This window comes from Anarhichas minor, unplaced genomic scaffold (assembly GCF_050575085.1).
Source record: "Anarhichas minor isolate MPS153535 unplaced genomic scaffold, ASM5057508v1 ptg000011l, whole genome shotgun sequence".
Classification (NCBI taxonomy): domain Eukaryota; kingdom Metazoa; phylum Chordata; class Actinopteri; order Perciformes; family Anarhichadidae; genus Anarhichas; species Anarhichas minor.
The window spans coordinates 9398484-9644014 of record NW_027466457.1 but is presented as its reverse complement, the minus strand read 5'-3'; the positions used below and the strand labels follow the sequence as shown (position 1 = coordinate 9644014).

The following is a 245531-nucleotide window of genomic DNA, read 5'->3' as shown; positions in this document are numbered from 1 at the left end:
TGCAGCACAGTGACAGGTATGATACTACCAAAGACACAACGATAATGATCACAGACTAACTGCGTCTTATCGGTATTTAAAAGAAAAGTTAGATGCTTTGTTTGTTTCCGCGGTGAGGCTGCAAGAAGCACCGATCTAAGCATTATGTACACGAGAATTTCAGACACAAGAAAACCATTCTTATTGTTATAGTTGTTAGCTGTTACCAAAGCTACCAAATACATAAGGGGGTTCTGTATGGAGGGGACTCATCAAGTAAGTCATTGGCTGGACAAGTGGGTGACTAAAGCGCTCTCGAGCTGAAGTGGATACAATTTTCAACTCGCTGCTCTGAAATAGCTGCCGAGATTCGCCGTCTTCTCCCTCTAACGACCTCGCTCAAGAAAATGAGCTCGGAGGATTTGCAGCACTTCCAGTGAAGTCCCGAGTGAACTATAATCAATGGCGTGTCGACCAGCCATCAAAAACACGTCGGTTGGGAGGGGCGGAGAAAACGGCCCGTCTCTTTGAGCTGCAGTGAGTGTGTGTGTGTGTGTGTGTGTGTGTTGGGGTTTTGTTGATAAGTAGTTTGGGCCCGATAATCAATCTGTATGCAGCCAAATTGAAAAGTAGTGTGTGTGTGTGTATCAATGCTTTAGTGTAAGATCTGGCCTGAGATGGAGAACGTTAGAATAAACGGTCCTCATGCACGGTGTGAAAACATCTTACGGCACTACGGTACATATTGTATTTGGGTATTCAAAAGTAAGCGGAAAAAAGGTTCCTCAATAATGTGTTTTACTGTGAACACAATAAGTGTTAAGACGAAAAGCAACAATCACAAAAAAGGTTCTAGGATTAAATACAAAATCATAATATTAGAGAAAAACTTGAAAGTTGTTTGATCAAAACCCAAATGTGTTCAGTTTACTACGACACACAACAACTAAAAGAAGCAAATCCTAAGAACTGAGCAGCAGCAGCAGCAGCGAGGTCATTTCTGGTGTTTGAGCATGAAAAACTTGAATGACTTAAAGTTAACACATTATCTAAATAGTTGCTGGTTAATTGATCAATCGACTAATCGCTTCAGCACTAGTTTACCTTTGTACAGTGTAGGCTTCTTCAATCCCAAAACTAACACAACATAGTTGAAACTACTATGAATAAAGCCGAGATGGTGCGTGTTCAGAGGAAAACTCTTCAGCTCGTTTAACTCTTTGAGGTATTCCCCGTCTGGGCCTCTCCAGCATTCACTTCTCAACCACTTGCAGGGAAAACAAAGCACACCCGCAAACGGAGACCACCAAATACTTCACATCTATATTTTCAACTATAAAATGTTATCATGAACCTCCACAACATTCCACAGCTTTGAGTGTCTGTCTGGCTTAAAATGACTACTTTCCTGTTTAGCTTGGTGCTCGTCTCCAGACACACAGGAACAGCTGTAGCGAAACGACTTTGTGTTTACCACAGCAAAGTCAACAACATCTCATATTGAAGCCTGAAAATCATTACTATGTCTACCTCCAAAGGGTGTTTACTTTGGTAAAATGTTGGCTTGGTTTATGTGCAGATACAGCGTAGGTTAACCGAAACACTACGGAGGGGCTGCGTGTCCATCAGAGGGCCAACACACAACCCCGCACATTAAGAGTAACCCTCCACGCATCAGTGTGTCACACCACTGCTGGGTCCGCCATGGATTTAGTGTGCCCGTGTGTGCAAAAAGAGTGAGGAGGGATTACACTGCCACTGAAGCTTGGCGCTCTAAGTACACTGGGGGGGGGGGGGGCTGTGAACTGAGCGGCTGAGGGTGCATTTTAAAATGACCACACAGCATTTCTAAAGAAATAAGGGCGCTTTCAAACACTTTTGTTTGGCGGTGAACCTGACCTCTATCTTTTCCAGCAAACAAAAGAGTAGGAGACAAGGCAGGCGTACGCAGATCAAGCCATCAGTGTACGTCTGTCACAGGTTCAGAGAGGCAGCGTAGCGCAGAGATGGGCGCTAAACCAAAAATGTACCGATACAAACATCATTTAACCACCCGATGGGACTCATCCGCTATGGTTTTTTAGTTGCTAATTAAGGTTAAGATGAACACAACGAATGGTTCGGACAGTTAAGTTAAGTGCACCTCACAGGACTTTAGAATGCAAATGCATAACAGGTAATCAGGCAAAACACCATCAAAACACCCACAGTCTGTTAGTGGACAACAACAAGGGTCAGAAACAGAAAAATATATGTGGAGAACACACAGCGTCCATTTGTACCCAAGGGTGTATTACCTGCTAAACGCTGGGTGACACAATTTTCCACAATTCACACTACAAAACAGAGGAAAGACATGATGAGAAAGAGAGTAGTCATGTTTTGACCAATGAGGGGGGTTTGAAGATCTACTGGATCTATAAATGTGACCATATCCAAGACGAGAGTGATTAGCTGATGTCTTCTCTGCTCAACAAATCTGTTATCATAGTATATATATATAGTGTTGTATTGCATTATATATATATATCCTAATAATGGTACATTTTTGCGGGTATTAATAATGAATTACTTGTAAATAAAACACGATATAGTGCTAGATTCTTCACATTAATTCAAAAAATCAAACATTGCCATAATGCAGTCTTGCTCACTGATTTTCCACATCTGCTCTGATGGTCTAATTATACATGCAGAGATATTAAGAGAAAGCCTCCACAGTAATATCTGCACGGCTGAACCTTTGACACATTTTACAGCATTTCATATTGTCGTACGGTCCAACCTTAATTGATATGAACACAGCGCGCTAGAAATAAGTTGATTACTGCAGACGTGGTCAGATCATGTTTTGTAAACCCGTGTTACATGCGAGTTATACAAATGTCTCCTGTCAGCCTGCACATGGACATGTGGACCACTAAGAATAGACACACGCATGTACAGCAATGACAGCAGAATGCTGAGGCATCCACTGAGGTGGGAGGAGCCACTTCTCAAAGACAGACCATGACTTGAGCAGTAAGTCACACATACCTGAGAGCGTCAGTATGAGTGACAGATGTATATAGTAGAGCTTTTTTATAACCCATAAGCAAAGTTAAAGCAGGTTATGAGAGGCTAATGGGCGGGTAATAGCTGTAATTGGTCCCTCAATAACACAGCGGTGTGTTCTGTGCCATCCATGTATCTGTGGGTTGGGTACAAACTCACAGGCGGAACCTTAAAAGTCTAAAATAATCTTGACAAGGGCAACAACAAAGATCTGGTTGCATTCAGGGACAACGGGAGTTTTGATTATCTGCACCAAAACATTTTAAGTTTCTACTGAGCAGACGATTGGGCGTGATCGGCTGTAACTATCCTGAACCCCGTATGGTTCAGATAATCTCTTTTAGATCGTACGTTGCCTCTTTACTGGAGGCTGCCCCACAATTACAATTCATCATGGATGCACAGATTCACACACAGTGGCAGACCTTCTTCTGGGTAGACTTGAGTTTCTGTTCCTTAAATGTTATACTTATACATTTAAACCAAATTTGGTGTTTTGGATTTACTTGAAGCCGATTAGACAGTGATTTGCAGCCTGGCCTCTTTATCCCTGTGGCAGCTTAAATCCGTCTTTGCCTTTTATTACTTGTCCGGGGTGAAGATTTCCCCCTTAAAGCACAGCCAACTGTTGGCTGAAATGCACCGTAATAAACATAAAAACAACAATGAGTAGTAGTAGTATTGGGTCTTCCCAAAGTTGACCTCTAGAACGTCCGATATTCATTTTGCAGATTATTAACGACAAAACACTAATTGCTGAATCAGATATCATCTCGCATCGGCGTGAAAAGCAGCAGAGATGTGAGAGTAACACAGTGAGGGGAGGAATGTGTCAAGACAGTTCTGGTCTTCAGAACCATTTTCCATTTACTCCATCCTCACTCATAAGAATTTGGTGAGACGAGAAAACTCAATAAATCATAAACTGGTGTCCTTAATGGGACTTCAGGGAATTCTGACTCCACTCGTTATTGGACTTTGGCCATTATTTCACACGTGGGAGTGACATTTCATGTCTTGAAGCAGAAAATATTTCAATCAGCGTTCATTGCTCAACAGAATAAGTGACACCAGTTGGGACGACATCACTTCTGCGCAATCAATATCACATTGTGGAGGATCTGCTGTGACGGGGGGGGGGGGGGGGGGGGGTTTATGGGGGAAATGAGAAGCTGAGTGGAGCTGATTCATGTCGTGCAATATTACGCTAAGATGACTTGGGTGAGAGATCAAAGTTGAGGCTACTGTCATGGTGGGGGCTGCGATGCAAACAGTCCAGAACATTTATATTCTGAACAGGGACACGGATGTACATTTGAGTGATTCTGCAAAGGAGGCCGAAGTTATGGATCGCCATCTGGACATCCTGCAAACACCTCACTATAAGTCACCCACGGGTGGAGTTAAAGGTGGATGAAACTGGAAATGGGAGTACTGACAATCCCTGAGATGGAAAGAAATTGACTAAGTGTTGTCTGACATATTCAGAGAGTAATTCTCCTGGAAGTGAAAGTCAGAGATGACTGGCTTCTGATCCACTCATGAGGGCAGACATGTGATTGTTGTTGTGCTGAACGCAGATGATCACATGGACGTAACGTTGTATATTTTTTACTTATGACAACTGAAAGGGCCATGAACGAGGGACCAACCGTGACTCATCTCATTGCTACTAGCTGACGGATCCGCGGTACAAAGGCTTTGTTATCGTCGGCCCTTAGCATCAATGGCGCTTGCAGAAAACAGCAGCTCAACTGTGCAATAAATACAACTTATTCAACAGGACATGCATAAGAAGTCTTTCAATTGGCATTTACATTCCGACGGTTAGTTCTTATTTCTAAGGAATTCTTTTCATGAACATGAATAAGTGAAGAAGCACTGAATAGAAGAGGGTTGCACAACACAGGCTTGGGCAATGTTGCCTACACATTCGGTGTTGCAACAGCACACTGTAGTGCTCAGACATGCTAAGTGGCATTCTTACAGCAAAAAACAAGAGACTTACTGTTCGTTGACGACAAAGATGCAATTGTCTTGTGAGGGTAAGCTTGAGACAGGATGCTTGCAAGTCACCTTCCGCTCATTGTGACTATTGACAGTAGGGAGGGAGAAAAGAGAAGAAAAGAAACAGTCATCAATATTAGAAAACACTACATAAACAATGGTAAAAATAAGCCCATAAATCAGACTTGATCCATCTTTGAAAATGGTAAATTAATATGCTGCTAACTGCCCTGATAACCCAAACATGTCACAGAACTCCAGCTGTAAAGGCTTGAGAGAACTCTTCACCTCCAAAACATGAGTTTGTATTGGCAGGAATGCTTTGTGGGGACGGAACAGATACACAATATGAAATAAATTAGCATGCTGTGCCAAGAACTGGTCCAATCTGCAAAACTAGTCCAACCAGACATATATTGGGTCACTGTGAAAATAGGACAAGCACTCAAGGCAGAGCAAACAACAGCTTAAGTGCCCCCATGACAAGACAAAGCATGAGAGCACAAACAAAAGCAGAACGATGTTACATCAGGTCCACAGTGGACCAAGAAGAGAAAAGAGCCATTTGGACGTAGAGCAGTGTGCACCGAACATCAAAATCATTAAAAACATAAAAATCCACAGGCTCCAGCAGGCTGTTGTGCCATCCTAGATGCTACCCACCCATCCTGTAGGCCAATTACAGCGGCCCACAGTCACTTCCACCCCGACATGAGTAGAGCACCAGCACACGGACCACACAGTCTTTTGGAGAAGAGCAATACAAGCACAGGGGCCTTCACAACAACAGCAGAGCCCGGTAAGTGTTGTGTGTGTGTGTGATCTGGATGGTCCTGGGCCGAACACCGTCATTGGAAGAGCACTGATAAATGGATTCAAGATCCAGATCCAGTTAATCAGCTTCCTATCAAAAAATCAATGGTTATTTGATTATACTGTCAGTGAGTTACAGCGACGGGAGGTTTACTAGCAGTAGAGAGTATCAACATATCAGTCGGATACATCGACAGCAGTCATTATTAAACAAGACATCAGAGAATATGAGCTGCGGTGTCAACAAGTCTTTGAAGCTGCTACTGCCTCGACTGGACAGTAAGCTGTAAAATTAAACTCCGGCAGGCTGAACTCTACACAGAGGAGAGTCCAGTTTCAGCCCAAAAATAACAGTTTTTAAACACGGGGTACTCATGTCCTGAAAAGAGCAAATACCAAGCATGAAATAGGGGGTTTAGTTTCAGTTGAGCCTGGAGAGCTCTGGTCTATAATTACTGGAGGCGCTGTTGGCAGCAGAGCCCTCAGTGCGGTCTTGGGGCAGACCAGTGGCACCATTTTTCTTTGGTTTCCCTTCACGCATGTCTATACTGTTCTGCACATAGGTCGGCTACAGATTTAAAAAAGAAAGAAAAGACTGGATTGGTATTTCTGTAGTGGGATAGGATTGATTTTTTGTTTTATTTTGGATATATAATAATCAATCAACCATCGAACGCTTGAGTATATCTGAGCTTTGATACTCTGAATGCATGCACCGCCAGTTTGCTTTCATGTGGTGCATTATTCGTGGCTAAAAGGAAAGGAGGTTTAAATATAAGGGTGCGTTTTGCCAACCTATCAATTGACAATGCACGATGTTTTATTACAGGAGAGCAAAGTGTTTAATACCTCCTAGGATATATAAAAAAATAATAATTAATCACAGGAAACCGCTCCTCTGTGTGTCGTCTCTTATCGAGTGACTGCAAAGTGTCAAGTAACCCGATTGGCTTACACTGGCTTCACTGCAGTAACGTGATGCATTACCATGTTCCCTGACGTGGAATGGCATGTAACCCAATAACTAAGCAACATTATGCATACTTTTAATGTTGCTAAAACACAGTTACATTCTTAAATAAGCTCTATGGCCCAATGGCTACGAACGACGATACAGGAAGTACCTGCTCTCAGCATACGACACGAGATCGGACAAGAAAATTGTAGCCTACTTGCATGGAAAATAAAAAACAAGTCAAACATCTACTGTAGCCAAAAGAGACCCGAGACAGTTCCTCAGAAGTAGTGCAGACCAAACAACGGCTACCGTACAAGGCGACTAAACACCGACCCCATAGCCATAGGCTGTACTTAAAGAGGGCTCCAATATGATGTCCATGTTTCTCTGCGTTTGCTCAAATATTAGCCATATAGGAACTTGATACTGGAACACGGCATTGGCCCAAAAACAGCCCGATTAAAAGAACAACCCCCATTAACAACACCTGTTCAACAAAACTTTTAAACAGGACGGAGTCAAAGAAGATAAAATGTCACATCCTTAAGGGGATGAACCTGAAATGAAAAGGATGTAAATCATATTGGCTAAATAAAAGTGTTCAAAGCTACGGCATTAGTTCAAATATCACCTTCAAAATGAAGTTGACCACGGCTCTTTGGGTTACATCTATAAAAATAAAATGGCCCTCCTGCTGCTAAGAACATTTTTGCAGATGTGCAGTGTTTTTAAGAGGGGGGCTGTGTGACATCAAAGAGTCCGTGTACTATACGGACGGAAGCTATTTGAGAAGGTCCTAAACGGTCCCAACATGATCCATGTGGTATGGGAGGACAGTGAATTCTGCAGCCTCAGTGGAAAACATGGCGGCTGTGAAGCAACATGATGGCCGGATGAGTAACAGCAACACACATCTTCCTATTCATCAGAGAAAATGTCCTTTTTTTTGGCCCGTGACAATCAGCGGCTGTCTAGATTTGAACTTGTTTTCCTATTCACATTACTCGGCAGTGACATTTATTTTAGTGCGGTGACGGTGCTGAGATAAAGGATGAAGGCAACACACATTGCAGATACGGATCAGATTTATTGCCGCCACATGGCATCAATATCCGATTGCAAATATGACAGGCTTATGCTGCAAAGCAATTATTGACGGGACATAAGGGCCCTCTGAAAACATCCATGTGAGATCATGTACGTTGATGACGGCAGCCATTGCTGCATTTAAAATCAACAGATGGTGCACAGCTAACAGCTCACAATCTCTTTTTGGAGTAAATGTGTTTTTCAAAAATACCTCTGCCAGCTAATCTTAGCTCACAACACCATCTGCAATGGTCACACATGCTCTGGAGGATGTGGTCTGTGGTCACTATACAGTCGGCATAAAGTCACGGGGCTGCACGGTAAGGGGAGCATGTGGGAACATTTCTGCTTCAATAGCGGGCAAAAACACTGTATTCTCTTCAGATGTCTTGTTTTCCAGAGGGAGATGTTGGTTTCCTGGGTGGATGGGGGTGAAGGGCACAGGGAGGTTCCTTGCCTCTTGACCTCAGATGTGTATAAGTCAGGAACTAGGAGTGGCAGTGAGAAATGACCACCCTGTTGTGAGGAGGGTTGGGCAACTCAGGACTGTCCGTCCACAATAATTAGCCGTGAGCTGCAGTAATGAAGAGCTTAAGGTCTGGGGGTCGACACTCCACGGGCTCAGCTTTTATTGTTGTGGGCGGCTCTTTGATCCGTCACTCCCATTCTACTACAGTTCAACCACAAACAAGCGAGAGGCTCCGGAAGGGATCTTTACGTTGGAGAGAAGGGGAAAAGGCTTCAGGAGTTTTGACAACACATCTTCCGCTTTTAACACCAGTTAAAAGAGTTTGTGGGGCCCCACTGGAAGCTCCCTCATGTCATTATTTTACTTGGAACCCCAAACCAAACCTGGAACCTTTGCTTCTACGTTGCTTCAGAAGTAAGGCGGGGAAAACATTTGGTTTAGCATTCCACCGATTGATGCCATCTGTGAAGCCAAAAACAGCCACGCAATGCTAATTTTGGACCATTTCCACTGAGAAATGATGTCTGGTGTTCAGTCAACGGACTGAAGTTCCTTAAAAAACAAAACAGTTGTTCGTTGAAGTTCTAAAACTCAAAACCATTTTTTCCTTCAACCTCTATTTGTTTGAAAGTGCAATGATGGTAAGAGAAAGGTAGATAAGGAAAAGTATTGTGAAAAGAATTGGAACAAAAGTGTAATTTGTTAAAGAGTAATTATAGTGGTAACTTTTGGTTTTTGTTTGTCTTTTCTCTTTAGTGTGGTGCGACTGGAAAACTGGAGGGGATCCCCTCTTTCTGTGTCGTGTTAAAAACAAAAACGAGAACAAATGTAAAAGTCATAACGAGAATGTTTTTGAAAAAAAGTTTTTAAAAGAAACACTGCTATTCCGGCACTCGGATACTAAACAGGCAAATGAGACACAAAACCACATCCATTCATAACCATTTGACCACGGTGTATATTGTGGATGGTGTGCTCTAAAAGTGGGCCAGAGATCAAGTTCTATCAAAGCTAACAGTGCGCAGCGACAAGGAAGCGGAGTAGTGATCCTCATTTTTTGATTTAAAAAAAAGAAATTGGTACAGTCCTAGAAACGTCAAGCAGTGAAAGCCGTGGCTCTCTGTCCTCACAGCTCTATCACCGTTTAAGATCTCTCACACATTTTTGAGATACTTTTTCAATGCCAGTACATCACAGGGAAAGTCTGCAAGAGGTCCCTGAAACAAATCCAGCAAATCACCAAACACAGCCTTTCAGCCATAATTAATTCTGCTGTTGATGCTCAGAAATGTAATCCTATTACACAGGAAGGAACTCGGACACGTTAGTCAAGGCCAGTGGCTACTGAATAAAGCGTTCACATTAAAAAAAAAAGAGAGTTTGCTGTACTGGAAGTCCTCATTGACTGGAGGTTTGAATAGCATCACAAAAGCGGAGCTAAATAAGCAGAATAGGCAGTCTGTCTGTGAGCGGGCAGCAAGTGAAAAAAGACAAACCGGGGCTTTGCAGACCCCAAGAAGCAACAGGCAATGTGTTCTCACAAAATGGCAATACCTGGACTAATGCTGTGTCCTTAATAATGTGGGTGCGTATCTTCTGGAGGCAATGTTGTCGAGAACACAGCCAGTGGCTTCGGTTGCCTGTTAAGCGTTGACTTTCACCTTAGACCTTTTTAACTTAACCTCAGGAAACAGCTGCTCATTCAGGCTGCAAATCAGATTTTTTTCCTCACGAACAATTCAATTAGCAGCCCCCTCAAAGCAGCTGCGACTGTGTGACGAGGTGACACAGCTGAAACATCAACTTGAGAATGTTTCAGAGCCATGGAAGCAAAGCGGCCTTCTCAAGGAAAAACAAGACACTGATTGGCAGAAGTGACATTTTGTATCTTAAGGAATAATTGAAGACGTTAAACTGCAATGCATTGTGGTCATAAAACCAAGCTTCAGTGTGACCTTCTCACCAGAGGCCAACATGAAACAACTGTTCCTCATTACACATAAAGGATTGGTTCCTCAAAACTATTTATGAGGCAGAAATTCCAAACGTTACATTAATCACGCATCTGAAGTTTCTATTGTCACTTTCAGTGTCTGTCAAACTCACATTGTTAACCATTCCATGTTCAATTTCAGGCTTCATTAAAGACAACAGCAGGCCGGCGTTCATTACGGCTGTCATGGCAGAGAAAGTACACAGAACAAACCCAAAGGCAGTCTGTCCGCACGAGGATGATCTTTGTGTTTTTATGTCCTGAAAGTTTAGACAGACATCACTCATACTGCGATGCTATGTAGGTCCATTAGAGGACAAAGAGCAGAATCACCCAAAATAGTGCTCAGCCTCTTCTTATCAAGGTCATCTCCTTAAAGAAATAGATGATGAACGGATGGGAAGCTGCAGGCTCATGGACGAGGATTCTCTAAAGATGTGTGAAAAGGTTTAAAACTGTACCTTCAGCTTGGTTTCACTGGACTAGTAGAGGGAAGTACGTAACTATTGCTTTCATGGTTTTTATTCCCATCATAACTTCATACTGCAGTAAAGAGACACATTAACTGAGAAGCATTTGAATTCATGCAACAACAAAAAACAAAGAACATGAGCCAGCGTCATCCCACTACTGAAACGTTCCTACAAATTGTATAAACATTGCTGCAGCCATCGAAACTAAACATCTAGCATTCAGCAATAGAGAAACTAAGCACATATCTCAGTAAAAATACAAACATTTTACACAGACGGTCGGTCTGTGTATGACCACCAGTACATTGGCTGAGTGGACATTGGCTGATTTATCTCTCGGGTCTCGAAGCCTGAAATCAAACGTGGCTCCGCCTTCCTCTCCCCTTGATCTCCTCTGTGAGAGCCGGGGCTGGACCTGCAGCCAATAACAAGGCTGCTATCTGCACATCTCCATTACTGCTGACCTGCTCTTTAATATATATATATATATATATATATATATATATATATATATATATATATATATATATATATATATATATATATATATATATATATATATATATATATATATATATATATATATATATATATATATATATATATATATATATATATATATATATATAGATATAGTGTTGGTTGAAGGAGCGTGCGGTCCCCCGGCTGAGCGCCACAAATAATCTCTTTCTGGAGGAAACATTGCTGAATAGTCGACGACTTAATGGAGTATCTACTGCAGGAAACATTGGACAGTGAGGACACTGAATGAGCTCATGAGGAAAGTCTCTCCCTGTGGCTTTGACAAGTGTCATCCCAATCTGTTGGCTGTGTACAGTGACACACTCTAAAGCACACTATACTAAGTGTAAGACGTTTAGTAGATGGGGTTTTGGTTAGACATTACAAACATCCACTTATTGTGGTCATTTAATCAGACTATACAGACAAGGTCTCGATCAAAAGCGGCCGAATTCGTTTGATTTAAACGGTTTTCAGATTTTCCATATTTTCACATGCAGACACAAACTAGTGGCTTGCTTTACACATGTGTGTGCATGGTCTACATCTACACATGAGAGTTCAACAACACATCCTACTGGATCACGAGGAACAGGTTCAACTGCTCACTGTCTCCTGTTTCCAGGAAAAGATTTTAAAAAAACAAATAGGATAAACACATGTTGCTGAGCGGACGGTGTGGATGTGATCTGGTCTACGAGAGTTATTAAAGAGATGACATAGTCGAGGTCACTGCGGGAGAGTCGGAGGGCCACCCTATAATTATGGCTTAACTGACTGTGATTAACAGATCAAAGCTTTTACAGAACACACAGAACCACACATCTGATGCAAAGTAATGGGAAACAAATGGAGATGGAAATAAACAGTCAGGACTGCTTCCAGTAAAGTCATGGGGTTTCCAATAACTGCATACAGTGCATTGAAACTGGCAGCACAGGTTCTCTTTTTATGATTGAGAATGGAATCGCATCAAAAACTAACTTCACTGAAATTCAGGACAAACCCAAACACGAGAGAGACTGAGAATAAAAAGTCAAAGTAGCGGTTTGCTTCCACTGTTGACAGCTGGGGGCTCAGCTTTAACTGACCAGCAGAATGGGAGCTTTTAAAACTATCAAAGATAGAAACGTTTGCAATTTCCTTTTGGCATTGTATGCCTATCAGAGTAGGAAAAAGGTGCCTGTCACACCAAATATGCACAATTTCATTTGGAATAGAAAAGCATAAATATTATTAAAAAATACCTGAAACTAATTAGATTAGATTCACAGAGATAATATAGCATTTATATGCTACTAGGTATTGTGAATGCGCTAACTAGACAACACAGAGGTGATCTGACATGCATCAGTGCATGCTGGTGCTGGTGTTTGCACATGAAACCATGTGAGGAACAAAACGCTGACTGGGAGCCTGGCACGAGCTGGTTAACTGCAGCACAGGAGCTCCATCCATCTGAGCGGCATTCTAACAGCATCAACCAGCACCGTCAGCACACTTTAACACCCCGAACACCTCCATCGTTATCGCGCTAAGTGCAAATCCCGCATGTTAGTGTGATGTATGTCGCACACGTCGACTGCAGGTTTTTTTTTTTACTTACAATGAAAAGCTTCCATAAATGCCGCGGTGAAGTCAAACGTGCAGAGAGGAGAAACATAAAAAGTAATGGTTGTATCCAAATGTGAACGGCAGATGTACCGACGTGAGGAGTTTCTTGTTACTTTGAAGAGAAGCGTGTGTGTGTGTGTGGTGAAGTCCGCTCAGTCCGCTGCTTGCTGCTGCTGTGCTCACAGTGCGGGAGCCCTCGCGCTGACTGCTGCGCCGCGTGCGCCCCTATTAGAGACACAGTGAAACCCGAGAGGCGGTGATGTCACGGTCCGGATGTAAAGACGAGCAAGGTGGCCCCGCGGCGCTGTTATCATTCCCTCCCCGCGCAATCGCAGGCACACGCAAGCGCACAGACCCTGCGCTGATGGTGTCCTGGAGACATGAATAATAATGTAATACCGTAATTTCCTCTACTGTAGCCGCGCAGGATTTTTTTTTCTTCTTTACAGGCAATTTCCAAACTCCACCACACGTGGAAGAGATGCATGGAAAAGTCATCTTTAAAATGGGAAGAACTGAAGTGACACCATATCCCGGATTTAAATGTTGTTCCGTTGTTTATTTGGGACTGTATCCAGGCGGATCAAATAATAAAGCGCATACATGAATTTGAGCTTCATTTCCTCACTTTCCTCGATGTTATTCCTGGCCTCGGGCCTACATGTGAATGTGGGTAGCTGCACCTCCCTCAGCTCATTCTTTGGCAAGTCCTGACAACGGGGCATGTTGCAAAATGAAAAAGCTCACCGTGAAAGTATTTTTTGAATCCTCCTGATAAAAAGTTGTTCAAGGGACTGTAATACTGTAAAACGGCCTGGCTTTCAGTCGTATCCATTCACATACTGGAGGTATGCTATCATGGTTGAAGCTTGTTAGTTTCAACGGGACGAAGTGAGAGAAAAGAACTGAATATCAAGTAGGTTCAGCAGGGAGCCTGCAGCTATTGAAGACATGAAAGGCCGGACAATGACCTCGGCCCCAACCTAGAAGGAAAACAGCTCCTCCGCTCATCAACCTGCTGTGTGGTCAATGGGGCAGGAAGACACCCGGAGACCGTCAATAGGCTGCTTTTCTCTCCATTTTACCTCAGTTCAGTGAGACTTCAATGTCTCTTCAGAGTGCAGCGTAGCTCTCAAGAGGCAAAACTGAACACAAATACTACTTTATATGGGGCGTAAACAGTAAAGAGGCATTACGGATATTAACACCATAAGTAATACGTGATCTACCTTGCCCAGCTCGGCGACATAAATAATTCATTGTGCTTCCATTATAAAGCGGGGGGAAGGAGGGGTGCACTAAAACATTCAGTCCGTCATCTATCCGTGGTCCTCCAGGGAGGGCCTAATGCTGGAGCTTGGAGCCCAGAGATATGGCCACCACCTGGGGCCCAGAATGGACACCATGAGAGAGAGAGAGAGAGAGAGAGAGAGAGAGAGAGAGAGAGAGAGAGAGAGGAATGAGTATCTGGAGGATACGTGAGATGATATTCATTCTGTGGCGAATAAGGAGCTTGTGCTCAAACACCCGCAAATAGGTGTCAGAGGGGAAAGTCAAAGCAAGCTGTTTAGCCATCTGTGTGTGTGCTGTGTCATTCTACCGGAGAGCATGTTTCTTTTCTATTCAAGTCTTACTGATCAATGTCGGCTGTCAACATCAAAATAACAAAAAAACAGTCGTCTGTTGTAAAGAAAATGTGTTCCACTGTCGAGCCCTTCCTATTGTTTGAAAAAACAAGAGTTATGGACTAAAGTGCATCGGGTTTGATCCTCACAACACTGAGTTCTATCAAAGTATTTTGTTCTCACCGCTCACTCATTGTAAGTCAGTCTGAAGGCATTTCCTCGATCATTAAAAAGTAAATGTCACCATCACAGGCACCAAGCCTCCCTGAATTACCCTTTCGGGGTGGGTTGAAAATCACAGACGCTGTCATTTAAATGGCTCACGGTGTTGTACATTTTGGTGCCTCGTGGCTAAAGAGTGTCTTGTGGGGGAGACCCAAAGCATTTGTGAAATCGGTCACCATCGACCCAGCAGATGGGAATTTGCTCCGACTACAAGTGCAGGCTATGTGTTGTCATTTCCTTTTTTTTTTATAAATTAGGTAACGTATCAAGCTCCGGCTTATTAGTGGGGGGAAATAAATAGCCCTTACACCAGCTCATGAGGCATTCAGTGGGAGTGGGAGAGCTGACTACTGTTCCAAGAATCTGTTTAAGGGGGGGGTGTGTATGACCATACCAAGGTCAAACAAACTGCGTCTCAACTTAAAACTCGACTCCACTCCCGTTTGTGGCTACACACCATTAGACTTTATGACGGAGTAAGGATAACACGGTGGGCGGGCTCTGATGTGTGTGATGTTATCACAGCAGAGTGGTTTGGCTCCACCACTCCCGTCTGGCCTTCCTACGGCCTCGTAAAGTAACGATGCACGGCGTGAAGGCGGGTACGGAGGCTACCGACAATAGCAACGCCTGTTCAACATAATGCAATCCGGTACAATAGCCCCGCAAACAGACAGTACTACAGTACTACTTTCAGGCCACAGTTTGTTTTGATTTCAAGTTATTTTGTGTTCCTTCTTGTACATAAAAAAGGTAGAAAATGAACTCCTGCATGATCCCAAATCAAAGTGTGACTAGCTGAGGTACGTACAGCATGCTGTGCTGATTAATGTACTGTTGTTTCTTAAAGCAGTAATACCTTTAATTGCATAATATCTTTGTGTGAACCCATATGATAGATGAAGCTGACAAGTAAAAGTACATTTTAAAAAAACAACCTTCTCCTATACTGTACTTTGTACCAATTATCAATGGGCAACAGAGCGTTTCTCTTCAGCTCCGGTTTGCACTAGAGAGGCTTCATCCAGTTCTCAGCTGACAGATGCCGAGGAGAAGCTTTCAGACTCATTAGCTGCCCACACGGAGTCACAGAGAGATGGGAAGTGTTCGCATGTTCATCCACTCTCCGAGGATCCTCTCCTACCTGCCCACTCGCTCCCGTCTCCGACTCTTCCTGCGTCCGCCTACACTCCCACGCTCTCTCCTTTGTCACCGGGGTTGCAGGTTATTTACCTGCTGGTTTATTATGAACAGCTGCAGAGGTTGATGGCGTAGAAGACGGGGCCCGAAATCAGAGCGTTTCGCCAGGCACACTGCAGAGGCCTCCGATGCAGCTGAGCAATAGCGAGAGAACACTGCAGCCATAAATACTTCCCACACTGGCGCGTCTTCAGGGAGCCAGTGAGAAGAGGGGCTGCAATGGCCACCCTCTTGGTGCATTGGTGTGTGAGTGGAGTGGGGTGGGGGGGTGGGGGGGGTGTCTTCTGCTCCAGTAATTAGCTGTGTGTGTCAAATGGAGCTGTGAAACAACAACAGACTCCTGGGTGCCTGAGCGGTCACAAAAGACCAAGATCTATCCCTCGAGTGACATCAGGGAATTAGAAAAAGACTTTGTACGATGGATATTAGCATCTGCTGATTAAGTCATGGGGACCGCATGCATGCAGATATAACCATTTGATTTGTGAATTGAATTCTGGAAATGAAAACACTGGATAGGTCGAAAAGCATTCAAAGGACTTCTAACTAATTAGTGACAAGGCGATGGCGTTGCTCAAGGGAACACGGCAGCGATGACGGATGCACTCCAACATGGTTTCTGAAGAACAGAGCAGCAGATAGACTCCTCTGGAGGGGTTTCCATCTCTGCGGTGAGACGAGGTTGTTGGGAATTGAGAAACTCTCAGCACAAGACACGGTTTTATCGTCTGCATCGACTGCAGAGACGAAAGCATTTGCATCCGATATCGCACTGAAAGCATTTCTCTCAAAATGACTGCAGCCATTTTGTATCACTGTGTTGAATAAAAAGAAAGGTCCGCCTGGATGACCGCTCTCATTCTTTAAATGTCCTTCACAGTGCAGACAGTTTAAAGATAGTACAGACAGATAAGCAGGTGCTCTTCACACTTGTATCCATGACACTTGGAGGGATATAACGAAAGGAATCGCTGTTTACACGAGCAAACTGAAGAAAAGACTAATTAGGAAAAGATCAGAAGGAATGTGGCGAATTTTGCAGAGGCTAACACAATGGACCAATCAATGAGGAAGTCAAACTCCCCCCCCCCCCCCCCCGGCTGCCAGGAAATTTAGGAGAGCTGAATCCTCTGGTGAATTACAACACCCCACTGACCATAATCGCATGAGCAGGGCCAACAACCCCTCTGTGCTAATGACACATTGAGAATCGATGGGCTGTTTCGAGGATGTGTCTCTAGATATTCTAGTCGGGCCGTCCTGGGGTTACACCGACATGTCGGAGTCACGACAGAAATGTGGGAGGAAAATTAGGCCAGCAAATCGGTGAACCCACAGTGGGTTGTTTTTTTCGAGCACAATGACCCGAGTGGGCCACATCTCAGGGAGGTCGTCAGAGAACAGAGGGGGTCGGAGAGACTCGCTCCACCGCTCGGGCTGCTCTGTCAGCCTCGGCAGCACCGACGGTCACAAATTCCAAAAGTCAAAACACCAATAGCGATGCGCTCTAGCATGAGCCCTCTCGCCCAGCCCCCTTCAACACAACTCAGCCAGCTCATGACTGCTTGCTTGCCGAGAGGCTCGACTTTCTTTTTCCATTAAATTTAGTATCAGCAAAAAAGGCCGCGGAGGCTCCCAACTCCAGTTGTCCGAGAAATATTCATGGTTGCTCTACATCTCGGGACAAAAAAACCGACAGCACCGGCCCGCTGAGGTCATTGTTTTTTGTTATGAATAAGCAAAGCCTATCAATCTGTGGGGTGTTCAGCTTTGCACAATGATGAGCTAAGTAGCCTGTGATGTACTGGGTGCTGGGAAAAAAACTCAGAGAGGTTGTTGGAATCTGATCAAGTCATATAAATAGTGAGCTCTGGTGCTAGCAGAAAGGAAAACGAGCACTGCATATGAATGCAAGAGGTGTTGTTGTTGTTGCATGCATTACATCACTGCAATTAAAGTAGTTCTCTGCTCCCTATTACTGCCTCCAAACCAGCACTAAGATAGTGTCCACAAAATCTCTTCCACACATTGTCCTGCAGATATCATGACCTACGATGTAAATCTGAGTCAGCCATTCATTTGAATGGGTTAATGATGCACCGTGCTACGAGTGACTGAGGGTATTCTTTATCCAGGCGACTGGACGGGTGTTTCAATCAGAGATGGGGATTTGTTTTTGACATTTAAGCGACTAATAACCAGGAGCGAGAGAGAGAGAGAGAGAGAGAGAGAGAGAGAGAGAGAGAGAGAGAGAGAGATAGATAACTGAAACTGAGACGTTGTTTGGTGGTGTACGTGTAACTCTGTGGGTTTGAGTCTATGAGCAGTGATGACAAGGGATTAACCTGTGGAAGCAGGAACTGGGTCAAACGTGTGTTGACATTCCTCAGACCAGCTCCGTAGATATGCATGTCCTTCATATGAAATGGGTGTACGAGAAGACTTTAAGCTGTGAATGTCCTGAGGCAATGTGTGTCTGCACGTAATGACTCCATATCAGATCAGATTTCCATTCATCACAGCCAGGAAGACTATGAGCTGGCTCCAAAGGCCCCTTTTCTCTCACAACGATCTCCTTCATTGCAACAGAATTAAGTGAAAACAGTCTTGTCCCATATTTAAATCAACTGTTCAGGGACAACAAAGCCATCACCCCACTATACAGACCTTTTCACCGCAATTATGTTGCCAACTTCCTGTCAGCTACGACATTAACAAACATTGCAACAGCAAATACAAAAGGGGCCCGTTTAGAATGTTTATGCTCCATACAAAGGTTTATGACACCTACTTATTTGAAGACTAAGCTAATTGCCTGAATGGCAAATGAATGGGAACAAAGAACTGAAATGGAAATGAAAGAATTCCTTTTGAATTAGTTAAGTCACAGCCGCAGAATTGCTTCAACGGGGGCAGCCATGCATGCTGGGATAAGATGAGAGTATTGTTGGTTGTGAGAGTCAGAGATAGTGAAAGGTACTGCAGCAGCCACATGGCCACTGTAGAGGCCTGAGGGAGGGATGCATGCTATATGTATGTGTGTTGTAGCTGTAACTGTTGTTTTAGTACACGTTTATGTCTGCTACAGGCTGGTAAATGACAGTACGTGGGTTGCTTGAATACCAACAGAAAAAAAACAGTATCCTATAAAGATTAGTATAGTACATAATGTATGCGGCTGTGACAGCTCCTCCTCCTGCTGTCTGTGTTTTAGCCACATGTGATGGGATGCTCTCTCACCATCATCACCTCTTTTCATCATCATCTTTAGTTACTGTAGTCACTAAGACAAAGCTTTCCATAGCTTTGTCTTAGTGACTAAAATTATAGCTTAAACCATCTGATAATAAATCTGCTACTATCTAGAAAACCAATTCAATGTTTAAGTACGTCTTCAAACCAAAGCGCCACAGAGTTTATTGTTTTCTGTCCTTTGTGAAATGATGACGGGCCTCTTCTCACAAAATTTATAGACCAAAAGATGAATCTGCAAAATAATCCGCAGAAAACCAATAATGGAAAGAACAATAACTCCCTCTAGATCATTGAGTCTGTGCTGTGACAGAGAAATGTGGTGGTTGGTAGTAGAACACGGTTTTGACCCACTGCGTAGCCTTCAGCAGTGCTGAGCATGCTCAGTAGGCTCCTGCCAGAGGGCCGGGCTCCTGCTTTGTCCTACTTCTGATAAAACCAATAATGTCATGGAAAGTTTCTTTGCAGTGACTGTGTGTGTGTGTGTGTGTGTGTGTGTGTGTGTGTGTGTGTGTCACTCTGACAAAGAGTGTGTGACAGAGAGGAGTGTGTGTGTGTGTGTGTGTGTGTGTGTGTGTGTGTGTGTGTGTGTGTGTGCCCTCAATATAGGAGAGAAAACCAATCCTGTCAACCGCAGCCTCAAACAAATAACACCACCCTTGGTGATGTGTGTTATTGATCCGTCTATCATCCAGAACTTTAACAGGAAAAGATATGGACGCACTGCAGCTGGAGAATAAAAGCCACAACTGCCGCTGAAGGAAAAATAATGTACCTGACATGCATCGACAGAGAGAGCTATAAAGTGACACTGTAATGGAAAGCGATAAAGGATCTGTTGAGCTCCAGTTCCTCTGGTCCCCGGGCAAAGATAGCTGCTAGCGTGAGCACGGCCTCACTCAGACATCGGTCCAACTGATTACAGAGAAAGATGACCAACAGAAGTGGGTCAGCCGCGAGAGTGACAGAACGAGATACTTCAAGAGACAGAGAGAGAAAGAAAGCGAGAGCCACATGAAGTTCATGTAAATGTGAGCGAACCACTTCAGAAAGTTGTCTGAATCTAGAAGGAGGGAGAGTTGTTTGTTTACACTTAAAAGACTGTAATCATGCAGGGTACTATTTACTGGGACATGAGTGCTGCCTTACAATTAAATGTACATTTTGGTGATTACAATCATCATTTTCTCAGGCTTTTTCTTTTTACCAGATGAGCTCATCATGTGCTGTGGGTTGTCAAATATTATCGTCCTCAGACTGCAGGAAAAGCTAACAGCAGATGACTAAACAAATATTCCCGTTCTTGTCTACAGCTTCAGTCGTGCGAAGTAGAAGTGAAACTACATGAAGTGACCTAATCCAGTCTCTACAGGCTACCTTTTGGTTGTTACCTTTGCTGTGTACTTACTCTGTTAGATGCATTATCTGTAAGATGGTGCTGCAAAAGATCAGCGATCGCTAAAACTTTACAAGACAAAAACTTTTGAGCAGACACAACAACAAACACATCACAGCGTCACAGCTTGAAAACTCCACCCGGGCTGCTGTGTCATCAGCGAGGCTAATCCAAGCTAACAGATGTACACAGAGAAGCAGCGGTGGACATGAAAAACACTGACACACGACATGATCGTCACACGCATTTAGTTTCATCATGGCATTTCAGATATTTGACTTTCCATGTATATCAACAGGCTTCTAAATAGTGCAGCAAGAATAGCTGACTCACGACTGTATTTGTAAGCACTTGAGTGGCCACTTTTTTTTAACCTATTGGCTATTTTTAGCGCACGGTGCAGATCAACTTGAGAGTACTGCTAATAAATAAAATAAGAGTACGGGGCCTAAGTGCATCCCAAACTCTGTCCCTCCACTGAGCTTCACCAAATCCTGATTTGACACTCTAATACAACACCCTGTTAACCCACATCTGGAATGGGGGCAATCAATGCCACTCCAGAACCGTGGCTGGGCGTGAGCAGGGGGACAAAGTGAGGACGGCTTTCAGTGCTGGCCAGTCAGTGACTCAATGACGCGTTCATGCATATTTCCTCTTGTCATCTACCCTCATATTCCTCGTTCAGATCAACAACGTCGAATTCCGAGACAGGCTGAGTTGTTACATATTTGCTCTATGAAACAAAATCATCACAGGGAGCGGCCACGTGTGCGTTGCTCTTACAGGGAGTGTCTCCTCTCCAGTCCCTCAAGCTGTGTTTGTAGGTGCAGCTGCATTGCTCAAACCCTCTGAGAAAAAGAACAGCAAGCTACTTCAGTCGGGGTTTGAATGCTGTTACTTTACAGCAGTCAGGGCGAGCTCATTCACGATAACTGTGTCGGGACGATGTTGTTTCATACAAACAAGCTCAGAGAAAATCTGTTGTCAGTTTCTGGGCTGCAGAGCCCTCCTGAGTCCAGCCCTCTGACCAACATGTGTCAGGTGTAGAGTTAAAAAGGGGTCACAAAGCAAGGCATCAACTTCCTGACAAACACATAGATTATAGGAAGGGGGGGGGGGGGGGGGGGGGGGTACTAGGAAAGACTGGAGAGAGTGGATTGGGTGAATGGTTCAACCTAGCTGACTGAACCGCAAAAAAAATAAATAATAGCTCAAAATTGAGTTGAGCAGTATGACAGTAGGGAGAAACGTTTCCTGTCGGAGGCCGCATTCTACTGTAAACACCTCAAGGTGAAAGGCACCCAGTCGTCCTCCTACTCTTGGCAGAGAGCAAGGCTTTTTATTTTCTAAGTGAAACACGCACTTAAAGGCCACTTACCTGGAGGGACGATGCAACGAGCACACAGAGTGGGGGCGAGGAGAACTACGGAAACACAGAATGTGCTCCTAGTAAGAGTGTAACAACCTCTCACATACAAACACATGCATGAATCCGTATAATTACAATAGATGCTCGATGTTGTGGCCGAGATACAACACTGCCCTCCAGAGGCTACAATCATTAGTTACACTAAATATCTACAGGACAGTAGACAATATGACAAACATAACAATACACCCACATGACTCCAGTAAGAATAAGTAACACAACTGCAACAAAAAGACTTCAGTACAACTTTGGGAGGAATGGTTTCAGTTTACTAAAGGTGTGCAAAAATGATATCAAATTCTCTGATATGAAAACACTTAAATAATACTAATGCAATCTGTAATGACACATCACATGTGGAATTAACTCTCCATTGAATCAAAGTAAAAACAATGCAACACCCCCCCCCCCCCCCCCCCTTCCTTCCAGTGTCAGGTAAGAATGTAAAAAGTGGATTTACAACATGGCTATAATGCATTGAGGCCCTCTGCAGGCTAAGACCACTCATTACACTTCAGAATCACTAATGGCACACAGGCTGACATCTGGTCTCACATCTCAATGCTTCCCCTGCAGCTGGAAAAGGACACAAAGAGAAGCTCCTTTCTGGAGACCAGCAAAGGGAACGCATGGAGGCGTACACAATCAACCCCACATAACAGGAGGCCTCGGATGATCTCGGCACATCGATGCATATTCATCAAAGGAATCACAGAGAGATCTGTGAGCACAGCTGCTCGGTGCCAAGACTCGTCTGTGTTCGGGAGAGAAGGCTGACGGATAGACGGACGCAAAGCCAAAGCAGACGAACCTTTCCCGTCACGCGCAAACATCCAATACCAGCGTCTTGTTTACTTTCAGCCCACACTAATCCGGACATTAAGTGAATAAATAAATGTTTCATGGCTTGTTTTTTTTAGCAAATATACAAATTACAGTACAACAGGACATGCCTTGTGCAGATAGCGATCCTTTATGTGTTATGATATTAAATGAGTATGTAAGTAACATACATACACACGGCTGTATCTTGAGATTTGAGGGCAAATGTGAACCGAATAAAAAAAGTCAAACTGGTATTTGGGATGCTATTGTTGCATCAGACAAGAGCACACACTACAGGCAGCACGCAGTACTTTGGGGGGTTCTGGCATGAACCTGAGAAAAAGGTTCATTTTTCATATTTTACACAATCATACGTTCATGCATCTTTTAACTCCCACAGAGACACAGAGAATATTTAGATCTCAAGATAGACAAATGCTTAAAACTCAATCAGACAATGTCAGGAACTAAACCTTGATCACAGAATAGCCTACATTACATTTTGGAGAAAAATATTTCAGATCAAAGTGCCTTTCATCTCCCTGCTGCACGCATAGACGTGCAGCTCGCTCAGCTGACGGCTCCGTGGAGGGAAATAAATCAGCATCAGGGCTCACAACTAACCTTTACAAGTGGTGACCAGGCTGGCAAGCGGACGTCAGCTTTTAGTTGCCGAATGTGAAAATATGGTTGTCATTTGTAGTCACCTTACATTTTGAGTCATTAAGATACGATGCAGTTTATCAGGACCTCCAAATAACATCAATTCCTTATTCGGTTTTCTCTCCACTCCAGGAGCAGGTAGAGTGTCCCTGCTTCATCTTCATCCAGCAGGTTCCTCCAACTGCTTATGAGGGATCCCCAGTATATTCTACCATGTGGCCTCTCCACCTCTGTCTCCTTTCAGTCCTCTGTTCGCTGGTAACCCCCCCCCCCAAAGGAAACGTGCCTGAATCGCCTCAAATAGCTCAATACAGAGAGAATCAGCAGCTCAACATCAATGTACAGCATTGAACTCCTCACCCTGTCACGAAAAGGGACGCGACATTTAAATAAATCAAGATGTCTGAATTGCCACTGTGCTCTCTCTTTCTCTTTACCACACAGCCACGCATAACAAGCACATCACCGCCTCCTCTGAGCAGAACCTGCAGCATACGATGCATCGATTCATGTGAGGAAAAACTCCCCCTTTCTCAGAGCAACAAGTCACGGCCCTTCTTGTTATGGCATGAAGCTCATCAGCAGACGTCTGCTTGCTTTATAAAATAATGGGACACACCACCTTGCACAGAGAGGAGAAGAACGGTCTCGGATTGCAAGGTGTTTGATGTTATTCTAACTGCATCCCACACAGCTGGAAAAGCTCAATACATCAGTGGGAGGCAACAGTCACGTAACAAACTATCTGCAAACAACAGAGAGGGCTCTGAAGCTCTGATGTCGTTCTCCAGGCCTCAGCTGTGCCGTGATGTATTGTACATCGATACCACAAATAAAGAGAGAGGACATGATGCCAAGGTGCCGGTGCGTGAAGACCAAACGGCTCGCAGCCTCCAGGGTTTCCGTGCCAATCTTAAAGGAACAGTGTGCAGCATTTAGGGGGATCTATTGGCAAAGATGGAATATCCTATTAATAAGTTCTTTAGTGTACAATCACCTGAAAACAAGAATCATTGTGTTTGCATTACCTACGTACAGAGCAGGTCCTTTTCACTGAGTCCTCCGTGTTCCACCGCCATGTTTCTACAGTAGCCCAGAACGGACAAAACAAATGTTTGCCATTTGGGTTTTTCACATCGGCCACAGTAGTTCTTCTACACGCTTGGCATTATGGGAGAAGTTTCCATCGGTCGCATTATGTAACCTCACCGCTAGATGCCACCAAATCCTACACACATCCTACACACCGCACCCATAACTTAGCTCTTCTTACAACCATTTTCTTTTCTTTTTTACAAAAAAAAAAAGCACCTCCTGCCACATACACAGACATAGGCTTTTTCCGTACACAAAACACATGTAAACAGGATCAGCAGAGTTCCATGACTCATGGATAATCTGAATCACCTCCTGTGTAGATATGTTTAGGGTAAAGGCGGCATCGGGCCGTCCTGTAAGAGAGTGAGATGCTGCTGACGGAACATAAACCAACACACCCTGATTGATGTACCCGTCTGTATAAACTAGACTGTATTAAAAATGAGCTGGTAATTGAGATCCACTTAAAAGGGGCAGAGAAATTCAGTTGTTTGTAGAACCGCCCTTAGACATAAGACAACTATTTTACAAGCAAGTACCAAACAAAGGCAGCTTGAAACACTTGTGTTCCTAACAAAACAAATCAGACAAAATAAAAACAGCCCTCCTAACTCAGTCACAGTCAGAAGAGATGCCCTACCTTGTTAGGTCACATTTGAAGAAAAGAAGAAAATCTCGAGCGGCAAAGCCTAGGTAACACAAAAGCTTACAAATATCCTTTTAAAACGTCCAGTGTGCTGGTGCAGAACAATAACGAACCGTAATGCACGTAGGTATATCCCCATTAAAATGAACACAGCACTGTGACACTAGCTGCATTACTATGATGTTTGATCACCTTGAGCAATGCTGTATGATTCACCATCTCTGTGTACACGGTACCATTGATATGGGCGGTGGCTGTTAAAGATTACAGGAACACACAGGAAGTAATAGAGGGGTAATAACCAATACTGCTTGTAACATGTCACTGATTTGAAACTGGTCCTTTCCAGAAGAACCCCGCGCAGCATCAACATCGACACTGATTTGTGAGAGGAAGTTCTCTAGTTGATTTATAATAAGGCCTCGTGTCTGTTCCACTGTTGCTCCACATGCTTTTTACAAAGTGTCTGTGTTTATAACGGATCTTATAGCCTGGCTCCAGACGCGGACTCTCTTGTCCACCGTTAAAATCGTGTCGATGGCTCCATGAAAGAAATTGGAAGCATCAGTATCAGTATAGTTGCTGAACTCATCCGATGCCGACCTGTTCTCCATAAGCGAACTTGTTTTAAACCGCTGACAACTGCTAGCGAAAACAAGCAACAGAATGTTCAGCATCTTATCAAAATGTCGCTTTGGAGACACAGTTTACTTCTAGCTTCAGTCTAAGAACCACATTTCTTCTGACAAAGTTGCTCATCTTTATGTACCGTTGATTCAACACGGAGAGTTTCTCGCCCAACCAAGCCTCCGACTGCCGGTCACCTGATAGTGACCGTCTGTGCTCACTTCACAGCTGTATTGCTACAGTAGTGGGACTAACTTGAGTCTTTCCTTATAGCTTCCTCTTATCAAGTTAATTAGCCACATCTATACACCAACATTATATCAAGACTAGAAAACGGAATCCTCTACTATTCAAAGATGTTGCTGGGGACTTAAAGATGTACAACAAGTCCTGGCACTGTGCTTGCTAGGTTTCTAAACAAAATATGAAAAAAAAACATGTTTTTGAGAACACTGCCATTTGGACTGTCGGTAGGGTTAAAGCCAATTTTAAGTTTGGCAGTGAGCCAGCTTCAGCTGTGCTTTGGTTTTTTGGCAAAGAGCAAACTTCCTGTGTACACATTACACTGTCACACTGAATGACTAATGAGCCTCCCTCCTCCATAAATAAACAATGAAAACAAACAGATGTAACAGCTCGCAGAAGATCGCACAGTCTACTTACGGCTCGTTCCAAATCATTACACAGAAACTTCTTATGGATTTGGGGAAGGTTTCCGATTCTTTAAACAAACAGAAGCAATCGTAACAGAAGTCTGTAGCATCAAGGACCAGGGCCGGCATTCATCAAGCAGTTCAAAACGACACATTAAATCATCCACATCAGGTCTGACGCGGACTATGAATACTCAAAAAGACTTGAGAGGTGTGTATGAAGCTTCCTAGAATCTCACGAAAGAGTAGAAGTCTTCTTTGTCCTGTATTTTATTCTGAGCAACTACGCTGCGAATTCAAGACATTCAAAAGATTGGCTGGCTGTTCGATCATTTGCAATGCATCACTTGTGGGCGTACGATGACCTATTAAAGCACAAGCTAAATAACTGATCAAAAGCATCCGACACTAAACATTTCTGAAGGGATCCCAAACTAAATATAATATAGACATCAGTGTTCAAACAGAGACTCAGAGTCTACAAATGTATATCACAATATACTGTATACTGTACACCACAACTAGAGCTGTAACTGACGCTTGTGTTCACAATCAATTCATCTGATTATTAAAGTAAACATTTAGTCTAGGAAACATTAGAAAAGCCCAAGGTGATGTCATATAATGTCTTGTTTTGTCTGTAAAAAGCCTAAATATATTTAGTAAGAGCAAGAGAAGCAGCAAATGATCACATTCAACAACCTGAGACCATCAGAAGTACTAAAACAAGGATTTTTGCATTTCATGTGATGTGACAAAGTGTTTCTGATGTTGGTGCAAACAGTACAGTCAAATCCATCCCATGGCTCATCTCTCTACCACTGTGACATTTACACCCTTCACACCATAACGCCCGCCCACACACTCAATAAGGCCCAAACGTCAGTCCGGTGGGCAGGCAGCAATGAAGCCGTCACACGGCGTGGATGTCTCGAAACGCTCTCTGCTAAATCCTGCCGCCTTAAAGAAGCACAGACGCAGCGATCACAACATCACAGTCAGAGTCGAGGGTGTATTTACCTGAACCACCAGCAGAGGTCTTACAGTGGACAAGCAGTGACCCCCCCCCCCCCCCCACCTCCCTCTCATCCAGAGAGAGGAGGAGGAATGCCGCCACACATTAGTTTGTGAAGAGCAGCACAGAGGTGGGAAGGCTGCATTTGTCCTTGAGCAAGCAGCGCTGGTATTTAAACCCGACTCTGACTTCCAGAGACGTTCTGCTGACAGCTGATTAGACTGATGGATCACGACGCGGTGCAACCATTACTACCGTTATGAAGCCCCATGTCAGCTCACTCCACTCTCTCATACTCTCTCTCACACACACACACACACACCCTCTAACTGAGACTGAAAGCAGGCCGCTGCAGAGCTGATATGCAGTACAAAGAAGGACAGATTGATTTCACCGCACCTACTCTTTAAAGGATTACCTACAGTAAGACTTTTTAACCACCGAGGCAGAGGGATGCTTTGACGAGAAGGTGCCCGTGTCGAGGGGTAAACTGGAACACATGTCTGCAGACTGCAAAGTGCAGTAAGAGGTGGTGGTGGTAAAGGGTTGCAAAAGGTGGAAATGTGTTGTGAAAGAGGAAAGATACAATTCTAGGAATAAAGGTGGGTATGAAATGAATATAAAGAAACATTCTAGTGCTTTATCAAGTGCTTCATCAAATCCACTTCAGCCTAAGAAAATGGATTCTGGCAAGGAGGGGAAGATGGGAAAAGAGATTCCTAAAATGTTGCTTCTGCTATAGAAAAAGAAAGCTACCGAGGATTCAGACGAACATCCGGGGCGAGAGATTTGTGGTAACGTACCCAGCAGTGACGTTCTCTTCAGATATCTGTGAATCACCTGACCTCAAACAGATGGCTAGAACTCCAGGAAGCAGAAAACAGGCACCGTTTTAGATGAAGGGTTGCGCATTTAGCCGTTTGTTTTTTACAGGGTTCTGTGTTTGCTGGACAAACAGCTTGTGTTCATCTGTAACGAGGGACGACTATTTCCGTATGTTTTCCGTGACTCTAAACCACGCCGTGTCACATTCTTCCGATGGTAACTCCAGCGATGCCGTTAGGCTTGTGAGAAACACAAATGTAGGATATTAATCACAGCAGGTATACATCATTCAATGAGACTTGGCATGGAGTTCAAATATTGGTTTCGGCGGGGGACAGAGCATGGGAGAGGACTCACTAGAAGAGTCACTGCCCAACAGTTGAGCAATAAATGCAGTGTGTTATCCAACCACTGCCGCCGTCTATGCATCCCCTCCCTGTCCCCCAGCAAGTAACGCACAATACATGCACCGGCATTGTCAGGATGCATCGCCAAATGACTTTTAAATATCTATAAAACGGTCTGATGGTACTTATGCACCTCAAGAGATCTTGGTGCTATTTATATCTGTCAAGTGCCCTATCGTCGAGCAGCAGAGTTCACCGTGCACTCGAGTCACGACGGGCCTCGCACTAAACCACATTCACACGGACGTACCAGAGGCCCGGCAAGTGGCTGCAAAAAGGCAGTTTTCACTTCGGATCGATGTTTGTCGGACGTCATTCGCACAGTTTTGGGTATTACATAAGGGCTCTTTAGATGAATGGCTCCTGCAAGTGCCAGCACAGGAGATGGACGAGAGAGAGAGAGAAAAAAAGGAGCATAGCAGTGCATCTGATCATTGCTAGGAGTGATTAGAGCATTATAGATAAGGTAAGGGTTATCAAAAGGACATGTGTGGCAGCAATTATGAATTATAAACACTCACTAATATATGGTTCTTGTGGGCAAGACAACAGCAAAGGCTCATCAAAAGCGTTTGTGCTGACGACGAATTGTGAGAGGATTTAAAAACAATGTCCCGCTGATAGCATGCATTGTGTCTCGCCTGACAGACAGGTGCCGAGGAGAGTCTGATGCTGTCGTCGGGAGAGAGGAGGGAGGGAGTAAGCCAAAGCCACAGGACCAGGAGGGTACGATATTAATCCCTCCACCGCTGCTGCTAAATTGAAATCTTGGCTGCAACCAGTACGTCAGTAGAGCACTACACCCTTTATTCAATCTTCTGGAAGATACGCTGCGACATATTAGGAAAGGTTTTTTATGAAGGTGTGATCGCTCGGATTCTCTTACTGCGTAGCAGTTGAAGGGGAGGGGGGGGGGGGGGAGAGTGATGAGCGCCTGTTTGGATGTGGATGAAGACAAATTCAGAGGCAGGACATTTGTAGCAATTTGTTTCAGGAAACGGTACGCTGTACAAAAAGCCCTCTGTGGGCATTTTAACATGATGCTCCTAAAGCTCACAGCTGTGGAACATTTGGGCAGAGTGGCGGCTTCCAAAAAGCTCCCTAATCATCACAGACCATCTGGAAAACAACTGGGCCGTGCGCTGTCCACGAGACAGACAGGAGCACGAAAAAGACAGAGTGAGCACTGAGTAGGTGTATGCTTTGCCGTGGGAGCTGTTCCATTTTAAGAGCTTCAGAGATACCCATCGCCTAGATCACAGAGCACACCGTGCAACCAATAAGTAGAGGAACTCCATTCGCAAATATGAGTCGCTTTCCACCTGCAGCTGCACCGATCAGCCCTTGTTTTGCCTCTGCAGTATCTCGCCACGAGCACTGTAATGGTTGCAAGTTTTAACTTGAAGCAATGTTAAGAGTTCCTCAACCAAACAATCAGGCTGGTATTTATTACATCTAGCATCAGAGGAGAGCAGAGAACAGCCTCCCGGTGGCTTACGATCATATCTGCTGCAAAGAACTTTCTCACTTGTGCCTCTCCAACTTCTTATCCGTCTGTACTTTCCAACTCTATGGATGAAATATAAAAAGGTAAGCGGACTCGATGGAAGAGGATGCAGGACGAGACTTAAGCTAAGCAGCTCCCTAGGACATATTAAATAGTGAGATGTCCATCGCATTCATTCTCACAAAATTGGAACACGGCTGGTACGCCAAGTTCTCAAACGTAGACCTGATGATGTGTGGGAATAACAGCAGACCAGCAGCATGACCCCCCCCCCCCCCCCCCCCCCATGAAGGCAGCGACACATTGGCTCATTGCAGATTACTGCAGGGATTACTCAAATTCAACAGCATTAAATCAAAGACACCGCACGAGTAAGAAGCTTTAGGACCAAAGAATCACAGACGGCTGCATGCTCCCCTACTACACCCAAAAGGTCCAATCAATCTTATATATCGGGGATAACATACAACCACGTGCACCTTTTCTCAAAAGAAATATGACAAAAATAAGACTGGGAGCGCTGCAGACAGAGTCTCTCTGCCTTGCCTTTAGTTTTTCAGAGAATCCTTCCCATAGGATGAAAAAGAGGAACAAGCGAACATTAGCACACACAATTTATAAACAAACACATGCCTCACAAAACCGTCGGGTAGATAACCAAGAGTACGATGAACAACAGCCGGGGATAACTTGGTGTGATGTGCGTCTTCACCGAGTCTTAATCAGCACCCGGGGCAGTCGCTGACATCAGAGGATCCTCTCACACATGTGTTCACACGCACAGCATCCATACATCAAAACACACGACACACACTGTTGCTCCAGTGCTAGCCAGATGGCAAGAGACCCCACAGAGAGTGAGACGCGTGAGAGCTGTCCGTCTCCACCGTCAGCACCCGGGCCTACGACAGTTACGGAGCCGGAGACGGCGATGATGTACAGCAGATCCAGGTCTACTGGTTTCCCTCCTAAATCCCATCCCACACACACACACACACACACACACACACACACATAAGTGAGCTGCATGAGTGCCGAGCACTGACAGAGTTAGTCAGCAGCCACAGCCATCAGAGCCTCCCCCTGCCAAGCGGGTGAGTAAACACTCTCAGAGCTCTGCAGTTTGAATGAAGCACCGTCCCTGGTGTGCCATTTGCTAATGTCCTCCATGTGTATTGGGAACAGACACTTCTTTTCAAACATTCCGTCGCATATGGTCTTCGTGATTATGGCGAGCATCGGGATTATTTTATTGAATATTGAGGACACATTAGTCATCAGACTTCTTACATTAGAGAGTCCATCGCTCTCGATGAGAGAACGCCTCAGAGTGCCATGTTTCCCTTATACTGTGATATTTTCCCTAAAGGTCGCTTTAAAACTGCCGTTCATCTTTTGAAGTTTGTTTGTGGATGTTTGCACGTTGTCTTGTTTGTGTGGATTTTCTATGGGTCGCTCAAATTTCCTCCAACAGGCAACTAATTATTCCCACATAGGCGTGAACGAGGCCGTCTGTCTTTGTGTCGGCAGAGTGGTGAGCAGTCCGGCGCGCCGTAGATCCGGATAAAACAAATGAAATGAACTGGCTCTTCTTGTTGCCTCCATCATAAATCTCTCGAAATACTTCCAAGGTGCTACCAGCCGGGGGGGGGGGGGGGAAGCAGAGCCCGACACATCTATGTGTGGAAGTGGGCTGTTTCGCTGCTGATTAAATTGAAAGCAAATGCAAAAAAAAAAAAAAAAGAACATTTGTGAGTGTTGCCCCAGCAGTCCTGCTCAGGATAAGGTTCATTAGGTTTGAGGTTAGTTTCAGCAGTGGGGAGCCTTTTAAAGTCCGCCATCACTGTGTGTCTGACAGGTATGGAGGGCTATGTGACAGGAATGGACGGACTCCCACTGCGTTTGCCCTGAAAGATCGAGAGCTAAACTGGATGATCGCACTCCAGGTAGAACTAGAGATTAAGAAATAAGAATCGATGGGAGCTCATTCCTCAGATCGTCCCTCAGCGTCGGGGATTTTCACTCACTTTAGCTGATGTCACTCGTGAAAATGAAAACAAATCCCCGATGCTTGAAGTCTAATCCATTCTTCAGATGTCTGATAAGATGCCTCAGTTCACTGACGCCCTGAAGTGTCAGTCTCTGAATTGTCGGGAACTGCAGAGATGAAACTTAGAAAGAGAAGAGGCAAGAACAGAATGCCGGTATGGATGAACGTGGCGGTGTTACGAATCGCTGTTCATCCGTGATCCGGCACACATGTGAACCGCGGATTAATTACACAGTTTAGCTAAACCATCACAGTGTGAAATAAAAGTTTACCGACATCGTTATCCGCCATTGGATGCTAGTAGAAAACTATTCATTTAGTATACTGAAAGTGTGTATTTTGAATGGTAGGGTATTTTGAACTATGCTAGGTGTGGAGGCAGTTTCCGTGTTCAAATTTATAACCAACAAACGTATTCCACAAAATGATTCTTTAAAAGGGACGATGATCAAAATGTGTATGATAACAACGAATCAAATGACAACGTGTGATGTGAGAGGGGTCACTTGTAGTGACCAATCACCAGAGCATCACCCTCTGACTCTGCAGGTCTGAGGGGCGTTTCAGCATCTTTCAATTTCACTGCTCCACTCTCACCGCGTCGTTTCCGGCAGACGCAGCCAGCTGTTTTCATATTTTAAAAAAGTACTCACGGTACGCAACCTGTCCGGCACCAAACAACAGACAAATGTAGCCGATCTCTGGTGAACACAGTGCAGCATTCAGCAGCTAAAGAGTCAGATATTTCCCTCAAGAGTTGGTTGAGAAAGTAAACGGAGCTAAAAGAAAGTGACTATTGGACTTACACAGAAACACATCTTCAAATGAGTGCTAATGTTGCTCAGTAACAAGTTCGCTGATTTTAGAGGAAACTCCTGAAATGTCCTCATCTTTGTCTGGGTTCAAAGGTTTGTGTCTTAAAATAAATATATGTTTGATTGTCTATCTTTGAGTGACAATTACCACAGCTGATTATTTTTTTTAATTGATCCATATGAGAGCAACCCGATACTCCAACTTGTAACTGTGCAGTCAGCCAGCGTGTGGGCCTTCAAAGGACAAAACGAGGCAACAGCAACACGGAGATCCACGAGAGAGATCTTTCTCATAATTTGCTAAATTTCAATTGACATGCTTTCCACTATTCTGAGTGATGAATTATGCAGCTTTGGAAGTGAACAGCCACATGAAAGCGGTGGCTGCGGAGCAGACGAGTACAATATTCATGTTTTAAGTTGCACTTTATACTGATGAGCACTCGGAAGCGGCAAATTGCCCTCAAAGGACGCTGACAAAATGTTGCCAAATGAAACATTAATAACTTTGCACGAATAAAGCAAGACTTTTTGGTCTCCAGCATTGTGAGGGTCAGCCATTTGAGCCTATACTGCTGTAATTATGACTCGCTCATTAGTCCTCAAAACGAGATGTCAGCTGTCTGATTGTGTAACCTACTGTGCTTCACAAGTTCCCCTCCTTCAGACAGAATATCAAACAATGAGAGGGAACTGCCAGGAGATCTGCATCCGTCTCTGCATCAACGTAACTGCTGTAAACACCTCCTGCATCCACGGGCTAACAATTATAATACATGTAGTAATTAGAGCGATCGCTCTCCGACCAAAATATCAAGCCGTCAAACAGATTTCACCCCCTTCAACCCCATTCGCCCTCCTGAAAGGCCGTCGCAGGTCAACAACCCTCATTAGCAGACAGTGACAGACAATGCTGGTTTAATCCCCCCCCCCCCTCCCCTCCCTGTCTTGTTCAAAGTGAAGCTTGACTTCAAATGTGGAATTATGTGCAAGAGGGATAAAAATGGAAAAAAACAAATGTGCCAGATGGCAGTCTCATCAAAAACGCTGTTTACGTCACAAACAAAAACAAACTGAACGCATACTGCACTCTGCGGGGCTGTAAAAAATAATAATACTACAAGACCCAAGAGAGGGTTACAGAGAGAATGTCATGAAAACAACATGTCCAGAGGCTCGACTCTCCATGTAGGACACCGCACAGAGCCGACGCAGAAACAGCATGACAGACCCTCAAGAGGGAAGCCACGACATCTCGATCACCCACTGGTGGCTGGCTGTTAGTTCAGGAAGCTGTTTGACGATCAGCGGAGTCTTCCCTTTTTAACGTCGAGCATGTTCAATTCATCGTGGGAAGACCACATCGTGATTGCACTTTACATTTGATTAATTGTGCAGCCCTAGCTCAGCTGCAGATCTTTGTACTGAAGTGTAGTTCAATAAAAGATACCGTAAGTCTCCGAGCTCCCAGCTCTCGACACGAGGTACAAAGTAACCGGACAGGTTAGTCTGAAGGAGAACGGGAGTGCGGAGTATTGTTTCGGCTCTGGGAGGACCAAAGCAGCACAATGGCTGGATGGAGTTCAGGGTTCTCTGATTTATCACCAAAGAGCAGGGCTGAAAGCCACTGGCTTAAAAAGTTGTATTAGGACTAATGGATGGGTGCTATTGACCCGTTACTCTCTCCTCAATGAGCCACAGCAGATGGGAAGATACAATGATTCTGTGTGTGTGTGTGTGTGTGTGTGTGTGTGTGTGTGTGTGTGTGTGCAGTATGTATGTAATCGATATGTGTGCTCTTCATGCAAAAAACAAACAAGCACATTTGTAAAGAAAAAGAATGTTTGCCTGTGAATGAAATAAGCAGGCTAATAGTTTACACCTCCTCAGTATCTCACTGGCCAGTTGACACGTAGTTCCCCAAACTGAAGAATTCCTGTTGGCATTGGGCCACCGGCAAAACAAGCCAGCAACTCAGCAAGAGGCTGCTCCGTCTGAGGCGAGCAGTGATCCCATTAACATCTGCACTGACCTTCACTCAAAACTCACGGTACCGAGAAATAATCACATCCCGTGATGCGTCCAGTCAACACTATCACACCAACAAACCTGCACCTCCGATCCTCCCTCACACGCCCCGTCTACGTCAGCACAACCTGCTCCTCGATGCTCACACTGCGTAACCCTGACGGTAACGGCCAAGACACGCAACCAGCATGTGAACGGGCGAGATCCTTCCGCTCACAACAGACCCGAGTCACAGGAATGAATCAATGATGCAGTCCGTCTCTCATCAGACTGAAAGACAAACAAACAATGCAACAAGAACAACAACAAAAAACTAAACTTGCAATACTCAACAACACTAAGCTGATGATGAAGTCATATTGATGACTTGCTGTAAAGCATAAGGCTCAGACTTTACCCAGCTGTCATCGGGGCTAATGGCTTTGGAGACTTTTCAGAGGCTTTTTATTGGCCGCCTCACAGAAACACTCAAAATGTCCCGAGTGCTGTCCAAGGCAGTTATCACATAAAACTTGTCAACAAATCTCTAAGTCAAAACAGTGAGTCGCACGTGCTGTGAGCGACGATAGCCGATAAGTCAACAAAGCACAGAGAAGCTCAGATAACGACTCATACAGAGAGGGAGACTTCATTCTCTACTCAGGTACGTTACTCCACTATATTTCTACATGCTCCATTAAGCAACAAAGAAGAAACTCAAGACTGAGGCAGCCTCGGTCACATGTAGTACACAAAACCTGCATCAGATGATATTCTACCCACAGGCAGTAGAGTATGTCGTAGGCCTACGAGTATTTTCAGTGGACCCACCACGAAAGCAGCTACACTAAACAGTTTCTATTCAGGCAATGTGAAATCAATGTACACGTCACAGTTTAGCTAGTTAGCTACTTCTATGCAGTGGTCAAAAGATAAATGACATAGGCACCACTATGAGTGACAGAGGGGGAATGTGGGGTTCACTGCGTTTTCACTATTACTGTTCAAAGAGGGTCGGATTTGGTGTGTTTCCTTGCTCGCTAAACTGCAGCTTAAAACAAGCTCAGTTAAACCAGCTTTTGTTTGCAGCGTGTTTATTGTGACTGCTACTTGTAATCACAGGTGACTAAAAGATTCAAATGGTCCAACTGCGTCTTTGCAGGCACAAATACACACAAATACACACAAATAAAAACCTGTTAACTGAGCAGCGGCGCATCCGCTATTACACGGTCGCTGTGAATGATCCGATTCAGTTCGTGGAATAATCAGTAAGCTTCCTATTGAGATGACTGAGGCAGATTATGAATGTAGTTATCACTAAATATTACATGAGATTAATGAACTGGCGTGAGCTCAGCCAATGATGATCAGAACTGTCCATGTATCCCAGGACTTAAACAAAGCTGCGATTTCATCTGCAGCTATAAGGACACAACTGTTTGATTAAAGTAAAATGTCTAAAATGTAGCTAACGCGTTAAACTAACGGTTCTTCTCTTGCCAGATGCCGTCCGCACGCTTTGCAGGGGACAGCGTGATTAGTCTGTAACGTGTTCTGCAGAGGGCATCCCTGTGCCATTGGACTGAGCCAGAGTCAAAGTGATCAACTAATGAATGTGGTCCGTTCTGCACTGAGAAGCTGTGACAAAATACCAGAATATAAATTGACTGCCTGGCAAACTGGCCGCATGAAGCTCCTCAAACTCAGGAGGAAGTCAAAGATGCTCAGCGAGGACGATGAGGCAGAATAGCCCGTATATTGCAATGCTTCGATCGCGCAGAAACATGTATCTTGAGAGAATAAATTCATCTGCAACATATCTGTAACATTAGGATATATATATATATATATATATATATATATATATATATATATATATATATATATATATATATATATATATAGTAGCAAAATATTTCAAGTCCTACACTTGGATTTAAAACATTCTGAGCACAGATGATGAATCAGTGCTGACTGAATGACAGCGCTTGTGATCTCTTTTGATCAGTCGCATGCAGCAGGCAGCCATGGAGGAGGGAGAGGCAAACATGCGCTGTACTGGGATCAGAGACTTTGTGGCACAGCCAACTAATTCATGTAGAGGGGCAGAAACTGGACAAATCAAAGTGCTTCAGTGGACATAATAATACTCATAATACGAAGTACTTTTCAGGGTAGTTAAAGACACATTCAATAAGTTGAAATAATCATAAACAACAACACACTACAAATACATAACACAACACAACGACATGGAGGATATATCGCATTTCCTCCCGCCCACATAGCACCAACAAACGAGAGTACTGGGGATATAATGTTAAGTCAAAATCAATGGAGGGAGACTTTAAATAAGTCTTTTGAAATTCCTGTAACACTGTACCTCAGAATTTGTTCCCAGCATCTACTTGAAGTGTCATTTTTTTTTAATCGGAACAAAGCATATCAAGAAAAACAACGAGGGCAGCTGCTTTTGACAGATTAATAACTGTCTGAAATAGAGAACACGTTATACTTTGGCTCAACTCTCCGAGTCGGCTCAGCTCTGAGCAGGGTAAGTCTGAATAAATACAAGAGAAGACGGCAGCCACACTTTGCCCGTGTCTGTCTAGTATTTGCACAATGTGCCTGCGTAATCATTAACTTCTGCGGTACAGAAATAGGGAGTACAGGTTCCAAAAGTGCAGCCGTGCAATCTTTACTTCCAACACACAGCGTGGTTTAAGGAGTAGCCCGGCTGTTGGACCAGTGATGAATAAATACATGTTTTTAATTGCCGCTTGCTGCAATCAAACGTTAGCAGGTTCTGGTGTTTGTCTTGTGAGGTTGTCGAACTCACTTGATAAAGCACCGTGCACCCTCGAAAGTGTATCCTTCTTCCCATCCAGTGGGGAGGTCTGTGAAAGACAAGAACACGTGAATACAAACAGATGTTGTGTGTATTAAAGTGACTCCAGCTATGCACTCCCAGCTGCCAATTCACACGCTGATACGCAGCAACTGTGATTGGTTGATTAAACTTGACACCATTTTGAAATCTGATTTATTGTTTATCATTTTTTTCAAGCAAGACTGACAAACATCTGCTGGTTCCAGCTTCTCAAATGGGAGGATTTACTGTTTTTCTTTTATACATTTGTCAATGAAATATCTCCTGGTTTTGGACAAATTAAGGAATTTGTATCCTTCACTTAAGTTTTAAGGCGGCAACTAACTAACTAGCTTTCATAACTCATTCATCTGTGAATTGTTTTCCCGATCAAGCAGTTAATCGTCTTTAAAATAGCAGATAATCACCTTTGCTAAAGCAGTCAAAAATCCAAATATACTCAATTTACCATCCATCACACAAGACAAAGAAAAGCAGAAAATCATCTGAATTGATAAACTGGAACTAAGACGTTGATATTTGAAAAATTACTGAAGCCATTAATCGATTATCAAAATATTTGCAGATTAATTTTCTGGCAATCAACTTAATGGATTAATCCACTAATTGTTTGAGCTCTAACAACTTTGGGCTATGGGGAAGTCAGCTGGGTATTTCTCACTAGTTGTGACACATTTAGCCGATAGACTCAGATGATTAATCGAGGAAACGTTAGTTGCAGCAGCAGCCACTCAATTACATGAGTGGGAAAGCTCTGCAGAGACCTGAGAGGAGGCTGCTACATAACGTCTCCAGTATCATACATTACGAGGAGATAGGGTTTATTATTATTGGTCATGACACGGAGCTTTTTGAAGTGGTGGGGTACATTTAAAGCTAGCATAAACACACACACATTAACACGAGCAGGGCTCACTTTACACGGCACCAGTGCCACAAAAAAAAAAAAAAACACTCGTGCATCTAGAAACACAGCATGATGTCAAGCTCTCTCTCTCTCTCTCTCTCTCTCTCAGTGTGGGAAGTATCGGTTTTGGGGGATTTAGTCAACACATGACGGCGGACACGGGAGACGTGAAACACAACACGTAGAAACTTGATATCCGTTAGCTGACAGCTCACCTGGAGTTTTTCTGTGCCCGGTTATTACCGCCTCGCCACTCACTGGATGCAGCCAGGTTGTACTCTTGGCTTCTTCGCTGTTGAGAGAGAGAGAGGGAGAGAGTGGGAGGAAATGCGTTCGTTATTACACGGAGACTTTGTTTTGAAGCAGGAAAACGGGAAGCTTAGGAATTACTTGACAGTTACTTAATGAAGAAGACGCGTCCATCCCGAGTAACGCCGTAACTCCAGGAAGAAGGGAGACAAGAAATCCACTCGGGTTGTAGATCCGCCGCCATGTCTGGCAATACTGTATGACAAGCGCGCGGCTCCGCTCGCGCAGTTCAGCGCGTACACGGAAACCTTGGCAACGGCGGATCTCTGGGAGGCGGGCAGTAGCGCATGGGTTGGGCAGACAGGTGCGGCCACGTGCGGCCACGTGATTTAAATGACAGACATGTTCAATACGTACATGTGACAGACAGCAAAGTGATTTTTTTTGTGGGATATTGCTACAAGAATTCCATTTAAAATGTGTTTTTCTCTGCTGTTTGAATGTGTTATTGTTGTCTTCTGTGTGGTTGTGGATTTATTCTTCTTTACTAGCTGTGTTAGTGTTACCCTTTGTGTGGTTTGTGGACGCACATTGTTCTTAACAAAGACACCTCTCACCAGTGTGAACAAACATGGGGGGCAGGGCCAGACTAACCTGCCGGGGAGCCCCAGGGCAAAATTGATCTGCTGAGCCCCCGAAAGGCCTTTTTCACAGCAGACAATTTGACTTGCTTCAGAAGGGAAAGCACAGGTGTTACTTATAGCATTAATGATGGTTCCTTCATCCAAGTGACCCAGTACCAGTGTGGCAGTGTTGAAAAGGAAGAAGCCACATGATTCAGCCTTCATTCATTTTGTTATTTACACCTGTGCTTCTCCTGCAGTTACCGCTTATTGTCATAGGTGCTGCCTAACGAATCTTAAAGATTGTAACTTTAAATTTAAAAGATTTTCTTCAAATTATCAAATCAACATTAGCTTATTCATGGAGTTCAATGGGGGCCTACAACATGGGAAGTACTGGTGGCTAGACGCTGACCGTATACAGTAACCTCCCTGATTCATGTCAGGCCGACGACTTATGTTGCGTTTCTTCCCTCATCTCTCTCTCCCCCATTTGCCTCCCTACTGTCTACTGTCAAATTAGAGTTGAATGCCAAGAAAGCAAAAGAAATATGTAGTCACAAAACAGAACTAATGAAGGTCTTAATTTTAGCACTGGGGCCCTCTTAATGATGGTGCCTCAAGGTCAGGAGCCACCTTGAGGCATCTTGTCAGATGGTATTGCTTCAGCGACACACACTCCAAAACAAATCATTAGCTCAAACCAGATGACACACAGTACGCCGGCAGCTTTTGTGGCCCCCGGGCTTCTGGCATCTTGGGGCCGTTTTCCTGCTTTGCCTGGTTGGTAATCCAGCCTTCATGGTGGCACAGACTGGCATGCACTCGAAAACACACACACTTTCAGCCGTACCTTTAGGTCCTCGGTCTCTGCCTTCTGTCATTGTGCTGTGAAACGGCAGCATCAGCCTTTCGCGCCATACAAAGACAAGTCATACAACACCACTGTGCCTGGCCCGTGTGTTGTTTGTTGGGTTGCATTGTGTTCTGGACACACGGTAAGCCACAGCTTCGGAGGCAGTAGGTGGTGATGAAGGGAAGTGAACGCATCCGCCGACTGCCAGGTCATCCACTTTGGGGAATAACTCTGAAGGGAGGGGGCGCAGTTAGTCACTGATGCTGCTCCTAGTCAGGTGTCAACAACACTGAGCCTTTTGTTTCCGACTTACCTGGGGCAGAGCAGCACAGCTTGCAGGTTTAATGGAGTACAAAAGAACTACTTGTTTTTCCCCCAGGTAATATGAAGAAAGGAAAATAACATTCAACGAAGCTGGGCCTCATGGGCTCTTTTGTTTAACCTTGCATCAATGTGAGAAGTGTACGTAAAGGCTTTGTTGCATAATGCACAGCTAGATACAGTCCATAACATTTTAATCAAATCTGGAGATAGATTTTGATCTACAAGTCTGACTTTTTTGAACAGTTAACGTATCTTTTTCAAGGGAATAGACACAATACACTACTTGCCCAAGCCCCAGTTGTTCCATCACTATTTAATTCATTTTAGAATAGCTATGAATATGGTCCATTAGGGTGGAAATGATTGGATTAGAGCCTGATACCTTCCTGTATGCGCTGGTATACCCGTGGGATCTGAAAGCAAGGTAGTGTCTGAAAGCCAGGGTCCGTCCTCCTCAGTTTTCAGACTGGGAACTCAAATCTTCCAGCATATTTCTTGCCATAGCCATCAGGAAAGAAAAGTAGCATGCAAGCACTATTTCCTATTCCTATATATATATATATATATATATATAGGATAATCTGCTATATGGCACATAACAACTTTAGATTAAAAGGCTTAATAGTCAAAGTATTACCATAATAATATTTATAGAGAAAGCCAAGGATCTCAGTTTCCTTTTATTCATTTATTTTTCTCCGCAGGATTCGAGTTACAGGGTTGATTGAGAACTTCACAGCTTCCCTACTCAATATGCAAGTTTACATGGGCTTCTATTTCCAAGGTCTGACAGTATTGACATAACAGAAAGTCCTGCACTGTGGGCCAGGACATGTAATTCTTCTTTTGGCAGGAGCAGGCATTTCTTAACTGCAGCCCACAGTTGCCAGGGTGAATGATGTATGCTTCACTGCACTGTAGCTTATCATCAGCTCTCAAGCAACCCAATACCATTTAGTTAGAGTGGGAACCTAAGTGAGAGTGTGTTTGTCTTTGGGCAAAAGGTAGACCGGACACGCAGGTGGTGCTGTTTCTAAAGATAATATCAGCAGCATCTAGTTGAATATTAAAAAAGGAAATAAATGTAGAACAGGCCAAAGAGAACTCAAGTGCTGGACCCCTGCAGATTTGTTCATTCATTTTGTCTATGGGATCCACAAAAGGTCACACTAACTCTGGTCGTAATGTAATGCAAAAACAAAGGAGAGACAGTTTTTTCCTGACTTTAGAACCCTTGTTTTAAACAGAATTTAAAAAATCAGCAGAATAACACAATACAACCAGCTTCTCAAAGACTCAATTCAACTGACGGAATATGAATTCAAGTCCTGAAGGAGAGCCGGGGTCTGAATATGCAAAATATTCAAGGGAGAATCATTACTTTGTACATACAGTGTTGTGTCTGGTTAACATTGTGCAACGCATTCTTACATAATTGCTGAAGCTCGGCAAAGCGAGGGTTCTCTGCTCAGCGACGTAGGCCAGACTTGAGGCATCAGTATGTAATTAATGGTTGCACATCATCAAGCAGCTGTTGGAGGGCTTTGTTCTGGTGCCAGCCCAGCAGTAGCCCTGTGCCTGTCTGTGCTTGGTAAGAGGGAGGACTCTCCTCTTTAGAGGGGAGCCACTCCGCATCTGTGCAGACCTCTCGTCTGATGGCATCCAAAGCCTGTACGGATAGAGCCATCTTTCAGCCTGAACACAGCCCTTTCAAATCAGTGCATTGTAAATGTGAGAAACTTGATTACATTGCTATGTAACTACTACTGAGGGGACAATTTGTTATTCTTTGATGATGTAAAAATAACCCCAGGAGGTAATATTTAGCCCACAAGTACAAAATGAACGTACATTGGGCACAATAACTTCCTACTGTACTGTTTATCCCATCCCGTTGCTCAATGATGTGAACATGATGTCATCCATGCTTCTCCATTTTCAACACACAGTATCATTTGACTGGCTTGCATAACCCACAGACCAGTACAGCTACTAGGGGCCAGTCAAGTCAGCAGAAGCGGGTAATAGGCAACATTGGAAAAAATGGTATAACACTTAATTCAGCTGTGGATGCGGATATTTGCAGTAGTAGCGGTACGGATGGTGGGAATATGGGTCACTGGGCTTTGAAAGTTTGCGGGAAACAGACCCTGAAAGAAAGTGTAGTTCTCCCAACACACCTCCGAATCATTAAACTCGCCTCTCTGAATCACTGTTAGTCACAGTCTGACTATAACCCATCCCACAAACGGCTCCATGTTCACCACAGCAATGACCTCATTGGATCCATAGCCTTTTTGGGTGCAGTCCAAATGTTTTTCTTTCCAGGTTTTATGAGATTTCCTCGAGTGATATGTGCCATTAAAACTGAACGAGTGGGTACTCTATTTTGTAATTAGAGGATGTTGCAAGTGGCCTGAGTCAGTTTTTAACTGAAGTGATTGTGAGAGGAAATGCTTTGCAGCTCGGCTGTGGCAAGAAAAAATAATTAAATATGCAAAGCTTTTTTCCCAGACCTATTGGGTTTTGTTTTCTTATGTAAAGTAAAAACCTAGTTGGACTTGAGTTTGATGTGATGGTTTATTCATACTAAAGTACTGAAAAGGTTGACTGTGATGCTTTCTGCAGAGCCCCAGACTAAGCTCAACAATAAGACCAGCAGCTGAAGTATCATAAATCTTCTGTATCAAAGTGCCAGAGCTCAACCTTGCTCAATTAATGTGTCTGCTAAATATCTAAACTAACATAATCATCCTAATCTTACCGACATTATGTCATTCTGCATTACTGGTTTAGACAAGAACCTCATGTGTAAACATCATGAAATTGACCTGCTTCTCTCCAGCATCATAAACTGCTTTATTAATAGCTATCTGTACTTCGTAAGCAAAAGGCTATAAATGCACTGGACTTTAAATCACCCACACAAACCGCGAGTGGATTCCCTATTGATTGCAGCAGGAGCCATTACTCAGAAGATCCTACTGTGTCATTTAAGTAATGGAGCATAATATTAATTAAAATGAAGGACCACTTAACATTGATCAGGGTCGTCAGCTCCACTTTTGTATGATGCATAAATAACCTGACATGGGGTGTGCTTCCCTAATATACAGTGCTCATTAAAGCTCATGTCATGTGCTGACACACACCACATCCTGGTTTCAGCTTCACGAGTGCGAGGCTGTGCCTTACACCCTGCAGGGTATTTATGCTTAAGTAGCAGTGATAGATCAGGTCTTAGAGAACGACTTCGGGCCAGTTTTATGTGAAAGAGCTGTTTCAAAGGCATGACTATCTGGTGGGAGTGGACAAGGCCACATTCCACTGTGGACATCCTAAACGTCTGAGGTGATGTACAATGTTCATTAAAGTGTGGATATGAAACCAACCAAGAAAGTTTTTGTTTTTTAAAGAAGTTGATGAAATGTACTGTGTAACAATGCAACCACAACATCTGTTTGGCTTTGCAGTGTTCAGGATGTCTCAGCATGCAGTCCTCCCCTGTTTACACACATATCCTGTGTCTGATGGGAAAGCAGAGCAGTGTGACAAACGGGTCATGAGCATGTTCTCGGGGCAGCGAGGGTCATGTGAGCGATGGTGAGAAAGGCTCCAGTCCAGGAATATTCCTTCAAGGCGGATCTGGCAAGAAATCCTCAAGGACAACACTGGTATTCCCAAATGATCCTGAAGTTTGGCACCATAAACTATCTGATTATCCCTCCCACTCTCTTCAGAAACTACTTTCAAATTCAAAGAGAGCTGTCTAATACATAAATCATTATTCCTAATGAATGAAAGGAAACGATTGCATTTTAATAGGATGCGCAGTGCGCACACTGCGATACAGAGCTCGCCCGGCACAGAACAAAGAAAACTCCTTGTACCCAGAATATTGTGTTCACATGCAGAACAAAAAATGATAAGGAACACAAAGGTTTCATGCTGAAATATCAAAATGAAGAAAAAGATTAATGCTTTACAGAAACCTTACCTCTCTGTCAACTGGTGGCCGTGAGAGAACATCTAAATATGGTAAATGTCCACCAAAGTAATTAATTATGTTTCAAAAAAAGTCTATATTAGATATTCTAGAAGAGGAAGGAAACACATGACCTAGTCTCTGACATCACAGTACGCATATTTATGTATGAACATCTGTTCTGCTTGCGGCTATTTCGGGCCTGGACCTTCTAAAAATCCAAGGTCATGCAAAAAGTGAAATGATCTCTACTCACGATCAAATGATCATTTACTGCTTCAGTTAGGTTGTTATTGTCATGACATGACAAGTTGTTGAGTTGTGACCCTTTGCCTTTCGGGTGAATTTCTTCATTGGCTTCTTTTTTTGCATCATACAACTCAGACACTGGAGAATATTGCGAAATCCTGGATTTCCACACAAAATAAGTCACTCTGTGGGCGTGCACGAATGTTTCTTCTCGCGAATGTGACTGTGTGCTTAATCATACTCCTCAGTGGAGTCAATTCAAAAAGAAAAATGTCACATCTAAAGTAAAAGCTTATCCATCAAAAAAAGTGTTTTTCTTTAATTATTCTCTTGTTCACAACCCGACCCGCCTCCTTGGGCACTGAGTAAATGAGATCTCTATCAAAAAGAGAGAGCCCTGAGTCGTAGATGCTCTGCCTTATTTGTGTGTTTATATAGTCCCTCTGTAGTCACTTCCTGAAACGATGGATTTGCCTATGATTGATGAAGTATGCAGTTACACACGGCTTTATACACACCGTCATGTTACGCTGACACGGTGCACAAGCACTGAATGTTCTACCACAAATGATCTGTCCTTAGAGACTTCAGAAGGCTGGTGGCTTACAGCGTGTTAACAAGACAAGACAAGCAAAGCAGGGACTTTCAGTCATTCTGCATCAGAAGTGAAACTCCCACACAATGTGTTCATTTACTGACATTCCAAAATAAACACAGAAAACAGGTTCAGATGGGAAATCTAAGAATGTGATATATGTGAGGAAATGTAATCCCGCCACCAGTTATACTCGAAGAGTTCCATGTTTGTTATAAATTGTTTTAACGAAACACAAGAAAAAACATTTGGCATAGTATTTCTGCCAGTGTCACTTTAATAATAAACAAATATAAGTTTCCTCTTTCTTGGTCTTAGGTCAATTATAGATTAACGCAACATAAGTGAATTAAATCTCTCTCTTCCTGGTACACAAGATAACTGGTGGTTTATTTATTCTGCTTATGTGGCAGATTGCACATTGTGCTGAGTCAGTGACTCAGCTCTCGGCTTTTACCTCCCACTCCACACCTGTTTAGGTGTAGGGAGTTCGACATTGCTTTTGAAATATTTAATACAGAGCTCCCAACTATACCACAAACTGAAAAAGAAACAAAAATGCATATAGTTGAGCCATTTGGCAAGATGACCAGTGTCAGCAACAGTGAAAGTGCCGGGGCAGTAAATTGACTCTGAATCGACAAGTGGGAGTGATGGGTTTGGGGAAATCTGAGCTCATTTCCTCCTTCGTCAAGGTCCAGTAAGCATAAGGGTAGTGCATCGACATTCAGCAATGTATTGCACATCACACAGAAATGTAAAGAATGGTTGACACACACACACACTCGCTGTAATAACAAATCTTCTCCAAAGAGTGAAGATAGCAAAAATACAAAACAGCATTTTAATAAAACATCCCTTGATTGAATTGCATTGCACAATATTCCTGAAAATCACAGGATTTGTATTCCTTGACACCTCTTTCAGTGAGAGAGTGCCACAGTGTGTGTGACTCTGCATAAGAATCTAAATTTGTCAGTCTGCTGGAGAGGCTATAGGACACAGCTGAGTCCTGCGGTGAGGTTGTGTCTGGGCCACTAAATGCGGTACGCAGGGCCATCTGCTCTCTATACCGGGACGCCGAGGGGAAGAGTTTCTTGTGGCAGCTCCCCTAATCAATAAGTATTGATTCCCCACTTATCTCAAGTACAGCCTGGCTGATTAGATGTCACACATCTGACCTCCTGCAGAGAGGAGGGGAGCGGAGGAGGATTTCCAGCAGGGTTGGCGCCGTGCTGTGTAACAAAGACACAGCATCACATGCGAGTGAAAAGCTTGCATGCCTGTGGTGTGGAGTAAGCAAACACTGAGCACACACTGACTGACAGAATGACAGATGTACAGGTATGCACAGATTTGCATACATACACGAGAAATGTATACACGCAAAATAGGATGCACACAATGATTCAGCCACAGGATTTTCTCCTTTTTCACATCGGACTTATTAAAGCTTGCATGAACAGTTATCCCCCCCCCCCCTCCTGGTATCCTCTTTACCGTCCATCCTCTAAACCTCCTCCGCCTGCTGCTCTCACTCTCCTCTTGTTGCAGGCAGACAAGTAATCAGTGCTTTGTCGGCTGGATGGCTCACATTCAACGCAGTTGCTGGGCTCAGCAGAAAGGTAAAATAAATAAAGAGCAAGCAAACCCTCTAAACTGACGGTCACATGGACGGGCTGATGAAAGGACGGATGGACAGACTGCTGTATGCCAATGGTTGAATATCACACATAGAAGGGGTTAAAGTCACCCAGGTGACCGAATAGCAATAATAATAGAAGCATTATGAAAACATTTGACAATAAAGCAGCAGTACAGAAGGTGCATGAGCAACACAGGTTAACGTGTGCGCTCTATGGCCAACAGATTAAAGAGCTCATGGACAGAAAACTTGTGATGTTTGTGAAGTTGTACCATAGAAAACTTCCTAACTGTGCGTTTGTGATGGGAATATTTAACATTTACCAATATGTCACCTGTTGGTTCTCTTACATCACATTTACATATGCATCAAATCACGATTTCTTGGACTGACATCTTTTGATTCTCTGTCTAATCCTTGTGAGAGTTGGATAATGACTCACTGCATGCTGAGGCATGAAGGTAGATTTCAGATGAAGGCTTGGGCCAGTTACAATGAAGAAATGTGCATTTGATTTAATTTGAGCAGACATGTTTTAGACCATAGTAATTCCTTTTACACCATGTGAAGCTTAAGCGGAAGTTCGGTCAGGAAGACTCATTCCACTCCTTTTCATTCATAATCTCTCAGTCTCTCTCTCCCTGTGATTACTCTATCAGCTGATTGTGGGCGTTCACTTTAAATGAACCAACCAGGTTCTGCACAGACTAACCCCCTTTGGGCGTGACCTTCAGGCTTGTAAGGCTTTACAACTCTACAGACCTTTTATATGTACAAAAATATATGTAACACACTAAAAGAAAGGGAAAAAGAGGAAATGCATTACAGGGGCTCTTTAAGCCAATAACATCGTTGCTGTCAAACTTTAAAAAATGTTCTCCTCTCTGCTGCTGTCAGTTGTCATTTCAGCACAATCGGATGCGACCCCCCTCCACCCCAGTCACCTCCAGTCAGCATCACAGTCATGTTCCTCATTCATTATCGGATTGCAGCAACTCCCTTCATCACCATCACCACCAGTGTCTGGACTCCAGGGGGATTAGGCCTTATCCGACCTCAGCGTCACTACCCCTCTATTATCCTACTTCAGGATGGAGTCCAATCGCCAAAGACTTTGCACTTTTCAATTTGTATGCCTGTGTAATAAAGTCTCTCCTGATTGAAATACCTTACTGTCGAAAAAGAAGAGCTCCTCAAGAAATTTTCTCAAACTAAGAGGAAGATTTTTTTTTGGACCAAACCTTTCACCTGTAAGACAGAGCTAAATATCCACTCAAGATGGTGGTCAGCCTGTATGATCCTGATTGCGAAGCTTAAGCATGACTCAACTGTAATCGTGCTTCATGAGCAATGACAACCATTGCCACTATACTTCTAAGCGTAGAAACTGGTGGATTTCCCAGAAGAGCTCCTTGTTTCCTGGAGAGTGTAGATGCAGAGAAACAACTGTATCTACAGTGGGGGAAATGTACACACGACTTTCCAGTTGTTGACCGACTGGCAAACCCAAACACCCAACGCCTCAGAACACAATGCTTTTTGCTGAGTCGAGCAAGGCGTAGACACAGCGCAGCACGCGGCTCCCTGCACCCAAAGCTCAACCTGGTTGATCAGAAGTGCGGCGCAAACCTCGTCCTGTGTGGAAGGCGCCTTACAAGTTTATCCTGGAGTCACGAGGTGTAATATCTTCTCTAGACAGCCTTTGGTGGTGAGAAAAAATAAAAGCTGAACTCTTTTCAGCAGCTGCTTAATGAGTGCTGCTCCAATAAAATATTCATTCTAAATGACACAATGTTATTATCCACTTTCTCTGGCCTGCTTGTGAACTTGAAACATTGTCAAAATGAATAAAACACCTTCATATATGATGAAACATTGGGAAAATGACAGAAAGAGCAAAAACTGGCAATGAATCAGAGCAGAAAGGTTTGGATTAATTGCATTTGTGACTATCATGCAATTACAGTAGCGTACACAAAACGAGCTCCTTGCTTCCTAATTTGCAGATCATGACTGCTGTGAAATGCAATTAAGGAATTCCTGATTTATTTAGTGAGCTGTGATGAATGAGTTCCTCTGAGCTCAGCGAGACAGACTGTAGCTCACGGCACTCCACCCCGGCGAAGCACAAGGTGCTCTATGAGAAAGTGAAGACATTCTGTCGGCGGGGGCTGTAGCGGCAGACAGAAAAGAAAAGCACATTCAAAGAAATGCAAATGTAGACGTTACTAAAGGAATAAAATTCACTGTTAACACACACCAAGCTTAATATAGAAACAGGAAACAAAGCTGGGGATCACCTGACAGATTCAGCAATGTGTCGCTCTGAGGTCTCTGAGGTGACATGGATGTCAAAACTGCAGGTGAAGAGACTATTGTTTGCAATGAGCTGGGTAAGTGCCATGCAGAGGGCACACACTATCTTTTTTTTTTTTTTTTTACAAAGACAGATGCCAGGGGAACAGTCTGCAAAATGTGAGACAACACGGTTCTGGATGACTGCCATGTCCCTGCAGGTACAAGCAAGCTACTAGAGGATTTTGGGGGGAAACAGGACACCGCTTGACAATAATTGGAGGTACCCTCCAGAAATCTCTGCTTTGTAGTTCAGCTTTGTTTGAATATGATGCGCGGGATTAATGAGGATGTGAGGGAAACATTTATGAAGCTGCAAAGCCTCTGTTTATCTTAGCCGTACCCGCATTAATGTTTTGCACGCTTTTCATTGAACAACAATGGGGTGTGCAGTGTGTGTGTGTGATCTAATGAAGGTGATGCCGGGGAAACAATTTTGGAAATAAGAATAACAATAGAAACCAAATCATCTACTCAATTTTCGGCGCAAAGGAAACCTAAATATGTAAATGTCCCAGTCAAATCTCATTTTGCTGCCAGGTATGTAGACAGTGTGAGAGGGCCTGACGGGCTGCACAATAACTCAATCTCCAACCACTCCTGTCTCAGCATATAACAGGTGTTTAGACTGTTTTCCATAAATCAAGCCCTTGCCAGATGTTGCCAAGCAACGGATTAATTAGTCTCCTGAGTGAGGAACGGTGGAGCCAGAATTGCAGGGCTCATTTCAGTCACAGTGGTCAAAGGAGTCCACCAGCCCACACAGAGTCATTAAGCGTAATGGGAACGTTGAGACAACACAGGGCTTTCACTGCACCTAAGCCACAGGAGACAGTGGGAATGTTTAAATGCACCATGTTAAAAGCAACTGTTTGGGTAAATACTGTAAATCCTGTTAAGATTTCCAGATTTCTTCATTGTTTAGCGGATGTAAACACCTTACTTTTTCTTAGCTGCTATATCTGGGACAGCACAGGTGGTCACAAATATTCTGTTTACTGGTTGATTGATGAATTTATGAAACTCTGATGGGGAGCGGAGGACTGAAGTGTGGTCAGTAGTTTTTAATCATGGATTACAATGAACCCAGAGTGCAGCTCTCCCAAGTATACTTGAGAGGCGACGTCCTCTAATTAGCCCCTTGATGACAGTTGTTCTCATTGTAGCTACATTTCAGATATGAAGCAGACGTCCACCTAACACAGCAGATGCTGATGCACACATTTACCTTGATTGTCCTGTCCCTGGCCTGTGCTGTGTCATACATACAGATGATCTTCCTTTTGTACTGCTGATGCCTCACAATCTCCCACTCCGGCAATGCTCAGGGGTTTTCTAATATGAATACTTCCCATATCAATTTGAATTTTGCCCGACTCATATGTAATAGTTCACCGGCAGAGATGAAAGTCTTGTTTCCTCCTATTGTGGAGATTCTGACAGGCTGTCAGAGAGCATGAATGCAAAGTGTCTGCGTGTCACACCTTTTCACTCTGGTGTCAACACTTTTCTTTCTGAGAATGATGCCGAAGCTTTTAACAAACCTAAGGGCACAGTGATCTGTGAATAGAGATGAGATGTTAACCAATTTAATCCGATATCATGATGAACAATTTGAACGGCTGTGGAATAGCTCCTTTAAGATGAGAGTATTAATGTGAATTTAGTTATTTTAGTTAGTAAAGATGTTAATTGCATCTCAATAACGATTTTAGATAGTATTACTGAGATGATTCCGTCCAAGATATTCACACTATGAATTGTATGTGGGCGTGTGCCTTTGACATGATGCCCTGAATGATTTGCGAGGCCTAGAGCTCGAGAGAGGCTCTTTTAAATATGCTATGAATATTTTCTGTTTCTGGGACTTAAATGAACTCGTTTTAGAGACTTTTTTTAGTAGTGCAAAGAGCTTCAGCCTAGGGTGATGAATATCAGTTGGATCACCCGAGCGAAGCAACCTTTTCACATTGCATTATACTGTATGTGTATGTACTACATGCGCCTCCGCCAACAAAAGTAGCACAAAAACACAAGCAAGCCTTGCACTATGCTGTGTTGACCCGCTCAGAAATGGTGGACTGTGGATGGCTTAAATCCTGTAATGGACAGCAACATTGCAGTGTGCTACTTGACTGCGAGATACAGCTCCTACTGTGCTTCTCTTTTCATTCTGCGTCTTGAATGATAGACATCACTCAATAAACTATTACCACTACCTTGCCTGCCTACATACACCCTCCATTGACGGCTCAAGGGGCTATGCAGAACTTAATACTCATGTCAAAGCTGCATGTTTAGAGCCTCTCACTCTCACTAATGGGGCTTACAAGCTGAATCAGCCTTCCTTTTTTCGTAGCATCAGGGTCCGATAGGTATGTGAGCTTTGGCAGTTTGTTGCTACCGTGAGTGGTTGAGAGAGCGCTCCATCTTTTAATGATATGATGATGGTTGGCTGAGCCATCCTTGCCTGATGAACTGCCTGAGTATCCAGTTCTGTCTTTGCCAGAAATGGCCTGCATCCACGGGGCAGTGGACCACCCACACGCACACACACACGCACACACACACACGCACACGCACACACACACACACACACACACACACACACACATACATAGACAGATTAGACAGATGCTTAATTGACTTACCCCAAACACTATCGGTTATTTCATCCTGTACTGATTCCAAGTTGTCTAGTAGAGGGTGGGAGCCACATTTTGATGCCTGACTCTATTTAGGTTAATTTGGGCGCATAAATTATTTGGGAGGATGGCGAAGCTGTGTGAACCATGATAGAAAGCTAAATGGTCCAATTTTCCCCGTCAGGTGGACGCACTTCCCTCACATCACTCCTGGCAGTCAGCAAGGCTAAGAGACACCAATTAATCTGCCATGGCTATTATATAGAAGATGGATGGGCAAAGCACACTGGGACAGAAAGGGGATATGTAATTTGCTGGGGATCACTGCACATTGGCTGGAACCAGCGATAATTAAAACAGCAGTCAGCAAAAGTTTGACGATTATGCTATAATTTGTAATAGCAGTAATTAAATTAGCACTCTTCATAGTAGTGCTTTCTAATTATAGCTATACTCTGCATAAGCCATACAAAGTGTGGGCCAATGCATTATATTTAGCTCAATTTAAGTGGCTTAATAGTCTTTTGACAAATTGTGAAGTAACGTAATGAGAAAAGATCATGACAGCACATCCGAAAGTTAGCTCTGTCAGTTTTTAAACATTTCTCCATGTCTCCTCCCAAAATATTTTAAAGTGATAGGAACAGACATGAACGAGAGACAGGTAGCATTGTTTGAGATCTGCAGTAATAATGACCTGCAATCTGCCTCCGCTGTATCCACAGAGCTGAGGATTTCTGCTGGTTATGTCAGACTCTGTAAGGGGAACGTGAGCTGGATGTGGAGGACCCGTCACAACCTGTACGCTCTTGAATACAGTGTGCATGCATCATAAATGTAACACACTCCTTAGGATGGACATAGATCTGTATCATTGTCTCCATCCTGAGCTGAATATGAACATCTCTGCCGGCTGCTTTGACTCACTGATGTCCCTTGGTTGGGATCTCTCCTAATAACCAAATGTCTGCCCCTCTCAACACCCCAGCACTGTCAGAGAATGATGACTCCGACGCCTGAACAACATGCATGCTGCTGCATGGTGATTTTCACCAACAGATGGCCATTTGCTCAGGGCTATAGCAATATCTCTGGAATGGAATAGCACGAATACTAAGCAGCCATGAATTTAGATTAATCTTGATTCCACAGCCTTCGAGTTATGTATTATTATTTTACAGTTTTTTTTAGCTGGTTGTGCTTTTAGCAGTTTCTCTAAACTGAAGCGAGCTTTGGATTTCCCGATGACAAAGTTGTGCTAGAACCCCAAGGAAGAGGAAAGCAAAGAGATCGAAATAAAGCAATAGTTCATAATAATGAGCCCATCACTATCATCTTTCCTCACCCAGCTGGCAATTAACTCGGCCAGCATGCAATTGTGTGTGCGTGTTTGGATTGTAACGGAATCCACTTTACAGCTGCTACACTATTTTTATGCTTCAGGTGATGAACAGACCGGTTCAAATGTAACATATTTGCTGAAGCAAATACGCTGCATTTGCAAAATACTGAACACCTCTGCAAAACTGACTTGATGATACACGGTGACAATTTAACCAAAGCTACAGTCTTTCTCTAACCTGAACTAAGTGTTTTAGTCGTTGAAACAACAAATTGGAAACATGATGAAAAATGCTTTATATGCCTAACTATCCACTTCGACCTCCTCCTACTTCTCTGGGGTTGACAAGACTGGGAAAAAATAGAAATGCTAGTAAATTAATATATCTTTAAGGACACAGAGTTGCGAGATGATGAGCTACGAGTCCATTAACCATACATGCGCCTACTGTATGCCAGAGCTCACAGCTCCTCACCTCTCTAGTTATCCCCTGAAATCAAGCATTACCGCTGGCATTCTGCTGTCTGACTCAAAGCTCCAACAGGCCAATGAATACCAAATGAGCCAGAGGAAATCCAGCTGGGAATACACTGTCAAAAGGAAACGTGGTCTGCCCCCCACCTCCTAATTCAAGTACAGAGTCACATGTCAAACCAGCGCACAAGTCTCAGCTCTTCTCATCTTAATCATCTGAGCCGGTGCGGTTTTGACTCTGCCTTGCCACAGCATTAAACGTGATTAAAGACAAAACCGTGATGTCTGAGCATCACAATGTGATACGAAGTGATCTGATTTTCCCACAATGAGCAGCAGTGACGGTGTGCCTGCAGCGTGAGGGTGCATCCGAGCTCCACACGTGTAATGTCCACACACACACACACACACACACACACACACACACACACACGTACGGACTGCTGATCTTTTATTTACCATCGACCCTCCAATATGCACAGATGCACACACTAGCACGGAAGCAAAAACCGACAGCTACATACACAAGCATACTCTGCTTCCAGATGAGTCCAACTAACCGACCGTGGAGAGGGAGGTGCAGTGATGCAGAGACGGGGGCCATATACAGGATTCATGTTCACTGCCTGGGAATTATCACATCAAACTCGTATGCCCAATGGTTCTGACAGGCCCAAGGCCGAGCCATTACAGCCTAGTGCAGACAGGAATGACTCTGCTGGACTACGACTGGGCAATGACTATTGTTGTGCACCAGTGATTCACAACACACCAATAACATTCAGATTTACACAGACAACCAGGGAGGAAGTTCCTGTCAAACTTGCTAAAACAACCAACACAGAATCAGTGGAAATGTTCTCTAAGCGTCACTGACTGTTGCATAGATGAGTTTTCATGATGCGTTCACACTTTCGTCCACTGTGGTTTTGACATTTTTGAGATGGTGGACTTTACTCCATGAAGTTAGTACCATTGAAATCAATCTCTGGTGCTCCGTACAGACATTTATTTGCATGATTTAGTCAGACAGCATCTCAGTGCAGACTTTTGAGATGCTTTACCATGCTGGAAGCATTTGTTACTAAATCACTTGGCAAAATAAAGAGCACTCAAAGAGCTCATACATCCACATAATGATTGTTTTAATATTTAATTAGTTTTAACGTGGATTTTAATTAAAATAGTAATCCTGATTGGCCAATGGTGGCCCAGATTCTTGGAGAATAACTTATTATTAAGTTATTAAGTTATTGTAATTTATGTCAAATAGACCACATCTGACAACAATAATATTATAAATGAATCAGAGAATCAACAAAGATGCTAACAGGTCTACAAGGCTATATGCTGAGGCACATTTGGTGCTTTGTAGCAGCATGCTAACATGCTCACAGTGACAGCGTTAACAAGCTAATCAGGTGTAATGTTTAGCATAGTCACCATCATGATTTAGCATGTTAGCATGCTTACATTTGCTAACCAGCACTAAAATCAAAGTGCAGCTGAGGGTGTTGGAATTGTACCAAGTTTGGTAGGGATGGGATGTTTTTTATAAAACAAAACAAAAACCGCTTGTTCAAAATGGCAGTTTACACTTTGCAGTTGGTGAATTATGAGCCAAAATTTATACAAAATTTGTTTTGAAACGTAAGGCAAACACCGTTTACTTTTAAGTCCCCTTTGAGAACAATCAAACAGGACTAAAAACACAACCTCCACAGTGGTAACAATAATTAAATAATTAGACTTCTGTGCATATTTCAGCACTGTGTTATGCTGTGTGAATGTTTTGTAACTATGGCAACAACTTTGTGTACTTCCCCAGAAACCTGCTGAAAAATCACAGTTTGGATCGATTTTATACCGGATGTCTTGTTCCTAAATATCTATACTACAGGGACCCAGAGACCATCAATATCTGAGGTAGGCTGCTGTTTACACTGTATCTCATTGAGTTTCCAGGAAATACTTGACTCATTCCCACTGGAGTTGCATCTATCTATAGTTATAGTTATCTATCTGTGTAATATGCTAGCTGATTCGCTCCTCATTGACAATGGTTGAATATTGGTATAGTAAATGTGGGATTCAAGTTTATCCATGTCTTTATGTCAGATTTGGTGACTTTTCTTGAGTTAATAGCCAATTATTAGACATAATACAGTGCTTTAAATGGGATCTTCTGGTTTAGAAACAGTTGCTGCAACGGCATAAAATGTTAATGAAAATGATAGCAGAGCTGGTTGCTTTATGCTGCTCACGCTGAGGCGACAGATGCAACGGGGGGCCGGCCCACTGCAGGGTACCCAGTGACAACACTGGCACAGGCATATGTCTGAGAGACGAAAGGTATGGAGGGAGACACACACACACACACACACACACACACACACACACACACAGCTAGGAAAAGTCACAGACACTTTGGTCTCACTGACTGAGAGGAATGACAAGGAGAGGAGAGGGATTAAAATGAGAAAGTCACACAGAGTTCCCTTCGTATTTGATAGATGTAAGATGCACAAAGGAGAGGAGGATGCTGTGTGAGAGGATGGGAGAACTTTGTGCAGAGTGAAAGACCCTGACTTCTCTTTTATTCTCTCTCATGCTGAGTTTGAAAAAGTAGTATTTCAACAGTGAGCTCAGGTAAAAGCGGGGATACATCTCCGAGTTGACATTTTATTCACTCTTTCCTGTATATTTTTAGAGAGCAAGTGATGTGCTGTGTCTTTGAAAGTGTTTGAAATATCTACAAGATGACAACGTAAAGAATAATCTGAAGCACTACGCTTTGAAAGGACCTAAATTCAACGCTTTCTTCCTTCTAACACTATCATGACGGATATTCAGCCTCGCAGACATACACAAGCCTTTGATAAATTATTGGTAGCCACATTCTCTTCCCAGAATTGCATGTTGATTTTATACAAGTTGGAAGTTTCACAGAGAAACTTAAGACTAACTTCCCAGGATTGGCGACAAGGGCTTAAGAGGCTATAATGATTGTGTGCAGGGCAGGATGGAGAAAGGCAAGGCCCCTTGTCCCAGGGAAGCTCAAGTCCAGCGTCTATTCCTGTCCTACGCCTCGGGGCAGACCATTTTGCCTGCCAGCGCCATCGTCAGGTTCCTCAACTTCGAACAGGTGGAGCTCACAGCCAATGAAGAGACGGCAGAGAGATTGATTGCTACGTATGAGATTGAAGAGACAGGTAAGTGAAGAGAGAGCTGTGCACCATGTCAGGCTGCTTGCTGCTCATTACTATGGGTAAAGAAAACCCTCTTACTCTTTAAGGACTAATCACGTAATTATGCTAATTTGGTTAAAACAGAAGTCAAGGCTTTAGCTCCGGTGGTCCCAGGCTGACAAAGTGAGTGCTCTAAGGCAGGGGGGTTGAATTGACAGAAGGAAAATATAAGAGTAAGGCACGTCAGCGGACTAATTGACCAGATGTTGTCTAGGGCTCAGTGTGCAGCCTCACAAACAGCAAAACACAAGACAGGGAAAACACAAGACTGACAACTAGTCCGTCCTCACTTTACTTTCACTTCATGGTATAGTCTTTGAGTAAGCGAGGCTTCTGAAGAGCAGTTTTCAGCTTTTCTAACACCTGTACTGTAGCAGAATTACTCTGCATACTATTTACCTGAGCAACTAAATTACCTGAATAGAGAGGAGGTTGTTTTCTTTTAATAGCAGCATAACTTGCAGAAACAAAACTGCTGAATGTAAAAGCAGCTTCACAAGGTTTAATCTCTAGGTTTAGCACATCTCTAGCAGTGAGGACAAAACACACCTTTTCCACAGCAGACATTTTGACTTGTCGTAGAGGAAACGGCACAGGGGAAAGAAATGTTGTTAACGATGGAGCAGTACCATCAAGTGTCCCAGTTAGCTGTGACAGGGAGCCAACATTAACAAGACCAGGACTCTGGATGTAGCTCACCTAAATGGAATGCAGTTGTTTTTAATGTCATCAATTACACCTGTGCTTTTCCAAACTGTCTGACTTGAAAAATAAGGTCGATTTTAAGATCATTGATTGGATGTTTCTTACAGTAGTGTTCCCTGGGAGTTGAAGTTTACTTCTCTCCTCTGGTTTGTGTGTACGCAGTCTTACACCTTTGACTTTTTAATCAAAGAACTAGTTTCATTTAGGTTGCTCATCTTTGGGACTGATTATTCAGTTGGACTAGTTTTATAACCCCACACTAAGTCTAGCCTACTTATTGTGTTTTTAAATGTCACTTTCATCTTGACTTGATCCTTAATGTAATATTAGTGATGATAGTAACACAGTAGCCTCTACGAAGTAGCTATATTTTGTTGGAGCAAGTTAAAGGTGGTCACTATAATAACATCATAGCTGTTGGATGAATTGCAGTGACATTTTGCCCAAAAGATGAATTCCAATGATTTAGGTAATCCCCTGACTTTTCACCTGGCATCATCAGGTTGGTTAATGACCAAATTAATGCCAGCAAAACTGATGACAATTCAAACACCCTCAGCTGTGATTTGTTTAGTGCTTATTAGCAAATGTTGTCATGCTAACATGCTAAGCTAAAATATCTGCTAAACATAGCATGCTCATTGGTAGGGAACAATAGGATGCAGCCTCACAGAGCCACTAGCATGATTCTGGGCTCTGAGCCTCGATTCACTGGAGTTGTTTTAACTTTTTAACATGAGGAAAAGAGCGTTTGCTTGAGTTGGCTAGTGTAGTCCACTCTTTAAACTTTTTTGTTTTGCACTTGGTAGAATAGCCAATGCTGATTTTGAGTGTCACTGACAGTGTTACTCTGCTCCTTCTTCCTCTTCCAGCCAGAGAAAGTAGGTCCATGACATTTGGGGGTTTCATGAGGTACATGGAGTCCAAACACTGCTGCGCGTTCAACCAGGCCCACACGTCTGTTTACCAAAACATGGACCAGCCTCTCACCAATTACTTCATCTCGTCATCACACAACACCTACCTGACCGGAGATCAGCTAATAGGAAAGAGCCACCTGAATGCCTATATTTGGTAAGTACAGTGAAAACAGTACAGCTTGTGGTCTTCTTCATGATGCAGCGCTTCAGAAAAACACCCCACTTCCAAGGAAACAATTCCCCACATGACTGAATTGCACAGACATAGGTGTAATTACACTTGCAAATTAACCAACATCAACGTATCCGCTGAATCTTTATATCTAATTAATCTGCTATTTAACGTGGGTCAGGAAAACCCAGATAAGGCCAATTTAAACATCATTTAAATTGGTCACCCCTCAATACACTTTGACCTTCTCTCTAAAGTCTCTTCCCCAGACCTATATGTGTGTGTTGTCAGGATTCTCTCATTTCATTGACCCACTCGTGTGCTGAGGCACAGGGAATTTGCTGTGGTCCCTTTATGGGACCATGAAAGTGATTACAAAAGGGGTTGATGGCAGCAGAAGGGATGTATTTATGGTCTCTGTGAATGTGCTGAGAACCCTGGCCGGCTGGTAGAGGGGAATCCTCCAAACCAGCAGCCTGGAAGCTCTGGTTTATGTAGATAATGGATGAATCATATAGAAAGAAGAGCAAAGTGTCAGGAGTAAAAGGTGGGTTTTTAGAAATACTTACATGGGAACTTAGCATCAACGTAACACATTGATAGTGCCCACTTGAAAAAACTGTGTGACATTATTGTCTGCTTGTGTCCTGGTTGCAAAGAGGTGGTAAAGGAAATGTTTGGGAAATACACTTATTTGCTTTCTTTATGAAAGTTGATATGGGAGCTAGAATCTGGCCATTGTTAGCTTAGCTCAGCATTTAAATACTCATGTCTGTGCATGAAAAATGGAGCTAGAGTCAGGTCATTGTTAGCTTAGCTTAGCATAGAAACACTCATGTCTGTGCATGAAGGCCATTGTTAGCTTAGCTTAGCATAGAAACACTCATGTCTGTGCATGAAGGATGGAGCTAGAGTCAGGCCATTGTTAGCTTAGCTTAGCATATAAACACTCATGTCTGTGCATGATGGATGGAGCTAGAATCAGGCTATTGTTAGGTTGCAAGAAAATATATAATTGCCCCACCCCACGTTTTCACAACCAAAACAACAGAATAAAAAAAGCAATATCTTATAACACCAAGACACGTTCTGTACTATATATATCTGACCATATTTGATTTGATAAAGAAAGCACAAGTGGAAATGTAACAGCACCATTTGAGGAGCAGATCAGATTCACTGAGGTAGAAGAAGCATTTGGATTAAATTAGTAGAATGCTATGTTTTCTATAAATCATTCACATGTATTACATACATTAGACTGTATATAATACACAGTAATGTGTCAATTGTATGGGAGTGGTTATGATGGCTTGAACTCAGTTTGTGTGTCAACGCTTCACTTCTAATTTCTCATGCAGCACATTATAAGCGCTTATCGTAGCCCTGCCACAGCTCAGTGTGTGTGCATGTGTCTCTGTCTGCCTGCATGTGGTCATCTGTGTGTCTTTCTGCGGCACAGTGCTCTGAAAGAAGGCTGTCGCTGTATCGAGATTGACTGCTGGGATGGGCCAGATATGGAGCCCATAGTCCACCATGGCTACACCCTAACCACGAAGTTACTATTCAAGGACGTCATCGCCACTGTGGAGCAACATGCCTTCGAGGTAAAAGCTTGTAGTGTGTTACGTGACATATTCTAGAGTAGTGTTCGCTCCTGCCTCCTTAGCCGCCAGGAGTCCCTACTTAGCTGCATTTGCTCTAATTAATAGCATCTCTGATCGTATATGATTTAGGCCATTATCTGTGATGTGCCGAGAGAATTTAGAGCCTGCAGAGAGAGAGAGAGCAGTAGATCCAGGATGATGATAATTGCTGGAAATAGAGTTTAAATCATGATTATTTTTGATGTGATTATTTCTTGACAGGTGTCTGCTTACCCGGTGATCCTGTCAATTGAAAACCATTGCTCCAAGGAGCAACAGGAGGTCATGGCCAAGTGGCTCATCTCGATCCTGGGGGAAAAGCTGCTGAGATCTCCCTTGGATCAGCCAACCACTGGGGACCTCCCTAGCCCAAATGTAAGACTCAGAAAAGAAAGATTTTGACTGTCTGAGTGGTGCATCAGAACCAGGATCTGTGTTTAATGTTAGAGCTGCCGGTGCAGGCAGAGGCACGACAGTGTTTGTATATGTATAAATCCTCATCGGCTGTCATTGCAAAGCAAAACAAGGAGGAAATGAGACCTTTCGGTCGTCACAGAAGGCCTCATTAGTCTCTTTCTGAGGCTTCCTGTGCCTCTCTCCTCCACTGGGACACAGGGGTAACTGGACGCCTGCATTTGCAAGCCTCTTTAATCTCTCAGAGATTCGCAAAATCAAATGTGATGCGGTTGATCCTGAGAAGTGCCCATCCTTTTAAGCATGCTGAGGCACTTGAGCTGATTGTTCGTTTAGATTACCCTGTTTGGGTTCTGATTTCTCCAATGAAAGCGCTGCATAGACCCTCGACTGAGCGACTGGCCTGAGAGACGCTGGCACCGTCTCTACATTCTATTGAAAATGACGAGGAGGATGAAGGCTTTTTCTCTGAGAGTGGATGGATGTGTGCTGTCTCGCTGGAGTTTCTTGCTGCCTCAGACTTCTTACTGCTTTGGAATTTATGGCAAGAAATGAGATATGTTTTATCTTGAGTGTGCATATAAGATTTTCTTCCCCATATCGTTCTTTATCTTTATGACTCAGGAAGCGGGGGCTTAGATAGGAGCCTCAGCACTAATGGTTTCATCTTGACTATTAACCCCCAGCAACTTGAATACTGAATGCGTTCATGTGTCACACCCATGCAGCTTCACACCCAAGTTACCATCCAATTACGAAAGTGTAACCACTATGCAATCTTTAAAAACTGTTCATTACCTTATACTCCACTCTGACCCTTTAGATCAAAGGCTTCGAATCAGTTCTTACTCTTTTTTTACCGTAAACATGGACACATTTTAATCCTAAATTACAGCGAGAGACGCAAAGCGTCTGATCTAGCTCTCCAGACTGTATAGTTTTGTGCAACAGCGAGGAAAAATGAAAGAGTGCTGTGCCAAAGGAAGCCATGAAGCTTATAATTACTGTAGTATTACTTAAATACTACATACGACTCAGAGTTTGCTTGACTGATGCAACTGTGTGATGGTGAATGTAGGTGCCATGATGAAGAAGGTACCTTTGCATTTATTCATGTGTGAATTCATGCATGTTTGTGCATTTGTGGGGATACCAGGACCTGAAGTATAAGATCCTGGTCAAAAATAAAAAACTAAAGGCTGAAGGCGCAGCAGGGACAGAGGCAGAGGAGAACACAGATGAGGGCGAGGATGAGGATGAGGATGATGATGAGGATGAGGAGGAGGAGGAAGAGGATCGTCAAAACAAGGCAAAGTTCTGGTCTCCCAGAAAGGCGAGGTCAAAGAAGAAAGTAAGTCAGTTAGATTTAGGAGCAGATTTCTATACTGTTTGGAGATTCTGTACAGATATAGTTGAATGTACGCTGCAAGATGATGGGACAGGAAGGTGAAGCTTTGCTCTTTGGAATTTCAACAGCATTTGTTGCTATTTGGTGAACACTCTTTTTGGTTTGTCTTTCTCTCCACCCTAAATGTAATAAGCATAGGAAGAAGGTGGCGGTGGCAGAGGCTCTATCTGACCTGGTTGTGTACACAAGGTCTGTGAAGTTCATCAGCTTCAGACATTCAAAGGACAAGCAGGACTTCAAAGAGAACACATCCGTGGCAGAGAAGAAAGCTCGCAAGCTAGCCAAAGCCTCTGGTAAAATGTTATGTATGGATAGTTGAAACTGTGGGAAGAGATTGCAGATGATTGCAGATATCACAAAATCTAATTCTGATGAGCCCAGCAGATTCGCATGATTTATAATCACACTGATCTCAAAGGACAAGTCTCAGTAGGTCCTCGTTGGACGAGAAATGCAATCACATCTTGTGCCATAAACCTCCATAATAGCGAAAGCATATTGAACATGACATATACGACATAGGGGAGTACTTTATAGGGAATAAAGCACAACAGCACAGGTCCAGAAATGTGCCAGAAGTGGAAAGAGCCCACAGAAGTTTAAATCAACTGATAATCAGTTAAACTGTCATCGCGCTTCTGGGCGGCAGTATATTGAAGAAACAGTGATGTAGCGAAATGAAATCGGAGGAGTGACACTTTCCAGACACACAGCTACATTATGAGCTTGTTGCCTCGGCTGTATAGTCTCGACTATACTGTAAAAAGTGTGTCGGCCCTTGTTGTCCTCAGACCCTGCAGGGAAACTACACAGCAATGGCACGAGTCCACACAGACTGAAGCTGTGAGCCTTTTTGTAGTCTATCCAGAATAAAGATAATTATCCAGGCTTCATAAGGTGATCACGACAAACAGTTCACCTTTTCAGGTGTTAGACTAACATACCATAGAAATTGGTGAATCTTCCCTATAGGATCCTATTTTAGGTAATATTTTTGAATAAAAGCAACTCATCAGTAAAAAACATTCGGGAACATTGAAATCTGACACTATTAAAAAGTGACCGCGTCCCTGCAGGTAAACCCAAATATTTTTCTTGATCACTGCATCAAACAGACACTGAGTTAGACTAAAATGTACAGCATCACAACCATGACATCTGTGAAGTTTGAATCAGTGGACTTTCTGATTAATCAGTGTGAGTCAGAGGAGACATGTGACCTGTGAGTGTTGTGCGTCCTCTCACTCAGGGGCAGATTTTGTTCAGCACACGCAGAAGTTCCTCAGCAGGATTTACCCAGCGGGCACGAGGACGACTTCCACCAACTACAACCCTCAGGAGTTTTGGAACGTCGGCTCACAGCTCGGTGAGTCAGAGAGGGCGAGTATACGCCTGTCTGTGCGCTCGCGCGCACACACACACACACACACACACACACACACACACACACACACACACACACACACTTATTTAGGCACAGGAATCTGAAATAATATTTCAATTTTGGTCAAAACACCAATTCAGAAAAAGACATGAAGTCTTCTCTGGTTTTCTTGTGTCAGCAGTTCTCGGCACACACTGAACAACCACCACAATCCATTACAAGCTTTTGAAATGGAGAGAAATGCAATTCGGAAACTGAAATTGTCAAACTTCAGAGGGAACAACCTGGCCAAGTGTCCTGTCGATTAGCAGTGAAAAGAACATTTCATTCCAGTCCACAGCCTGACCACCTCATCGGTGATTTCCCCGGAGCAAGTCCTCTCCTGGTCCTTATCACACATTTTCTAAATCGAGTTGCACCCCCCCCCCCCCCCCCCCAAATGTGTTTTTCTCTCTCTTTTTTAACCACATCCCTGTCTGGGTCAGAGATTATACATTTTTTTCGTTTTCACTTCTTAGTCCAGCATGAGCATTGGGCTTGGCTCCATATCACTATACCGTTGCTCCGGAGAGTAACTATTCTTCAAAAAAAACATTCATAAGCTTTACATCGTCACGCCTCCCGGCAATACGTGAACATAAAGTCACGACCCTGATCTGTCTGGCTCCGTCACTTCGTCTGTCTTTGCACATCCGTCTCCATCGCTCAGTCGGCCAGCCACTGACTCTGACACGAAGCCCTGCCGATGGCTGAGCAGATTGTCTATGTGCTTCGGTGGCAGCTGTGCAGATGGTGAGCGGCACTTTTCACAGTTGCAGGGGACTGCGGTAAAAAAGCAGCAGCCTGGAAGGATCAATTACAGTTAGATGAGCAGAACATGGGACCCTGTGACATACACATATATTAAAAGAAGCAGAAAGATGCATTGCAGTGTGTTGGTTAGGACAAAATGAAAGGTGTTTTGCATTATTGGTCCCCGTTATTGCAGACCCTGACACATCCTTTGTCTGACAATCTATTCATATGTCTGAAATGTAACTGAAAACATGATATATGCAGCACACATGCCAACAAAGAGCTTTGCACTGCAGAAATCCCACTACAGGTGCATTTATTGCACTGTTGAATGTGTCCCTGATGCAATGTACGCAATTGTTGGGAAAAATTCCAAGTCAATATATAATTTAGCTCCCTCCTGCAGAATGAACATGATGCATTAGAACACAGAAGGTATGCAGGAGATCATCTCATGCTGCCCGTTTTATTTGAACAAGCTTTCGGCATTCGCAATTTTGTTCTTGTAAAAAAAAAAAAATGTTGTCACAGCTATAGCTCCTCATTTTCATTGTTCCAAACATTGTCCCGCGGTGTGTTGCAGTGGCTCTCAATTTCCAAACTCGGGACTTGCCTATGGACCTTAATAATGGCCGTTTCCAGGACAACGGGGGCTGTGGATACGTCCTGAAGCCGGCGGTGCTCGTGTCCAGTCAGAGGAGCTTTGATCCCAGCTGCAGCCAGCGCAGCGTCAAACCCACAACCCTGATGCTCAAGGTACAGTTCAGGACCACTGAACGCTGAATAATCCACTCAGGGTGGATTTATGGATTAAGGTGTAATGTTACAGGGCTGTGTGTGTGCTTTATGTGCATGCATGAGTTTGTCTATGCCTCACAATATACAGGTTGTGTAGAAGATCTTACTCTTAGCCTCCAGATACATGCTTTCCTGCCAGATGCTGTGAACCAACAACAACATAAATCTCCCTGAGATAGTCTCCGTTTAATTAGATTACCTCCTTCAGAAAGTAAAGGGAAAGGAGACGGGTGATCCAATGTAATTAGACCCGGATGCGATTAATGAATCCTTTTATTTTCCATTCTTTTGTTAGCGGACACTTGTAATGTACTGCATCCAAGTCACACGGCAAAAGATGAATGAAGCTGTAGAGAACGGTCACATCTTTCCCATCAGGACGACTGTCACACACTCACTCTTCTAAGTCCAATTACAGAGATACAAGAGTTTCCTCTTATGTAGAACATAATGATGGGACTCGAGAGAGATATCGTAGGCTTTGTACTGCAAAGACAATATGTGGAATTGCCTGGGATCACATGGGACTCACTGCAGAGGAGGTAGACGAGGGAACATCTTACTCTCTCATCTTAGTCTTATGAACAGCAATGAATCATTTAAACTGACTGCATATGTGTTTATGTTTTTCAAAAAGACTCAGTCGTGGATTATTTCCTAAATTAAGCTCAGTCAGTATTGCAGCTGTTCTAAATGTCACCTGTTACACCGGCTATATCCTTTGCTTTAAAGCCCTATAATACAGTATTTAATTCTACTATAAGTCTTGTTTTTTGCTGTTGTCTGATGAAGGAAATGAATCTTGATCAGACAATAGTTCATGAGGATGGATGAGCACATCAGACATTGTCTTCTAAAGGAGGATGCACACACACACACACACACAGTACACCATCCGAGCACAGTGCATGAAATATAAATGTGGTGCGCTCCGTTTTTTTGGGTGCCCCGGGAGACACCCTACCTATATTTATTCACATCACCATTCTGTATTATTTGATCACTTCAGGGAAAATCCTGCAATCTTGACTCAGCTCTCAACTCAGCGGAAATAGGAGTCACGAGTAGTGTAACTCAGACAGGGTTGAGTTTTCAATCTTTAAATTATTCATCTGCTCAGAAAAACAATATTTCCCCTTGAGCTCTCATGAGTCTATTTAGCATAAAACTGTCAACTACTAGCAATGGTTTGTTTTTCAATAGAGAATCTTGCAAACTCCAAACTGTTCTATACGTACGGACCATTGTTACAGTGAATGAGCATAATGCAGGGCGTGCAGTAGCATGACTTTATCAAGGAAAGACACTGTAATTTTGGGCCGGACACTGTAAAGCTCCATCAGTGCCAAGCGGTGCATGTCGTGATAAGTACATGCAGGTTTGTCTTTGATCAGAGCTGGGGAAGGGACGGCTCAGTGTGAGAGGAGTGCAGATAAGCCTGCCTCTCTCCAGACTAGTGTAATTACAGCCCTCTCCCCCTCTCTTCTTTTCTCTACTCTTACTGGCTCTCCGGTTTTCTCTTCTCTTTTATATTTCCTGTTATCAATTACGTTCTCATACACTCCCTTTGTGACCATCAGAAATGCATCTCTGTGTGTCTATCTGCAGGTGATTGGTGCATCCAACCTTCCCCTTTCCAGGAGTGGCAAAGCTCTGGACTCCTTTGTCAGAGTGGAGATTCATGGGATTGCATCTGACTCGTGCAGAAATAACACACATATTGTCAAAAACAACTGTAAGTACTACAAGACCAATTGCATGTGGCCTTGTTCTCGAGATAAAGCTTGACTGGCCCACAGCTAACTTTTACTTTAATCATTCCAAGATGTATTTTGTCAGAGTTAACTGAGCAGTTTAACTTTCAATTTTCTAGAAACTAAGAATTACAGAAAACATGAAATTCTGAGATCCTATCCGAAGCTCAAATGAGTTGTGTGGGCATCGTGGGCCAACAGTCCTGGAGGGTACAGAACACTTATGCATAGGCATAAATCATAAAATCATTTCACGCTATGAAACCGATAAGGTCACTGGTGAATACAAAGTAATGTGGACTTAGAAGGAAATTTGGATGCAACAGAGGAACATGAGAAAATTGTTTGGAATCAGAAATGGATTGAAAACTGCAGCAGAGGTGAGTCTTTAGTTATCTACGTGTGCTCTCTTCATTTGTCGCTGTAGAATTGCAAACAAATGGCACTTCATGTCATGCGTCATGTCATCCTGATAGGGATGCTGCTGTGGATCGGATAATCATTTATTTACTCGATCGATGTCAGTTGTCGGTCAGCTCAACACTTTGGTCCAGACTGACTCGGAGACATTCAGTCCCCTCCAGGATGAATTGTAATAACTTTGTAAATTGTCTGACTTTTCCTCTAGTTCTGGTGCCACCACCAGGTCAGATTCTTTGTGTAATAGAAAGAAAGAAACCCTGCAGTATCAGCTTTTCAAAACAAGCTGAACACAACACTGATCATCCTGTAAAGATGACAACACCTTTTGACAAACAGTTGCCTATTAACACATCCACTTAAGACTTAATTAATTAAATCTAATTACCATTACAGCTCTGAGTCCTCACTGGAATACTACCATGAAGTTCAGCATCAGTGTCCCCGAGCTCTGCCTCATCCGCCTCTGTGTCCGTCAGCAGACCGGCTTCTTCAGCAGCGATTTTGTGGGCCAGTACACCCTGCCCTTCACCAGCCTGAAGAAAGGTGAGCCACAGAGGGGGGGGGGGGGGGGGGGGGTTGGGAGTCAGACAAAGAGCTAAATTACATCAGGTGACATTGTGCGACCATCGTTGTATTTCCCTTCATAGACAGTGTCAGCATTACTGAAGGTCGGTCTCTGCTCTGTGCTCGAGTTTCATGGAAATGCTTCTGCGTATCTTGTAATTAGCGGCTATACATACATTTCTTTTCACGCCCCCCTTCCTTTTCCACCTGCAGGCTACCGCTGGGTGCCTCTCCGATTCCGAGACAGATGCAGCCTGGATCCAGCCTCCCTCTTCGTCTTTGTTTGGCATGAATAAAAACAGCTCTCTATATGTCTGAAGGACATAAAAACCTGGATGACCTGCAACTTCCTAATGTTAAACTCAGACAAAACTGAAGTTATTCTACTAGGCCCAGAACACCTCCGAAATCAATTATCTAATGATAAAGTTTCTCTAGATGGCATTGCCCTCACATCCAGCAGCACCGTAAAGAATCTCGGAGTTATCTTTGATCAGGATTTGTCTCTCCCAGATAAAACAAACTTCAAGGACTGCCTTTTTTCATCTACGTAACATTTCAAAAATCAGGCACATCTCGTTTCAAAGTGATGCAGAAAAATAAGTTCATGTGTAGACTAGATTACTGCAATTCCTTATTATCAAGCTGCTCAAATAAGTCTCTTAAATCTCTCCAGTTGATCCAGAATGCTGCAGCCCGTGTACTAACAAAAAAAGAGATCATCTTACTCCTGTATTAGCTTCTCTGCACTGGCTCCCTGTAAAATCTAGAATATAATTTAAAATCCTTCTCCTCACCTACAAAGCTCTAATTGGTCAGGCACCAACATATCTTAAGGAGCTTATAGTGACCATATTATCCTACTAGAGAGCTGCGCTCCTTGAATTCAGGGTTACTTGTGGTTCCTAGAGTCTTCAAAAGTAGGATGGGAGCCAGAGCCTTCAGTTATCAAGCTCCTCTTCTGTGGAACCAGCTTCCAGTTTCAGTCCGGGGGGCAGACACACTCAGCACATTTGAGAGTAGGCTTTATACTTTCCTCTTTGATCGTGCTTAAAGTTAGGGCTGGATCAGGTTTGCCTTAGTCCAGCCCCTAGATATGCTGCTATAGGCCTAGACTGCCAGGGGACTTCCGAGGATACACTGAGCTCCTCTCTCCTCTTCTTCATCTCCTTCTGTATGAATTCATGTGACATTAATGCTCATTACTAACTTTGCTTCTTCCCCGCAGTCTTTGTGCTTTCTCTCCTCACAGGTTCCATGGATCGTGGTTATATCTGGACCCTGGTCCTTCCTCCCGCCATGGTCCTGCTGACACCTTCTGCTGCTATCATTTTTTATTATTAACATTATTAATTATATTACATTAATGCACATTACTGACTTTGCTTCTTCACCGGAGTCTCTGTGCTTTCTCGTCTCGCAGGTTTGGATCCTGGTGATACCTGGACCCTGGTCTTGCCTCCTGCCGTGATTCTGTCAGATGCATTGAATGTGTTGTAACTCTGTTATGTTGTTCATTCTGTACACATGACATCTATTGCACTTCTGTCCATCCTGGGAGAGGGATCCCTCCTCTGTTGCTCTCCCTAAGGTCTCTCCCTCTTTTCTCCCCGTTAAAGGTTTTTTTTTTGGGGGAGTTTTTCCTGTTCCGATGTGAGGGTCCCGGGACGTCGTATGTGTACAGATTGTAAAGCCCTCTGAGGCAAATTTGTGATTTTGGGCTACACAAAAATAAATTGAATTGAATATATCAGACTCTCTCTCTCTCTCTCTCTCACACACGCACGCACATGCACATAGAGAAGCGTGGCTGATGCAGCAACAACATCAACAAAAATATATAAATAAATCAAAAGCACCATTTCCTCAGATATAAATACCAGATTTATTGTCAGAAAATAGACGTGCTTTTTTTCTCCACTGCGGAGGAAAAAGACCAGCAGGAAGAATAACTCTCTGCTGGCATCACTCAAGTAGTGGAGAAATCCCTGGAGTCGGATATTAGATTCTCATCATCAAATGAATAATTGATGCAAGTGCAATTATTGTGGCAGAGTTGATCACACATAAGAGAAACCACGAGACAGTGTTGTTTCTGGATTTATCATCTATTCCAAAACAATAGATGTAATTCTTCTATTAGGTCTGAAACTGATGCCAGGATACATTAATAGTCCATGAGCACTACTATGAAAGAGTAGCAGCCAGCATTTTCTTCCAAGCCTACCTCCTCGTGAGAGACCCAGCAGGGAATAATATAAATAGCATTCACAGAGTATACATTATTGAACCAAATCCAGTGCTGGGAGACTACTTCTATCCTCGTTCATCACTAAATCCTATGAATGAGGCGGAGGAGAGTACGGGTCAGCAGGCCTGTCAGGAGTAAGATGGCGTTAAGATAACACGAAGACCTGCCTTAGCCTAGAAAGTGTGTGTGTATGTTTTTTATACCGGAGTATTTGTGTGGGCATGCGAGTGTCTGCCTTTTCCTGTTTGCACATGCATGTGCATAGCTGTGTGTGAATGCCACTGATGGATAAGACAAAAGGATGGAGTGATGGGGAGAGTGTTACCTCAGCCCCTCAGGCTGGAGAGGCAGAGTTGTCATCCTGCTCACACACTCTCCTCACCCCTCTCCCTCGCTGTCCTGCCTCCCGCCTCCAATTCCACTGGTCAAGGACATCCAGTTGACACAGCCCAAAGGGACGAACACACTCAGTCTGAGCAGGTATCAGACAGGCAGCCCCTAACTGCACTGCATCGCCTCCTCTTTAATCTCTCACATCGACAGTCCCGACCACACACACACTTCCAAGGACTGTTTAGAAGTTCAAACAGGAGTGCAAATACGATAATACGATTTCTTTCCTTCATCTATCACCAAGTTCACATCTAAAAATGGGACTAATTAGCAAAACTCCTTCATTTGATTGACATTTTAAAAATAAACACACATGGTAAATGATGCTTCATACAGTAAACAGTCTACTTCCCTGAGTTTTTTTACTCAGTCTTGTAACGTCATCTAAATACACCATCCAATGCCGGCATATTTAGCTCCGGAGTGAGGTTAAGTTGCGTCTGATGAATAAATATAAATTAGAGTGCACACTTCCTCTGCTCAGGTGAATTTTTCTCAGTCATTGGGAGAGAAATCTTTGGATTGATTGTGTCCCTCGGTGTGGCTGCACCCCCTGCTGGCAGCAGACCTACGGTGCAGCTCTCTGAGGTCAGATTGCACAGTTCCCGAGGAGAAACCACGTCTCCTTGTCAAGCAACACTTCCTCCAGTCTGATGTTGGTTGCAGCCACAAAAGTATTCTTGCTCTTCACTGTCACTTCCAGCACCATCCCATACAGCAGTGGGACGGAATTGTACTCCAACTGTGAATAAGAGGCAGATATTTTAGCTATCAAAACAGCTTAATGTTCAGAATTTTTCTGCTGTGCAGTTTGGCTTTTATCTGAAATTTCTGTCAAATTTTTTTTCCGTTTCCTTCGTTTTGGCTTTGCGAAGGCTTCTCTGTGCAACATTAAACGATTGTTAAGAGGCTGTTAAGTATGCGGGAAGCTTCTGTTCAGAGTCTGCAGGGTTTAACACTCAACGATCAGACTCACAGCGGGGAGCAGCGCCACAGGCAGAGCACACATTAAACATTCACTCCAACTTTGTGTGATTTTCTCTTTTGAAACTTTGACTGACAGCATTTCATCTCAACAAGGACCGGATATACAAAACAAATTTGGGAAAAATACACATTCTCATAATAAAAGAGCATTTAGAAATGTGAATTATGTTTAAATTATGTGAGGCCATTGTGGGAGTCCCTGCTCTGTTGCTCTTCCTGTGGGGAGTTTTTCCTTCTCTGAATCGAGGGTCTGATGGAGGGTTTGCTGTAAATCTCTTTGAGGCAAACTTGTAATTTGGGGCTTTAAAAACACAAATGACTTGACATTGTCAGTATGTACTGTCCTGCATAGAAGCTGAGAAAGTATTTATTCTAAAACAACCTAAATGTTTAATTTTATTACCGCACTATTGTAAATTACTGTGGCTTTTTTTTTTTCCAAAGGAAAGTTAGAAAGAACGTTTTTTTATTCAATTTACTAAATACTTAAGTTTGGAACTTACTGTATGTGCAAACTAATGTGAACGCTACATGGACTGGCCCTTTAACAAAATCCATGAAAGCATTACTTTCACCATTAATCTAATGGGAAACCAAAGGATGCTGTGACTGTGTTAAATCATGAAGAGAGGGTGGGAAGGATGGAAGTTGTACCAGCTCATTGAAGGTGGGGTTGTCATTATTTCGGACCACCTTCGTCTTCTTCTTGGAGAGCTGATGAGGGTCCGGTCTAAGATGCGTGACCACGTAGGCGTCGGGGTTGGCGCCGTTTGCCTGCTTCTGTTTAAAAGAGAAAAAGGGCCAGAAGGGATAGCCTGTACTTAATCACACACTATAACGTATTTATAAGGGAGAACACATTTACTATGTTTGCTTTCCTCTTGTTGAATGCTACAAACAATGCAATGATAAGAGTGAAGGAAACTCACAATGTTCTTTAGGTGTTTTACCAAGACCGAGAGCTTACAGTCAGAGTAAGAAATGTTGAGCTGGATCTGAGGATGGGCTCCTGCAATAGATCACCGCATCAATGTCAGTAAATCCCAGCATAATATATCTTATACTGTACAGTATATCACATTGTACGGTAAATATTGCCTTTAGCATGACGGCCACTGGTTATTTAACTTAAGAGCAAGGTATTACCTGCCACCACACTTTCTGGGACTGTGTTGGGGCCGTCCAGGAACAAGCTGCACACATATTCATTCTGCAAGTGACAGAGCGAGGCAGGTTTGCGGGTTTAGAGGCTAGGCAAACCAAGAGATCACTGAGAGAAATCAACAAGTGACAAGAGGAACTTACTCCCTTGCATGGTCCTTCAAAAAGCTGATTCAGGTATGTGTTTAGCAGAAACATCTTCCTGCCCGGGGTGAATGACATCTTAAACCACCTAGGAAACCTATTTGGAGACGAGCATCAAATTATGTTGTTATTGTGGAAGAACAATAAGCAGCGTTTCTAAATAAAAATAGCCACATGATGTGTGTTGTATGCGTATATTTTGTTTTTTTCCCACTCACTGAGGCAGCTTGGTTTCAATGAAGTGTTTTTGCAGCTGCTTATGGATCAGCTCAAACTGCCCAAATGTCTTCTCCCTGTTCAGAAAACCATCATGAATGGTTACTCTGAGGTCATAGATCTGCAAATCAAACAGAACTAATTAATTAGGTTGTAGGGTGAATATATGAAGAGAGGCTGCTGATAACACAGGATCCACTTTGAAGCTCCCATGCAGGTGGAAGCTGCTTTGGTAACTGGCCCGCACTCTTAAAACCTCTTGCAAGAAGGCAGCTCAAGGGAAAGTTGACCCTCAAGGATCTGTAAAGCATCCCCCCCTATTGAGAGTTTTAGTGGTCCGTCTATCTTGAGTTAAGAACGTCAGATGCACACAAGTTTAAAAATGTGTGTTTGGACTTTTACAGTGCTTTCTATAATAGAAGTCAATCCTAACCAATCACCTTCTTTACCATAGTGTTACTGTTAAATATTTTCTCTGTTTAATGTTTGATTTCTGTAATGCATTAGCTGGAGTCCAAATCAAAAACAATGTGAAATTTGTGGATTTACACTGTGCTAACAAAACAGTGGAAAGTAAGAGCTCCCACGTGCTCATTCTAAACGTTCACTGATCAACTGGGAAACCCTTTATTTACGCTAGCTTTACATAAACACCTGAGTGCATGATACTTGTGAATCTGAGAAACAGGGCAAATGTCTTGTTGACTTAAGGTGCTCCATCCTCAGTCCAGAACGGCTAAATCTGACACCAGAAGACTTCATCTGATCAATGAGCAGTGAAATGCCGACAAACATCAGTAACACTCTTCACTCTCACGCCTCACCACATATTTTCCCCTGCTCGTGTATCCCTGGATGACAGCTTCTTGGATGTTGGTGCTGGGACCGGGGATGCTGACCCGCCTTGGTGGATCTTGTTTCTTCCCTTGAGCCATGCTGTGTGTCAGGAAGTTAAACTTGACTGCCACACAGCCCATGCTCTCCTTGATCTTCCTGCAGCAGGAGGGACACAAACCGTTACTATAAGAATCAGATTAATACAGCGGCAGAAATAAAATAGGGGATATTTTGAAGATTTTGTTTAGTAAGAGAGTGTGTTTGTGTGTGCATTAAATTACTTTGTAAAGTAGGAAGTGGCCTCCAGGTCTGTGTCATGAGGTCTGAGGTTGTTCTGGACATACTGCAGGTCATTAGAGTGCTTCAGTTCTGGCATTCGTGCATGTAGCATCTGGAAACCACGCGAATGAAAGGGTGCTTATGTTATATTATCTATTCTCGGATATAGCTAGGAGGTTATTACCGTGATGATGCTATTCAGTAAAGGCCTTACCAGCTCCAACAAGCTGAGTATCAGTGCAGAGCGCTTCCTGATCATGTTGTAAGCTTCACAGCAGAGCTCCACAAAGCGATGCAAGCGCTGAGGCTTCTGCCCCCCTTCTGTGATGAAGTGCTGCATCTCAGAGGTAAAGATGAATGGTGATCGGTCCCTATCATTGGAGGAACAGAGCAGGGGAAGGTTCTTGACTTTATACTTTTCTGTATCTCCTAAATGCCACTCTTTTCACTTTTTTAAAGTAGCGCTCGACTTTTTATTCACTTGCCTTTTAAAGCTTCCGAACTTCTGTGCGTTGCCCATGATCTTGCCAAAGTCGATATGAAACATGTGTCCACTGTGCTTCAACATGATGTTGTCATTGTGGCGGTCACAGATCCCCAGGATGAAGGTGGCCACACACCACCCTGCACACGAGTGGATGAAGTTCATTACAGCCTGCACATTCACAGTAGGAGAGTGTTACACAATGCAACAGTGAATGTTCAAGTGTACGGTCCAGCATAAAGGGTACGTTTTCAACGATTTTCTAGTGGTCCTAACCTTCTCATAGTCCTCCTTAGTTTTGTTCCACATGTGGAACCATTTCTCCAGTGTGTCTTCTCGAAGGGTGCCACCCAGACCCCACTCCTGCTGAATCTGCCCTAGAGTCACTGCATCTGGAACCACTTCCACCAGGCCTGACAAGCCACACAGAATATATGGGAATAGAATGAATGCACAGCCTCAGAGTTGGCTTGTAAGGCAAGGACATTTTTAATGTACATTAAAAAACACAAACAAGTCCACTGACCCTGAGTTCTGCCCGTAGAAAGACACCTGTAGGTGATCATTTGCAGGTCCAGCCCCTCCTGTAGCCAAACGCCGTTCATCACACCGACTATCTGAAGCATCAACATGTCCTGACGCAGGTCATCTCCTGTCTGAACAACACATTCAACAGAGTAATGTAAAAACAACAAAGTACCCCTTTAATGAGACTGCTGACACTGCTAAATATTTTCCTATGCTGATTTCTGAAAGCAGGATTAGAGTCTCTGCAGGCTGAACATCTTCTCTTTACTCTTTGGAAACATTTTTGTGAATAAAACCTGCACCATAAACACAGCAGAACCGTTACGGCAATTTTAGGGGCATTTATTATGCTGACTTGGAAAACTCGCTGCAGCAAACCTCAAAGACAAAAGTAAGACAAATTTAGAAGAAGAACATTGAAATGTTCTTGCATGAGGCCCAGTGTGGATCAATAAAGCAACATATTATTACCAACCTTGCAGATGACACTGATGTTTTTGGCCAGAGGGTCAGAGCAGATGAATGAGATCCCAAGAGGAGCAGCGTTGGAGTTGTAAAACTTACAGGCCTGCAAGTCACACATCAGAGGAGTAAACGCTCCAAAATCCAAAATCACTGTGTGCATATTAAACTGTATGCTGTACAGATTGTAAAGCCCTCTGAGGCAAATTTGGGATTTTGGGTTATACAAAATAACTTGAATATTAGATGAAGGTAATGAAATGTGTTGGGTAATGTTCTATATATAAAAAAGTTATTATTACATCCAGGTCCAATGCCTTTACACGGAGTGCAGGATCCAGTGGCAGACAACAACTGATCCCATCTCTGAAGAAGTCATCAATCTTTAATTTTTCTTTGTTCAAAACATTCTGCAGAAAAACACATAAAATGAAAGAGCTAAGATGCATAGTTGGTTATAACAATGGAGGATTATGAGTATACATTTGTAGATGAGAGATCTGTTTACAAACCTTACGGTGAGCCTCTTTAGCGGTGTGGACCTTCTCAGCCACCTGTACGAGCACAGACACCAGGCGGGTTTCGTGCTCCAGCTCCTGCCTCAGTGCTCGGCCACAACAGTGCCGCAGGGCAGCCTGGACCTTACTGAACCAACTCTGGTAGTAGTGGTCAGTGTGGGCATCCTCCAGCAGCCTGTCAGCATTTTAAATAAATAATAAATGACATAATTTGACTGTAAACACTGCAGTGAAACACAGAGCATTAACAACACTACATTCCCACAGTTTGATGTCCGACTCTGCTGCTCACCAGTAGAGTTGATGGGCAATCCGTATGTTCTTCAGTGATCTCTCCAACAGCAGCATCACCAGAGGTCCATCCAACTCCCACTCGCTCTTCAGAGCCTGCAGGACAAGATGTCTGATGCAACTACTGTATATTTACACCAATGAGGGATCTACAGAGTGTGCCACCTATCCTCATAGTTAAAATCAGACGGCTTAAACCGATTAAATATCGGTTTGGTCACAGACACAGTAAGGCTGACGAGGAGAAGAATGAGAAGTGTGCAAAGTGTTAATCCCGTTTTGTCACTGGGCGTGTGTAGTAATAGTTAGTGTGCTTACCTGGACCAACTGTGGTAGAAACACCTCTAGCTCTTCATCTGGAATCTGTTCAAAGTAATGAACTGCAGTCCTCCTCACAGTCTGATCATGAAAGCTGTTATAATGAAAACAGATATATTCAGTCGCCAAACAAGCTTGTATCATGGTTGTGATAAAAGATGTAATTTTGGGTTATTTGTCTCCTTGTTTACTGCCCCTACAAAACCACCTTCAAAGAATGAATTACTAAAAGATAACATCAGAGAGAGCATCTTACAGTACATCGTGAGAAATTGTCGTATTGTTGTATGTATTTGTAAAAAAACAAACAAACCAACATGCAGGGCAGAGAGCGCTGTATTAGGCAAGCATTTTTTAATTGTTTGGTTCCACGGCCTGTCAGTGAAGGACAGAAACAGCCAGAGGGAAACTGTTCTTTTGTGGAAATCAATGAGCATATCGATCCTACCTGGTCACATTCTGCTGCCTTCGGGACGTCCTGTATCGACGTGCTACCTGCCTGTAAAACTAATCATCGTTTCTTCTTTCTTCCCGTATTTATTGTGTGTATTTGTGTTTGAATGGGCGGTCGAACTGAACTGACACACTTGTCCTGCTAGAATGGACAAAAGAGACGGCATGATGCGTGGAAAACCGTCAGATCATTTCTTCGCATCACCTCCTTGCAACCAATGGGATGGTTGTAAATGACAACACATTACCAGACACACAACAGCTGCATGTTTTCTCTTGGTCCTTGCAGCTTTGCACACTGACGGTGTCCATGTGTCTGTATGGGAACCAGGAGGAACCTACCTGTGACTGAGCAGGAAGAGGGCCTCCTCAGGTAGATGGATGATCCAGTTCTCCACAACAGTGTAGATTTCTGTCAGGTCTTCAGGACACCACTGGGGGACTCCACCCAGCAGCAAGTGGAGAAAAGTACTTCCTTTGTCACTGCTGTGACGCTTACTCCAGAGGAAAGCCTTCTCATTTTCTGTTAAACTGGGGAAGGAGAGAACATCTCAGGAGTGAGTTAACGGATACAAACAGCGAGAGATGTGTAGTCAGGCATGTATGGTTTTTATCTTTGTGTGTCTTGCTCCATGTTGTTGTTGTTGTTTGTTTTATTATTGCTACTGCAGCAGAACCAATTGCCCCTCGGGGTTAAAAATAGTCTTGAACTTGAGAACAAAGGATTAGAAAATCTCCCTTTCGAAATGAAAAGATGATGTATGTCCAAAAATATTAAACTTTGAACACAGCACATATACATACAGTAGTTCTTAACATGTGTGGCGCTTTCTTCTACTCACAAGCAGAGACAGTGCTTCTTAGAGGCTTCCAACATTTTCCTCTGCAGTTCCTCACAAGGCTCAGTGAATATGACCGAACCGGGGAGGGCGATGGGCCTCTGATACTTCCGCTCGAACTGATCTAGAAACTCCAGCTGGGGAAAGATGAGAGGACGAATGTTTGAGCAGGTAATGGGATGTTGTTTGTCTTTTTGTCAGCAGGCGGCAGAGTTGCCCAGTGTTACTGACCTGCAGAATGACTCCGATGGCTTTCCTGTGGCCGTCGAACAGGGCAGGGGAGGGAGGAACGGGCAGCTCGCTCAGTGTGGACAAACTGAGCAGAACGGTCCCCTTTACCAGAGTCCTAGACACACACACACACACACACACACACTACGTCACTAATTATACCGTACAGAATCTTGACAAGATGGTGTAAACGGTGTGGACAACCTACCTGTCGCTGTAAAGAGGTAGTACAGCCCAGCCTAAAAGCTCGGGACTCTTGCCTCGCTTGGAGGCCTTGAGGCGAAATGTCAGCATGCACTCGTATGGCAGCTTATTAACTAGAACAGGAAACACCATCCTAGAATCATAAAAACAGACATGAACATGTGCCTTTTTTCCTCAGCCATCTATTTATGTTAAATGTTTGTATACACTTTTTTTGTTGACTCTTATCATTTTCTACTATTGCTCACATGTATCAAAAAGAACTGATTATTTCTCATACACACACTTATGATGGCATCAGTACAAAAGAGGACAACAAACTGTCTTAAAGACGCTGAAACTAGCTTCACTTCTTCATCAATGACAGTGCGATTCTTCTGGGAATAGTGAAGAGGAAGTTGAATGTGATATCATTTACAGTTCTCTACAGGATCTTGTCCTTACACACGGTTACACTGGATCTTGTTTCCGGATGACAAGGCGGTGCTGATATTTTCAGAAATGCCTGTTTCACAGAACTTTGTTCCTCCGTACGTCAACTCACAGGAAACAGAGAAGCATTCATAACTAAAAACAAGGGAGTGGAAAAAGAAAGCAATAAAACCTTTTGTCCTTATCAGGGTTCTGGTCAAGATGTGTGTGTGTGCACATATTTGTGTATCATTATGTGTGTGTGTGTGTGTGTGTGTGCGTGTGACTATAAATGCACACATACTTGATCAGCCAGGTGGGTTGCAGTTGGTAGAGTGCAGAAATGTTGAATTGGAGGATTTCAGTGTTGCGCTCAACGTCTAATATTTGCAGGTTGCTGGTTACTTCCTGACCTCTGAAGTCTGACTGGAAGTTGTCAAAAAAGATCTGAAGCACTTTCAGCAGCGCCCTGTGGAGCATGATCATGGCTGGAATATAGAGAATAAACATCTGTTTAGAATGTTAATATACCAAACCAGTAACACTTTACTTTAAGTCCCCCTATTTAGCATTCATAAGCAGGAAAAAAGCATCTAATAAATGGTGTACAACACCCTATAATGTAGTTAAAAGCAGATATATATACATTTTTGTGTATTTTTAAATGTACAGTATTTGTCAAAAACTTCAACTTGTCCTATGAAGACATATTTTATGTTATTATAATTGTGTTGTGCTGTATTGTCCTTCAGAATCTATTTAAACACCAGACTGCTTATAGGTTACCCGGTTGAGTTTTTGAATAAAAAAGAACTATAAATAATCTTAAACACACCCACTGGTATCACAGTTGAGTAACAGCTACTAACCGGTTTCACACTGAGACATCTCATCATGACTCTGTAAAAAAACACGAGGAAGTGTTGCTGTTTGTCTTGTGATAAAAGCAATCTTACAGCAGAATTCAAAAGTGATCACACAAGAAAAAAAAGCAAAGTGTTGCACTGTACGATTATACTGACAGTAGAAAAGTTGAACAATTGTATGTGACATCCTACCAGAGGTATGGGATTGATTCTGTTGAGACTGCCAATAGCGTCCTCCAGCTCCTCACATGAGAGCCCACACAGAAGATTGCTGATGGACCGAACACGGCACACGAGCACATTAACGTTCATCCCAGACTGCAGACACAACGAAATGAAAAAGTCAACTTCAGATACATCACTCCTACTGACACATCTGAATTATCCTGAGGTGGTGAACCCCACAGCACACATAATCAAATACTGTTGCATTTGTGCAATATGTGGGAGACATAAATAATGTTCTACTGGTTATCCTCTCTTTACTGACCTTACTTCTCATCAGCTCTGTCACCTCTCTGTTGTAGCTACTGAGCACACCCTGCAGGCTCAACCTGAGACAGGAGGACACACAGATGTCATGGCGGTAGGGGACCATAAAGCAAAGCTACCTGTCCTTATGTCGTCTACAAACAGACGCTGGTTGACACATGACCCACTGAACAGTTTTTCCATTTCACAAAGCTGATGTGGGAGGCATCTTACTTGCAGGTATTGAAGACACAAACCGGACGCAGGAGCTGGTACAGTTGACACGGTGTTCTGTCGTCCTCCCCCTCAGAGAAAAAACAGATTGAAATTGCTGTGTAGGATTGTGGCAATGTATTGTGTAGTGTTTTTGAAACCTTATAAAGCATGTTGACTCCTTAAATGAACATTTGATTTTATGACTATTAATCTATGGTTACATCACGTTCACCTTTATTCTATTTCATTCTTGCTGCTAAATGCCAGCAGCCATGACGTGATGTGTAAACAGAACAAAGATAAGAACTGAGGGTGGAGGTTTTTACAGCCACAATAGCCCTGACGAGAACTACAAGCTGGCGAGGGGCCAGGCACAGGTTGTTTGTGAGAGCAGCATTTCAAGACTGAAGATCGGCCACCCCTTCTTGGTGAATAATCTACACCGCAGGCTGGAACAGAGAAGGAGTTTGAACTGACTTACATCCCTGCACAGTCGGTGTTTGAGGTCGTTCACGTGGAGCAGTCGGAGGGGGACGACTAGTTTTAACCTGCAGGAGATCTGAATAGTCTCGTGCATGCCCAGCAGTTCTTCACTGAGGAGAGATCATCAAATAAAAGAATGTATGTTATGTATGTGTAAACAGCATGTTTGAACGGAAACAATACTTTCTGGATGAGCGACTTACTTTTGGAGGTACTCATCAGAGTCGCACAGTTTTAAATAATGACGCCCACTCGGGTTGGGAGTGAGGTCGAGCAGCTGGAAGATTTCATCAATCAGACTCGTCACTGTCCTGTTCACTGGATAAAAGATTAGAGTTCAGAGTCCACATGCTTCTGGAGTGAGTGAGGAAGTGCTTACAAGACTGCAGTGGTGCTTTTCTGCTCCTTTGCACTTTTACTTTACTACCGCTGTTTATCTGCAAATTAAAGTTACTTTTATCTTACATTCAAACCTTATGATCAACTTAAAACATATGATGCATTATTGTAGATTAGATCCTCACAGATGCTTTTAGTTTTGTGGCTGATTAGACCTGCTCAGGTCGGATTTGTGCAACGCTCTGATAGGATTTACATTTACTAATAAGAATGCTACAACTGTCAAGTCCAGCAAAACAAAGTTTACAGGGCAGCCCCTGAAGTCCCGAATATTTCCTTAAACTATTATTATTGTTTGTAAAAAAAATACCCGCGGAGCTCTGGAATTTAATGGCCATTTTCCGTAATTGGTAGTTTTACTTTTGACACTTTAAGTACATTTTTCCAGAAAAAATACATGTTTTTACATCGTGGCGTTGATACTTTTACTTAAGGAAAGGATCTGAGTACTTCTTCCACCACTGCAAACATAGATGTAAAAACTAAATTAACAACAGTATTACTACGTTTACTGTACACCTTAGAATTACCCTCCACAACAGTGACGCTGGTATTGTTTTCATCTTGTGAGTCTGTGTGTGTGACTTCATGGCAAAATGGAAAAGGAACGACCACAGAATTGGTTTTTTTGAGTACTTTGCCAGGTTTAAATGTCTGTCTGTGTGCATATTTTGTCTTCGTGATAGTGTCACAACCGTGCAAGATGCAGTCATGAAACTTACAGTTTCAGTGTTTATGATCAAAATGAAGGTTGAAATCTTGGTGTGATCCCATCGCAAGATGGTCTCTAGTTCTGATCATTGTTATTTTTAGGTGTGACATCATCAAATGAAAGACAACCTTCTGAATTTAATTTCTGATGATCAGTATTATAATTGCCTGTGGTACCGTGTTGGTTAACCTTACCTGTGGTGGGGAAGGGGAGCTGGTGATGGCCCCACTCAGTGGCCACACTGACATTCACCTCCACCTGCTGCAGCAGGGCCGGGTGGATTCGTGACAAACGACTCCATACCACACCAGAGTTATGAAGGCTGTCTGCATGCCTGTACCGTGACATCAGCCTGCCAGAAACAGTAAATAGAAGAACAGGTTCCCAGAGTGAAAATGGAAGTATGATGACAGATATGTTCTGTATTTAAACTTCATATGAACATGATCAATTTCAGCTCACCAAAAGGTACACAAATAATAGGAAACATTTTGTAAAACATCCTCATCAGAAGATTACTTTTAAGCAAAATAACATGTGATCCAGCAGTAAAGAGCTACTCAAAGTGATTACTATAGAAACAGCACATACCACATTTAAAGTCGTGTTACTGTTTTGGATTTATACGTCATTTTGAGAGTTACAGTGTCTTAAAGGTGGATATTTTCTCACAGTATCTAATATTTTATATAACTAGAAAAATAACTACTATACATATGTTGGAACGTATTTGCATTCACTCTCTCACTTGGAAGTTGCAGCACAAAAAGACGTCAGCCTCTTGGTGCTGCCTTGTGGCGTGTCTATGAGTGGGATGGTCCATGGGTCCTGAGGTGAAGAAAAAGAAGACAGATTGCACTCTTAGGCCTTTTCTGTTAATTCGGGTCATTTGATTCAATCACAAAGGAGCTTTTTGTCTTCGCTGAGGGAGAAACTACTGGAGATACTCACATGATCGTCTATTTCTGTACGGGAACGATTCAGTTTGTGAAGGGGGTCACTGAGGTCACAGGATATCTGCTTTTTGCAGTTGCCGAGGGATATTTGTGTCCTGGAGGGAACAGGGGGGGGTGCATGGCCTTGTCTACCTGGCAAACACGCACTGGGAAGTCTGGTTCTGAGTATAGGGGCAGGGCGACGGATTAGTGGAGGAGGTCCATTTGAGTTTTGGGGTCCTGTATTCCCCGGACCTCCTCCCCCATGATTCCACAGATGGCCGGGGGGTTTGGTTTGGGATTCAGTTGAGGATATGATCCCAGTCCCGGTCCCATATGAATTGGTTTCATTATCTTCAGGGAAGAGTCCAATGCGCTCGTAAACGTGCATTGGAGGCAGATCGTCAGTAAGACGCACAGGGAGGTCAGTGGCGTTTGCATCCAGTCTCTGAATTGTTCCATTTGGCCTTTGGTTGGGATCCATCACATTTTAGGCAGTCGTTCAAATCCTCCTGTCTGTGTCACACTTCCAGCAAGTCCTCACTTCATAACACAGCAGAATGCAGAACTGTGTGGCATTAAAAACAGAATGAAAACCAGAATTAGGAATTACGGCAGGACAAGTAAGCTGTTTATGTCTGAGTGTAACAGAACCTGCGGGGTTAACGCTGGTCTAATTATTAACAGGCTTTCAAATCTTAACAGGAAATCTATCACTGCGCGCCACTATATATCTATGTGACAGTGAAACATGACAGAAGTTCTCAATAACACCACGATCGATACACGACTTAAATGCTGTTCTGTCAAAACATTATGATTCAATAAGAAAGTACACTTTTCACATTAATAAGGATCTCACATTTACTAAAAGCACATTCACAGTTGACAACTTTAGATAAGCTCCAAATAACAAATGTAGTCTTTTTGAAAAGTATTCTGAGCTTTATTGTTGTTGTTGACAACTTACCACCAGAGTTCTGTTAACCGTGTTCCTGTTGACCCATCTTGTGTTGGTGAATGCCCGACTGGAGCCATGCACAGCTAGTTAGACCTGCTCCAAGACCTGGAAAGCTTCCCATCTGTTTCCTTACTCCTCCCACTGTCCCTCCCTCCCTCCCTCCCCTTCCTCCCTTCCTCCCCCCCTCCCCCCCTCACCCCACACTACACAACCCTCCCCTCTGCTGGAGGAAAGGGAACATTACATTACATGTGTGGATTATTGTAGAGATAAATTAGTTTGTACTTTTGTTAAATTTGCAAAACAATCCAGACACATTTTAAAGTTTAAAAAAAAAATCTCTCATTATATCAATATCAATTATTAAGTAATGAATACATCTCTCCAGTCCAACTAAACCAACAGACTACATCACATCCACTCCTCACTCAGGAATGTCATTGAGCAGGTTGAAGTATGTAACCACCGTGTTTCTCATGTGAAGTTAAAGCAGCAAGAAAGAAATGTGTTTGCGCACTCTACACACGATACATACGGTAAGATAGTTGTTTTTTCTTCCTGAGGAAAGGTTTGGATGCTATAGAAGGCATTATCTGTGCTATCATCAATATCCTAGACAGGTCATTTGAAACACTACGTCCTGCATACTGATTCTTGGATTATAAACCTCTTAGTAAAGTGTGTGCTGTTTGACTCTCTATAGCAATAGTTATTAGTCTTCCTGGGGTTGAGAAAGCCCACCATGGCCTTTCAGTTGGGACCGACAGCGACGACACTCCGCTGAATGTGTCACAAAGGTGTGAGCTGAGGAGCGCGGGGTGTACTGGATGTGGGAGGAGATCAAGCACACAGATATGCATTTCAACCACACAACTCCCCACATTTCACCCCCAAACCCCAAACCTGGATTTCCTGGTTACTATGCAGTCATCATCTTGGTCCTACTCCTACTGATTGGATGTGTAATGGCAATGGTAAGAATAGTTTTGTATATTTAATTTCACATGACTGCTGTATTTATCTTTTAAGTTTGTGTTGTTGTGCTTCTCTTCAGGTTCTTTATATCAGAAGGAGGTCCAGGTAAGTTGTTTTCTGTGGTTTAAGCATCACTTTCAGAACAATTTGGTATCTTTTATGTTCTGTCAACATTTGGTTTCTTTTGTATGCTCCGCTTCAGATTAGATGAGCTGCGGCATAGGCTGATTCCTCTGTACAGCTACGACCCCGCAGAGGAACAAGAAGAGTGGGAGGATGCTGGCAGAGAGGAGGAGGAGGAGGAGCTGGCTGTGAGCAAACCACTAAAACTTTACCAACTGTATACAATATACCTACATCTTCTATCAGATATGGGTCGTCATGATCATTTAAACGAATCCATAATTCGTTTTTTCTTTACAGGAACCTTTGTATAAGGAGGGAAAGCTCTCCTTTTCATCTGGGTCATGAACAGAAAATCAAGAAAGAAAACAGATTAAAGGATTCATATTTTGTAATGCACACACACTTTACAAACAAGAGAGCGGCCGCTTCATCAAGTTTAAAACCAACATCTGGGAGACATTCCACAGCTGCAGCATCACATCAAATAATGTCATTTAAATTTCTTCCCTCATGACTCGTTCTCTGCAGAGCAGCAGGCAGCAGGTGGCGCTGTAATCTGTTCTTTAGCCTCAGTTGAGATTTTCTTTTAAAGACTGTTCAAAGTGTTCTGAAGGATGAATCGTGATGTTACTTTTGAGCAATAAACTGAAGGCAAAAATCCAAACTAAAAGCTTGTTTTTTGTGTGAATTTCTAAAATGATTTATGGATTGTGTTGAAAGAGCTTCAAATACACACACCTGTTTCTGCTCAGTAATCAGAGGGTTTGCTGGTGTTTGGAGGTTCCTCAGGTCGACACATCTTCACCCGTCCAGCGGGTTTTCACATACAAAAAGATGGGATCACAAAGAGAAATCAGGTGAACATTACACCGAAACAAAGTATTGAAACCCACCAAACCTCTGATTGATGAATGTGTCTAATGATATGAATGTTTGCGGTCTGTATCCTCAACTCATTAGTCTGGACGTCCATCTGTTGGGACCACGCAGGCTCCTGACCTCCATCCTGTTTGCCACGGCTCTGGTCCTCCCCGCTCTGAGCCTGGACAGCCTGCTGTGTAACTACTGTCCTCTGCAGCAGAAAGGCCAGTCCTGCCCCATCATCACCAGCCAGTGTCTGCCTGATCAGCGCTGTTCCAGCTCCAGAGGCCACTACGGCTCCCTCCACATTCTGTCTGCTCAGGGCTGCGTGGACACGGAACTCTGTGGCTCCCATGAAATCGCCTCTTATCGGGGGGTCAAGTACAACGTCAGCCACACCTGCTGCTGCAAAGACAAATGTAACGGCCGGCCTAAGTCTCACGCCGACCTGAAGATGCTCATAGGGATGATAGATTATACTAACACCACTAATGTTCTTAGAGAGGAGCTTTGGGATTCATGTGCAAACTACACATCAGGGAGCTCCACATTACCTGCCACTGCATCATAGATGTGCTTGTAGCAGGCTGGGGAGAGGCCTGTTAGCCACAGGCACTAACCTGAGTCTCTGAAAGGTCAGACATTTGGTCAAATGTTTGTGATTCTAAGTATCTTTGCTAAATGAATGTGTAAATGAGTGAAGAACACACCATGGTGCATGTTTTGTTTGATTATAATTTTGCTTCAGAGAGAAAGGTGGACTTGTCAGCCATCCTCCTGATATTATAGAGTGAATAGTCACATTATTCCTGTGGTTACTGACGAATGCTGCAAAAATAAAAGCGCCATGATTAAGCCTCCCACTTGGTGTAGTTCCTTTGTGTTAATTTTACAAGCAGGTGTGCTAGGAGGTGTGGCCTGTGCAGGACGATCTGGAGTCAGTGGTGAGAGCAGAGCTCATCAGGAGAAGCTCTGGAAAGTTTTACCTGTTTACCTGACTGGAATTAAAATCTTTCAAATGGCCAGGTGAGTCTTCATAATACAGCTTTAGTTGCACACTGAAATTGTGTCTGGCATCTCTTTACTGCATTTACTGCCTTGAGCATTTGGAATGGGCCAATCAGTGATGATCACTGACACCTGTGCAGAAGAGATTGAATGATGAGATGTGATAACACTGGTTTTACATGTCAAAGTTGATATATTAGCCACATGCAGTTCCACAGAGCCCATTTGTCAAGTCAAGTGATGTGACTTAATCATGGCTATGAGGCCATACATGTTGAATAGAAAATCTGCAAACTGGGTAAGTGTAATATGATAAATTATTGTCGGCATTTACATGGCAGAACGGGGATTGACGAGTTGCATTAATGGAAGTGCTGGTACTCGGTGTGTGTGTTTTTTTTGTTTTTTTTTAGATCCCTCTCTCCGTGGAAGTGCGTTACTAAACTGCTGTTCTCTTTTTGTGTGAATTTTTATTTATATTTTTTTATTGCCACCATATTGGGTCATTAGATCAGTGAAATACCAAATAAGCACCAGGGTGAGTTATTGGTGAGCAAGTGACTCTGCTTCTGTCTGGAGAGGTCTCAGACGGATAACAAACTACAAGCCTAAACCCCCCCACTCCATGAATGATCTACGCCTGGCAAACGAGCTGAACCCCCTCCCCAGTTACAACTCTCTCCATTCTGGAGAGAGATGTCAACAGGCTTTTTAAAAGTCAGAACCCCCGAAAAGCAGCCGGCCCAGACTCTGTCTCCCCCTCCACCTTGAAGCATTGTGCTGGTCAGCTGTCTCCGGTGTTTACAGACATCTTCAACACCTCCCTGAAGACATGCCACCTACCAGCCTGCTTCAAGGCCTCCACCATCATCCCTTGTTGATGGTGGTGAGAGGGTGATTGGCTGCAAAATGCCGTCCCTCCAAGACTTGTTCGCCTCCAGGACCCTGAAGCGGGCAAGAAAGATTGTAGCCGACCCCTCTCACCCTGGACATAAACTGTTCGAGTCCATTCCCTCAGGCAGGAGGCTGCGGTCCATCAGGACCAAGAACTCGCGCACAAGAACAGTTTCTTTCCTTCGGCAGTTGGGTTCATCAACAAAGCCCGGGACCCCCGCTCACTCTGACTCCTACATCCCCAGGACAATTTCACACACCCTTGCACATCCTTTCTTTCTTTCTATATTTAAATACACTTGCCACTTTTATAATATACTTGTTTTAAAGTACTGAACTGTTTGTTTGTCTACCATATCTTATTGTAAATTTGAATATGCACTGGGTTCATTGTTTATTGTTATGCACCAGTCAAGTTAAATTCCTTGTATGTGTGACGTACTTGGCAAAGGATTGTGATTCTGAAATGCCTCTTCTTCAACTTGCAGACTGAACATGTTGCAGCTCCTGCACTTTGCCGTGTTGTGGTTCTACCTTCTTCTCCCCTCGTTGCTGTGTGACAACCTGTTCTGCTACTACAGCCCTGTCCTGGAGGTGGAGAAGCCATTTGAGCTCATTGTGACAGAGTGCCCTCCCGATAAGCTGTGCTTCAAGGCCGACGGCCGCTACGGCAACCACAGCGCACTGTCGGCCAGGGGCTGCATGGCGAAGAGGGACTGCAGCCAGGTGCACAGCATCGACCTCAAAGGAACCGTCTACACCATGAGCTACAGCTGCTGTGATTCGCCGTACTGTAACTCCTGCCCGGGCGTCGCCGCCAATTCCCTCCACATCACTGTAACACTTATGACTGTAGCTGTGATGACCGGCAGCTGGTGACCAAAGACACCTGATGCGCTATGTTCCTTTGGGGGTTCATGTAGAGGGGGAAGATGTTTGATGTTTGAAGTGAGCATTGGTAAGACGCATCTCTGCAGCCTCTGCAACGAGTAATGCAAAGAGCCTGCAGCGGTGTGTGGTGAATGCCCAGTCTGAAGACACTGAGGTGTGCACCAACCAGAGATTTCAGCATATTCTTTTACATTATCTTAGTGACAAATCTGTTTTTATAATGTTTTAATATCTATAAATAAAAATTTGAATAAGAAACTATATTCTTCGTTTTGTTATTTGATATTTTCAGGGACCTTTCTTTCTCACAACACACACCAGACAGTGCTGGCGATACATTTTTCTTATTATCTCAACAAATGCGTTTCCATATCCTGAAGTTATTCCTCTGTGCTATAGAGCTCCATTGTCTGAAATCTATTCAAAGCACATCAATGAGCGACACTTTTCTGAGGTCCGGAACACCAAATGATGTCTTAACTTGCGCTATGATTCAGTCCCATGTATACTGAAGTAGCCAACAGTTGTATTAACGTCTGTATGTCGTCAACATCCGACTGTCAAATCAAATAAACAATATCTAAACACTTAGTCAGATTTCAAATTTAACTGGATTAATTATAAATAAAATAAAATATATATCAGTAAGCTTTTGAAAAATGTGACTCTTAAAACAAAGTACTTTAGTTTTAGAAAAATGAATTTAACTGAATTGTCTTTGTCCTGCAGCTTTAAATTCAGTTCATATTATTCTCATCTTCTGAAAAGAGAAATGTGTGTGCAGGACTTTATGTGGTTCTTCAAACCACTTGTTTCAGCTCCATTCCTCTCTGTTAACATCGTTGTTGGTTAGTGAATTAATGTGTGCTTTGTGGTGCTTCACATTACGGTCTCTGAACATAGGAGACGTACTGGTTTTAAACTGCCTATAGGAAGAATGAAGATATACAAGTCTGTCCATTCTTGGTTAAAGACTCTGGTCCGCCTATTTGTGACCCCTGCTCCAGAGCACCAAATGTCTGAAAATATTCCCCACGAATGCAGTGAAACTATTTAAATCTTTAGTAGGATCTAATGGTAATGTGCTTGGGGCTGAGTGCCACAGACGGGGAAGGGATGTCGGAAAGTATTGATAGACGGACCGACTCATTGTTATTTGTTAATGAGAAAAGTATAAAGAGATGCCAGGCTTATCTGTTAAGAGTGAAAGAGAGCAGCTCAAACAATGTGTACAGTATGAGGTTTGGACAGTTCTTTATTTCCCTTTTATAAGGCTGCTGGGTCTCCCCATAGTGGATATACATATATATACAGGAGATTGCTATACTGGAGTAACACTGAGGGCAGAGGGTCCATATTACACAGACTTCAAAAAACAACACTAATAGAGCCTCACCTCCAGGTATCAGAAATCAGCAGAGAGAGAGAGGGGGGGGGGGGGGGGACGCGCAACAGCACATGAGAAGAGGGAAGAGAAAGAAGAGGGGCGATGATGCAGTCTGAGAGCCTGACTCGACGGCCTAATAACTTAACACTAGAAAATAACATACAGATTTCACGCACAGTGCATCTTAAATAGGTTACGTGAAGAACCATTTACCATAAATATCTGTATTTTCGGGAACCAACATATATAAAAAAATGTTTAAAAAAACAACAAAAATCAATGTTCAGTCTTTAATTTTTTCTTATTTTCTCCTTTTCCCTGTCGTGCAAATCGTTCCTTTCGTTCCTTCTTCCTGTGGAGGCCGGGCTTTTTTTCCCCCACCCTGCCAACATCCGTTCCAGATAAACGAGGAAAAGGAAATAGAACCCCCCCCCCGCCCCTTAAAAGCATATGAATTAGTAGAAAACGAACGAACGAATGAACAGAACACCACAGTCAACTCATCACAAAAAGAACCCACAGACACACAGAACAGCAAGAACACAGTACTCTTATTTTTTTTTTTTACAACTTTTTTTAGCTTCTTCATCACCGGTTTTCCTCTTAATGGTCGGTATCCTTTACGCCTCTATTGGCGTACTGGTCGGCGGCAGTGGAGTGGTCCTCCTCCCCCCCGACGGCTCAGTGGAACTGGGAGGCAACTCTCCAATCGGCTGGTCAGTTCAGCAGTGATATTTTATCTCAATTTCACAGTGTGGCAGGAAAAGGAGGATGAGGAGAGGGAAGGGGTGTGACGGGGAGGTAAGCCAGAGGGAGGGTTATTGGAGAAATCAGAGGAACCACAGCAACAATTAGAAAACAACTAGAAACCTCCACCGTCCATGAAGAAAAGTAAACAAAATGGCCGCTTCACTCCTTTCTTCTGAGTTTCATTCCCGCAGACCCCTGTGGTTGGTGAAGGCCTTGATTGGCTGGCGTAAGCTGATTGGATGGCCTGTGTTTGTGGCAGAGGGTAGGGAGGGATGGGTGAGGGAAGTCTAAGGCTGACTGGACTCCGCTGGTGGATGGGACTCAACAGGGCGATATGTCGTCAGGAGCAAAAAGGATGGGCATGGCGGATCAATGCATGATTGGCAGGTCAGAGGGCGAATCCCTTCTCGGTGGGTTCAGGCACGCTGTTGCAGTGCCCGCCTCTTGCGGCTGTAATAGTGACGCGTGCCGGTCTGTCTGGCAAAGTTCATCATGTAGTTTTGTTTACGGGTGCTGCGGGGAGACAAACACAGTGAAAGAGGGGGGGGGGGGGGGGGGGGGGGGGGGGGGGGAGGAGAGGAGGAGTGTGAACATTAGTGACCAAGTAAAGGGCACTACAAATCCACGCATCCCCATGCACACGCTCTCGTCCATGCACGCAAACACACAAATGGTTGAATGCAGCTTTCGTACTCACTCGCATCCGTTTTCATGCTGGCTTTTTTTTTTTAAATCGTTTTCAGCCATAACCTCAAACACTCAACACCTGTATGGGTCTCATGGCTCGGAAAATGGGTGCCGCTACTCTACACAACTGGATTTTGTTTACGTTCTGCACAAATGAAATGCAGCTAGATGGCGAACATGGCAGTAGAACTACACGTACCTAAGACCAAATGTCACAGGACAAGACATGGGACACAGAATCTACGAACATACTACCACAGATGCTAGAGGGGGGGGGGGGAGGAGGACTCTGACACTGAGTGTTTGAGGTCAGAGTTAACAGCCGTCACTGGGAGAAAAGAAAAATAAGTAAACCAAGACCATTCAAGTGCAGGGTTGTGAGCAGAGAAGGGGGGGGGGGGGGGGGGGGATTGAAACTAAGAGACACAGAGAAAAGCTGCGGAACATCGCTCTTGCTTAGCCTGTTCATTGCCTCTTCCATCCAGCAGGGCGTTGCCAGTGAGCCAGGAGTGCAGCCAGGGGCCTCTGCGAAGCGGGGGGTGACCAGGAGGTGAGGGGATGGTGTGTGTGTGTGTGTGTCTGTGTGTGGGTGTGTGTGATGGTTGATGCTGTGGAGGTGGAAGTGTGTGTGTGAAGGCAGATGGGAGGGATGGCTGTTAAACTGCATGAGTTTAAGAGTTTGTGTGTTTACACACTTGTTTTTCAGATGTTTGGTCAGAAATCAGAGGGTAGTGAGGAGGGAGCTCCTGGCTCAGTCATGTTGTTGTTGCTGTCCACAGACAGACAGACAGACAGACAGACATGAGTGAAAGAGGGATGGAGAGCTGTGGCAACAGTCGATGCGTAAAGCCGTGCAAGGAGCCGGATGGAGGAGCTAAGTCAGATGAAACTCTCCCGCCAAATGGGCCGACATTTGAAAGCAATGATGTGAGATGGCCTGCATTGCAACTGATGCTGGTAAATAAATGAAAAGACTTTTGGTGCTTGGGCTTTTGTAACTGTGTGTGTAAATTAGCAGCTATAGGTCAAAAACACTCCAACGGTTAACAAACAGATACAGGTATAGTGATGGATTACATCACACATACACACATAAAACACCATACCATTGACATTTGTAGATGTAAATTATTACATTCAAAATGTCTTGAAGATTATGTAAACTGCACATTCAAAATCAACGGCATTCATCAGGAATTTGTTTTCATCTGGTGACATAGTGTTGAACCCTTTTAGAGGATGCAAGGCCATTTCAAAATGCCTCTCTTCATGTGTTTTGGGCCCCTCTTAACACTGGAGTACGGTACTTTTACATAATGATCGTCCGTCATATTCAAGTCCTTGCCTAATGAATGCTTATTAAGCCGGGGAAAGCGCTCTGTATTGCGAAGTAAACTGGAGTTGTGGTGTCTGGCAAATGAGGCGACTTTACCGCGCTGGTGCACTGGCTAAGTGATATTAAGTAAGGGTTGAGAAACTGTCCTCTATATCTGAATGCACAAACAAGCTGTTCAAATGTATAACCAATGTACAAGTACATATATTTATCTTTGTTACAACAACTGTTGTTGTATAATATGGCGGAAAGTCCTTAGAAATGTTTTTTGATAAAAAATAAACTCTGCATTCAGAGGAAGGATTTAAATCAAAAAATGCGATCGACGCAATCGAAGATACAGTAATTGTGTTCTTACTCTCACTGCCAGAAGGGGAAGACAACATGTCCGCGCTCCACCTTTTAGATCTATATGTTGGATATTTTTGTCAGCGAGCCTCCACCTGAAAACTGTGAGCAGCTGGCTTGCTTGTTGACCTGCCTAGGGCTTGAGTTCAGGCGAGGATGACTGTGGTGATGATGAGGAGGACTGGGCGTGTCAGTGAAAGTGAGGGAGGGTGTGCACAGTGTAACAGGGAGAAGAAAGGGGTTGGAAGGAGGGTGAGGGATGGGGCTGCATTCAGGAAGAGGCGGATAACTTACCTCACACTACAGCCATGCCAGAGGGAGCAGAATACAGAAGAGAGCAGAGGTTAGAGCGCGAGAGGGGAGAAGCAGGAGGAGGGGACTGCTGTCGCGCAGAAAGGTCTGGGGGGGTAGGAGCCCCGGCCTGGGGAGGCAGGGGCCCAAAGCGGGGAGAAGGGGAGGAGAGAGAAGAGGCATAAAGATAGTCAGAGGTTCAGGGAAGAAGAAGTGATAGCGGGTGGGAAAGACAGAGAGAATGAGGAAGACAGAAGTTAAAAAGAAGAATGCAGAGCAGAAGAGTAGTTGGTGGGAATTGAGTGAGGAGACCCCAGAGAAATGTAACAAAGATGAAGGGAAAGTGAGAGACAAACACGTAGTAGAAGAGAAGACAGACAGCACGATAAACAGCAGTAATCCATTCGTTGTATGCCAGAACGAGAAGAGGAAAGGAGAAAAAGGGAAACAGCAAGTTTTGAGGAAGGAAAGGAGGAGGAGGAGGAGGAAGTAAGGTGGGATACGATGCAGCACAAGCAGAGGAGTGAGCATGACCACATGATCAAACACGTCGGTGACATTAAGCAGCAGGGAGGAAAGGCGCGTGGAGCAAAAGATAAGATTGAGCAGGAATAGGAGTGAGAGGAAGAATGTGTGAAGGAGTGGAGGTGTGGTGAGCAGAGAGAGATAAACAACAGAGCAAAGTGTGAGGATCACGGTCACTCTTTTCAGCAGACACTGTTGAAAACCGTGCGAGGGAGGGAGTGGGACAGGTCACAACCACGAAGACCAGGGACAGCTCAGGTTAGGCATAAATGTGTGTGTTTGTGTGCAACTTTGTACCAGCTGTGATATATTACGGTACCTGACGTGGTTGTTGTATGCAGCATTTGAAATGCATTGGGTACCCATCTGAACGAACAATCAGCATCCACTTCAGAGGGAACGTTGCTCTGATACCCACAGCAACATGCAGGAAATGCATTGGAAATGCTTTATGATATCATATGTTAAGAATATGCCAGCCGGATAGACCATGTTCATGATATCTTCAGTGCCCTGCAGAATCTCCAGCTTTGCCACTTTGATTTCAAACTGTCATTGTCTTCCACATAGAGATAATGTTTAATGATCCTGGTTTGACTAACATGCTATATTAATGTAAAAAAAGGAAAGGAAGACAATCAGTGAATCAGTGCAGGGTGTTAGAAACCTCCATTGAATTGAAGACGGACATTTTTTATTCCAAGTAGAATGCGGGAGCATTGTTGCACATGAAATTAATGTGAAAATGAAAACAAGACCAGTCAGACTATGGGCCTGTCTGACAACGCTGACTTCACAGTAGAACAAAGACACACTGTCATAGGCGTGAAGCCACCGTCACCGTTTCTGTAATGTATATCGTATGATCTCGGTTCAGCGCTCTAATGTCATGCCTCGCGGTGGTGACTAAGGGGCAGGCGGGCTAACTGTAAATGTTAATGAGTGAATGCTGTAAAATTATGAATGAATATGTGAATGAATGCTTCACATCTAATGAAAAACAAATGGCAACATTTCAAAGAATGTTTTAAAAACTTAAATCGTTTAATTTAACTACGACTAAGACCTTTTAAAGTTTTAAGTATGATATACTTTGGACTTTTCGGAACATTTCCGTGACATAATACATACATTCTTGACAAGTTGTTTGTATGGGAGATGCATGGGTTCTACAAGACACTGAGAATATGATGATCTGACAGAGGGAGTTGATCTGTCGTACACAGAGCAGCCATCCACAAACAGAACTCTTCACAGCAAAGCACATTGCAGTCATTTTCTACTCTGCTTGCCTGACACCAGAGTCGTGATGAGATTTGTTAACTGGTGAGAGGTTGGTTGTAGGTGGTGAGCAGCACCTGTAGGTGTGCTTACACTATATGTATGTGTATGCTGTTTCCCTGTGTTTGTGAGGGGACCGTTTCTACAGGTGAGGCTGAGTCAGCGGTAGAGACGAGGGCAGATCGGGGCTCTTTTGGGGGCCAGTCTGGGGTACCTGGGGCAGGCTGGGAATTGGGTACTCACAGAACTACTTCCACATGGTCCAACGCCCACTGGTCATGTCCTGCACCGTCGTGGCGTGGCTGCCACCATCGCAGCATCACCCCTTTAACTCTCGCCTCTCTGGAGAGATTATGGGAAACATTGTGGAGTCAGTAAGAGTCAACGAGTATGTCAATGACTACAGCCGCTTCAAACCGGCCTAAACTGAGTTTACCACACTGGTTTAAACATTACCAGTCTCTAATAAGACATCCGTTATAAAGCGTTTGAAAGATGTAACTGATGGCTTTATTGAGGATTAGCAAATCATTTTTAAATGCTTTATAGATGCTAAACCATTATGAAGATTATTCCATCAGGAACACTCCGTCAATGGACTTACCTTCGGGAAAACAGCTGTAGAGCATCTGGGCCAAAATCGATTTATTGACAACTTATTAATGTTTACAAATGCAGATTTGATGGAAGGTTGTTAAAAATGTATCAATTACTTATTTACAAGTATAACTGCAGATCACTACGTTATGGTTTATCAACGACATATTAACATTTCTAACATCTATGATGCATTAGTAAAAGATTAACATTAATAAAGCATTAGGTACAACACATGAAACTTTGAAAAAATGGTACATTATTTGAAAACAGTGTCTCTGTCCGTCACTCACAGTGGAATGTTGTAGGAGACTCTCTGGGCCTTTATGAAGTCTTTGGGCTGGTGCTGTGCGATCACGTGCCAGCTGACTCCATTGTTGACGCTGTATTGCAGCAGCACAGCTCGGTCAACTGTGTCGGCCTGATCCAGAGCTATGTTACAGCTGTCTGTCTGTGCGACGCTGCCGATCTGCAGCACAAACATGATCTTACTGTGGGGAGACAGAGAGGGAAGGAAAAAGAGAGAAGGTTGGAGAAAGAAAACAATAAAGGTTGATAATACAGATTCTGATGTGGGGAAACCTAATCTGCGGTAGCTGTGAGGCAGGTAGGTGTACGTTTACATAGTTAGTTTATGTACAGTATACTTTGGTAGTACCTGTACCTGGCTCTAGTGAGGTCCAGCGGTTTGGTAACTGCCTGCCTCATCTTACAGCCATTGAAGTAGAGTGAGTCTCCGTGGGCATGCGGTGAGAGCTGCCCACAACCGCTGCCCACTCCACCACCCTGGACCAACTGCCAGCTCTCCTGAGACATGCTGCCTGACTCAAAGTTGTCCTTGATGGAGCTGGGCAGGTCGCTGCTGGAGAGGGAGCAGTCGTCACCTGTTGAGGTGAGACGAAGCAGAGGGGAGATGATGAAATTGGATGAAATAAAGATGGCAGGCCAGTCGATGGTGTGGTTGAAATTGATGGTAAAATGAAAGCATACAGCAACAGTGCAACTGTGATGGAAAACTGTATTCAAGCTGTTTCTTCAGAAAATGTGTCTCAACATTTTGTTTTTACTTTGTCCACGCGCATCATTGTTCTTCACAAAGAAACTACTTTGCACATTTCCTCTGAATAGTACCAATGAGAAAGAATTGTGTGTGTTCAAATAGAATATGCTGTTTGTTGCCCACCCTGGTGTCCCTCATCACAGATGCAGACCACTCCACTTGTACAGTAGCCGTGGCCGCTGCAGAGCCCTGGGCAGGCTTCACCGATGTAAACATTGTCCACTCCCCAGCTCTGCCGCTCTCCTGTCCCCTCCTTTTGAATCCAGCGGAACTGGGTAGCCCTGGAAATATACAACAAATCACAAATGGATTACGCCGCTTCAACTGGCAAACAGAGAGAGATGTTGCCTGTCATTCTGCTGAAATGTATAAAATATATAATTTAAAAATGCACCAGCATAAAGTCATGATATGTTCCAGTGCTAACCAAGGAAATCGTATATCTGTGTGCTCGTACCCTGAGGAGACGTGGTCTGGCAGCTGCACAGTGACCCTGGTCCACGTTGAGCTGTTGACTGGGCTGTAGATTGTGGACTCGTGGAACTGGAAGGGAGAGCAGCCCACGTTGTTGACTGAGGAGGGGAGGCACTCTGACTGTACCAGCTGCCACGAGTCGGACCTAAAGGGAGAGCATGAGAGTTGAAAACTGTCCATGTAAAAATATATTCTACAAAATAAAAATAACCATAACCAAGGTTAAAATGGTGGGTGTAAAGTCAGGCTGGTGGTATACGCCATTGAGGCTATTGACCTGATATTTAACATTCATGTTTTAGATCATGTCATGGGACCACCTCCCATGTCTGTCAGGTCAGTTTATAAAAAATGTCCACAGTGGCTGAAAATGTTTTCATGCAGTTATTTGTCTACAGTTTGGCTGTTACCAGTTGGAATAGGAACGATACATCATCAAATAAAAAAATGAGCCCTGACGTGCAAGGTAGTGGACATTTCAAACAGTCATTTTATAACTATGTCAAAGTCAAATTCTTTATCAGGCCCCTCCATGTCTTTTTTTACCTTGCATCCTTCCTGTACTGCAGCAGGACAGAATGATGGTCTCCACAGGTGTCTGCCTCACAACCGACAACAATCTGCATCAACAAGACAGATGTACAGTAAAGGAACAAAGCCTCCATGTATACAAGACAACGGACAGGTTTGTGGCTCTGTTGCAGTACTGTACCTTAAACTGTAAAATATATCCCGGCTGCACTATGAGTTCTCGTGTGGCCAGGATGTTGTGTGTCTTGTCTTGGTTTTTATTTGGCCAGTACAAGTGGAAGGAGGGGTTTCCACAGAAGCCAGCAGTGCGCACGGCATTAGGGTAGAAACTCCAGCTCTCCTCGTGCGAAACACCCTCTGGTGAAAGGTAAAGACATGAAAAGAGAAGATCATTCATTCATTTGCAATGACAGGCTCAGAGTACATCAACGCAAACCAACTCACCATCATCAAAAGTGTCAAGCAGAGTGGGTGGGTTGATGTCTGACCCCCCCACCAAGATGTTGTCTATGGCCCACTGGGCTCTCTCCAGACTGGGAGTGGCTAGGCCGGAGGAAATGGTAAATGGTTGCCACCAGCGCAGACGAGTAGCATTGGTCAGTGCTCCTTCTGGGAGGACGATATAATCTCTCCTCACTGACACGTACTTCAGATAGTCCATCTCGTGCAGCAGTGTCCAGGACACGCCTGAGGAACAGATATGGACACAATGAGAACAATTAAAGAAGAGAAGAAATAAACTGATGATGATGATGATAAGAAAGGAAAAGTACACATGTTGTTAGTGCACCTCCATCAGTAGAGTAGTCTAGCAGCACTCCCTCTTTACGACAAGTTGGACGGTGGCACATGGTCATGTTATCTTCACTTCCAATCCTGGCCCAGTACTCCACAAACCTATTCACACAAAACACAGTTCAAAATGCACGTAGAGTCGCACAATAATTAAAGATAAACCGAAAACTTCTTGCTGTGGTTGAAAGAAGTACTAACTTTGCTCCGCGGAGGTCCAGATCTGCAGTGACAGCCTGTCTGGCATCAGCCCCTCCGAAGTACAGAGCTGTCCCCTCAACCAACACACCGCAGTCTGTACAGGGCCTCCCGCCCTCCAGCACCTGCCACTGAGGGCCCGCTGCCCCCTCCCAGTCAAAACGCTCCTTCAGAGATCCCTACAGAAAAAAAGACACACATATCTGAATCACCGACCATCTTGGACAGCTAAATTCTACTTGTCTTTTTCTTTTGGAATCTGAATTTTTTTTAACTGAGTGAGAGCCAGATTCTACCTTCAGAGGAGTGCTGGCATAGCAGTTTGGTCCAGTGAACCCTGGGTCACAGAGACAGCGCTGATCCAGACAATCTCCATGTCCCCCACATTGGCTGTCACACGCTGGCCCGATGTAAAAGTTCTCCACACCCCACTGGATGTCTGAGTGCTGCTGGAAAAACCGGAATCGTACCGCACTGGAAAAAAAAAAGACAGGATAGGTTAGTCAAACAACATGCATAATACTTTCATAATTTATACGACAAAAGTTTTAATAATTTATAAGATGACAATAATTTGATCTCTCAATAATTTAGGTCAAGCGTGCCTTGACGGTACAATTAAATATGAAGCAGTACTGTATGTGAAACGCATGTGAGGGAGGATGACTCACGTGTCAGCCAGGCTGTCAGGCAGGGGATAGACTGCCCTCTTCCAGCCTTCAGCAGGGAAGAAGACTGACGGCTGGGAGACCTGCCCTCCACAGCGGGGGTCAGCAGGCAGACACTGGGGCATCAGGTACTTCCAGGTCACTCCAAAGTCCACTGAATACTGAACGTGGATTTGTCGGTCTGCATGACGCTCTGGCTCACTGCAGCCTACTGCAATCTAAATCAACACGGACAGTCACCATCATAGCAAATCAAGGATCTGAAGGACATCGTGCAACACAATTAAGTTTTTCTTTTTAGGCTCATTAGTTACCTTAAATTGCATGACCCAGCCCTTGTCAGGAATAATATCATGTGTAACAGCATACGCCTCTCTCCCGTCAGCATTGCCACACACCATCACTCCATCAGGGGAGCTGCAGAAACGCTGCACCGAGCAGTCCTCTGAGAACAACCAATGATCGCTCACTGAGAAAACAGAAAGAAGGAAAAGACCAAATGAAATACGAATAAGACCAAGAGGCTCTGTTTAGTGGTAAAAATAATTTGACATTCCTGTACACTGTTTGATTGAGGCATTGATTCAGTTATACCGATAGGTGTTTCCTCCTGCTCGCTCAGCTGCCCTGAGGTCCCATCAGCAGGAGCTCTCTCATGGTTGGGCAATGCCACCCCTCCAAAAGTGTCAGATATCTGCGCCCGTGGGTCCGAGCCTGCGATGAGGACGTTGTCCAGAGCCCAATCACTGTGGTCTGCTCCCTCGTGTTGTGGCTGCCACCAGCGCACACGTACTCCTTCCTGACGGGCAGCAGGGGGCAGCAGCACATTCACAAACCTGAACACAGACAAAAACAAGAAGAAAGTCACAGATACCCCGTACGACGGGTAGTCACGTACACGTGTCGTTGATGATTAAAAAACAACTCACCCAGGCTTGGTGTACAGATCATAGAAGATCTCTGTCAGTAGGTGCCAGTTGATTCCTCCATTCAAACTGTACTCCAGAAGCACTCCCTGGTTACGATTGCTGGGTGGGATCATGCAGCCGTACATGAAGTAGAACTGGATGAACTCAGCGTTGGTCAGGTTCAGGTCCACTGTCACCAGATGACGGCTGCAACTCTGAGCACAGACACATGTAGAAATGCAGCCAGTAGAGTCAGTCAGAGGCTCAGGCAGTATTGATCTGTGATGAATGGATGCCTGTCTTTCTATTTCTCTATTTACAGCATTCTCTATTTAACTATATAATACATCTAAAAACAAACCCAGAAGGCTCATGAGCTGTTATGTTATTTGTATTATATAAAACATTGTTGAACGACGAGGGTATAGATCTATATTTACCCCACTAAAGTGCAGAGCAGCTCCTGAGGCCACGGCTCCACACACAGTGCTGAGTTTGCCGCCGGTGAGTACGTGCCAGTGGCTGAGTGAAGGAGCTCGGCTGAAGCTGTCCTTCAGCTGAGAGGGCAGAGGAACCACAGGCTCATCGCAGTACTCTCCACCCCACTCTGGGTCACATCTGGGGAGGATGGTGGAGTCAGATACTCATAATCAGATACAAAGGCAAACTTGCCATCACGTTATAGTGAGTTAAGCAACACAAACATACTGGATAGAGTAACTTTACGTGATCAAATAAAATGAATAATGAGGGTGACACAGTATTCCTCATGTTAGCACATTAATTAACGTACGAAACAACATGGCCACAAAGCTAAATAAAGCTTAGGAAAATAAAGTATTTAAAATACAAATGAGTATTTTACTTTTACACCTTATTGCTGACAATTCAGACATCAAACACATGCCAGAGGCTGCAATTACTTACACACAGGAGCTTTGTTGGCAGCGTCCGTGTCCAGAGCACATATCTGGGCAGCCATCTCCAATGTAAAGGTTGTCCAGAGCCCAAGTCTGCTGCTTGTCAAAGGGAGCCTGCTGGAACCAGCGGAACCTTGTGGCTGGAGACCTGAAGACATAAATCAAAGTCACGGATGCATCTCACAGGTTATGTTAAAACAAAATATATAGCAAGAAAGTAAATACAATCCTGACATGGCACTATATGCTTATGATATGGGTATACTGCAGAATCAGGATATGATAAAACACAAGTTTGTCCATGTGTGAGTTCAGGGCAGTGCTGACCTGGCATATGATGGGATAGGCAGGGTAATGCGGCCCCACTTATTATAAATGTCAGAGACCAGCAGCCTCTGCAGGGTGTAGGAGGAGCAGTCGGGGCTTGTAGGCAGACAGTCTCTGACCACAGGCTGCCAGGTCAGACCCAGATCCAGAGAATACTCCAACTCTACCGCTGCAGAGAAACAAGAGAAACACAATTGTTGTCAACAAGAAACTGCATAAACAACCTAAAAAATAAACGGCTTTACAGTCTAAAAACATACTAAATATTAGTGCTGGTCAAGTTAACGCGTTATTATCGCGTTAACGCATTCATTAATTAACGCCGACAATTATTTTATCGCGCGTTAACGCAGTTTTTTTTTTTATTATTAAAGTGTTTGCAAACCAAACGTTATTGCACTTTTGTTCATATAGCAGTACTTTTAAAATAAAAGTGAGCAATACACTACTTTTGAATTCACTATTGAATGTTGCGCATAACGATGCGATTAATCACAAAAAAATCGTGCGATTAAAAAATTGTAATCGTTGCCCATCACTACTAAATATAGAATGTAAGGACTTCTTTTTAAATCATGATTTAACTGTTTTCACTAAATACGGCTGTTGTTGATTGATTTATTAGTTGATCTACAAACAAATAATTGGAAACTATTTTGTTAATATAATATCTGAAATTTTATAGACAAAATAATTAATTAAATATTTCAAAAAGATTTGCCAGATTTATCAATGATGAAAATAATTGTCAGTTGCAGCCCTGTTGACTACCAATAACAGCCTTCTCACACTTCTTATTGCTTACAGTAGCAGGAGTTGGTGACAGAGCAGGAAGCAGAAAAGTCAAACTGGATGAAGGCGTCTTGACCCAAACTGATGTCAGTGGTAACAGCATAGCGAGTGTTGGACTTTTCTATGAATGCGAAAGCAGGCCCATCGGAGCCACAGACAGGCATTCGGGTCCCTCCAGGGTGGAGGAGCCATGAGCGTCCGTCGATTGATGAGAAATCATCTTCCAAAGGTCCCCAGCCACTGGCACTGCCACCTACTACCACCTAGGGAATAAAAGAAACATGTTTGCATAGTTAATGTGAAGAAGGCAGAGAAAATGGATTTGTCAGAGATATGACAAATGACAGCTTGGATGGATAACAGCCATGATGTTTCACTGCTTGAATGAAAATGATTAAAAGACTTATTGATGGAGGGATGGTTGAATGGATCCTCACTTAATGTACCTGATCAATGACCCATGGGCTGTAAAAGTGTCCATTCTCAGAGGGCTGCCACCAGCGGAGGCGAGTGGAAGAAGTGCGGGCACGCAGCGGGATCTCCAAAGCCACCAGGCGAGCCTGATTACTGCTGTTACTGAAGAGGAATTCCTGCAAGAGGCCCCAGGAGAGACCTCCATCCACAGAGAACTGCAGCAAAACCGGCTGGGAGCGAGGGTCTGGAGCAGCCTTACCACAACCAAGACGCAGGAAGAACTGAACAAACCTGCAGAGTACAGCCATAAACACATGAGATTATCACTGAAGACTACAACAAAAATGTTGTTGGTGGTGTATTTGTTGGTGGTGTATAAGAGACTTGGCAGGTTTCTTTTCTTTGTTCTTTGTTTGTGTGACTGTAGCTTTACCTGGCATTTGCCAGGTCCATGTCATTGGTGACCAACATGCGAAGGCCATCCTGACTGAAGAACAGGTGGTTTCCACTCGACATGATACCACACTTCCTGGACGGTTTGCCACCGCTCAGTAGTCTGAAACGCTCAGCATCCACAGCTCCACCTACAGACACAAGGATGTTCACAAACGCACATACATAGAAAGCAACAAAACAGTAAACACACAATCATAAATCCATCATAACTGTTCTAAAAAAACTAAAGACCTCTATTTACTGAACACTTCTTGAAATAATGTCATAAAATGCTTTAAAAATACTAATAAAAACAGGAGCATTAATTGAAGATATGTATGTAAAAGTATAAATTAAGGTACACGACTGCAATCATAGAAAAGTCATAAAAAGTCATTGGGTAAATGGGATCCTAGTTGAAACTAAATATCAAAAACCAAATATATTTAAGGGCATAACACATTTAATTTCAGGAAAATACGCCGGCTTCAAGCTATTGTAAACATGCAATGACCACATGATAGCTCTCAGAATCTCAGGGAATTCTGCTAACTCTGACTGAGCAATGAATACTACACAGATTCCGTCACACACATACATTTTCGATAAACTGTTATTCCCTGATGGCTTTTTGTGCCGGTATGTTGGTGTACCTTCAAAGTCCTCCTTGAGGAAATCAGGGTTGGGGGTGTCAGGTACAGAGCAGTCAGATCCAGAGAAGCTGGGGTCACACACACAGTGGCTGCCCCCCACACAAGTCCCGTGGCCGTTACACATGTCCTGACACTGCGGGCCAATATAGATGTTGTCTAATGCCCATGTTGGAGGAGCAGAACCAGTTGAAAAGAAACCTTGATACCATCGGAACCTCACTGACCTGTATGGAGGTCAAAGTGCAAGGCTTAGAGAGGCAGACAGATACTATCAACATATTATCTTGCATATAGAAATAATTTGAAAAACGTTTCCCCTTGTTTTCATTTATGCATCTGCTGTTCAGGATGTATCTGGTCCTTACCCACAGAGGCGAAGCTTGCCAAAGTGAATGACCTCCCTCCTCCAGCCCTGAGTTGTACCAGGGAAATAGATGCTGGCAGGATGGAGCTCCGTGGAGCACAGTGAGGAGGGGTGGGGCCCACCGGCACACAGGGGCACCAAAAGGTGCCATGTGGCACCAAAGTCCCGTGAGAACTCAAGACGCACTGGGTGGGAGGAACTGCTTTCAGCTGTGCAGCCAACATTAATCTGGAGAAACATCAATATACACATGACGAGCCATGATTTATGTTTTGATTGAGTGTGAGTTATTGTTGCTTTGGAAAAGGAGTCATCAAGGCTGTGTTTGTGTACCTCAAACTGGATGATAGTGTTCTCATTTACGTCAATGTCCCTGGTGGTAATGGAGTGCTCGCCAAGCTCGCTGGAGACAAACACCATGGCTGACTCATCCTCCTCCCTGAAACATTCACACACACACACACACACACACACACACGCACACAAACACAGAGATTAGTCAAGGGTAAAAGCATCTTTTTGCAAGTTTTATCATTATTTGGTTCACAGATTAAATCAGAAACACTGTCAAGCCATTGTCAACATTAAAAACTGTTTTTCTTACAGTCCAGTCTTCTGGTAGGGACAGTAGAGGCCCGTGTTTCCCCCGGGGAAGAACAACCAGTTGGACTCATTGGGGCCTTCCTCAAAGCTGTCTATCACCATCGGTGGGTTGTGTAGGGAGCTGCCATCAATGATGAGATCATCTATGACCCACACCTCCTCTTTCTTACCTGAAGGATAACATATTTCGGAGATTGTTACACACTGATTCTACTGGTTCAGGCCGCACGAAGTGAGTGCATGTGTTGAAGAAACGGACAAGGTACGCAAGAGCACAGATTGTGTGAATTCTAGTGTGCAACCACACAATGTGTCCACTCACCGCTGTTGTAGGGCTGCCAGAGTCTGAAGCGGGTGGCGTTGGTCTGAGCGCTGGCTGGCAGCGGCAGGTGGAGGAACAGAGTGTCAGTGGAAGCTGGGAAATAAAACTCATCCAACATCAGCCAGCTGATTCCTCCGTTCACAGAGTACTGCAGCAGCACTGAATGGGAGCGCTCTGGGACACCTAGAAAAGCCCAGAAGAAAAACTATTATGACAACATCCTATTATGATCGAAAGTGCAGCTATACCAAGAAATAAAGAAGTTATATCTTACTTTTAGTGATGAATTTGAAGGAGAACTGGATGTAGAGAGTGTTGGTGCAGTCCAGATCCTGCGACACTATCATTCGCAGACCATCCTGCAAACAAACAGACGAGGATTACATTCTTTGTCAGCTAAGAGGAGTCAGTGATCTAAAGATATCAAGCTGTGTCTGTGTGATTTAACTGTATTGTTATTGCTTTGGATGTTTTCTGCATGGTGTTAAGGACCCATACCCCTTTGAAGATAAGGGCAGTGCCAGATTTAAGAGGCTCTCCGCTCAGAGTTCCCCTCTCTGCTCCGTACACCTCAGGCCACGTCTCCTGTTGCAGGTTCTCATTAAAGTCCTCTCTCAGCACAGATGGCAGGTGGGTCAAAGGCACACAGTGGGCCCCTCCATAACCCTTGTCACACCTGTGTGAAAGTAACGGTAACGTTTACATGAAGTCAGAAAATAAGTGTAAAAATGACGAAACGTTAGAATTCATCAGCTGAGCAGAGAAGTCTGTTTAACTTACAAACAGCGTCCATTGTCACACAGACCGTGTCCAGAGCACATCCAGGGGCAGCCAGGGGCAAGTAACACGTTATCTAGAGCCCATCCTTCTGCCCCTGGGGTGAAGTGGGTTTGGATCCAACGGAACCGAGTTCTGGGGGAGCTAAGGGATGCATAAGAACGTTACTTAGCTTCGGGAGTTCATGCACTTCCAGAAAATATACCAATACTATCTACTAATATTGGGTATAAAACACACGTACTTAGCAGCACTGGGAAGGTAGACGGTGATCCTCCTCCAGTGTTTGTACTGGGTCGAGGTATAGATGGAACTCTGAGTATAACCAGCGCAGCCAATGGCTGGGGGCACACACTCTGGGGTGATGAGAGACCAGTGATGACCGCAGTCTGTGGAGTACTCCAGTCGCACGCCATGGGAGAAAGAGGTGGACTTACTGCAGCCCATACTCAACTCAAATTGCAGGAATGACGAGCCTGACACCTCAAAGTCCCAGCTCTCTGCATATCTTGGCTTCTCTGCAGACAGAGAGAAAAACAAAGCGTCACACTTACAGGTATTTACTATAATCTGATTGTAGTTTACACACTAGGTTACCATGAAACAATATTAACTTGTATGTGCCTGGTTCGATTTTAAACTTTGATTCCGCCAAATTCTGTGGCCCCGCCGTTACCGTGATGAAATAGGCTCTGGGGTGAATTATGTATTTTGACCCTAAACAGAAAACAACAAAAAAAACGATTTTTCTAATTTCCACATCAATGCCACATGAAGTGAAAAGTGTACACCCAAAACACAAAGTCTAAATGCAAGTATAGCTTTGAAAATAGTAGGTATAGGAGTTCATTGTAAACAGGTACAATGAACTGTACAGGTTGCAGCGCATACGTGAACAGCCATAGAGTCTGACAATCAGTGCTTCCTGTTTTCACACAGGGACATGGGAGCTTTATATTCATAGATTTGTTGCCAAATGGATCCGGCTTTGAACGCTTGATGAATGGGCCCTGTTGTAATGTAATATTTGTCCAAAGTAAATCCGTTCACAGCTTGGTGCAAGCATAAATAACAAGCAGGATGTTCATTCAGGTTTGCTCTCATTAATAATGCAGGACTCACAGCGCCACAGCAAATTGGTGATTCAATTTCAGCCCTTTGTGTGGGTAACACTATGATTTCACCGTGCAGCCATCTATGTGCACACTTTTGCCGAGTATGTGAACATACAGTGTGTGGTGGTTTACTAGATGTGCATATGCATGGCTGTGTATATGCTTCTGCCACATCCTGCTGCACATTCACTTCAACACATTCACACTGGGCTGCTCACTGTGAACACTGCAGATTCGCTGGAGCAGTTGGGTGTGAAGTGTCTTAGTCAGGGGCCACTTGACAGTGAGTGTCGAGGGAGTTACTCCTTCACTGTCCATGCACACAGCTTTCTGAGCCAGTCGAGGAATTACAACACCCAACCCTGCGGTCACAAACCCTCTTCACTAAATGTATGTACTTATGAGCGGTAATGTTTTCGAGTAACTCACTATCAATGGCCTCGGAGTTGAAGGTAAGTGCTGTGTCCAGAGATAAACAGTCCACAGTCACTTCCCCACCCTGAATGCGGTACCAGTTGTGCCTCAGAGGCGTCATGCCGTCGAACTTGTCATGGAAACCTGTTCTGGAGCTGTCGTTCATACCAATCAAGACATCATCCAAAGCCCACTGGGCAGAGTGTTTCCCTGCAAGGATGGAGAGAGAGACAAATAAACATGTAAACAATGCTAAAGCTGTGATTTTAAAAATAATATTGTAATTTTCGGTGCTTTTCTGTAGTATTGTGCACCCTGATTATGCACTTACCCTGCTGTGGCTGCCACCACCGAAATACTGTGTAAGGGGTTTTGGCAGCAGGTGGCAGCTCGATGGTCACCACTTGGGGCTCTAGGAAGGAACTAAAGTCCAGCTCCCTGATGAACTGCCACTGGATACCATTGTTGGTAGAGAACTGGATAATGACGCCTATAATCACAGAACAAAAAGCAGAGTGGAGAGAACTTTTAGATGGGAAATCATTTTGCATAGATATGGATACAGCATTAAGTAAAGTTAACCGCACGTAAAATTAAAAATATAATTTTTTTTGAGATAAGCTGTTTAGGAGGCCGGCAGTGTTTTATTTGACATTGCAGGAACGATCAGACTGAGCCTTCAGCACTGCTGCAGGCTAGAGATCCACAATCTGCTGACTGGTGAACAGACTAGAACAGACAACACTAGACTTTGATTCGCCACTCGAAAAAAACACAGACACTGAGGACCAGATCTGAACCTACACAGCCTTGGCTCAATCACAGGGCATATCAAAGACAAACGGTGAGAAGGAACAAATGAGACAAGCCAGTGGTGAACTGATCAGATCGGATGTGGAGCTGCTCGTTGCACTGCACTGTTGAGGAACAGCCACATGAATGCAGCAGAGGGCCTTAATACAGCATGTTAGAATTACCTTCGTTGCGGGACCGAGGCCTGGTGCAAGTGGGCCCCAAACTCTTGCTGCCAATTCGGATGTAGAATTGAACCAACCTGTGTGTAAACGGGAACAACTAAATTTCAGTTTCACATAAAACAAAAAAACAGCCACCGATTGAATTGGTCTCCAGTGCGTCCAAATAAGAGATTTATAGGTGTGAATCCCCCTCACCGTGTGTTGGTGGTGTCTAGAGGCACTGTGCGTGCTTCTCTCCTCCCGGGACTACTGAAGTACAGAGCTTTGCCCTCACCAATGATGCCACATCCACCTCCAATCTGTCCCCCACTTAGGCTCTGCCAGAGAGGGCTCAGCTTCCCCTCAAAGCCCTCGGTCAGCTCTGTGGGACAGGCTACCGATGGGACACAACTATCCTGCTCCACTAGAGAATAACATAGGGAATCAGAAGGTATATTTTATAAAGATACATGGAAAATATTATCTATTTTATTGCTTTCAGTTTCATCGTTTTCCCTTCTCTATCTGTAATTGTACCTGTGTATCCCATATCACAGAAGCAGACTCCAGAGATACAATCTCCATGTCCCCCACAGTGGTTTGGACAAGGCTCAGAAATGTAGACCCCATCCAGGGCGAAAGGTGGGGCATCTCTGTACATGCTGCTCTCCTGGAACCAACGGAACCTGGTTTTACTGTGAAAATGAGGGGAAGGGGGTAAGGGAAAGAGCTAAATACAGACATTTAAATTGACCAGTCTATAACAAATACATATTCTGGGGCGAATTCACAAATAATGGCTTGTGTCCGCTGATAGCACCATGAATAGTGCATCATTTGCAACTGCTATCTGCCCCGTCTCAAGATCAGATTCACAAAAGATACTGTAATGACATTACAGCGCAAATACGTCCATAAAGTTTTGCAGCCGAGTGCAATTTTCCCTTCTTTTGCATCTGATTGCAATTATCTATGTGGCAAATTATAAATGAGCCTGAAGCCAATGAGTCGATTGTGAGGGGGGAGAATCAGCCTGAGCCAGAGGTCTTGTCAGGAGGGGCTTGCCAGAGTGCTACTTCCATCCAAACCTCCTGAAGGCAATTAAGAGAGAGGAAAGGGACAAATGTAAGCCCAGGATTTGAGAAAGGAGGGAAGAAATAATTTGTTTATTCATTTGTATAGTAATCTTATTTATCATTCTTTTTCTCATTTGTTTTTAAAAATCATATGTAGGAGAGCTTTATTCATTCATTTTGAAATTTTTTCAAAAATGTCTTTTTATCATGTCACTGCTTCCCAAAATAAAGGAGTTTGAGCAAACACCCCTTATAAATGCAACTAACCCCCAACTAACTCTCCGAAGACGCTAATAATTTCACTGTAGTTGTGTGTGGCTAGTAGCGCAGATCTTTATGAATTGGACTGTTTTTGCAAGGAAGCTAATTTAAATAGAAAGGGGCGGATTTTGTGCCAAATGTATGAATATCACCTCATTTAAATATGTGCAAATAGCACAGGAGCACCAAGATGCCATGTGATTGGCAGGGCAGTTTGGGGTGAATTTCACCCTTTGCGACTGTTTTTAAAAGATTCTTTAGTTTTGTTTCTGCAGGTTTAGCCGCCGCAAAAGCCCCACAATCCTTCTGTGAATTCGCCCCTCATGTGTCTGAGGATTAAAATTCCTATTACATTGTTGCAAATCCAATTGCATGCCTGTTACCATAGCTACCTGGCTGCAACATTGCGTGGTATGACCACAGTGACCCTGGTCCACTGTTCATAGTCTCCAGTGTTGTAGACAGTGGGCTCTCTAAGCTCACGACCACTGCCCTCACAGACACCTGCCCCTGGGGTTCCTGGGTAACAGCCCTCTCGGATAAGCGCCCAGGTGCGACCGGCATCATGAGAGTACTGCAGCATGACTGGAGCCGACGCGCTGAACTCTGACTCGCAGCCTATGTTCAACTAGTAGGGGAAACAGTGGACAGAAAATGAAAGAACAACTTAATTCTGGTTAATTGGTATTGAGTGCATGTTTTTTCAAAACTGCACCTTAAAAATGCCTTTCTAGTTTTTTAACTTTCCATGTGAGTACCTTAAACTGAAGTGAGTAGCGAGGGCGCAGGGCCAGGTCTCTGGTGACGGCCACCCTGTTCCCATCGGAGCGCCCAAACACCATGGCAGAGGGCGTTGAGGCACAAAAGCTGTTGTTGCTTTCCCTCTCCATGCCTTCATTACCCAGCATCAGCCACACACTCATCTGGTTCAGAGGGTAGTCGAATGCTGGCTTCTCGTAAAAGTTCTGTAGAGACAGAAGACACCCAAGTGTATTGAGGCGTTACAGGTACCAGTGTCTGCAGCAAAGCATATTTATCATAAGATAAATGGATACATTTTAGGGAAGATTTATGGCTGTTCTACACTTTCCTCAACAAGAAAATACATATATAATATCTCAAGATGAGAACAAATGACAAGTTAAAGGAAAAACTGTTGAAATAGATTCCTGACCTGTGGTAGAGTTGGATTGGCCATGGGGATGATGTGTTTCTCCCTCTCTGACAAAATGATGACATCATCGATTGCCCACTGGTCATAACCGTCCCCAGAGTGAAGAGGCTGCCACCAACGAAACCTTGTGCAGGGTGTCTTAGAGGCCAAGGGAAGCTCATAGTGGACAAAGCTGAGAAGGGAAGAAGAGACAGATTATTGACTTTTCTCTTCCGAAAATGCAAACCTCACAGCCACATTCATTTTCTTCTTCAGGTTTCTCACCGAGGCTTTGTGAAGTCAGTGAAGTACATCTCAGCGATGAGGCCCCAGTTGATGCCTCCGTCGTTGCTGTACTGCAGCAGCACTCCTTCCTCCCTGCTGTCTGCCTGGTTGCACTCGGCACAGTCTCCGCCCACCCGCAGGTAGAACTGCACAAACTCCGCCCATTCAGTGTCCAGGTCCCAGCTCACCAGCTGCCTCAGTCCAGCCTGACAACACACAAGGAATGATCACCGAGGAGCTGCAACACATACTGTTTAGTGTGTTGTTTTTTTATATTCCAAGGGTCACACTGTATCATGGCAATTTTTCAATGATTCAAATATTTTTTGTGTTGGGCAACAAACTCCTTAAATGGAAACTTTGTTTTGCCAATCCTGGAGGCTGTTTCCTGGTGACAGCAGCAATAAGTAGATAGTTCCAGCTATGTTTGCTAATTTGGAAATATGATGTGGTTGATACAATACAGAGCTGACTGAAAATTGCGTGGACCCTCCATCCAGTAAGAATAAATTATTCTGTAAAATCATGGAAGGATTAAATACAATCCATATGTTTTCAGGGTAGACGTAATTCAGAGGTCAAAGGTCAACAGTTTTTGGCAGGAAAAACTAGAATGTTTGCACAATCCTCTAAATTACTTATCACAACACCAAATGTGTTTACATTTATAATCTGGATCTGTATTTGCACCAAAACGTGTCCCTGATTTCTTTCTTAGAAAAAAAGCGTCATCTTAAGAAATTGTTAAAAAAGTTCTGGGATCTGAACCTGGATCTTCAACAAAAACATGGCATAGATTTCTCCCAAACTTTACTTTAATCTGTGGATGATGTCAACCTTGTTGGATACCTGAATAACAAAACAATTGACATTCTTGAAGAAGGCCAGTTAATAGTTGTTTTACCTTGCTGAAGTACAGGGACGATCCAGATGAGACCACCCCACAGCCAACGTCAGGGGTGACCACCTCTCCACCAATCACCTCCTGCCATGTGGCCAGCAGTGCATCCTGGGACTCAAAGTCAGAGAGTACACTGGAGGAGAGGGGGGAGGAGGGCTGGCAGTCTGTTCCAGAGAAACCGTCTTCACACCTACAAGAGAAGACAGTGGCCGAACTTCTTATTGTTGCTCTGGTTTCATCTCTGCTTTAATTAGAATCCCACAAACATCAATCAGAAGATATTTTTTTATGCCTTTGAGTTGAGTAATATTGAAAAAGCGATAAAGAAAATCCTTAAAGAGTTTAATGTGTGTGTCTGTGTGTGAAAGCTGACCTGCAGTGTCCGTGGTCACACCAACCATGTCCGTGGCACATGTTAGGACACTGCTGGCCGATGTAGATGTCATCCAGGGCCCACTCGTCCTGCTCTCCATAGTAGTTTTGGATCCAGCGGAACCGTGTGGCACTGGACCTGAACACAGAAAGTACACAATCACAAAAATAACCTAGATTCATACTATAGAAGCTGTAAGTGACTACTCCATTATAACTGTTAAAAAAAAAACACAATGTAAAAAGTACATAACATGATCTCATAAATTGACAGTGGTTGCTACCATGTCAACCACAGCATCATGTTATACTCCCTAATCTACTTCTTTACTGGGGATAGAGATTTGTGGATTTAGTGTTCTGGCAGGTAAAGATTAACCTTATCGCATGTGTGAAATTCTATTTACCTATGTGTGTGTGTGTGTGTGTGTGTGTGTGTGTGTGTGCCTGGGTTAATATCATCCTCACATAATCTCTGTTAAAGGTCGGCTGTGGATGTGAATGTGTGTGCAGTGTGGATACATGCTTGTGCACGTGAGTGCCTTGCAGTTTTGTGCATGTGGAGCGATGACGAATGGCTGTCAAAGTGTAGATAGTCAGGTATATTGGGGGTTTTATAGGAAGGAGCTTTCTTGGCTCGCTGCTTCGATGACCCATATCAACTCAGACCACCACCTGATCATACAGAACTGGCCACGACTATTTTATTATCATTTACTGCCATGACCCTGTGACCTCTCATCACACCCTGCGGGAGATTAGACCGCCAATTTATTTAGGGGCTGGGTGGCAGAATGAAATGGAGGTGGAGGTCACAGTGCTCCGTGTGGAAGGTTTATGTGATTGTTTGGGTTGATATATGTGCGAGCTAGGGCTGTAACAGAACACGTATTCCTCAGGAACTGGTGAGTACAGGATGACTGGTTCAGTAAGGGACTTGTTTCAGTTCTGGTCGCCCTTTAAACTGAAACATTACAGTGTTATCATCTTTATACAATGCAATTACAGGTTGTGTCCTAAATCACTCACTCATTCACTACTCCCTACTTACTATCTAGGGAGTTCTATGTAGATGACAATATAGAGGACTGTATAGTGAGGTCATCAGCAAAATGAAAAAACACTCACGGACACTCGGGTCATTTTCTCTGCGCCGTTAATTACATCACTGCTGTCCCACAATTAAAACGTGCCAGATCTATAATAAATACTGACATAATGTTTACAATATTATGTCATATTTATTAATTTGTTTATTATCTCTATTTTTTTCTTGATGATTTTCAAAATGAACAGAAGGAAATGTTATTTCTTGTTTTGCCATGTTTTGTTAGAGCATTTAAGGCATTTTGTATGAAAGAAAAAGTAATTTCATTGTTACGGTGCCTTAGTGAAAATTGATAGTAAGCAAAACATGTTCCATTTTTTTTTTATAGCAGAATATGATGTGAAATAGTTTGTGCACATGTCCCTGGCTGTGTATGGATGTGTGTGAGGGGTGTGTGTCTACGTATACTTAGCAGACATTAACAGTAATAGGTGCGGATGATTCCTGGTGATGATTCTCTTTTTCAGCTTTATGTTATACATCTGACTCAATCTCAGGTGTATTATGCTTGTTAACTACAAAAGATATGAAAGATAAAAGATCAGATCAGAGGACTTGATATCCCAGAGGGCACTTTGTGAATCTTGTCTTCTATGTCTATCGTACAGATGGGAGCTTCTTACCATGTCTTCTGAGGCAGAGACAAAGTGATGCGTCTCCAGTCTTTGAACTCTGATGGGTGGTAGACACTGGGAGCTGTAAACTCAGCGCAGCTCGTCATGCCAGGCAGACAGGCCTAGGTGAAAGAAACAACAGCTTTCATTAAAATACACTTTTCATCGTATACTCATTTGGGGGGGAAAGGCTTTGCTTAATGTTGATTACTCAGAATTCATAAAACAAAGTTTTTCATTTGTCACTGTGGACTGAGCCCCTCAGTGTGTGCATATAAAAGGCTAAGGCAGGATTACAGTATTTCTGACCTTGAACACTGGAACACAAGCAAGGATTAGAAGGACAGGACATTCAATGAGTTACATTCTGCAATTGCCAGATGACTGCATTTTCATGCACATGGGAGAATTAGAGAAAATTCACTGATGGAGGACTCATTACGCGCTATTCAATTCCAAAGGCAATACAAATCTTGGCAGATACGTTGGTGCCTTATGAATATTTATGAGCCAGTTGTGATCGCAGAAAATCTTTGTTGAATCATGGGAAGATAATCTGCTTGCTGATTCAAGTATTGCCATGTATTTGCTAATAGTAGGATGATAAAAAGTAATTGCAATAATTTCTCATCTGAAACAAAGTGCCACATTTAAAGACTCTCATTATTTACATATTATTACGGAGGCTGTAATGGGTAAATCAATATTCATGATCATGAATAAATTATACGTTTCCTTGTCTTTCTCGAGGACGACTTATACAAGTTTTAGTCATAAACAACGGTGTGAGCCTGGCCGTGAAAACAAAAAGGATCGGGTGTCATCAATCACTTAACATGGGGAACAAAGTTGACTGTGTGTTTACGCTCCTTACCTCTTTGACCAGGTGCCAGGTGAGGCCATGATTGGTGGAGAACTCCAGGCGGACCTGAGTGTCAATGTGAGGGGAGGGCTCGCGACCACAGCCCATGACCAGTGAGAACTGTACACTGTAGGAGGCACCGATCTGCATTGACTGAGTTTCCACATAACGAATACTGGACCCGGGGCTGGGCTCACCAGAGAAACTAGAGTAGAACATGTCAGAAGAGAGAATACCGTACTTAATATTATGTGTGGAATTGTTATGTGATTGTAGCATCTGATCACTTTTGTTGTGTAGGAATTAAGACAATCCAGGTAAAAATAATACAGTATACAGTATTTGTATCAGAACATTAAGTCTCCCACCTGAGGGTCCAGTCATGCTGGCAGTAGGGCTGGACATGGCCAAGATAGAAACCAAGACTCTGGGTGACGTCCAGCACGTTGCTGAAGTCGAGACTGATGGTGTTGAACAGCACAGAGGTCATGCTGATTTCATCCAGGGCCCACACATCGTGACCGCGACCTGAATGGTATGGCTGCCACCAGCGGAACTGCACGCCGAACTTACGAGCACCGGCCGGGAGTTCAACTGACACAATCCTGGTTGGGGGAAAGAGATTATTAAAACGGAGCTTTATTGACAATTAATGGCAAGTTAGCTTGAAGTAAGTAGTGCATAGTCACACCCGCACAAACGTGAGAATCGTGTATTTGGGGTTAGTATCCATAATGGCAAACATTTTAGCTAGAATTAATCACACAAGCTGACTGCACTGGGAATCAGACTCTGACTTGGATCTAAAGCCTGCATAATCGCAGTCTGTTTGGACAATGTTAAACAGATTTTTGACACAAATGCAGATGGTCAACATAACCAAGATTTATGAATACAGCATCTGGCATCACTCTTTTGATTCTTATTGCCCAATCTGTTCGCCACAAAGACCTTTCTTTCTCTTTGTCAAGACTGATTCCTGTATGTTGGTGTTTTGCACAAACATACTTGTTGAAAGAGTAACAACCTGCAATTGCACCTGCAGGTCAGATAGTCAGATAGTCAGATAGTCAGCCCACTTTGTCTTCATTACACACATAGACTGCTCTAACTGACTCAATGGGTCCCAGTGGCTTACACCTCCAGCACGCCATTAGCAGCGCAAATGTGTGTGTTAATGGAGTCTTAGTATCTCTGCGGAATCATGAGCATACAAGTGTCTGCACGCACACACACACTCTAAACATAAGAGGTACCTTGGCTCATGGAAGCCTTGGTAAGCGTAGTGCTGCAGCAGCATCCAGGTGATGCCGTTGTCTGAGGAGTAATGTAGCAGGACTCCCTCTCCTGGCTGGTCTGGGGCAGGACATGAGCTCAGGGTGCTGCGGCTGCCCAGGCGAAGCGTAAACTGTAGGTACCTGCAGAGAGTGAAAGCAAGAATATGAAGGACAATTAAAGCAAGAAGCAGTAGGGGCGGTTAAAGTGAGAAGGGGAGTGCAATAGCAGTTGGGACGGACATAGTGTAAACAAAAACAAAAATGACACAGAAAAAGAGAAGAGGGCAGGTTGATAAATGAGAAGAAGGAAAGGTAAGGTGACCAAGAGTCAGGAAGGAGAGGTGAGAGAGAGAGAGAGAGGGGGAAAAGGGTAGACAAACAGAGAGTCATGCAGAGTAGACAGGTGGGAGGGAGGTGGCAGGATGATGGATGAGATGATTAAATGAATGAGGGCAAAATTAGATGAGAGGAGGTGGAAGGAAATAAAGAGCAAGACAGAGAGAGAGAGAGAGAGAGAGAGAGAGAGAGAGAATGAGAACCAGAGTTCACATCCATGTGTCCGTGTTAACTGTACATAGTTCTAAAGTAGCACGAGTTTCCATCCTTTTATGTGTTCTTCTGTTTTGGCAAACATATTATCATCTATACTAATGTAATATTTATTGTAATTCCCATCATCTTTCTCGGGCTGCCAGTCACCCTCCAGCTCTCTCTGTCCTTGGCTGAGCAGTGCCTTCAATAACGATGCTGTTTCCTCTTTCAGGCAGCTGTTCACTCAATCAGCCAGGAAACTGGCATTAAATATGGCCATCAGGTGGCACACTGAGAGCTGCAACAGGCATAATCAATCTAACACAGATGCCATATCTAACTTCACCGTTCCCTCTCTATCTTTCTCCCTCACATTTCCATCCTCTCTTTTCATCTCTCCTCTCATCTGCAGTCCCCCCCCCCATGATCACAATCCATCTCCAGCATAGGGACCCAGAGTATGAGGGAAAGAGGGATTGATGAAGAAGGAGTGTGGATAGCTGACTGGCTGGAACATTTGCAGTATCAATCAGAAGTAAAGCCAGATGATGAAGACAAGCCAGAGTTTTACAAAGAAATATTTTTGTGGCAAGATCAGCAGATTAAAAATCGGCTTGTGTGCATGCCGAACATGTTCATGTACAAGTTTATCAAGAGCGTACATGTGAGTTCCCTCATATCTATGTTTGTGTATGTATGTTTTTGTTTTTTAAACATTCATGATCCTGTTCTGTATCAGTTCCTTCATTACCTGGCCTGGGAACTGTCCAGTGGAGCGGTAACCAAGTGTCTCCTGCTGTCTCTGTTGAGGACCAAGGCCTTGCCGCTGGCCAGCACCCCACAACCAAAGCTGACCTCAGCCCCACGAAGTGAGGAGAAGCTGTGGTAGGAGGAGAGGCGTGGGCTGGAGAAACCCTCCGACAGGAAAGCCGGGAAGGTCTGGGAGGCAAGCTCACAGGCTGGACCACTGAAGCCTGGGTCACATCTGGGAGGTGGAGAGAGAGTGACGAGGAGAGGAGAAGAGAGGAGAGGTAAGAGGGGAAGACATGACACATTAAAATGAGTTAAGGATATAAACGAGAAAAAGAAGACAGTGATAATGAAAATCCATTAATAAATCATAACCATAATACAATTTGATTAACTTTGAATGGTGATTGGTGCTGGAAGGCATACGGTGGACAACGAGCAGACTTGTTTTGAAGGAGAGACATTGGATTTATTTGGTTTAATAAAAAGCAGATCCTTACTTGCAGCCTGTGCGGGAACAATGTCCTCTCCCAGAGCAGAAACGAAGGCAGGCTGGACCAAGATACACTGAAGCAAAACACAGGCATGGAAATTACACAATTAGATAATTAAATCAATTTATTTTACTGCAAAAATATACATTTTTGGATACTTAGATAAGCTGTAGTAAAAAAATGTCTGCGACCCTAAACATATTCTTATGGAGGAGGTTTTGGAGCTCAAGTTTGGGGTCAAACTAAACATAAAAACAATGGGTTTATATGGCACTGAGCACCATGTGAGCTGTATGTATAGTACTAACCATTGTCTATAGCCCACATGTTGCCCAATCCAGTGCCAGCCTGTTTCCAGCGGAAACGTGTCGTCTCTGTCAGGGCAGCGTTGGGCAGAGGGATGGAGATTCTGGTCCACCTGGAGAGACAAAATACAATATGCATAAATCCAAATTGACAGACTGATACATACGTATAAGTACAGTCACACACAAATATCTGCAGACTCATTCATACCCGCTGTAGTTGTCAGAGGAGTAGATGGTGCTGTGAGGTAGATGGGGTCCAGCACAGAGCTCTGGCAGACACTCGGTGTGGAGCAGAGACCAGGAGCGACCGTGATTGGTGGAAAACTCCAGACTCACGCTAATGGGAAACAACAGATGTCTCATCTCAACATTTATTTTTTTAAATAAAGTAAAATGACTCAAGTGCTCTAATTTAGATTAGATAAGAAAAAGTAAATGATGTCTTCCGAGACTCCATTGTAAAGCCTGTCCCTTTACTCCCCATTTAAAGCATTTGAAGCTTGAAATGAGTGCAAGAGTTTCAAATCTGGTGCATTTACAGCAATGTTTTTATTAATGTGCCCCGTCCCTTATCAAATAAACACGATCTTAACAAACTCCTTAAAATTTCTTATTCTTAGAGACCAATTGATTTCAGATTTCTCTAGATGCGAGAAACATTTAAGCATTGTGCCCTTAAGTTCTCTTTGTACCATTAACCCTACCTGAACCAAAATAACTGAGTGAATCAAAGGTGTCTCACTTGGCATGTAGAGTTCTCCTTTGTTGCAGCCCAATTTCGTGATTTTGACATGAAAAGTGAGAATACTTTCACATAAAAGCACTGCCTAACCTAGTTTTAAAATGTGTCACACCTGTTGGCAGGCTGGTAGGAGCCACAGCCGAGGTTGACGGAGAACTGAGCAACATGCGTGTGGGTGCCAGGCAGCACAGGGAGCAGCTGCATGAAGTCCACAGCCCATACATGGCGGTTGGCACCCCCATGCGACCGCTGCTCCAGGCAGAACTGGGTGACTGTTGTTTGTAGCTCGGTGGGCAGCGCCACCGATACCACCGCAGGAGTCTGACATAGGAGAAACAGAGGATAGCATGAACAGATCAGACCGGAGGGAAGATACTAATTAGAAAATAGCGAAAAACCATCAGTATTTTTACAATCAAAATACCCCAAGGCTGAAGATGATCTTTTTAAATTGCTTGATTTGTTTGACCAACAGTCCAAAACCAAACAATATTCAGTTTGTTATTAAAAAAAGCAGCAAAACCTCTCAGATGCTGGAACATGCTGGTAAACATTCAGCATTTCTGCTTAAAAATGACATAAATGATTGTGACCTGCCGAACACAAATCTATTAATCATCCAATAGTTTCAGCTCAAATGGAATGACTGGGAATGTGAATGCACTGGTTCAGGAGTTAAGCATGTTTCTGTGAGAATGACAGAGTGACTTTTCAGAAGTCACATACTTTACACACAATCAAAAGTTATTCCAAAGTTTTGATTCTTTAATACCCTGTAAGAAGAGTAAGGAAGGGTGTCGAGGGCCACACGTTCCCTCCTGCCTTCAGACCTTCCAAACAGAATCACGTCGTTCTCATGAGACTCTCCTGGATCACAATCACCACCACCTGAACACAAACACACCATGTTTATGCAATGTAACATACTTGTGTGCAAATCTACCATTGCTTAAGACAAATAAATGGGGGGGGGGGGGTTCCGTACCCATGATAAAGTAGAAGCGAAGGTTTCCATAAGACGTGGTGTCGAGGTAGGGGGTGCACACTCTCCTCCGGCCCTCTTTCTCAAACACTAGTGTCGAGCCCGACTCAATCTCTCCACACTGGGTCCCGTAGACAGCTCCATCTATGTCCCAGCTGGGTAATAAAAACAGACAGTGAGGGCAGGTTCAGTAAGTAAAAGAAAATATTCATGGCAAAAAGTTAGACATTTATATATTTAAAATAAGGGGTACATGAAGTATGTGCCAGTATTTCAACAACATTAATAAGAAAAGAAAAATGTTGAATTTAAAAATTCAAGCAATCATGCCAGAAGATGTACTACTCGTAAAAATACATAATTAGTAGTGCAAACTCATATTTTTCACAGTAAGATGGTTTATGGCCTGAATATAGTTTACAAGTAACAACAATAAATGCTTGAGAGTAAGTTTAGTTAAAGAAGGAAAATAAGCCTGAAAATAACAACGTAATGTGAATATGTGATTTACAGTCAAGTTAATAGAAAAGCAAACAGAGGCGCTTCATTTATTGCTAAATCTTAAGCACTTAACCTTCGCCAAATATTAACCCCAAATGAGACTTAATCGACCTAGCAGGGTGCAAACACCTGCGTTTATAGATTGCCTCTTTAAAACAGCATTTCCCCCAGGAGTATTACTCAAGTCAGTAAACAGTTGCCATAATTTGCAACTTGCCAGTAAACAAACACACAATGCCAGTAATACAGCATAAATCACCTGCAAGAGGACTTACACAGGAAGGACAGGCGCACACACACACACACACGCGCGCAAATACCGACACATATTTCTGCACAGTGGAGAGAGGATCCTCATTAGCAGTGACAGAAGTTAACTCAGTGTGTCAGCCCTCTCCTGTGTTCCTCTACCTCCACTGCCTCTTTCTCTTTCGCTCCCCTTTCCTTTCCTTGCGTCTCTGTCACGGCCACTATTGGGTTAAATGACACTTAGTGGAGAGTAGCCTTAACACAAGCAAAAACTCTCCCCGTGTACCTCACACATGTGTCAGCCCATGACGCCTGATAGGTGAGAGATAGCATGCAGTGTAGCCTGTTGGCATGCTGCAGGAAGGTGTGAGGGTGCGGGGCGGCCGCAGAAATACCCTCCTGTTTTAGAGGCTTCTCATTAATGGAAAAGCGTACTGACAGACCTGGTGCATGAGGTCTGTTAATGACTCTCTGGCAGTAACGCTATCTATCACCTCCCTTCTTTTATCTCTCTGCCTCTTGCAGTGCCTCCGACTGTGTTACCTTGCTGTCCGCTGTCCAGTATGTGTTTGAAAGCAAGAGTGTGTGTGTGTGCATGTGTCTCACTCTGAACAGATGGACTGCTGTCTCTGTAGCAGTCAGAGGCATGGCATTCACCTGTGTCAGCCCCCATGCTTGACTTAAACTTGTGCAACACGCTGCATGTCGCATCGCTTGGCAATATGACAAGTGACAGGTGTCAAAGCATGTGCAGACACACACACACACACACACACACACACACACACACACACAGAGAAAGACCAGAGCGCTGATATGCTACCAAAAATAAACTCTCTGTGTTAACTCTCTCATTCCCAGCTATTATATGGCCTGGTGTTAAATCATTGCATCAATTATCATCCCAAACTGACCCTACATTCATTAAGGATAATGTTTTTGTGGGTTTGAGTTGGCTCAGTAAATATATTGTTCTTTTAACTCCATGAAATACGACTGCCTCAGGTCCGGCAACCTGAAAATCGGTATAGATTGGCATTTGATAATGTCGTACTACAGGTTTTTGTTGTCTTTGTAAATGATTTAGTTTAATCTAGTTTGACCTTTCCCTGTAATTGTGTTGTTGTATTTCATGGTGTTCTTATGTGCAATTGTAAATTGTAATGTGTAATCTGTTCAAAATGATGGCATAAAGGGGGTGGGGGAAGAAATGAGACCATCATCTTGGCTTACTTCGACGGTGGGTTTTCAAAGTCTTCCTCCCAGTAGCTCCTTCCCTCCTCACGATGCAGGTCGATGTCTCTGGTGGTAGCAAAGCTGTGGCCCACTCCCTCACCGCCATGGAAATACAGGGCATTGCCCTCGGACTGACAGGCATGCTGGCAAATAACAACACAGGCGTTAACACATGCAACAGTTTACCACTTTTGCAGAGCAGTGTCTTTAATGTGGAAATGTGTTTCTCTTGCTCCTCATATGATATTTACTCTGCTTTAACATGCAGCAGAGCAAAAGTTGAAAAGCTGTCTTTCGGGCAACAGCCAGTTTATTCATTTGACTGATCATTAGGCCATCTATCATATTTCTTTGTCAATGAATCCATGTAAATGTACACTGATTTATCTGTTTACCTTGACGGTAGCTCCAGGGAAGAAGAGCCAGTTGGCAGTGTCTGGAGGGTCCAAGTTGTCCTCCATGAGGGGGGCTCTGTGGGCAGCATTGAGCAGCAGCACGTTGTCTAGCCCCCAGCAGGACTCATAGCCTTCGGGGCCATGGGGGACCTCCTGAGACCAGCGGAGACGAACGCCATCCGCCTTGGATTGATGTGGCAGGGGAAGCAGGTGGACGACGGTGCTGCTGTTGGTAGGGGCTCTGGAGGAGAAGCATATAACATGAGGGTCTTGTGTGTGATGGCTGTGTTTACGTAATTAAGTGCTACATGTTTATGCATTAAATAATTATCATTAATCATTTAAATGAGGCTGAAATAGCCACATATGGAGAGACACTACTTGTCCTTATGGTGGAGTGAAACTGAGAGAGAAAGAGCAGCTTTCAGAATGTATTGGAAGTGTGTTAGTAGTTGATTTATGAGTGTCCACACAAAAGTATAACTTACTGCAGCTAAATATTGTAGTTAGAAGACTGCATCAATACATTATGCCTCTGTTCTCCTCTCTGAGCTGACTAAACAGAGAGAGGCAGCGATAGAGGGATGAAAAACAGGGGGATCATAGAGAAACAAACAGGAGAGGAATGACAAATTGAGAGGGGGAGGTGTGAATGAGGGAAAAAAAAAAGAGAGGACGGGTGTTCATAACAGATGGAAGGACTGTGGGATGGACGAGGAAGGAGGAAGAAGAGGAGAGAGAGAGAGAGAGAGAGAGACCTGATCTTCTCCAGTGTGATCCAGTCATCGGAGGTGTTGGCGTTACCACTTAGGCTGTATGACACAGTGATGCTGGGGTCTGAGTAACTGAACCGGCAGGAGCCTGAGCCTGGGGAATATAAATGCACACAGAGGACAGACATATATGACAGTTAACACTCTTGTTGAGGGAACAGCTTCTGAAAGTGTTAGCTTGTTTCCTTTTTTTTTTTCCAACAATTGAATTTCATCAGCAGGGCAATGATCCTTAGTAAGCCCTAAGGGGCAGCCAGGCCGGGCGTGATGGCTTCTTCTGACTGATTGCTCCCACATTCCCCCTTTAGCCAAGTGGAAAATGACGTCTAAACGGTGTCCTGGTGGAACGAAGAGATCAGCAGCTTAACAGGGCTGAGAGAAGTATGCAGAAGTGATGGGAGGAGCTGATGTAGGACCAGATACTCTATAGCCATCTGCAGCTTGACACTGTTAGTACATGTGTGACCATATTCTTGTGTGTTTCTGCTAGACAAGTTTGTGTGGGATCAGACTCTTTTTTTGCGCCTTTAAAATGTGGGTTTGTGAGGGTGCTGTGGGAGCTGGTGGGGTCAAAGGTGGCTAATGGACGAAGTAGGCTAACCCCCACATCCCAGCCTTTACTCTCCTCTCCCCTGCTCTCCCCCATCTTCTACACCACCTGACGGTGTGCAGCGTCCACGTCCTGCCGTGCCGGCCCATCCCCACTGAATACAGTCGTGCATTAACCTGCCACCACTTCATTGCACTGCCCTACTGAACTTCTCCATACACAACACTACTGCATCACAAACTCATATTAATGACCTGCAAACAAGAGCACAGCCAGACAGAACGAGAGATCAGACAAAGGAGGGGTTGTCGTTACAGTATGTGCTCTTATTTCCTGCCAGTCATGTTCGCATGAGAATTGGTGGATACGTGTAGTGGACATGAAAAATACAACATGACACATTCTCTAAAGACTCAGCCATGACCTTCTGGGTGTCTTTCCAGAATATTTAAAATAATTCATTCCTGTGATAGGGGAGGCAGAGGGAAAAAGAAACACACTGGCAAGAAACGGAACAAAACACGGTGATTTCCTGAGGATGACGACGTGATCTATTGTCCTGGCTGCAAAACACTGTTGCACACAGAGTCTAAGATATCTGAACAGTGTCGTCATGTATTGTTTGCAATGTGTGTAGAGATTTAATACTCACCCAGGGCAAACTGCAGGACTGAAGCTGTGCTAGTGTTGAGAGGTACAGTGGTCTGGGGAAGATACACACAGTTATCACCCATAAATAATCTCAATCATAAATCAAAATTATTTACTGCACTTAAAGTGTGTTTAACTTAATACCAAGCTGAAAAGCTTTGTTTTGTTGATGTTTTCAGGTTAAAAGTTCGAAGTCTGTTGCACCTGTATCCCCAACGAACAATGTTGTAAAGTGTTTTCAACATATTGCCACATCTCTGCAGAAGGGTGAGGACTTCAACCCCTGGAGGTGAGTATAACATATAGAAAACCCAAATAGACTAGAAGTGTGTGTGTGTGTGTGCGAGAGAGAGAGAGTGTGAGAGACGCAAAAGATAGGCTGTGTGCACATAAATAGACGTTCTCATTGTCAATGATATTATATTTGAGCCGTTCTGTGCAAACGTTTCTGTGTTTCTGGATGTGCACGCTTTGTGGCACTTGACAGAAGAGCTGCCAGGCGGCGGCATCAAACAATTGGAACAGTGACAGACAAAGCAACTGTTTTTCAGAAAGGTAGATAGACTCATGAGGCACTGAACACGTCTCTGCTGCTGACCGGCTTTCATCTCTTACAGAAAACGAAACAGTCTGAAATCAACTTTGTAAAGATAGAAAGAGGGCATGAAATGGCTTGATAAGCCATTATGAGTGTATGGGTGTGTGTGTGTTGGCATTATTTGTGTGTGCGTATGTGCCAAACTGCATGTCAGGCAATATCCTGACACTACTGTACTTCACTACTGTAAAATGAACATGGGATGATATTAAGTCCCTTGAGCTCCTTCTGGTTTCACTTTCAAATGTAACATCATGCGTTACATTCTGTAAGGTCTGTGTTCTGCAGCGGTTTGAGAAGTTAGTTTTGCAGAAATATTTTGAGTTAAAGTTGTCAGATGATTAAAAAAAGCTGCTATATACAAAGTTGTATAACCCGCTGACACAAATAATGAAAATAACTGACTAGATATAAATAAATGTTTTTGTATTTCTTACTGATACTTTAGGTATTCATTTCAAGGCAAAATCCCCTTCTTTGTTAGAGAGGGTAGACATTTGTGCAGAGCTTATAGAGATGCAGATGTTAAAACATTAGATTCTACTGTGGTCACAGCTCGCGTGCTGTAATTTACTGTAGCTGTGGCTGTGGCTACCCAGTGGTTGGTGTGCATGTATGGTCAATGGGCCGTAAAATGTACAGCGGTGGCAGTGTGGTTAAACATGGCAGTTACCAGCTCTCGTTCTCCAAAGGGCTCACAGAAAGTGACCGCTCTGCCATGCATCAGTACACCACACTGCTCTCCCACCTCACAGTTACTGCACTCAGACCTGTGAGGAGAGGAGAGGAAACTGAGTTGTAACAAAAGCAAGTATCAAGGGAGCGCAGATTTAGAAAGTGATTGAACTCTTTGAATTACAAGAAGAGTCGGAACATTTTCACCTACCAGATGCTCGGGTCCAGCTCTCCTTGTAGGTTAGAGTCAAAGTCGTCACGCAGCACAGCGTGTTTTCCATGGAGCTCCACTACACAAAAACACCATATGCTCACAGTTAGGCACAGTCTGTATGATACCTTGTATTTAATGTTGCAATTACCTGTGTGGTTATAGTATCCAAAGAAAAGCATGCAGGCTCACCAAGACTAGGCCTCAATGGGGACTCGGTTGGAGCTGAAACAGAAACAGAGAAGAAGAAAGGAAATATTGTGAGTTGTTCTGTAGCAACATCAAGTATGCAACATTGTTTTAGTAGACAGATTGAGAGCTGTGGAAGTGCATGTATGAACCTTCATGTAACTTTTCCTATCAGTGCAGTTTTGCATCGTTAACTGTATGGAAAAAGTATGTAATAGTCATTACGTGCAGCGAAAAGGGCCCATTCTTAAATGATCTCTGAGTGTCCTGGCCGGCCACGGCTGCAGTCTCCTGGCTGCTGATGTTAATTCCGTTCAGTAATGAAGGGCCGGGCGGCCATGATTAACGGTTCAATGCCAATTAACCGCCATCCACCCCAGAGGCGCCTGTGTGCTCTAATCTGTGGCCACTGCCTAGCTAACACACTCAACCATCAATCTCTCCCAGGGGATGCACAGCTCCGAGAGGAGGAGGCATGTGAATGGAGGGGGGGGGGGGGGGGGGGGGGGGGGGTAGTGAGTGTTGAGACTTAATGAATCAAACATGGGTTTTAGAAAACACACTGGCTCTGACTCAATCACTGAGAACACTATAGAATACAGTCTGCATACACATTTTTTAAAAATACCATAAAGTTGCAAAGTACTGTATGAGTTTGACCTTCGTTCTAGAAAAGATGGAGGAGCTGGTGAGGTTTAAAACGTAATAAATCAAACTGAGGACATTTTGATAGATTCGTTTTTGGTGTTTTATTAGCTGATGCACACAGACAAAAAGAGACAGGAAGGGTGTGACAAATAATGCAGTTTGGTGGAAGTCATATACTTAAACTCAGACAACACAAAGTTGATAATCAAACCTTCCCTTCTGTATATTTAAGATTCAGTTACTTAGAACATAAAGCAAAGTGCCCCTTTGTTTTATCTCGATAAGAAAAATTTCAGAGCTTACGTTGCTCGCCCATATTAGAGAATTTGAATTTTAAATTGTTTCGTAATCAGTCCCTGATGGGTTTGGCATTATGGCTTTAACCTTCGTGAACATGTGACCCTTCAATCCCTTTGAGCTTCTTTACTCTGCTCTGGTAGTTTTTTTTTTTAAGACAGCCTTACTCCAGACAGAAGAGAAGGATAATCTGCCGCAGTATTCTCCATCCAGGATGAGTCCCACCTGATAAAACACACTAAGATAACACACTCATTCAAAAGTTTCGTTTCAAGTAACTTCAGAGTTTCTTTCAAACCTTGCAGCAGTTTTAAAATTTCCTCTGAGAGAGGGGCTTACATTTGAGAAGCCCACCTAAAACCCCTCATAAACAACGGAGCATGAATCAAAAGAGGAGGGATTATCAGAAAAAGATTTCTTACTATCGTAATGGCTCTGCAAATGTCTTTATTTGGAGCTCAAGCTGTAATTTCCTCCCATTGGATCCAAATGCCGGGCACTTAGAGATGGATTTACTATTCACAGAGTGACGGAAAAGTTTCATGCTGACGCCAGAAGTTGGAGTCTTAGTGGCCTGTGTGACAGTGCTGGGCGGTTCACTGGCTGCGACTGTTGCTGCCGCTCTGGTGGGCCCTGATGCTCAGCTCCATGGCTGGAGCCCGAGCTCGACGATGAAGCCCATTAAAAGCAGATCAAAGGGCCCTCTTACTCCCACTCTGTCTCCCTTGCTCTCTCCCTTCCTCAGCCCTATAATCCTCCAATGTCGGCTGATTCAAAACATGTTGAGAGGAGCTATCAATCCCAGCATGTGCAACTCTCTCATATTTCTTGTACCCTATTAACATTCCTATTAAACTGTAATAAAAACAAGATGTGCAGTGTTGTGCTAAGTTTACACGAGTATGTGTTCATCTCACATATTCAACCTGAGCGGAGCATGTACTAAAACCTGATTCCTGGTAATCCACCCTCTCAAACTGACATACAGTAATAAATGCGTCGTTGGTATTCTGCTCTCTACAGTCTCTCTCTGAAACAAACCCTTCTAAATCTCTCTCAGTCTTTCTAGGGAGGCCATTTGGCTGGAGAAAGGCCCAAAATAATTATTTTTTTGGGTGGATAATCCCTTCAAGCTTCCAAAAAGGCCTCATTTACAGTTTTCTTTCTCCATGCTTCATCACGCTCTCCTGCTGTCTCTCTCACTTCCCTTCTATCGCAATTTAGTATGCAATCTCTCCCTCCTGCCCACCCCTCCATCCGCACCCATTCTGTCTCTCTCTGCCTAACCCTTTGCGCATCGGGAGCAGACAGTGGCGCTCATTTCACTACGATTAATCCCCTCTCACTTTCTTAAAGACTTCAATTACTGCCCCCTCTATTTGCGGCTCATCTCTGCTAATGCCTGTATCTCCCTGGCCAGGGCTTATACTGACAAGCAGGCAGAGGGACACACACACACACAGATAGAGATGCACACACACACACGCAGACGGCTTTTCCTTCCAGAGCTGACCCAACCCTCTCTGCTATTTCGCTAATATGCACATGCACACATATGCACACATATGAACAGATGCAAAAAAACTACTGCGGGACTAAAATCGGATGGGTGCTGATGAGCAGGGTTGGGGTAATACAAGGGGGGACTAAATGAGCATAAGCTTTGGCAGACTCAGACATATCGGCACAAAGAGCGCAGGGCACAAGTCATGTTAAATCTTCTCCCCCTCTTCTCTCCATCTTCCTGCTCTAATCTCCTCTCTCTCAGATTTGTCTCCCCACCCTGTAAACTGCACCCGCTCTTCCAATCTCCCTTGTTCTCCTTTCGTTTGCTCTTTTTCCCTTCGTCTGACTCACATCCTTGACGACGTGAACCGCGTTTGAAGTTGAGTTGCTCCCGTCTAACTGGCGGTTGCAATTACAGACTCACCAGGGCGCAGGATGCTGTTGTTTTTCCTTTTACAATGACTAGAAAAGAAATGGTTCTCCAAGGTCAGATAGGAGCTCACTCTCACTCCACACAGCGAAGACCAGGGCCTTTGTGAGGGCTTCAATTGGCATCATTACAATAATCACAGGTGAGTGGAGAGGAGACCAGCAAAGAAGAAAGACTTTTTTCCAATCTCCTTTTCTAGCTGTATTTATAAGTAAAGGTGGAATCCAAGGTAAAGACAAGATTTCTTCACAATAGAGAGACTTAATGAGTCGAACCAAGAGTCTCAAAACATGAGGACAGGCTTATTAGGCATGCAGTTTTTGGCTTTATGTGTTTTATGTCTTTGATAAACATCTCCTTGCTGTCATTGTATCAGAGAAACACACCGCATATTCTTCCACATGTCACCGGTTACTTGCTGAAGTCTCGTAATTAAGGTAATTCCAACAAAAAAACTCCACAAACAAAAAAGCAAATGAGGAAAATCGTAACTGAAGATGAACAGAAAGGAAGACTGGGATGAGAGAAAAGAGAAAAACTGGAGAAAAGAGGGCTAGAGGAGACGGTCAGGATGCGAGAGGGGAAGAGATATGGACGAGACAGCGAAGTCTCAAGGTTTCTTGCTGGTGAACGATGAGGGATGTCAGGCGAGCCGGCGTTCAGCCAGGCAAGCAGGCTGGCTGGCAGACTGGGTGGGTGGCGAGGAGGTGGAAGAGGGGAGGCCACTCGCCGCTCCTCTGTTGGGCTGTGATCAGGCGTCCCTCAGGGAGCAGTGGCCTCTTTGAGTTATATGTCCCTTTAATAATCCATCTGGGGCGCAGTGCACTCGGCCAGGCCCATAAAGACCTGATTTATTCCCTCACTGGGAATGAGAGGACCTGGCGATGCTGGGCAGAAAGCAGGGGCTGCTGTCAGGAGATAGAGCTGATGGACGGCCTGCAGCGCCGTTGAACACCCACCACAACCCTCCACCCTCTAGCACAGAGCACCCTTTCGTAGCCCACCCCTACCTCTCCTCATTCTCCACCTCGACTCCTCTCATACGGACTTAATAAGACTTTTTATAGTCGCTCAGTAGGAGCAGAAATGTACTTCTGTTTCATCCTCCTGCCTGTCAGTTCCTATACTTGCAGTCGTTTAAAAGTGTGCCGGCAATTTGCATTTTGCCGCATCATGCTTTAAAGCATCTCTAGGAGCCTGTCCAAACAATTTGGCAACGTGCTGATTGGTGCAACGAACTTCTCCGTTGTGCTCTGCATCTCATTTGGTTGCAGCAGTATTTGGCAGACAACCATTCGTTTTGTCTTTTGAATCAACAAGTAAGAACAAAATATGGGTATTTTTCCGTGCTGGTTGTAGAATAAAGTAATAGGGTGTCGATCACAGCAAACTGGGAGAGAAGTTGGGAGGGATGAATTGAACATTGAATGAAGGAATGGGGTGAAGAAGAGAACAAGCACAGCAGAAAGGGGCTGTTAGAGCAGTGTGTCTGGGACCAGGCAGCCCCCAACACCGCTAAAGAGTTACACTTACACACACACACACACACACACACACACACAAACACATCCAGCCTTTGCTTGTTTCTCAGCAGGCTTTTAGGGGCACCAGCGTGGAAACATTACTACAAACACCTGTCTCTGTTAACACTCAGGGAGGCTTTCTGTTACTGAGAGGCAAAGTGCTGCATGTCAGACGTACCACAGTGAGTTAAAGGCTTATACTTCTCCTCTTCTTTCCTTATCCTTAAATCTCTTATTTACATGAGAATTCATATCTCCATCTCTTTATCATGCTAAGCTCAAATTCACACTCCAATGTCACCTTCTACTTCTATCTCCATGGCTAATGTGCCCATTTGTTCTTAAAAGTCTTCACCCTGGCTGATCACCCCTGATTGCCTTCTTATTTGAGCAGCCTGCCCTGTTTCTCTCCATCCCTTCCTTTCTCTTTTCCTCCTTCCCTCCCTCTCCTCCATGGATCATAACCCTGCTTTAGATAGCTTTCATTTCTCCAGCTTTTCAAAGCTTGAGTCTTAAGCATATGAACTTCTGAAGTGGCTTGAGCTGGCCCCGTATATCTTTTATTCCACTTTGAATGCTAATGCCTAGATTTGAAGTAACTTTGCTCAAAGCAGCTTGCACTCTCTTTGCCACTCTGCTGCTGAATTTGGGACGGTAGCCTATTTGATCCCGCCGGTAGAGAGAAGTCTACAGGCCTCTGCAAGTCTGACTTTGCTGAGGGAACTAATACATATCATATACATGGTTTATGTATAGTTTTCCATCCTTGGCAGTTTCTACTGAGTTGGTTTCTGCATTATCTTCTGAGTTATACAGTTTGGGCTGCACCACACCACAATTTCATTTTTATGTCAACAGCCCTACACATTCCAGTTTCATGACTTTTGTTATCTGCACAGCTCTTTTGAAGTTGCAGGTTTGGGTTTGGAAAGAGGAAGAGGAACTGACTACGGTGAATTAGAGTAGAGTGGAGAAAAATGATGCTCGTCTCTGTTTGGACAATTCACAAGAAGAGACCAGAAATAATCAGACGTATTTCTGTTTACTCCTTTCTCTCATCTCTCCTCTGTCTACCTTTGTCTTCTGCTGCCCATGGCATGTTCATTTCTCATTTGTAATTCAGATTTCCTGGGGTAGTTCAGCAACAGAAAGAGCAGTGCCTTATTGTCCGTCAAAGGACTACAAGATCAGCCACCCGCTCACGTCTACTCTTTTCCCACTTTTATTTTATTAACGATGTTTAATCACCCCAATCCTCTCCCCAACCCTCAAATCACCTGCAATTTATGACCTTTAACTTTCTCATAATATACATATTATATTATACAATATCTTTTCATCTCTTTATCTTTGTCCTTCTATCCTCCCATCTGTCCTTCACCAATTAGACAGAAATTGTCATTACCATAATTTTTGGTTTAATATTTTATTGCTCGGCTTTTGCTCAATTTAGTTTTATCTATCTAACCTTTATTTATCCAGGATAGTCCCATTCAGATTAAAATCTCTTTTCTGCGGGCGACCTGGCCAAACAGCAGCAGAAAAGTTTCACGCATAAAAGTACAAATAACCAACAAACAGCATCGAATGATGAATTAGCAGTGTAGTTCAGTAGCAGGATATTCAATGTTCAAATAGTCCTTAATCCTGTTTTTTAAATCTTGCATGACTATAAAATAATCTAGTTTAAAGTGTCTTTGTAGCTCACACAAAGATGAGGGTGCAAAAACTTGAAAAAGCACTTTCACCAAAAATAGTGCAGGTTTTAGGAATGCACATGTTTCCATGATCACTGTCACCACTGTCTCTCCCACCTGTCCTACCTCTCATACCTGCACTTTGTCTCTGGAGATTGGTTTCTCTGTTTGCTCCCATTCACAACTTGCCACCTCCGAGGCCTTGTAAGGTCTAAATCTCAGTTGCCCAGCTTGTCTGCTGTGAGTAGTTGTGTGTTAGTGTGATGCTGCAGGGCCTTGGCACTGAACAACTAAGTGACTGTTGCAGGCTACAGCTATTTCATTTGCAGAGGGAGAAGACTGGGGCAGTGTGTCAGTGGTGGTGAGAGGATGAGCTCTCGGGCAAGGAGACAGAGGAGAAGAGCCATGTCGCTCTCTCTCTGTCGCTCTTCCAGGCCGGACTGAGGGCTCTGTGTGTGCCGTCTTTTCTAAGTGGCATTGGGCCATGAAGTTGAGCACTCTCTTCCTTCCATGTGCTACAGTCATCGGTCGTGTCTCCAATGACCTGCTGAGGGACATACTTGAAATGAAGAGTCCTCAGAGACACGCCACAGAGTTGTTTTGTTTCTAATGAAGACTAAGTATGTCTTAAAGCTGAAATGTTGTTGTTTTCCCCCTGAAACAGTTAGCGAAAAGACCCCAGCAGCAGTTGGTGTACTTCTCCACTTTCAGCATTAAAGTCACTCTTGATCTACAAGGAGGAGTTCTTGAGTGAGGTGGAGGCTTCTTTCCTGTAAACAAGCAATTATACACACTCAGCATGCAGAGTGGGACTACACTGTCTGTCAATAGCTACTTAAGGCTGTCACAGAAAGTGTCTGCCATAAAGCGTAAATCTCCGGCAGAGAGAGAGAGAGAGAGAGAGAGAGAGAGAGAGAGAGAGAGAGAGAGAGAGGTAAAAAGATGAGTTTAGCATAAGCTGAAATTAAGCTGGCAATATAGGACATCCAAATATCTCTGGCTCTGGCTGCATCATTAGGCAGAAAGAGAGCCAGGAAGTGCAGCAATGCCACTGTGGAGAAGAAGCAGCATATCGACCATAATGTGTCATTCATATTCTGACAATCTGTGCGTATATGATGAACAGTAATGAGAGGTGAGAAGGGTGTTCGGTATGTATATATATATATATATGTCGGTGCACATGTGTGCTTCAACATATATGTCTATCCACATATGAATATCTTCCTGCATGTGCAGTATCTGAACATGTTTCTTTCATAAAGGGGGAAGAGGGGTGTATACTGTATGGATTCCCTGCTGATGCTACTCACCTCCCTGCTCACAGAGCTGTTGGGCCAGAGCATCCTTGAAAAGGATCTGTCCCCGGTGTGTTGCTGTGGCTCTGAGAGAAACAAGAGAGAGAAAGAGAAGGAGAAAAAGAGCATTAACACAAACAGCACTTATGGGAATGTTAACTAGTCTGTTCTAAACATACGAAGATCAATCCAGCACAGATGGCATCATTTCCCACGAAACCAAAATGTGTTAAGGCATCCTCCATAAAAGAGGACATTTTCTGAGGTTCATTATGATGTGACTTTGAGGTAACAAACAACAAGAAAAAACAAGCTTATCTGTCAATGCAGGTGAAGTGCCATTTTTAAAGTTTCTTGTTAATCAGTGCGCCACATCAACATGAAGATTCAAATTAAGATTAACTGTGATACCACGTCATGCAGCCCTCTCCAACGGATCTGTCATTTTATTCCATCCATATAGGTAACAACAACATTATTTAAAAGCGTTCTCCTCCCCTAACAGGACATTGTAATTTGTATATAGCAGCACTATACAAGAAGGTTGTCAGCCTTATGAAAACATCCACATCTGAGTTGAAGTTATTGACCAACCTTTCGCCAATCCCAGATCATTTGGTTTTTATTATTATATTTATTATTATCCAAGCATTGACAGGGATATTTCCTCAACAACAACATCATTTCGTGTGTGCTCATATGGTATCAAATAGAATGTGGGTTATCAAATGTCTTCCAGTATCATCACTTCCCTGCACTACCGCACTGCACTCTGTACGTCGCGTGCTGAATGTATGGAATGCAATATGAGTTTCCTTCCGGTGGCCATGAAATGAATTATTCATTTGAAAATGGAGAGATCTTTAACAATCTGAGAGGGTGAAATAGCAGGTGCAGTGGTATCTTTTACACAGACACTGAGACATGCTCTGCTGTACTGTGGCCATGTGGAAAGAGATCTACTCTCATTTGCAATAGCCGATTCTAGTAAAGATGGACACTAACCAAGCTGCTCTCAAGTCAGAACTGTCATTCCTAACTATGATAATGATAAACAACTAATACTAATACTACTACCACTACTAATAATACTAATAACAGCAATAATATAGTAATAATAAGTTGTTATAATGTCAAAAACAGTGGATAATAGTAATAGTTTGAAGTGTGAACATGAAAATAAAATCCCATAACTCGGACACAGGGGGGAGATTGAGGTGGAAAGAGTATGGAATAAACTGCAATTTTCAGAGAGTCCTTGAAATGAGTTATTGGAAAAAAAAAAATTAAAGTTTTACAGCCCAGAGCCCTTGTAGCTCCTTCTAGTCAGTGGCAGCAGCAAAATTGGTTTTGTAGAGGCCCCATGGAGGGAAGTTCTGTGCAAGGGGAGACAACACTACGTTATAAGATGGCTAGTAAAATCAGTATTACACAGTCCGACAGTATAACCTGCATTTTCCCCACATAATACACAGAGGGAAACAATTGGAGTGGGTTTGAGGTCAAAGACATAAAGCAGACATGACGTGTTTCCTCACTGACTGCTTGCAGTGTTGTCCATAAAGGAGAGGAGAGCAGTTGGAGTCTTGTCTCATCTGTCTGGCTCCCTGACAAAATTCTAATGTTGTAATTTGGCTTCGCTATTAATTATGAACATCATCTGTGGCTTGTAAATCTGAGCAGGCTCACGCTAAAACACACACTGACACAGAACTATGAGTGCCGCCCACATCCAGTGAGAAAGTCCCTTTAAGGAGCACTTGTGGAAATAATCTTGGTCTCTGCCAGGACACACTTGTGAGACTCACACTGTTGTCCCAGGGTTCAGGGTATTCCCTGGATCCAGAGGCATTACACAACATTTCCTTTTATCTAAGTCAAACCAATAAAATAGAGCTCTGAATAACCTCATTGTGATTTCAAATTCACTGTACGTCAAACTCTATGGAAGCAATCCAGACAGTTGTATGTGTGCTGCTGTGCCACACCCGGTCAATATATTTCATGTTACAACACGGACCGAGAAGATGATGATTAAAAATGAGCTAAACTTTATACACAACGTCACTGAGTCCCACATCCATTTTGCAGACTTTCTCCTCCTCCTCCTCCTCCTGCTGCTGCTTCAGTCCTCTTTCCTTCTCTACAGTCTCATGTGGCTTTTGCCTCGCGCCTCCCAACTCCACCCCACCCCGGCCCACCACGCAGACTCAGGCCTTTTATGGGTGCCAAGGCATTTACACGTTCATCCCAGACCATGAATAATGAATAGGCCACTCATCAATTAGTAAAGAGCTCTTGTGCCTTTGCAGCGCTGGGGAGAAAACATACTTAATTACGCTCATATTTCAGAATTGGATGAAAACTAATTTGAGTTTGGTATTTATGAATAAAAGATGGCGCGTAACGAACAGCGGGTGGGGATGTAGGAACAAGGCTTTTAAATATTTACCAAACACAGTCTCAGCTCTAGTTCACTAAACAGACTCTGTTAAGTGCCGGGGGACAGGGGGCTCTGTCAAAGAGCACATTTAAACCGAACACACATGTTTCTCACACACTAAATACACACACACACACACACACACACACACACACATCTGTGACAGTAAACTTTAACAAATGACGCAGAGACTCCAGTAAAAGTCCTGCATTCCATTGCATAACTAATATCACTGCATAAAAACATTTGAATATTGTAGCTGGTTGTGGTGGAGCTAGTTTATTTTATAGACTGTTGGGTAATATAATCTGTAACAATGTATCAAATTTGATAAATAAAAAGTTTTGTTGGTAAAATCTAAATCCGAAAAGCAACTGTCCGATAAATGTAGTGGAATAAAAAGAATACTCAGTTAAAGTAAAGGTACCTCAAAATTGTACATAAGTAGAGTACTTCAGTGAATGTACTTAGTTACTATAATACCACTACAATGTAAAAGCTGTGTTGTATTTTTGAGAGAGGTCTATTTAAAATGCAATTATGCAGAAGTGCCTTTGAAAATACCAGAAGCACTTGTCTGTTTCTAATTATGTTGTTTTCTTTGCCTCCAATGAATACAAAGGCATCTTCTACACAATGACAGAAGAGATCATTTGAGTGGGAAAGAATGCTTTTCCTTTGAAAGTGTGTGTTTGTGTTTGAGTGGTTTGACTGCGTGTGACTTAATAACGTGTATGTCGTTAAAACAGTAGCCAGGAGAGGGCATTTAGTCTGAGCTGGAGAGTGTGTGATCATCGTAGCGCGACGCCAGCGTCTGTCCTGCCATCACACTCCAGTGGCTCCTCAGCGTGTCTCTCATTACCGCCTCCACTCTGGGAGCCGCACGCACACACACACACACACACACATGCACAAACACTCACACACAACCTCACGCACTCACATGACGAACAGCACTGATACACACGAAACATTTATTGAACATCTAAATGTTAATTTGACTTTCTTTGGGGGGGGGGGGAAAGCAATTAAGGCCCTTAACGTGTTGGTGTTTTTTTTTCTATTTTCTCCTCTCTCCAATACTCTGAATCAAACGAGGGATCATTCATCTTGTGAAAATAAGTGTCATCCTCTACCCTCTCATTAGTCTAGAGGAGCAAATCTGAGAGATGGGAAAGAGGGAGGGATTGAGGAAGATGAAGAAAAAGAGGAGGAGGATTGAGTGAGAGATATGGATAAATTGAGGGGGAAGGGAGAGGAGGGGGGGGGGGGGATTTGGTCAGTGGAGATAGAGATGGGGGTTAGATGGCCTTGTCTTTCAAAGTCCACAATCTGCTGTCAAATAGCGAGGCATACGAGATCCAGTCCACACGGACACTCTCTCACACACACACACACACACACACACACACACACACACACACACACACACACACACACACACACACACACACACACACACACACACACACACACACACACACACACACACACACACTCCAAGCCACATATGAGCTTTAACATGTATGCAGATGGACAGGCTGTCACTCAAAGAGCTCCCAAAAGGCCCTGGAGTGGGTAATTACCAAGCATGTCTTCCATGTTAGATTACATGTTGCTGTCGGCCATAAGTATCCCTCAGGAGCAAGCTTGACAGTTTCCTGCTAACCACACACACACACACACGCACACATGCACGCGCACACACAAACAGACAGCGGGGATGGTTGATTTACCCTAGAGCAGTATACATGCAGATAAATATAGAGACTGCTATCTCAAAGACACAAACATGCACTGAATACTGACCACACGGACAAACCTTTTTTCACTGATTTTATGCAAAGGGAGGTGACAAATATAATTTTCTCGCTCCACACACACCACTTCATCTGAGGTTCGGAGAACACACGCGTTGCGCCTAGCTCTTTTCCCCTCGTTAGACGACTCTCTCCCATCCCGGTCTCCTCAAATCCCAATTAAAAGCCAATTTTCCCTCCCAGCTCACTGGGCTTGTTGGTAATCATGATTAATATGAGGAGCTTCAATGGGGTGCAGATCCAGTAGCCAGCACTGATTTGGTGCATTTGGATCTAGCCCTTAAAATAATACACCCTAATTGGTTGATTTATCTTCCACATTGAGGACCAGCTGTGGTTATGGCACAGCAATCAAGGACAACGGGTAAAAGAATGGAGCGGCAGGAAGATGGAGAAGTGAAGACAGGACAATGAGAGTCAGAGGGAAGAATCCACTGCTTAAGAAAATCACTGAGGAGCTTCGATGAAATGTAAAGAAGTTTCTTGATTTCCTAGCCTCGATATTTTCACACCAATCAGGGTCTGAAAAGGCGTGGCTGGCTTCTTGGAATCACATTACTCTGTTCCCCACCCCCCCCCCTCCCTCTGACCCTAAATGAATTAATTGAAAAGGGCTCTTGGAGAACATGCTAATTTAATGAAGCTCCACAGAGGAGGGATTTGGGAGTTGTTTGGCAAATTACCTGCTTGTTAGCACAGGGTCATAGAGAGTTATTAGAGAGCTCCAAATACAGCCAGAAGAAGCGCAGCTACTGCTCAGTATACAGCCAGGAGAAGAGCAATTGACCTTGACTACTGTTAGTTAGTAATAATTAGGGGGATTAGGAAAACAACAGCAGTTAGGAGTAAATATGTGAGGAAGGAAAGCTGTTAATTTTCTGTTAATTTAGCCCTCAACCACGACTACAAAAATGTATATCTGAGAAAATCAGCCTCTTAAAAACCTTTGTCTCCCTTCCTCACTTTCTCAGCGAGGGTCAGACGAGGACAAGAGGGGGAGAAAGAGAATAATCTACCGTGTTGACACAGAGTCAACAACAGAGAGATGAATCCCTATAACAAGTCATGTCTGTAATTTATCAGTCACATTGAAGCACATTTGCAGGAACAAACAGCGCAGAATGTGAACAAATAATTTCTCAAAGAATACATCTGGAGAAGACCCCCTCTCCCCCGAGCACGGTTCATTTTGCTGCATTCATAATCAAGCACCTTCTTTTTCAATCTCCACGCTCTATTTCATCTTAAATTGATAAGGAGGTCACCGTCCCAGCAGGTGGGACGGTGACCTCCTGATGAGAGTCCGCGATGGTGGTGCAGCGCAGACGTGATGGAGACAATGTGTGGCAGTATTGATCAGAGCACTGATGTGTAATATGGATATATATATGTGTGTGTACATGTGTGTGCACGTGTGTCTCTGTGTACACAGGTGTATGTATTTCATTACAGGGGTCATGGCCCGTCCCTGGGGAAATAAAACAATATCATGGATGCGGAGACCTTCAGGGTGAACAGCAACAGGAGTCTGTGTTGTGATCTGTTGAGCAGCGCATGGGGTTGCCTCTAAAAGTTTGATTTACTGTTAAATTCTGAAGAAAAAAAAAAATGAAACATTTTAAAAGTTTAGGAGAAGTTAAAAAGGTGGGGGAATATGAGAGATATAAGAGTTGCTGTCATATATATGAACGTGTGATATATGAAAATTGGAATTATATGGGTGGGCCGTGTCATATTTGCAGCTCTGGTCGGTTTGTGGAGAAAAAAAAGTGGACTGGATTTATGTGCTCTGTCATGCTTCACATTTCTACCTCATATTTCTATATCTACAATGCCAAAATGCGATCACCTTGAACCAATCATTCATGTTCCCTGGCCCAACGTCTCCAGTGAATCTGTCCCACAGCCACAGGCTACTGTGGCGCTTTAATGATGAGGGGAGCTCATTAACCAGCGGTTTTATGTTGAAACGGAACAGAAGATTGACTTGAAAAATAGGAAATCAATGGAGAAGACTAATACTAGGAGAATTGAGGCGCCGGGTGAGATAGGTCATCTGTCAGCCTGATGTCTGAACTCTGACCTTTCACCTCTGATTAATATAACAAGCTGTCTGTCAGAATCACCAGACTGCATGAGCATAAGGACACATTATTGTCATGAAATGCAAAGGTCAAAGGTCCAAGTTTAATTGATCACTTTATCTATGATTGAATTGTCATGTTTCCAAAAAGGACACATACACCTGAAGCTATCGTGAGAGTATAAATATGAACTGTTCTCATGGCCCTGAATGATCTCTAGTTGGTGGGCTGTGACTTCTTAGCAGCATGGATGACGGCTGCCTGCTACGAGTTGTTGACGCACACGGAGTCAAGTTGACTAAGAGCGATGCGCTCTGTGCAAAAGCAGCCAAACCGGGCCGTGTTCACATGCAGCAGTGGACTGTAGGAAGCCCCGTACTATGCAATACCGTAGCGTGCATCTCACAAACGTCATGCTCACACAGACCTGCCTACTTTGAACAGATGGCAGTATCAACAACACAACAACAGTCGGCATAATTACAGCACAGGAACCATTCCTTTTTAATTACAGCTAACAAGACAAGAGAGTGTTTGAGTGCCAACCTCCTCTTCCTCACTCTATTTGGATTTCTCCTCCTAATTGCTCCAACAAGTGGCTTCAAACTGTCTAGGACCCCACACAGGAACCACAGGTAGCAGAGATGTAGAAAAAGAACAAATAGTAATAGTAGTAGTAAATAAGTATTTGCAAACAAATGCACATAAACACACAAAAGCATGGCATGCAATGACATAAAGGAACAGTGTGCCATTAGATACGCAGACATACATCTCCTCAGGGGAACATTTTGGGAAGGAGAATCACATTAATTAAAGCAATCTCCAACCAGGCAACTTTCTTAGTCTCACAGGGGGACAGTACAAAACACTAGAGCTCAAAAACACATCACACACACACACATCACACACACACACACACACACACACACACACACACACACACACACACACACACACACACACACACACACACACACACACACACACACACACACACACACACACACACACACACACACACACACACACACACACACACACACACACACATGAATGTGTGTATGCAAATACACCCAGATAGCACCCATCCACAAGCAAGACCTTTGCACAGTGCTAAGAGTTGTTGAATATGTTTCTCTGAAGGTAGCTGTTGTAACAAATAAAATCCCATGGACACATGCACACCCGCACACACACACTACGCTGACTGCCTTGGGGCTGTAAGTGAAGCAGAATAAAGGCAAAGAAAGGACGAGACACACCAGTGTATCTGTGCATTCGCTAGAGGAAGCTATTAACCATTCTCACCTCTGCTAAGTGCAGCAAAGCATTCAGTAGATTGTGTAGTGGCGTGCACCGTCTGTCTGAGCAAGAAGAATAAAAAGTGGGGCACAACTGTGTTTTATGCAATCATTAAAGCCTGAGTTAGTGTTTTAAAATGTTGTATGTAAGAAAAGGTTTGATCCTGGCCCACAGCTTCACTGTGACAGCTGCAGGTTTAACTTCTGAGAGTGTATCACATTAGGGCTGCAACTAATGATCACTTTTATTACAGATTAATTCATTGGCTATTTTTCTTTAATTAATCATTTAATTCATTGTTAAGTTTGTAAAATGTCAGAAAATATAAATGAATTAGCTCATTACAATCTCCGATCTAAAGGCAACATGTTCATGTTGTTCAATGTTGTTGAACAACAACTAACATCTTCAGTTAACAGTGATATGAAACAGAGAAACAGCTTGTTCGTGTATTTAAGAAGATGGAACCAGCAGACGTTTGTTGGCATTTTGCTCGGCAAACAGGAATGATACAATCAATTTCTAAATTGTTGCTGATTCATTTTCTGTTGATCGCTTGAGTTTGAGTTTGAATTGTTTTGTTGGTGTTTACTTATGTATGTGTATGTGTGTGTGTGTGTGTGTGTGTGTGTGTGTCCTCCCTGTTCCTTTACTTCCTCTCCTCCTCTCTTCCAAGGCCTCCCCTTCTCTTTAGGTGGCAATTTACAGCTGCCCAGAAAATGAGTTCTTCTGGATGCCAACGCCACTGCACTCCATCACCGTCCCGCCAGTGATCTGTTACCAGGAACACTCCCACAATATCGCCCATAAAACTGCTCACAGGCCCTATATTAATGCAGTGGCGGACCAGCTCCAGCCCTGTGAAGGACATAGGATGTCTGTGCCTTTAATTCAAACACTCATGGACACTGCCTGTGGAAAATGGTCCGTGTATCAATCAGGGCAGGAATACTACGGGCAAGGGCAGGACATTGCATTATTTACATTTTGTATGGTCAAGACGAATGTCCTTTGACTTGCACCGATATTTTTAATACCTTTTAAAGTGATTGGAAGAAGAAAATATGACAGGGAACAAAATTGAAAGTTGTTTGATCACATGTCGACCTCAAGAGGAATAATACTGACATGTCAGCGCTGGAAAAAAACAATAAAGCACCCAACGTGGCCCTGGCTTTGGTCACAAGGGCCTCTCCTGTTGAATTCCTCCCAGTGTCAGGTCACTGAACCCTACTGGTGGAGACGGGAGCTGTGAACTGGAACAGGGTGCAGTAAGTGTGTTTGGGTGTGTTTGAAAGGAGCAGTCTCCCGCCAGCTGGAGTGTGACTGGCTGACTTTGATAAGGTCAGCCGCAGGGGCCCCTATTGTCATACAGTCGCGGCCCCCTGCCAGCCACACTGTCATCAGCACTGGCACACTGCTGCTCCGTGGTTTACACTCGCACGCAAACACACAGCACACGCATGGACGGCACACAAATACCGAGGAAACACACAATCCTCGTAAGCTGACACACGCTCAACAGTAAATGTGTTTGCTGGCAGACAAAAAAAGCCAGTAAATCTGTTTGGGTGTGTGGATATTGTGTAAATGGCAGCTCCACTTCAACAAATTCCCCGGCTGAAACCCTTTCCGTCAGTCTGTCCATAAAAGTCTTTGTCTGATAGTCTATCGTGTCCCTCCAGAAATTCATTGAGGGATTTTTATGAGTACTGCCAAAATGTTTCATTTAGTTGTGTTTTTTTTATGAAACATTGATGTGCAATTTGCAACGTCTTTCAAATATTGAAAGAGGATGACTGGTAATTTAAAAAAAAAGAATAAATAAGGGATTAGTTTGCAGTTTGATTTGACTATCCAAGCATTACAATTATATGATTAAAAACACACTTATACTTAAATACTATGTATGTGGGGGAATTTCTCAAAGAGTTTTGTCATGTGCTGCTGTGACTTTGCATGGGCAGAGTTACTGGAGTCCTCCCTTTTCCTCTACACTTCTCCAGCAACAGCTGCTAATTGCATTTTGACTAATTATCAGCTTGAGGCTGTAAATCACCAGCAAAGAGAACTAGAGGGAAAGACAGTTAGAGGATGTTTCCAACAGATAGAGACGGAGAAAATGATGAACAGCACGAAAACACCGAAGGGGGAATGAAAATGAAAAAAGGGAAAGACCAAGGCTGTTCTCAAATGTGTGAAGCTCGATCTTTTCCAACTTGGGCCCATCAAACAACATGCAAGCTTCAGGTGAATACAGCAAGTCAATCACTTATGCTTTTCTCTCGGATGGTCGCACTTTGACATTAGCTGCTGTGGAATTGTAAGGAGGAAACGTTTGGGGCTTTTATACTTTGTGTGGGGTTTCTCCTCGTGGCAATCAAATATTCTCCCAAACTGTAGGGGGCAGTGTATCGAAAACTCATGTCTACAGGATGGTTCCCACCCCAGAAAAATGACACTTGCAGATGCGTTAAGCATAAATCAGGCATACCGTGTGCACAAACAGACAGATAGAAAGCTTATTAACCTCTGCACTATCCCTGAGCCACCGGTGTCTGCCCAAACGTTTGTTGAAGTGGGCTAAAGATCCAAATCAAAGGAACAGTGTGTATGATTTAGGGGGATTTATTGGCCGGAATGGAATATAATATTTATAACTATATATATATGTTTTCATTAATGCACAATCACCTGAAACTAAGAATTGTTGTGTTTTTGTAACCTTAGAACGAGCTACATAGGAGCGGGTCCTCTTTAAGGAGTCTGTCATGTTGCACCGCCATGTTTCTACAGTAGCCCAGAATGGACAAACCAAGCACCGACTCTAGCGAGAGCCTTTCCCGTTTCCACGTTACCTTTAGGCCACCATGGTTCTTCAACACGCTTGGAAAGGGAGGAGTGAGCGGGGGGGGGTATTTAGTTTGATGCAATCTGCAACTTGACCTCTAGATGCCACTAAATCCTACACACTGCTCCTTTAAGACCCTAAAAGAAGGCATTGCTCCTAACTAATGCCTGTGTGTAATGCCACAGAAGAAGAGCATCATGTGAACCAGAGTTTTTCTATCAAGTGAGTGTGTGTGTGTGTCTGTATCACACCCATCCTCGGGGACTGGGTGGATCTGTTCAACCACTCACACATTTTCCAATGAGATGAGGAACCAAGCCCATTGAATGAGAGGATGGGGATATTTCCCTTAATTATCAGCAGGGTAAACACACACACGCCATGTCAAGAAAGGTAGTACTATCACACACGCTATCTCTGTCCCCGGTTTAACCTCTTTCCAGTCATTATGCATGCTTTGTCTGAGAGGATGGCCTTTTCACATTCTTTCCGTGGCTCTGACAGAGAAAACAACGCCCATGATGTCAGCTGATAAACCTCACTCAGGCGTACTGGGTCAATATGCGGCCACACAACATTAACGGATATTTTCATAACAGTTAACGACTTCCATGTCTGAGTTAGACACGGGACAGCTGTTAAGGTCCTAGCCTGCATCTCAACTACTCATCTGTGTTATTCTCCCTTAGCCATTCTCTTATACACATACACACTCACACATGACTTACAGAAAGTTGACACAGCCAGTGCCAGGTGGCGGGGCGATCCAGACAAAGCTGAAGCTGGTGGAGGGCTGGTGGCTAACATGTGAAGCGACCACACTGCAAACAAACTGGGTTCCACCAAACTGGCGCTCTGGCATCACACCTGGAGGAGGGAGGAGAAGAAGACCAAATAGATTAATTGAGAGGGACAGGGAAAGTTACCTGGCGCACATTTAAAATGTTTGTGAAGGGGATGAATGTAATGTACTAAATATTTTTATTATCACATTTATTATTAGATACATTTCACATTATTTTAGTTTTTCTTGAAGTAGCAGCTCGTTTCCATTTGTTTAATTGTGTGTTATAGAGTCATTAATCATAGTACAAACAATTAATAAAACATGGATGTGGTGGAAAGTCTTATATTTAATTCATGGTCTCTTCTTTTTGGTTGCCAACTGTCATCGGTTTCCAATCAGCAGATTTAAATGTACCCGCACTCCACTACATTACTGCACACTCAGCAATACTTTCACAAAATGAAAACACAATAATGATGTTCCCTGTGATGGATTACCAAAAGTCTCTCAAGTAAGTCTGTTCGTGTTGGTGATGAAATGAAAGTCGTATTAAAAATAAAAAATGGTATTCTGTGAAAGGTGATTTGCGGCAAAGTAAAACAGCTTGTATGCAATTAAAATACTGCAATAATATTAGTTAAGACACAGAGCACGAAAAACATCATAAAGTAACACCTCTTATAGACAAATCAGCATAAGTCTGAACCTAATGCATAAAGTGACGAGCCAATCGATTCAGATAGAGTAAGAGAGAGCCACATGGAGCTGCATGATATAGGAGTATTGATATCTGTATATGTCTTGATGTCTTCCTCCCTTTTGTTTTTTTTCTCATTTCTTCCCTCACTCGTTTGATCTCGTGTCATTCTACTGATATGTGTTTCCCTCCACCGGCATCATAGTTTTCCTTTCCTCCTTCATTGCTTCCTGCCTGACGCTCACTTCTCATCCATCGTTTCTACTTTGCTCTTCTTCCCTCTCTCCTGCTCTCCTTTCATTAGTTCTTTTTTTCTTGACCCTCTCTTTCTTCTCTCCCTCCCCGTGAGCCGATACTACATAGCGGTGCTCTTCTTGATGACGGTCTGTGTCCGGCTATGATTGCACCGACGGAATGACATCATGTCACATAATCTTTTCTTCATATCACAGAGGGCAAGGGCAGGACGCCGCCAGACTCACAATCACTGCGCAGACACACAGAACATTTAAATAATTTACTGTAGCTAAACAGCAGCGTGGTGTTGGCAAAGAGGCGTCCAAACTGAGCTGTAACTATCGCAAATGAAAACACAGCGAAACTATGAATTTGCAAAAACATGTGTGCATCCCAGACAGCAATCTGAGCATTTGTAATCATTTTAAAACACTAAGTCAACACAGTGTGGTCCAGTGCTCACAGAGCAAACACATTCAGCCGGTTTAAAAATGTATGCGACGTCCCATCTGTGCATGAAGATGTGCTCTGAGCTGCAGCGCTCTGGTGGCTGGCCTCTGCTCTATACAACCTGCGAACACAATACTCTCCTCTCCTCAATCATAACTCAGCTCACTGAAAACCTAATCAGCAATGATTAATAACATCGGAGCTTTAATATCCCCTGAATCAATGTGCAAATCAATATGTAAAGATTGTGTGTGCGTGCGTGCGGTTCAAAACTAATTATTTAAAGATAAATAATTCCGCCCATTTTCTGACAGTAATGAATTTGACCGTACAGATTGCATCCATAAATACACACAATGTCGACAGCACCATAAATGTTTCTGTTAAACTCTGCCAGCTGCTTGTGTGTATTTGCGTGTGTGCTCGTTTGTACCGTTGCATGAAATTTATGTTGATGTGTGTACGTGTGTGCCACGGGACAAACAAACCAACTTATCATTGCTGTCGGACCAAAAACTACACGAAAAACAAGCTTGTTTTTAAATTGAGCACCATGCATTTATTTGTTTACCCTGTGGGCTTTGCAAAGGTTTTCTTGTTCTCATCATGGTGAGACGCATGAAACTCTTTAACTAGAGTTCAAACTGAATAATCATCAAAGCTACATGATTTAAAAGGTTTCACATGACAAACAAACGTATTGTATCATTATGTTTGAGTGCATGCAGCGTGTGGGCCTCGTGTGTCAGATTTACGAGGTGTCGAGCAGAGCAGCTTTTTACATTGCTAAGGAGCTGCCGGTGTGTAACAACAGACCGAGATGTAATCACCCGCTAATAGTACTGCTGTTCTCCAATCACCTCTCGGCTACAACCTCTCCGTGTAATGACCACGATTTACTCTTAAGCAAACACATACATACTCACACAGACAAACACGCACAAACTCACATCACCGTCTTGGGTTATTGCAATGTTGTTTGCCTGGGAAAGATCTCCTCAGCACCCTATCTTCACCGCCGACAGACAGGAAAGCAGAAATTGCTTCTGTGCTGTTGGTACATAGCAGTCAGGCTAGCATGCGTTGACATACGCATACTTCTTTCTCTTTCTTTAAGCCCCTCTGACACAAAAAAGTGCCATTTCCAGAACAATTTCCTGGCTGTTACGTGCCACCCATTTACTGTCGCAACCAAGGATCTCAACACAACAGATTTGGCACTAAATGTCCAATTTTGTGGCAGAAGAAGAGAAGGAGAAGCACTGTGAATCCTTCTCACCAAATTGCCATGGTGCAATCTGAGAATCACCGCAGATGTGCATAATACAAGCTTAGCTCTCGTGACAATGGAAACACTATCTGGAAAGCTGCGAGGACAAACAGAAAGAGAGCGTGGTGATGGAGTTGAGCAGGAGAATGAGCAGAGGGGATATAGCAGACGTGAGACAGTAAACAGGCTGTGGGCAGTTCAACTCATTTAAAAGGACTTCAGCGCTGTCTCTCATCATTGAGTAAAAGAGAAAGGTGGGCAGGGCACCAACAACACCGTAAGTGTTGGACAGGAGTGTTTTTTTCATTTACAATGATGAAACACTTGTAATACAACATTAATTAATTCACCACGAGCAACTTGAATAGGAAAATGAACTAATGCTGGATGAAGTGAAACCAAACACAGAATTCAATGTTTGAAACAAGAAAGATGTGCATAGCACTGTGAGAAAATTAGGAGAAGAAAAGAAAAAAGCAGCAGACAGTGGGAGAGGTAGAGAGAGGGAGGAACTGAGGATATGGCTAAAGAGAAGCAGAGAGCAGTTAGACTAGGGTGAAGATGAAAAGGCAGACTGATGCACTCCAGGACACAGCAGCGCTGGGAATCGACACCGCTCACAGAATTTCTATTCCCACTTGAAAAATACACTCAGGCGTAAAAATGCAAATAACGAAACTATTCCCTTTCATGTCCGGGTGTGGAGAGAGAGAGAGAGAGAGAAAAAAATATCACTATTATTCAACGAGATCCAAATCCCAAATGTTCCAGTGAAGCAACAAGCTGTAGTGAACCTGGGCAGAAAGAATAAGACAACTCTAACATTCCTGGTTCTGTCCAGAGAAATAAAAAGACATGCTCTTTCGTCATTGTGAAATCAAAATATATAACAAAGCCCTTCCTGTGTCCTTATTCACTGGGGTCACGCCAACTTAAAAAAACTGTTAATTCATTTATTCGTCTGTTAAAACACACAGTAACTAGGTGATCCATAGGAAGAACTTGCTACATTTTGGCGTTTAACCTCTTTCCACAAAATGAAAGAAACGTTTAACTTCAGCGGGCACATTTTGTGCTTCATCAACTGTGATGGTTTGTTCTCCACATTGGGACTCGTTAGCAAACAATCAGCCGCATGCAGAACTTACCTAATGAGCTGACAATGACAGAAGTTGTAGCTGCAGTACAAATGCCACCGTGCTGCATGTTAGATAAGTATCAGCAGAGGCCACTTCTGATTCAATAAGCTGCCACAGGGGGAGGGGGGGGGGGGGGGGGGGGGGGGTCTTGGAGGACTGTTGCAACCACACATCCACACATGCAAATACATGCAGGTCTTTCACATGCAGATTGGGCACTTATGAGCTGTCGACAGTGATTAATGGCAATGGAAGATGACCTGCTAACTCCCACGGTGTGACTGGGCAGAGCATGTTTCATAAATACAACCCCCCCCCCCCCCCACACACACACACACACACACACACACACTCCACACACAAAACTCACTCAGATACACAGGAAATGGGTGTGTCAGGATTTTAAGGGTCATCTGTTGGTTGTAGGGCTTTCAACCTGACATCAATCTCTGCTGGTAATTGTAGAGAGTTTTTAAAGCGCCCCATAAAAAGGAAGTGGGAAGTTGTCGCCTCTCATGTATTCATATTCAGTCCACCCATGTGTCTAGTAACAAAGACTTCTCCCCATTTTTCCCCCTCCGTCTGGTTTTTCTTCTTTTAAATATGTAAACACTTCAATTCACATCTGTCTGTGTCCTCTTTAACATCTCTCTGTTTGAACACAACATTTTTTTTTTTAATCTGTCTTTATATCTCACTTTGCAAAGCTAATGAGATTTTCCACAGCCAAGCTCAAAACAAGTCAAATAGATGGAGTGAGAATTCTCCCCCGATGGAGCAGATGGGCAATCGGTGGCTCAGCCTGGCAGCGACTTCACACTGCAGGACCAGCAGGAGCCGGTCTAACTGGCATTAGAGCTGATAGTTAGGTTTGGTGGCAGAGTTGCGAGGATCCGAGAGGCACCATTCAAATTGATATGCACATTTACGAGAGTTATACACACCATTTGACATCTGGTCTAACAAACAGCTACTGGATTTGTCCCTCATTCCCCAATTGTCCTTCAGCAATGTCTGGCTTGAAGAGCAACAGAAAACTATTAGTTTGACTGATCTGTGTGTGTCTGTGATTCGACTGTATTCATTCCTGTTCAATGGTTTCTAAGATACATTCAGGACAAACATGTTTTTCATGCGAGAGTTGTGATTGACAGGTAGGCAGTAGGATAATGCACTTCAGTCCTAAAGGTTAAAAGGAATCTGGATGATTGTTGCATTTTTTCTACCAAAAGTTCTAATAAACTGGTCCAACTGTTGTTAATGAATTCATGTTCAATAAATTCCACTTCATTGCTAAAGCACAAACCAGCACAAATGCACTTTCGTGACCCTGCACACACATATACATGAGCAACCACAAACAGAATATTAAAATGCATGTGTATGCATAGCAGTTTGCCCGGAGCGTTAATGAAATAAATCCCTATGAAGTAGCGTAATGTGCTGAAAGCAAATGAGGATATATTTATATTTGTCACTGCTCACTATATACTTTTTGATTAAACACAGAAACGTGCGTCTCATTTAAAGAGCACAGATTAATGCTTATGATGCACATCTTTGCCTGTGGTGTGCATGTGTGTCTTTACTATGTTCACACTCAGATAGACAGATAATGGCCTTATAAGCAGTGATCATTCTCCCACTTACTCAGACTTAGAAATCCAATGTATACCAGCCCAGATCATTTGGAGAGCAGGCACATTTTAGGCTCATATTTCATTTGGTAATTCTTAACACCTGTCATAAACCTACTGGAGCATTAACATGCGTTATTAAAAGCCTGTGAATGTATGGGAATCTGTCAAAAGCCAAAATAATGCCTCTGTCAACATGTTTCAAGAAAAGGCCGCACAATGGCGACATAAATGATACATCACAACAGTACTGACAGCCTGAGTAGGGACCCCATACGCTTTGTGCTGCTGAATGATCCCATGCTACGTGTGTGTGCGTTTGTGTGCGCCTGTTGTGTTGCATTCACCGCCTCTTCTCAACACCATCCTCAGCTGGTCAGCTGGGCCACTGCAGGGTCTCACGGCGCATGACAACCTGACTCTGATCTGTATACTGGCTCAAACGAGCATCCATCTCAGCATCTGCCAATCACGATACCATGGAGACGGGTTGGCAGCGTTGGGGTGATGGCAGGGGTCCGGCACAGCGTTGCCAGAAGGAAGCTGTGTGTTAATATGGGTGGTGAAAGATGCCTGTGGCCAGGGGGGAAATGGGGTAAGAGACTCTGTGGGAAAATGTGTGGGGGAGAGGTTTTGCCATATGAATGAAGGAGAGTTTAACCGGCAGTAAAGGACACCTGGAGGTCTGTTGAGCCGTGTGTGTGTGTGTGTGTAGGTGAGCATGCACAAGCGTGTATATGAGAGACTTACTGTGTATATGTACATGTTTACATTATTATGTTTTTCCATGTGCGCACAGTACGCTCAATTGAATGTTCTGTGAAAGAAGCCATTTGTGTATAGATAAAACGTTGGAATACATGCCCTGGCTCTCAGCACCAGACCAATTTTTGACCACATGCATACATTTACAGAACAACTGCTCTTTCATTTAGGCTTCCATTGTATCTCACAGCATCCACCATCCATTAATCCATAACCTTCTGAAGGCAAGGCCACACACACAAACACACCCACACAACACACAAAGCCAAGGCTTATTGTAAGAGCTGCCACTATAGCTATAACTCGCTGAAAGAGAAACCGCACTGTACACATCAACATATGGTAATACGTGAACAATTATTAAATACCCTTCACATTTAATAATTGCTTATTCTTCTGTTATGTGTCCTATACATTATTGCATCTATCAAAACCAATAACTGAATAATAAAAATAATAAAAGTATGAAGAAAACGAACATTTAGTTCATTGCTTGAGGCGGTGTACGGCTTCCTTTCAATGATCAAGAGCTACAAGCCATACAAGCGTAAATGATGAATGGAATACAGGAGCACTACTGGAGCATGATATACCCCCCTGAACTAATGTGTCATAATTGAAATGAATGTTGTTCTGAATCAAACAAGTGTTGTGTGTTTTGAAGCCCCACCCCTGTATGATAAATGAGACTTCTACGTCTCTGCACAGCCCTGTAATCCATCTCAAAGGCACACTCACATATACTCGCAAACACACATACAGTATACCCAAATGCATGTATACATGTATGCTCACAATACATTGCGACAGTTAAAAGGAAAATTCCAGTTTGTTACGAATTGTGTCTGGATTTCATTGTGTTGGCCTTCATTGAGTAATTGGTGAGAATACCACAACAATGCATTACTTGACTGATCTGGGGGTATGTTTAAAACGTATTTGATCATCAGACTTTTCTAGTTTTTGACTAGGGTGGATTTATTTTCACTGATGGTGTCTCAGAAATCAACAATCAATTTGGTGAGCACAATGTTGTGATCACTCATAGTACCGATGGCCAAAACTGCGGAAATGAGACCAAAGTTGTGTAAAAATTGTATTTTTGTTTATGTTTCTGATAGAGCCAAGCTGACAAACAGGGGCCTGTATAAAACTGGGTTCAGTCCCAGGCTCAAGATGTGTGTGTGCGTTATGTAAACCATCAGGGTGAAATGTTGCTGAAAGGCCTAACTCGAGTGAGTGCTAGCGGTGTGAGGACTGTGGAGCAGCACCCAGTGGAGGACAGCCAGCTCCGTGCCCCTGGATATGCTTACCACACTGGGTGGCAAAGTCACCAAACTCCCCTTCCCCCACACCTCCAGTCCTCCAGCACCCATTTCTTCTTCATCCCCTCCATCCATCCATCCATCCATCCATACGTCCATACGTCCATACGTCCATCCATCAGTGAAGCCCATGAGCGGCTGGCTCCTGTGGGTGTGTGTCATTGTAGCTTGGCAGGCACACACCACAGCTTTAACGGCAGGCGCCAGGGCTAATTTGATTTTTAATTCAACACGACTCCTCGGCTAATAGTTTGAGCTGGGGATTAATTAATCTGATTTGACTTGTGCTAATTTCTTGCACCCACGTCCCTGCTCCCCACCCGTCAATGCAGTAAACAAACAAACTGGTAAGGCCGGGGTCTCGCAGGCTCTGTCCTGACACACATGTTGAGTCTGAGAGATAGAGACCTGGGGCGACAGGTGAGGAGCCAGTGGAAAGCCTGGGGAAGCTAGGCATGGTGCATGCGCAGCAAGTGCATGTGTGTGTGTGTGTGTGTGTGTAGTATGTGTGTGTACCTAGATGTGTTTATGGAGGAGGCTGGAGCTGAGCCTGGTCTGACAGAGGAGTGCTGGGAGGCAGTGAACTAATCACGGCAACAGCCTGGCTCTCGTAAGGAGGGCGAAACACTGAGAAGGTCACCAACTATTTTTGCAGCCAAAATATGGGTCAGATTGGATCTGGGTGAGTTGTTCACAGATAACATGTATGTAATGTAAAAAATGGGCGAGGCGGTGGAGCATTTCTGTTCTTCTCTGAGGCTTTTAGAGGGTGTAGGGCCAGATCCAGGCAGGGCCCTACAGGGTGGAACCACTAAGCTTCCTCATCTCACAGAGTCAGAGAGAGCACTTCCACTTTTTCTAATACTCTCTCTGCAAGGGAACTTTAAAAATGAATAGACCTCAGAGTGCAGCCTGGATGGTATGCACTTTGTGGAGAAGGCTTTGTAAAATCACTTTCTTGCAGTTTGCACACGAAACCCACAGATGCCCACACACTTGCAAGGTGCATGTGGAGGTATAGAGTATAAGGAGTTTTATGTCACAACACAACAAAGATACGTTTCAAAGTCAGCTTGCCTCTTTGTTGAAATGATGCAAACCCACTAGTGTTCACAGAAATGTGTCAAACTGAGCAGTCTTCTAGTCTAAGCTCCCTCTGTCTTTATTCTATCTTTATTTCTCTCTCCTCTCTCCTTCTCTCTGGCATGTAACCAACCTCTCTGCATGGCAGAAAATAACATTGCTCTGCTCAAGAGAGACCACACATGGGAGGAACAGCCTACGCCTGCTGCTCTCTCCTGCAGGATAAAAAAATAAAATGATATTTAAAAAAAAAAAAAAACTGGCCAACATCTCACACAACACTTTGAAATCTCTATCAGTCAGTCCAGCTCCTGCCTTCCCCTTTTTCTACTCTCTTGGTCACCCTGGACCTTTTTTACCATATACAGTACATGTGGATGCAGCAAATACAGCGAAGAAAGGAAAAAGCACTCAAATGCTCAGCATGTACATCAAAATACATGTGAGCTCCCACAGAAAGCAAATATAAACACACACACACACACACACACACACACACACACACACCTTCACTCACCGACACAAATAGATGCACATATGCATGAGCATAGACACACATACTGAATACCACATACAAATGTAAGCACACCTAGTGAAGCCGTGGGAGTTCAAAGAAGGGACTATGTTTTCCAAGAGAGCTAGCGGGCACTTAGTTAACCAGTAATTCCCAGCAGCAGTGCTCCAGAAGGTCTACTGTACCATCACACCTGAGACACAAGACCTGCACAGTTGGGATGTGCACTATGCACTAGTCCAGAGTCTGCTGTGGGTTCACCGTAAATGAATAATGGATTATGTTGTATTCTGTTTGAATTATTTTCAAATTGCGGTTGCTTTTCGCATCTCAAGAGGCTTTGTGCGTGGAAAGAAGCTACATAACTTGTGATGCATAATCACCCGAGCATTCCTCTGGACTCTGAGAGCACCCAAATGCTTAGCCACCTGTTAGCAGCAGGAGGACTTGCCGGACAGTGTGAGGGACAGAACAGAGGCTCAGTCTGGGCGTGAAGGGTGGGAAAGCCCTGTGCCAGCAAAGCAGCGAGATTTACAGCGAGCCGACCCAGCCGATCTCGAGCCTGATCCAACACCGTGCCGCAGAGAACACAAATCACCTCCCATCCATAACCCTGCCCACGACAACTCATTTCATCTTTTGCACTAATGAATTCATCATCAGGAGGGATCTGCCTGTGGGTGCCTTTAGCTCTGAGCAGAGAAGGAGTAATGGCTTAGATAAGTCATCATCATCATTATCAACATCATCACCGCCAGCACCACCTTGCCTCTGTTCAGCCCACAGATCCGGAGCAACAGTTTGGGACAGTGCAATGTCCTTGGCAGAGTTGCAAGAGGGGAAACTTTGGGAGTGTCCAAGGTTATTACAAGGTTGGATGTCAGAGCAAATGTGTCACGGAAGTGCATCTTACATGAGAGAATCGGCATGATTGCGTGTATGTCAATGGAATTTGAATGTGTTGTGGAATGAGTGGATAAATCAGCGGGTGTGAGAGCTCTTATGGTAGCATGTGTGTGTATGCGTGTGTATATGTGTGTATGTGTGTGCGTGCATGAAGGAGTCTAAGCGGCGCAGTCAGGGAGCTGTCAGCAACGAGCCAGGGAGCAGGTTGATCACAGGGCTTCAGTGCGTTTGAAGTCTCCGAGGGACTGACAGCTTCTCTCCCCATGGGAACCCCTTCCCTCCTCCTAGCACCACCCTTTTCTCTATATCATTCCTCTTTATCCTCCATCTCTCCCTACACAGTATCTCCATCTCAGTTTTTCTCCCCATGCCATTGATAGAAGAGGTATGCGGAAGCACACTTGTGCTCCCCCGGGACTGTTGTTGCTTCCAAAGCAAGGCTTTGTTCAGCAGGAATCACACCTGTGAGTGTGTCTCTGTAAATACTGACATGATGAGCTGCCATCTCTCGTAGTCTGACATTCTCACTGACATTCAGTCTGGCTCAGTGGCAGCGGGGCACAGACAGCCGACCTTCAGCCTTGAGATGGATGAGTGTGTGGATATCAGGATTTGAATGCATAATTGTGCACGATGAGAAGGAAAGATCATTCGTGATTGTGTGTTGTATTTCCATATGTTTCTATTTCTGCAGGAGTCCTGTTAAATATGTGTATGGTGTGATTACACTTCTGGCGGCGCCCTCTCTGGCCCCTCCTCCACAGGTCAAGGTGCAGCAGGATTTCATCTCTAATCGTGCTGTGTGTTAGCATGAGCCCATCCGTCATGGGGACGGAGTGTCGGCTGGATGTCCCCGTCACTAAGCTGTCCATTTTGTCAGACAGCCAGATCCATCATATTGAGATGGGGACTGATCCTTGCTAGCAGAAGCCAACCGCCCGCAAATACATACAAATATGCAAATTAACGACAAAATAAACATCACCCGGCAAACGAGCCATCCATCAATGACCAGTTTCTCAGCAGCTCAGCATTGGCACGGCAACACCAATCAGCGACTTCGTCAGAGATGGAACGCCATCTTCTCATCTTCTCTCCCTCCTTCCCCCTCCTCATATCACATACTGTCTCCCTTTCATTGGTCCCTCTTTGCCATTTTTCGTTCGCACTTTCCCCAATTTTCTCCTCTCACTCACCACTCACACTCATTCCCTTAATCTCAAACACTTTGTTCGCCCCATGTTGGCATTGTCGCCCATCCATTTCCCTCTCCTGTCTATTTCCAAAGCTCTCTCCTTCCTTTAAGTGCCTTTTCCTCATCATCGTAATTATAAAATATCTGGAGACATTAAGAATGAATACTTGTACTGTCTTAGTGTTTGAATGGATAATGATGTGATGGGAAACATTTTGCCATTAAGGGAGCAATACAAATCAGACCACATGTGACAATTCTTTCCATACTGGCCCCCGGCCTGTGGAGTCCAATACATCACCTCATTTTTGCTGTGCGACATACAATAGCAAACTGTTCTTTTTTAAACCCAACCAAATAAATCAAAATTATTATGACAATTTACAAAAGTCATTGTGTTCATCATAAAAAGTTTGGAATCTGTGTGAGTTCCTGACAGAACGGCTAGAGGCTGGAATGGAAAGAAAGTGCTCTGAATGGAATAAAAGTCAAGGGAGGGAAAAACACGAAGCAGAAGTTGGAATTCTCCAGCAGCTGAGTCAGTTCAGACTCATGTTCCTTTTCTGGCAATGTGCGTATACATCCACACACACACACACACACACACACACACACACACGCACACACGCACAAATGTGGAGTCTAAAAGTTTAAATGTAAAACATGTTGCAAAGGTCTCTGGTGAGCAATTAGGTCAAACTATGCCAGACAATATAATTCAATTTATCACCTTTCACACTCTACCTCGCACATTAATTAACTGTATATTGTGACTGAGTGAATCCCACAATGACGTGTTTGTTCTTTCCTGCCAGCGCCTCACACTTTGAAACAGAATAATTGTTGTGGCTGTGCCTCAGCCAGACTGGTTCATTGGGCCCCTTAAGGTCAGATTTATAAAAACCACACTGAATTTACACTCATGTGTTCTGCCTCTCTAAAGCGGGCCTGGCTCCCAAACATAACATTGTTTTAGCTCCAGTTTGTCTGATTTTGCACTAGCCATAGCAAAGCAATTACAGCATCATAAAGGTTTGTGGTTAGCCACCCGGCGGCTAGTGGGGGATCCCCAGCCTTTAGGTTACGGAGGAATGAGCCTCGAGCAACCACAGCTCAGCCCAGAAGCCAAAGATACGGCATTCCTTAGACTACACTGATAACCACCCTAATTGCTCCATTACACTTTGGTTAACTCGACAATGTGTGGGTGTTCTGGCGACGCAGTAAAAAGTCTGTCCCTCAAAGCTTCACATTTTTATTACTAATGTAGTGTAAAGTGTATTGTTATTCAGAGGGAGTGGAAGCCAATAAAATGCTCACTTCCCTGTCTCCATGTCTTGGTGTCTGTGTGTATCTGTGTACATGTGAAGGTATCTACAATAGTGCATGGGACAGACCAAAAATAGAAGAAAACAAAAGACAAAGGAAGAGCAGGAACAGTGACAGAGCATGTGCATTTGCATGCAGTGTGGTCATGCACCGGTGTTATGAGTTTTCCGTAAAAAGCAATGAAGGGTGAAACGGAAGGCCGTGGGGAATTCTCTCTTTGGAGGCCGGCGTGCAGTCGTCCTGTCTGCAATAGCTCTGACCACACCAACCACTAGACATCCCCAGGTTAGTGTGCAAACACTAACCTCTCTGTCTCCTCTGTGCCCTGCCTTTACCTGTTTATTCTTCTTCATTTGTCTCTGTTTCAAACCATTTATGTTCACTATATGTCCGTCTTTGTCTTTCTCTACACCGACGTCAACTCAGCAGAAATAAAAGATCTACAAACTTAAAAGTCTTCCCTCTCTTCTTGCTAAGCATTATCTTGTGATTTCAATACTCAAAAACATTCGGCAATTTCGATTTACCACTAATCTTCTCCCTGTGTGCGAGATCCTGTGGTGGCGGTGCAGTGAGTTCATGTTGGTTCCCGCACTGACACATCTGTCATCCACATGTTACCCCAACCAGCTGCTGCTCTAGCAGCTGGAGTGTGTGTATGTGCTTTTGAGTTAGAATAGATGAGTATCTCTTTTTTTAAATTCTCCATGTGTATATGTCCATGTCCATGTGTAGCTGTGTCCCCTACATGCCTCCAATAAGAAGGGGAATAGAGCCACATCCTATGTAAGGCCCTCTACACTAAACACTGGGCTCGTAAAACTCCCTTATGGAGTTACATGACCCTCTTGTCCTCACAGATCTTTTTATATTTGTCACAACACCAATGGACATCAAGCAGTGTCTCGTTCCATTGTAGTTCCACTGCATGATCTTCAAAGCATTTTGCTTTGGCTCTCTTATGCACAGCATAGCCGGGTTTCCATGAGCTCATTAATGAAGCTCTTTTACTCTCCCTCTCTGTGAGCATCATTCTTCAGCCCTCCCAAGGCTGAAGAATCATTCTCTCCACAGGTGTGACACCCTGCCATGGACCATGGTGTGCAGAACCAGCCAGGCTGCGTAGCTACCTTCAGGAAATACCATCTACCTTGAAGAGAACGTGCAGAGAAATAAAGGAAAGGAAAAGTAAAACTGTACTTGAGACAGCAGTCCCATCATGGGAGCTAAGAAGAGGACTTTGGTGGCACTAATGAATCACCCCACTGTTTCGCCTTTATGACACCATTGATTCTGTGACGCTCCATTGAGCCCTGCAGCCCATACTGGGAGAGGATGCAGCAGAATCAGAGCAGAGAGACACAGCGCAGCGAGCTCTTCGGCTGAGGACTAACCGACGCTGTGAAACCTGGACGGCATCGCGGCTCAGCAGATTACACATACTGTAACGGAAGGCTTTGCAGACTTATTTAAAATACACAACATGCAGCAGCTCACAGTTTCACGAGCTGCTGCCCATCAGTCGGTGCAGTCCTTCTCTTTGAAACTTTTCAAATGAATGAGAGTGTAGCAAAGGTGATGCAATCCTTGCTTGGATGCCCTAAGCAGGGCTGCCTAGAGAGAAGAGCTGCTCTGGCCAGGGTGAAGTCAGCGTCTGAAGAACAGTGGAGTTAGTCAGGATAAGTGAGCCCGCTGGGCAGCAGTTCTGGGCCAGTAGCCCTGTTCTCACAGGAGTTCTTTATGGCCGATCCATCACCCGAGATAGCCCCCACCCATGCACACAGGGACTCCATCCGCACGCTCTTCATCAGAGTCCAAAAATCCTCATTGTACTGTACTTGTCAAAACAATTTAAGGTGTAAATTTAACTTTTGAGATAAGACACAGCTATGGATGCAGATGATGCAAAAACAAAATACTGATCATGTTGAGAAAACTGTAACAATAGCACTAAATAGTCCCCAATTCCTCAATTGTTTTCCAAATTCTTGCTATTGTAATGATACAGTACGTAATCCAAATGCAATGCAACTGGACCACTGCACCTTTTCTGCAACTCAACATCTGACCAGCTGACCTAATGATCATTAATATTCTCTCCTTTGTTATTTGAAGTTTGGTTTTGTCTCTCAGAGGGCTCACATACTTTTGCTGGTTTGTTCTCCAATGTCCTTTCCTCATCTCATATTCACGTTTCTGTTTGTCTTCCCTCAAGCATCAATGAAAACGCATCTGGCCGAAACCCATGGTCACCTCCTCCCCACTCCTCATCCATCACGGCCTGTCACAACAGGAGAGGGGAAGTGGTCTTTTGCTCATTCTGGAAACGGATGTGGATAACTGAGCTGGGTCGCGCTCACTGTGATACTCCATAGTCTCGGCACTAAGATGCTATTCACATTATCTAAGAGTTTGTCGTTTGTGCTAAAATGCAATAACTAAGTTAAGCATTTAATGAGGAGTTTGTATTGGCACAAAGAGCATGGGTGGGGAAAGCACTCTAAAAAGCCTACAGTGATATCTTAAGAAGACTTACCGAAGCCAAAGGCCGCTGGAGCAGGAATGGGAGCCGACTGAACTGGCGTGGAGGTGTAGAGGCCAGTCACCAGCAGACCATCAAAAGATACACTGGTAGAGACGGTTACTGAAGAGACAGAGAAAAGGAAGACATTAAACATTGGTGTTAACTGTCAAGCTGCAATGTTACTGTTATTACACATACAGTTGGTTACGCCATTAATTGCTTTACAAATGTAAATTATGAAATATAATACACTATCCTCACATCTTTTAGTGACCTTTTATTGATAACTCAAAAGAGGACAGTGAGATAAACTGTAATTTACTGCTGATAAGGTGTCAGAGATCGCAAGTACAAAGTTATGTTCACACTTCGTTTGCGAGCTACGCAGATAATTAGTTGGTGTTATGAACATTCGTGTGGACAGGATGTCTGGAAGTGAATACACACTACAGCTCCCTGACATACTGTGCTAATGAGCACAGAGATCAGGTGTTAACAAATGGAAATGTAAAGCGAGCATTTATGAGACCAATGAGACCAAACGCCATGCAGGCGCAGAGGAGAGCGCACAAATGTGCAAGCAGGTGTTGAAGCACCCCCCACCCACCCACACACACACACACAAAAACACACAGGAGCCGGCTAAATGGAGGTTTGAGTCACTTTCAAGTAATTGAACAAAAAACTATCCAAAACCTCAATGTTTGTCTCATGGCCAACAGCTCAAGAATGTAAACTAACTCATCCTGAACAAATCACTGTGCTTTAATCAAAGCCTGTTGACAACCATATCAGAAGAGACTGGTGAGCTAATTGGCTGTAACCTTGATAGCTTTGCTAAGTCTCCATTTATCACAGGTCATCACGAACAGAGTAGAAAACTGCCAGAGGTCTATTATCCAGCTGTGGAGATCTACAGCTTAGTGTATCCAGCGGCAAGTTGACTATTGATCTACCCAGTAAACAAAGGCCCTGAGTGACGGGACCACAGAGCCAGCTACATCACTGGAGGAAAAGAGCTCAGCCACAGGACTCATTCCAGCCAGACAGATCAGAGCACAGGGGAACAGACTGCGGCTCAAAGGAGAACACACTCCCACAAAAATACACTTTTGTACTTTGAGGAAAACAATCCTTTCCAGTGGGGAAAGATGAAGGCATTGTTATTTCCTGACCCTGGAACCCCCCACCCCCTGCTTTTGGGGGGAAAAGCGGATGAGAAAAATGGAGGAGACACCCGCGGCGTTGGCGTGTTTTTCGTAAGAATAGCAACATTTCGATTTGGTCTCAGGGCGTTCTTTCTTCTGGGCTTGGTGTGTTTCAGTGTAGGAATCTGGGCAGAGCAGACTCCTGTGTGGCCCAGTCTTCCTGCCTGTCTGTCTCGGCGACTCCATTAACACGTCCTCACACAAGGCGCCCAGCATTTGTGTGTGTGTGTGTGTCTGAATGTGTGTGTTCTGCATGTGTCGGTGTATATTGGATGTGCTACACCCTGTCATAAGAGCACAGTTCAGCCCATCTCTCCCCGCCCGTCTCTCCTCCATATCAAAGCCTCAATAATTCATCCCACAGCTCTCGTTATTACATCCAGACATGTCCTCCCCTTCTCCTGACGCGGTTCTTACACATAAATCCGGCAATATAGCGCTAATGCTGTATTTAACATGCTCGTTGTTCCACAACAGTAAATTACATATTTGTTAAGGCGGCTCTCTCTGAATATCTTAAAAATGCCCACTCAAGCCATATGATCCAAGCAAAATGAGACATGGTGAACAGGGTAAACAGGAGCTATTTGAACCCTCAGTTGACTTACTATTGTAAATTGTAAGTCAACCTAAATCTAAATGTCAACCTATCAAAAGAAGGAGCTGTTTGCAGTTGATTTTGGTGAATACAAAATATTCTACAACTGAATTAATATTAATAATATAAATTCTTAATTATTTGCAATTATTTCTCTTTTGTATGAATGGCTCTGTGAGAGCAACACGTAATCTATCTGTGTTCCTTTTGTTATCAGCTGTGTGCACTGCAATAGTGTCTCAGCATGAGCAGCGTCAACAAGAAGCTGTATTGTGAGAAAGAGATATTTTGCTTGGCAACCGATACATTATCATATTCAATCCATGTTCCTCAGTGCACCTCTAACACTGCAATCGCAACAGAATGCAGAGAAAAGGCCTTTCCATTCAAACAAGCAATTATCATGCTCGTGCTGAGCATACATCTGCTCCTCTTTTATGCTATTTTTGCTTCCCTGAATACATTACCTATTCAACAAATCCATTCCAGAGGGTGGTGACCCAGGTTATCAGTGTTTGCATGATGTCGCATTGATCCAAGGCCATGGCATGATACAGTAGTAATGGAGTAATGGACTGGATTTAATGTAGTAAGTTGGAGCAGGCTTCACCAGCTTCCATACACACAATACGCTCATTTCTGCATTTTCACTCACCTGCAAGGTTGCACACACTCCATTACTCTCCGCAGACACTTGCATATGAGCTACACACACACACACACACACACACACACACACACGTACACACACACAAAAGATATTTTTCTGCCTCCACCATGGTATTTCTCTCTTTATCCACCGCTTACACCTCTCTCCAAGCCTCTTTCCCTCAGCCTCACTCCCGTATGAGGAATCATGGTAAAAATGCTCTCTCCTGCATTTCCCCCCTCCATCTTCTCCCTTCTCATGCATTTTCTGCTCCCTCGCAGCAGTTTTCCTGCACTCTGTTTGATGTGGGAGTTGGGGGAAGAAAGCATGGAGGGGAGGCAAAGCTAAGGGCACAAGGTTACAATCAAAAAACAAGAACAGGGGCGAAGAGGAATGGAGAGAGTAGTAGTAGTGGAGTGGCCCACGGAGAGCGACGCTATCTGATCAATACAAATGCAAGATCTAAATTATTTAGACAGGCCTCTAACACCCCTCTCTCCCTCGCTTGCTGAACGCAACAGACGGATGAGCCAATCAGATGAGATGAGATCAGATGAGATCAGATCCAATCACCTGTGGGGGTACCTGTGGGGGTACACACACACACACACACACACACACACACACACACACACACACACACACACACACACACACACACACACACACACACACACACACACACACAGATCTAAAGGAGGAGGCTGGCGGCCTTTGATGGTAGCCTTTAAAATTCTTGTCCATACTTCATTTCTGAGTACTGTTCACTTGGCTGAGGGGATGAGAAAGCCACGAGGAGGGAATGGGGGTGAACTTTATTACCATGCTCTCATCCAACACATTAGCAGGTTCTGTGTGTGTGTGTGTGTGTGTGTGTGTGTGTGTGTGTGTGTGTGTGTGTGTGTGTGAGCATATGCGTACACACACTGTGTGTGCACCTGTGTATAATTTGTTCACGTGTAAACACCACCAGGTGTTAGGCACAGTTCATCCAAACACCTGGACTGAATTTGAGCCTTTTCTTACCATAAGACTTACAAGAGGCCAATAGCTTTACATTGAAACATGATGGCTGGAAAGAGATTTTTAGATAAGGACAAACATAAAACTGCCTTTCAGGCCTCTTCAAGTAACAGGAGGCTTTGACTAACAATGACTGTATGTGTCTCTGGAATGAGGTATTCTGGATATAATGCAGTCTCTTTGCACAAATGCACACAACTTTAATTTTGTGGAAATAATATCTAATATAATATGTTAACTCTGTCTATTTTGATTGCCAGGTTAGTATTGGGGGAGGGGTTGGGTGGTGGCAGAGTGAAATGTGCAGTTTGCAGCTGTTTGTGATACGTTGAGGAGCCAGAGCACTCTCTAGCAGTAAGGTGCATCTCGGCTGACCTACAGGTACCCTTTGCTCTGGATCCCTCCCTCCCTTCAACTCCACATCAGAACATCGACATGCTCCTGGACAAGTCTGGTGTCAGTAGTTGCAAGTTCACCTGGCTTAGAAAAAACACTCATTTCACTTGCACATGCACATGCTCATACTTTATACTTGAACACACCACAGAGCACCTCCCTTGGCCCTGTCGACATGCAATATTGATGATGCGATGTGGTATGCCTCATTACAGACACACACAACCGTGCTCCTACTCAACTATTGATGGGCCTTGGGCTTTCTTCACTTCCTTGGATCCACCAGGAGTGATATTAAGGCACAAAGTACCAGCCCACCACACAAGCCAACAAAACACACACTCTTTGCCGACAAGTCTCTCAGAGCTTAAGCAGACACACCGTGAATATACACGGTGACGACTAATCAGTGATGGGAAATCAATCTTCCGCAACAATCTATTGAGCAAATGTAAATGTGATGTAAATGTAAATAATTGCTGGCAAATTAGAAAGGTTTTCCATCCAGCTTTATCAATGAGCAGAACGGCATGCTACTTTTTTTGTCCCCCAAACTCATTTTAATTTGTTTGATTCACATTTCAGCTAGGATTTCCAAACTTCTTCTTACCACCTGTCAATCAGGATTCCTGCTATTACCAGAGTGGATCACCTCACCTTGAATGCTGTAAAAGCATCCTCAACATGAGACAAACAAGGTACTATAGGAGGTTAGGGAATAGATGTTTAAAATTGTATAAGATACTATAGTACGGTTTTACACTAGTCCCAAAGAGGTATGCTGTTGCCTGTAGAAATGAATGCACCTGAGGTAGACAGAGAATCTGTTTTTGTCCCTGGTTGTTTGTTTGTTTCTTTCTAGTACACGCAGTGAGGGAGCAGCCATGATTGATAGATGGTTTTGGCCAATTCCTCGTACAAGAAGCAGGTCTATTAAACAGTGAAAAACAGACCAAAGTGTTGCGCACTGTGTGCTGGGTAAGCAATCATATTAGGCGCTGTCTGGACCTAGATCTCAACTTTGCATACTTATATTGACTACTTTACCCGAAGCACAGAGTGCTCTTTGATCTACGGAAAGTCTCTCCCCACATCTTTGGAAATCTGTCTCCCTGCCTTATTTATTTTGAACGGACATCAAGTGCTAACGCTGAGGCTGTTCTGCTGTGGCTGGCTAGCTGAGTGTCTTCTTCTGCTTATTGTAGCTTGTTAAACAACTGACTGACGCATTACCGCCACCAGGTGGTGGGAAGATATATTGTAACTGAGCGTCTCATGGAGAACAGTAATATCTCTGGTGTCTTCAATTGATAACCTATGCGGTCCCGCGGCCCTCGCGGCCCACAGGTGCAAAACTGAAAGCCCTCTAGGTGGCGTTCGCGGCCCCATGGTTAAGAATCACTGATCTAAAGGGGCCGGACCCCTATGTTGGGAACCTCTGGATAAAACTAAGTAGTTAGCTCCAACAGTAAAATGCTGCTTAAACAACGATGCATCAGTATTAACGTTGTAATGATGTCATACAATAATACATAAGTCGCAGAAGGCATTTTTCCTGCAGAACAAGTATTTTTTTCTTTGATACTTTTTACTGATTATACTTCTCTACTTTTACTTGAGTATGATCTTAAATGAAGGATCTATGCAAAATAGGGCCCAGTGGTATCCTAAAAGCATTGGTAATGTCTCGCTTCAGCTACAGCAAAGCATGGTCGACACTGTGGTTGGCAATGCTTAGCGGCATGAGCTCATTCTTAGAAAACAGCATGACGAGGGACTAGGCTGGAGCTGGACAGGAAGTCTGGGAGCTATGAGAGAAGACCTGAATTAGACAACTTGCGTTTTACGTCCTTGTATGGTTGGCATGGCCTGAACAGCTCCTTTCTGCTCTTTGTGTACAAACACACCCGCCAGTCTTCACCACACCCGCATTCATAATCTTTACTTTACTAAAACAAGTCTCAGAAAACATTTGGAAAGTCCCCAAGACTGAAAAGACATGGCTGCTACACAAAGAGGTTCTGACAAGATTGGATTTGGTAGCACTACCTTCGCACTCACTTAGCACTCACAAACAAAAAAGCATACTCTGCACTGTTGCATATTTACATCATACGGTAGAACAAGCCACATAGTGAGTCAAATTACTTGAACTGCAAGGGATACTGTAACAGAAAGTATTATCAATGAAATCCCCGTTTTTTTTACGAGGACACCCTTTTTGTTTCCAAATGGATGGAGATTTTCCTGGCAACAATCTGGATAAAGATAGCCGACCATCTGACCCATATCCCACTGGCAGACACGCACGTGCCCCAGAGAGTACCAGGAAATGGAGACCAGACCATGGGGAAGCTATAGTTCCATCTGTTTCCGTGGCCATGCCAGTCTCGGGGTGCCACTTCACTCTGAGCTTCCTGAAATGGTCCAAACTATCAGTTACCTGAGCATGACACCTTGAAGGATAGGCCGTTATGTCCTCCGATAGAGAAGGGAAAGACAGTCCCTTTAAAGTACAGGCAGATGCAGAGAAACTGCAAGTATGAATGTCTCTCTACAGTTTCAAAAGATTGTGTGGGAAGTGTGTTTCTGCACATATATGTGTCATGTGGTGTTCTAGTCAGGTCTTAGAGGCATCATTCCATTGCGTAACCTTCTGGCACCATCCTGGCCTGCTGGCACTGCCATCTGCTGCTGACACTAGATCACAGACAACCTATCAGCCACTGAGCTTCTACAGGTCTGCTTAACTGCAACATCTCTAAAAAATTGTTTTGCATGAAAGCAATTCATCTCTGGGGACCAGTTTACAGGTCCTCTCATGATCACTGCCAGAGATCATAATGTGCAGCCTATTCTTGTTCTTGGTCCAATTTGATGAGGTTCTCCACTGTTTATCAAGGAGGGGAGTCGAAGCCTTACTGCCTGCCTAACTTGGCTTCACCCCTGCAACAGCCGTGGAGAAAAACAGGAGTGAAGAGGCAGTTCTGTCACAAACATCCTGTTCCTCACACATAATCTGCTTCAGAATCACACTTCATTGTGCGGCTCTCAAACCATGCAATGTATGCGTGTGTCTGTTTCCATTCATATGAGCGCGCGTGTCACATGCTTGAGCACGAACAAGCACAGGTGTGTGAGTTATTCTACACAAAAAGAAGCATCGGTTTATATCTTCTGAAAGTCTCCAGAGTATTTTAATCCTCATGCTTTGCGGAAATTTTTTTTCCTTTCGTTATGATTTCTGGGGTATATCACCATACGCATATAATCTGCAGGTAATATAAAAGTTATATTATTCCGCACACATTCTTCGTGATGTGTCAAAAGGTCGACACTTGATTTACAAGGAAGGTCCCACCCCATTATGAAGGCATATCCACTAATCGACGAGGCCAAATCAGTTACGACAGAACATTTCTTCATAGTTCCTAACTGAAAATTGCATGTTCAGAAGAAGCACATCCCGTTGGGACAACTCAAAGGCTATTATCTTTACCTGTCAGTGGCTTTGATAGCAAATCATCTCTCTGGGCTTTTAACATTATTCATTGGTTCATTGTACAGAGGCCTCAAACAGCATGCCAATCCCATCCCATCATAGTACTGATCTCTGCTATGAGACTCTAAATGGATTTTGATAATCTACAGTTCTGCTATATGGACCATGTCTTCATGAATCTTGATGAAATCTTGATAGAAGAGAAAGGGTAAGAATATCTACTGTACGTATAAGACTAAAAGACAACTGGATAAGAAAAGAACCGAGGCCCAAAGCAGCAAGCAACAGCATCCTGCATAATTACTTATGAAAGACATCTTATAAAGCATTAGGTTTACAGAGCAGTCACCCTAAAGGGAATATCATTCAGAATAAGATGTATAATTGGTGGTTGCTGTAAAGGGTTACATTGTAATAAGGTTCAGGAACACCATGATTCTTTCCCTCTGTCGCTTGGTGACTGCCAGGACTGGAGAGTGAGCTGTATGATCAACACCATGTGTTCTGTAGACAGAGAAAAGGCTTCAGCCATTCAGCTCTGACAAGCAAAGCATCTTCCTTCACTTATCAGAGCCATTCTGAACATGCTAACACGCAATGAGGAGACCGGGTTTTTAACATGAGAATATAAACAACTATATTCTAAACGCAGGTTACGGAGGAAAGCCACTGTGTACGGCTTTGCCTTCCGAGACAGAAACAAAGGAATGTAGGAAAACACTAAAAGCCCAGTCAGCCTCAAAAACCGGGGTAAGAACCAAACCACAACTCGTTACACAGACACACACAACACACACACACACACACACACACACACACACACAGTTTTAAATCTATGGCAAGCTCAACGACACTAAACACATCCATCCACATGTGTAAAGAGACACGTCAACATCCCATGCAATTGCACAGAAACACACTCATACATAGACAGCTGTGAAAGTACGCACAGACAGAATTCAGACATTGGACATGGACCAACACTGTTGCATAATTCTCTTTCCATGTCATCTGCTCCATTGGGAGCTGTCCTGATAGGAAACAGGAAGGAGGTAATGAGGGCCAAGTTGTCAACCACAGCCTATATAACCCCACTGGCTGCTATGTCCCTCTCAGGGACACCATGCAGGCTACTAAGCCTAAGTGACCTTCACCCCCCCCCCCCCCCCCCCCCCACACACACACACACACACCTTCTCACAGCTGGTCTGTCCCCCACCTCCCTCCACAAACTGCTTCACAACTGAGCGAGCCATGACCAGAAGGCATCTGTCAAAGCAGGGCCTTGAGACTTTGGACAAGGCCCCGAGAAGGCCACAGATCATGTCAACAAAAGTGACACTACCTGGCCAACGAAGTCATATATTTTGAACAACCAAACAATACCTACATCATTTTGAACTAAAGAAAGCAGTTCTTTCACATGGCAAGTGGAGCGGGGTTAGTTAGTTAGCCAATTCCAACCCTAACCTGATTGTTGGAGGTCTGTAGCACAATGGCTCAAGTGCTAGGAAATGAAAGAACCAAAACGCTCCCTGCATCTTATGTTTTGGAAACGTGTCCCACAGGTCATACTGCAGTTTGTATCCAGTGTACATGCTGATACTTCAATAAACTAAGCAATGTCATTGATCCAAGGAAGGAGGGAAGATAGTAGGTTTGCTATGAAAAGCTTTTTTTCTTTGCGTTATTAATTCTTAGTGAAGTCCTTTACATATCAAAAGCACAACACAATCTGTCTTTAATCACTTCCTGTGTAAACCTAAGGGGCACTGAAAGTCTCATGAAGACACAATAGAGCGGTCTTCCTTCACAATTTCTCCTGAAGAAGAATGCCATTGAAATTAACTAACCATCCAACACTGAAGGTGCTGAAGGTCATTTTAACAGAATGCCAATTGGCCATTTGATGGCATTTAGTGACTTTATATATATATGTTAAGAAACAAGTGGTCAATATCATAGATTAATTTGTAGCCACTGCAGAGATGTTAGGTGTACAGTACAGGAGAAAACAAAGCACATACAGTGCTTCTATTGAATTATTTCCAACAGCGATCAAATATCCTTAAAAAGTTAATACTTTATTTTCATATTGTACTTTAAAAAAATGAAAAAACTTTTTTTTTGCTGATTTTCCACCTCTTTAGTTCAAACATTGCATATTCCAGGCTCACTAAGGTTTATGAGATGAAAGAGAATAAGTGAGTAAGTTAGCACCAGGTGCACCCGCCCTCATCTTAGCCATCCTCATGGGCTGACACTTCAAACTGCAGTTTTTATCAGAGTATCAACCTGGACTTTTGAACTGTTTCAGCCTCGTGAAAAGTCAAAGACATGCTTCTCATTTTATGTTGGACAGCAACTATTGTTAGTGTTCCAAAAACAAGTCAGCTTTTCTGATCAGAGAGAGAAAAAAAATCAGAGAGTTTTTAACGTAAGGCAGTCATGGCTATAGGGGCGACACTTGACAGAATACTAACAACAATGAAGAAACAGTGGTAGGTTTCGCATGGAAATTTGAAATAAAATACATCTTTGCATGCTTTTAAGCTGAGACACAAAATCAGTCTGCAAATACCGTAAGTCCATCTACCTGTGCCTGTAACATAGTAACATCTGCGCCTAGTTTGGACCAGCCCAGAAACATCTGGATACATCTGGACACATCTCCCATTTCCAAAACCAGAGAGCTGCTGTGCCTGTTAGCGCCTACTACTGTACACACATGCATATGTGCACATAGGAGCACATACACACAGCACAAACTCAGGCTCAAGCTGCCTACAGTGTTACAGACTGACAGCAGTCCCCAACACGCTCCCACTATCATAGATATAATAGCTTTACACAGGGGTTCACTTTACATCCCCACTCCGTCCGTCCTTTTCAGCATTACTTCCGCACCTTCTTTACGCTCTCCTTCCTGCTCAGACAATGGTTTCATCATTACAGCACTTCTGCATAGGAGATTAGGAGACTATTTACTGTAATGTGAGACTTTATTAAAAATAAATTAGGAACAATGTAATGCATTACATATTAATAAATGGTGTCAATAGATCAACTTTCAAAACTATTAAATTCATGTAAAAGTATGTAAAATAACAATAAGCCTTTAAAGATGAATGACCCATGGATCATGCCATTCGACAACATTTAGTTATCTACAGGTCTCTCACTGATCCTAAAAATCACACAATTGCACACAGATGTAGTTGAAAGACAACATGATAATTGTTATTCAGCAAGTCCATTTGATTTCAGTCCTCAATCTTTAAGCAATCTTGAGTTTGGCAAATTCTTGAAAGAAGTGAAAGACGTCCTGGGAGTTGGAAAGGAAGGCAGGATATTGTGCCTCACTATTTTTCTCTCCGCTCCCTGCTCTTTCTTGGCGTGAAAATTACAGATTATGGCCAACTAAGTGAAAAAGTACTGACATTAGTCAAAGTCTGACATGCCTCCATAGCTTTTGGGTATGAATGTTTGGGTGGAAGGAAAGTGACACAGTGGTGTGGAGGGGGGTGGTTCATAGAGCAGAGGGGAAAGATTGATTTCTAATTAACAAGCTGGTTGCAGTAATGAAAAACTAGATGGTCTCTACTGGCAGTGGATCAATGGGGAGCATTTCCCTTGACATCCAGTCTTAATCACACCAGCTCGGCTTGGTAAGAATGCTCTCATTGCTGTAATTAACACTGTCACGCTCCCTCCATCACCCATCTCTCATCACCACCTCTTTTCTGTCTTAACCTCTACCTCAGACCTCTGCTTTCACTCGATAGCAAGGACCACTCAATGACTATCACTCTGTATCCTCTGCTGTCAAGACAAAGTGGTATGTGCACATTAAAAAACTGTGTTGAGTCACTGTCAAAGAATTGTGTTGTTGTAACTCAAACCTTGGCCGAACCTCATTCATAGTCCTAAGTACACATTAGACTGCAACTGGTCACAAAAATACCCCAGTAGAGGTATACCAGTTTTAGGGTTTCTTAATTACATTTTTGTTCTTCTGATACCTACCTTATCTAAACAAAAGGTTGAGTATACTCTCCTTTACATGTGACTTATTTAAATCAGGCTCTCTAGTATAGTGAGCCTGTATAGTGAGGCACAAATGTGAAGTGTCACTTCTTCTTGTTCTGAATTTCAGTTGTAAATCACTCCCTGACACGCAATCAAACACCTGGTCCACTGAGGTGTAAAACATGCTGCTACAACTTGGTAGAAACGGACATTTGATATTCATTGATGACATATGAAAGGTAATGGTAAGCTTGCCTTTCAAAAATCGTTCTGATAAAGCCTCAAAAGCAAGATAAATGTACTAATCTTTATTTTACTGGGAGAATCTCTGTGGATTTTCTAATCCCGAGTCAGAGCTCACTGGTGTCACGTAGAGCCGTGGGGGCTGGAGGTTTGATATGTGGGGTTTTACAACAGAGCATTAGGGGAATGAGGTATTTCCAGGGGCCCTGTTAACGCTAACCCCCTCACCCATGCTGTCACTTTCGGCAGCAATATGTGCGAGCTTGTGCGTGTCTGCGGATGTGTAATCTGCCTCTGCCAGCCTGCCGTGTCTCTGTGGGCAGAGTGGGCCTGGTTGTTTGAAGGAGGCTGGAGCTGAATGGGGGGGTAGTAGCTGGGGCTAATCCGCCCCAGCCACGCGACGTGTGCCCAGCACCCAGCCAGTTGCACCATGCTGCCTCCTCTGTAGTGGGTCCATTGGAGCGCTACAAGGCCCTCTGAATGCTATCAGCACAGACGACACACTGCCCCCCAAGCAGGGATTACAGCTCTCTCAACGAAGCCACCAGGAGGAGGATCCAGAGCAAGAGGAGGAGAAGAAGGAGGAGGAGGTACACAATCCTCCAACAGGAGCTCCATTCTCTAAAAGGAAGAGGCCATAGGCAAAGCTGACACGCTAATCAACAGCGGCTGGGAAACCACCCCATGAGAACAACACGTCCAGCACGAAGGATGGGGAGGAGGGAAGAAAGGTTTAAAAAGGATCCATCACTTTTCAAAATCCGGCTTAGAGCCACTTGGTACTCCTTAAGGAGAATGAACACTGGTCCATTGTTACGAGGTAGATTGGGATGGGGACATTAGCATGAGTTTGCATAGACACAAGGAGCTCTTAATGTTATATGTGGACCTGGTATTTGGGCTTTCTGTGATTAAAAATAACAACAAAAAACCTTTGTAATTATATTTACAACCTGTTTGTAAGTTGGAAGTAAACATCAAAGGGGCAGAAGAAAGGTAACGTGCCAATAAAAAATAATTAAATTAGAATGGTGCTTCCCTTGTGCTTTCTATTGAAAAACTTAGGAAGAAAATACATGGTTGGGAAAAAATGGTTGGGATTCATCCTCACACCCTCAGGGTCTAGAGCATGTTGTGTGGGCTTTGTGGGCTGGGGTTGTTTCTCACTATGCTTTACCATAGGGAGTGATACAAATACAATGCGTCTTAAATACAGAATTCCTCACCAAACTTAATCTTCAGCAACAACAGGAATGTGAGTGAGTAACCGACGAAAATGCTACCAAATGCTTTGTGCTTCAGGCGTGGAAACAAAACCTAATAATGCCACCATATTTTGGCCGGTTTTCATGTTGCTAAAGTTATGCCAGGAGTGGAATCTCTGTTGGTGCTTCTGCTGTCTAAACCTTAAACCTCCAGACACAAGGGAAACACAGCAAGCGAGTACATAGTAGGACAGCAGGAGCCCAGCATCTGCACACCCCAGCTTGTATTATCAACAGAGAGGCACTCCAAATCAGGCAAACCCCCAAAAGGCAAGCACTCACTCCAACATCCTGAAAATACTTACGCCCACTCGTCTGCCCACTCATAAAAGTTACTGAAAACACAGCTCACAATTGCTTGTTAAGAGCTTTCTTGTTTTGGCTGGAATGTGAATCCGCTGAGGAAATTGAAAATAAAAAATGTAAGCGCTCATTGCCGCTTGCCCAGATAAGACTGGCACAGGCACACACCTCTGCCTGGCAGGCTTCCACTCACTGCCTTCATTTTTAGCTCTTCCTAGCACACCTGGCACCATGCTGGCATCACTCTGGCACCAGCCTGGCAAAGTCTAACAACGTCACCGTTATCGGAGTTGATTCTCCGTTCTCTGATGCAGTGAATCAATTTTCCACAAATGTGGCGTATAGGTGACATCTGGGCCATCTCAACTATCTCGGCTTCAAATTCTCCAGAGCTGCTGCAGCTCACTGCCTCTTTATGAGGAAACACAAAGGCAGAGACACATCACACGCATCCCTGCAAGTTTCTTGTAGCATCATTACAAAGTCATAGGTTTATGCAGCATGCTATAATAGCTAGGGCATGTTCCTGTGACGCAGCCATTTAGCTCCTGACAGGAGGAAAATAGTAACCTCCTGTTCACGTTATCATGTCATATTCTGTTGTAACATCGACACAAAGAATCGCAATAGCCCGCTGATCATGACATTTGTGGTTAGCCAGCGTAACATCTGACCTGTCTCTATGTCATGATGGATCACCCACTAAGAGCTGAGTGCTGTGTGCATGGCCGAGCGTGCATTTGCGACAAAGAGAAGATTCCCAATGAATATCTATTCTCATTTCTCGCCCATCTGCACCTTCCTATAAAAGGAAACTGGCATATCTCGCTGGATACAATGCTCTCTAAATGGTTCATCATTCAACGTCCACAAAGACAGAACACCCAAACACACCCAGCGAGCTCATACAAACAGTAACACACTTGACACACTTCTCTGTACTCGGTGAAGTGACCTATTCAGACGGAGCAGCAGGAGGCAGAGAGGCTGAAGAGCTGGGAAGCTAATGAATGCACAGGTTTGGACCACTTGAGAGTGCTAGTGCTGTCTGCGTGTTGCCTTTCCTTCGCTCACAAGAGATACATATTAAACCATTAGCCTCGATCCCTGTACTCCTCATTCACTCTTACCTCCTGTTTTTCAGTGTCCCTACTCCCCTAAACTGGATGTCTGCATGAAAACTAGGCCAGTCTTTTGATGGTTCACTGACCAATGCTTGCTGCACCGTAAGAAATGCTTAAGAGTTTCCTTTGGTCTTTTAAATAGATAAATGTGAAATGCTACAGTTAAGCTGTACGGATACGTGAGGAGAACTAGATTGGTGGGACAGGAAAAGTAGGGACACCAGCCAAATCTAATCACTCGGTAGGAACAGAGCTCCAAGCAATGCAGCACTGACAAGAAGCGGTCAGAGGTCAGACAGCAGACCCGCAACGGTCCCCTCAGAGGTTAAGTGCTGCAGAAGGCGATGATGACATCCGACGGGCTGCTGAAGTCACAGCAGATTGATGCCATTTTGGTATTCAATCTGGACGACTGCGAGTTAGTGAAGACTCTAAGATGGGCACTGTGTTTCCATGGTGTCTCACTGTGGTGACCCTGCATATACCGAGATAATACCTGCTTTCCTACAGCCTCACCGGGGCCACGCATCTGTGACCTTCACTTTGACATGACCGTCTTGTTGTTCTACACACACACACACACATCGGTCAACAACAGCGCACTCGTAGAAAAAAAACCTCCCCCAACCACGACAAGCAATCAACTTTGCAGATAGATAATGTCCTCATTCCCATTGTAAGCCACATTGAGTTATTTCTGGTGGTTGGCTGGAGAGCAGCTGAAGTAATTCACAATGTCTAATCTGATAGGTTATCCTGGGAAGAGCTGATGGCATTTTGTGGGGATGAATTTATCTCAGAGTTCCCATTTAGAATGTCATTTAGTGGCACCGTCCAAATCTCCTTGAAATGTTGATTGTTTCTCAGGCCTCTTCAATCATTTGCACATGAAAAGGTCCATGGAACCCGGACTGCTGTAGAGACCATTGACAGATTAGCAATGTCCATTTCAGCCTGTACTGTCAACTAGTTCTCCCAGCAGCTCTCTTGTCTTACCCTCTGTCCCTTTCCCTCGCACCGCTGTTTCTCCTCCTGTTTTTCTAATGTGGCACTGCTGCAGCCCACTGAATATTGCTTGGCTTTCAATAGTGCAAATATAGTGAGAGGGAGAGCCATGCTGCCTACCTGAACCTTCATGCCTCAGCAGGGGCTTGTGTTAGTGTAAAGCACTGAATGAGCCACTGACATCAATAACCCTGCACATAGAAACACACACAACAACAAAAAACCTCTATACGCAAATATGCATACTGCCAGCACAAGCACTCACTTAAGCTTTTCAAATACCATAAAGATGAAAATCGACAGACAGCAGACATAACAATGGGTTCCGTATACAAACAAACGTGCAGTGTACTTGAAACCACTGCCATAAAAAATGGTTGAAATTCCTCGACACACAAAGGCACTCAATCAACCTCACTGGCCCAATTTCTGCTCATGCACCTCCATTTTTCCGGCTATTCTCTACGGACTTGCAGAGGACACCGCGCTGCCATTCCATTCCTTTCTAGTCGTACTGCATAACACAGTCGATTGATGCCCCCTCTGCTCATGATTTGAATCAAATGTGCTTTACTGGAAAAGGCCATGTTTTCTGATACTAAAACAGTCTATTTGGAGGAATTGTGCCTCGTCCTGTTTCCCCGCCGCTGTGTCACCCTCCCTCCTTGAACACCGTTGTTCATCTGTAAAAATGAAGAAGAGGGACCAGAAACAACAAGAATGAAAAGCAGCACTCTCTGATTGACTGTGTTTAGAAACAGAGCTCTGGGGTTTGTGCTCCTATAAACACGCGGTCGCTGTGTGGAGAACATCTCGCATTCCCACAGCAGTTAAAAGAGGTCAAACACTAAATTTATAAAAAATGCTTTGACATTATTGAAATAAAGAACGGCTTCCCGAGTGTAGAAAAAGTGGTTCAAAGGGGTTGTTTGATTATTCAGAGGACAGGCTCAAATCCCAGTGTGACCTCAGTTCATTTTGCTGCTCTCTCTCCTCTGAAAGATAAGGCTGTATGTGGGCAGTATGTGAGTGTGTGTGGGTGACACTTGGTCTGCATTTGTCTGGTACAAGGATTGACCCTAGAGTCTGAATGGAAGCACACAAATCTTTTCATTTCCCCTCGTTCGGTTTCCCACCATGTTCAGAGTGTCTCTACAGTATTTCTGTTTCCATTTTGTCCACTATGACCCTGCCAATACACCCACCCTCTCAAACATTTTACACAGAGAGCAGCGCAACCTCTCTTGGTCATTTCATTCTGATAGCTAAACACAGTAATCTTGTCTACAACACACACACACACACACACACACACAGAGTACGCTGCCCACACATGGTCTTATCACTCAAAAGCAACAGAGAAGCGAGAGGCAGTGAGGTCAGGTCAGAAACCCAATTACTGTACGACAATTCTGCCACACAGAATCTTCCTCTGGCTCGGCACCGGATACTGAGGTGGGTCTTGGAGACACTCACCTCCCGTCTCCTTAAGAAGGGGTCATTTATCTCTTTTCTTGTTCCTGACTTCCCCTCCCTTCACTGACAACCTCTCTCCTTTGCGCTCTTTCTTCCGTTTTCTTTTCTACAGCCCTTCAACAACCACACGGCCAGCATCTCTAATGCCTTCCGCCCACCACTTCCACATGCAGCTCTTTCAGTGGTTAGATCACACGTTGCTTTTAGAAGATTAAACCAAATGTAATCCAAAACTAAAGCCCAGAGAGCACGTAGGAAACAATGAAAAAAACAAAAAGAACAATTGAGCGCAAACCACATAGAAGAAGCATAGACAAAAAAATGGCACAAACTCTTCCCTTGCCTTTTCCTTCACACCACCAGAATATGTGATTTACTGTTTCTTTGTATCTTTTTCTCTCATTCCGCTTTCAGCAGGCGGAGGCAGATACACGTCCACCCTAAATTTAACACCTGTACATATATTTATATATATCTGAAAAACGCCCAATTCTTGTCACAATGAGCCTGGCAGTGGTAAGAACATGTAAAGATGGATATAATCATGAAGGTTTGAAAAGATGAGAGAGAGGTGGATAAGAGAAACAGGGACCGGGATTGCTCCTGATTGCACAACTAAGCACACAGCCAGCCACGTTTCACTTGCTCACTTGCCATTCATCCTTCAATCTCCATACAAACTCTTTCAAAAACCCTAGAAATGTAACAATGAGGTGCCATCATGTGCCAAAACATGGGGACAGAGGAAAAAAAAAAAGTGAGCAGCTTGGAACCCTGTCATTTTTCCGTGCAAGCCCCGCTGCTGGTATCTTATCTGCTCAACCCTCTCATCGTCATTTAAATCTCCCCCAACTCCATCCGATCCCAGCCGTGGCCCTATTTAAATCTCTCCCTCCTCCCAGTCCACCACATTTCTAATGCTAATTATTTAAACCTCTCCGTGCGCTCTATCCCTCCCATCCACCAGCTAGTTATTCAAATCTCTCTCCCCACCCGCTCTCCTTACAAGCCCGGCCCCAGTTAAAAGGTGCTTGACTGAAGGGTTGATCCGGGCTGTTATTTTGAGACGGAGGATAATACTGCTTCTTCCAGACTTCTCTCCTTTCCTGCTCTTTTTTTTCCCTGGCCTTCTCACATCCTTTCCTTTCTATATACAATTACACAAACTCTGCTGCACAGATCGTTTTTGAAATTAAGAGGTTTATTTGCCATGATAATGGATCGCAGTTGTTAACAGCGCAAGAACATTGTATCACATTTCATCCACTGGCATATCAAATTAGATGAAATACAACAAAGACAGTGTTAGGAAGAGATACGGGCAATGTACACACAATGTGTTTGTATCTAGGAAGTTAGATAATATCAGTAATATACATAAAATGTGTATATATTTAACTCGAAGTGAAGAAGATAGCTGCATGGGAATGTGACCTCAGTCGGTCTGTGGTGGCCTGTGCGGTTCACTGTCCCCAGTGTTAAGTGAGTGGTGAGAGTGAGTGACTGAGCGATGAAAACACAGTTTGGGAGGTCAGAGGGGATCATTTTTCCAGGACCAGGTGCCAGCACATCAGTGTGGGGAAAGGGGATATTAATGTCTGTCCCCTCTTACGCACTACACATGGTTTACTGATTTCTAAGTCTTTATTTCAGAGCTTTCTATGATGCTCCGTTTGTCCATTCGCACTCGTTGTTTTCCCACTCTCATTCTCTCTCTCTCTCTCTCTCTCTCTCTCTCTCTCTCTCATTCAGTTGGAGGGAACTCGCTGTTAGTCCTGTAGAGAAGCCACCTACACATGGAGCATCAGGATCACAGCTCAGTGAAACACCAAAGCTGCTAACGGCACTGAACAGGAGTCCCACTCAGCAGCACTACTTATTACAGTTACATAAATGCCGGTTTCCAACAACAGCCACCCCACACAAACTGCACTCTCCCAAATGCACACGCCACAGCGGTACCTCGTGTGCGAAGCAAAACACCTGCAAGTAAAATGCATTTACTGTACTCGCCTGTGAGGCATTTTTGATCATGAAGTTGTTTTTTTATATCTTTAATGTGAAATGTACTTTATAATAACATAATAGGCATAATAACAATTTTAGCACATTTCAGCGATGTCTATTCATCATAAAATATAGAGAATTTCAAAGTGAATTTCTTTCACAAGAGGAAAACTATTTTCAATAACACAAAATGCATTGTATTTTCACAACCAATGAAATTTACAATCAGATCAATGTAACACATTTCTTCTGTGTGTGATTCAACACTGATCTTTACAAATTGCTAAAACAATAGATCCCATCCTCTTCAACATGCAGCAAAAAAAGAAGAAAAAAAGTGGACGGCGAAGGGGGTTTGCTCACCTTGGTACTCCTGTCCAGGGGTGTAGGCGATGGGGTTGCCTGTGATTTGGAGGGTGAGTAGCACCTCTCCCCCACCTTCTGCCACCCCGGTTCCTTCCAGCTCCCCATGGTGGGTGCACAGGAAGAAGAAGGGGTTGAAACGGGGGTAGAAGCTCGCGGGGGGCGCCCCGAAATCCATGCTGCTCCCCAAGACTAGGGCCAGCAGGGCACAGCCTAAGGCACCCCCGAGAGAGGCCCGCGCCATGGCCATCTGCCCTCACCAAGCGAGGGACTGAGGGAGTGACGCTGGGTGGAGAGTTAAGGAGAGTGATGAGTGGGAGCGAGGAAGGCACAGGTAGAGTTCCAGAGGACAGCTTTTGGAGTCCACAGATGAGTCGAAAGTCCAGAAGCACGTGCGTGAGAATAAGTGCGTCTGTTGTGTGTTTGTATGTGCAATATTGATGTGCGTGAGTGTGTGGGCTTGGCCGTCAGGAAAACTGTACAGCTCTGTTCTTCTGCTTCCTCTCCCTGTCCTACCTTCACTCTCGGGGAGTTCAGAGCTTCGCCTGTGCTGTCCTGCTCCGGCGTTTAAATACCTCACCCCCTCCCTCTGTTTCCCTCTCTCCTCCCACCCTCCCTCCCTCCCTCCCTCCCTCCCTCCCTTTCGCTCTGTCTCTCTTTCGCTCTAACACCAGCTCCACGCGTGCTGTATGCGCTCTACGAGACGGCCTCCCTCCTCTCTCTCCTCCCTCTTCTCGGCCAGTCTATCACTCTGCTTTTTTTTTCTTAATCTTTTCCTCCCCCCCTCTCTTCTCTCCCCTTCTCCTTTACCTCTCACTAAACCACTGTGTTACTCCACATTGCACTTCTGTATCCCTCTCCTGAGACCTTGGCTGTCTTATCTCTATGCATCTGTTAGTTTCTTCATCCCTAACCAGCTCGCTGACATATCCCTTTCACTCTCCTCTCTTTCCTTTGTCTTTTTGCCCGTCCAACAGACTGTCTCCTCCTCTCCCACCCACTATCACACCTCCTTTCTCCCTCCCTCTTCCGCTCTCTTCACCTCCCTCTCCTTCCCTGTGTCTCTCTGCTGCTCTCCCACTTAGTCCCCCTCCCCTCTCCCAATCTCCCTCTTTTTCCAACCCTGTACCTCTCCGTCTCTCCTCTCGTCCTCAGCAGCACTCAGATTTGTTTTTCTTCTTCTCCACTGTTGCTTTTTTCCCATGGGTTTTCCATCAGAATCTTCTTTTCCACAAGATTCTCCAACTTTTTTCTCTGTGTCAGAGCGGCGTGCGCTGCCTCTCTGCTCTAGATCGACCCACCACTACAGTGCAGACACCAGCCATAAAGCTGCCCCCCCCCCCCTGCTCCAGCTCAACAAATGATGGATAAGTATATCTCTCTCTAACACCCTGTGCGCACACACACCCTTCTCGCTCTCTCCTATCAAGGAATAAATACAAACAACATGGATCTGCACCCCTCACACTTTTCAGCCATACATTCCCTTCATGTCTCTCTCTCATCCATCTCTTGCTCTGTGTAAGTGATACACTATACCCCCCCCCCCCCCCCCTTGAATATTCTCTCAGCAGAGAAGGTCTGCTTTATAATGTGGTTCTGCGGAGAAAACCACATTAGATAAATTATCACGGTAGAGGGGGGAACTTAAAGAACTTGCTGTTAACACCGCTGAGCATCTCCTCTGGCGTTTCTCTTTAGCTGCCTGCTGGGTTTGTGTGGTTAAGTGCCTATTACAGACATAAACACTCCCAAGCCAGCAAGCTGCACACACACTCACAGCCACTTCACGTCCAAACAGCCTGACTGACCCACAGCAGGAGCACACAGCCAGGCCGGCAGGGCCAGATGCTCTCTCAGTCTAAACCCTGAATCTCACACACACACACACACACACACACACACACACACACACACACACACACACACACACACACACACACACACACACACACACACACACACACACACACACACACACACACACACACACACACACACACACACACACACACACACACACACACACACACACACATTCATGGATGAACATGAAGATACACGCAGGAGTAAAATGCATGAGTACCATACTGTATCTCTGCCCATTACTTGTTTCTCTCTGCTTTAGTATTTAGTATGATTTATATATTTTCTTTCTCAAGCGCAGTCATTCACCTGCCAGAACAGCTGCTGCACCTAGACCAGCTCAAATCAGCATGTGTATCCACACAGCAGTCCACACGTCAATGCTGGACAAAAAGGCAAATGTTATGCAACTTTAAAGAGCTTCACAGCCTCACTTTGTGGATTTGTTTTATGGCGGTCAGACTGATTTATATTAACTTACGGAGCCGTAAAAGTCAGAAAAACCTACACAGCCTAGAAATTCTTCAAATACAGTAACTTAGAAGAAGAATTGAGCTCAACCATCTCTATTCTGCAGGTCTGACAAAAAAAGAAAATGCTCTGCCTTTCTCCAGTAAATGCCTGCTCTGTGCTCTCTTGGACATATCAGTCTCCACTGAGTACACTTTATGCCTGATGAGATCATGTGTTTGAGTTTTAGTTCAGTTTTTCACCAGCAATTCTCCTCCACAACATAAAAACCTTAAAGGACTAAGTCACTCAAAAGAGAAAGCAATTATTTTCCTCAAACAGAGTCCACGGTAATACTGTGACCAGACCCCTGTTGCTTCGGTTGCCCATGGGACAACACAACATCCGAGAGCGGAATGAAGTGATGTGGAAAGCGTGACAGGGGCTTCACAAGGACCAGGTGTGTTATAATGTTAGCTTTAGTATGCCGATTTAAGACGGTGAGAAAAGAACTGGAGAAGAAAGTACAGTAAAGAAACAAAGTAAGATCCAACTGAGGCAGTAACTTTTCAGAAACACTGAGCGTCCTCCCCAGCCGCTCTACGGGGTCACCTCGGTGGCCCGTTCTGCTGAGACTGGAGAGTGAGGTCAGAGGTTATCGCAGTCCTCCTCTGTTGTTCTTCTCAACCAGTCCACAGCCACCCTGCAGCTCCTCAATGCCTTAATTAAGCACTTTTAATTAATCTAACTGCATTAACTCACCGGTGAGACTTCTTAAAGAGCTTAAGTCCTTACAGTGGGTTGCACAGTATGTGCAGCTTTGATTGCATTCTACTCTGTAAATGTGGCCAGATTGTAGTTTAAGCCGTGGAGCTCTTAACTTTTAAGTTTTCACTTGAATCCAGCATTAAACTTAAACAAGTGAACAAGATGTTCCTTTTTGGTCCAATAAAAGCAAGAGATGTTTCTGAGAAAAGGCATCTAAGACACTAGGGGGAACTTGTTTCATGGTGGCAAATGTAGAATATGTCCATACTTCAAGGCTAAGCTCTGTTTCAACAGCGCTTTCTCTATTTTGAGTTGTCTTGTAAAATAATGTTAAAATGTTCATACAAACAGATGGAAATACACAAAAATTGTCCCTTGTTCCTTTGCAATAAGAGGAGAAGGTGAGGCTGAGCACTGCAGAGCACAGACTATAGTTCTCTTCTTAAAAATGTAAACCACAATCCCTTTTTGCCTGATAATTGGCACGGTCCTCCATGCAGCATGGAAGAGGCTTTATATCCAAAACAATGTTTTAACATTTTGGGCCAAATCTCCACCACCACTGGTCTGTTGCCACTTTCGAGGTCTTTAACAACATCTGTAGCCTTTGCTAAAGAGTCCACAGTCCAAAGAGGGTGTGTCAGTCAAAAGGCTTTTCAGGCTTGAATAGCCCAGTGACCTCGTTTAACAGCAGAACAGTGTCAGTAGGCCAGAAGGACTGAATCTTCTGCAAGACCCAAAACTTGAGTCTACGGAGGAATTTAAGAGGTGAAGAAAAATGACTTTTGGTTGGTCTCAGAGAAGTTTTAGTAAAGTATATGACGGGTAAGAATGGGGTGCAGGCCTTGCATGAGAAACGAAATGAACAGGTTCACTGGTAAAAAAAAGATCTTTTCAAAAACATGTGCTCAGTATGAGGTGAGCCTCCAGCAAACCAACTAATTCAGAATACTATAAAGTTCATCAAGTGTAACTTCTTGATTTAGTTCATGTAAAAACATAACTACATCCTATCGACAACACAACAAAGCCAGATTCACACTGCGGAGCCTGTAGCCTGGCTGCTCACACCAGAAGCACATTTCTCCGCACCGGTCAACAGCGACTTTGCTCCTCTGCTGTTTTCTACAGAGCTGATCTCTGTCTCTCTGACTGCTTGTGTGTCTGCTCGCTGTCGTCGCCCTCTGTTTAGACACTGACAAATATTTGGAATGTCAATTAAAAACCACAATCACAAACAGCAGGGACAGCAAGGCTATTTCTAATAAATATAGTGGATGGATTTTGAAATTTGATCATGTGAGAGGGGAATAAGGGGAATTCAAACTCCAGGAGAACCGCAGAAAAAAAGGGAATGAAAGTCAAAAGCATGTGTGTGATACTCGTTTTATCATTTATCAGAATGAGATAAGTTATATAATTTCTATAATATATCACTTATATAATTTATAGGATATTATCAGTGTGTTTTCTTGCCAAATTTGCTCGCGGGACGCAGAAACAATAGACCAGACGGCAAAACTAAAACTGAAGATCGCGAACCTCAAAGCGTCCTGTGCGAACAGCCCAATTAGTTTACAAGGGCGCCAATAGGAAGCATGCAGCGCTTCTCCAAAATCGCAAGCTAACTGCATTTAATCCTACCACCTTCAAACTAGAGATCTACATCTGAGCAGGGACATAAGATGGGATCAAATTAGTAAGAATGTGTCACACAAAACTCTGGTCTTTTAATGGCAAACAAAGGGCCATCTAAAGGTCTCCAAAGACAGTAATTGTGTAATAGTTCATCATTATAAAAAGTGTGTGTGTCTGCATAAGTGCGCGCACAAATGTGTGTTTGTGTGTGACCTTCTGCAGCCTTCTCTGACCGGAGCTGCTAGCAGAGATCGGTCACATCACAGTGTTTCACCGTCTGTTCTGCTGAATACATGCACTCACAGTGTTCAAACACACACACACACACACACACACACACGCACGTGTAAAAATGCATGTGCCCAAAATGAGGACCCTTGAGAAGGTGAGCAAAGTCAGCGTGAACGCCAGCACGAGTGTTTCTGATGCACAACAGGGAGAAAGAGAGAGAAGCGGTGCGAGCCATCTGTGTTACCTGTAGCTGTCTTTAGCAACAGCAACACACCTCCCTGTACCATGGTGGCCTCTGTGTTTTCTTCATGTAGGTCCTGTCCTACATCCATCCCGACAACACCATGGCCATTGTGCAGCCCCTTCCCTTATGTGCACACACACACAGAGACACTAACACACACTTAAACACACACACATAAGTGTGCGACTGGGGGCTATCGTTCTCCATTATGAAAACTAGGTCGGGGAGGCGTGGGTGAGGGGAGTGGGGCAGTAATTATTTTTACCATTATTAATTTCTACCTCAAGGTTGCGCCAGGGCTTTTTTGTCCGCTTCAATCTTCATTTCAGACCCCCTGCATCCACACACACACACACACACAACACCATCACTACCACTGTCTTTGAAAAGGCTGCGTGCCAAACAAGGCAGAACAGAGGGTGGGGGCACAAAAGAGGAAAGAGCTCAAAGGGACGGAAAGAGTGTGATGGCAAGGGAGAGAGGGGGAAAGCAGAGGCAGGAGGGGTTGGATGTGTCGCTTCATCACTCACTGGACCCTAATTTACACTAACAGGTTGTTTACTCGATATGGCAAATGATAATAAAAGCCTGGGTGTTGGAGGAGGGGAGAAGGCACGAAAAGAGGAAAAAAAGAAAGAGAGGCCCTGCGGGAGCACTTCAGCTGTGATGGCTTGCACACTCCAATTAGTCCCATGAAAAGCTTGTCCCCCCCCCCCCCCCCTGAACGAAGTCAAAAGGAGGGGTGCATTACTCAACGTGTAAATAAAACCAGCCAGGATCACCCCAAATACTCAATGCCCTGACACAGAGGGAGGGCCGCAGTCACAAACATCGAGGCTCAAAAGGCACAACTCCGATGGTAGTTGGGTCTCAGCAGTGGGCAAACACACCGACTTGAAAAAAGACACTCGAATGTCTCGAGATCATAAATGACACAGACATGTAGTTATTTTTGTATGAGCTGGTTTAGTTACTAACACTGAACGCATTTCTACAGTACACGTCAGAGAAATCGGAAGACACTAGAAACCCAGAAGTTGTTTCAGACTCTTCAGAATGGAAGATTTTACTGAACACATCGGGACCCAAGAAAAGTAAGATGCAGTTATTATGAGTGAGTTTGCTGACACACAGGTCCATGTCTGTGTTTTTCCACCGTACCCTAGGCCCAGTTGAAGCCACTTCACATAGTAGAGTTTTTTTCCATGTGCACTGCAGGCACAGTATACAAAATGAAATGCCAATATTCCAAAAGACAAACTGTATTTTGACTCCTGAACTACAGAAACAGAGTGGAAACAAAGTGTTGAATGGCACCAGTTATCTCTATGTTTTTAAGAAGAGGTTCTCTGTACAATGATTCTATGTCAGATAAAGAGAAGATAAATGATACAAGTGATTGAAACATTATTCCACTTCTGATCCACCTGTACACAAATATTGACTTGTACATAAAACAAACTGTGTGGGTCCATGAATGTGAACATGGTCCTTTTCTTTGGGTCCATTTAAGTTCTGCTCCAGTTGCTGCCGTGTCTAGTCGGGGGTTGGGTCTATGTTTGTTTCTTCTATGGGTGGTTAGTCTTGTGATAATGTCGAGCCAAAACCACCTGACGTTTTGAAAAAGTTTCACTTCATTTTGTACAATGTTATCAGACTTCTTTGTCTTTGGTGCAACCGCTGAAATAATTACAATGGTTAATCACGTGATGAATTCTAATCGTTCAGTAATCTAGGGACTGATTCATGATTGCAGTTGGAACGGGTGATCTAATTATACTTAACAGTTCCGAAAAACAGCGAAATGTTTACATGATCACAGAACATTGTTGTACTGTTTGTTGTGCTCGCTCAGTAAGCAGCAGGTTGGTTCTCGATTTTTTTGAGTTAATATATTTTATGTTTTTACATTCAACATTTTTCAGTTCCTTTCCTCCTTAAATGCGGTGCCTCTAAACGTGAGCATGTGATAAGAACCCTGTGTCTCCCATACCTTCAGGATTAGGCCAACAGCCTCTGGAAGTGGCCCCACTGACACCTTGACAAATGAAAATGTCCTCTAGACCAAGTGGAGTATCATCCTTTGAAAAACAGTAGGATCAACATTCCCCACATACTGTGGTCCTCCTCTCTCGCATAAACGACTGAACACCAGACCCAAATCTGTTGTTTGGACAAGGCCATATAAACTGTCTTAGCGTTAAGTTGATGGGTAGTAAGTTGTCTCCGTGAAATTGTGTATGCTGGAAAACTTGGCAGACACATCTAAATGCTTCACAGTGTAGTATATGTGTGACTGTGCGTCTGAGAGTTTAGCCGAACAGAATTAATCTAGACGAGTGAGTCGGCTGTTTTTACCTTTCAGCTTGGGGCTACTGGAGACCACCTTTGCATCTACATGTAAACTGAAAAAAGCCTCTTAAAGGTAACCAAAAATAGTTAGGTTGTTTCATTCCTCAATAAAGAGATGATGTTGTCGATCAAAAGACTAATATATTCTTAAGTTGTAAGGAAGACATTCATCAGGATATGCAACTACAATGAATTGTGTCTTTCAGTGGAGTTTTTTGCCGTGTTTTTTCCCCCCAAACTAATTATGTCTTGTATAAATATTCCTAAAACTGGTCATGAGAACTGTTTAGCTACTGCTAGGAGGAAAACTGGTGTACTTGAGTTGTTGCCTTTGCAATTGGCCTGTGAGACCAGCAGCGTGCCAAGACCATTCGTTACTCAGATGAGTTATACCCTTGAGCTCTAGCCATTTGGCACGGATCATTCCTTTTTGCTTTGCATGACTAAAAACATGTTGATAAAACACACAGGTATTGTTTTGAAGTAGAAAACAATGTGTTGGATGATGATGCTATCTCTAACATGGCTTTCATACTTTTGCTGCCCACAATTTTGAGGGAACACCTGTCATGGCCGATCAGAATTCAACATTGGCCTTTGCTACCCTCTGGCCCATTTCTCACCTCTAGCTTTTATTGGGCATCAACCTCACATTTACACGTGTATCGTCGGGAAAAAAAGAGCTGAAGGCTGAATAAAAGGTTCAAGTTGCAGTTAACGCCCGGTAGACGAAGCTGAGAAGTCGTTACAGACATCGGCACGGATCACGGAGCCAACTGTGAGTTGTCATTCAACCAACCATTACATCAGTGGTCGTTGCAGACACACCTGGTGGAGATCTGCACTCTACCGAGTGCACCTTTCTAGTTTCTAGTTGTGCCATGATAAGTGTAAGGTAAAGAATTGGGACAGTGCTACAGTATGTAATGAATGTGTAGTACTCAATTAAGAACAGTGTGTATGTACAAATATCCCTCTCCTGCTGTCTTCTTTGTATTCAGCATTCACTGCGGGGGCCCTGTTCCACTGAACACACGCAGAAATAAGTAGAGGTTAAACAAGTACAGGTGCACATTGTTGTCCGTCTGCCATGTCACTCAATTTCACTTTGCACCAGTGAATTACAAATGGGGTTCAAACAGACATCATTGTCTGCAGTGGCTACAACAAACGTGCGTGTCTGTATACAGTGTATGTGTAAGTTTAAATGGTGGAGGCACTTCATGGCCTGGAACAATTTAAGTGTGATGCATTTTTCAATAGTGTGTGAGTCATAGTTCTGTCTTCGGCCAGACGCTGGCAAAGTGCGTTGCTCAGAGCTTACTGCGTCCACAGACTGTTGGCCTCGTACTTCTTGCATTTGCTCGACATTAAATCTCTTCTCCAAACTCCACGTTTTCAGTTCAGCTCCCGGTTCACTGTCATGACAGCAACTCCCCCCCCCCCCCCCGCCCATCCTGCAGTCATGGTAACGGAGCTGTGAAAGAACAAGCTGAGGAGTATGAGACATGGGAGATGACAGACACATGGCCACATTGTGACAGAGACAGACGGAGTGAACGCTGAGTGGTTTGACACCACAGACAGCCATTTCCCCATTCTAACATCCAGCACGCAGGCAATTAGAAAGGACAGGAGGCAGAAGTTATGTGGTACACGGCAGAGTCAAGACAAACAGGAATGCTAGTGTTTGAGTGGCACTCAAGAGCAGAGTGAGTTTAAGTAAACGCTGAAAACACATCTTATTGTTTAGAGGCACATCCATGTATTTCTGGTCCCGAGGTTTAATTTTCTCCGCTGACATGTGACTAGTTTTCTATACAAAATGAATGATGGGCTGACCTACTGACATGAACTTTTCACTATTCTAGCTCCAAATCCCCGATGTTACTCTTTGTGCATTCAAGAGAATATAAGCTATCAGCGTGGCTGAAAATCAATGAGATAAATGATAGAGAAATGTCCTAACATCTGAAACCCTACACGCACACTCACAAAAAAATCTTCTGCGTTCACGGAAAAAACTCTTATAGCCTAATAGATACAATATTGATTTTAGTGTGGTTGGTGCAAATGTCTATGAACTTGTAAAAAAAAACGAAAAACAAAGACAAAAAGCTCTTGTTCTCACTCTGCTGTGTCCTGCATAATCTGAGCTGTTTTCAGGCATTGTGCTCAGCAACAGCTCGGGAGAGGTTGCTTCTCTTGTGTGTGCAATAGATGCCCAGCATGTCTGGCACACACATAATAAAACAAATCTATCCCAAAAGATACCATTCATCCCTAGACACCAGCTCAGGCTCTCACTTCATACAAGATAGATGGTGCACGAACACACATGCAGTGATAAAATGCTCATACACACTTCGATACACACAAACCCTCACTCACACAACGCTAACACACATAGACACACTTGTAAAAAAAAAAAAAAACACAGGCAGTAGCAGTAGAGGTGTAAATGTGCATGCACACACACACATATTTGCACTTGCAGATACGCAGAGGGAGGAGGGGGAAGGGGGCACTGAGGCCATGGAACATACAACAAAAAGCAAGCAGACAGCCTTGAGCTATGAGCTCAGCTAAATAAATAAATATATAAATAAGTGAAAATCTCATTTTAAACCAGTAGCTTCACACCCGTCTTGGAGCCCACTCCTCCTCCCTGCTCTCCTCCTTTTCCTCCTCCTCTTCACATCCCTGATCAAGGTTTCACGCTGGAGAAGCACAAAGACTGGCTACCCAGCATTCATCTCCTCAACTATCCATCCATCCCACCTATCGCGTGGCCTCCAGAGGCATGCACCACCAGCACTACACTTGACTGTGTTTTCGAGGTCCACATTGTATGGGTTTGTGTAAATCTACAGTAACAAATTCAATTGGCTCCATTTCATATTCCATAGTTTATTATGTTGAACTTCGGGGTCGGTAGCATGGCGCCAATTAAAGGAAGACATGGATGTCATGGGAGCTTATGAATTCCACACCGAAGACCACAGTAAGCACACAACCTTCTTATTTATCATCTAGGTTTAGCCTGCTGTACCTCCACAGGCTAAACGCTGCAACCCACCACCTCATTTAAGCCGAAGTTGTAGCCGAATCCATATTGTGCTACATTGTGTAAACAAGCAGAAATAAGTAGTGGCTGTGGGCATGTGGATTCTGTGGGTGTGGATGCTGGAGAGACACAACGGATCACGGCTGTTTTGGCATGTAAACCCCACACAGATGGATGAACATCCTGCCCTGGGCTGGGTAAACCGAATGGATTTGGTCAGACATGACACAACATCTCTTAAACAGAGCACAAGATCGTACTCTCAAAAACCACCAATAGAGGAAGTAAAGGTACAGACAAGGAGAGGGGTCTAAGTGAAGACCAAGTGAGACAGATGACACAGATGACAATGTGCCCTTCATCTTTGTGGCTACAAATAGGAGGGAGGCCTTTGCCCTTAATCATGTGGGTCAGTGGACCAGGAGCTGGTGGTCCCACATGGTGGCGATCAACAAGTCAAACAAAAGCACAGACACACACACACACACACACACACACACACACAGACATCTAGTTGATTTTAAAAGGGAGTCAATCAAATATGAGGCCCTGCTGTTCAGTGATATTTTTGACTGTCAAGAGAAAACCAAACGTGAAAAGGAAATGCGATTAAAAGGACATCTAAGTGGAATCTGTTTCCCGACTTTATATTCAGTTGTAAATAAAAAAGGGCGCTGTGCACTTGCATGTTCAATCATAAAAACCAAGGACAATAGCTGTTCCACTACAGTGTACCAATGACAAAGAGTCCCATGCACACCTGCTCCACCGTCATCATGATGGTTAAAGACTGTAATTAACAGCTAGGTGCGGACACACACACAGCCACACCTTTACACAACATAAAACGGCCTGCTGAATCCTTCACTGTAGGTCCTTCAGCACAGTGCTCCACACACTCATTTATTCAATTACAGGCCAAAGGTCACAAGACAGTCCCATCCTACCACAATATACAATAGGACCTCCCCCACTCACTTCTCCCCATCCTCCCACTATGTCCCTCATTCATTTATCCTCCTCTCTTCACACCCTTCTGCTCAGCTGTCATCTCTCACTTCGTCTCCTCTAAATGGCTATTGACTGTGCACACAGAGCTTTCCTTCTTTGTCCGTCTCCATCACAAATGTGTCTGCCAATCACAGGCTTATGCTCTTTCTATATTCACTTCCCTGCTCTGACCAATCATATGTCTCAGAGAAACAGCAAAGTAGTGTGCTATCTTTTTTTAAATCTAAAACCTCTTTCCATTAATTTGCTCTCCTCTTCTAATATTCCCTACCGTTCCAAGTGTTGCTGCAGTTGCTCGACTAATCTATTTTCTCTGTGGTTGCCCTTTTCTCAATCATTGCCCTCTCTCCTACGCTTATCCACCGTTACTCACTCAGTCTCTCCTACTCTCTCCTTTATTCTCTCCTTATTCCCTCTCTCCTTCACACCGAAGTCTCTCGCCCTGAGGGAAGTTCTCCCTTTCAACTTGCTGGACCTGGAGAGAAGAACAATCTATTCCTCTCCCTCTGTGCCACTGCACTGTTTGTCTCTGGTTACTAGCCAGGGAAGTCGATCCTGCATGTGGCAGTCACTGTGTAACTGTGTCACTGTGTCAACATATGGCTGCTTTTGTGATGCGGGGCTCAGTAGAATTACTCATCTTCACTCAAGTATTTGGTGGTCATTCACTAGTGCTGTTTATAATGGTGTGGGGCAAAGGGTACACAATATGCTGTACTAAATGCAAACTGTAAAACCTAGCATTGGAAAGAAAGTGATATATACAGTACATACACACATATATATATATATATATATATATATATATATACACACATATATATATATATATATATATATATATATACACACACACACACACACACACAAATACACATAATCCATATACATACACATACATATACATACAGTATATATATATACACATACCCCATACAGATATATACACACAAACATATATATGTGTATATATATATATATATACCCCACACAGACAAGGCCATGCCTCATTAATCTATCACTCCAACAAGCACCTCCTCATAACCTTCTCCTCTCCCCCACTATGCGTTCGGAACTTGTCCTGCATGAGCCTGCCAGATTTACTACCTCTGTGTTCACCGGCAGAGGTTAGATTGATATACAGTGGGCAGTTAAAGAGAAAAAGAAGAGAAGAAAGAAAAAGAGGAAGAGATTGGAACTGAGATTTTAGCACTCCGTGCCCTCAGCACCTCTGCTGATGAGTTTTGTTCTCCTGGCATCAGTCTAGTAAGAGAGCGGAAACTCATCACCTCTCTGGGCAACAGCAAAGGTAATTATGACTAATGAAGTGCAGACTTTTACGGCCGTACATGGGCCTATAGCTGCATTTCGTGGTCATAATAGCAAACAAAGAGACACACTCTGCTGCACTGCATAAACATTACCCAGACGCAGAATCAAGGTCACCTCAGCAGATTAGCACAGCCTGTAAATGAGTTCAATTAAACAAGTTGCTAATGACTGTCAGCTAATGACCAAGTCCTACAGTCGCAGCTTACACAAAGCAAAGCCTCTGTATAACCTACACTGTGTCACAATCCGCCCATTTACAGGTGCGGATGGTTAGTGTTGCTAAAAATATACTATAAATGCCGATCTGCTTTGAGGTTTTACCCATTCAAATATTTCGAAACGAATCATTTATTTGACATGCTTTGTAGTGCTCGACTGATCCTCCGGGATTAATGAGAAGAGATTTTGTGAAAGAAAATAATATTCAGCTAAAATATCATATAAGTGGTAAATCACACAATGGAGTAATTTCACTCTCCACAATGAAGAGAAGAAGACACGTTTTGATCAGCTAAAAATCTAGTTGCAATAATTAAACATGAGTAATGAGCTCCCCCCATAATTAACCTGCTCCCCAAGCTACGTTCTTCTCTATTAGAGAGAAGATCAAGAGAGCACCCGAGACAGAGAGATAAGAGTGGGATAGCAAATGTTCACACAACAGTGAGTTGAGATCAAACCCATTTGCTTGGACCAGGGTGGAAACTTTCCGCGCAATTAAATGGCAATTCCAATCATGAATTGGGAGAGGGGATCTCATCATCAGCAGAAGCGGATGGATTATGGTTATGAGTGTCGCTGTCACAGGGCCAGGCAAAGCTCACTCTCCCCCACCACCCCCTCATGCTCATGTGTTTTGTTTTAGGAGGGATAAGAAAGCGAAATGTGTTTTGATATTCATCTGCAAGGCCCTTCACAACAAGCAATAAAACTCCAAATGCTCAAGGGAAACAACCATTAAATGAGAGGCTAAAGGTCAATCCAGACCCTAGAAAAGAGGAGGGAAAATTGTGGCTCCTCTGCAATCTGGTCCTGTGCCGGGTTAACTTAAATGTTATATCTTCTTATCATATATTTCCCTTATTGGGCCACATTAGAATAAGCAATTTACATGTACATACGGAGTGGATCCTTATAACGTAGTCCGCCATGTTGCACCGTCATGTTTCTACAGTAGCCCAGAAAGGACAAACCAAGCACTTGCTCTAGATATGGCCATTTGTGTTTTCAAGTTTTTGCATCAGCCACCTAAAAGCTTGGCATGAAGTAGAAGTCTATGTTGGTTGCAATCTGCAACCTCACCACTAAATGCCGCCAAATATAATAAATTGAACGGGCTACCGAACAGTCAGAAACTTGCAGTGGAGCTATGCCGAGAAGAATTCAACACTTTTATAACCCTGGATATTTTGTTTCCAAACACATTTTAAAAGCATCAGTAGAAATGAAATGATTCAAGACATACAAGCCTGCTTCTTGACTATACCTGTATACACAATGAATGGTAAAAGAACAACATTCTGACTGATGACCCTTGTCCTAGAAAATCATGACGTGTTTGGCATCTCCTCCTCCTAGTCAATTCATTGTGTGGATAAGTTTGTCTGCTATTACAGTTTGGGTTTCATGGCTGTGGTGGTGCCAGGATTCAACAACAAACTCCTTCAGGGAGATAAAAAGTAGTCCAGTGGCTCAGTGAGGCGGCTCTTTATGTGGAGTTCTGGGTCTCAGCCAACACCATACCGCTACCAGAGGTCTAACTCTATAAACAGCTGCCCTCCTTCCCTCAACCCACAAACCGCCATGGTCTCAAAGTCCCTCGCTGGGGGGAAATGTTTAGTGCGAATACGAATAAAAACCACAATCCCAACTTGTAAATACTGTACAAGTGATTGGGCACAGAAAACATAAACACAAAGTTGCATGGTAGAGATTTTTCAGTGAACTTTCAATGACTGAAGCAAAAATGGAGAATATTTGGAGGAACAGGAAGAGTCTTGTCCTCTATGCTTTCTTCCTTGGTTGCTGATTGAGGCCAAGGCAGGGTTGCTGTACACTGGCTTAGCAGCGAGCCTCTCTGTAGGAGCAGTAAAACTAACCACCAGTGGGAGGTTAAGCTACTCCAGTGTCACTTTGACAACCCACAGTGATGCCGACACACTTCCTCTGCCAAGTTCTGCGGCTGGATCCTGACAAGGACAAAAATGTTTCCCCGACTCGTCCATTGGGGTCCGAGTCTCACGCCATGGATGAACAAGCTGAATAAATCATACAAGTATGACTGAGAATGTAGAGCCAGAAAGCCTGAAGGAACAACAGAGTGGATTCTGAGCTTCTTTCATATTAGCAGACTGCCGGCCGCATGGCTGGGGGAGCTGAGCCCTTCGAAGCGCAGGCTGTTGTGAGAGGAACACTGAATTATGCATCTGAGAAGGGAGGGGAGATTGGCTGCTGGCTCCAATACCACCCCCTCCTTCTTTACCTCCTTTCCCCATTCACTGACAGATAGATGAGGGCGTCTAGATGAAGTTTCACAGGAGGTCAGTGCTGCAGACTCAGGATTGATAGACACTGTGGGGCGTGTCACTCTTTCTCCTGTTTTCTGCACCATTTCACAGAATTGGGGGAAACGCCACTCTCCGCCCTCTCATCCAACAGGGGGGGCGGCGGGTGGAGAAGGTCCTGTCGCCTCTGGCGAAGACGTATGCTTGATGACACATTGATGACACATTTGGGCCTCCGAAATCGGCAGAGGAGGGCTATGAGGCCTGCTGCATCGATTCTCAGGGATGAACACCATTCCTTGCCACACCGTCAATGAGCAATGGGGTCAGGAGGTCACAATTTTAACTGCCTTGCCTCTCCCTAAAAAAAAATCAATTCCTTATTAGAACTTCATCACTATCAGAGAGGGAATGGAACAGCGTTAAAATGAAGACGGAATACATTCACCTTTGTCACATATGATTATAGATGCTCTCCGGTTTCCCTCCTGTTGTTACGGAGGATTTTCTGTGGTACACTCCTTCTTTCATTAGCTGGGCCTGTACGGTTCCTCCTCCTCATTTGAACCTTTTTGCTCCTTGTCTCTTGACAGTTTATTGCCAGGCTGTTGGTTCTATTTCTGTCCATGGCCACAGGCTATACATTCTGCATATTGTGCATGTACAGATGAAACCCGCATATGAAACACCTGCTTTTGACGCACACTATAAAACATTACATTCAGCATACAGGTTTTTTTCAGAGCAGTTTACTATGTGGTTTCTTGGCAATGGAGAGAAGAAATCTCTTCTAAAGTCTGGTGAATTATTGAGAAGCTAAAGTTCCCTGCTTGTGTAGCTCAAACACACCTGTGATTGTTTTCCTGTCTTAATTGATCTTTGTTTGTCTAACCAGATGCCTTGTAAAAACGGTGTAAATCACATTCCTGATGTCCTTCAGTGCTGCTGCTTGTGAAAAGAGTACATCTGGCTAAATGGGGTTCACAGAGAGACTGTGTTATAGATGAGGGCAGGTCCCTTAATGGATCCTCCAGACTGTCATAACCACCCAAGGCCTGTGGCAGAAACATCGTCCTGCTGTCAATTTGACTCCTGAAACTGGAGCAGCGGGCCCCTCCCTGTCCCTGTCCTCCAGACTACCTCGCTCCCCCTGACAAATGGCTGTCAGTCAGTGATAAACTGGCCAAGGCTACAAGAGACAGCAAACACGCAATAAAAGCAACCAACATTAGAGAGCCAAACAAGAGGATGATACCCTCCGTCGCAGCCAACGCATAGCTCAATATACAAAGATACAAACTTTTCTAAACAAGCCACACGATTGACAAGACAATTCCCTAAAAGGCCTCCCATTGCATTAATATGCCAAATATAACTTATGGAAATGGTGACTGATCACACATTAATTCATCACTATCTTCATCCATCAATTCATTCATTTGTATATGTATTTGTAGGCATAAACCTAATTTGAGATTATGCAAGGTCGTAAAAGGGGGGGCATAGGGGTACTATATATTACATCAATTTTCCAGATTATTTATGAGCTACTACAAGCTGTGGCCAATCTGCAGACACAAACAACTAAATGAGTGCATAAATATAGATGACATGCTTCAGGCTTATGGCAGGAATATACGACCCCCTCGGGCTATAGGTCCGTTTCTGTTTCTTCCCCCACCTTGAGCTCTGAGATGCATTTATGTATGGAACCGGGACGGAGGGGGAAGACAGTGGAGCTCTTTCCAGAGTTAGATTTATGATCTGGAGAACTACATGAGGGCAGATCAGCCTGTCGCATCCACAGCGGTACGGTATATTTCTCAGAAAGCTTACAGAACCATATAGCTGTTGAATCCATTACCTGAATTCTACCTTCCTTGCTTCAGGTAGCTCATCTCTTGTCTGACATACAATAGCGTCAGCTTACGCATCTTGCGAGGGCATAAATCACCGTCTATAGTTCGTGTTACGAAACATTAAAGAAAGGGTGCAAAATAGAGAGAAAGATGATGTAATGTGTAGGCATATAACATGCACACAGACTACACAGAAAACACAATGTATGAATGTGTGTATATTTGAGACGGTTGTGGTCGACGATGCAATCAATCGGCCCCTCAGCTTTTACTCCATATTTATCCATCCCATTTTATCCTCCACCCATGCCCTTCCCAACCTCTCCACGTCAGAGGCCAAGGGGCTTTTCTCCCCTTTCCTTTCCTTGCGTCGCATCATCTCGTGACGCGGGGTGTTGTGTCCTGCTAAAAGTTTACCAGTTCGTATCGTTGAGAAATGACTGATGCTACATTTTTCATGCGGGGCATTAAAAATTCAAAAGATCCGTTCGCCTTCTTCATTCTGAGACTCAAGGAAAAGTCTCAATAATGTATGAGAGAAAGGTTTGCTAAGAAAAGAGAGCCGGTGAGGTGCGATTGAGCTGAGGGAAGAGAGGGGGGGGGGGGGGGGGGGGGGGGGAGTGAGGAGGTGGGTGGAGGCGGGGATGATGTACGGATGGACGCAGCGAGATAGATGGAGACGGACTGAGGGGAAAATAAGTTGTTGACCAGTGTTTTTGATTAAGACAGGGAGAGGAAGAAGGCGTGTTTAAGTTGAGGGATCTGACCTGGTGTGGTGAAATGTTTCCCTTTGTCCATGGGTGTACACAGCTGGCTGCTCCTGGTGCTCTGCTCTTAGTCAGTCACGCACAGCAAACGCAGCTTGTTCCGTCTCACAATGCCAAACATTCAATATACACACATATGTACAAACACACACACACACAGAAACACACAGAGCTCTCAGCTGATTGCCACAGGGCATATATTTGTTACTATAAAAGAACATTCATCACTCAAGAGCCTGTTTGTCACAGAAAAATGTTAAACTAGCTGAAATCCCCCATTTTTCACATTCCTGAAGGCTCAACGCAGCTATTGTGAGAGCCTTGTTGGATCGTGGTAACAAGTCATGGTTGGATACACTTTACTACACAAAATGCAGAGGACTGACAAACCATACAAGTTGTTTCACAGGAATTCGTGTACGTGGAAGCACAAATTATCACAGGTAATAAAACATCAGTAGTCTCAGAACGAAACAAAAAAACATCTCAAATAAAGGTTTGAAGTGCAATTTCCAATTCCCTTCACTGTCACAAATGAAATGCACATGTAGGATTCCTGAGCAGGCATTCAGCTTTAAAAAGACTGCAAAAGACTTCCCTCGACATTATCATGGCTGCATCAATAGCAAAAGAATAACTCCCAATCATGATGCGCATTAAAGGACAAAATACAAAATGCTGCACAGATTCAGAGGCGCAGAAACAGAGAATCAATATTAGACTCCGTTGAACTGTCACAAAAACAGCTTGAAGTGCATCAAAGTCATTCGGACTGTCATAGGCACACATAGAATGAATGCCTATGGAGATAAGCATTATAAAATATAATGTTCCTCTTGTACTCTGCCAACAAAAAGGAGCCGCTGGGGTGACAAGGCCTCTCTCAGGATGCCATCTAGTGGTGCATCATAAGACATACAGGGCACGGAGGAGGTCTGCACGCTGCATGGCTCCAAATGAACAGTTTATTTCTCTTTTTCTTATTTCGTGGCAACATTTCGATCGACAAGATCTTCTTCAGGCAAGTGTGAAAGAGAAAAACTGCTGTTTGGTATTTTTTGTCTTGCACCTGAGTATGTCTCGGTCATCCCACCATAAACACATTGTACACAGTCTTTAGACTATAAGAATTTTGGGGCCGTATCAAACAAGCTTCACTAAGAGGATATTTCCTAGAATTAGGCAACGGTAGAATATTTAAATTCTGGCTACAATATACACTCACAGAGGTTAAAAACTGCCACATTAGCTTGATGATGCTGATTTTCTGTGCCACTTGAAAGCTCTCAGCTTGTGATAAATGACATCAAACGCCTCAGGGTAGGTCAATTAAAAACCAGGTCATTGTGCATATTTGTGTGCGATACAAAGACACGCCTTTAAACATTTCTAGTGATCAGGACCAGTAAAGAATGGATGACCTCACCAATGTACCCTTATCCTTGTTCCAAGACATACAAATACATGCTTCATATTCAAATCTGCAAATATATTATCACAATCACACTTTATAACCAAACGGCACAGTCACGGACGTGCACACACTCACAGATGTTACAGAGCTCGTTAGTATGGTGCGAGGCGCTATCAGTCTAGTGAGTGCAGTATAAACACTTCGGTCAGAGGGAGACAGTAGAGCGCCAGAACTGGGAAGGCAGAGAATGAACAGATTTCCTGCCAAAAACTTCCCAGAAGAGAATGTAGAAGATTGCAGACCCATCAACACATTGTACACTGGTACATGTCATGATATGAACATAGTCAGTCTACTACAGGGTAACAATATTCTAGATGTTTCTTTTTGTCAACAAGTCCCATGTAAGGAACAAAACCAACAATGTATTCGCCTGTCCCTCAATACATTCCGACCTTTCCTGTCTGTGGCCCTCAGGCCAAACAGAAGATCCTTAAAGGATCCTTAAAAATGGGTGGCAAATATAAACCTTTTTTTTAAAAGGCTAAATAATTTCATAAAACACATTTACTGTAATTTATTCAATCAGGAGTAAATTGTGTATTTGTTGGAGCTACTAAAAATAAAACTACAGTTCCAGGTGACGGTCTTTTCATGGGATTTCTTGGCAATGCAAAAAAAAATAGAGTCACACCAGATACTGTAATATCTTTTGTGGCAAAATGATAATGTTCTAAGAGTTTTTGAGCCAAATTCACTGAATTTCTATTGTTACCAATAAATGCCAAGACTTTTCCAGGAACATTGTTTTCTAAAATAGACGCTAACTAGACTATTTGCCAGTTTAGGCTCTCAAAACATTGCAGATAATTCTACTAAATCGTAGACACAAAAACACATTGAGAGACACATGCACACACACACACACACACGCACCAACACACATTTCCACTCTGTAATCAACAAATTCCAACACCAGCCAACGCACACACACACACACAGACACACACACACACAGACACTATTCAACAACCCCTCTCATTATGTTGATTTTGCTCCCTCTCCAGCTTTCATTTGGGTGTTTTATCTTTTGTTTACTGGTGGGTTTTATTCTCAGCGGCTCAGGGAAGCAAATTGTTGGCAGTAGCTCAGTTTGATCTGCGGTCGTGGTTGAAAAGCGCCACTGGGGGAAAACAAGGGCATTTTGGAATTATAAAAACACTGCCGTGTAATTACAATGAAAATACATAAATATGAGTCCTCTTGACAGCGAGGGAAAGTGCCAGTGTCAGCATTGTGATGGTAAACAGTCTGCGAGGGAGTGTTTGTATGACTCAGTGGGGGTCACCTCTACAATAGACAAGCCTGAGTAAATGGGAAATAAAAAGTCCGGAAAACTTCCTGACAATCCAACCAGCCCTTTGAGGCATTGAGGCTGTGAGCGTGCACACAGCAGGCTGGTGGTGATTTAGCATTAACAACACCACAAGACAATTTCCATGTTTAGGGAAAAAAGAAATAAAGTACAGACGACTGGGATTTGCCAAAGAATATCAATTAACGGTTCTACTCGTGTAGAGCAGATCAATTCTGATTTGATTACTATTAGAAGAAATAAAAGAGAGGATGACCATCGGCACTTATTTTCTTAATTAACTACTCAGAAAAATGATTAATTAATGAATTAATCATGAAAATAATGTGTAGTTGAGCCAGTTGGATCAGACACATGTATATTCATAGATACTGCAACAATATATGCAGTACATTTCCTTTATATTCCTTTTTTTACACATCTGTTGGTATGAACTTCTGGTTAAACATCACTGGTTGTTTTGGTTGTTCTTATTTTAATTATATGGGATTCCAACAATTCACTCAACACTGTAGAAGGGTTAACTTTATACTTTTCCAATTCAAAAGATTTAATTTTACTGTCTGGATTGTACATTTTAGTCCAGCATAGTGAAATAGATGTGATGTCCTCCTAGTGAATGAAATACAAATCAACAGATGGTCAAACCCACATAGTGCTGCCATCCACCGTCACAGAGTCTCAGGGTGTATGTGGTAGAGTGAGCTGTGACTGCATGGCAGCAAGACATCATAAGCAGGCGTCATTCCCAGCACCAAGAAGATAAGAGACACTTTAGGCCACATTAAAAAAAAGAAATAAGTGGAGAAACTTTGAAACACATAATCACTCAATTCTGATGGAGGAAATGGCATTTGGGAAAAAGAGAAAGAGAACCAAGGAAAGGAAAGGAGACGCTTATCGAGAGTGGCGCCATTTAGGGTCAATATATATATATTTTTAATTGAGTGCAGTCCCAAATATCTACTCAACTACTAGTCATAACCGTTATGAAAACACTTAAAAACAATCCTTTATACACACACACACACACACACACACACACATGCACACAGTGTGCCCGGAAAACAACAACCTCCCAACAACCCATGCTTATCTCAACACACCCAGGCTTTCTGTCTTTGGCATTCACTCAGTCTCTCTCAAACATATACACACACACACACACACACACACTACGCACACAAGCCTATCTTTCATCCCAAAATCCATGCAGGCAGATTTCTCTCATCCTCTACCAACCATTCTTTCTCCACAACTCTCGCAAGCACTGTTCCCTCTTCTGTCCCATTATTGCCTCTAAAACCTCCAGAATACATCGACCAATTCCCTGTCACAGCACACACTGTGGCTGCATCCTTTCTTTTCTCTCGTCTCAGTCCAGTGGCTTATTTCTCCTGAAATAATCTAGTTCAACTGAGGAAGCCCCAAGCAAGTGGGACAATACTTTTCTCCTTCGCCAAAACCAGCCACAGCTAACTCCATATGCATCCTGCGTCACAGGTTTGCAAGGTTACAACTTAGACATATGTCCTGAATGATGTTAAATAATGGTACATGGCGACTTAGCATTAACTTCAATTGGTGATGCCATCTCTATCCCCTCTGTGCCACTGGTCGTCATCATGCAATACAACAGGAAAGCTAGAGTTGATTCCCAAATACTTTCTTTCTTGCTTTATTTCTAATAAACGGGGCCTCAACTCTCACAGGGATCAGACAATAGATTACAAGAGATTTGTAACATAACAAATGATCTTTCAGAGCATTTTGGTGTCTTTTGTACAACAGAAAAAACATTGTAACATAATGTGACACAACAGGACATTTCTTGTACATTATATTTATAGCGCAAGGAATATTACATGATAGCTTTGGTGCAGCACTATACATTTGTGAGTCATCCTTAGATCCTATCCCCTGGCCAGCCTGTGCCACAGTCTAATGCTAGGCTACACTGACCCCTGGTGGTCAGATTGAAGTACTACAATCACAGTGAATCAAGCGGGGATTTTGAGTTTAGTGTTTCTGAGAAAAGCCTGTAGAAACACTCGCTCAAAATTCTAAAAGAAATCTAGAATCTACCAATAAGAAAATTACATTTTTTTAAATGAAAAGCTGCCATATGCACATTATATCTCTTCTGAAATGTGGATATGTGATGTAAGGGGAGTGCAACTTCCCACAGGAGCCGTCAGAGTTTTTTAAATGAGGTCATGTAAAAGAGGAGAGCTGCAAGAAGCTCCCTCGCAGACTACAAGTCAAACTTTACACCGTAAAGGTTCAACACTTACCTCCATTTTGAAGACATTTTTGGATTCCTAAAATAATCCCCTTTACGTGGCTGAAACAAAAAATGTCTCTTATGCTGCATTATTAAGAAATTAATTAGTTTCGCGTCGTTAATGTTAGTTTTCTTCCCAAGCGGCTACTGGTTGTAGCCAGAGCCGTAAAAAGAGAAAGTTGCGTCAACGCATTTTCAAAGCTCTTGGATGTCATGTGACTCATGTAGACTTCGGATAGTTCCAGGAAGTACTTTGCGACCAATACGCATGGGTAGATAGGCCACTTGATTTCTAAATGGCTTTTTAAAAATATATATATTTTCCATTTTCAGGAACAACGATATCACTGACGGTCCAAAAAGGCCAAGTGAAGACATGTAAAACCTTCCTTCCGGAAAATCTTCACAGCCCAGTGTTGGTAAATTCAGATTGATTGTGACAGTAGTGAGGACAAGATGTCACACAAGCAGGGTTGTGATCATTGGCTTTGGAGGCCGGTTTGAAAAGACAAGAATGAAGCCTTGAAGTCCTTGATGATGAGCTGAGGCCGAGTGGAAAACCGGTGGATATAAAGAACTTGTCTATGTTGGTACAAAATTGTGGCAATAAATGATCAAAAGAAAAATATATTAGTAGAAATGGGTACAAACCTACAAACCGAGAGACAGAATTGCGATTTTTGCTATAGTCAAAAAAATAATCGATTCACAATATTTGTCTCACTATGAGCCAGCAGCAGCTGGTTTGGCCCCACCAGCCTCCTCCCTGTTAAATATATATATCTTTTTTGAATTAGAATTTTTACAAATTAAAACCAAATCATTATTTACCTGGTAAAACCCAACAAAGACAATCGTCTTACATTTCATACTACATATTGCAAGTGAACATCGTGACCACGGCACAGTCTAAACAACTGACTAACAAACTATTTATACAAAGTATAAATAGTATGTTATCTCGCACTGGTGACCAATGAAAGAGCAGCTTTTTAAAGGGATACACAAGGGTTCATCGATAATAATACATCATCATTTATAAGATGGTTTATATTTTGTCGTAATAATCTAAATCTGTAAAGTAATTAATGTTGTCGAATAAATGTAATGAGTAAAAAGGCTGACATTGGCTTCTAAAATATAGTGGAGTAGAAGTATAGAGTAGCATAAAATGACACACACCATAATACTGAATGGCCTTCAAGTAGCCATGGAGTGGACTCAACACCTCTCTGACCAACAAAGCTGGACACAAGTTTCATGAAAAGTAATTGCAGAGCTGTTGTATTGGATTGTATGGATTGAATGAGATAAGGAATAATTCAAACACTGATAGTGTCAGTTTTTATTTTTTTTAAATCAAATATAGGAATATTGACATTTCAAAGCATCATCATGATGCCTGTTATTTCAAACACTGATGCAGGTGTAGGCTACATCATCAAATCTGATATTTACCAAAACATCCGTACATCAAAATGATTAAATTGTTATCAAATGCCTCTTGCATCCATAGAAATATCTGGATTACACTCATAAATCTGTGTGGTATGATATAAAGTGTATTGCCTCTTCTTACGATGAATATAGACTCCAATCCATCTGTGCTTCAAAAATCAGTGATGAGCTCCAACAGTAAATCCTCCGTGCAAATCCATCAGCATGGGATCCTGCAGAGTAGCCAGCCGATGGGTGGGGCAAAAATAAGGTCAATGCATCTGACACAGAAATAAGACCATAGATTCATTTGAAGTGCTATCAGCGTCTTAGCTGGGAATAGTCCTGATTATCCTGCAATGTGGGGAGAAATAATGCGGATTTAACCCACGATAGGTCATCAAAGTCATAAGTTATAATGGCACTGCTCCAAAAGTGGAAAATGTTTGGTTTGTTTTACAAGCAACCAAAAGTAAAAAGTGATGTGCAGTTCCATTGGCTATATAAATAGGTGTAATGGTGTGCTTTAGGAGGACATAGGCTTTGTTTGTAATGTGATTTATACAACCATAATATTAATGTGTATTGCTCATATGATGAGTTGAGGGTGATATTTTAACAAAAATATCTCTGCTGACCTCTTCTGGTTGCATGACAAAAATATTTAAATTGTGCTTGTAGTGGCAGAATTTAAGTGTGAAGTTTGGGTAAGGAGACAAAGATTGTGTACATAATGTTTTATGCAAGATGCCAAATGTTCTTTTTTTTTTCACCGCTGTAACAATAATTGGTGTCTTATGTCCAGGCTGAGCAGTTGTGTGTGCATGACAGGAAATAAACAACAATCACTGTAACTAGAACTGGAAATGGTGGCAGAAGAAGCATTGTTTGCGTCATATGATGACTGTTTCTTCTCTTGAGAAGGGAGAGGAAGGAGGGTTTTTTAATAACGCCTTTGTTAAGACTCATTTATTGGTCTGGCCAGCGTATTCAGCCTGTGCCTTTTCAGGTCAGCATGAGCAGTTTCGTGAAGTGTTACATAACCTCCTGGCAGCAGCGCGCTCCGTCATGAAGCCGAGCGCAGTGTGGGCTGCGTCTTTAACACGCCAGGTAACAGTGACACAGGGACGACACAGATTTACCCTACCTTTTTTTGTTTTCTCCTCATTATATTTAAGATATTTTGTCGCTTCGTCGTCGTTGTTGTTGACGCAGCGTTACCCAGAGGGTGTGCGCCTCTGTGTGCACGAATAGACACGCGCATCACGGGCTGCCTCTGCGTCTACACCGTCACTGCCCCTCCCTCTCTGACTGCCGGCATCACCAGCAGCCCGGAGGGTGCTGTCATAAACCGGAGAATAAAATTCCCGTTTAATGATCGTGGAAGGGGGGCACGCGTCGTCTTTTGTGTTAATTATAATTATTGTTATTATGGTTGGCTGCATTCATTTGTAAGTACATGCCTATAATGTTCCGTTTGGACACGACCCCATTCAGAGACGGAGCACAAACCGCTTGTTAGTCTGTTTGGGCTTGGGAGGATACGCCTGTATCTTATATTCTGTGGCCGCGGTCGAGGGGTGAATAATACATCTCTCTTTCGCTCGCAGGTTTCTCGAGGTTTTCCAAGGGCATCCGCGAGCGGCACGTTGCGGCAGCGATGTGCGCGTCTGACGGCTAGACGGAGCCAGAGGGAGGGAGCTTGTTTTCTGCCGCTGTGGTCGTTGAGTTTTCAGAGTCCTCGGTCACATCCAGGGGTTCGAGTGCTCCGCTTACGCTGTGCCTCCTCTCCGTTCACCGCCTGGCATTTAAGGATGCGACGTCACGAGTTGATCGCGCCTGACAGATGTTGCTGTGTTGCAGTTGCACGGGCATAGGTTCTCCGCGCTTGTTCTCGTTGTGTGTGTGTGTGTGTGTGTGTGTTTTTGGGGGGGTGATGATTCTGTAAAACGGTTCGTGCGATAAACGCCAAGTCCTCGCTCGGTGCTCGGACAGATCGCGACGCTCATTTAAATCTTCGGGATTCCATAAAATGATACCTGGATCCACCGCATCAATGCTACCGTCTGCAGAAGCTGCGAAATTGTACCAGACCAATTACGTCCGCAACTCCAGTGTCATCGGACTTTTGTGGGCCATCTTCACCATCCTGTTCGGCATCGTTAACGTGATCATCTTCTCGCAGCCTTACTGGATCGGGGATGGCGTGGATACGCCGCAGGCCGGCTACTTCGGCCTTTTTCACTTTTGCGTCGGGGACGGCATCGCCAGAGAACTGGCCTGCCAGGGTACCTTCACTGAGTTCGCCGATATCCCCTCCACCGCGTTCAAGGCCGCCTCCTTCTTAGTTGGAATGTCCATGATGCTCATTGTCAGCTGCATCGGCTGCTTCAGTCTCTTCTTCCTCCTCGGCACCTCCACCGTGTACAAGATCTGCGGCTGGATGCAAGCGGCATCAGGTACGTGCCTTTCAGTAGCACCTACAGCGGGTCACAGGGGCTGGAGGGGACCTTGAGAGTAGGATTTATTTATTGTCACCGTATTCACACCATGTAGGGGGGAGCATGGATATGACAACATTTCACTGTTATCTTCCCAGCTACACTAAACACAGCTAAAAGCTATATTATCTCAAATTAAATGTTGTGTCCAAGACACACTATCTGAAGTGTCTAAGGGGCCTAATTTCTTTCTGATAAGGTCCTTGGTATGACACGTTTTGGAAAGCCTTAAACTGGTTGATTGATCAGTTGATTAGATAAATGAATTGTCAGTGCGGGGCAGCCAAAGATAAGCAGACAGTGTCCAGGATCTCTCCTGGAGCTGTCAGCCACCACTGCTGAACAGACAGGGCTGTCCATGGTGCTGAGGACATTGGCCCTGTACAGCTACAGCTGCAGTTTCTCAGCTTAATTTCCTGTATTTCAAATAATAAAATCCTGTCATATAGCATTTACAAAAAATACTGATACAAATAAACCTGCAACTGAAAACATTGATTATTTTTCACTTTTGAGAGTGATAGCAGCTTCCACTTAGGCCGGATACTGACTTTAATAACCAGAGCAGGTGTTGGCCATGAAGTGACCAATCCACATTAAATATAGTTTATTTGTCAATGTCATTATTCAAATCAGTTACATTGTTACATTTTTTGCAGTTTTCACTGACCTCGCAATCCTTAGTGTAATGTTTCCACATGAAAATGATCCCAGTGACTTTCACACAGTACTGTATTCGATCGGCGTACTTCACCAACCAATCACACTGGCATCGGATTGATATTGGCAGATTCACTGAGTTGAGGTTTGGGACTTGGTATCAGGAGAAAAAACAGTTGTATGGGTGCATTTAGTGTTCCAGTCCTGTGTTTTGAATTTTGGTAGGCAGTGGTTTACCATTTGTTTAAATTAGGAACATGTATTGTGCCTTTAACCAGTCTGTGCTTTATACATCAATACAGAGACATTGGTATCTTGATGTTTATTTATCACCATGTTTCTTTGTTTGTCATCACAACCTTTTCTCCTAATACATCACAACAACATAAGTGCGCAGATGAAACCTCTGAAAAGCGCACATTTCTTTTCATTATTGGTCAAAAATGATGCTCCTGCGTATTTTTTTATAATATAATGCAGAATTTACAATTGCGTGACCACATCAGATATGCACTTAATGCATGATATAAGGCTGGTTTAAGAGGTTTAGCTACAATACAGCCAAATATAATGTGAACTGTTTCTTGAATGACCTGCAGTCTATCTGCTGCCAGCAGGTGTGTGTGGGTGTGTTTGTGGGTATAGAGTTAGGGGTGTTGAGGGTGTTGAAATACTGTCGAGGTCAGCGGTTCAGCGGCTGGCAGCATTTTGTCACTGTAGCTGTGAGCTGATGTCATCCAGGGTGAGCGGAGGCCTCCGTCATCTGAAGGTGGTCCAAACGTTGCCAAAAATCGCGTCTGCTCAGCTGAACCCAGTGGCCGAAGCGGTCGGCTTCCTCTTCGCAACGATCACAAATGAGGGGGGATTATTTGGACCGGCTCCAGCTCAGTGTGTTATGCTGGGCTGAATTAATGCAGTAAGCCTGTTTAATGAGGAGACCGCCGGGCTTTGTGCTTCTGTAGCTAAGAGATGAAAGAGAAAGCCAAGAGGAGAGACCCTGACCACAGCAAGCTGGCGCAGAGATGCCTAATGAGGGAGCCTTGCTGCTTAGCACTGTCAAACTTCATCACGCTTATAGCTGAAGGTGAAACTCCCGCTGCCTTCACTGGGGAGGACAGGTGGCCCACTGGCATCTGTAATGGCCCCCTTACTGTCAGCTGCTGTTTTGATAGGGAGATACAAATCATCAATATTATAGTGATTAATGACAGGCGTGTGTGTGTGTGTGTGTGTGTGTGTGCAAGAGAAAGAGAAAGGGAATGAGAAACCACTTATTTATGCATTGCTCCCTTTACTTAGCTACACAAGGGTATGCCACATCTCATCTCATTTTCTCATAGAAAGGCTACATTTCTTTCCATATATGGTTCTTTCCTCGTCGTTATTGCAAAATTGTATGGTATGAAAAAACAGCATATAACAACACCACCATGCCTCACTGAGTAAAGTGCTTTTTTCCGATACACTAACTCAATATCAAGGTCATATCTGTTGGCCACGTGTAAGGATGCACCGATCCGACTTTTTCAGTCCCGATACGAAGAGCAACACCTGGGCTTTGGGTATCAGCCGATACTTGAGTACCGATTTGATACCTGTGTTTGATTAATGAGCTGTATGCCTCACTCAGGATCATTCCTTTATGTGTAAGGCTACATGGCTTCACTTTAATATAGCTTTACAAAGTTTGTAAAACAAAATGTAACAAATAAATATAGAGATATGAATTAACTGATTGTTATTTTTATGAATAATAAGTCGTACACCAGCAACTTGGTAAAGAATTTAAAGTGTATATTTAATGCAGCAACAAAATGGTAAAAACTTCAACAGGAATTTAGATTCCAGCATGTAATGTATATAGTATATAAACATATTTGAGTTGAATAGATCGGCCCCATTGTCTCCTATACCCGATCCAGCTATTGGAAGTATTGGCCCAATATCCGATATCGGTATTTGTGCATGCCTAGCAAAATATATGTAATTTAAGTGATGCCACACTCGCAGCCGCTTTCACAAATCCCCTTGGGCTGAGGTCAGAAGGTTGTGTACAAACACTTAACAACATAAAACAAATTCACACCGTCGGAGAGAGAGAGCTCCTCTCCACTGAGTCAGCCTGTGAGAGCATGTGGAGCCATCTCCAGGAAAAGGTTTTCTATGAAGCTCAGGTGAAAAAAAAAAAAAGCTGAATGTTTGATGAGAAAGCAAACCACCAGAAAATGTTTGAACTCTTGAAATGTCTGCCGCAGCCAAAGAAAGCTGAGTGCAAAAATGCTCCTGTGTCCATCCTGCCCTGGATGGACTTGTATCCTTCTTTTACCTCACCAGAGCTATTTCCGTCTGTGCATCTGCTCACGTCCATGGCATGCAGATGTAAGCATTTGTTTTTTCCCCGCTTAACCGAGCTCAGCAAGATGCATGACGCACAAGCTCCTTTACCTTATCTCTTTCTGTTACTTCCACGCAATTTCACTCTTCTGTGCATCTCATCTAGTTCCTCCTGCTCATTTTGACCTGACCGTATTTCTAATTCCACTCTCTTTTCATACCTTTTCTTTCCCTCTCCTCCCCTCTCCTCCTTCTTTTCTCTTAATGACCTTGTTCCAGTGGGTACAGTGCTGTCCATTTCTGTCTCCATCCTGTCCTGTAGCTGCAGTTTGTCAGGGGTCTGCACGCCAATTAACTAAGAAGACTTTGAGGTCAATGATAATTACTTCTCAGTTTTATACCCCGTCTGCATACTCTATTATGTCGCCAGCCATTTTCTATATTTGTAAGATTAGTCACCAGTGAAAAAGCAAGATGTAGGCTTTTAAAGTCAGAAGAACAACTGTGCAGACTGAGGGTGGCCTATTTGGAACGATACAGGCTGATTTTCAACTGCCTGGATTTACTGGGTCAGATGCCTATTTTTCACTCTTTTTGTTTTGGTCTTTTTCTGTCAGTGTAGGCTTTGGATGTTGTTGTTCTTTCATATAAAAAAAGGTTTGCTTTAGAATTCAAGGGGAGGCAAAATGCCAAAAACATCCTCTGCTTCTTTGTTGATGTCTTTGGTTGATACTGTAGAACATTTAGAACATTTGCATGGGTTTCTCTGATATATTTAAACATAAACATCCGTCTGATGGGCTGCTCTTGGCAAGTCTATTTCTGATTAACCCTATGACTTACAGTGTGTTTTAAAATAGATACACTTATGTGATTAATTCTATGGAGCGAGGGTTTAATGCTTTAACTCATTTCATTGTACAATTATAAGATTCATTTGTATGGTCAATTAAATGACAATTGGTTTGTCAGAAAGTGGTGAAAATTCTAATTCAAATTACGCGTTTTGTCCGACAAACAGTTTGAAACCCAAAGATATTCTGTTCACTCTCACATAAGACAATCCTTCACCATTATGAGCTGAAGTTAGAGAGTATTTGGCCTTTCTGCTTTAAAAATGTATCAATTAAGTATCAAAATAGTCAAAACTGTATTTTTGATCAATTAGCTAATTAATTGACTAATCGTTTTTTATCTAAACTAGATTACAAGATACGACTTAGGTAGACCAGTAATCACTGCTCTGACCTTACTGACATTGGACTCATCTTGTGAATTGAGCCTCTAGGCTGCTTTCAGTCAACTTTCAAACTGCATGCATATTATATAAAGTAAAGAAAAAGTACAATTCCACTATAAGTTATTAAATGAGTGAATATATATGCGTGTGTGTACCAGTATGCTAAGACAGAAAATAGAGCCTTCAGTTAAAATTGTCATTAGATAAAGGTGGATCAAACTGTAGGGATCCACGCAACAAAACCTTAAACCTGTATGGCCTGACAGTGGTGAGAAAGGACAGTGGGGAGATGAAGGGAAAAACAGAGATGACAATACAGAGAACAAAAACCGTGAGATAACATATGAGACAGAAGTCTAAGGTCTGTAGGCACACAGACAGAGGGGATCAGATAAAAGAGCTCAGACTTTGGATGACCTCTTTCTTTCTCTCTGTTTCGTTATCTCTGTTTCTGTAGCTGGCTATCACTCCCATGGTCCATTAGCTCCATTGAGAGGCTTGTTCTGAGAGGACCATTAAAGCCTCGTTGAATGCAGAGGTGGAAAGTGGTGGAGCTCAGCACGGAGCCGCTATCATAGAACTGCACTTTTCACTGCAGCAGGTTACCAGAAAGGTGTGTTTGGGCTCTCCAGAGTTCATGCTTTTGTCTGGAAACCCTATCTGGCCCTTAAAAGCAGATTAGTGCTTGTCTGAGGAAAAGGGCGATTCTGTTACTTCGGAGTCTTGCTTTGCTTCCTGTGTGTGTGTGCCTGCTTCACATAGCAACGTTCAGTTTATTCGGGAGACATAGTGGATGCACATCCTTTGTCTGCATGCTAATACATGACCATCAGTGCCCAGGGCTTAATTAATTATTTAATTTGACAACATGCATTTTTGTTGAATTACAACGTCCTCAAGTTAGCAATCCCAAACAATTTATAGCAAGAATTAGCATATATATTAAACACATTTCTAATGAAATGCACAAAAAAAGTTGACTTTAATTTAATGAAGTGCTGTTAAGCTTTGTCCATAATTGCTATAATCCCAAAGTAGTAAACAAAGAAAATGTTTGTCCAAAACAAATATATATTAACTTGAAGCAGAATAGGGCTTTTTTTCATCTTCGAATGACTTCTGCAGCCTTGTTGTCATTCATCCTTGAATGAGCTTCTGCATCTTAACTGCATCGAGTTTACTGACTTGAACTCAGTGTGACCGATCACAGCTGGACCTCAACTGTTTACCCTTAAGATTTGAATTCACACTGCGCTGCAGAGTTACTCTCAAATCCTAAGTAGAAAATACCACGCTAATAACGATATGGATTTCAAATGGGTTATTGCATGTTGAACTGAGAGGGATAGACTGTGGAAGGAGGTTGAGGGAGGAAGGGATGGAGGGTAAGGGACGAGGGGATACGGGTTGAGGGATGTGGTTGGAAGGATGGGGGGGGGGGGGGGGGGAAGAAGGGTGAAGGGGAAAGGGGCGTTGAAACTGAGTCAACGAGGAAGTGAGTGAGTCGGTTGTGCTTAAATACATTTATGCGGAGGAAATGAGATGTGTTAGGGGCGTGGTCTTTGTTGCCGAACTTAGTTAAAAAAACTTCCGAAAATCTTTGGCTGAAATCCACACTGGTCGTCTGGGGTATACATGGAGGTGGCAGTCAGATGGTAAAGAGAAGTGATGGCAACTGGTTCGGGATAATTGCAGAGCCGATCTGTATTCTCGCTGGGTCTTTCCAGAGCTGAAACAGAATGTGCTGACCCACAACCTTTTTTCAATCAAATCAACCGAATGCACAACACTGCCTTGTGCACTAATCCACACATGGCACCTTCGCAGCAGGCGAGATAATGATCTGTCGAGTAGCCTCCACACTCATCGCTCTGACTCTCTTTTGCTCTTTTTCTGTCTGAGTGGTTGTCTGTCTTTGATCCCGTCTCACCTGTTCCGCGGTCTCATTTGCAATCACAAAACGGAGAACGATCAATCACGCTTCCTTGCCAGTTTTTCCTCGTGTCCACACAGGTAACGTGTTTTCAAATCACCCGCATTAACAGCCTTCCACTCCTGCATTTTTGTAATTAGAAAAACATCCAGCCCGTTGAACCATCTAATTATAGCCAGTGGGAGGCATCGGGGAACCATCACCCATGAAGCTCACAGTCACTGCTGATGGTGGACAGCAGGAGGAGAGGATGGATGATGGATCTCTACACACACACACACACACACACACACACACACACACACACACACACACACACACACACACTCACACACACGCCGCACCATCATACATATTGCACCCACACAAGCACAAGCTCATTTACATGCATGTACTGTCCATGTTTTCCTTTCCAGTAATTACATACCATAGCTTTTTAACACAGCAAGAGATTCCTCTGGATGGCAATATCCTGCTGCTTTAAGAAGCCTGAGATCGTGTTTTTGGACATTAAACCGTACAAATCAATGATGATTAATGAGCCTGCACTTTGTGAGTTTGGGTGTAGCGCGGTGGAATACAAACTCTAAATGCCAGCCAACCCGTCACCATGACTCCCCTGTGTTTTGTGTCCCTGTAGCCCTGCAGGGTGCGCACTATAGATTTGAGTTAATCCCTGTGATCTCAGAAGTGGCCTGGCTCGGGCCAGAGCTCCGGCTGGGGAGGCTGTTGATTCATTCCACTGGGGGGGGGGGGGGGGGGGGGGGGGGGGGGGAGGGATGAGATGGGGAGCCAAGGACACTGTGACCCACGAAAAAAAAAACGTTTCATGCTGCAGTGACAGTAATGCACATGTTCCTGTATGCACAGATTTGGAAAGTAACTAACTACATTTAATTACGAAGTACTTGAGTATTTAAATTGTATCCTGATTTATCGTCCTACTTCCCTACATTTCCTTTAAGTAAACATTTGTATTTTTGTAGGGGGGTGTTGCTACTTTAACTTGAATAATGTGAATACTTCTTCTACATTCATTTCTGTCAGCTACAGTAGTTTGTAGTCAGTCCAGCCCTTACACTGTGTTTGCATTCCTCCTGATGCAACTTAAATGCACCACTGTTTTTGTTTTGTCATTTCTATCTTCTGTAGCAAATTGGTCACAACTGCATGTGTTTCACAATGACAACAAATGATCCTTGAATCATTATGTTCGAAAGTGTTTTCTGGACTGAGCATTTATGAAATCTTGCATTTTAATAACTTTTTCTTAATTTTGTATTTTTATACATTTTCACTGAAAATGTTGCTCCATCGTTGGTGCTCTGCCGCAGCCTTGCAGTACGTCCTAAGACAGCACTGCCCAAGCCGCGGCTGTTTGCCTCCATCTTCCCTAAACCGGTGGCCAAGCCAGTATTTTCATAGATAATTCAAAGGTCTCTTTTGATCCTCATGGCCCTTGCCAATCTTTATCCTCTGTGGAGGTATATGCTGCATCTGGACCTGTTACATAAGCCCCCCCCCCAGCCTGCTCACTGCGGTTTACGCTGCACTCCTCCCTCAAATCCTCTGCCCCTTCCTCAGACCCTCTACCTTCGCATCCCCACCTCTGCTTTAACCTGAAGTGCTACATTTATTGAAGAGGCACATGTCTCACTCTTTGTGTCAGCCTTATATCATTTGAGATGTAGTCACTCGATAATTTCAGAGCACACCGTGTCCCTCCTACTACATGTCCTGCTCCTCCTGGAGGCATTTGCAGCTTGTTCTCCTTTCTAACGCCGACTTCAATCAATGTGTAATAGTGAGGCGCCGTCTGTGTGGACATTAAGAGTCTGAGCACACACACGCTGTCTGAATATACATCATTTGGCCAAAGTAGGCATGATTTTAAAAAGAAAGAAACAACGCTTCTACTGTAAAGATGACACGTCAAGGAAGATGAGATGAGACCAATAGACGAGACAAATGGACAGACAGATGGTGTTAGAGATGTATCCTAGCAACTACTTTTCACATTACTAGCATCCTCCTCTCCCTTTCCGGTATTCTCTTTTTTTTTGGATCAGGCCACTTGTTCTGAAGAAAATTACATTTCCAAAGATTTCCTTCTTGCTGTGTTTTATTCCCTATTGTAACAGTGAGAGCGCTTCACGCACCCTACAGGTACGCTAAGATATGCAACATGTGCATGTGGGAAGAATATTTGCAGCATTGCGAGATGGTTTAAAAGTTTTTCCAAGGCTTGTCCTGGTAAAGAACACGGATGATTTGATGAAATAAGCCTTTCGTTGCTCCTCCTAATCCTTTAAACTGAATTGATAGGTTAGCTGTGGGCATCATGTGCTCGTTGTGCAGAGAATTGCTGAAGATGTTGACAGCGCGCGATGCAGAGGATGCCCGGAAGCTTCGTGCTCCCCTCCAGCTAACACCGAGTTTTGCCAGCAACTGAAGCGGAAATAGATTTGGACTGCGGACAGCTCATCTCAAGAAGCATGATCCTCATCTTCCAGGGGAGATAGTTGGAGTCAGTTTTAAAAGTGTATCTTGCTCCACTTTCCACCGTATTGCTGACACTTAGAAAATATTCTTTTTAGAGAACTGTCTTAAGTTTGTGGCCAGTCAGCTGTCTAAACAAATATTTATCTCCTGTCTGTGTGAAATTAGGAATCTAACTTGTATCTCATTATTATTTCATTTTAATTTTCATATTCACATGAATTGATATGTGTTATAACACTAACAAAGTAACACAGGAGATGGTTTCTATAGCTCACATTCATCACCCTCTTTCTTACTTCTCTTACCCCATAAACCCGGGAGAAGCAGACTTATGGTGACACATTTTCACACTCCATTTAGTTCCACTATATAGATCATACACTCTTAATTGCCCCATTTATCTGAATGTAATCACGATACATCACTGTCATTGTCTTTGGCCGTCTTCCTTTGGTCCTCATTGACTTCGGCTTCAGAGCCAGTGTGAAGAAGAGCTGCCTACGCTTCATTAGAGTCTGGACTGGCCATGGGAAAGATCGGATTAATCAGTCTCATTTTACACCCTGTCCCTTGACTACTTAAACCCAACAGAAGTAGCTCTCTAGCTGAAGCAGGAACCTTATTTGCTTTATTGAGTTATGAGACTTATATAAGGAAGGGCAATCGTAGGCATGATTATGGAAGCCAACATAATACACAGCCTGCAAAATGCAAACAGAAGAATACCAGAAACACTGGGGAGCCTATAGAGCGTGAAGCATGTTGAAATGAGGATCGAAAGGACAGGCTCCCTTGGCAGCAGAGAAAGATGAAAAGAATGCAGTCTCTCCTAAATTGGGTGAAAAGTAATTCACAGTGACAGTAGGCAAAAACCTAAACTTTGATATGAAACTGTGATAAAACGTCCAACTAGCTCAGGTCCTTTGGTTGTCTGGTACTAATATTTTTTAAAGCTGTTGAAAAGTTGTTTAAGGTAAAACTGGTGATAATTAAGAAAAAAAATAATATATATATATATATAGCTATATATATATACAAAGAATTGAGTGAAGAGAGGTACAAATACTAGCACACGTCCTGCAGCTCTGTAGGAGATCATCTTCAACAGCCGCCGTTAACAGATGAAGAAAAGGATGCGCTGTTCTTCTCCGATAAACTACATGCTGGTCTCCTCCAGCAACAAGGCTGTTTCTTTCTGTCATGTTGTATGCTTCAGCTTGAAAAACGTTGTTGGTGCATTCAAGTGCTTGCAGGAAACTCCAACATCTGTTATGCTTTGAAAAAAAAAAAAGCACCAAGAATGTCAAATATTTTAGTTTGACATCAAACCGTTAAAACAAGCAGAACCAACCTTTCGGTCATTAAAACTTTAGGCTTTTTCTCCCGCTCCCACCTTCCTCTCACAGTGTGGTGCTTGGGCTGCCTGTTTCCCGTCTCAGCAACATGAGTCATCCAAGCACCCAGCCAGGCTGTCACACTGTGCCTCAGCACTGGCAGGAGTCTCACTCTGCCTGGAGCTCAATGCTAGTGAGAGCAACGCAGACAACAGGCATCGGGGATGAACCGTGTCTTTAGGGGTTGCAGATTACATTACTAACTAATGAAGAACAATCACAAGCTGTTATTTTGTTCTGTTTGGATGTGAGTCATAATAATGTATTTTTGTGTCTCATGAAAGATACAGAAAAGACTGCACAACGAACCCTTTGGACTGAGCTAGTAAGACTTTGCCCACATTCAGATCACTATTTCACCTGTGGGAGTGTAAAATTAGCTCTTACATTAAAGCAAACTTATGCATATTCATGGGTAAACCCCAATGGGATAAACACTCTAAGATGTTCCCAGAGCGTCTGTGCCGATTTTCTTTTCTGAGCCGACTTTTAGTTTTTACCTTAAATGCTACATTACCAGCCGTGGGCTCATTCAGAGGCTGACAGTTCAGGAAACACACTCTTTTGTTCACCAGCACCGATATTTGTCCCACAGTGACAAATGATCCTCAGCACTTGAGCCACTGTGTGAATTTTACTCAGAGGGGCATGTTTACCAGTATATCTGTGCATGTGTGTGTGTGTGCGTGTGTGTGCATGTGTGTGTGTGCAAGACACATTGTGAGCGAGAGCAGTTTGGGATGTGTGTATGTATAATTCAGTTTGCCACAGCTAGAGAAGAGAAAATGCGATCCACAAAGGACTGTGGGAGTTAAAAAATAGCAAATCCCTTTTCATGGCTGCTTAGATGCACTGCAGATGTGTAAGTGATAGAAATAACTGTGTATTTCCATCTGCCACCCAGTGCAATCAATGACATGCTGAAACACACTCAGCAGAATTGCAACTGCATTGACAGTGTTGTTGTAAAACATGAGCCAGATGCTTTGGAGATAGATTAAACCCTTGTATTTCAAATGCAGTGTACAGTATATGTGATTCATTTCTCTTTGTCTGCAAAGACGATATGCAAATCCTATCAAGCTGCTGCTTTGGAGGTCACGTTGGACCTCCGGTCATCAACACTACTTGCAAATGACACGTAGAGGTTATAGGAGGCAATGGGATTCATTCGGCATCGATGGGATTTAGTTGTCTCTTTGGGAAAAAGCAAATGAGGCTTCTGACAGATCTGCTGCCATCGTACCGTTCTGTACCATCTGCTGGTCTGCCCTCAGACTCTCCTGTAGAGCTGTTCGCACCTAATCTGCCCTACCTACAGTCCCCTTACCAAAGAGGCCGTTAGCCAGCAAGCATTTTCTCAGTCCAGGTTTCCGCTCACATGGTCCCAGTGTTCCCAAGGAGAGAAAGAGACAAACGCAGAGAGGTGCGCGGCAAAGAGAAACGCTCAGTAAATGCTGAGAATAGCTCCGCTGAGGGGCTCCAGCATAATGGTAGCCAGTGCTCCTGACGTTAGCTTGGTGCTGGGTGCTTGCTGGCGGCCACAAACGGGGGGGCTGGAGCACGGCACCCTACATGGGCACCACCTCTCTCTCTTGTCTCCCCGTATCTCTGGCTCATCATAATCTGTCTCTCCTCTCTCTACGCCTGTCTGCTGATCTCCAGAGAGAGCAGGAAAGAGACGGAGAGAAGGGCACAGCTGAAAGGGTATAGGATGATGCCGTCAGTTATTGTCTCGTCTCGGCTCCGACTGACAGCTGCGTTCTGTCAGGTGTGCTGCTATTTCTGTTGCCAGGATTTGGAGCACACCATTTATGACTGCCGCATGAAGTTCTGCTCCTCTGCAGTGTGAGTGGGTGAAGCCACTCAGACGCCAACGGATAATGAGAAAATGTTTTCTTGGGAATACTTAACTTTAAGTGTCCCTATCTAGCATTGCTAGCAACATCTAATATTTGTTTTTAACACACCATCTTGTAGTTGTATAAGCACCTATAAAGGCATTTAAGTGTTTGTTAATGTACAGTATTTGTTAGCTATAATAATTTGATATTATTACATTATTGATGTTCAGTATCTGTTTATATACCAGGCTCCTCTTATGCGTACCCATAGGAGGAGTTGTTGAGGAATACAAAAGAAAATGACATTACAGTGTGTTGTAAACCATTTATTAAGTGTAAATACACTGTTTATAAATGCTAAATCAGGATACTCAAAGTGAAGTGTTTTTTTTGTTTTGTTTTTGCGACTTATAATTATTTATATTATTGAGTATTCTGTTCATTTTTTGGATCAATGAATTAGTTATTTTACCAATAAAATGTCAGAAAAGATGTTCAACTTACAGTGATAACAAAGACAACCAGCAAGTCCTCACATTCATTGAAGAAGCAGTGAATAGATGGCATTTCTGCCTGAATAAAGTGGACAATTAATTTTCCGTTGATCACTTCTGATAAGCACAGAGGACATATGCACACACTCCCTCCGCCTGACTAATGTACTTTCATGTCGGGCACTGATTTGTTACAATTACCAGAATGACTTGTATGAGGTGCAATAAGGGTATACAAGCGAAATCTGTTATTCACTGTGTTATAACGAGCCTCTTTCATTTATTACAACATTACAATAATGTTGTTTACAAATGTTGTGTTGTGTTTTTTTTGATGACTGATGACACAAAGCCAAGTTTGGCTTGTTAACTGTGGTAATAACAAAAACACCATGCAAGTAAATTGGCCCATCAATGCTGCTTATAGCAGAATATAAATGTTATTTGTAATTTGCTGAATATGTTCTTTTATGTATTTATTTAGTATTGATTGGCATTTTGTATGTTGATTTTTCTACTTTCACTATACAGTAGTATATCCCTACTGGTATTTTAATTTCTGCACCAGAGGATATTTAATATACTATCTCAATGCTATTTATGTATTCAGAATTCCCATATGCAGAAGAGTATTTTAAATATTTAAACACATAGGAATGCCAAGCAGCTTTAACTAGGATATGATATTAAATCAAAGGTTTTTTGATTCCCTCTGTAAGTGTGAAAACCTAATGTGAACCATTCTTCCTTCCTACGCTGTACGGTGCCATAGTTTTGAATTTTCATCATGCTCCTCATTATGTAAGTGGATGCTGGAAGCAGCCTGCTGGGTTGCGTTGTGTGGTTATGGATTAGTTGACTCCAGGTTTACTGTAACAGTGTTTAGAGGGGACATGTGCTCCTCCTCTACCCACAAGCTGTTTCTGGGAACAGGAGCAGCATATGTGGCATAATCCTGGCCTGTGCATCCCTCAGAGACGTTCGTCTGTAGAAACAGGCGTAGATGATTTATAGCATTCATGACTGTGACAGATTTTTCTTTGACTCTCGTATCTCTTGCTCTCCGTCCCCTGATGCTATCAGCATTCGTCGGTGCACAACTCTTTTATTCTTCTTTATCCTGCACTCTCAGTCTCTTTCTGTTTCACCTGCCCCAGAGCAGTGTGCGCCTCTTCTCTCTCCTCCTGAGTTTCAATGTAATATTCATGATGGCACTGAACCGAGCCGAATGCGTGCCAGAGATACCCAGAAGGATCTGGAAAAGCTTTTGTTATACCTTTGTAGTAAATGCTTCATGAGGGAGAGAGAAAATAAATGTGTATTGACTCACAAAATATCAAATGGTATTTGGTCTGCCATGGCACTCTTTCTGTTCAGTGGAAGCTGTTACATAAAACCCCGTGATCTGCTTAGCATGTATGCTGTTGGGAGAAGCACGGTTGGTAGAATCTCATTCGTCCGAGTTGAAATAGTTATTTGTTATCAACTCACCACTATTCAGGATTGCCCATTCTCCAAATGGCCACTGGAGGACAGCTTCACCCTTAGGTCACCCGATGACATGACAGCGGACTGATGAGTTCAGCTTTTCAGAACCACCTCAGGCTGGACAGCTCCCCCTCACAGAGCTACATCACAGTCAGTTCTATTATAATGTTATCTTTGTTAAAAACGTCTTATTGTTTTATTTGATTTCATATTCATATTAGTGTATTTGTATAGATTTTATTTTGCGGGTCTAGTTATTTTGTTTGAACATGGCCTTTCGGCACAGTTGCAGATAAAGATTAGGCTACACTAATCACCCTTATATTCATTCTGGGCACCGCTGCTGCTGAGCGCCGCTGTTACAGTTTGACATGATCATTGATATCCTGTTTCCCCAAGGGCAGGGCTTAGCCACTCCACACACACGAAACAGAGAGACAGGCGAAGTGAAGATGAAGTTATCGTGACTGTTACAAACAGGCTCGGTAGCCAATAATATTATATTATTTTTAGATTTAGATTCCAGCAGTGGCTGCGTAGGATTGTTATTGACTCATGTGATCCAAACATTTCCAATGACAATACAACAACTAAGCAGTTTAAAGTGCAAAATTTGAAAAAAGATAGATTTAATAATTTCCTAAATTCATATATTTGTATCCAATAAAATATTTTTGCATATTTGTTGGCATTTAGCCTTTAAATAAAAACATTTTCACTGCGGTAAAAAACAAACAAACATGGATCTTCCGTGTGCTGCACACAACGGGAGGAACGCACAATATATCAATGTTATATTCATATTCACAACGTGTAATGCAGGTTTAGACAGAAAACTTTTAATATGAAATTAAACAATAAAGTTCTAAAACCAAAACTACATCAGTGCAAACTCGACCAACAGATTTGTTTCTGCTTGCAGCTATGGTGGACTTTAAAAACGTTGGTTACAGAGAGTCATAATTCAAGGACAAACCAAGGCAGCTTTGTTTCCTTTCTTCTGCACTGACTGCATCTGTAGACACAGTCAACTACTGTTTATGTCAGTGGAGACTAGTTAGCGAGATGTGGACAGGCACACAGATTTGGTTTCATTTGATGCAGCTAGAAGTGGACCTGTTCGCTGTCACTTGTCACAATGTACGTCAAAGCCTCAGTGACACTCACGCAGGAGCTGAATCATGTACTGGACTCTGGAGGACGTTTCACAGGCGGTGGCGCTATACTGTATAAAGCCAGTTGCTGTGCTGAGTGACATAGGTTCAGGCGAAGTCCTATCAGAACCTGCAACGCCAAGTGAAGTCTTTCTCGAGTGAAAAGGGTCTGTCGCTTGACTCAATGGAGACAGCAACAACTCTAGTCCGTCATAAAACCAGGGCTGTAGTCCAACCTTAATGTTCCTGTGACAGTAGATGACAATGATGTATGTTTCTTAATCAGATGCTGTTTACTCTCATAGCGATGTAAAATAACATGTTCTGTTCCAAATGGCATAGAAATTAGGAGTGTATTAGGATCTTCATACGATCCTAAGATTAGATTTTAAATTGCTCACAGTATCACAATGGAAATATATTGTGTTTCGTACTGTAGAATTTTCTTTCTTCTTCCAACAATCATTCCAATGCAAAACATTGATTCAATGATTCATTTGTACTGATTCATCCTTCGTATTGTATCGCGAGATTCTTGCCAACACACAGCCCTAATAGAAATGCTTGAAGTAGAACATTTCACTGCAGTACTCTTCCATCTGTCCATCTGAGCCTGAATAAGTCGTTGCTTTCTGAACCTCTGTGTGCATGTGAATGTGTTATGACAGTTAGAGCCATGGGGGGAAGGTAGAGGAGGAGTCGAGAGGATACTCTGCTCTGTTAGGTATGCAGTTTGTCTGCCGCATGTATTGCTCTGTAATTTCCCTCTTACTTACTTTCTCTCACTGAAATGTCTCTCAACACCTCCTGACGTCTTTCGGCACTATTAAAGACTGCAGCGTTACTGTAACAGACTGCAGTGTGTGAGCGCTTCCATGCGTATGCGTGGGCTGCTTGTGTATGCATAAAAAAAGACAGTATATGCATGGTTCTCAGTTTTGGTTGTAAGACTGTGCAGAAGCCAGATAGAAGATACAAATGAGGTCAATAATAAGCAAGTTAAATACACACACATTTCTATTTCAAACAGTATGCCAGTATAAGCAACATGCAGGTCCTTAAAAATGCAGATTACATGATTAGTAGACTAGAATAAAGTACAAAAGCCAAAATCCGCATTCAGGGAGGAAACATTGCAAGCAAGTGTTTGGGGGGATAAAGACGTGGGGAGTGTTGCTCTATTAATAATGTGCAATGCACTGGGGATAATTGTGCAGTCAGCTTATTTTTCCAGGTCATCTGCTGTTCTGCTGCAACATCACCTCAAAGGAGAACCTAATCCAAATTGAAGATGAGAGAGATTTTACCCCTTGGGCAAAAACTGAGAATGAGGAGAGCTTAGTTGAAAGTCTAAAGAGTAAGAGAAAAGGCTGCAAGAGCTTTCGGGGGCTTTCATTTTTTTTTCTTGCGCTATTCTGCCGCAGCATCACCTCAGAGAAGAATCTCTTTCAAACAGAAGATGAGAGAGAACCAAATTACAGATGAGAGAGATTGTGCCCTTTGGCCAAATACTGAGAATGAGAAGCAGCGAGTTAAATCTAATATTACCACTATTTATAACACAAGAGGTGGAGAGACATCCATGAGATTTTGTAATAGAACAAGTAAACTATGTGAATGTGAGTAAATCCCAGGCAGTTTTTCAGGACATTTCATATCAGAACAGCTACAGGTTCTAATAATCCAGCTTTGACTGTCGCTGCAGTTGTTTACTGCTGTTTTTACGGCTCTTCCACTTGCACTCATTGTGTCTAGACACCGAAGGGAGGGAATGAAAATCAATGTGATAAATGCAATAGAAACACAGCAAAATCGCCAGAGAGGAGAATATTCGGCCATAGACTTCTTTATTTCTCATTTCCCCTCAAAATCTCATTATCCTTGATTATCCATTTATTAAACTGCACTTTCCTCCCCACACTCATTTTTGTTCTGCTCGTACCTTTTGTTCCTCCTCCCTCTCTTTCATCCACTTTTCCTCCTAATGTTGCCCACTCTCTTGTCCTTCTTTAACCCTTTCTTCCCCTCTCTGTCTCTCACCAGGTGTCTGTCTGGTGCTGGGTTGCATGATCTACCCCGATGGTTGGGACAGTGACGAGGTTCGGAGGATGTGCGGAGAGCAGACAGACAAGTACAGCCTGGGAGCCTGCTCAGTGCGTTGGGCCTACATCTTGGCTATTATGGGCATCCTGGACGCTCTCATCCTCTCCTTCCTGGCCTTTGTCCTGGGGAACCGGCAAGACGGACTCATGACAGAAGAGCTGCTGGCTGAGAGCAAGGGTGAGAATATCGAATCTGATAAAATGTGATATTTTATTGATCTCCTTTGGGAAATTCACTCTTCGCCTGTGCACCATGCTGGAAGTCAGAGCTGAGTTCACAGTAGCACTCCAGGAGTATGTTGGGATGTAATACATAATTTATTTTGGGTGTAGGACAGCTTCTTTAATCATTAGGTTACCTTTCTCATAAAATCTATATTTCTATTCTTGGAGTTAATTAAGTGAAATCATAAATATTTCCCCACAATTATCACACACACAGTAAATTTATCGAGAACTGGAAACAGATAACCCTGGATTTTCAATTGATTTACTTGTACTGGGTCACTGGTGTGCATATGTAATGTCTGCATTACTATCACATGTATGAAGTACTGTTAAGAAGTCTGGGTCTAGGTATGTCTCCCAGTGGGAAATGGGATTAGTTTGTCTGTGCACTGTAGTTTGTAAAGGAACCAGACAGGCATGGCCAACCAACAACCCATTAAGGAAAATATATACATTTATTAATATAAAATATATTTTAAAGTGGCAGAAGACACTTCGAATACCACTTTCTTATTATGATAGAAGTAACCATATAACATCATCATGGTGTTATGTGTAATCATCTGTGCATAGCTGGCAATATCAGTCATACAAGCAGCAGATGAGATATGTGCAATTTTTATTTTGTTATCTCAAACTACCTTCAAATGACAAATATGAGATAAGACAAGACGAAAGATCTCAAGACAATCTCACAGTAAAAGAAAACTTGAATGGGATTATCTGTTTACCTTTCAATAAACAGCCTCACTTTGTACTGACGTACCATTCCTACCATTTATGAATAATTCAACACAGCTCAATAGTCTTTTATCTATCAGCTCATCCCTGGTGCCATCTACTGGTGTTTGTGTGCAATATAACCAGTCATTGTGAGGGATGCATGCGTTTGGCATGTGTGAACATGGAAGTCTAATAATAGCATGACCTTGAGAACCTGTTGTGGCAGTTTTATATTTTACTGAGTGTTTTTGCAGAGGGAGGCAACGCCTAACCAAATCTGTAGGTAAGTAGACAAAGCATAATCAACATCTTGAACATCTATGTACATGGTAATCATTGTATGGCATTATGTAAGCCATCATGCACATTGTGATTGCTTTCTTCATATTTAATAGACATGTACAACCATGGAATGTAAATACATTTTACAATCTACGCTATTGCTGATATATTACTTTGTAGGAGGCGTTTTAATGTCTGGTTGATGTTGAGCTAATTTTATTAACTTTAAACTGTTGGTTTGCTTAATCTAAAAAATAATCTAAATAAACAATGTCATATTACAGTGTATGAGCTTATCATGAATTTAGTAAGTAGAAAATAGCCTTTGTGACGTTATATTACATTATTTATTACATTATTAGATTGTTTATAGTAGAAGTTTGAAGTAGCATGACGTAAAGTACAAGGACCTCAAAATTGTACTGAATTGCTTTATACTTGCATAAAGTTACTTTCCACCACTGCCTTCAGGACATACAAACACACCATCTCTCTCCCTCTCCCTCTCCCTCTCCCTCTCTCTCTCTCCCTCTCTCCCTCTCTCTCTCTCCATGAAGTACCAGTCAACCCTCAACATCAGCTTGGAGGAGGGAGGCCATCCAGGTCTGTGAAGGAGAGGAATACTATGGAAACAGCCAGCCTGCCTTCCACATTGTCCTGCCACAACCCCCAGTGTAGCCTACCATCAAAGCCCATCCATTTTGCTTGCAGTCCCTAAATCCTCCCCAGCATTAAGATGGAGACCGATGTACTTTCATCCCAATGTGTCTACAGACCTCACCCTTCAACAACATTGAATAGACCATGGCAGGGGCAGAGACTGTTATTCCGTTGAGAAATGTATGGACTACCCACTATACCTACCCGAGAAGGCACAGGGTTGACATTGTACACCTGCAGTATATGAGCACAGACACAAACACACACACACATGCACGCGCCAACTCACTCATATGCACAAACACGACTCAACACACAGACAGTACATTCAAACAAAACATTTACAAGCTCTGTAATTACAAGTATTAAACTATGTTAACACTTAGCTGTGTGTACCACCGTCAGAATGTGTGTCATGTTTTATTTGTGAAAAGAAGAAACTAACTGCTCACTTTTAGATAATATCGGGTTGACGTAAATCTGTTGTGTTTCATTTGTAAAAGTTTGACAATGAAATGAAAAGTTTTAGTTTCTTTCTTTGCTCACACACCCCTTTGTTCCTCTTCATTTACTAGAAGAAAAAAAGATATTTAAGATATTTTATAAGAATATTATCATCCAAAAGAGAAAAATACTTGTATTAAAAAGTATGTACAGTGAATATTAAAGATGTTTTAACTAAATTCATTCAATACCCTGCTAGCTAACTTTGCACAGCGCTTCAGTTTGAGAAGAAATCTGATATTTTATAGTCTGTGGTATCTACACTGTGATGGAGGCTGTTAGGACTGTGTGCTGCAGGACTCATAGCTGCTGTGTGTGTGTGTGTGTGTGTGTGAGAGTAGGGAGGTCTGTGGTGTCTGAGTGAGTGTGAGTGCATGCACATCTGTGAGTGTTGGTGTGAATGTGTTGTGTGCAACAGTTGGCCTAAAGAACCAATATGCCAGCCTGACACACAACGGTCCTGCTGTTTAGCTAAATGTGTCCATCTCTGTCTTTGTCTCCAGCTCTCTCTTTCTGTTTCTCTCTCTTTGACTCCCTTTCCTCGCTTTGTTTTGTTGGGACATACAGGGTAACATGATGGAGATGGAGTATTATGTATAGTGACTGGTGTGCCTGAGGAGTGAACTTTAGTGGTAATGGATTAGTAAAGCCTGTCCCAGCATCACCTGTGGATATGTTCCTGTGTAAATAGATATTCTATATAGATACCAAACCATTATCAAATATTGAGGAGGTTAACTTAGACCAATTAACGAGATTCCTTTAAGAATATATCAACACTTAATAAAGGTTTTCACTGTAAAACGTTGTTGTGTTTTTTTGTTCGTTTTGACAAAAGTACATTTTTGTTAAAGTTTCACTCTACTGATTGTTCACATGAAGATTAGATAACTGGTTATGGTTAGCAGCACTCTATGTAATGTATTACAGAATTGCTGGTGAACCCCTTTAAAGGGGAAAAATATTGCCATTGAGTGGGAAATTTATACAATTATGACTTTGGTCTGTTGTAATATTGTAGAGAAGGTAGCTGCAAAGGGATATAATTGATAACTCCTTATGTTTTAGAAGGTTTATAGCAGGAACTATAATAAGTTACAAATGGCCACAACACACAAAATACCTGCATATTTACCATAATTATGAATATTGATTTCAAAAGGACCACACATGCCCACTGAAGAGTTTAGTTTTATTTAAAGAAAGCATACTGTGGACTTTGGTAATTCTCCAATATTATTCCCAAAAGTTATGCAACCATATCACACAGACTTTATCAATAAAAAAAACTTAATCAGAAACTTAATCAGACTTTGCTGATTTGGATGGATCTGTTGCAAGCCCGTTCATCTGCTGATGAAGACTGTATTACACATTTGAAAGTTCCAGAAAAGGCTACTATGTGGACCTTGAGTTGGTTTTGTCAAACTGCTGTTTTCAAGGTCAGGAATAGATAAACTTTCATGCTCCACAATAGTAACGTTTTGGTGAATAAATGTAGCATTGTTAGTATGATTGTGTGAAATAAATGTAGCCAAATTTAGTTGCATTACAACACCAACATATACTCAAAACGTTTGAGGGGGAAAAAGAAGAAGGAAGTAAAAGAGAGCCACAAACTATTACTTAATGTGCTCCTCATTTGTGCAAGACAGGTCCCTTAATGTTCAACACAGTCTGAAAACTTTGAAAAAGTTACATTTAAAATGACGTCTTTGAGAGGAACAGAAGAGTCTGCTGGGTTTAAAAGTAATCAAGAGTTTATCAATTCATTTCAATGTTACATGCTTTTTTTAAATATAATGCTTATTTTAATGCTAGCCTTCAATTTACTTTATCGCGTTCATAAGTCGGAGCACACAATTTAGATACAGCCGTCAGGTGATAGGCCAAAACTCTCACCTTGTATTTCCAGGCAACACTAAGGAAACACAGTCTCCTTGAGAGATGAAACTTATTTGAGATTATGAAGGATTAACCTCTCACTCACAAGACACAATAGCCTTTTTTATCCGAGTCACATGTCTAGACCACCATAAAGACAAGAATGTTGTGTGTGTGTGGGGGGGGCATGAGAGAAATAAGAAAATACCACATTTGGCCGTTATTGATTGCAGCTGATGCTTTTAACAGCAACAACCCACATCTTGCAGCTCACAAAGCTTTTTTCACCATGAATAGAAAATAATTGTTAGAAGCTCTGATTCAAAGCACTAAATAGGCTGCTGTCTAGACGGCTTCATGGCTGATTGGTTGTGTGTGGTTCATGGTCCTCATGGGAGTTGTTTGGGGTATCGTGAGATGAGGAATAACTTACATTTAATTTAATTGCATTTCTTGGCAAAACAATGAGTGAGTGCATAACATGTTTGCAGCTTTTTGACTTAAGATTCCATTGGCTAAATGTTTGTTATCAGCCCTTTTATGGAAAAAGAGTTATGCAATTCTGTTCTAAACCACAATTACTAAATGTAAAATAGGGTTTCTCAGGTCAAACCCAAAGCTCTGGTACAGAAAAAAGAGGAGGAAAATTCCAGAGCTCTTGAATTTTTGTGAAAAACAACTTTATTGTGAAGACACCAATGGAGTTCATCACAGTGTCCTCACGCAACGCTGAAAGTAAAAGTCAACCAATCACATAATGAAACCTTTGACGGATGAAAGTGAGTGACTGGAGTGTACCATTGATGTGATATAAAATACATTTACTACTCTGTACGGGCAATTTACTTCCACTTTGTACTACTTTTTAAAAGGTACACATTGTACTTTTTATTCATGCATGCAATAAAATTGACAATGAAGTAAGTCTGTAATTATTGATAAATTGATTTGTGGATTGACTATAAGTGTGTATGAGTGTTTTTAAATTGTGGTTTTGCTGCTTTTACTTTATTATGGGTTAATATTATCAACAGAGTAACCAAGTAGGCTACGTATCTAAGTATTGTACTTTTGATATATTTGTACTTTATTTGTGCATTTCCATTTAAATGCAACCTCAACTTGACTACATTTCAGAGCCTAAAAATGTGCTCCTACCTTACATACAACCTATGGCTCCTACATTATGCTACTGGCTTGGCGTGACTGTACCTTTAAAAGACGCACTACCGGGGGCGGGGGGGCGGAGCTTGATTCAAACATGTAGCCCCGCCCCTTGCTGCCAGACATCGCGGAAACAGTAAGTAAACGTCAGCCAAAAACAAAATGGGAGCCACGTTGGACACCCCGGCGAGGTGTCCCCTCTGCGACGAGCTGACCCGGGACCCCGTCACTCTCAAGTGTAACCACCGGTTCTGCCAACGGTGTATCGGGGACCTGTGGAGTATTTCCCCGACCGGCCCGTACCACTGTCCGGAGTGGAGGTGTACAACAGTGTACCAGACTCTGCCGTTTGACAGCAGACTGTCTCCCGCCAGCAGTCGATGGGCTCCGCCTCGCAGCGCTGCAGGTAACGTGAAAGTTACAGCAACGTTAATGCTTATTTTTTCTGCAGCGGTGTTTAAGTTGGTAGCTAATGTTGACGTTTACTAATGTTATCCCACTGCTAGCATTAGCTAGCTACTTTAATATTTGTAATTCTGGCACCCTAAAAATATAATAGTCTCGACTTCCCTTCCGGAAGATGCCATTCGATCCACATCCTGGACGTTTTACGCAAAAGAGCAAGTTAAAATCTTTAAAATGTATACGCTCTTGTGTAATTTAGTTAATAGTTCATAGTTATTTAGCTAGCAAATAGTCAACAAGGGTAAAGTTTTAAGTTGAATACCAATTGTAAGGAAACACCAATCCAATATGCAGGATCCGTATTAAGTGCATTAGACACATATCATCACACACATGTCAGTCAGTTATGGCAGGCTGCAGACTCAGTGACAGCTTTCCTGAGTGAGCTTACAAGGCAGCATAATAACTCACAGAAGTGCAAACAAGTTAACTAGATCACTGCTTGAGTTGACTAAAGTGGAACTGTTGTGCAGGTGTTTTTGTGAAGTATTGCTCTAAAGGTGCTAAGTCAACCCTCCCTCTAACCAGTTTTGCTTTGTTTGTATTCTATTTTACAGGCACATCGGGTGATGATGAACAAAATACTTCTAATCCCACATTGGGGAGGCCCTCACTCACCGGCCGACTTCTCGGGAAGAGAAAAGCCAGCACACCTGTATCAGAGCAACCTGACACAAAACGATCAACTGGGGAGTCTCCCCGCGAGCGCTCCAGTGATACCGAGACACCCACCACTTCCTTCTCGTTCAAACCCTTGCAGCCTACGCGTGTGGAGACATCCAAGAAAGCAGGGCACCCAGAATCCACAAAGTCTGAGCACGGCGATGGCACGTCCTCCAGTGACACCTCTGACAGCAAGGCAGTGCCTGCAAGTGATGTGCCTCCAGACATCTCAATCCAGCAGAACCAGCCTAAACCGGTAGAAATGATCTCATTGGATGACTCTGACACCTCCAATGAAGTAGATCTATGTGATGCGCCTGCTCTTGCAACTCCAAAGAAGGACACACAAGTGACAGGAGTTCTTGCATCGCCAATGAAACCTGCCAACTCTGATTCTTTTCCTGGATTTTCAACTCCAGGTAAAGGTACGTCTCCTGTACACCATGGCAGCAACTCTCCCCTGATATCCAGCAAACATCCTGCCGATGCCCCAAGATTTCCAAGTCGCGTTGGCATCTTCCTCGGGTCAGAGGACAAAAATGTCAGCCCTGTGCCCTGCCATTATTGCCCTAAAACTAGGTGTCAGTCCGCTGTCAAGACCTGTCTGGTGTGCGGCGCTTCCATGTGTACGGAACACCTGCGTCCTCACCTGGACTCCCCCGTCTTCCAGAATCATACCTTGGTTCCTCCCATGGAGGATTTTTCTCCCTGGAGGTGTCAGGAGCACCAGGAGATAAACCGCATCTACTGTCGGCAGTGCGGAGTGTGTGTGTGCACGGTGTGCACCGTCATTGGCTCGCACCGCGACCACACCTGCATCAGCATCAGGGAGGCAGAGAGAGAGCTCAGGGTAAGTGGGGACCTTACAGCACCACGTATACTGTAAAATACACGGTGATCGTGGTCAAAGTTGAGATGGATGTAAATATTGCCGTAACAGATAATAAGTCATTCCCTCCCCTCCTTCCCACTCAGGTGAACCTAAAAGAAGAAATCAAGCAACTGCAGGAGGCTGAAGAGGAAGTGAAGAACAGGGCGACTGAACTCACTCAGAAGAAAGAGACCTTCGGTGTAAGAGATTTCACTCTGTAGTTCCATATAGTGTCTGACCCGACATGATGTATATGTTTCTTACAGATGCTGAGACTTATCCACATGTTTTTGAATAGGTTGAATTTTCAATATATATAATGTAGTTAATTATAGTTTTGTGGGTCAACGGATATGATGTTAATTATACATTCTAGATTTATTGAATTCAGATTCATGAAACACATTAGCGGTGTTTAAATGTTTTATACTATTTAAAGTTGGTTTGATGCTCGTATTGCTTGAGAAAACATCTTCAATCTTAAATTCAGATTTTCACATTTCTTTTCCGCTGGTCGAGTCAGGGTTCTCTGACCGCAATGAGAAAGAGCCGTACTGGAATTGAGAGTATTGCGTTGCATGACGTTGATTCAGTGTGTGTGTGTGTGTGTGTGTGTGTGTGTGTGTGTGTGTGTGTGTGTGTGTGTGTGTGTGTGTGTGTGTGTGTGTGTGTGTGTGTGTGTGTGTGTGTGTGTGTGTGTGTGTGTGTGTGTGTGTGTGTGTGTGTGTGTGTGTGTGTGTGTGTGTCCGTCCATCCATCCATCCAGGTGGTTTTAAGCGAGGCTCGAGCAGGAGTGCAGCAGCAGTACAGAGCCATCAGAGAGGCCCTGGAGCAGGAGGAGCAATCGGCTCTCCAGTGTGTGACGAAGGAGGAAAGCAGAGTTCTGGGGGGACTAGAGGAGGAGCTCGGCCACCTCCGGAGCTCCCTGCAATCCATGCAACAGGGACTCCACACCCTGGAGGGGTTGGCTGATGCCAAAGGGGACAAACGCATTCAGGACCAGCTCTTCATTATGGTGCGTTGGATGTTAGAGAACTTTAAGTAAAACATAAGATCTACTTACTTTTGGCTTTAATGACCTATGAACACTAACACAAGGAATCTTCTTTTTCTTCTCTCTGACATGACAGGAATACAGCAAGGTAGCCCAACTGTAAGTGATTTCCTTCTCAACTTTACCTGGTTGCATGTAAAGAGTTTATTTGTTGAACATGTCGATAGCTAAGTGTTCTACCAACAAAGCATAGCTTCAGTAAACAGCCAGCGTGCAAAAAAATGTCATTAATGTCCTAAAGAGTCGGTTCAACCTTATTCTCTCACTTCCCTTTAGCGATGCAGAAGTAAGTGTCAAGGTTTTGAGATCGCTCTCTGCTTCCAACCTCAATATTTGTTTGGATTTGAATTGAATTTGGTTTTTTGCTACTGACCAACAATTACATTTTAAAAAATCAACAGCAATTTACCGACAAAGAGTCAGTGCACCTGTAGAGCTGGATATCCACAGACAGGGTTCCCACGCCTCCTGGAAAACCTGGAATACATTTGACTCATTTTCAAGTCATTGAAAACACACGAACAATCTGAGAAAAAAGCTAAATGTCCTGGGAAGTCTTGTGGTGTTCTGGAAAAATATTTCACATGCATTCTCTGATTTTCATTCAGCTGAGAATGAACTACTAGTCTATCTACCAGAGCTCCCTAAAACGGATAACTTTGCCATCTGAAAGGGCAAAGTTATGTTCACAATAAAACAAAACCATCTGCATGGCTGGATACCACAAGAGGATAGTGAGGAACGGTGTTCTGTTTTTATTTGTTATTGTGGTGAACCAACCCTTTAATGCTTTCAACTCTGTATGAAACTACTCAAATACAAATATGAGAATAAGTCAACACAATTTTTATTAACAAGCTGTATTTTCTGCTACATTTATATTATAAACAAATCAAAATAAACAAATGGATTGTTGACCGGCATATTATGAATAACAACTGCAGTCTTTTGGGGTAGATGTATGATGTGTTTATTTGGGTCTTCTTTCACAGACGCTTTAGTCAATCTCGCTAGGTTTGCTAAAAGGCTAAAGGTAACTTTGTTTGTAACTCTTCATATGCCTCCTCTCGAGGTGATTAAGGAATAATTAAGTGTAATAGTCTTAGATCTTTATGCTTTCCCTCACCAGGACTAGTAACATTGGGAGCTGTGTGGACCAGTTCAAGGCTCCAGAGGAAGTGGATCGGGCCCGGCTCAGATGTCTGCAGAGTTGGACTGAGAAACGTCTGGACTCAGTCGTCATCACTGTGCCAGGCAAATCCAGAGACTTCTACAGACTGCGCCGTAAGACATGTTTGTTTGGGGGGGGGGTTTTGTACCAACACCTGTTTACTTGCCACTCACTGATGAATCGCAGCTAATTAAACCAATGGACAAAATGCATCCAGTAGGCCCAATTGTGGTATATTCAATTAGTCTTAATTCTTCTTTAATTTCCCTTTTCTGTGTACAGATGGTACCGCCCTCTTCTTGGATGCAGATACTGCCCATCCCAAGCTGCAGCTGTCCGATAACAACAGGAGGGTGACCTACAGCGAAGCCCAGCAGGCCTACACCGATCACGATGCTCGATTCAGCTCCTTTCCACAGGTCCTGGCCTCCCGTTCCCTGGAGAAGGGGTGCTGTTACTGGGAGGTGAACGTGCCTGGGGATGAGGGCCGCTGGAAGGTGGGGCTGTGTGAGAGTCAGATAGAGAGGAAAGGCCAAAAGGACAACTCTCGTCTGGGCTTCAACTCGCATTCCTGGTGCCTGGCCTGTGACCGAAAGAAGGTGGAAGCTCTGCATAACAAGGTGGCGGTTCCTGTGGATGGCGACGGGCTGCAGAGGGTGGGAGTGTTCCTCGAATTTGAGGAGGGCATTTTATCATTCTTTAATGTGACACCAGGGGGCAGTCTAGCTTTAATGCATTCCTACAAGCACAGGTTTACTGACCCTCTGTACCCAGCGTTCTCTGTGTCGAAAACACACCTGGCCATCTGTGATCTGTTTGAGTCATAAACCACGCATTACTCACGTCACTTGTGATGGAAAGTACAGGATACATGAAAGTGCTGTGCCTTTTTATATGTGAAAAGCAGTTAATCATTTAAAAAATATATAATCAGTAAATTGTTAGGAGATGATAGTTATGCACTGCATATAATGCTCTACTTTTACAAAAAATCCTCAAATGTGATTTTATATTATAGTACCGGACCATACAAGGTCCGTTCATTGTACACAATACATGCAGCGTTCCAAAAAGTAGCAGCATAGTTTTTGTCACTGGATTTTAGATTTCATTTAAGATTGTCGATAAACAAATGTGTAAGTTTTTACATGAGATCATGTAATCGGTGCGGACCAATACAAAGTTGTCTTAGATAATGTTTCCATTTTCAGAATGTTTTTAAAATTCTCCAAATGTTCTTTGTCTTGTCTGTTGTCTTTTTACAGTAATAAAAGTCAGAGTTTTGAAAGCAAAGTAAAACCTGCGTTACGTCTTGCCTTTTTAACGCCTGTTTGCGTTTAAATGGAAACACCTGTGTGTCAGGTGACAGTTGTTGTGCTAACTTTGAACTCTCACTGCCCCTGCAGCCTGTGAGCTTTACTGACAACAAACACTGCCTTTGCCATAAACTACTTACAGCCCCACAGTTTGCAAACTAAGGCTCATTTATTCTGACTGGGGGTCTGTGTGGTTGACGTCATTGAGGGGGATCAAAGTGGTGTTTACATAAACCCCTTCTGGATGATTGGTAGAGCACGAGCATGCCAGTGGTTCAGTCCCAGCTGGCCAATGATCAAGGTGGATTCAAACTTGTTGACTAATTCAGTAGCTTAAAGTCCTCGGGATCGACGGTGGCAAATGTAATCTAACTGAAAAGGACTGAATAAAGGAAAGCTCAGGGGTAGAGCTTTGTAAAGAGAAAGGTACGCAACGCACAATTTAATTAAAAGCTACTTTCACCAAAATGTGCATCCTCTTCTGAGAGACGAGATTTGAATCCACGCAGGTGCACCAGTTTAACCATGGCAACAATTTCACACCATCAGCCACATGATCCAAAGGTAGTCAGACATTTTTTTTGCTTTCTTTTTCTTTTCCCCAGCTGGCACATGAAGGCAGATTACGAGACATGTCTGAGGGGGGGGGGGCTTCAACGTCAGGATAATTAAATTCTCCTCTCCCTGTCCATCCAGTGGTCTCTCACTCAGCCTGTGTCTTACAAGCTTCTCCAGACTACAATTACATTTAATGAGCTATGGGCTTATTGTATGTTGGCAGGGAACAACGTGTCATATAGTTATTTTGAATATGTGATGGCAGTAGAAGGCTCTGGTTGGCTACATTGGCTAAAAATGGAGCATCACTAAATCAAGCGACAGGGTCTTCTCTTTAATAGGGATCAAGTTAACAGCCCAAACGTCTACTTGTCAAAGCGTCCTCAGATAAGAGAATAGTTCTACCTACTTCCATGTGGTGAAATGCACTTAGGTATTTGTGTCTCGGAGGGACATGCAAAGAATCAAATCCCAAATGACAACGTGGCGGTGTACAGTGATAAATTACTCACAGGATGTGGGCTTGTCTTGCAGCTGAAAAGCCTTTGAATTACAATGACAGTAAGCCTCTTATAATCCGTTGATTTACGGTAATATATTGTTCCTTTCCACTGGCGCTCTCGAAGGCATATAAACAGACATCCGAGTACAAAGGAGTATAAAAGTCAGGTTATAGAGGGTGCTATTTGCTTTTGAAATCAATACTCCATTAAAAGGAATATAGACTTATCCAACTGTTGAGACTAACCTTACATGAATCGCATTTGTTCATGCAGGAAATTTCTTCCTCCTCCTGTCAATTCATACGGAACAGTACAGTAAATTGGGTCAATGTGGGTGTCATTGGCAGCACTCTCCTTAAGAGTGCATGCTTTTACCTCTCCTTGTTGTCTGGATGGAAAGTGGAATGGCATGAAATTACCAAGGTCTGACATTTTAAAACAGCAAGCCTTCCACTTAAACTGCTTTCTTAATGCCACAAAATGTCACTCTTCTTAAGTGCTAGCTTTCTGATCGGTCAATGACCTCGTGTGAGGTTGCTCAGACATTGCCGCCTTTTGATTTAGGCCACTGAACATCAAAGCCTCTCTTTCTTCTTCTTTTCTTGTGGAAGTAATAGTGTCTGTGCAGCACAGATTGCTGTTGCTCCTGTGCTGGGAACGTTAGACAATTCAATTTGCATTCTTCCATTGGAAAACCCTGGAACAACCATTACCTTCTTGTTCAAGGTCAGTTGGAGCCACTGATTTGAGTCACTCAGCATGTAAAATGTTACATTTATATTCAATCAGCAAGACAATCAGTTGTTCTCTATAGCCTCAATGTGTCCCTCTCACGTATTATTGCCTTTGCATTTGCGTCAGTGTCCGATATTCTGGAAAATATTCACCCTGCAATCTTTCGTGCAACACTTGTAGCTGTTCTGAAGGCACTGGTTTTTCCAGAGTGCAACATATTCTGTCTTTTGCATGAAACCAATTTAACCTGTTCACCAAATTGCGACTGCATTTCCCAATCCAGGTAGCTGCAAATTGTCTTTGCTCTTTTTTTATCCTGCTGTGGGCATGATTTATTTCTTTATTTTTGAATAAAGTTAGAAAGAAAATACAAGGATTTTGTAAATGCCGTCAGTTTTGTTAAATGACATTCTGGGTTTTTCAAAGATTGCAGAGTGCATATATTTTTGAGAATTGTCTTTGTATAGTTCGAGATGACAGCTAACATTGCTAACGGCGCTAACAGTGCAAACAACAGCAACAGAGCTAACAGTGTTTACCTGTGGGGACCAGAAGTTTGGATGCTACTGCAACAACGCCGTCAATCGAGATGGCGTTATCAACTGGTAACCTTTGTATGAGCGCAGCACAGAATGGCGGTTGTGAGCTAGCCAGTGGGGCACGCTCACGTGCACGAACATGCAATAAAAGGCCGGGCCGGCTCTGTCAACTTAGCACAGAGACGTTCGGATAGAGCGTATTTTTGTCATTTTGTAATAGTTTTGCAAGTTAGCATTGCGCTGGTTTCTTCTACAAAAAGCCAATGGGATTTTTTCCATTGACTGGTTTCTTGTCTACAAACATTACTGGGTGTGCACGCATTGAGGGGGCATAACCGCTTTGGCAGCCATCTGTGGGCTTTCCCGGTAAATTTAGCCAAGTCCTAGTTGACAGTGAGTCGATGGGTTGACTGATTGCCACCGTGGTACTCTCGACAGCTTCTCAACGGGTGCCGAACGAGTGCCGCTCACTTGCCACTGTCCTCACGCCTGCCTGAGGCTTGGCCCCAGGCTTGCCAGTGCGATGCGACTCGCTTGCCACTGTCAGTAATTGCACTGGCTGGGCCAAGCTCCAAAGCCGAGATGACACAGAGTTGTTGGGCAGTAAACTGCGCCAAACACAGAAAAGATAGATGGAAAATTGGTTAATATTCAGGGGGATCAAGGGCCTTTGCTAAAAATAGAAGAAGATTATGGATCCAGGCCATTAAAAGGGCAGATTGGGGTTTTAGTGGTTCTACAAGTAGCGAGCGAGAGTCGTTTTTTATCCATCCAAAAGTAATACTCTGTTATAAATGAGGCTGTCATTACTTATGCTTTTGTATTATCAACAATTTCGATTAGAAAAACTAATTTAACCAACAATTACTGTCTGTGTAGATGTTAGATCTTCATTGTTGTCCCAAAATGAGTAATCACAAAAAGAGTCATTATCTTAATTTTGCTACAGACGAAATCATTTATTGATGAAAAGATGTTTTGTTGTTGTAAATGATCACTTTAATTTCGTTAAAGAGTCATTCATAACCCCCCCCCCCCCCCCCCCCCCCCCCCAAACATCTGAAACACTTTTATGTCCATTTGAATGATAAAAAAGCTCCTTTAAATCTGAGACTTCAATGATTTCTAATCTAACGCATGTAATGTTTCTGTCATTCTTTGTCATCTTAGAACAACCAAAGATTGCCAAAACAGATCTGGTTGTATCACAAAACCAATAACAGTAAATGATACGAAATACTTGAATCCAATTATCACTTATGATGGGCCAAAGCCCAAATAAACCACATAATGGAGATACTGTGGGTAGATTTTATTCTGTTCGGCCTACAGTTGTCTTTTTGAGGATGCAGCACAGTATGTATTATGGGAAACTCTATAAGAGTGAGACTACACTGCATATCCAAGTATTGCCAGGGGTCGGCACAAATCCATACACACACACACACACACCCGTGACGCCTTGAGGGCACATCTTCTGTTGGCATGGCAACAGTTGGTGAGCTCAGGTGAGCGGGGAGTCTCACATGTCTCACCCAATCACCTGCCAGGCTTGACAAGGTCCATGGAAATCTGAGACAGAAGTAGTGATGGGCCTATTGTTGAGTGACATGCCTATATTTTTTCACCTTTCCTTTTTCACCTTTCCCCAGGCAAATCAACTTTCCCTCCACTGTTCCACATAAAAAAAAGGCCTCATGACTTTCATGAGCGACTCTATCTCTGTACCTGTCCAGCCAGCGCTGATACAATCCAATGTGATGAAAACTAAATCTCACATCTGTGTGTATGTGTGTGTGTGAGGCTGCTCAGTCTCATTGGATTAAAGGGTTATGTCTTACATCTATTTGTGTCTAATTGTCTGGTCTTTAGTAGTGTTGCCCTTTAACTATTAACAAGTCAGCACATTAAGATCAGGAGGAAATAGCAGCAGCATCGCTGTTTCACACGATTGTCAGCTGTATGGTGCCTGCCTGTCTCATCCCACTGTACCCCCACCACCAACCTCCTCCTGTCTCTTAGAATATCTGCAGTATCTTTAACATTATTTATTTATTTGTCTGTCCTGCTCTTTTCATTTGGCCCCTCTGCAGCTACAGTCAGAGTACAGGGTCAGGGTCAGACAGGGAATCAGTGTCCAGTTCACAGACTTTGAGAGTCAACACAGAGAGATGCAAAGCAATGTGAATGCAATACAAAGATAAAACACATTTCACAACTCTTTTCTACAACCATGAAACAAAACACATACAATACTCGATCATTTTTCATCTCAACCCCGGTTAGCGTATAAACGGTTGACGCCCACTTTTTTGTAACAATGCAGCAAATTATGAACACATTCAACCTAATTTGTAGACTATTGTTTTAAAACACAGTCTCAAATCGCTTCCGTCTCTTAACATTTCACAGTAATTTCAAAAGCAATATCTATTGTTCTCAAAAGATTCCTGCTCTTTGAGAACAAAACTGTGGATTCAAGAAAAATCTCTTCATAGCCTCATTTAACCATCTCATGCTCAAAGAAATCCAAAATGCAACATCCCTTAATCTCTCCCTCTCGTTGTGAAAAAACACCTCTTCAATTCTTATCTATTTATTTTAGGGAAGGGACAAGATCTGTAAGTCACATGTAGGAACCCCAAAACAACCTCAGACACTTCCCTGATGAAGGAATGCCACGTAGCTGAAAAGGTTTGGTGAGTATAGCCTCTGACAGAATGCAGTGGGGGAAAAACACCAGCATCCATGAACACTTTTCTTTTGAAATTGGGTAAAACCATTCAGTGACAAGCCACTACATTACTTGGAAGTTTATGCTTACAAAGTTTCCCCTTCCACTGCTGGAGTTCCTACATTGCAGCAACACAGGTTCTTTTTTGTCATGACCTGTGATTGCATCTTTTCTTTCTGTGGCTTTATTCCCTCACACGATCCCTAAATGATGCTTGGATGATCTAGAGTTACTATTACTTGCAAATGATTCCTGTCTTTGTTGGAGTGACGAATGTGTCGGAGTTATTCCATGAGGCATATTCAGAAACACTTCATTAAATTGTCAAGTCTCAATAAAGAGACTTTTCATTTGTGAGCATTCATTTCTTAACTTTTAGCTCCTTTCAGCTGTCATTTGGGACTCCTTTACGGCCTCAGTAGGAGTAAATGAACTGAACGCGTTCTTGGCTCTATTCATCCTTCAACTTCACTTTCCGGACAGACACAGTTGGGGCTTCTGATCTCTGACGTTGTGTCTTGTTCTGGTGTTTCCTGTTGCTCACTACTCACCAGAGAAACAGAGCTGTCTTTTTTTTTAAATCTTTTAACTTCACTGCATTTTCTCCCTTATCATTGTGTTTAAATGCAGAGCACGCTATCGTAGCTCGATACTTGTGGATGGGCAAACAAACATATCTCAGCTGGAGAACTATTGATAAGCCATTAACGTGATGGCCAAGGAAACGATGTTTCTGCATGTATCATATGAGCTTATTCATGTCAGTAAGGGTTAGTTGTGTTTCACTAGTTTTGTTCATGACTCCCGTGACCCTCATCATATGTAGCTTCTCCTAAACATGTCCGGTATTAAGAATCAGACCATGGAGGGATAGTTATTGGGATAACAGGCACAGACAGTCTCTCCTGGAAGGCGTTCATAGTGTTCTGCTCAGAAGAATTGCCTCAGTTATATAACGAATGAAAAAGAGAGCGCTCAAACCCAGTTAACTTTCTCGCCTCTGCACAGCTGGCTGCCTGCTGCGTGAAGTGGGTGAGAATGTCAGATTGTCAGTATCAGAAAGTATCAGAAAGTCACAGGAATTATTGGACACAGCCCCCCAAATCAGACACACAGAAACCTAAGCTCACTGGCTGTAACTTCATGTTTCGTAGATAGATGATATCAATCAATAGATATCAATCTTCTCACCTATCTCTCAGAGAGAAAGCAAATAAGCCCAAAATTTGACACCGTTCTTTAAAAAACCCTGAAAATGTGTTGCAACATGACAAAATGCAAGTTAAAAATACTAAAAAAGTTAAAAACACTAAAATCATAAATGATATGTGAAAATGAAACTCGTGAGAGTCAACAAGCCAACATCTCTTGAGGAGAGCGATGACTGGAAGTGAAGCTGCCGACATTGTAGGCACTGATTTGCACAGTGTGGCATGAACAGTCAGTCACGGGTTTTTTGCATTTGGTTCAACCAGAGTGTCAAAGGGAAAACCATGCAGTCATTATAACCCATTTGCAAGGATCAGTGCAACAACCTGCCTCACCGTGTAGATTTCATTGTTGCTAGTGACAAATGAAGTAGTCAATGAACATTATTTTTTAATATGACCACATAAATGTTAATGGTGAAACCGGGAGATGTGTCATCAAGTTTATCTTCCAGCTACACCACCAAAATGTCAGCCAGGAGAGTTCTTGACCCTGAGCGGATACACAGGCGCTGGACTATTGTGAATGAGGAATCGTTTGGCATTTCTACTCGCAGCGGTTTTGACCTGGAGGACCTGGAGATGACGCGACCAGGCCAGAGACCATGAATTCTGTCTAGCAATCAGACCCTTCTGGAAGTGTGTTGAAATGCATCCTCAGTGTATTCCTCCAAAATTTTCATTTCCCCTGCCGTCCTCCTGGGCCTACTTTCAGCTGTCTGGAATGTTTTTCTATCACTGAGGGAGACCGTGGCTTTACGGTTTTCAAGGTAATTGGTATGTGGCTGTTTGAGTCCGTGGATGGAAATATTCGGAATGAGTCATAATGTTATTGCTGTTTTTATGAACACTTATCTCGATGCTCATCTCGCAGTCAGAGCATCTTCAAACACAACAAATCATTATTGCATTGGGTGTTCTCATCATCTTTGTAATGAGCAGGTTGTTATTTATGGCAGATGTTATTTCTATATGAAATATGATCTGTGCTTTCTGATGAGTCCCCAAATCCCACAAATGATGCATGCTCATTAAAAATAAATCTTCACCGCTCTCGATATTTCTCGTCTTTTTATTTGAACTTCCTTTTGGCCCATTATGTTTTCCCGCAGTTCACTCTCTTTATCTTCTTCTCTTTTGTTGACTTGAGTGATTTATTCACAGCTCAGATTCAGTCTTATGTCGAAATGTGAATAACGGCCGTGTCCCTGAGGCAGCACACTGGTCATACCCGAATACACTTCGCTCCATCTCTGCCTACCATTTACATCCTTATTTCACATGGACATGGCTAGAAATGACCTCACTGGATGCTCTACAAACAATAAGAGGGGCCTGACTAATGTTAAAATAAAATGTTCCAGGATTTCACTTGTTTTAGTTTTGCAGGAATATCAAAACGTTTTTGATTCGGCCTACTGTGTTTGACGCAATGGTCCATTGATATACCTTGAGTGGCAGAAAATGCATTAGGCAGGATATTTCAAGTAAAAAAAGAACATACTTCACAGCATGATACTTCACTTATCAACACAGCACTGTAATAGAGGGCTGTACGCGCTGTAATAGAGATGAGTGTTCTTTCTTCCAGTGTAGGTGCTGTAAATGTGTTACATACTGCGTACTCAAGTTAAATAGTGGTGTCAGATATGGATTCTGCTCCGCACAAATAATAAAAGAAAAGAAAGCAGCTATTTTGTAAAAATAAATAAATTGTGACTCACCATTTTGTCTTTTTGGTACATTTCCGTATAAAACAAGACCATGGCCATGCCAGGCTGTACTTAGCTAAATGCTAACATCAGAATGCTAAAATTCGCACAACGACAACACCAACATGCTGGTATTTAGTCTTTCTCTCTGTCCGTGTGTCATATCTCTTGGACCATTCATCCGATCTACTTCACACTATTGCTTGAGATCCAAGGACATTCAGTGTCGAAGTTGGGGAAATTTGGACACACGAAATGTTCAATATTAATAAACTTTGGATAACCAGGCCAACAACACTTCTCACTCTTCTGCCTGTCTGAAGAGTTAACTTGTCAGAGAAATTTGGTGAAGTAAAAAGTACAATATTTATACCTCCAAGATGTAGTGGAGTAGTGTTAGGTGGCGGATTGCAAACCACCTTTATACCACCACCTAGCTACTGTCTGTTGTAACATCCGGCCGATCCAAAGACGAGGATTGTAACCAATTAGATTTAATGATACAATGGTGACTAGGTCCGCCCTCTTACTGTCAAAAAGAAAAAACAGGTGAAAGCTTTGTGAGAAGAAGAGTAGTGTTAGAAGGGGTCTTCTGAGGTATTCTGTGCGGAGTGATGTGAAAGCACTCGTGGATCTCATTTGTGCTCGCGGATTATGACATTGATTTGTCTCCGCAGCAGGCCTTTTACAGGCAGAGGCTCATCGACTGGAGGTCACTTTTGCTGATGATACCTTGATGTATGACGTTATGCCAAACTCCTCCTAATATCCCTGGAGTCAACGAGTGATGAGCGGTTCTCTGCAACGCTGCACTTCCCGGGGCCAATCGATTGGCACACTTCTAACGGCGGTTCCAGACGGACACTGCACTAGAGTCATTCATTTGCAGGAATTTGGTCATAAAGCAAAGTGTTGGACACATTCAAATTGTGACCTGATTATGTTTATGAAATGTTGAGGGATCACCAACGTTATTACAATTCCTCCTAAGGGGAACATAAATGCCTGTACCACATTTCTTGGCAATCCATCCAATAATTGTGGAGGCATTTCACCTCATGGTGCTGCTATTGAAAACTCATCCTCTTGGGAACATACAGGTCTGTACAAGATCTCAGCAGTAGTTGAGATATTTCACTCTGGATGAAAGCGGAGGCCCACCAACCAACTGACCATCAACATTGCCATCCCTAGAGCTGAAATACTGGTAAACATGAGTATGTTGTGTGCTTTTAACTGCATGCCACATTGCTACCCGATGCAGAGGTCTGAGTTCAGCAGTTACTTTATGTCTCACTGCCAGTTTCCTAGTCTTAAATCTAGACAGTCAGAAAAAAGGATTTGAAAATGTATTGAACAACCTGGGAAATATTCCTCTGAAGGTTTATTCAAAGACATGGCTGGTATGAAATAACTGCAGTAACATTTTGAAGCAGCTGATCACATTGATTTTGCGTTTCATTTTCAATGACCTCCAAAGGAAAAGCACTGGAGGGAAGTGTTAGAGAACTTTATCCCTGCTGAGCAAGGGCAACATCTTCTGTATGAGACCAGAATAAAATACAATCACAATAGAATAGAAAGAATATTAGGACCCAGCATCAGAAAAATATGCTACAGACTGAGTGAAACTCATTCTCCAGCCGTTTACACTGACAAACACCAGTCTTAGCAAATAGCTTTCTTTCAGGCTCTGGTGATGTGTCTGCTCCTTACAAGTATGTAATGGAAAAAATGTCCTTATTTTATGTATTGGGGGGGGGGGGGGGGGGTCGTGATCTACCGTCGCTTTTAAGCACTTGCTGGAGAGCTGTCAAATTTTCAGCAGGCGAGACAGAGACTTCTAGAGCGTCAGCTGGGTCTCATTTCGTCTCCTGTTGGGGAGGAAGATACTCTCCGTCCTCTCTCTTCTCATCAATGCAATAACAGGCATGTCCGCAGGATACAGGACAAATCAATGTGTGCCTTTACATGAGAACATCTCTGATGAGCTGAGGTTGTCTATACCTCTCAGCTGGATATTGAGGCAAGAGACGAGCCTGATGCAGATTTAAAATGACTTCAATTTCACCTGCTCTTAAAATAGCCCGCTTTTGAGTTTTTTTTATAGATGTGAGAAAGCACAGCACAGCCTTCATGGAGCAACGCAACAGAGAAGTTGGCAGGAGGAAACTGGTTGTGAGATTCAGAGGCAAACTGGAGGGAAGTGTGGATCCTGCAACCAACCGGGATTAGATTCATACTAGAAGCAATTCATGATGTCAACCTCCCCAAA

The 245531-nt window shown here is 43.4% G+C and overlaps 8 protein-coding genes across 8 annotated transcripts; 5 read left to right on the top strand and 3 right to left on the bottom strand.

Moving 5' to 3' along the window:
* Nucleotides 1-5037: 5037 nt before the first annotated feature.
* LOC142947911 (pleckstrin homology domain-containing family A member 5-like) lies at nt 5038-39592 on the bottom strand. The gene is made up of 4 exons (XM_076089782.1): nt 39441-39592; nt 39255-39331; nt 38082-38139; nt 5038-5125 (listed from the first exon to the last, which is right to left on the bottom strand). Exons 1-4 carry the CDS (start codon nt 39530-39532, stop codon nt 5038-5040), a joined length of 315 nt encoding a protein of 104 aa, XP_075945897.1. The 5' UTR covers nt 39533-39592.
* A 17811-nt stretch (nt 39593-57403) lies between these two features.
* Nucleotides 57404-68908, top strand: LOC142947910 (1-phosphatidylinositol 4,5-bisphosphate phosphodiesterase zeta-1-like). Its single transcript, XM_076089781.1, has 11 exons — nt 57404-57593; nt 59207-59408; nt 60889-61033; nt 61295-61447; nt 62643-62837; nt 63028-63187; nt 64144-64260; nt 65657-65829; nt 67480-67606; nt 68442-68591; nt 68826-68908. The coding sequence occupies exons 1-11, from the start codon at nt 57404-57406 to the stop codon at nt 68906-68908; spliced, it is 1695 nt and encodes a 564-aa protein (XP_075945896.1).
* A 2937-nt stretch (nt 68909-71845) lies between these two features.
* On the bottom strand, nt 71846-84185 carry pik3c2g (phosphatidylinositol-4-phosphate 3-kinase catalytic subunit type 2 gamma). The gene is made up of 32 exons (XM_076089947.1): nt 83718-84185; nt 83515-83594; nt 82961-83118; nt 81859-81973; nt 81654-81765; nt 81191-81261; nt 80976-81039; nt 80678-80803; nt 80489-80519; nt 79924-80107; nt 79653-79775; nt 79213-79341; nt 79005-79119; nt 78777-78910; nt 78277-78465; nt 77482-77575; nt 77165-77259; nt 76867-77047; nt 76657-76764; nt 76368-76460; nt 75891-76020; nt 75641-75777; nt 75366-75535; nt 75095-75251; nt 74883-74992; nt 74589-74757; nt 73767-73885; nt 73549-73645; nt 73390-73453; nt 73173-73252; nt 72898-73023; nt 71846-71998 (listed from the first exon to the last, which is right to left on the bottom strand). Exons 1-32 carry the CDS (start codon nt 84183-84185, stop codon nt 71846-71848), a joined length of 4182 nt encoding a protein of 1393 aa, XP_075946062.1.
* A 2412-nt stretch (nt 84186-86597) lies between these two features.
* LOC142947852 (protein Bouncer-like) lies at nt 86598-87711 on the top strand. The gene is made up of 2 exons (XM_076089723.1): nt 86598-86620; nt 86724-87711. The coding sequence occupies exons 1-2, from the start codon at nt 86598-86600 to the stop codon at nt 87193-87195; spliced, it is 495 nt and encodes a 164-aa protein (XP_075945838.1). The 3' UTR covers nt 87196-87711.
* bncr (bouncer) lies at nt 87643-89405 on the top strand. Its single transcript, XM_076089780.1, has 2 exons — nt 87643-87650; nt 89015-89405. Exons 1-2 carry the CDS (start codon nt 87643-87645, stop codon nt 89403-89405), a joined length of 399 nt encoding a protein of 132 aa, XP_075945895.1.
* A 2565-nt stretch (nt 89406-91970) lies between these two features.
* Nucleotides 91971-180287, bottom strand: reln (reelin). The gene is made up of 64 exons (XM_076089946.1): nt 180038-180287; nt 160859-160966; nt 145717-145855; nt 134501-134571; nt 127090-127122; nt 126898-126976; nt 126685-126781; nt 125415-125466; nt 124198-124306; nt 123440-123680; nt 123042-123187; nt 121062-121213; nt 120849-120964; nt 120189-120397; nt 119543-119671; nt 119335-119444; nt 119033-119099; nt 118534-118767; nt 117231-117392; nt 116343-116579; nt 115987-116179; nt 115122-115234; nt 113392-113529; nt 113022-113208; nt 112118-112323; nt 111854-112025; nt 111438-111644; nt 111072-111307; nt 109880-110037; nt 109559-109766; nt 109364-109440; nt 108718-108876; nt 108402-108596; nt 107102-107375; nt 106861-107001; nt 106579-106756; nt 106355-106439; nt 106081-106263; nt 105760-105928; nt 105489-105594; nt 105157-105383; nt 104792-105015; nt 104137-104287; nt 103736-103994; nt 103303-103552; nt 102498-102666; nt 102178-102318; nt 101691-101868; nt 101272-101465; nt 100937-101178; nt 100657-100811; nt 100346-100560; nt 99971-100148; nt 99678-99853; nt 99475-99581; nt 99129-99371; nt 98866-99041; nt 98700-98773; nt 98137-98298; nt 97803-97960; nt 97284-97503; nt 96913-97110; nt 96266-96364; nt 91971-92067 (listed from the first exon to the last, which is right to left on the bottom strand). Exons 1-64 carry the CDS (start codon nt 180285-180287, stop codon nt 91971-91973), a joined length of 10419 nt encoding a protein of 3472 aa, XP_075946061.1.
* A 26381-nt stretch (nt 180288-206668) lies between these two features.
* LOC142947908 (LHFPL tetraspan subfamily member 3 protein-like) lies at nt 206669-224489 on the top strand. The gene is made up of 2 exons (XM_076089779.1): nt 206669-207095; nt 224224-224489. The coding sequence occupies exons 1-2, from the start codon at nt 206669-206671 to the stop codon at nt 224487-224489; spliced, it is 693 nt and encodes a 230-aa protein (XP_075945894.1).
* A 5374-nt stretch (nt 224490-229863) lies between these two features.
* On the top strand, nt 229864-235250 carry LOC142947614 (E3 ubiquitin-protein ligase TRIM21). Its single transcript, XM_076089298.1, has 7 exons — nt 229864-230133; nt 230750-231705; nt 231831-231926; nt 232493-232741; nt 232857-232879; nt 233910-234064; nt 234234-235250. Exons 1-7 carry the CDS (start codon nt 229890-229892, stop codon nt 234776-234778), a joined length of 2268 nt encoding a protein of 755 aa, XP_075945413.1. The 5' UTR covers nt 229864-229889; the 3' UTR covers nt 234779-235250.
* The last annotated feature ends 10281 nt before the right edge of the window (nt 235251-245531 follow it).

Bases quoted from the DNA above. Each gene is read 5' to 3' on its own strand.
- LOC142947911 (XM_076089782.1), bottom strand. From the start codon at position 39,532: ATGGCGGCGGATCTACAACCCGAGTGGATTTCTTGTCTCCCTTCTTCC. The intron at 39,332-39,440 runs GTAACTGTCAAG...CTCTCTCAACAG, and splicing joins GGACGCGTCTTCTTCATTAA to CGAAGAAGCCAAGAGTACAA. The intron at 38,140-39,254 runs GTGAGCTGTCAG...TGTCTTTCACAG, and splicing joins CGGGCACAGAAAAACTCCAG to ACCTCCCCACTGGATGGGAA.
- LOC142947910 (XM_076089781.1), top strand. From the start codon at position 57,404: ATGGAGAAAGGCAAGGCCCCTTGTCCCAGGGAAGCTCAAGTCCAGCGT. The intron at 64,261-65,656 runs GTGAGTCAGAGA...GGTGTGTTGCAG, and splicing joins GAACGTCGGCTCACAGCTCG to TGGCTCTCAATTTCCAAACT. The intron at 68,592-68,825 runs GTGAGCCACAGA...TTCCACCTGCAG, and splicing joins CTTCACCAGCCTGAAGAAAG to GCTACCGCTGGGTGCCTCTC.
- pik3c2g (XM_076089947.1), bottom strand. From the start codon at position 84,185: ATGGATCCCAACCAAAGGCCAAATGGAACAATTCAGAGACTGGATGCA. The intron at 77,048-77,164 runs GTGAGCAGCAGA...AAATGCTGACAG, and splicing joins ATTGCCCATCAACTCTACTG to GCTGCTGGAGGATGCCCACA. The intron at 71,999-72,897 runs GTACAACTTCCA...TCTTATTCACAG, and splicing joins ACCCCACCTTCAATGAGCTG to TTGGAGTACAATTCCGTCCC.
- LOC142947852 (XM_076089723.1), top strand. From the start codon at position 86,598: ATGGGATCACAAAGAGAAATCAG. The intron at 86,621-86,723 runs GTGAACATTACA...TCAACTCATTAG, and splicing joins GGATCACAAAGAGAAATCAG to TCTGGACGTCCATCTGTTGG.
- reln (XM_076089946.1), bottom strand. From the start codon at position 180,287: ATGGCCATGGCGCGGGCCTCTCTCGGGGGTGCCTTAGGCTGTGCCCTG. The intron at 107,376-108,401 runs GTGAGTTACTCG...CTCTGTCTGCAG, and splicing joins CAACTCCGAGGCCATTGATA to AGAAGCCAAGATATGCAGAG. The intron at 102,319-102,497 runs GTCAGCACTGCC...TTATGTCTTCAG, and splicing joins CCTATCCCATCATATGCCAG to GTCTCCAGCCACAAGGTTCC.
- LOC142947908 (XM_076089779.1), top strand. From the start codon at position 206,669: ATGATACCTGGATCCACCGCATCAATGCTACCGTCTGCAGAAGCTGCG. The intron at 207,096-224,223 runs GTACGTGCCTTT...GTCTCTCACCAG, and splicing joins CTGGATGCAAGCGGCATCAG to GTGTCTGTCTGGTGCTGGGT.
- LOC142947614 (XM_076089298.1), top strand. From the start codon at position 229,890: ATGGGAGCCACGTTGGACACCCCGGCGAGGTGTCCCCTCTGCGACGAG. The intron at 231,927-232,492 runs GTAAGAGATTTC...CCATCCATCCAG, and splicing joins AGAAGAAAGAGACCTTCGGT to GTGGTTTTAAGCGAGGCTCG. The intron at 232,880-233,909 runs GTAAGTGATTTC...TTCCCTCACCAG, and splicing joins TACAGCAAGGTAGCCCAACT to GACTAGTAACATTGGGAGCT.